This window comes from Pleurodeles waltl, chromosome 4_2, assembly GCF_031143425.1.
Source record: "Pleurodeles waltl isolate 20211129_DDA chromosome 4_2, aPleWal1.hap1.20221129, whole genome shotgun sequence".
Classification (NCBI taxonomy): domain Eukaryota; kingdom Metazoa; phylum Chordata; class Amphibia; order Caudata; family Salamandridae; genus Pleurodeles; species Pleurodeles waltl.
The window spans coordinates 866118701-866407058 of NC_090443.1; positions in this window are offsets into that span (position 1 = coordinate 866118701).

Here is a 288358-nt window from a genome sequence, read left to right on the forward strand (position 1 = left end):
CTGGAGAATCAGAGGCTGCAGAGGGAACATCACCAGGAGGCCATGCAGCAGTGGCAGGCCCACTTTTATGGCCTCCAGAAAAGGAGTGCTACAGGAGGTGACCTCCATCCTGCATGAGTCCTCCACCCACCAGCAGGCCCCTTCCACTTGCCACAGTCCTGCCCAGCCCTCTACATCTGCTGCAGCAAGTGGAATGGAGGCCCTGCCAGAGGACTCACAGGCTACTAGCACCCCTCCCCCTGTTGCTGAGGAACCCCCAAGCAAACGTGAACGCCGAGCCAGACATCCTGCAGGGACTGAAGCCAAGACCAACCCCATTGCCAGGAAATGAGCCTCTCCTGAACTGTCTCCCTTGTGTGTCACTGAAACTCCTTGTTGACTTTCTACTGCCATAGTACCATTTTCCTATGCCCCCTGGATACTGGACCTATGCTACCAACTGCTTGGGCCACCACACTGACGATTTCGACCACCATGACCCCTCTGTTTTGCACCATCCCTTCCTTTTTGTATTCACAATAAACACACTTGAACACAGCTACTGTATCTGTGAATGTATTATCTGTCAATGCAATGTTTGTACTACAATGAGACACTGGAAATGATAGAAACCATCAGATTTCATCTATTGTACTGTCAGATTGGGCTTCACATCCTCTGTGTAACTGCTTGTCACCATTCCCCATCCACACATCTTTGTGTAAACAGGTAGCAGAAAGGCATGGGAGCTCAGTATTCACCACTACAACACCTGTGAAAAGTGTAAAACAGACATAACATACAATACTACCAAATAAATGCTACACTCCATGATCCTGTCTATTTATACAGTCTACAATTGCATGCATCATTTGCAGAAAATACAACACATAGCAGATTTTATTCACAGGACTACACACATCACACAGCCTCAGTATTGGTCTCATAAAACATGCTAGGATTACAGCCTAGCTCTATTGTCTGTATGTTACCCTCTCCTGAATGACAGCCAGTGCTGGGGAATAGTCAGGGACAGTCAATTCACTGAGGGGACATGTTAGGACATCAGTTATGAAGGTGCATTACAAATATCACTTCGTAACTACCACAATATCAGAGTTAGAAAATGGTTTGGGACAACTTTAGACCTTCATACAGAAGAAGCATAGCAAAGGCAGAAGTACTTTAGCTCAATATGTCCTACCTGTACAGCAAAGTGTACTGATGTAAGTCGCTGAGTGAACAGTGCTCACATTACAGAAAGGTTACTACCAGCAGCCACACTGCACTTCAGGATAATAAGAGCAAAATAAAGCCACAGACCTACCTGACTGTCATTGGAAGTACTGCTGAATCAGCTGAGTTCTTGAGTACAGATCATCCTCCACCCCATTTTCATCACTGTCTAGTGTTCCTTCTTCTGCCATCGGTGCACTGGATACTCCCTCCTCTTCAAGTAATGAAACATGCCTTCTTAGGGCCAAATTGTTTAGCATGCAGTGGGTCACAACTATCTGTCAGACCTTTTGAGGGGAGTAGATCAGGGAACCAGCAGAGATGTGCAGACACCCAAATCTTGCTTTCAGAAGGCCGAATGTCCTCTCTATCACCCTTCTAATCCGGCCATGGCCTCATTGTAGCGATTTTCACCCTCTGTCATGGGATTTCTCATGGGGTCAACAGCCAGGATAGGTTAGGGTAGCCAGAGTCACCTGAGAATAGTGGAAACATAGGTAACAGTTCTGCTATACTCAGAGGAGAAAGGAAATGATAGGTGATATGACAGTGACTAAACATACAAATCGTACTCACGAATGAGCCAGGCTCTCTCTCTGTAGTTGTGCCATCATGTATGGGACAATGCTGATCCTCAGAATGTAGGAGTCATGCACAGACCCAGGAAACTTGGCAGTCACTTGGGAGATGTACTGGTCTGCAACACATACCACCTGCACATTAACAGAAGGAAAAATGTTCCTGTTTCTTTACACTTGTTCATTGTTCCTGGGAGGAACAAATGCAATGCATGTGCCATCAATGGCCCCTATGACATGAGGGATATGTCCCATTGCACGGAAATCTGCCTTCACAGTAGGCAAATCAGCATTTTGGTGGAAATTTGATGTAGCTGTCAAGATATTTTAGAAAGGCATTAATTCACCAAAAAACGGGGACAAGGTGGTTAACTGGTCCAGTGTATGTCCTCCCTTTTCATGACATGTCTATCAAAAAGGTACACTGTTCCAAAAACAATATGTAGATTCTAAGGGGTGGCTCAAGTGTGATTACCTCAGAAGCAAGGGCCCTCATCATCAGGCTTCCTCCACTGCAGACTGGTGCTGCAATGTCTGACGGGACCCTCAATGGGGTCACTAAGCCAAACTTCTGTGCCAAACAAACAAGACAGTGGAGAAAAGAAAGAATATAACATTTACTCAACTTCCCTCAGGAAATTCCTTTAATTAGTGGCAGAGAACGTTGGTCAAGGTTAAAAACAAAAAGGTGAATCTAAGGGAAATAATGACCCTTTACTCTTGAAAAATGTGGTTGAGAATACTGTTTCTAACACCACTCTACAAGTCAACATGTTTCACGCCTTCTCATGTCTTCCCAGATCTAATGGCGCTTCTTCAGGACTGGAAAAAAGTCTTCTCCAACCAAAACAAACAAAATGTTCAATGGTAATAATGCTTTTAGCACAGGTATCTAGTAGTGAGGCTCTACGTACACAATTATTCAATGGGCTCCTGCACATGTACCATACCTAGAATCAAAGAAAAAACAATAATAATATACTTAATAGTACAACAAATTCTGTCACCCATTGTACGAGAAATTACAAGTAATTAATGTGGCAAAAAATTGGAAGTATGTAATCATTGTAGCAATCTTAGAGAAAGAAAAAGGAAGAAAAATGCCAAAGGCGGGCTTACCACCCAATTTGGAGGCATGGTCTCTTTCAAGGAAAGGCACACTGACAAATTGCCATAATATCTAAAAAAAAGAAGCAGATTGATACCAAAGGATACAATACATTCTTAATTCAAATAAACTCCCTAACAGGAGCGAGACTAACACACTCCAGCACTCTCAATCATATTAGTCTGTAGCATAAATGTATAAATGTATGAAAAACAAATTTCAATGTGATGTTGAAAAGGAAAATATAAATCACATAGCAGAACTAATGCTGCAGAATAGTAGAGGGAATAGCCGTAAACAAAAGCAGAGCAAATTTTGAGGAGCCCCTTCTTGTCAAACACCTATTTTGTCGGTTATTGCCTGTTGGCAACTGAAACCAAATACGGTACACTTCCTGGCAGAAAAGACCGACTAAAGTGGCCGTCTCTTCAGCTAGAAAATCCCTCACGCTATCTACCCGTGGGATCGCGGTTCTAGAATCAAGCAGAGGAAGCAACAAAATAACTTCTCCTTACAGAGGAGAATCCTCCCGTTCGGGCTCCCCGAGTGCAGCTGAACCTCTGGAGGTAGAGGACACGGTAACCAAGGGAAAAAGTAGGGTGCTCACGCACTTGGCATCCAACCAAAACTCAAGGGGAGGGGCGATGACATGGTAGACACGGAAATAAAGAAAGGACATATTAGTAATTACTACGGATTCGTGTGCTCCTGGCAAAGGTGGTCAGACATCAAAATAAAGAAAGGACTAAGTAGGCACGTAAATTAATTCCTGTATACATTTAAAAAGGTGGGTTGAACTGCCAATTTACTGCAATAGTCATAAAAATGATGCTCATACAGGACAAGATAATAACAAAATATGGTTCCAAATGAAACAACTTCAAAACTAGGTATTACTGTATTTGAGTATTAGAGACAAAATACAGAGAGTACAAAAAATAATAATTTTGAGAGGCTCCCTCAAAGGTAGAAAAAATAAAAATAAAAATAAAAGAGAAGACACAGTGAAGGAAGGTGGTAATAGTCTTATTGTCACGTACAGAGATGATCTAAAAAACAATAATGGAGAAGTGAATCTATGTGAACTGAAGTCCTCTAAAACCCCCCGCAATGCTCAGCCAGGGTATATTGTCATTTAGCCCCCGAATGTGGGTACCCAGCTTGAACACCCAACGTTGTTCAACTTCTAAAAGCATTTTTGTAGGTGATTGAACGACTTCCGAAACAATCCACCAAAGGTCATCAGGAGTATGCTTGGCATAAAGGTAGTGGATGCTCAATTTTGTTGTAAGACGACCACATCTGATATTACTTCTGCGTCATTTATTCTAATCTTCACTGGTCTTGTCGTCATTCCTATGTAGCGTAACCCACAAGGACAGCGGATGATATAGATGCAATTCGAGGTGTTGCAGTTGGTGTGTTTGTTAAGATGCCACAGGCCAATTGGTTCTAATGTGATCACTTTGGTGCGTTCAGTGAAGGAACAGACATTACAGTTACCACAAGGAAAATTACCCTTGACCACTGGTAAGGACCATAACCGATTTTGGTCGCAGGTCTTGTTCACTGATAGTGGTCTAGTGTGTACAACTGAGTCTTTTATGTTAAATGTTCTTTTGAAAGCAAACAATGGTTTTGGTATTATGGTTCCTCCATTGGTGGGAATCGACCAGTGTTTGTTAATCAATTTTTTAAGGGAGTTCGAAGCAGGGGAAAAAGTGAACACGCAAGTAAGGCGGGATCCAGTATTTTTCAGAGTTGACGAGGGTAAGGCTTCTTTTGCGAGCTCGTTTGCTTGCTGAGTTGATAATTCTAGTCGGATAATGTCTCTGAAGTAGTTTCTGCGACAAGTCATCCACTTGTTGTTCAAAAGTGGATACATTGCTGCAATTCCAACGTAATCTTAAGAATTGACCGTAGGGCTTTCGGGTGGTAGCTTTCATTAAGGAGCAAGCTGTTCCGATCAGTCTTCTTGTGGTAGGTACAAGATTGCAATTTATCCCAGTTGATGGTAATAGTCAGGTCAAGAAAAGAGATACTCTCCGTAGATACTGTAGAAGTGAATCTCAAAAATGGGTCAAGGCTATTAATCCAATCAGTTAAGGAAGGAACCAGTTGAGTGTCACCCTGCCAAATTATTAAGATATTGGCAATGTATCTTCACCAAACTCTTATGTTGTCAAAAAAAAGGATTTGTGGTTTTAAGAATGAAACGTTGTTCAAAATTATATACATATAGACAAGCTAAACTCGGGGCAAAGGTGCTGCCCATAGATGTACCGCGAGTCTGGTGGTATAATTGTTCTTCAAATTGAAAAAAACATTCTGTCAGCGCTAGAGTGGCACATTGCATAATAAAATGTACCGGTGTAGTGGGACTCAATGTTGTACTCAGTAGAGCTGTCTCCACAACTCGTAAAGTCTCTTGTTGGGGGATATTAGTATACAGTGATTCGACATCAAGGGTAATCAAAGCCTGTACTGTTTCTGTCGCATTGAAGGACTCAATCAAATTGTGGACCTCCTTAGTGTCTTTTAGAAAGGTAGATGATTCTCTGACAATCGGTTGCAAAAAGACATCACAAAAGGTAGAAAGAGGTTCCAATAATGACCCAATGCCTGACACAATTGGACGGGCAGAAGTTGCTGAAGTACCCTTATGAATCTTAGGAAGACAGTACAAATAAGGAATTTGTGGATTCTCCGAGTACAAAAATTCTGCCTCTCTTTGTGTTATCTAGGAATTTGAAACAGCTTCATGAATCTGAGTCCGAATCTGACGCCGTAATCTTTCAGTTGGATCGTGTAAAATAGGGGTATAGTAAGTCGAGTCACTCAATAAACAAAGACATTCTGCTCTGTAGGCAGATGAATCTAAGATCACAATGGCTCCACCCTTGTCTGCTGATTTGATGACGATAGTTTAATCTTCTCGAAGAGTTTTCAGAGCTATTCTCTCTTTTGTAGTGATGTTACAAAAGGCGCATTTAGCTTGTATTTTATGTACGTCCAACAAGACTGCTTTTTTGAAGGCCAATACTTCGCAAGGGACAGATGCTGCTGGCAGAAGGAAAGGAGTTCTTAAGCCTGTCTCTTCTGGACGAGACTCCATAGGTTTATCTTTAAAAAAGAAATACAATCTGATTTTCCTAAACAAATTGGCCAATTCACAGTTGGTTCTGAAGAGGTCATCCGCAGGGGTAGGGACGAAACCTAGACCTTTATTAAAGACTCTATTCTCTTCTATTGTAAGTGGTCTTGTCGATAGATTGACAACTAAGTTCTCACTGATGGCATTTTCCCTTGACTCCGTGTAACCATCTGGGGTTTTTGTGGTGACCAGTGGACATGCCTTCCTCTTCCTCTTCGCCTGCCTCTTCCTCTGCCCCAGAGTCTGCCTAAAAAAGGGGGGTAGGGCAGCATGGGGCGTGGTTGGTAAAAAGGATATGGAGGTTGCCACATAGGAGCTTGCTGCATTGGGAAATGTGGAAAATTGTAATATGGTTGTGGTGTCCCTTCATTAGTACTCCAGCTGTCAGAGGAGGAACTCATGCTGGACTTCCAATTGTTTTTTCTAGAAGAGGTAGAATCTTCCGAAGACCTGGATGCAGTGTCACATTCAAGGTCCTCTCTGATATATGGGTAAATTTTTTCTTTGCTAAATCTGGAAATGTCCTTCTGTAATTTGGTGATCTTCTGTTGTGTCAGGTATTCTTTATTTTCATTCAGTTCTGTATTGATCTCTGCTAATCGGCTCTTAAAAGAGGCTAGAGACAAAGTTGTTTTTAAGGTTGATTCTGCTAAATTAATCTCCACTGTGATCGACTCTGCCAATCTCTTGGAAGTGTTTATGATAAGTATCAGACAATCTCTGGTACACTTCCAAGCTATTTGTGCCCAATCAGTTCTAAAAAGTAAATTTTGCAGAAACATCTGTGGTACATTAGTAACAATTAGTCCATTAGGGGCTATATTAGCCCTCAAGTATTCAGTCATCATTGTGCCATGCAAAATGTTTTTTATCAAATCTCTTTTAAGTGATGTCAGTTTATCCCAGTCTTCCTTAAAGGTGCCAGAAGGGCCTGTATTGTCCATTCCCAGAATGGAATGCGCCTGGAGTTTGGCATTGACCATACTATCATCATAACTTAAACCTTGGAAATTATCCATGGTCAATACACAGAGTAGTCCCACAGCTGACCCGCTGCGCTCATAAATTCACCATAAAACAGGGACAAGGAGGTTAATTGGTCCAGTGTACGTCCTTCCTTTTCATAACATAACATAACGGGAGGATTCTCCTCTGTAAGTAGATGTCATTTTGTTGCTTCCTCCGCTTGATTCTAGAACCGCGATCCCACGGGTAGATCGCGTGAGGGATTTTCTAGCTGAAGAGACGGCCATTTTGGTCGGTCTTTTCTGCCATGAAGTGTACCGTAAATGGTTTCAGATCTGGCTCCAACAAGTACACAGTTCCCCGATTGTCAAACGGTTCAGACAATAGGTGAGCATAATATGTCGTCTTTCCATGGTTGCAAGGTCAACTAGGGGCCGATACACCAGTGCATTCCTCAGCCTCCACATTGGTCGGTATCTAGACATAGCAAACCACACAAGTTTGACAACGCATACACATTGTAACCCTCCTACTGTGACATCAATGCTGTTATATCCACTTCACATGCTACCTATTTGGCTTCTCTGCCATGAAATACTTCTAAATACAATTCAGACATCTAAGACAGCCCCTTTTACTAATCATGAATGACCACATCGTAGCTTTACAACGCATAGAGACAAGTATTTTGAATGTACTGACACCATATAGATTTTTATACTTCCTAAGCTGTGACAGTTTGGACTACATTATTGGTTATGATACAAATGGTACTACTCACAGCAATTTCTAATAACAACATTCAAGTCGTCTTGTGTTTGGCATGTACTTTGCCAGACGAGCAATGACGCACATTAAATACTGTACTATGTTCAATAGATGTGTAAAATGGCAGCTGTCCTGCATGCAAAGGACTGATGGAAGTGACCTCATTCTGCCGGCGTTTATCACCATGGCGGTAGGCGATCGGAACCGCGTGCAGCTCTTCAATGGATAACATTGATGTCTATGGGGAACAGTGACCAATGATGACCACCGCCGGCGATGACGGTGCAGACCACCATGGCCGTGACTGCCATTTTCTACAGCCTATCTCACTTTACTCCTGACTCTCCAGCTATCAAGACCTACACTGCATGTGCTGCTGTGTCCTGTATCTGGAAGCCACAATGGCACATTCTACAGGGGACAGAGCCTCTGCCTTCACACCAGAGGAACTAGAAAAGCTCGTGGATGGGGGTCTTATCCCTATATGGACAGTTGTATGGGGCTCCATATAAGCAGGTGAGTAGCATTTGTTATATTTCATGCAACATTGTTGAATGTAGGTGAATATGTGTATGCTGTATGCCCATTGGAGAGTGTTGCGTCAGACAAGCATGCTGTGCAAATAGGTACGTGTCATGTCTAGCATGAATGTGAGATGTATACAGTATGTAGTCCATTATAGTTGCTGCATCTACATAAATGTGCCCTTCTCTCTGTGTCTCCCATCCAGGTCAGCGCCATCAGAAAAAGGGACTATGGCGTGCCATCGCCAAGGAAGTGCAGACCCTGGGGGTCCATAGCCGGCGGAGCACCCACTCCAGAAAGCAGTGGGAGGACTTGAGACGCTGGGTCTGGAAGATCACAGAGGCACTGCTGGGGGCATCCTCCCAACGAGGGAGGGGTGTCCGTCAAACCCTGACCTCCCTAATGGCCTGCATACTGGTGGTAGCCTACCCAGATGAGCGCTTGAGGACAGCACAGCAGCCACAAGGGGATGAGTACTGAGTGTGCTTTATGTTGTATTGACTTCTGTGGTGATTGGATAGGTTTGCCAATGAATGGAGGATGTCTGAGAAATCCATGCTAGGGTATGTAGCTGACATCATTGTTTTAAGGCTTATTGGTATTACATAGGTAGGTGTGATTTCCAATGCATGCCTGCACATGTAGAGGGGTACATCCTAGGATTAAACTGTACCATAGTGAAACTCATGTAGAGCTGTTTCCCATATTTATGTGTTATGTACAGGCAAATGCAGGTTGGTCAGATACTGTAATGGAGTATGTGAAGGTGTCCCTTATTACACTCTGAACCATGGTTTATTGAGTCATGAGTCTGCAGCAGAACCAGTGCAGTGTTGTCGATGGACGATGGCTGTGCCTTTTTCAAGGTCTCATGTTGTGAGTAGGGAATTGTGTGGTCAGGTATTAGACTCAGCAATCATTAATGACTTTTAAAGTGATGGTCATGTGTGCTAGATGTATTGGTATTGTCCCTATGCTCCCTTTCTTTCTGCCCTACCCTTCCTCCTTGACCTCTTCTGTCCTTGTGTGCATTAGCATCAGCAGGTGGAGGAAGAGGGAAACCAGCGAGTGGGGAGGCTGCAGCCCACGGGACCCAGGAGGCAGAGTCTACCAATGCTGAGTGGACAAGTGGGTTGGAGGACAAGGGGAGCACCATGGGAGAGACAGGAACTGCAGCATCTGATCCTGATTCCTCCTCTGATGGAAGCTCCTTGGAGGTGGAGGACCCTTTTGGGACCAGCCCAGCAACATCCTCGTCCGCCACCCCCTTACCAGCACCACCCTCCTAGTAGCTCCCCACCCAGTTGCCCGTGCCCGCTCACTCAGGAGGGTGGGCATCTCCTCTGCTGCAGGCACCTCTGCCCCAGTCAGCCCTGCTGCCCTCAATGAGGAGGCTATTGACCTCCTCATTGACCTCCTCTGGGGCAGTTAATCATTGTGAATGATATCCAGGTCCTGGCATCCCAGATTCAGCAAGCCAATGCCTACCTGAAACGCATTCATGGTGCCTTTGCTGGCCTACAGAGATCGTGTCAAGCTCTGGCCTCCTCTTTGACAGCATCCAGTGTCCATACTTCTTCCGTCCCCCTTCCACCTACCTGTGCCCAGTCCCAGACCCCTCTCCCCTCACCCATCCAAAGCACACATTCAGACCAGCATTCACCCACTGCAACAGACAAGGTACGCAAAGACAAACACAGCCACCACAAGTCACACCACAAGCATGCACACTATCAATAAAACCAGCAAACTCAACAACAACCACTGCTTCCAATGTCTCCCCACCACCTCCTGCCTCACAGTCACATCACCACTCACACCTGCCAGCACTGCATCCTCACTCACAGATCTTGCCACCAGTTCAATCTTGCCCACGGCGCCACAACAGCGGACACGCAGACCTGCACCCCATACACCACATCCGCACTCACCACAACCACCATCACGACCACATGCAGCACACCCATCTTACTTACAGACACCACCCCAACATACATTCACACAACCTGTCTGTCTTCTCTCAGCCTCTCTTCCCCCTCTCCTCCCAAGACACATAAACGACCCCACTCAGACATTCAACATTCATCCACCTCACACAAGCAAAGTTTGCATACACCTGTAGCCTTTCAATTTATATGCTTATGTTACTCATGTATTTGGATGCAGTTTTTTATGCATATATATATATGCTATGTAACTGTATAGCTGCATTGGCTGGATCAATTACTTGGGCAGTGTAATTATTGTTATGTGTTTTGATTGGTGTGTATGTGTTTGCTCAGTTGTGTAGTTTGTGTGGGTGTGTATTTTGATGCACGTGTGGAGAGATTAGTATGCTTAAGTATCCTTTGCATGGATGTCTGAGCCCTCCAAATTGGTTGTTTTGCAGATTGTGTTGATAAGTGGGCATGCTTCGTTGGCCTTTCTGCAGAGGCGTTTGGGTGTTTACGGTACTTTTGTGGACTAATGAGTGTGGGTTGCTGTGGGTGAGTGTATGTGAGGTGCTGTTGATTTGTTTCGCGTCGCGGTGTGTGTGACGTGTGTTTTAGGCGAGGTGTGTGTGTTTTGGTTGTGCATGTGTGTAGTTTGTGTGTGTGTCTGTGGATGTGTGTGTATCAGTAAGGGTGTTGTTTTGCGTGTGTGACCATTGCAGTCCGTGCCGGGTGTGTGTTGCCGGGAGGGTGTGTGGCACTCCCCTTCCCTCCATTGTGTGCTAGGCGGGTGTACTTATGGTTGCTCCTTCGTCGCAGTTGCTGGTCCTGTAGGTGAATGGCGAGGAACAGCAGTGGGAAGACTTCCAGTTCAAGTTCCATGGCGGCCGTGGACTTGTCTATGTCGCTAGAGGTATCTCCTTATATACGGGTCGTTTCCACCAGGCTTTTCGTGGCAGTCGGACTGCCCCGGAAATCGTAATATAGTGAGCAGTGAAATGCTTTCCGCCGGCATAGAGATGGCAACTGCCGTCATCGGCGGGCGGATCGCACTGGCATTACTGGCGGGGAATTGGCTGTGTTATGGTCGGATCACTGCCAGGGTCGTAATATGGCAGTCTGCACCGCCGATCTGGGGCCGTTGGTTTAGGTTGGCTTTTTTTATAACATACAATAATATAAGGGCTCACTCAGTATGTTTTTGTTGGCAGCATGCGGTAATCTTTTCCCCATTAGATTTTCGATAACGTGATAAACGAGCACTGTAGTAGAAACTGATGGAGGCTGTCGCTAATAATAAAGAGTATGGGGGTCATTCTAACTCTGACGGGCGGCGGAGGCCGCCCACCAGAGTTCCCCCCTCCAGAAAACCGCTCTGCGGTCAGAAGACCGCCGCGGTGATTCTGGGTTTCCCACTGGGCTGGCGGGCGACCGCCAAAAGGCCGCCCGCCAGCCCAGTGGGAAACACCCCTCCATGAGGATGCCGGCTCCGAATGGAGCCGGCGGAGTGGAGGATGTGCGACGGGTGCAGTTGCACCCGTCGCGAATTTCAGTGTCTGCTCAGCAGACACTGAAATTCTTTGTGGGGCCCTCTTACGGGGGCCCCTGCAGTGCCCATGCCACTGGCATGGGCACTGCAGGGGCCCCCAGGGGCCCCACGACACCCCATACCGCCATCCTGTTCCTGGCGGGCGAACCGCCAGGAACAGGATGGCGGTATGTGGTGTCAGAATCCCCATGGCGGCGCAGATGGAGGATTCTGCAGGACAGCGGAAAACCGGCGGGAGACCGCCGGTTTTCCTGTTCTGACCGCGGCCATACCGCCGCGGTCAGAATGTCCTGCGGAGCACCGCCAGCCTGTTGGCGGTGCTCCCGCCGACCCTGGCCCCGGCGGTCCGTGACCGCCGGGGTCAGAATCACCCCTATATGTTTTCTTTCGCCTAAGTCCGGTTGTCGGGATAAAACATCCATGTCAAAATAGAATAGACTTGTAGAGTTGTAAATAGATACTTATTTGTGGATTATAAATTTGTTGGCCTGACAGGGCACTTTTTATTTCATATTAGATGATACTGTTGCTTTGCTTTGTAGTGATGGTGAGGTTTGCTTGATTCTGACAGTATGTGTGATTTATAATGGTGATATTGTTGGTTTGATATGGTTATTTCTATTCTACATTAAGTATTACATTCAATGTAGGCAACAAGTTGCCCACAGTGCAATCACTGTTTTGAACATGAAGGATGGAAATTGATTAAAAATAAAAAGGAAACGGTATGGGTGTTGTCTAATTTGGTCTGATAATAGAAATCATGAATATTGTACACAAAAACGGCAGACTTCCTTCGTGCAACTATTAATATATTTACATAAAATATTTTTGGGGGCGACTGTGCGAATGAAATGGCACAGGTCGACTATGGGAGGGATAATATCACATTAAACATAAATATATCGAAAACTATTAAAAAGAATACCTTTATTTGTGGTAACAGTTGGTTGGGAGTATTGCGGAGTTTTTATAAGCTCTATTGGTCACTTTTTTGTTTATTTCATCGTCAAGTCTGTAAGTTGTGTTGTAATAGTGTGTATATATGTTTTTTTGATAGAAGTATGTGAAATCCATATTAAAGTATGTCTTTTATTCATTTTTTGATTTCTAAATTTGATTGTATATATTGTTGGTATCCTTTGTCTGTATGTTAAGCTATTAGTTAAATGTGACAGGCTAATATGAATTGTTTTATGTTTGTTTTTGAATGTATGATGCCTATGTGGGCTCATAATGTAAGGGTATTACATTGATTGTATTACAGCCCTGAAGAAGTCCTGTTTTGAGGACAAAACGCGTTGGCTGATGTTGTTATGAACGTGTCTTAACTTTGAAAGAAAAGAAGAATAAAGAGAAGACAACAATAAAACGATATTGATTGACTGGACTTTCTTAAATTTTTGAAAGTGGTGCACCATCGAAATTTATACATGCCACCACTGGCATGGTGGTCCAGTGCCGGCCAAACTCGTAATGAGGGCCTATGTTTTGATACTAATAGGTGTTCCTGCCTTGAGCCATACAATAAGAGAATCCTGGCAGGAGCTCAAAACAAAGTTGTAAATTGGGATGCACAAAGGACCTATATAGTGAACCTCCTATCTCGTGAAATAATAATAGTCAGAAGACTCAAATGGATAGGACACTCAAGGAAGTCTCAGGAAGGGAACTGTGCAAACTTAAATTTTAAGCAATCTACCCTGGTGGAACATATTCTCTCAAGTCTTCAACACCTAAATTAAGAGAGTAAAATTAAAGTTGTACCGTATTTTTATAGACCCAACTATTTTTTACTAACCAACAGTAGAATAGGTGAATTGCCCCACTATCTTCCTTGGAGAAACTAGGCTGACTCAAAAGCATCAATAGGTCAATTTCTACACCCGATTTTGGGGAAGCTACTATGCATCAAAGCAAAGCAACTGAAGCTATCCAAATGTCAGTGAGGGAAAACATCACCCCAGATAAGGTAGATGTCATTCTGGAAATATTATTAGTATCCTAGAATATAGCTGGTGTGGCAAATAAATGAATAAAAGATTATTGGGTGAAGTTAGTAAAGGAGACACAAATTGCCTGCATACATGAAACATGGCTAATAAATGCTTTTGATGCAGATAGTTTTATCGGACTATGCACAGCTGCTACAGAATCGAGCATGGAAAGGGTGGTTTAGCTTTCTTGATTTCCACCAGTGCTCCCTTTAAGGTACTGAAAACATCATTTTTTCGCCTTATTACCAACTAGTACTATTAAGAGCAGATACAAATTCTGACATCCTGGTAATCAGTTATTTATAACAACATATTTGATGGCTCCAGGGTTAAGGCGGTTGAGAATTTAGAAAATGACTTAGAATTATTTCTCTTTATAATTTGGGCAGGGGATTTTAACCTAGTAACATGTTCTGTAGCCTTGAACAAGGTATGTGGCTTTAATGCTCTTCTAGAGGTGGATATTGACTATTTTATACACAGCCCATACGGTTCCAAGTTAATGTTGAAATATAATATGAAACTTATGGATTCACACAGTATATGTGATGTGTAATTCTCCCGTCCCCATTGGGATAAGAGGGCACAGTAGTATTGACCACATTTTAGTCTCCTTCCATCATACGATTGTACCAATAGTTTACAGGTGGGGGGAAATTGTATGAGTGATCACAATCCTTTTATTCTAGCACTACAACTGTATCTCCCAACGCATTAGCAACAATCCAGAGTAGGGAACATCAACCTGGTGGGGCATAATACAACCAAAATAAAATGGTCAGAAGTGGATCCAGAGAATTTTACATCAAAGCTAATAAGAGAGAATAAGGACCATATGTTATCTTGTCTGGATGAAAAAGGAGATAATTAGATTATTATTCCTGCTCACGCTTACATTTCGAAATCTGTTAATCAATATTTGAACAGGGCACATTGAGGTAAAGAACCAAGCACAAAGGGATGGTTTAACGTCCACCCTGATTAATCAACTGCATATGCATCCAAGAGATTGTGTAGCAATCCAAAACAGTAGAATGTGTTATAAAATGACTATTTATGCCCGGAAGAAAGAACTACAGGAGGCAGCTTGGTCAAATCTAGTACAGACAGCACAAACCAGGAATAATACCCTTTTGTAGTCCCCTGTTTAAGGAAAATTCTGTACTCAACATTGAGAGTTTTAATCTGGAGGAGGCAGGTGACACTCATGGACATAACCCAAATCCATTTAAGTTTTTCCATAGAAGAGATTAAGAGAGCACTAATTAAATACTTGCTGGGTAAAGCTCCTGGTCCGGTCAGAGTTCACTTAGATGTATATTAATACCTTCCCGGACCTTTGGGCTCCTCTGCTCACAATGGTTTATAATGCACCAGGGTCAGGTAGAATACCATCCTCCTGATCTAAATCTATAAACATTCCAATTTTTAACAAGGGATAAAAAAATAACCTAAATGTTATAGACCTATTTCATTGCTCAACTCCTCAGTGAAGATATTAGGAAGGGTCTTGCTGGAAAGATAAGCGGAATAGGCAGAGGAGAACAATGTTCTCGCCTATGCACAGTATGGCTTTAGAAGAGGACTGAGGACTCTGGAGCAGTGCCTCAATCAGTGATGTGGAATTCCTATTGCCCTACACCCGGGACATATTGTTTGGGGTCATGGGCAACAAGTTTTCATGTTTATTTTGTCCTTGGGACAGGTAGGCCCAACACCCTGCAGCACAAACCCTTTGGCTGACAGTTTACCGAGAAGGGACTGTCTGCAGTTGAGGTAATATGTTTGTTCATATGTTAATGGTGTTTGAACTGGTATTTATGGTTCTTTATTGAAAAGCTTGCATTATTAGGGTGAGCGCTGTAAATAAAGTTTTCAAGATTAAACTGCACTACTGACAATGGTTCCAGTGAAAAAAAAAAGTGTTCACACATTTGAAAAGTTTAACAATATAAGGTTAAGTATAATGCTCCAGGAATGCTCTCTAATTAGATGCAAATGTTTGTAGAAGCTTGTAAGCAAGAGTAATGAGTCTTTGCTTTCAAAATAACATGTCCAGAAAAAAATGCAAGTAGGAAAAAAGTTTCCCTACTATGAAATTTTAGGTGCTAATTCTTTGAAGCATCACTTAGTACAATGTGTTGATGCATGCTAGTATTTCCAAAAAATATTCCAAATGGAAAATCAGTGTAACCATTTTCAACAAGATTATGGGAAGCATGAAAATAAACAAGCACTGGCAAAGCCAACCTATCAGGCATTTGTTGTGAGTCTTTTGGCAATGTATGCCTTGTTTTGACATGGCTTTTGTAACACTTTATTGTTGTGGGAGCTGCCAGGCCCTCATAATTGTAATGAACACTGGCAAAAAGCAAAAAAATGTTTTTTGGTCTCAAAAGGCACACATTGCTATCAGTGGTGTAACATAGGTCCCGCAGGCCGTCCGCTACGGGGCGACCCCTCCAGGGGACCCTCTCATCACAGCACCTGCCCTGAGGGAATCTGGAGCGGGAGCCCTCCATGTTCTTTGCAGAGGGGCCCCCTCCAGTTTTGTTATGCTACTGATTGCCACAGTAGTTCCCAGCACTGAATAAAACTACTTTGTGTGCCAATATCCTCCTTGCGGAACAACAGAATCAATCACTAACAGTAAAGCCAGCCAACAGATAGAGAGAGAAAAATAATTTTAATAATAACAAAATGTCTTGGTCAACGCCAGACTTTATTTAGGGACCCAATTCTTAAAGAAAGTCACAAAAGTGCACCCATGCTATGTGTCTTTGAATTAGTGGCTTTTATGAATTCACAAGAACGTACAAAAGTAGACCAGGAAATCGTACTCCTAGAAAATATTTGTGAACTGTATTTTAGCACAAGCAAATATGCATGTGTAGATTTGCTCATGAGAAAATCTATTGAGCGTTTTACAAGTTCACGTTGACTCCAATCACTTTTTCCCCAGTCCTGTAAGAACTTCTTCTGCCATTGTCACGAGCACATTTCCAAACTTTCTCAATATAGAAAAAGATTGAAAAGAGCTAATGAACATCCTTAAAACATGCAAGTTAGTAGGTTTGCATACTCACAGGCTTTCCAGCCCTGAAACTATTGCTTACTGCTTCCTCCAGCCCAGTTACGTAGACCTGTGGAAAAAGAGCTAAATAAGGAAATTGCTATAGTAGGGATTGAAACTGCAAGTATTCAAGCCCTACTATAGTATTAGCCCTGATCGGAGAGGCTATTATCAGAGCTCTTACAAAATGAGATTGCTGCCATAATTTGTCGTCGCACTACATGGCACCAAAGGGATTTTATTTACAGGACAAGTAGATTTAAGAAGCAACCTGTCCCATGGACAAGTAGATATATAAATTCCACACCGCTGCTCAATCTAAACCTCTTAATTGGAAAGTAAACAAAGAATAAATTGGGCACTTTTATGCATAAGTTTCATGGATTTAAGCTGTGCTTTTGACAGAGTAAATCATAAACTACGGAAAGGCATGATTTCACCAGGAGCCCCCAGAAACATTGTTTCATTATTAGCCCATATGTACAGTAATCTGTCTCGAGAATATGGTATGGACTGCTGGGGAATTAACTAGATCATTTAGGATATGTAGAGGAGTGGCACAAGGCAGTGTCCTAGTTCCCGTTCTTTTTTATTACATATTAACAGAATAGACAAAAAGTTATTGTCCAGTGATTATAAAAGCATTAATATTAAAAAGGCCAAAAAAGTGTGGCAGATGATATGAATGCTTCTAATGATTCTCTCCTTTCTTACAACCTCTGTCTGAGGCTACTAATAGTACAACTAAACAATTTTCCTAATAGTGTGACCCAAATACGAGATACAGATGATGACATGGGTGATTCTGATGATAATATGGATAACAATGATCCAGACTTAATGTTCTCGTGTGGGCCTGTAGAGAAAAGGTGAAAAGCGTCTCTGAATGAACTGGGAGAATCATCTAAAGCTAATAGTAATATCAGTACTAATACACAATTGGATTTCTTAGGTCAAACGACATTTGATCCTACGCTTATCCGTCACCCAAATTCTACTGAATGGTCGCCTTGCGAACATGTATCTCTTTATGTATCTGACAAATTGATACAACCTTTAGACAAGCTATCACGCAATAGAGTTTGTTCTGAATATGCCCACCTTTCTCTGCCTCACAACATCACTGCCACCCCAACTATTGATCCTAATATGCTTATATTATTTACTAAGTTTGGGAAAGACCCTAAGAAGGGTCTAGACAGAGCCTGGACAAACTGTCAGGACAGACTGCTGGATCTTACTGGCCCTCTTACTAGGATTGAGGGCACCAAAGTGGATCCTATTACTTAGTCAAACTGGGCGCAGAGGGCGATATGTCTTTTATGAAATGCCAATTCTGCCATGGCATGAGAGACGCAAAAGTTTACTTTTGAAAACTGATCCAAAACTGACAAATTAGCCTCCAAGGAGGCGGGTCAAGAAGCAAATGCTTTGCTCTTTGGCAATTCATTCATTAAAGAACTAAGTAAATATGTAGCTACTTTTGCTTCAATAGACAAAGCGCAGACTTCTTTATAGAAGATTTTTCACAGTCGTGTTTTTGGCAAGGACGGCAAAGGCAGGAGCCTCTTTGCCAGCCACTATTCCTCAAGAAGCACAGTTACTCAGAACTGAGGCTCCTTTGGATGGCATCAGGATTATAGACCACAATGTTATCCTCAAAGAAGCAGGAGCTTCAGACAACGTGGCTACAGGAAACAGAGGCTCCCAGAGTTCAGGCGAGCGTTGTATCTTCTGCCCATCCTCCAAAAGAAGGACGTACAAAACTGTTTCTCTCTACTTGGAAAATTATAACTTCAGATCCTTGGGTTCTTCAAACAATACAGGGTTATTGTACAGACCTCCAAGGAACTCCAACCCAAAACAAGATTCCAAAACCCCTGTGTTTTTCGAAAGAACAAGAAATGTGTCTTTCTCAGGAAATCCAATCTCTTCATTACAAACAAGCTATAGAAGTTTCTTCCCCTCACATATCAAGATTTGTAGGTACTATATTTGTAGTTAAAAAGAAGAACAAACAAATTTAGTCCAGTAATAAACCTAAGGTCTTTCAACAATTATGAAGTATATCAGCATTTTAAAATGGAGACAATACTCCATCTCAGAGATTCATTATTGGAGAAAGATTGGATGGTATGTCTGGATCTTCAGGATGCATTGCTTTCAGTTCCAGTTCACTATTCATACAGCAAATTCCTTCAATTTCAGTGGAAAGACACTTTTTAACAATTCAAAAGCCTGCCCTTTGGACTGTCTTCAGTTCCTTGGTGTTTCACAAGGTGTTCAAAACATTCATAACTCACTTGAGAGCACAAGGTGTCAGATTACTAGCTTATCTAGAAGATTATCTTCTATTGCATCAGGACAGACACATGTGACAAACTTCTCTCCTTCCCAACTTGGGCTTTCTCATAAACAAGGACAAGTCAGCATTAACTCCATCTCGACAGAGTTCCTAGGTTTTGTAAAAACAATTCAGACAATTCAATTCTTCAATTTCCAAAAGAGAGAGAGATAACACAGATCTTGAGTCAATCCACTATGTTTAGCAGACTCTGAGCTCGAATCATAGGTCTACTGGTATCCTCACTTCAAGCCATTTTTCCAGGTCCCTTACATCATCTGGCGTTACAGATGATCAAGATTCGCCAACTCCAAAAAGGTTTTACTTATGGGGACGTAATTCATCTAGACGAAGATTCTCATTCAGAGCTCCAGTGGTGATTGGATCAACTAGAAGCATGGAACAAAAGAGCAATCTTCTCTACAGAACCAGACCTTGTCTTAAAATCCGATGCAAGTTGGACTGGTTGGGGCGCAAGGTGTGGCCAGTTCTCGACTGGCAGCGTATTGTCAAAAGAGGAGTCATCACTGCACATCAACTGTTCAGCGATGCTTGCAGGTTCCTTTGCAATCCAAACATCTGCCAAAGATAGAATAAGCTTCTTTGGATGGACAACCTATCAGCTGTTCATTATATAAATCATCTAGGAGGTACAAGGTCCAAACCTCTAAACCAATTAGCCAGGGATTTGTGGGAATTGTATCTCCAGAAAGAGATTTCATTTCAGGCTGAATGCCTTCCAGGGAACATGAATACGACAGCAGACTGGTGTTCCAGACATCTTCGAGTTTCAACCGAAGGGCATCTTCATCCGTCAGTATTCACAAAAACGTTTTTCCCGATTAACTCCCTTCTCAATAGACCTGCTTGCTTCCTGCTTGAATACCCAACTTCCTTCCTTTTACAGGTGCGGGCCGGATCCTCAAGCCTTATCAACAGATGCTTTCCTACAAGATTGGTACAGTCTTATGCATTTCCGCCATCCATCATGATATCTCAAGTCCTCGCTCAAATATGACGTCAGAAAGCAGACTTTCTTCTAATCACCCCTTTCTGGCAGGGCCAATGATGGCTCCCTTTGGCCCTGGAGTTGTCGATAGATCCACCTATTCTTCTTCCACTATTCCCATCTTTGCTCCAGAATCCTCAAGGCCTATTACACGATCTAATCATCAATCAATCACTCACATTGGTGGCATGGATGGTGTCGGGTCTTCCTGGAGAACCCCAGGAATTTAGTCAAAGCTGTCCGTTTCATCCAACAATCTTTGGTTCCAGGTACATCCAAGGCATAGAAATCGGCCTGGAAAGTATGGGATAGCCGGTGCTTGGACAGGGGTGCAAATCCCTTTTTAGCAGATGTAACTTTGATTGTCAATTTTACAATATTTTCCTAATAAACCTGATAACACATTTTTATCTTTACAACTTTTGTCTGCTAAACTGACTGCACTTTTATGTTTAGTCTCTTTGAAACATCTTTCCGATGTCAGAGTTTTGGATGTTTTTCCTGTACAATATACTCCATCTGGTGTACATTTTCAAGTTTGCAAGAGAACTAAAACAAACATAGGTGGTCATTCTGACCTCGGCGGTAAAAGGCGCTTACCGCCGGTCAGAAATCCTCCATAATTCCGCCGCGGTCGCGGTAATCCGCCACGGTCATTCTGACCCACAGCAGCCAAACCGCCGAAAATCCGACAGCCACAACAGACCGCCAGACCAGCGGTCGGCGGAAAAGTGGAGGTGACCAAACCTCCACCGTCACGCCAACAGAAATACGCCCATGCCATCCTGACCCACGAATCCACGCGGCGGTCTTTCAATCGCGGTTTTCCATTGGCGGTACACACCGCCGCGGTCAGAATACACACAAACGAACAAAACTCAGCAACATTGGACGATTTGAATTCCACACACCTGATACACATACACACACCACTCCCACACACACAATACAATATAAAACACACACCCACATCACCCACAAACCCCTTCGACCAAAATCCAAAAAGAAGCACTGAGAGACACAGCAGCGATCATAGAACACCATCACACAGAGGCACACTACACCATCACCCACACAATATCCACACACAAAACAACACACACCACCACACTCAACACACTTAACTACACATACTCCACCCCACACATCATACACACCACTCCATGGCACCCCAAAGACACCCCCGCTTCTCAGACGAAGAACTCAGGGTCATAGTGGAGGAAATCGTTCGGGTAGAGCCCCAGCTCTTCGGCACACAGGTCCAATACACCAGCATTGCCCGGAGGACGGAGCTATGGCAGAGGATTGTCGACAGGGTCAACGCTGTGGGACAGCACCCCAGAAATCGGGAAGACATCAGGAAGCGATGGAACGACCTACGGGGGAAGGTGCGTTCCATGGTATCCAGGCACAACATCGCCGTGCAGAAGACTGGCGGAGGACCCCCACCTCAACCCCCACAATTTACAACATGGGAGGAGGAAGTCTTAAACATCCTGCATCCTGACGGCCTCGCAGGAGTCGCCGGAGGAATGGATTCTGGTAAGTTGAAGCTTCAATACTGCTTCCCCCCCACCTGCATGCCAAATCATACCCCAACCCTCACCCCCATCCTCGAACCCCACCCTCACCCTCACCCCCACCCCCATCCTCACCCCCACCCTCACCCCCACCACCATCCTCACCCCCACCACCATCCTCACCCCCACCCCCAGCACACCTATTCCCTGCCAATGTCTCACCATCACAACCCACACATCCCAAAACCTAGGCCTGCATGCGTCCACTAAGCATGGACACCCATCACCAAAGCATGCCCAATGCATATACACATCCCCCCCACAAGCCACCCTCACCAAAGCCCCCACACACGAATGCCAGCACTTGGGGACACGGGAACCCACAGATACACCCATATGGCACACATTGAAACTATAACCATACCTCTATACCCCTGCAGGACCCGACCGCCAACACACCGCCACGGAGGGCCCAGAATTCTCCACACCCCCCACCCAAGAGGCCGTCAGCGATGACAGCAGCTCTGTCGACCTGGACACTGATGACCAGCCCGGACCATCGGGGACCTCTGGACAGTCGGTTCCCCTCAGACAGCCACAGGCCACTACAGACCCAAACCCCTCTGGGAACACCAGCACAGCTCCCACCCAGCGGGCCCATGCCTCTGTCTCCAGGGCGCGTCAATCAGCGGTGTGTCTACCACTACAGGGCACCCAGGATAACCCACCACCCCAACAACAACAGGGACCTGGGGGCAGTGGTAGTGGGCACACCGGCCAGGGGGCAGAGGCCCAGGGAAACAGGGGAACTGGGAGGGCAGCTGTGCGACAGGGGGGGGACGGGCCCAGGGAACCCACTCTCCACGAGGCCCTCACCACCATCATGGGAGCATACAACCGCTCCCAGGAGACGATGGCGACGGTACTGGCCAGGTTCCAGGAGATCCAGGTACTGCAGGAGGAACACTATTGGGGGTACAGGGAGGACATCAGAGCCCTCACCTCCACCCTGGTTACCATGGTAGGGCTGCTGCAGGAACTCATCAACACCAGGACGGACACTCAACAACAACAAAGGGCCCCTGCTAGTCCTGGACCAAGAACAGCCAACCACCTCCGCCGGCGCTAGTGGACAGGAGGCCCCCGCACAACAGCAGCCCACCAGACCCCCACCTCCTGCAGGAGAAGAACCACCCCGCAAGAGGGCCCTGAGATCTCGCAAGAAGACAGAGTAGGATGTCAAGACCCCCGCCAGCAAAGGATACCACCTGATGTCATCCCACTGTCCCACATTGTCACCCTGTCCATCCTTGAACTGCCCATGCTCCATCTCTCCACAGGCCTATGGACAATGCACCTGTGTGACTGTTACTCTGGACTCTGCCATGGACATTCCTTCACCATAGCCCCCACCCACTTGAAACCACCCATCCCATTTTGAGCACTGAAATAAACACCTATTTTGCACAAAACTATCTGGAGTCTGGCTGTGATTTCAAAATATTGTAATTGACATGACAGTGCAAATATGTCCTTGTACATAGTGAAGTCAACAAAGCGCTGCCACAAAGCTGTAGTCCATGGGGAAACGAAGCACAGGACTCGTAGTGGGGACCCCAGATCTGAAATAGGGAGGGAAAAGCCACAACTCAGTCATCATACACTGGGGCAAATAGACAGGCAGCAGAGATGCAGGAGAGTAGTTTACATTTACTAAATTATGTTTGAATTGTTACCTGTGTCCTATTGGAAGTACCGTGCAATGATTCTGTCCCTGTTGTCTGTTTCAGCCCCGTCGTCTTCCTCCTCGTCACTCTCCACAGGTTCCACAGCTGCCACAACACCACCGTCTCGACCATCCTCCTGCAGGAAAGGCACCTGGCGGCGCAAAGCCAGGTTGTGAAGCATGCAGCAGGCCACGATGATGTGACACACCTTCTTAGGTGAGTACATTAGGGATCCACCTGTCATATGCAGGAACCGAAACCTGGCCTTTAGGAGGCCGAAGGTGCGTTCGATCACCCTCCTAGTACGCCCATGGGCCTCATTGTACCGTTCCTCTGCCCTGGTCCGGGGATTCCTTACTGGGGTCAGTAGCCACGACAGGTTGGGGTACCCAGAGTCCCCCAATAGCCATACACGGTGTCTCTCTAGCTGTTCCATCACGTAAGGGATGCTGCTATTCCTTAGGATGTAGGCGTCATGCACTGACCCAGGGAATTTGGCATTGACATGGGAGATGTACTGGTCAGCCAAACACACCACCTGGATGTTCATAGAATGGTAACTTTTCCTGTTCCTGTACACCTGCTCACTTCCTTGGGGGGGAACCAAAGCCACATGGGTCCCATCAATGGCACCAATGACGTTGGGAATATGTCCAAGGGCATAGAAATCACCCTTCACTGTAGCCAATTCGCCCACCTCAGGGAAAAGGATGTAGCTCCTCATGTATTTCATCAGGGCAGACAACACTCTGGATAACACCTTCGAAAACATGGGCTGAGACATCCCAGAAGCAATTCCCACTGTTGTCTGAAATGACCCACTTGCCAAGAAATGGAGTACTGACAGGACCTGCACCAGAGGGGGAATCCCTGTGGGTTGGCGGATGGGGGACATCAGGTCGGGCTCCAGCTGGGCACACAGTTCATGTATAGTGGCACGGTCAAGCCGGTAGGTCAGAATAATGTGGCGTGCTTCCATTGTCGACAGGTCCACCAGCGGTCTGTACACGGGAGGATTCCTCCTTCTCCTCGCCAAACCCAGCGGACGGTGCCTAGGAAGGACAACATGGAGCACACAGTCAAGCAACCCACAGGTACGTACTCACAGCTTGCACAGTAAACGATTCTTTATGCAGTGAATGGCGTGTATGAGTGGCTATGCAAGGCCTAGGCCTGTGTGACGCAGTTGAAATTGAGCCATGTGGACCCTCGAAATGGCGGCTGTCTGACCTGTGAAGTGTGACAATGGGATGTGAGGTCAATGCGCTGGCGTGGCACACCGCGGCGGTCGGCGGTTTGAAGACCGCGGCGCGAAGCCGCATTGGTTAACATTGAAGCCTATGGGTTTCAGGAGCCAATGGCGAAGGGCGCCGGCGGTGGCGGTACGCACCGCCGCGGTACGCACCGCCGTGGGCGTGACCGCCATTTTCTATCTACTTATTCACTCGCGACTTGAACTTTCACAGGAGAGGACCTATACTGCAAGTGTTGCTGTGACCTCGGTCTGGAAGGGACAATGGCTGCTGCGCCTGGGGAAAGGGCCCCTGCCTTCACTGGAGAAGAGTTGGAGAAACTTGTGGATGGGGTCCTCCCCCAGTATGCGCTACTCTACGGTCCTCCAGACCAACAAGTGAGTTTAATTCAATATGGATTTGGGGCCACTGGCTGGCTTGGGGGCCTGGCGGGGGGCCTGGCGGGGATGGGGGGCATGTTGGGCCTGGCGGGGGGCCTGGCGGGGGGCCTGGCGGGGGGCATGGCGGGGGGCCTGGCGGGGGGCATGGCGGGGATGGGGGGCATGTTGGGCCTGGCGGGGGGCCTGGCGGGGGGCATGGCGGGGATGGGGGGCATGTTGGGCCTGGCGTGGGGCCTGGCGGGGGGCATGGCGGGGATGGGGGGCATGTTGGGCCTGGCGGGGGGCCTGGCGGGGATGGGGGGCATGTTGGGCCTGGCGGGGGGCCTGGCGGGGGGCATGGCGGGGATGGGGGGCATGTTGGGCCTGGCGGGGGGCCTGGCGGGGGGCATGGCGGGGATGGGGGGCATGTTGGGCCTGGCGGGGGGCCTGGCGGGGGGCATGGCGGGGATGGGGGGCATGTTGGGCCTGGCGTGGGGCCTGGTGGGGGGCATGGCGGGGATGGGGGGCATGTTGGGCCTGGCGGGGGGCCTGGCGGGGGGCATGGCGGGGATGGGGGGCATGTTGGGCCTGGCGGGGGGCATGGCGGGGATGGGGGGCATGTTGGGCCTGGCGGGGGGCCTGGCGGGGATGGGGGGCGTTGGGCCACTGGCAACGAAAATGCAGACAAACTTGAACGTGGTATTTCTCCCTCCCTGTACGTGTCACATAGGTCCGCGCCCATGAGAAGATCGGGATTTGGCGTGCCATCGCCAAGGAAGTCCGGACCCTGGGGGTCCACCAGCGACGGGGCACCCACTGCCGCAAGAGGTGGGAGGACATCCGCCGCGGGACCAAGAAGACCGCCGAGTCTCTGCTGGGGATGGCCTCCCAACGTAGGCGAGGTGCCTGCCGTCAACTGACCCCCCTGATGTTCCGGATCCTGGCGGTGGCCTACCCTGATTTGGATGGGCGCGTGAGGGCAGCACAGCAGACACAAGGGGGTGAGTACAAGCATAATCTACTCTGTTGTCGCGCAGTGGAGGTGTCTGGGTGGGGGAGGAGGGCTGTGGGTCCCCCTAGGCCAGGGCGATATCTGTAGGCTGGGCACCCCCGTAAGCCCCTGTGTCCCCAGCCACCACCCTCAGTAGTGTGCCAGTACAGCCATCCCTGGGCCATGTCATCCATGGGTGCAGTTGTCAACTCTAGGCGTGTAGGGCATGTTCCACGGAATGCGTAGCGGACCCCAAGTGCGCAACTTAGTGCAGGGGGCATCTGTGTCTGTCATGTCCGCTAACTGTACCGGTGATCCATGTACTCAAAATCTCTTTATTTCTCTCTCCCCCCCCCTTTTTGTTTGTCTTTCTGTGCTTGTGTGCATCAGCATCATCAGGCGGAGGAGAAGTGGCATCGGGGCAGGAGGGAGCTGCATCTCACATGGCCCAGGAGGGCCATGCCACAGAGTCTGACTGGACCAGTGAGACGGAGGGCGAGGGGAGCACCACAACGGGGACGACTGGACCCTGCAGCGACACGGACACGTCCTCGGAAGGGAGCTCCCTTGCGGGGGTGGCACCATCCGTGCCCCCCGCCATTACAGGTACAGCCGCCACCCAGCGCACCATCTCCGCCCTCCCAGCAGCCCCTCAGCGTTCGCCCCGTGCCCGCTCTGCCAGGAAGCCGGGCATCTCCTTCGCCCCAGGCACCTCAGGCCCTGCCCCTGTTACCCCCGCTGCCCTCAGTGAGGAGGTCATTGACCTCCTCCGAACGCTCATTGTTGGGCAGTCTACCCTTTTGAATGCCATCCAGGGGGTGGAGAGGGAGGTTCATCGCAGCAATGCGTACCTGGAGGGCATTCATTCGGGTCAGGCTGCCCATCAGCGATCGTTCCAGGCTCTGGCCTCAGCACTGACGGCAGCCATTGTCCCTGTCTCCTGCCTCCCTCTACTAACTCCCTCCTCCCAGTCTCCTGTTCCTCTGCCTGTCCCACCCACACCATCAGACCAGCCTGCACACACCTCAACACCCAAGAGCAGCTCATCCAAACATAAGCACCACAGATCACGCAGACATTCACACGAGCAACATTCCGATGCAGACATGCCAACAGTCACTACCACCTCTGTGACCCCCACCTCCTCGTCTCCCTCCTCCCTCTCTGTGACGTCTACACTCACACCTTCATTCACCTCACCATCAGCCAGTGTTTCCATCACCAGCACACCCTCCAGTACAGTCCGCACACGTGCAGTCACCACCCCCACTGCCATTTACACGTCCCCTGTGTCCTCTCCCACTGTGTCTGTCACCCCCTCTTCCACACCACACAAACGCAGCCACCCACCCACCCAACAGCCATCCACCTCACAACAGCCTATCCCTCCTGCACCTGCACCCAAAGACAGCAAACGTCACTCACCTACAACCACATCCTCTCCCTCCACTCCCATTCCCACTGTACCTACCACTCTCCATTGTCCTAAAAAAATCTTTCTCGCTACTGCTAACTTCTTTCCTGACCCTGAGCCCCCCCCTCCTTCTCGTCGGGGTAAGAAGAGCACCTCAGCCACCACCAGCCCTGCAGCCCCCTTGACAAGGGTGCAGGGGTATTGGAGCCCACCAGCCCGCATGTCTGGATCTTCGCCCAGCAGCAAGGGGACAGGCAGCCCACCCCCTGGGAAGAGGAGCAGAAGGCGGAAGGGCCGCCGCAGGAGCCCGGGTTCTATATCCCCCCAGGACACTAGCCAGCCACCGTCAACAGCCACAGCTCCAAAGGGAGGAAAGGGCCACAGACTCCCGACTAAGGAGGGCAAGGGCAGCAAGGCGGAGAAGTCAGGCAGCAGGCCTGCTGCCCATGGAGGACCCGTCACAGCTGCCCAGGAGGAGCCCACAACCCCCATAGCCGCTGCCCAGGGAGGAACCGTCACAGCTGCCCAGGGAGAGCCCACCACCCCCATAGCCGCTGCCCAGGGAGGACCTAGCCCAGCTGGCCAGGAGGGCCCCACCACCCACAGCCCAGGTGGGCATTGAAGGAGCACCATCCCCGCTGCCCAGGAGGGCACCACCAGGCAATGAGCAGTTGGCCATAGAATGGCCGCCGTCTCCAGCACCGCTCCGCTGGGGACCGCCGTCTCAAGAACCTCTGAACTGGGCCCTTCAAGGCAAGAACCGCTGAACTGGGCCCTTCAAGGCAAGAACCGCTGAACTGGGCCCCGCCGTCTCCAGCACCGCTCCGCTGGGGACCGCCGTCTCAAGAACCGCTGAACTGGGCCCTTCAAGGCAAGAACCGCTGAACTGGGCCCCGCCGTCTCCAGCACCGCTCCGCTGGGGACCGCCGTCTCAAGAACCGCTGAACTGGGCTCTTCAAGGCAAGAACCGCTGAACTGGGCCCCGCCGTCTCCGGCACCGCTCCGCTGGGGACCGCCGTCTCAAGAACCGCTGAACTGGGCCCTTCAAGGCAAGAACCGCTGAACTGGGCCCCGCTGTCTCCAGCACCGCTCCGCTGGGGACCGCCGTCTCAAGACCTGCTGAACTGGGCCCTTCAAGGCAAGAACCGCTGAACTGGGCCCCGCCGTCTCCAGCACCGCTCCGCTGGGGACCGCCGTCTCAAGAACCGCTGAACTGGGCCCTTCAAGGCAAGAACCGCTGAACTGGGCCCCGCCGTCTCCAGCACCGCTCCGCTGGGGACCGCCGTCTCAAGAACCGCTGAACTGGGCCCTTCAAGGCAAGAACCGCTGAACTGGGCCCTTCAAGGCAAGAACCGCTGAACTGGGCCCCGCCGTCTCCAGCACCGCTCCGCTGGGGACCGCCGTCTCAAGAACTGCTGAACTGGGCCCTTCAAGGCAAGAGCCGCTGAACTGGACCCTTCAAGGCAAGAACCGCTGGCCCTTTGGCAGACGTGGCAGGGCAGGATCTGTCTCGGGCAGGGCTGCAGGATGTCCTCTGGCCAACATGCCTCCTCCAGTGGCAGTGGAGTCTGTTATGGACTGTTTGGACTGTGGCTTTGCACTCCCCAGGATGGCCCAGTGGGCAGGCCACCCACTGTATGGACTGTATGGACTGTGGCTTTGCTCTCCCCAGGATGGCCCAGTGGGCAGGCCACCCACTGTATGGACTGTATGGACTGTGGCTTTGCACTCCCCAGGATGGCCCAGTGGGCAGGCCACCCACTGTATGGACTGTATGGACTGTGGCTTTGCTCTCCCCAGGATGGCCCAGTGGGCAGGCCACCCACTGTATGGACTGTATGGACTGTGGCTTTGCACTCCCCAGGATGGCCCAGTGGGCAGGCCACCCACTGTATGGACTGTATGGACTGTGGCTTTGCTCTCCCCAGGATGGCCCAGTGGGCAGGCCACCCACTGTATGGACTGTATGGACTGTGGCTTTGCACTCCCCAGGATGGCCCAGTGGGCAGGCCACCCACTGTATGGACTGTATGGACTGTGGCTTTGCTCTCCCCAGGATGGCCCAGTGGGCAGGCCACCCACTGTATGGACTGTATGGACTGTGGCTTTGCTCTCCCCAGGATGGGCCAGTGGTCATGGAGTCCCCTCGTGGATCTGGCGTCGTGTACTCAAGTGGCTGAGGTGCCCCCCCTTCCCTTCCCCCTGAGGTGCCTGTCCTTTTTTCTTTCTGATGCCCCTGCAGTGTTCTCTCCGTGGAGTTCTTGTCGTGGGACTGGGCCTTGCCCCTTTTCTCAGGACCCCTGTGGTCCACGGACAGTGGTTGGACTACATATAGTAGATGTATATATTTTGTACATAGTTTATTTATTTATTTGGATTACTGCTGTCCATTTATCAATATATCTGCCCGTTTAAGATCTCTTCTTTTGGTCTTTGCATTATTTCGGAGGGGGGGGTTTGTGGGTTGTGACAGTGATCTGAGGGAATGCATTGATGTGTGTGTTGTAGTGGGTGTGGGTGGGTGGGTGTGTGCCGGTAATCTTTTCCCTCCCCTGTGTCGTAGGTGCAGTACTCACCGATGTCTTCCGAGCCGCCGGGCGTGCTCCTGGTACAGGAGCAGGTATAGGAGTGCGGGGATGACCTGTAACTCGGGTTCCATACTGCCGGAATCTCGCGTGGAGTATGTGGAGGTGAGCGTTTTCCCGTTCGTAGTCTGTTTCCGCCGTGTTTTTATCGGCGGGGCTCCCGCCCCGGAAAAGGTGGCGGATTGGTGGGTCGTTATCGGGTAGGCGGTACATTGTCTCCCGCCGGGCTGTTGGCGGTGACCGCCAGGCTGTTTGTTTGTACCGCCGTGGCGGTCGGAGTGTTGAAGCGGCGGTCTCTGTTGGCGGTAACCGCCAGGGTCAGAATTCCATTTTTTGGACCGCCAGCCTGTCGGCGGTATGGTCGCGGCTTTAACACCGACCGCCAGGGTTGGAATGAGGGCCATAATGTCTATCTTTTACCCTTATTTTCCAGACAAACCAAAACTATGCTTTGGAATTTGTTTAAGAGGATATATTTCAAAATTTAGAAAACTAAAGATGTGAGAAAGTCATCTGAACCCCAACTTTTATTTATTTCAGAACCCGTTTCTTCTCCCACTTTAACTTGTTGGGTTAAATGGATCATGAGTTTGGCAGGCATTAACTTTTCAATTTTTTTTACGGCCAGCTCTACCAGGGCTGTTACAGCACCTAAGGTCTTTTGGGATAGAACCAGTTTGGATGACATTCTCAAATCTGCTGATTGGACAAACATTTCTACTTTAGAACTTTTTACTGCAAACCTGTTTCTCATGTTGCTAATACATTTATCTCTATGCTTTAAACTAGCATAATAGTAGCCTCCGGGTCTTGTATTAAAATTGAGGTTTTCTTAGCTTTTGAGAAAGCAAGTCTTGATTTTATTAAAGACACGGAGGCAAGTATTATCCCACCGCATATGTTCTAAACACCCTTTTTTTCTGCAACATCTAGTGCATCCACTAACCAAACTTTTTAAGAACAATCTACATTTACAGCATATTCCAGAACATCCTTCTTTTTCCTTTCTCAACAGCACTTCTTTCAAGAAAGAGCCTCCGGCTGATACAAATAACTTACAACTATACCCTCAGGCTCTCCAGATTGTGAACTATTTTTAGAACTTGTTTATTCTATTTTTAGCTTTCTCAATCGTTATGATTATAATACTGTTGTCCTTAAGTGCTTTGGCAAAAAAAAAGAGGACTTGTTGCTCCGAGTCAAGACCTTTATGGGATAGCCTTCATGTAATTGGTTGTTTGTTCTTTATGACAGCATTTTGTTGTTGTTTACTAAAGCATGCTGGGAGCTGTAGTTTTTTCTTGGCTGCTATTCAAATAAATGCAAGAAAAGATAGCATAATACTCGCCTCTGTGTCTTAAATAAAATCAAGACTTTATTTTACAAAAGCTAAGAAAATCTCCATTCACTTACAAATAAGGGACTAAACCAATAAAAGAGATACTATCACTTTACAACGCTAGGATGGTAGTTGCTGTGATATATGGTGCATGGGTGTGGGGGAAATAAAATTATACAAAGGCAGGAGGACAAATTTTGGAGAAGGTTGTTGGCGGTAACAAACTCAACTTCAGAACCCATTATGCCTATGGAACTTGGTAACCATTCCATCTTGGATATTATAAAGTTCAAACCCCTGATATTATGGCATTCAGCTTGGTCAAAACCTGAGCTTTATTTCACTCAAGCAATACTTAGGGATTGCATGCAAGGGAACAGGTTCACAAAATACCATGGTTGTTACACATCAGCAATAGTTTACAACTTTTAGATGCCAAAGATACGAGTTTTTGGAAGAGACCAGAAAACATTGTACAGTTCTCAAAAATGGCATTAAAACACAATCTATTGGATAGGAGGGCACAGATAATTCATGTGAGGGATGAAAATAAAAGTACTGTGGTGACCTATATACAATATAGCTGTCCGGGCTTGCAGAGAAAACTCAGTCTGGTTGGAAACTTTTGCCACAGATTCCTTTTAACAAGATTTAGATTCTCTACAATCCATCATACGGTTGCCTTTCCGAATGGAGTAAAGTGGGCCCAAATGATGTTAAATGCCCATGTGACCATGCCTCTCATCAATCCACAGCCTGCATTTAACACTGTTCTGTAAATTTTACCTTGAATGCAGAAAAATATTTGAAACCTTTGTTTCTATGTAAAAGATTGCATGACTACATGGGAGGCATTTCAGTTCTTGATGTACATGAAGTGTACTAAGGTCTGTTATGCACTAACAAAATACTTTGTAAATGTAGTAATAATAAGGAAAATCTGTTGAATATAGAATCTTTTGTTAGCCTTGTATACGTTTTACTAGCTGCACTTTATTCCAGATGTAGACTGTTTTCAATTGATAATATTAAAGTTTTATGATACATCTATAGTGGAGCTTTTTTTAAGTTGGAATGGAGTTTTAATGTATTTATTACTCTTTCTTCTTTTTGATGGATTTATATTGAGATGTTTTGATTTTATGGTTTATTTGTGAAAGGAACTGAGTGAAGATTAATTGAACTGTATATGTTTAACCTCAATTCTAAACATTTGCAACCCTTCTCTTACCTTGTTTTTGTACTCACTCTCAGTGTCTGTAAAAACAAGCATATCACCGTGTAAGGCAGTGACTTCAGTGATATCCCAAAATAAATGTGTATTTGATCTGGTTCACCACAGCAGCTGAAGCCAGGCGGGAAGGGAAGTCTCTGATACAGAAAAGCACTCTGTGCCTGCACTTGGCATTACTTCTATTCATGAAAGGCCACCTTTATTTGCAGTATATAGACAAATTTAACTTTTAGAATGTGGACCAGAATGAAAGGAATTTTATGTCAAGAACGGAGGCTCCTATTATGCTTTCTTTCCTTGCTTTAATACAATAGCAGCAAAGCGACTGACCCCCAAGAAGCAACGAGGCTGTGTCGCTCGGTAGAAGTTATCTGGTCGCCTCTGAAGGAACGAAACCGTCACTGAGATGAGAGGCGCGCGAGGAAAACGCCCGTGCAGCAAAGCGGTAACGTGCCAACTGGAAAGGGGGCCAGGAAAAAGCAGCGTATCGCTGATACAGTAAATACACCAAATAAACAATTATACTACTAAATAGTAAAAAGCAAATGCAAAACAGTAATTAACTTGACTGCGAGCAGCAAGAAAAGAGGGCTGTTCGCAGTCAAGTAACATCATAATACCTGTATGCATTGGTGATTGGTTAATATTTTGGAACTACTATTTTCTTCCCATTGGCTCTTTTTGTCTTGCCTCTTGGGAATCGTAGTTGCTTGCTTGACTGCTGCTATTATATTAAAGCAAGAAAAGAAAGCATAATACTCGCCTCCGTGTCTTTAATAAAATTAAGACTTTCCTTCATAAATTACTAGAAAAATCTACATTGTCTGTTGTTAGGAGGCGATAGCCCCCTTCCTCAAACACCTTTGAACAGTTTTGCTAGCTCTTTACAGACACTTTGTGAGAAACAGTGGCAATTTCTTAATTGTTAATTAAAGTGCTGAAATGTGACAGCACCATTTAAAAGAAATATAAAGAAACACTGGCTTTTTATACATTTTATTTAAACATTTCTTTGAATCCATCTACATTAACATTAATAGCATCCCCTGTACTATGTGATATCTGTTTTGATACATTATCCAATTATATCTTCAAATTTCTCTGGTGTCTCCACCCAAGTGTAGCCTGCCCCTGGGAATTACACCATCTTTTCCTACTCTTATTCTTTCCCTCAACTACATATCAAATATCCTATGGTGTCTACGGTGCAACTACCATAGCAAAGCCTAATTTGTAAGTGCTGTGGCCCAAAGTTTTTCTTTGAAGCCTGCCACCAGTGCTGTAAATGTCAGAGTTGCAGAATACCAAGGCTGTCTGGTGTTTATTCCGCCTTATGCCTTATTCAATCCCCCCCCCCCCTACATTTCCTGACCCATTATCTCACTCTTGTAGGTTTTCATTCCTGCTTTCTCTCTTTGTCACCTCCTCTTATCATTCTCTATTTCACCCCACCCGCCCCCATATCTACCTTTGTCACTTGTTTTTCTAGTTCAAAGTGGATGATGAAAAACAAGTTTAGGTCCCCACAAATAAGTGCTGGTGGCCCCACCTTCAGCCACGGTACCACAAATAAGCACCATACCATATGCTCCGGGTTAGCGTTTGCTTTCTATTCTGTCACACTATAGAAAACTATATGTAGGTTATATAAAAACAATTACGATATACAAACTAAAAAAAAATGAGCTTAGGGCAGCAGCCTGTGAGAACTTTACTACATTTCACGCCAAGCACCCTCTAGGTGGCACTGTTGATCTGGTCTTCCCTGAAACAGCGCTAACATTACATTGTGAATTTTAAAGTTAAAGGTTTCAGGAAAACATCGTCTTTCTTTTTCGCCAAATTCGAGCCTGGAGGCATCAGAAGAAATTAGTGATTAGGTTGAATGAGTTACGGGGGGGGGGGGGGAGAGAAAGGGGAGCGGAAGAGGCGATGAGAAGAATCGCCTCCACATTTCAGGCAGGTATCAAAAATATTAAGCAGGATAACCGTATGTTTTCTTGGGGGTCTTTTTTCTTGTAACTATATACATTTCTTATGTATGTGTTTATTACTATAATCCTGCAATAAAGTGCATCCAATTATACTTTCGTTTATATATATATGTGTGTGTGTTTTCTTCAAAACTTTCGTTTTTGGGAGCAAGCATTCAATGCACATTCATTAAACTAGCAGTGTGAAACTACACATTAATTCACCTCTCGCTATCTAGTTGCGTGGGCGACATGGTGTTCCCTTCCACTCGTTTTGGCACAGATAGAAAACTTGGGCAGTATTTTTCATGAAGGACCAACCGGGACCCTTGGCCAAGAAATCGCCCGCAGTCACAAAACTGGAATCCTTAAACAGAATGAGCAGTCTTCTCTACAAAAATACGGATGGCATCTTTCTCTGGAGATTGTTTCTGCAAACCAAGCATAGGGGCGCTGATCTTTTCGCATGCAACATAGCAAAGCTGCCAAAAACAAAAAAGTTTATTTATCACAGGGGTGGAAAAAAGAAAAACGGATACGATAAATAAACAACGTCGCTTTGGGGCACTGATGAGTGTGAGGAATTTACAAAAAGCCATAGCACAAGCATCCACAGAAAGGGTTTAACTGTAGTCTCTTGTTATCTGAATGCCCGGCTGTTACAGGGACTCGCATTCTTACCTAGCATCACACTAAAACACGTGTATTGGATAAGATAACTAAGCTGGTCGTCTCCTTTATTTTGTTTCCTGTTACTATCAATTAAAGCTAGTTAATTATGAGTTTTGTTGGGGTATGACACAAATGAATGCATCCCATAAAGCCATATACTAAATATATTGCTGAAGCCAATGAAGTTAGCATGGAAGAACACCTAGAGAAATTGAAGTTTTTGTATTACGGTTACCAGGTCCAAATGTAACAGAAAAGGAGGCACCGAACAAACAACAATGGAGCAGCAGCGGTCGGGTGAATTCCTTCCGGGGCGGAAGGAGCAGGGGTGGGGGTGGAGTGAGGTGGCTGGAATGCTGAGATGCGCTTCTGCGCCAATCAGAGGAGAGCACGCGAGCGGTTTCAAGATGCCCATTTTTTTCCCTTGTGCTTAGGCTGAAACAGGAATTGCTGAGACGTTTAGATACACACGTCTTTGCCTCCTAAAAATCATGCGGTGAGCTAAAGCGTGGCTTTACACCCACCTCACCTTTAGCCTCAAGGCCGTGGCATTCAGCATATAACTGCTTCATAACCCGCAACCTGCACTTGTTAGGTTGGTTTAACTAATGTTTCACAAAACACGGATCTGTTTACAATATCCCCTTTCTTCATTACTCCAAGTTCTCCCTGGTTGGGATGGTTGTCCTCCGTGCTAACATGTTTATGTGCGAGTTTTTATAATACTTTGTAAATTTTAAACATTATGTTTTTTTCCTGATAAGAATGCATTTGCTGTTATTTGAGCTAGCAACCTGATTAAGTGTCATAGGCTCGGGTATTATTGCTTGAAAGCAAAATCGCTATTTTTTTCAATTATTTCCTACTGTGTGTTGAAGGTTCTTTTTGATCACCAACGTTTTTTCCGCAATGTTGTACTTTCTGGGCACAGTAATCAAATACATACTTTCCTCTATTCTTTTAATCAAATGGCCAGGGTTATCTAAGTTAAAATCCCATTTTATTTATAGTATCTCAGTGTTTGCATGTGCTTGTGTGTGACACTTTCATGTTTGACACCTGAAGATTCACTATCACAAACTAATCCTAGCACATACCATCTTAACAGGATAATCAATGAAAACCCCAAAACATGATTTGCAAGAATTACCCAGCAGTAAGTAAAACAACCCCATTGGAGGATAACTGGGACACATGAGTGCTACAGAGCTCTAAAACCTTTCGAGTTTTGTTTATGAGTCGTTTATAACGCAATACAGTTTTTTTCTTTACATTCCAGTTCCCGTGATCTTGGACTTGTAATGTGATAAACAGAGGTGCACCCAAAGCACTGGGGGGAGGGGATCTCATTCCATCAAAGGCAATGAATATGTGAGATATGGGAAACTCAGGAGCCCTTCTTCACATTGTGCCGGTGTCCCAACATTTTAGGCCACTGGGGATAAATAAAGCTAAAAGTATGAGAATTGAAAGAACGAAAAAACCTAGACTGGAATACATTAACTACTTGTATGTGGAAGCATGAGAGCTCTGCTGGTGTGGCACTGTCCGAACAGTAACTGACCTTCCCTGTCGACACTCAAACCCAGTTGCCAGCATTCCCTCCATCCAGGTCGATGATGGCCCACTCTCTCTTCCAAATCACTGCAGAGGCTCCTGCAGCACCACACTCACCTAGGTCCCTGCGGCTCTAACTCCATTCTCAACATGCTCCTAGAACAGCACTCCCTCCCAACACATTGTTATTGCTCTCATCCCTCTCTGCCTCCCTCCATTCTTCCAGTAATAGCCCTTCCATGTCATCCTCCAGGATCCTGTAACTTCCCTTCTCGACAGGTTTCTGTTGCGCCCCTCCCTCAGTTTCCTGCAGCCCTCCATCACTTTCAGCATTTCGCTCCTTTTTGGCATCTGCATTGCTTTATCTCTATGTGCTTTTGTGCTGCTCACTCCTGCTGCACTTTACATACTTTTATTACTTTCTCCATTTAGCATTCTGTGACAGTAGCTGAATCCAGGATCCTGCAATATTCACTCTAGTTGTATGCTTATAGCTCTCACTCTTTTCTTTCAGATTCCTTTGAGACGTCTCCTCCATGCTCCTGTGGCAGCCCATAATGTGCAGCCGGTGCAAGGCTAGACACAGACACATGCACTCCCACCCAATAGATATAGAAGCACACTCCCATTCACAGCATGCATGAACACATAAATACACAAACATTCATACATACACACTTGCATGCACATACCCAGCATTAAAAACATGTACCAGGCTGCCGCAGTGATCTCAGGTGACTGGAGGGAAGCCTCTGTTGGTTCCTGGAGGCTTCGGGTAAGGAAAGGTCGTAAGAAAGATCTCATTGACATACCTTGTCACAGAGTAGAATGGGATCAGTGAGAGTTGCTGGCCCCACCCTGCTCTGTGACGTGTGTCACTGATTGACCCTCAGGTGTGGACACTGCAGGGCTTAAAACAAAAGCACCAAGTTTCAAGCCTATCAGTGATGCTTTCCCTTGTCTTGAGGGGTAGGCTCACAGAAGACTTTGGGAGGCTGAGCAGGTCACTCACACAGGGCTGTGAAATCTTCAGCCCAGTAAATTTTGGCTCATGCAGCCGAGCACCTTTGCAACTAGCTCATGTACAGCACCCGGCTACCTGACCCAAACATGAAGAATGTCTGTCAGGTTGACCTTTGCTCATCCAGATAGACAGACAGTCTTCCTGCATGTGAAAAAGGTAGAGGAACAGGGCCCTTCCACCCTTAACTAGGCTGCGGCTCCCGTGCTCCTAGAGGTATGCTCTTCATTCCATGCTCTTACAGACTCTTGCCTTTTACGGCATGCTTCTGCAGCACACTCTCCCTCCTTTCAACCATGGAGGATGGCACATTGAGTTAAACTCTCATTGCTTAGATATGCAGGGATCTACAGGTAATTACTTGGAATCCATGTTTGGCTGACATAACTACCCATCCCTCAAAGGTCGGTAAATAGGGTACCATTAAATTAGTTAATGCTTCATAGAACAACTTCCTTGTAAGCCTGCATGTGGAGTTAAAAGACAAATGTATGCTGGTGCCAAGATGCAACATGACAACCCGGTTTTATAACATTTATTCATTATAATTTTAGGCACTAATAGGGGCTTCATAGCTGGGCAAAGTACGCCTGCATGTGTTTTTCATTGTGGCAGTGTTTGTCCTTTTAATCTTATCAGTCTGGTAGGCACAGGATCTGACGGTAAATCATACTTTTGTGGTTTAATTACCAGTCCTAATGAAAGCCTAGGGCCCTTTGCAGCCACCTTTTGTGGCTGAATCATGGCAACTTCCTAAAAGGGCATATGGAGAATAATATCTGTCAACACCCATATTTGTTTTAATTACACCAAGGGCAGCCAATAATAAAGGGAAACTGGGTGACCCTTAGGTATTTTCTATCCTTTATAACCTTCATTGAACAATATCCAAAGTGATCCCTGGAATATGAATGAGCCCCTTCTGGTTTACAGGGACCAAGATGAGACCCAGTGATGAAGAATGCCACTAGTCAGTGGGTGAGGGTGCTCAAAAGAACTAGACCATTTATTCACAATATCATATTCCTGCCATTGGGGTTACAGGGGCCCTTATGCTCTTATATGATCCCCCATATGACCAAGGCCACAACAAACAAAGCTTTAGACTTTTGGAACAACTTGTTTCAAGCCAGATAAATCTTCAAAGCCTGGCCTACATACAATAAATGAAAAGATTAATCAGCTTGATCTTCAAGAATCAAAATAGGTGAAACAATGTATTGTGAAAGGTAAAATCAGGACATGAAGAAATCTCAAGTAAGGCTCTTTACACAAACGTTCTCTAGTCTCCTTCAAAGGTCCAACATAAGTAACTGCCACCAAAAAGGCTGCCTTCCAAATAAAAAAATATAAGTGAATCTTATAAAGGTTCAAAGGGAGTGTCAGTCAGAGCCTTAAGTACAAAGAGACGATCCCAAGTCAGACCCAAATGTTGAACATCGGGCAGGCGAGCTAAATGAAAATCTCTTAAAAGTCTAGAATCATTACCCTCAATGGAAGCAAGAGTGCCCCAAAGTTCTTGAAATACTTTAAAGGCTGCCAATTGGGCTCAAAGAATATAAGAGTAGAGTAAACACATCCAAAATAAAACTCATCTCTCAGAAAATCCAAAATACTTTAAGTATCACTGTAGGAGGCTGGCCTGGCTTATAGCTGGTACCCAATGGTACTTACACCTTGTGCCAGGTCCAGTTATCCCTTATTAGTAGATTAGAAGTGTTCTAGCAGCTTAGGCTGATAGAGGTAGCTATAGCAGAGCAGCTTAGGCTGAACTAGGAGACATGCAAAGCTCCTACCATACCACTTATCTCATATAGCACTATATCATAAGAATCACAATACTCAGAGTTACTAAAAATAAAGGTATCTCAGAGGATATACTCCTTTAGGAGGTAAGTAAAATACACAAAATATACACACAAACCAAAATCAGGTAAGTAAACAGTTAGACAAGTAGTGCGAACACTGTAGAATACAATAGGATGCAATAGGCCTAGGGGCAACACAAACCATATACCAAGAAAGTGTAATGCGAACCACTTAGGGACCCCAGGCCTAGTGTAGTGTGTAGAGGGTCGCTGGGAGTGTAAGAAAACACTAAGGGTGTCCAAGATACCCCACCCCAAGACCTTGAAAAGTAGGAGTAAAGTTACCCTACTACCCCAGAAACACACTAAAGTCGTGATAGGAGATTCTGCAAAGACAACAACTGACTGCAAAGCACTGAAGACGGATTCCTGGACCTGAGGACCTGTAAAGGAAGGGGACCAAGTCCAAGAGTCACAAAAGTTTCCAGGAGGGGGCAGGAGACCACTAAACCCCAGATGAAGGTGCAAAATGGCTGCCTCCAGGTGGAAGAAGCTGAAGATTCTGCAACAACGAAAGATGGCAGGAACTTTTCCTTTGCAGTGCTGGAGGATGCAGAGTTGTTGCCACGCAGAAAGACCGCAAACAAGCCTTGCTAGCTGCAAAGGTCGCGGTTGAAGAAAATGGGTGCTGCCCGGGCCCACGAAGGACTTGCTAGCAGGATTCCAGTGAGACAGGCAAAAACAAACTGACACACAAGTAAAAAATGGGGGTAACATGCCAGGCAAGATGGTACTTTCCTATAATCACACTCTATAGGAATCCACTGGGCTAAAAATCCTCCAATGCTGAGTATACACCTCTGGGGGATACGTATGCCTTGTTAACAGTAGAGTCATAACCACCATGGAAGATTTGCTTAACGTCATAAGGCCTACCCTCCAGACTGTAAAATGTAACAGGGGCAGCTGGCTGTGGGGAGTAAGAGGCCCCCTCAGAGATGGAGAGGACAGCAGCAGGTGACACTCTGGCCTGACAGCCATCAACTGAAGGAGAGAAACCAAAAGCTGCAAGCCCATGTAGGAACTTCTAGAATCACAGCTGACCGTCTCCCTCCTGATCTTGTCAGAAACCCTGGGAAGCTGAGGGAAAAGATGAAAGGCGAACAACAGGTCCCGAGGCCACTGAAAGTAAACGCAAGAGGCATCCACTTTTTTGAGTCGTATATTTCTGTCTTCAGTGGACTGTTCCATCAGCTTGGAAATGTTCCAGAGAATCTAGATACAACTGAGATCCCTTTGTTGGACTTTTCACCTCCAAAAACAACACTCTTCTTCCTGTGTTTTGCTCAAGGGGAAAAGTGTCAGAGGCATGGGGAGTCCCATTCTCCTTTCCCAGAAAATAAGAGGTCTACATAAAATGTAAATTGGACTCCACCCAAGTCCAAATGGAGTGTACCAGGAATGTCAGAGTGGGAGTAGCGTGCCCCTCCTACGCTTTTTGACATAATACATCACAGTCTGGTTGTCAGTCCTCACCAAAAGAGCCTTTCCATGTATTGGAACTGCAACAGCTCAAATGAAATATGTTTTGTTCCTTCCAGTTAACAGTCATCTTTTCCACCTGAACCGACCAAAGACCCTGAGGTGAAGCTGAACAGAGACTAGCACCTCGTCCCTTTCGGCTGGCATCTCTTATCAGAATCCATCATCAGAGGTCGTCAGATGAAGTGGAGTACAAGGTTCAACTACCACACCAGGAATGGTGTCTGCCAATCATCACTTGAGAGAGAGTCAAAGAACCAATCAAAGGAATAAGTTGTTCTGATACTCTGGCTCTCAGTGACTTAAAATCCGTTGATTAGGGGTTTGAGGTGAAGTCTGTCCTTCATGGATATGGTGGCATGTCCACCTGAGAACTTAACCATTGTCAGACAGGGCCTTCTTCACTCTCAGAAGAGCGGTCTTATGGTCTCTGAGTTTTGCAACCCTTATTTTTGATAGAAATATATAACCAACAGAGGTATTGACGAAGGCATAGATGAACTCCCTCTAACAACAAGGTAACATGTTGGCCTTTGTGTTTATGTACCAGGGTAAGAGTCAGATAGGGATGCACCTGCACCCCTTTGTGGTGTAGAAAGCCCAACAGCAGGCACAAGACCTTTTTAAACATTCTCAGTGTTGATATGAACTCAAAGCAAAGGACATGGAATTGAAAATGCCCTGAGGGGGTGTTGCACCTGGCCCTTTTTGCAGGGTCATCCCCAATCTTTTTGCCTCCTTGCTCTTAATTTTTCTGATCAGTTTTTGTTGGCTTTAGGACTCTGGGCTTTTTACCACTGCTAATCAGTGCTAAAGTGCATATGCTCTCAGGGTAAATTGTATTGTTGATTGGCATATTTGATTTACTAGTACGTCCCTAGTAAAGTGCACTGCAGATGCCTCAGGCCTGTAAATCAAATGTTACTAGTGGGACGGCAGCACTGGTTGTGCCACCCACATTAGTAGCCCTGTGAACATGGCTCAGACCTGCCACTACAGTATCTGTGTGTACAGTTTTAAATTTAAACTGCCAATTCGACCTGGCATGTGTTCCCACTTGCCAGGTCCAAACTTTCTCTTTTGTTACATGAAAGGCACCCCGAAGGTAGGACCTAGGTAGCCCCATGGGAAGGGTGCAGTGTATTTAAAAGGTAGGACATGTAAGGATGTGTTTTACATGTCCTAACATTGAAATACTGCCAAATTCAGGTTTCACTGTTGCAAGGCCTATCTCCCTCATAGGTTAACATGGGGGCTGCCTTTAAATAACTTTAAAGCGCAGATTCTCTTTGAGGGCAGATAGAAATATGGAGTTTGGGGTCGCTGAACTCACAATTTAAAATATATCTTCTAGTGAAGTTGGCTTTTAGATTGTGTGTTTGAAAAAGCCACTTTTAGAAATTAGGCATTTTCTTGCTTAAACCATTCTGTGACTGTGCCTGTTTGTGGATTCCCTGTCTGGGTCAGTTTGACAGTTGCGCTGCGTGTGCATTCCCTCTAGACAGTGACACAAAGGGTGCTGGGGTGTAGCCTGCATATCCTGATGAGCCATCTGGGCTAGAGTGGAGGGAGGAGTGGTCACTTACACTTGAAAGGGCTGTGCCTACCCTCACACAATGCAGTCTCCGACCCCCTGGAGTGTGTCTGGGACCAGGCCTGGGCAAGGCAGGATCTTGTCAACAACAGAAACTTTCCTTTGAAGTTTGCCTACTTCAAAGGCAGAACTGGGTATAAGTAGTGGACCCAAAACCCCAGACTTTTTTAATCTTTCTGGAATCAAGAAGAACCTCTGCCCAGGAGAAGAGCTGGAGGAGGAGTACTGTCCCTTTGCTGTGTTGCTTTGCTGGACTGGCCTGCAGTTGCTGCTTCTGTCTGAAAAGAGTACAAAGGGTGAACTTTGCTGTGTGTCCTGCTTGCGAACGTTCTCCAAGGGCTTGGAGTAGCGCTTGCCTCCTGTTAGAAGTCTCAGGGATATCAAAGGCTTCAGTTTCCTCTTCCTACAGAACTGGGAACTGTGTGTTTTGTGCTGTTCAAGGAGAAAAACCACTCAACACCGTCAATGATGCCGCTGGCCTGCACCGTGACCTGCTGATGCCACACAGAGCCGCACTGCTCCGCTTCGCATCACGACCCTGGTCTCACCAACGCTGTCATTGGATGACTTCAGAGAGCCGCTGCTCAGAACCGTGACCTGTGGGCCCACACTCTGACATTGCCTGGTCACACCGCAGCCTGGGCATCCCTGACGACGAAGCTCCTGCTGACACCGGCGCCTCTGCCTGCACTGTGGCCTGTGGACATTGCTCGTAAGGTACACAAAGCACCGTTCTGTCCCGCACCGCAGCCCCGGTCCACGGACGCCAGCACCGTCAACTCCATTGTCGTCACCAGGTCTCCCTGCCTGCACCGTGGCCTGTGGAAACCGCTTGTGAGGGACACGAAGCACCGTCCCGCCCTGCAGCACCGGCTTGGGCCTTCCGATGGCAACGCTTCAGCAATGACGAAGCTGCTGCCTGCACCGTGACCTGGTGACACCGCACGTCTCACCGCCCCGCTTCACACCGCAGCCCTGGTCTCACCGACGCCGCTGGATGCTGTAACCGAGCCGCTGCCTGCACCATGCCATGTGGGCACTGCACATCGCATCATCCCGTTTCACACCGCAGCCCGACGCCCTCCACGCCAGTGCTCCTGACTTCATCAGCACGGAGTTCAGTCTGCAACGCATGTGACTTTAAGGGCCCGACGACCCTCGCACCGACTCCGGAACTGACATCACAACGCCAGAGACGCCGCTCTCCAGAGCTCCCCGCGAGGATCACGATGCCCTGCAATTCCAAAGGTACTGTTTGCAGGTCTACCCAACACCATAGCTGGCCCACAATGCCGCAGCCAACCTGAACTATTGGTTTTGTTGATCACAATGCCGTGATAGCCCCAGGTGGAGCTATCGACTTCAAGGAACTGTATTGTTGAGTAAATCTTGCAAAATTCATTCATATCTTTAACACTGTATGTTAGATTTTTATTGTTTTGGTCTTGTTTTACACAGATAAATATTGGCTATTTTGCTAAAACTCGTGTGGTGTCCTTTTGTAGTGTTTTCACTGTGTGTTATGTGCAAATGCTTTACACATTGCTTCTGAGATAAACGTGTCTGCTCGTGCCAAGCTACCAAGGGGGTGAGCAGGGGTTATCTGAGCGGGTATCTTCCTTATCCTGACTAGAGTGAGGGTCCCTACTTGAACAGGGTGCAAACCAACTGCCAACTAGAGACCCCATTTCTAACAGGGGGTCTCCAAGGTTAGTAAATTATCTGGCTGTATAAGAACATGAAAGTAAGCATCCTTTATATCTATAGATGTCAGAATATTTTCTTGGCCAACAACAGTCATGATCGATGCAAAGAAATCAACTAGAATTATGCATCTTAGAAACAGAGGTTCACCCCCTTTTCACGTATTATGACCCTGAATAGCTCCCCTGCCTTAGGAACAAGAAGTAGATAAAAAGTACACCCTGACCTTATTTATTGCTTGGGACAGGAGTCACAGCTTACTAGCTATTTCGGCATACATTTTGTTGTTGTAGGGCCTCTTCCCCAGGGAATCCCCAGGTCAATGTGTTGTCCTGCTCCCTGTCTCTGGACTCTGGAGGGACAATTAGTGATCATGGGTGTAAGGAAATGCCTTCCTTGGCATGGTTACCCCCTGACCTTTTGCCTTTTGTTGATGCCAGTTATGATTGAAAGTGTGCTGGGACCCTGCTAACCAGGCCCCAGCACTAGTGTTCTATCCCTAAACTGTACCTTTGTTCCCACAATTGGCACAGCCCTGGCACACAGATAAGTCCCTTGTAAATGGTACCCCTGGTACCAAGGGCCCTGTTGCCAGGAAAGGTCTCTAAGGGCTGCATCATGTCTTATGCCACCCTGGGGGCCCCTCACTCAGCACATGCCCACTGTCTCACAGCTTGTGTGTGCTGGTGGGGAGAAAATGACTAAGTCGACATGGCACTCCCCTCAGAGTGCCATGACCACCTCACATTGCCTGTGGCATAGGTAAGTCACCCCTCTAGCAGTTCTTACAGCCCTAAGGCAGGGTGCAATATACCACAGGTGAGGGCATATGTGCCTGAGCACTATGCCCTACAGTGTCTAAGCAAAACCTTAGACATTGTAAGTGCAGGGTAGCCATAAAGAGTATATGGTCTGGGAGTTTGTCAAACACGAACTCCACAGTTCCATAATGGCTACACTAAAATCTGGGAAGTTTGGTATCAAACTTCTCAGCACAATAAATGCACACTGATGCCAGTGTGGGATTTATTGTAAAATACACCCAGAGGGCATCTTAGAGATGCCCCCTGAATACCAGTCCGACTCCTGGTGCTAGGCTGACCAGTTTCTGCCAGCCTGCCACAACCAGACGAGTTTCTGGCCACATGGGGCTAGTGCCTTTGTCACCCTGTGGCCAGGAACAAAGCCTGTACTGGGTGGAGGTCCTTTCACCTCCCCCTGCAGGAAGTGTAACACCTGGCGGTGAGCCTCAAAGGCTCATGCCTTTTGTTACAGCACCCCAGGGCATCCCAGATAGTGGAGATGCCTGCCCCTCCGTCCACTGCCCCCAGTTTTGGTGGCAAAGCAGGAGAGGATAATGAGAAAAACAAAGAGGAGTCACCCACCTGTCAGGACAGCTCCTAAAGTGTCCTGAGCTGAGGTGACCCCTGCCTTCAGAAATCCTCCATCTTGAGATTGGAGGATTCCCCCAATAGGAATAGGGATGTGCCCCCCTACCCTCAGACAGGGAGGAGGCACAAGGAGGGTGTATCCATTGGCTACTGCCCCCCAGTCCTAAACACACCCCAAAATTGAGTATTTAGGGGCGACCCTGAACCCAGGAAATCAGATTCCTGCAACCTACACAAAGGAGAAGGACTGCTGACCGGAAAGCCCTGCAGAGACAATGGAGACGACAACTGACTTGGCCCCAGCCTTACCAGGCTGTCTCCTGACTCAAAGAACTTGGACAGCAACGCATCCGACAGGGACCAGCGACCTCTGAGGACTCAGAGGACTGCCCTGTAACCGAAGGACCAAGAAACTCCAGAGAACAGCGGCACTGTTCACCAACAGCAAAATCTTTGCAAGAAAGAAGCAACTTTTAAAGAACTCACTGTTTCGGCCGGAAGCGTGAGACTTCACACTCTGCACCCGACGCCCCCGGCTCGAGCTCCAGAGAACAAACACCGCATAGAGGACTCCCAGGCGACTGCGACTACGTGAGTAACCTGAGACGAGCCCCCTGCACGCCCACAGAGAAGCCTGCATAGAGGATCCAGATGCACCCCTTGAACAGCGACTACCTGGTAACAAAGAACCCGACACCTGGACCAAGCACTGCACCCGGAGCCCCCAGGATCGAAAGGAACCAACCTCCAGTGCAGGAGTGACCAGCAGGCGGCCCTCTTCCTAGCCCAGTCAGTGGCTGGCCCGAGAAGCCCACCTGTGCCCTGCCTGCATCGCCTAAGTGACCCCCGGATCCCTCCATTGCTTCCTATAGCAAACCCAATGCCAACTTTGCACACTGCACCCAGCCACCCTTGTGCCGCTGAGGGTGTGTTTTGTGTGCCTGTTTGTGTCCCCCCCCAGTGTCCTCCAAAACACCCCTGGTCTGCTCCCCGAGGACGCTGGTACTTACCTGCCAGCAGACCGGAACTGGAGCACCCCTGTTCTCCATAGGTACCTATGTGTTTTGGACCCTCCTTTGACCTCTGCACCTGACCCGCCCTCTGTTGCTGGTGAAGTGACTTTGGGGTTGCCTTGAACCCCCATCAGTTGGCTGCCTATGCCCAGGAGACTGGACTTTTAAGTGCTTTACTTACCTCAGAAACGTAACCATACTTACCTCCCCCAGGAACTGTTGATTTTTGCAGTGTGTCCACTTTTAAAATAGCTTATTGCCATTTTAACCTATACTGTGTGTACTACTGCTTTAATTCAAAGTTCCTTACTTACCTGTGTAGAGTACCTTGCATTTTATGTATTTACTTTAAATCTTGAATGTTGTGGTTCTAAAATAAATTAAGAAAATATATCTTTCTATATAAAAACTTTTGGCCTGGAGTTAAGTCTGAGTTGAGTGTGTGTTCCTCATGTATTGCCTGTTTGTGTACAACAAATGCTTAACACTACCCTCTGATAAGCCTACTGCTCAACTACACTACCACAAAATAGAGCATTAGAATTATCTAATTTAGCCACTGTCAACCTCTAAGGGGAACCCTTGGACTCTGTGCACACTATCTCTCACTTTGAGATAGTATGTACAGAGCTAACTTCCTACAATGGGCATGTGATCTCTTACAGAGAGTCTCTGCCTAGGAGTGGAGTTATGGGTTTTGTTGTATTCAGTTGTTACTGCATCTGTGCACATGAGTTAACCGCTCATTTTTAAGTACTATGACGAGAAAGAGTGAAAGATGGGATAATGTATGATTTTCCACTGAAAATGGAATTCATGTGCACTGTCCATTCAGTAATGGAAAGGAATGAGCACTGCTTGTATTTATTAATTGAAGAGAATGTGCACTATTCTGTTTAGTCAAGGAAAAAATATACATTGTTTTAAGAAATAGAAAGGACTGACAATGTTAATAATGGAATATGGATTGTTTTAGTCAATATTTTAAATGAATGCATACAAGCTTGGAGAAACGAATGTGCACTTATTTAGTAATGCGAAGAAATGTGTTTTGAGAGCAGCCAACAGCAGTGGCTGCCTGTAAGAATTTAGAGTATTAGTTGAGAGGGATTAGAACCCTCCTCAAATAATAATCCCAGACCTTGTCAGGATGAATCAGAAATGCCAATAAACAAACCTGTGCTCAACCCTTTGGTAGCTTGGCACAAATCAGTCAGGCTTCACTTACAGGCATTTGTAAAGTATTATTGGAGCACTCAAATGGTAATAAAGTAGAAACACAAGACAAGAAAATCCCACACCAATTTAGAAAAATAGAGTACATTTTAACCTCTTAGCTGCTGGGCCTTCCCCCCCCCCCCCCACCCCCCCCCCCCCCCCCTTCAGTGCTGAGCCCTTTTTTGGCTATTTGGGGTAGTTCGCGCTTAGGCCTTCATATCTTTTTGTAAACATAAGCTAACCATGCCAGATTTGTGTCCTTTTTTTCCAACATCCTAGGGATTCTGCTGGTATCCAGAGTTTGTGGTTTCCCCCGGAGGAGACCAAGAAAATAGCCAAAATACAGTGAAAATTTCGTTTTTTCCAAAAATAATTGAAAAAAGGGCTGCCGAAGAAGGCTTGTGGTTTTTTCCCTGAAAATGCCATCAACAAAGGGTTTCTGGTGCTGAAATCACTATCTTCCCACCTTTCAGGAACGGGCAGACTTGAATCAGAAAACCAAATTTTTCAACACAAATTTGGCATTTTACTGAGACATACCCCATTTTTACTATTTTTGGTGCTTTCAACCTCCTTCCAGTTAGTGACAGGAATGGGTATGAAACCAATGCTGGATCCCAGAAAGCTAAACATTTCTGAAAACTAGACAAAATTCTGAATTCAGCAAGGGGTCATTTGTGTAGATCCTACAAGGTTTTCCTACAGAAAATAACAGCTGAAATAAAAAAATATTGAAATTGAGCTGAAAACAACAGCCATTTTTCTTTATGTTTTACTCTGTAACTTTTTCCCGCGATGTCAGATTTCTGAAAGCAATATACCGTTTTGTCTGCTGGACTCTTCTGGTTGCGGGGATATAAAGGGCTTGTAGGTTCATCAAGAACCCTAGGTACCCAGAGCCAATAAATGAGCTGCACCCTGCAGTTGGTTTTCATTCTATACTGGGTATACAGCAATTCATTTGCTGAAATATGAAGAGTGAAAAATAGGTATCAAGAAAACCTTCGCATTTCCAAAATGGGCTCACGATAAGGTTTTGAGGAGCAGTGGTTATTTGCCTATCTCTGAATTCCGGGGTGCCCATACTAGCATGTGAATTGCAGGGCATTTCTCAAATAGACGTCTTTTTTACACACTCTCTTATATTTGGAAGGAAAAAATGTAGAGAAAGATAAGGGGCAACACTTGTTTTGCTATTCTATGTTCCCCCAAGTCTCCCGATAAAAATGATACCTCACTTGTGTGGGTAGGCCTACCGCCCGCGACAGGAAATGCCCCAAAACACAACATGGACACATCCCATTTTTTGACAGAAAACACAGCTGTTTTTTGCAAAGTGCCTGCCTGTAGATTTTGGCCTCTAGCTCAGCCGGCACCTAGGGAAACCTACCAAAACTGTGCATTTTTGAAAACTAGAGACCTAGGGGAATCCAAGATGGGGTGACTTGCGGGGCTCTGACCAGGTTCTGTTACCCAGAATCCTTTGCAAACCTCAAAAAGTGGCTAAAAAAACACGTTTTCCTCATATTTCGGTGACAGAAAGTTCAGGAATCTGAGAGGAGCCACAAATGTCCTTCCACCCAGCGTTCCCCCAAGTCTCCCGATAAAAATGATACCTCACTTGTGTGGGTAGGCCTAGCACCCGGGACAGGAAATGCCCCAAAACACAACGTGGACACATGCCATTTTTTGACAGAAAACACAGCTGTTTTTTCCAAAGTGCCAGCCTGTACATTTTGGCCTCTAGCTCAGCCGGCACCTGGGGAAACCTACCAAACCTGTGCATTTTTGAAAACTAAAGACCTAGGGGAATCCAAGATGGGGTGACTTGTGGGGCTCTGACCAGGTTCTGTTACCCAGAATCCTTTGCAAACCTCAAAAAGTGGCTAAAAAAACACGTTTTCCTCACATTTCGGTGACAGAAAGTTCTGGAATCTGAGAGGAGCCACAAATTTCCTTCCACCCAGCGTTCCCCCAAGTCTCCCGATAAAAATGATACCTCACTTGTGTGGGTAGGCCTAACACCCGCGACAGGAAATGCCCCAAAACACAACGTGGACACATCAAATTTTTTCATAGAAAACAGTGCCTACCTGTGGATTTTGGCCTCTAGTTCAGCCGGCACCTGGGGAAACCTAGCAAACCAGCGCATTTTTGAAAACTAGAGACCATGGGGAATCCAAGATGAGGTGACCTGTGGGGCTCTGACCAGGGTCTGTTACCCAGAATCCTTTGCAAACCTCAAAATGTGGCTAAAATAACACGTTTTCCTCACATTTCGGTGACAGAAATTCTGGAATCTGAGAGGAGCCACAAATTTCCTTCCACCCAGCGTTCCCCCAAGTCTCCCAATAAAAATGATACCTCACTTGTGTGGGTAGGCCTGGTGCCCGCGACAGGAATAGATCACACAACGGTCAATGTTGGTCCTTACATGAGGCAGCTGTTGACCCTGGGGTGATCCATTCCTGACGCAGGCACTAGGTGTAGGCACTCAAGTGGGGTAGTGTTTTTATCAGGACAGGTGAGGAGTCACTGGGTGGTAGGAATTTTGTGGATCCCAGCATATTCCTGTAGTTTGTGTGACAGAAATGGGAGAAAAATAGAGTTTTTATTCAACATTTCAGATTTGCAGGGTATTCTGGGTAAGAAAACTTTGGGGAATCCACACAAGTCACACCTCTGTGGACTCCCCCGAATGTCTAGTTTCCAGAAATGTTTGGGTTTAGTGTGTTTCTCTATATGGCCACCAAACCCAGGACCAAAAACACAGGTGCCTGCCTTACAAAACCAGTTTGTTTTGCCATAGATAATTTTGATGTCTCCACAATACGATTTGGGTGGTGGAATTTGGGGCTGAACTAAATTGGGGAGCTCCCAAGAGAGCACTCTCTCTCTCTCTGCTTGCCGCCGCATTCACCTGCTCTCTCGGTTGGGCTAACCTACTATTACCCAGTTGCACAAACAGCTTGCGAAGGGACAGCAGGACTGTCCTCATCACCTCCCTCATAATGTACTGGAAGAGGAGTTATCGAATGGGACTCCTCCGACTGAAAAATCACTCCCAGAGTCTGCGCCATTGTCCTATCCCTCAGATGCTGTCTCAGTATCTGATGTCTCAGTCTCTGATCCTATGTCAGAGTGGTCCTCTATAACCCGAGTGCAGGCAGCAGTCATCCATCAAGATGCCATCTCTGCTATTGGCTAAACTGTTGCTCTAAAACACTAGCCTATGTAGACAGTCACAAAATCGATGGTGTGTGTGAGATACGTGCAACAGTAGAGGCCACCTTACCTGCGCTTCTTCCCTCAATCAGCACGTTCTTTCAAGACACTCAAAAAACACCTTGTCACATACCATTCGTCACAGTCTTTAGCACCTCCTGCGTCCAGTCCAACAATCATTATTGGTGCTCCCACTCCCTCCTCCTCGGATTCCCTCATTACCACGGAGCAAAAGTGCCCTTCATCTCTCCATAGCCGCCCTCCACCCCGCACATACATTTCATTGGTATTATAGCGCAGGTAATGGCTGACTTTACTAATGTACTCAGCTATTTACAGAAAATACAGATTTGCTCTTTGCAGTAGGCATATAAACCTTCTGCGCTTCTTAATGGCACTAAAACTGCCACTAGACAAGTCTGACCCTTTTCCCCCCAGGGAAACCACACACATATTGACAAAAGTGATATATATATATGACAGCCAACCACCTGAAACTCAACTCAAGCAAAACCAAAATAATCCTCTTTGGCCCACACAAAAACACCTAGGACCCCTCATGGTGGCCCACCACGCTAGGCCCTGCACCCACCCCCGCCAACCACGCACGCAACCTCGGCATCATCCTAGACTCCTCCCTCTCTATGACCCAACAAATCAACGCTCTCACCTCTTCATGCTTCAACACACTCCGTATACTGAAAAAAACATTCAAATGGATCCCCACAGAGACCAGAAAAACTGTCACTCACGCACTCATCAGCAGCAGACTTGATTACGGAAACGCCCTCTACGCCGGCACCACTCTAAAACTCAAGCGCAAACTACACGCATCCAGAACTCAGCAGCACGACTCATCCTCGACTTCCCCCGACACGAACACATCTCTCCACACCTCAAATCCCTCCACTGGCTCCCCATTGACAAAAGGATCACCTTCAAGATCCTCATCCTCGCACACAAATCATTCCACAACACAGGCCCTGCCTACCTCAAGGAGAGTCACCTGCCACACCCCCACACGAAACCTCCGCTCAGCTGATCTCGCTCTCGCCTCTGTCCCCCGCATCAAACACACCACCACCGGGGGCAGATCCTTCTCCTACCTTGCACCCAAAACCTGGAACGCCCTCCCAACCCACCTTCGCAAGACCCAAAACCTACTTCTTTTCAGGACGGGCCTCAAAACCTGGCTTTTCGAACAGTGATCCTCCCAGCCCCTTTCCCTCCCCCCGCACCCCCCCCCCCAGCGCCTTGAGACCCTCACGGGTGAGTAGCGTGCTTTATAAATCTCTTTGATTGATATATATAGATCTATCTCTCTCTATATATATCTATCTACATGGATATATCTATAGATATATCCATGTACATAGATATATCTATATATATAGATCTATATATAGTTCTATTTTTTTTAGTTGTTGTATGGTTTCCTTGGGGGCCAAAATGGCCCCCAGGAAAACCCTACAACATCTAAAAAAAATATTGCCCCCACAGGGGGTCGCCCTGCCCACGGACGACCCCCTGTCCTTTTATTTATTTACTTATTTTTAAAATTTCCCCTGGGGGGGGTGCGATCACCGCCCCCCCCCCAGGGGGCACCTACCTTTAAAAAAAAAAAATATATGCCCCCAGGGGGGGGGGCGGCCCGTTTTCCGAGGGGGCCGACACCCCCAAGTGAAATCCCTGGCGTCTAGTGGTGTTTCCTGGCACAGCTGCGACCGGGGGCCAGGAAACACTTTCAGGAAGGCCTCGTAAGAAAGGGGAGAGTCTCCCCTTTCTTACGAGGCCTTCCCGAACGTGTGGAAGGCCGTTTTCTCCATCGAAGCAGGAAGCTGCGCGCTGACGTCACAAAGGGGCGGGTGGGGGGCGGAGGGGAGACACAGAAGCTTCCGTGTCTCCCGGGGTGAACAAAAATAAATAAATAGGATTTATTAACACCCTCCCTGGTGTCGGCCACTGGTCGTGACCCGCACCAGGGAGGTAGTGCGGGCGTCGGCCAGTGGCCGACGCCCGCATTGAAGGGGTTAATAAATAAAATGCCACTACAAATGACAAAAATCGAGAAAAAAAATTAAGTTTGAATGAAAAATATCTCCAAACAGCACAAAGTGCCAACCACTGTAATCTGGTCATGCGTGACTGAGTCAAAGGACCAGATTTGTTATAGAGGAAAGTTTATCTTCTGTCGTAGAAGTTTTGCTAGAAAAAAAGTGGTTGTTAATGGTTCATCAGCGGGGATAGCTGCTAGCTGGATCTGAAGAAGGACTTGACGACAGCAGGTTGCTGAATAGAGGGGTTCCGGTGCATCATCAACAGTGGGAAAGCTCTGAGCGAACAAAGTCCAAAGTCTGTGTTCAGCAAGGCCTTGACGACGACTGCTAGCTGCTGCGCAGCATTCGTCCTGAAGAGGTCCTCTATGTTTGGACTTCAAAACTTTGCTGGAAGTATGATCGGTAGGCAACTCTACATTGACAGCTGTGGCAAAAAGCTTCTATGTCCCAGATCTTGCAGTTTGAGGACAGGAGGAGTACACTCTTACACAAGCAATGGGCTCAAGACATGGGGGTACCCCCTCTGGGTTTGGATTTTCTCCAAAAGTGTCCAGCAGCAGGGTCCAGGGCAGGTCCAGTTACTACTGGTTAGCTCACCATTGTCAGGTAAAGGCCTCTGGAAGCTTGTTTTGTCCCTGTAATATAAATAGGAATTCAACTAACTGATCCTTGGAGTCACTTTTGGGGTCATAGGTTCAAGGTAAGCAGGTGCAGTCTTCATTCAGGTTCTTCAGACAGCTGTCCTCCTTCTGATTCCCCAGAGGTGCAAGAGTGTTCTGAAGAGGATATTCACCCTGCTTTAGTATTTCCAGTGCCAGCCTGTGGGTGGGGAAAACTCCTGACCACTCCCTAGCTGATGGGTTCAATGTTCCCAAGGTGACCCTGCCCACTTTAGCAGCACTGCATCTGTGGTTTACTGTAAGCTATCCCACAATACCCCTCATTCCCTAAAATCAACATGGCAGACTCTTTCCTCCTCTGGTCATCCTTCCTGTGCCTACCCAGGAATGTGGCTAAGGAAATGGGCAAACCCTCCTTTGTGGTCACTTCAAACCTGTTCTGGGGCAGTTTCCCCCATCACTGGGTTTGGAGCAAAGCTGACTAGGAAGTACTACATTAGTGCTACTTTAGAGCATGGCAAAATAATTGCTGCAGCACACGAGTAGCGTATAATTTACAGACACTGGGTATATGTAGTACCATATAATAGGACCTATAATCAATCAAACATTTATAAAGAGTGGAAATTCACCCATGGGTCTAGAGGCGCTGGAGAAGGAGGCTGCTGCGTGGTGGGATATTCATTCGTACAGGCAGGTTACTTATAAGTAAATTAAATGTGCCATTTAGGAATATGTATTTTTCTAATATGTTAGGAATATGTCATTTTGACCACGTTTAAAGATAGAGCACAAGCACTTTACCACTGGTTAGCAAGAGTAAAGTGTGTAGTGTATAGTCTTATGGCCCAAACAATTGTTTCAGTAAACAAAGGCAAAAATCTGGAGGAATGCTACGCAAAAAATGGTCTTTACAAGGAACTGATACATCCCATGCGGCCCTATATACTGAGGATTTTCAGGACCTGCAGTCCAAGATGATTGAGGCACAAATCAGCCTCTGTGAGGCTGATTGCTGCCCCAGTTCTCTTAGCTCTGAGTCAAGACTAACTTAACCAACATGCCAGAAGAATGGGGGAACAGGAGAACAAAACAAGGGAAGCGAAGAATGAAAGCCTGAGACCCCCATAGGTAGGTTGCAAGATCCAGTGGTTATTGTATAAGGAAAAATAAGACCAAAAGGGTGTGAAAAAGCATTAAGGCAAGGATGAAGTAACAGTCTAAAAAACAAACATATAAATGAGAAACTCACCCTGTTTTAGTCCAATGCACAGTAGGACTGGCATGAACCTGTGAAGGTCCACAGGGAGGCCCTGCAGGAGAAAAAATAGGTGAAGGGAAGAAGGAGGACACACAGATGTAAGAGCAAAAGGGAGAACTGAGGGAAGGTAAAAAACAACACAGGTCCTCAACACAGGAAGGTCGGGTGTAAGCTTAGAGACAGAGAAAGAACACACCAATTTGCAATGCTGCACTGTAAGAGCTGCACTTAAATACTCATACTGCCTAAAATAAACCTGAAGTGAAACAGGAAGCACTTACCCATTCAGAAGATGTAAGGAAATGCCTCCTTGGCATGGTTACCCCCTGACTTTTTGCCTTTGCTGATGCTAAGTTTTGATTTGAAAGTGTGCTGAGGCCTGCTAACCAGGCCCCAGCACCAGTGTTCTTTCCGTAACCTGTACTTTTGTTTCCACAATTGGCACACCCTGGCATCCAGGTAAGTCCCTTGTAACTGGTACCCTGGTACCAAGGGCCCTGATGCCAGGGAAGGTCTCTAAGGGCTGCAGCATATATTATGCCACCCTGTGGACCCCTCACTCAGCACAGACACACTGCTTGCCAGCTTGTGTGTGCTAGTGAGGACAAAACAAGTAAGTCGACATGGCACTCCCCTCAGGGTGCCATGCCAACCTCACACTGCCTATGCAGTATAGATAAGTCACCCATCTAGCAGGCCTTACAGCTCTAAGGCAGGGTGCACTATACCATAGGTGAGGGCATAAGTGCATGAGCACTATGCCCCTACAGTGTCTAAGCAAAACCTTAGACATTGTAAGTGCAGGGTAGCCATAAGAGTATATGGTCTGGGAGTCTGTCATGCACGAACACCACAGCACCATAATGGCTACACTGAAAACTGTGAAGTTTGGTATCAAACTTCTCAGTACAATAAATGCACACTGATTCCAGTGTGCACTTTATTGTAACATACACCCCAGAGGGCACCTTAGAGGTGCCCCCTGAAACCTTAACCGACTATCCATGTAGGCTGACTAGTTCTAGCAGCCTGCCACACACCAGACATGTTGCTGGCCACATGGGGAGAGTGCCTTTGTCACTCTGTGGCTAGTAACACAGCCTGTACTGGGTGGAGGTGCTTCACACCTCCCCCTGCAGGAACTGTAACACCTGTCGGTGAGCCTCAAAGGCTCACCCCCTTTGTTACAGCACCACAGGGCCCTCCAGCTAGTGGAGTTGCCCGCCCCCTCCGGCCACGGCCCCACTTTTGGCGGCAAGGCCGGAGGAGATAATGAGAAAAACAAGGAGGAGTCACTGGCCAGTCAGGACAGCCCCTAAGGTGTCCTGAGCTGAGGGGACTCTGACTTTTAGAAATCCTCCATCTTGCAAATGGAGGATTCCCCCAATAGGGATAGGAATGCGCCCCCCTCCCCTTGGGAGGAGGCACAAAGAGGGTGTACCCACCCTCAGGGCTAGTAGCCATTGGCTACTAACCCCCCAGACCTAAACACGCCCTTAAATTTAGTATTTAAGGGCTCCCCAGAACCTAGGAACTCAGATTCCTGCAACCTAAGAAGAAGAGGACTGCTAAGCTGAAAAACCCTGCAGAGAAGACGGAGACACCAACTGCTTTGGCCCCAGCTCTACCGGCCTGTCTCCCCACTTCTAAAGACACTGTTCCAGCGATGCTTTCCCCAGGGACCAGCGACCTCTGAATCCTCAGAGGACTGCCCTGCTCTAGAAGGACCAAGAACTCCTGAGGACGGCGGCCCTGTTCACCAGAGACTGCAACTTTGAAACAAAGCAGCAACTTTGAAACAACTTGCGTTTCCCGCCGGAAGCGTGAGACTTGACACTCTGCACCCGACGCCCTTGGCTCGACTTGTGGAGAACAATCACTTCAGGGAGGACTCCCCGGCGACTGCGAGACCGTGAGTAGCCAGAGTTGCCCTCCCTGAGCCCACACAGCGATGCCTGCAGAGGGAATCCCGAGGCTCCCCCTGACCGTGACTGCCTGCTCCTCAGATCCCGACGCCTGGTAAAGACTCTGCACCTGACCGGCCCTGAGCTGCTGGTGTGGTAACTTTGGGGTTGCTCTGAACCCCCAACGGTGGGCTACCTTGGACCCAAACTTGAACCCTGTAGCTGGTTTACTTACCTGCAAAAACTAACAAACTCTTACTCCCCCCAGGAACTGTTGAAAATTGCACTGTGTCTAGTTTTAAAATAGCTATATGTGATTTATGTGAAAAGTGTATATGCTATTTTGCTGATTCAAAGTTCCTAAAGTACCTACCTGCAATACCTTTCATTTGAAGTATTACATGTAAATCTTGAACCTGTGGTTCTTAAAATAAACTAAGAAAAGATATTTTTCTATACAAAAACCTATTGGCCTGGAATTGTCTTTGAGTGTGTGTTCCTCATTTATTGCCTGTGTGTGTACAATAAATGCTTAACACTACTCCTTTGATAAGCCTACTGCTCGACCACACTACCACAAAATAGAGCATTAGTATTATCCCTTTTTGCCACTATCTTACCTCTAAGGGGAACCCTTGGACTCTGTGCATACTATTCCTTACTTTGAAATAGTGCATACAGAGCCAACTTCCTACATTGGTGGCAGCGGTGGGATACAAGACTTTGCATTTGCTGGACTACTCAGCCAATACCTGATCACACGACTAAATTCCAAAAATTGTCATTAGAAACAGATTTTTGAAATTTGAGCTATTTTTCTAAATTTTTAAAAAGTCCTGCTAGGGCCTTGTGTTAGTCCCTGTTAGCATTTCTTTTAGAGTTTAAAAGTTTTGTGAAAGTTTGAATTAAGTTCTAGAGATAGTTTTAGATTCTTAAAAAGTATTCCAACTTTTAGAAACATAGGGGGTCATTCCGACCCTGGCGGTCAGTGTTAAAGCGGCGGCCAACCCGCCAACAGGCTGGCGGTCCAAAAAATGGAATTCTGACCCTGGAGGGAACCGCCAACACAGGCCGCCGCTTTAACACTCCGACCGCCACGGCGGCACAAACAAACAGCGCGGCGGTCACCGCCAACAGCCAGGCGACAGACAATGTACCGCCCACCCTATCACGACTCACCAATCCGCCACCTTTTCCGGGGCGGGAGCCCCGCCGATAAAAACACGGCGGAAACAGACATTTCCAATGGAAAACGCTCACCTCGACACACTCCACGCGGAATCGGGACAGCATGGAACCGGAACTCCACATCCTCGCAGCCATTGCCTTCCTGCTCTTCTTCCAGGATCACGAACGTCGCCGCAGACGACAACGGTGAGTACTGCACCTACGACACAGGGGAGGGGGGAGGAGGAAAGGTTACGGGCACACACATACGCCACACACCCACCCCCACCCTCACCCCCACCGAAATACCTACACACCAATGCAGATTAAAAAGTCAGAGTGACACCCACAAACCCCCAAAACAAAAATGCAAAGACAAAAGGCAATGATTGTAAAAATAGAACTATATTATAGCAATAATTAAGTATAGCGAACTTAGCAATATATAAAGAATTATTGCACATCTAGAACTATATATATACAAGTAGCAAAAGTCCGGCACAGTTTTGCAAAGTTCAAATGTCCGTGGGCCAATGTGCAGCAACACATGGGCAAAGCCCACACACGAGATCGAGTCCATTGGAGAGAACACTGCTGGGGCATCACAAAAATAAAATACTGGCACCTCAGGGGGAAAGGAAGGGGGTGCACCTCAGCCACATGAGTCCACGACGCCAGATCCACGAAGGGCCTCCATGCCCACTGTGCCATCCTGGGGAGTGCAAAGCCACAGTCTCTCAAGTCTCTACAGTGGGTGGATTGCCCACTGTGCCATCCTGGGGGGTGCAAAGCCACAGTCCATCAGGTGGATTACAGAGTCCACTGGTCATGGAGGAGGCATGGTGGGCAGAGTGCCTCGTGAAGCCCTGGCCGACACAGAACCGGGCCTGCCAATGGGCCAGCGGTGCTTGAGATGAGGGCCCAGCGGAGCGGTGCATGACAGGAGGGCCCAGCGGAGCGGTGCTTGAGATGAGGGCCCAGCGGAGCGGTGCTTGACAGGAGGGCGGAGCGGTGCATGACAGGAGGGCCCAGCGGAGCGGTGCTTGAGATGAGGGCCCAGTGGAGCGGTGCATGACAGGAGGGCCCAGCGGAGCGGTGCTTGACAGGAGGGCCCAGCGGTACGGTGCTTGAGATGAGGGCCCAGCGGAGCGGTGCTTGACAGGAGGGCCCAGCGGAGCGGTGCTTGACAGGAGGGCCCAGCGGAGCGGTGCTTGACAGGAGGGCCCAGCAGAGCGATGCTTGACAGGAGGGCCCAGCGGAGCGGTGCATGACAGGAGGGCCCAGCGGAGCAGTGCTTGACAGGAGGGCCCAGCGGAGCGGTGCATGACAGGAGGGCCCAGCGGAGCGGTGCTTGAGATGAGGGCCCAGCGGAGCGGTGCTTGACAGGAGGGCCCAGCGGAGCGGTGCTTGACAGGAGGGCCCCGCGGAGCGGTGCTTGACAGGAGGGCCCAGCGGAGCGGTGCTTGACAGGAGGGCCCTGTTCAGCGGTGCTTCTCACGGCGGGCCCTGTTCAGCGGTGCTTCTCACGGCGGGGCCCTGATGCTTCTCACGGCGGGCCCTGTTCAGCGGTGCTCCTCACGGCGGGGCCCTGTTCAGCGGTGCTTCTCACGGCGGGCCCTGTTCAGCGGTGCTTCTCACGGCTGGCCCTGTTCAGCGGTGCTCCTCACGGCGGGGCCCTGTTCAGCGGTGCTTCTCACGGCGGGCCCTGTTCAGCGGTGCTTCTCACGGCGGGGCCCTGTTCAGCGGTGCTCCTCACGGCGGGCCCTGTTCAGCGGTGCCTGTCTTGGCGGGGCCCTGTTCAGCGGTGCTCCTCACGGCGGGGCCCTGTTCAGCGGTGCTTCTCACGGCGGGCCCTGTTCAGCGGTGCCTGTCTTGTGTTTCGAGTGAACCACACCTGGCCAATACTTCCCGCTCAGTCAGCATCAGACCTTTCCGTTGCGGGGCCCTCCTGTGATGGAGTCCTGGGGCCCTGGGTCTCCTCCGATACCCCCGGAATGGGGCTGGTGGGGCCCTCATGGCCAGGTCGGCTGCTCCCTGCCTTTTGCGCTTTGCTGCCCTTGCCCTCCTTGGCAGACTCTCCGTGGCCCTTGGCTCCCTTACCCGATGTGGCAGGTGACGGTGCAAGGCTACCCTCCTTGGGGGCAGACGTATCAGGCCTCTCGCGCCTGCCCTTCAGTTTTTTGCTCCTCTTCCCAGGGGGGGGCTGGCTGTGCCTTTGCTGCTGGCCGATGTCCCTGCCCAAGGAAAGGGCGGACTCCAAAAACCAGGCACGACGTTCTTGGGAGTTGCTGGGCTGGTGGTGGCTGAGGTGTTTTTGGAACTCTTACGAGATGGAGGGGGTGGGTCAGGTGAGGAAAAGAGGTTCACTTTAGAGAGGAATAGTTTTTTAGGAGCAATGGGAAGGGTAGCTGGAGTGGGTATGGGAGTGGAGGAAGAGGATGTGGTTGTAGGAGAGTCAAGTCTGGTGTCTTTGGGTGCAGGTGCTTGGGCTGGAGGCTGACGTGAAGTGGATGGCTGTTGGTTGGGTGCCTGCCTGCGTTTGTGTGGTTTGGAAGTGGGGGTGATAGACACACTGGGAGAGGACACAGGGGACGTGTACATGGCAGTGGGGGTGGTGACTGCACGTGTGCGGACTGGGCTGGAGGGTGTGCTGGTGATGGGTGTACTGACTGATGGTGGTGTGCATGCAGGTGTGAGTGTAGACGTCACAGGGAGGGAGGAGGGAGACGAGGAGGTGGGGGACACAGAGGAGGTAGTGGCTGTTGGCATTTCTGCATCTGTATGTTGCTTGTGTGAATGCTTGTGTGTTCTGTGGTGCTTATGTCTGGATGAGCTTCCCTTGGGTGTTGAGGTGTGTGCAGGCTGGTCTGTAGGTGTGGATGGGATAGGCAGAGGAACTGGGGAGTGGGACTGGGTGGAGGGAGTTAGAAGAGGGAGGCTGGAGACAGGGACAATCGCTGCCGTCAGTGCTGAGGCCAGAGCGTTGAACGATCGCTGCTGGGCAGCCTGACCCGAATGAAGGCCCTCCAGGTTTGCATTGCTTTGATGCACCTCCCTCTCCACACCCTGGATGGCATTCAAAAGGGTAGACTGCCCAACAATGATGGTCCTCAGGAGGTCAATGACCTCCTCACTGAGGGCAGCAGGGGTGACTGGGGCAGGGCCTGAGGTGCCTGGGGTGAAGGAGATGCCCGCCTTCCTGGCCGTGCGGGCACGGGCCGAAGGCCGAGGGGCTGCTGGGAGGGCGGAGCTGGTGCGCTGGGTGGCGGCTGTACCTGTAGTTTCGGTGGGCACGGATGTTGCCGCCACCGCAAGGGAGCTCCCATCCGAGGACGTGTCGGTGTCACTGACGTCTGCACGGGTCCCCGTTGTGGAGCCCCCCTCGCCCTCCGTCTCACTGGTCATGTCGGAGTCCGTTGCATGGCCCTCCGGGGCCATGTGAGATGCAGCTCCCTCTTGCGCCGATGCCACTTCTCCTCCGCCTGATGATGCTAATGCACACATTCACAGAAAAACAAAGAAAATGGGGGGGGGGGGGGAGAAATAAAGACAAGTTGAGTGCATGCATTGGGGACACCGTTGGCGGAGAGGACAGACACAGAAGCCCCCTGCACTACGCTGCACACTTGGGGTACACTACTCATTCACTGGGACATGCCCTACAAGCCTATGGGCGACAACTGCCCACACAGAATACACAGGTCCATGAATAGCGTTACTAGGCACCCTACAGAGGTGGGGGGTGGGGGCACAGGACCATACCTCACGGAGGGGCCTAGCCTACAGAAATCGCCCTGGCCTAGGGATACCCACAGCCCTCCTCCCCCACCCAGGCACCTCCACTGCGCGCAAATATAGCTGAATGTGCTGGTACTCACCCCCTTGTGTCTGCTGTGATGTCCTCAAGCGCCCATCTAAATCGGGGTAGGCCACCGCCAGGATCCGGGACATCAGGGGGGTCAAGGTACGACTGGCACCCCTCCTAGGTTGGGAGGCCATCCCCAGCAGAGCCTCGGCGGTCTTCCTGCTCCCGCGGCGGATGTCCTTCCACCTCTTGCGGCAGTGGGTGCCCCGTCTGTTGTGGACCCACAGGGCCCCGACGTCCTTGGCGATGGCACGCCAAATATCGATCTTCTGATGGGCGCTGACCTATGTGACATGTACAGGGGGGGAAAAGAAACATCATCACTTTTCTGCATGCTCGATGTGAGTGGCCCCCCCTCCCCAAACTTGCCATGTGGCACATGCTCTCATCTGTCGTGCCATGCATTCGTAATTCGCTCCCCTCCCCTCCATCGTACATCCACCCCACTCATCACAGGCATTGCCTGCTATGCATTGGCCCCGTGTATTCACCTGTTGGTCTGGAGGACCGTAGAGTAACGCATACTGGGGGAGGACCCCGTCCACGAGCTTCTCCAACTCTTCGGAACTGAAGGCGGGGGCCCTTTCCCCAGTCGCAGCAGCCATTGTCACTTCCAGACCGAGGTCACAGCAGCACTTGCAGTATAGGTCCTCTCCTGTGGATGCTCAGGTCTCGTGTGATTAAGCAGAGAGAAAATGGCGGTCACGACCGCGGCGGTGCGTACCGCGGCGGTGCGTACCGCGACCGCCGGCGCACATCGTCATTGGCTCCTGAAACCCATAGGGTTCAATGTTAACCAATGCTGCTTTGCGCTGCGGTCTCCGACCGCCTACCGCCATGGCGTGCCACACCAGCGCAATGACCTCACTACACATTGCCACACTTCACAGGTCAGGCAGCCGCCATTTCAAGGGCCCACATGGCTTAATTCCTACTGCGTCACACATGGCTAGGCCTTGCATCGACACTCATACAAGCCATTCAATCCAGAGAGATTCGTGTACTGTGCAGGCTGTGGGAACTTACCTGTGGGTTGATTGACTCTGTGCTCCATGTTGTCCTTCCTAGGCACCGTCCGCTGGGACTTGCGAGGAGACGGAGGAATGTTCCCGTGTACAGACCGCTGGTGGACCTGTCGACAATGGAAGAACGACATGTCATACTCACCTACAGACTCAACAGTGCCACTATACAGGAACTGTGTGCCCAGCTGGAGCCAGACCTGATGTCACCCATCCGCCAACCCACAGGGATTCCGCCTCTAGTGCAGGTGCTGTCAGTACTCCATTTTTTGGCTAGTGGATCATTTCAAACTACAGTGGCCATTTCATCTGGGATGTCTCAGCCTATGTTTTCAAGGGTATTGTCCAGAGTGTTGTCTGCCCTGATGAAATACATGCGGAGCTACATCATTTTCCCTGAGGTGGGTGACTTGCCTACAGTGAAGGGTGATTTCTATGCCGTTGGACACATTCCCAATATCATTGGTGCCATTGATGGTACCCATGTGGCTTTGGTCCCCCCAAAAGACAATGAACAGGTGTACAGGAACCGAAAAAGTTATCATTCGATGAATGTCCAGGTGGTCTGTTTGGCTGACCAGTACATCTCCCATTTAAATGCCAAGTTCCCAGGGTCAGTGCATGACGCGTACGTCATGCGAAATAGCAGCATCCCTTATGTGATGGAACAGCTACAGAGACAGCGTGTGTGGCTAATTGGTGACTCTGGTTACCCCAACCTGCCTTGGCTATTGACCCCAGTGAGGAATTCCAGGACAAGGGCAGAGGAACGGTACAATGAGGCCCATGGGCGTACTAGGAGGGTGATCGAGCGGACCTTCGGCCTCCTGAAGGCCAGGTTTAGGTGCCTGCATATGACAGGTGGATCCCTAATGTACTCACCAAAGAAGGTGTGTCATATCATCGTGGCCTGCTGCATGCTTCACAACCTGGCTTTGCGACGCCAGGTGCCTTTCCTGCAGGAGGATGGTCCAGATGGTGGTGTTGTGGCCGCTGTGGAGCCTGCGGAGAGTGAAGAGGAGGAAGACGAAGAGGACTACACAGACAACAGGGACAGAGTGATACTGCAGTATTTCCAGTAACACACAGGTAAGAATCTACTCCTGCATTTTATTATATCTGTAACAGTACTGGCTCTCTACTGTCTGACCTTTCACCCCAATGTATGGTAACTTAGTTGTGAATTTGCCTTCCTATTTCAGTGATCTGGTCCCCACGGAGTGCCCTCTGGTTTATTTCCCCATGGACTACCGCTGTGTGACACTGGTATGTTGTCATCACAATGTAATTGGACATTTTTGGTTGGTTATATCGAATACATTTGGTTTAAAAAAAATTATAGCAGACTCCAGATGGTTTTTGTGCAATAATTGTGTTTATTGAAGTGCAAAAATTGGTGTATAGTTCAAAAAGGGTGATGGGTGATGGTGGAGGCATGTCCATGGCAGAGTCCAGACTCTCGTTCGCACAGGTGCGTTGTCCATATGCCTGTGGAAGGTGGAGCAGGGGCAGTTCAAGGTTGGACAGGGTGAACAAGTGGGACAGTGGGATGACATCCGGGGGAATCCGTGCATGGCGGGGGTCTTGACATCCTACTCTGTCTTCTTCCTAGATCTCAGGCCTTTCTTGCGGAGTGGTTCTTGTTCTGCAGGGGGTGGGGTCCGGGTGGCCTGTTGCTGTTGTGTCGGGGCCTCCTGACCACTAGCGCCGGCGGAGGTGGTGGGCTGTTCTTCCTCCATGCTAGTGGCAGGGGCCCTTTGGGGGGCCACATGGTCCCGCAATGTGGTGACAATCTGGTTGAGTGCCACCACGATTGTACCCATTGCGGAACTGATGCTGCGCAGTTCTTCCCGGAACCCCATGTACTGGCCCTCCTGCATGGCCTGGTTCGCCTGGAACCTGGCCAGGACCGTCGCCATCGTCTCTTGGGAGTGGTGGTATGCTCCCATGATGGTGGTGAGGGCCTCTTGGACAGTGGGTTCCCTAGGCCTGTCCTCCCTCTGTCGCACAGCAGCCCTCCCAGTTCCCCTTTGTTCCTGGGCCTCTGTCCCCTGGACGGTGTGCCCACTACCACTGCCCCCAGGTCCCTGTTGTTGTTGGGGTGGTGGGTTGCCCTGGGTGCCCTGTAGTGGTAGACACACCGCTGCTTGACCTGTCCTGGAGACAGAGGCATGGGCCCGCTGGGTGGGTGCTGTGCTGGGGTTTCCAGAGGGGGGTAGGTCTGCTGTGGCCTGTGGCTGCCTGAGGGGAACCGACTGTCTAGAGGTCCCCGATGGTCCGGGCTGGTCATCAGGTTCTAGGTCGACAGAGCTGCTGTCATCACTGGGGGCCTGTTCTGGGGGTGGGATGGACATTTCTGGACCCTCCGGGCCGGTGTGTTGGCGTTCGGGCCCTGCAGGGGTAAAAGAGTATGGTTATTGCTTCTGTGTGTGCCATGGCGTGCGATTTGTGGGTGCCCTTGTCCCCCAGTGCTGGCATTCCCTTGTGGGAGGAGTTGTGAGGGTGGTTTGGGGGGGGGATGGGTATGTGCAGTGGTCATGCTTAGGTGATGGGTGTCCATGGTTTGTGTTGGCATTCAGGGGTTGGTGTTGGTTTGGGTGAGTTGTGCTGGTGAGACATTAGCAGGGAGGATATGTGCTGGGGGGTTGGGGGTGGGGTGGGGGTGTGGGTTGGCATGCTGGTGGTTGGGGGGGGGGGTGAAGTAGTTGAGATTAGACTTACCAGAGTCCATTCCTCCGCCTACTCCAGCGAGGCCCTCAGGATGCAGGATGTTCAAGACCTCTTGCTCCCATGCTGTGAATTCGGGTGGAGTGGGTGGGGGTCCGCCACCAGTCTTCTGCACAGAGATGTTGTGTCTTGACACCATCGTCCGCACCTTCCCCCGTAGGTCGTTCCAGCGCTTTCGGATGTCTTCCCGATTTCTGGGATGCTGCCCCACAGCGTTGACCCTGTCGACGATCCTTTGCCATAGCTCCGCCTTCCTGGCTATTGTGGTGTGCTGCACCTGTGTGCCGAAGAGCTGGGGCTCTACCCTAATTATTTCCTCCACCATGACCCTGAGTTCTTGGTCCGAGAACCTGGGGTGTCTTTGGGGTGCCATGGGGTGGTGTGGATGAGGTGTGGGGTGGTGTTTGTGGTGATGAGTGTAGTGATGTGTGGTGTTTTGTGCGTAGATGTAGTGTGGGGGATGATGTTCGGTTCCTGTGTGTGTTGTGGTTTGCGTTCCCTGTGCTCTCTCTCTGTGTATTGCGCCTTGTCTCTGAATTTCGATTTGTGGCGGTTTGTGGGTGATGTGGGTGTGTGTTTTATATCGTATTGATTGTGTGGGAGTGGTGTTTGTATGTGTATCAGGTGTGTGTATTTGTAATTGTCCAATGTGGCAGTGTTTTGTAGATGTGTGTGTATTTTGACCGAAGTGGTGTGTACCGCCAATGGGATACCGCGGTTGAAAGACCGCCGCGTGGATTCGTGGGTCGTAATGGCATGGGCGTATTTCTGTTGGCGTGATGGTGGAGGTTTGGTCATCTCCAGTTTATCGCTGACCGCTGATGTGGCGGCCTTCAGTGGAGGTCGGGTTTTTGGCGGTTTGGCAGTTGTGGGTCAGAATGACCCTGGCGGGTTACCGCGGCCGCGGCGGTGTTATGGCGGTCTTCTGACCGGCGGTAACTGCCTTTTACCGCCAGGGTCAGAATGACCCCCATAATGTCTAATGCAGAAGAGAGTGTGATGGAACTCGACCTCACACCTTACCTCCATCTTAGAATGAGGGAGCTAAGGTCTCTCTGCAAAATAAAGAAAATAAAAGTTGGCATAAGCCCTTCCAAAGCACAGCTCCAGGAGCTGCTAGCAGAGTTTGTCAAAGCCAACCCCTCTGAGGATGACCTCCCAGAGGATGAAGCTAGTGACTTGGAGGAGAATTCCCCCCCTCCAGTCCTAATTAGGGAGATCAGGGCCCCTCAAGCCCTGACTCCAACTGTGATAGTCAGAGATGCTGCTTCCCTCACAGGAGGGTCCAGCACCTCTGTAATCACTGAGGATAGCCTCAGTGAAGATGATCTCCTGCTAGCCAGGATGGCCAAAAGATTGGCTTTAGAGAGACAGCTCCTAGCCATAGAAAGGGAAAGACAAGAGATGGGTTTTGGTCCCATCCATGGTGGCAGCAACATAAATAGGGTCAGAGATTCTCCTGACATGTTGAAAATCCCAAAAGGGATTGTAACTAAATATGAAGATGGTGATGACATCACCAAATGGTTCACAGCTTTTGAGAGGGCTTGTGCAACCAGAAAAGTAAATAGATCTCACTGGGGTGCTCTCCTTTGGGAAATGTTCACTGGAAAGTGTAGGGATAGACTCCTCACACTCTCTGGAAAAGATGCAGAATCCTATGACCTCATGAACGGTACCCTGATTGAGGGCTTTGGATTCTCCACTGAGGAGTATAGAATTAGGTTCAGGGGGGCTCAAAAATCCTCGAGCCAGACCTGGGTTGATTTTGTGGACTACTCAGTGAAAACACTGGATGGTTGGATTCAAGGCAGTGGTGTAAATGATTATGATGGGTTGTACAATTTATTTGTGAAAGAACACCTATTAAGTAATTGTTCAAATGATAAACTTCTGGTAGACCTAGGACCAATTTCTCCCCAAGAATTGGGAAAGAAGGCAGACCATTAGGTCAAGACTACGGTGACCAAGGCTTCCACAGGGGGTGACCAAAAGAAAGGGGTCACAAAGCCTCCCCAGGGGAAGAGTGTTGAGACATCCAAAGGTAAAAATAGTAAAGAGTCTTCTACAGGCCCCCAAAAACCTGCACAGGAGGGTGGGCCCAGAGCCTCTTCACAAACCAATTTTGGGTACAAGGGTAAAAACTTTGATCCCAAAAAGGCCTGGTTTCGTAGCTGTAATCAGCCTGGACACCAAACTGGAGACAAGGCCCGTCCCAAGAAAAGTACCACTTCTAACTCCACTCCAGCTAACACTGGAATGGCCAGTCTCCAAGTGGGATCAACAGTGTGCCCAGAGCAAATCAGGTGTCACACTGAAGCTACATTAGTCTCTGAGGGTGGGGTGGATTTAGCCACACTGGCTGCCTGGCCTCCTAACATGCAAAAATACAGGCAGCAGCTCTTAATTAATGGGACAAGTGTAGAAGGCCTGAGGGATACAGGTGCCAGTGTCACCATGGTGACAGAGAAACTGGTTTCCCCTGGTCAATACCTGGCTGGACAAACTTATCCAGTCACCAACGCTGACAATCAGACTAAAGTACATCCCATGGCTATGGTAACTTTAGAGTGGGGAGGGGTCAATGGCCTGAAACAGGTGGTGGTCTCCTCAAATATCCCTGTAGACTGTTTGCTTGGAAATGACCTGGAGTCCTCAGCATGGGCTGAGGTAGAACTGAAAACCCATGCAGCCATGCTGGGTATCCCTGAACTGGTGTGTGTCAAGACAAGGGCACAGTGCAAGGCTCAGGGTGAAAAAGTAGTGTTGGAGCCTGGAAAAAGGGCCCAACCTACCAAGAGAAAAGGAAAGACAACTGGGGAACCAGTTGCAACGCAACAACAAAAAGAGAACCTCTCTTCTCAGGAAGAAGTTCTTTCCTCTGAGGGAACTGAGCCTATGGAGTTAGGACCTTATCAGGTTGAGCTCTTAGGCCCAGGGGGACCCTCAAGGGAGCAGTTGTGTAAGGGGCAAGAAACCTGTCCCTCTATTGAAGGCCTTAGGCAGCAAGCTGCTGAAGAGTCAATGGAAAGAAAACAGGAACACATAGGGTCTATTGGGAAGATGGACTCCTTTACACTGAGGCAAGAGATCCCAAACCTGGTGCCACTAGGAGAGTGGTAGTGCCTCAGGAGTTTAGGGAGTTCATACTGACCTTAGCCCATGATATTCCTCTTGCTGGGCATTTGGGACAGACCAAGACGTGGGAGAGACTAGTCAACCACTTCTATTGGCCCAACATGTCCCAGAAGGTCAAGGAGTTTTGTGTCTCCTGTACCACCTGTCAAGCCAGTGGTAAGACAGGTGGACACCCAAAGGCCCCCCTCATTCCACTTCCAGTGGTGGGGGTCCCCTTTGAAAGAGTGGGTGTGGACATAGTGGGTCCACTTGAACCTCCCACAGCCTCAGGGAACCTATACATACTAGTAGTAGTGGATCATGCTACTAGATAGCCTGAAGCAATTCCCCTTAGGTCGACTACTGCCCCTGCAGTAGCCAAGGCCCTCATTGGTATTTTTACCAGAGTGGGTTTTCCTAAGGAGGTGGTGTCTGACAGAGGTACCAACTTTATGTCAGCATACCTGAAACACATGTGGAATGAGTGTGGGGTGACTTACAAATTCACCACACCATACCATCCACAAACCAATGGTCTTGTTGAGAGATTCAACAAAACATCGAAAGGCATGATCATGGGCCTCCCTGAAAAACTCAAAAGGAGATGGGATGTCCTCTTGCCATGTCTGCTTTTCGCTTACAGAGAGGTGCCTCAGAAGGGAGTAGGGTTCTCACCCTTTGAACTTCTGTTTGGCCACCCTGTAAGGGGACCACTAGCTCTTGTGAAAGAAGGCTGGGAGAGACCTCTTCATGAGCCTAAGCAAGATATAGTGGACTATTTATATACTTGGCCTACTTTCAAGGATGGCAGAGTACATGGAAAAGGCAAGCAAAAACCTTGAGGCCAGCCAACAGCTTCAGAAGTTTTGGTATGACCAAAAGGCTGCAATGGTTGAATTCCAACCAGGGCAGAAAGTCTGGGTTTTGGAGCCTGTGGCTCCCAGGGCACTTCAGGACAGATGGAGTGGCAGTTACCCAGTGCTAGAAAAGAAGAGTCAGGTCACCTACCTGGTGGACCTAGGCACTAGCAGGACCCCCAAGAGGGTGATCCATGTGAACCGCCTTAAGCTCTTCCATGACAGGGCTGATGTGAATCTGTTGATGGTAACAGATGAGGATCAGGAAGCTGAGAGTGAACCTCTCCCTGATCTCCTCTCCACAAACCCTAAAGATGGCTCAGTTGATGGAGTGATCTATTCAGACACCTTCTCTAGCCAACAGCAATCTGATTGTAGGAAGGTCCTGCAACAGTTTGCTGAGCTCTTTTCCCTAACCCCTGGTCAGACACACCTGTGTACCCATGATGTGGACACAAAAGACAGCATGCCTGTCAAAAACAAAATTTTGCAGACAGTCTCACCAAGTTAAGGAAAGCATCAAAGTGGAAGTCCACAAAATGCTGGAATTGGGAGTCATTGAGCACTCTGACAGCCCCTGGGCTAGCCCAGTGGTCTTAGTCCCCAAACCTCACACCAAAGATGGAAAGAGAGAGATGAGGTTTTGTGTGGACTACAGAGGACTTAATTCTGTCACCAAAACAGATGCCCATCCCATTCCAAGGGCGGAATGAACTGATTGATAAATTAGGTGCTGCCAAATTCTTAAGTACCTTTGACTTAACTGCAGGGTACTGGCAAATCAAAATGGCACCAGGAGCAAAAGAAAAGACAGCATTCTCCACACCTGATGGGCATTATCAGTTTACTGTTATGCCCTTTGGTTTAAAGAATGCCCCTGCCACCTTCCAAAGGTTGGTGAATCAAGTCCTTTCTGGTTTGGAGTCCTTTAGTGCAGCTTATCTTGACGATATTGCTGTCTTTAGCTCCTGCTGGCAGGATCACCTGGTCCACCTGAAGAAGGTTTTGAAGGCTCTGCAATCAGCAGGCCTCTCTAATCAAGGCATCCAAATGCCAGATAGGGCAGGGAACTGTGGTTTACTTGGGACACCTTGTAGGTGGAGGCCAAGTTCAGCCACTCCAGACTAAGATCCAGACTATTCTGGACTTGGCAGCTCCAAAAACCTAGACTCAAGTCAGGGCATTCCTTGGCTTGACTGGGTACTACAGGAGGTTTGTGAAGGGATATGGATCCATAGTGACAGCCCTCACAGAACTTACCTCCAAGAAAATGCCCAAGAAAGTAAACTGGACTGTAGAATGCCAACAGGCCTTTGACAACCTGAAACAAGCAATGTGCACAGCACCAGTTCTAAAAGCTCCAGACTACTCCAAGCAGTTCATTGTGCAGACAGATGCCTCTGAACATGGGATAGGGGCAGTTTTGTCCCAAACAAATGATGATGGCCTTGACCAGCCTGTTGCTTTCATTAGCAGGAGGTTACTCCCCAGGGAGCAGCGTTGGAGTGCCATTGAGAGGGAGGCCTTTGCTGTGGTTTGGTCCCTGAAGAAGCTGAGACCATACCTCTTTGGTACTCACTTTGTAGTTCAAAGTGACCACAGACCTCTCAGATGGCTGATGCAAATGAAAGGTGAAAATCCAAAACTGTTGAGGTGGTCCATCTCCCTACAGGGAATTGACTTTATAGTGGAAGACAGACCTGGGACTGCCCATGGCAATGCAGATGGCCAGGTTCTTCCACTTAGAAAATGAAGACTGTCTTGGGAAAGGTTAGTCTCATCCTCTTTCGTTTGGGGGGGGGGTTGTGTAAGGAAATGCCTCCTTGGCATGGTTACCCCCTGACTTTTTGCCTTTGCTGATGCTAAGTTTTGATTTGAAAGTGTGCTGAGGCCTGCTAACCAGGCCCCAGCACCAGTGTTCTTTCCCTAACCTGTACTTTTGTTTCCACAATTGGCACACCCTGACATCCAGGTAAGTCCCTTGTAACTGGTACCCCTGGTATCAAGGGCCCTGATGCCAGGCAAGGTCTCTAAGGGCTGCAGCATATCTTATGCCACCCTGGGGACCCCTCACTCAGCACAGACACACTTCTTGCCAGCTTGTGTGTGCTAGTGAGGACAAAACGAGTAAGTCGACATGGCACTCCCCTCAGGGTGCCATGCCAACCTCACACTGCCTATGCAGTATAGATAAGTCACCCCTCTAGCAGGCCTTACAGCCCTAAGGCAGGGTGCACTATACCATAGGTGAGGGCATAAGTGCATGAACACTATGCCCCTACAGTGTCTAAGCAAAACCTTAGACATTGTAAGTGCAGGGTAGCCATAAGAGTATATGGTCTGGGAGTCTGTCATGCACGAACTCCACAGCACCATAATGGCTACACTGAAAACTGTGAAGTTTGGTATCAAACTTCTCAGTACAATAAATGCACACTGATTCCAGTGTACACTTTATTGTAACATACACCCCAGAGGGCACCTTAGAGGTGCCCCCTGAAACCTTAACCGACTATCCGTGTAGGCTGACTTCTAGCAGCCTGCCACACACCAGACATGTTGCTGGCCACATGGGGAGAGTGCCTTTGTCACTCTGTGGCTAGTAACAAAGCCTGTACTGGGTGGAGGTGCTTCACACCTCCCCCTGCAGGAACTGTAACACCTGGCGGTGAGCCTCAAAGGCTCACCCCCTTTGTTACAGCACCACAGGGCACTCCAGCTAGTGGAGTTGCCCGCCCCCTCCGGCCACGGCCCCACTTTTGGCGGCAAGGCCGGAGGAGATAATGAGAAAAACAAGGAGGAGTCACTGGCCAGTCAGGACAGCCCCTAAGGTGTCCTGAGCTGAGGGGACTCTGACTTTTAGAAATCCTCCATCTTGCAGATGGAGGATTCCCCCAATAGGGATAGGAATGCGCCCCCCTCCCCTTGGGAGGAGGCACAAAGAGGGTGTACCCACCCTCAGGGCTAGTAGCCATTGGCTACTAACCCCCCAGACCTAAACACGCCCTTAAATTTAGTATTTAAGGGCTCCCCAGAACCTAGGAACTCATATTCCTGCAACCTAAGAAAAAGAGGACTGCTAAGCTGAAAAACCCTGCAGAGAAGACGGAGACACCAACTGCTTTGGCCCCAGCTCTACCGGCCTGTCTCCCCACTTCTAAAGACACTGTTCCAGCGACGCTTTCCCCAGGGACCAGCGACCTCTGAATCCTCAGAGGACTGCCCTGCTCTAGAAGGACCAAGAACTCCTGAGGACGGCGGCCCTGTTCACCAGAGACTGCAACTTTGAAACAAAGCAGCAACTTTGAAACAACTTGCGTTTCCCGCCGGAAGCGTGAGACTTGACACTCTGCACCCGACGCCCTTGGCTCGACTTGTGGAGAACAATCACTTCAGGGAGGACTCCCCGGCGACTGCGAGACCGTGAGTAGCCAGAGTTGCCCTCCCTGAGCCCACACAGCGATGCCTGCAGAGGGAATCCCGAGGCTCCCCCTGACCGCGACTGCCTGCTCCTCAGATCCCGACGCCTGGTAAAGACTCTGCACCCGCAGCCCCCAGGACCTGAAGGATCCAAACTCCAGTGCAGGAGTGACCCCCAGGAGGCCCTCTCCCTTGCCCAGGTGGTGGCTACCCCGAGGAGCCCCCCCCTTGCCTGCCTGCATCGCTGAAGAGACCCCTTGGTCTCCCATTGAAACCTATTGAAAACCCGACGCGTGTTTGCACACTGCACCCAGCCGCCCCGCGCTGCTGAGGGTGTACTTTCTGTGTGGACTTGTGTCCCCCCGGTGCCCTACAAAACCCCCCTGGTCTGCCCTCCGAAGACACGGGTACTTTCCTGCTGGCAGACTGGAACCGGGTACCCCCTTCTCCATTGAAGCCTAGGCGTTTTGGGCACCACTTTGACCTCTGCACCTGACCGGCCCTGAGCTGCTGGTGTGGTAACTTTGGGGTTGCTCTGAACCCCCAACGGTGGGCTACCTTGGACCCAAACTTGAACCCCGTAGGTGGTTTACTTACCTGCAAAAACTAACAAACTCTTACTCCCCCCAGGAACTGTTGAAAATTGCACTGTGTCTAGTTTTAAAATAGCTATATGTGATTTATGTGAAAAGTGTATATGCTATTTTGCTAATTCAAAGTTCCTAAAGTACCTACCTGCAATACCTTTCATTTGAAGTATTACATGTAAATCTTGAACTTGTGGTTCTTAAAATAAACTAAGAAAATATATTTTTCTATACAAAAACCTATTGGCCTGGAATTGTCTTTGAGTGTGTGTTCCTCATTTATTGCCTGTGTGTGTACAACAAATGCTTAACACTACTCCTTTGATAAGCCTACTGCTCGACCACACTACCACAAAATAGAGCATTAGTATTATCTCTTTTTGCCACTATCTTACCTCTAAGGGGAACCCTTGGACTCTGTGCATACTATTCCTTACTTTGAAATAGTGCATACAGAGCCAACTTCCTACAGAAGAGCACTGAATTCCTCCCAAACAAAGATGGCAACCACTAGGAGAGAATAGCAATAGAGGAAGGAAACTCTTTTTTAGAGCTTTAACGATGGCCATTGTATGTGTAATGCAGCTTCATTCCAGAACATTCCAAGATGCAGGTGTAGAAGGTTTTGTACATTAAGAAAGTTGTGCATTTTAACAACTTTAAGAGTAGTGATCTTCACTTGAATCTACCCATTTACACTTTTATGCTATTGCTTTTCAAACGATTTTGGTATGGCCTGTTCAAGTGCATTTTCTTGGCTTATGCTAACTAGGCCTCAACACCATCTTGTTCTAAATGGATGTCTCACTCTGTACATTTACTGTTGTTTATTTCTGCCACACATATTCAAGCAAGTCATGTTTGTTTATTTCTGAATTACGTTTTTCTTGAAGGAGACTTTCTAGCATGGGCTCGATAATGTAACTTTCCCCAAGGTTTCTTCCTCCTGCTCATAGTATAGAATTAATTCACAATATTTCCTTGTTGCTTTACAAATAGTTTGTTTGGATATCTCTAGATGGCATTAGCATAGAGGGAGCTGAACTATTTTTCAGTAGTGGGTTAGTGCTTACATCCTTACCACTGTATGACTCGCTTCATGTTGACACACTGATTTGTTAGAATTGTACTTTATTCGTTCACACCATGATGCACCTGTACTTTCTATGTTAGTCTATGACAAGATTTCCCATATAAACCTTCGAATTTGGGGGTGAGCCAGAATCTTTTGGGTGCTGTTAAAAATGGGGTCTCCAGTTGGCAGTGGTTTGCACCCTGTCCAAGTAGGGACTCTCACTCTAGTCAGGGTAAGGGAGTCACACCTAACATAAACCCTGTTCAGCCCCTTGGTAGCTTGGTACGAGCATTCAGGCTTATCTTAGAGGCAATGTGTTAAGTATTTGTACACGCACACACACACAGTAACACAGTGAAAGCACCACAAGAATACTTCGCTCTAGTTTAGAAAAGTAGCCAATATTTATTTAAATAGAACAAGACCAAAACAACAAAAATCCAACATACACAAGCAAAGATACACATTTTTAAAGATTAAATTCCAATGTGATGCGGCGTGGGGGGCGAGGCGTCGGTTCCTCATGATCTGGCGGGGTCGATGCATCTGGAGGGTCAAGACACAATGCGGCAACCTCTCAGGGTCGCAGTCAAACCACGAGACCACAGGCACTGCATCAGAGTCGTGTGTCACGGATGTCTGTGACACAGCACTCGGCACTCCTGATGCAGCAGGACTTCAGAGGTGCTGCAGTGGCTTTGGGCCAGCGGCGCCGTGTCTGCAGCATCGGTCGCTGCACTTCAGCAGGGACCCCTGCTTCAGATGCAGGTAGCGGTGCCGGTTCTGAAGTCGTCTGGAGTCGATGTGCTTGGTTCTTCATGTTTTTCACCAGAACTCACTCCAAAGGGCCCAGGAACTGGATTTGGCACCACTTGATGAGTCAGGACTCTCAGCAAGAAAGCCCAGGTGTGGGCAGATTAAGTCTTTGATGTCCCTAAGACGTCTAAAAGGAGGCAAGCTCAGTTCAAGCCCTTGAAGAACCTTGGAAAGCAGGATGTAGAAAGCAAAGTCCAGTCCTTTCACTCCCAGGGCAGAAGTAGCAGCAACAGGATAGCACAGCAAAGCATCAGGCAGAGTGGCAGGTCCTCCTCAAGCATCTGGCTCTTCTCCCTGGCAGAATGTCCTTAGCCCAGAAGTGTTCTAAAGTTGTCATTTCTGCCTTTGAAGTAGGCAGACTTCAAAGGAAAGTCTTTGTAGTGCACAAAACCCTTCCATGCCCTGATCCGGCCCAAACACACTTCATGGGGTTGGAGACTGCTTTGTGTAAGGACTGACACAGCCCTATTCAGGTGCAAGTGTCAGCTCCTACTTCTACTCTGGCCCTGAAAGACCCATCCGGATATGCAGGACACACCTCAGCTCCCTTTGTGTGACTGTCTAGAGCAAATTCACAAACAGCCCAACTGTCAGTCTGACCCAGACGTGTTTTCCACAGCCAGGCAGAGGCACAGAATGGTTAAGCAAAAAAAATGCCCACTTTCTAAAAGTGGCATTTTCAAACTTACAATCTAAAAGCCAACTTCACAAAAAGATGTATTTTTAAGTTGTGAGTTCAGAGACCCCCAAACTCCACATCTCTATCTGCTCCCAATGGGAAATTGCACTTAAAAGATATTTCAAGGCAATCCCCATGTTACCCTATGGGAGGAGAGATAGGCCTTGCAATAGTGAAAAACAATTTTAGTAGTATTTCACTATCAGGACATGTAAAACACATAAGTACATGTCCTACCTTTTAAATACACTGCACCCTGCCCAATAGTTCTAAACTGCCCACACAGACATTGCAGTGGCAGGTCTGAGACATGTTTACAGGGCTACTCATGTGGGTGGCACAATCAGTGCTGCAGGCCCACTATTAGCATTTGATTTACAGGCCCTGGGCACCTCTGGTGCACTTTATCAGGGACTTACTAGTAAGTCAAATATGCCAATCATTGATAAACTTATTACCAATCCAATTTAGACAGAGACACTTGCACTTTAGCACTGGTCAGCAGTGGTAAAGTGCCCAGAATCCTAAAACCAGCAAAAACTAAGTTCAGCACAGAATCATAACAGGAGGTCAAAAGCCAAAAAGACAGGAGAAGCCACACCAAGAGCGGACAGGTCTAACAGGTGCTGCTAAGGATATTGTCTGATTTCTTTCTGTTTTGTTGCACAATTGGAACTGAAGCTACAGACTATTATGCATTATTGTTTAGACTAACCATATGCTAATTCTTGTGTTAACGTGTGGCTATTCATGGTTAACAAAATGTAGTTTCTAAAACTTAGCTTGACTGCGAGTAGGCTTCAAATGCCTTCACTGTTAATTATAAATGTCTGTTGCAGAATCTTTCATTTTATCCTTTCCGTTTCAGGTTCAAGATAACATGTGCTAGAGAGACCTAGTCAGTGAACTGGTCTGCCTCCCGTAGCTCCACTGGCAAGTAGAGCACTTCATTCCTCTGAACTCTGACCTCTCTCAGGAGTTCAAGGCCCATCTCCACCCGCAGGCTTCTGCCTGCGCCTCATCCCTGGTGTCTAGTGGGAGAGATCTGCTCTTCTACTAGGCTGCCCTCTACCTCTTCTCCTTTTGTCCTCTTTTGCCTCTGTTTCACTCTTTGTGTGCTTTTCCTTCCGTGTTCTGTCCCTTTTGTCTTTTGCTCTCTGCGTTTCACTCTCTCCTCCCCGTTTCTTTCTCCTCTCACTCCGCTCTCTCTCACTGCTGCTCTCCCCCCTCTCTCTCTCTGCGCTGCTGCCCTTGCGGCCCGCCCCTCCTCTCCTCATGCTGCATCCCGCCGCTGCTACACCCACTGCCCGGCTCTTTTTTTACCACCATTTTCCGCCTGCTCCCACCTCCTAGCTGTCCTCTCCTCCCTCTCCCTACTCAATGGTGGCCGCTGTGCAGCCGTGCCCAGCGTGCGTGCCACTGGCATGCCGCAGGCGTGCCCAAGGAAAGCTCGTCTGCGCCCATCCGCACCCAGTGCCGGAACCCCTGGTTCTCGCTCCCCCCACCGCCGTGAAGCACGCTGCCGCTATGACGCCGCTACGATGCTGTCACCCTCCACGCACTCAACGCCGGCCGCTCATTCACCTGCCCCCAGGCCACCCCGTGGCTCACCCGTGGACCCTTCTCCTGCCGCAGCTGCACCTTCTCCAGTCTTTATGCCAGCAACCCCCCTGCCAAGGCAGGATGCAACTATCTCAGGTGCATCCTACTCAACACCCGCTCCGTCCACAAACACACCATCGAACTCTGGAACCTACTCAACTTAGCCTCCCCAGATGTCGTGTTCCTGAATGAGACCTGGATGAACCCCTCCTCAGCGCCCAACATTGCCATAGCCACCCCGGACGGCTACAAGATCACCCGTAGGGACCGCACCAACAGACCAGGAGGAGGCGTCAATATCATCCACAAGAATATTCTCAGAATCATGACCAGCAAAGAAGACACCCTCAGCGCCGCTGAACACCTACACTTCCAGATCCACACCGATCCAAACACCACCCTCAGCGGGACCCTCGTCTACTGACCCCCTGTACCCTGACAGCAGTTCAGCGACTCCATCAACGACGTCGTCAGCATGCACCCTCTCGCATCCACAGACTACATACTCCTTGGGGACCTGAACTTCCATCTCGAGACCACCAACGACAACAACTCCACCACCCTGCTCGAGAACCTCGCCAACCTTGGACTCAAGCAGCTTTTCACAACACCCAACCACTCCGCAGGACACACGTTCAACCCAATCTTCTCCGCCAGCAAACACGACTCCTTCAGCCACACCACCGAACTCCACTGTACCGACCACCACTGCATAACCTTTGGGAAACCCACAATGCACCACCACCCGACGTGGATTCCCCACCGCAGATGGAACAAGGTCACCGAAGACCAGCTGATCACCACCCTCTCCTGGAACCCACCAATCGACACCACCGACACAGCCGCCCACAGCCTCAGGCAATGGATTGACAACTGTGCCAACATTCTCGCCCAGATCAAGAAACCTTCAAACAGACATACCGACAGAAAGGCCTTCTGGTTCACCACCGTCCTCCAAGAATCCAAGCGAAGACTTGAGACGACATGGCGCCAAAAACAAACACCGGACAACCACACAGCCTTCAAGAAAGCCATCCACAGTGTCAGGGAGTCCGGATCCTCGGGGTTTGCGCCTGTTCCCAAAATGTCCACCTCTTGGCAGCTCCAAACCCTACTAGCCGTTATAGCACAGAGTGAAAGAATGGCCAAGTGGGGGAAGGGGTTTTAGGTTGGGAACAGCGTGGAAGAAGAACTGTGGAAGGAAAAAGTTAAGAACACAATAATCAGATTATGCACTTTGACTTTCATAAGCTTTGTTCAGGATAGCTATGGACTGATAACATGAATGATCAAGAACCTTCATACATCATAACCTTATTAGCTCAGAGTACTTGGAAAATAAATAAGGATTTTGCAAACATCCAAATGAGAGCTTCTTTTGAATACAATCTGAGGCTCAAAGTTATTCTTTGAATAGAAACTGCTTAATAACAGTGATCAATAACCATATTAGTTTTCATAAATAATCTGCATTAGGTTCATGACACTGCACAGACACACTATAACAGTAATCAATTACTACATTGTTTTTTTAAAATAAACTGTGATAAGCTCATGAATGATACTGCAAGGATGCACTTTGTCTAGATCTTCAAGATGCAGTTGCTTAAGAATTATTATACACTTTAAATGTCAAACATGTGCATCAAGATTTCAATGTCTGGAAATGATTGCACTTTCCGTCGATCTGAAACACAAGGGTTAAATGCCAAGAATGACTTTCACACTCTGTCTTTGATTCAACCATCAGGATCCAAATGTCAAAATACGATCGCGCACTCTGCCGATCCGAACTGTGAAAGTTAAATGCCAAGAATGAATCGTGCACACTGTTGCCGATTCAACCATCAAGGTTTAAATGCCAAAATACGATTGCGCACACTGCCGATCCGAACTGCAAGAGTTAAATGCCAAGAATGAATCAAGCACTCTGTTGCCGATTCAACCATCAAGATTTAAATGCCAAGATACGATCGCGGACACTGCCGAGCTGAACTGCAGAAGTTAAATGCCAAAAAAAACATTGCACACGCGATGTAACCAAAAGGCCCAAAACTCAAGTATTTCTGAAAAACGGAGTCGGGGGCCTAACCCGACCTCCGCCTTACCACCCTGCTTGAAGATCACCAAGGAAATGAAGACAGGGCCTTGAAATCCTAGGTAGGCCTTCAGAACTAGAGCTCAGGAAAATGCTGCTGCTCTGCACCTGGACCTTGCCCTCGCCCTCGCCACTGTTCCCGCATCCACAGAACGACCGCCGGTGACAGATCGTTCTACCACCTCGCCGCCAAGACGTGGAACACTCTTCCTATCCACCTGCGACTGACACAGGACCTGCTAACTTTCAGGAGACACCTCAAGACCTGGCTGTTCGAGCAGTAGCAGCACCACCTCCACCCCCCCTCAGCGCCTTGAGACCCTCACGGGTGAGTAGTGCGCTTTACAAATGCTATAATTGATTGATTGATTGATTGTATTCATAGTGATTGGTGTTGGTTAATCCTTTTGCACAGATAAGAAGCTGCACTAGTTCAGGTGATTTCCGCAGGTCGAGATTTCACTTGTGTATGTGTGTGACAACATTAGGGAGGCATTATTCCCCATTTTTCACCTTGAATGAGTGTTAAGTTTCTTTAGCGTAAGAGACAAGAGACATTTGTTTTGTTTTTGCCATTTGTAAAAATTTTCTAATGCGAAGCTAATTGTCAAGGAGGGGGAGCTGCTGCAAGGTGCTGCAAACAACATCATAGTGTGCCACACTGGTATTGGTCATCACATTAGTGATTGCCTCGCTCTGAAAGGCCAGAGTGATTAAATGTTGGGAATTCTGCGCATTGTATTGTGATCTGCTGGCGCTGACTTCCTTATACTGAAGTTATTGATTTTGGTATGCCAAATTCACAGTGTTATCAAACAGGCCACAGATGGATGGATGCAAAGTGGGATGCTGAACAACAGGTGTGAAAGAGAATTATGATTGATGGAGTTAGAATGTATCCTGCACTGACTAAAACAAAATCAGGGAGGAAGAGAAAACAAGAGGAGGTGGTATAGGTACATAGATAGAAACCAGTACTGATAGCAATTCTAGTGTTGATGTTTTGGAAGAATTGTTGACGTCATGACCGCCTCAGTATAATGTAACTCTGTCCACCAGAGGAAAACAGCAAACTGGTGGCAGTAGCACAAGTGCGCCTATGAGTCTGGCTAAAAGGGTGAAGGGTTACCTCGTGTTGTCCCAATCCCAGTGGTGTGAACCCTAGTGATTACCAGTGTAGCCCCAGCCTGAGTTCATAAGCAATTGTATGGGTTCCAAGTACAAGGGCTGCACATGCACCCCACTAGTCAGTGGGTTCCTCGGCACCTGGTACTCCGAGCCTATTAGGGCTTCTGAATTTAGAAGCACGTCTTTGGTCAGAGGGGTCCCCTAGTGAGAACATATCCACAAATGAGAGTAATGATAGTCACATTGCATATGTCGCCCTAAGGCGCTTGGATGTTATAAGGTTAAATATAGAATTGGATGAACTTATCAAAGGAAATCTTGATGCAGAATATGTGGACTGGTACATGAAGAGTAACTTCTGTTCCTATGTAAGAGGTCACCCGATGTGCTATAGAGGCACGTACGGTGTTATAAGGAACAGCCGCTGAGTTTGGATTAGATCCTTCTCAAAATCAGACTTTGCGTAAGAATTTCAGGGTACATACAAGAGACAATACTCTCACTGGCATGAGAACTCCTGGATTAAAAGCACATTTAAGGGAGTAAGTGATCAGCACACAGAGGTGGAGTAACACTGAGAAAATCAAGGATAAGTGAGCTCATAGGATAAGTAAAAAGAAAGAGAAGGAGGATTCAGAGGGAGCAGGAAAAGGGGGTAGCTCAGAAGACTCAAGTTTTAGGACTTACCCACTGAAAGACGTACAAGGAGGAGGAGGTATGCAAGTGCTGTGGAGTTGTGGTGACATTGCTACTTTTACAAATCGTTTTCCAAAACTGAGGAGAGTCCTGCTTTGAAGTACACTCAGGTTGAGTGGTTTGTGAAGACCTAGATACTTTCTCCGATACTGTACTTCCCAGGGATCTGTGGGCTAAATGTCAAGTGGGTGATATAATGGCTAGATACTGAGCCTCAGAGAGTAGCTCAGACAAATACCCCATCTCCTATTGTCATGCAGAAATATTATCAAGTTAATTATTTCTTGAAGACTAAGGTCCACAGAAAGAGATTGAGATAAAGAGTCAGTGCATGCTTGTTATGAATGCGTAATTCAAGTGTTCTGTTAGCATGGGGGCATTGAAAATCCATAGAGAGGCAATCTCAGCAATGCTGTGTCCCAGTTTGTTCTTGGTTTGCGTCCGGAGATTAGCTCGTATATTGAGCTGAATGTTATTTGTTGGGAAGGTAAACCGTTGGATGAAATACTTTGTTATGCAAAGTATTCCAGTGATGAATTGGAGATGAAACAGAATAAGATCAAAGAGAAGTTGATGTTGAGATATAGGCACAGACGAAGTTAGTACAGAGGAATTTCATAATGGCCTGTATTTGGCAAATATAGGATATTGGGGGTCATTACAACATTGGCGGTATAAGGTGCTTACCGCCGTGCAGAAGACCGCCAATACACCGCCGCGTCCGCGGTAGACCGCCACAGCTATTATGACACACATCACGGAATCCGCCGAAATCCAGACACCCACACAATACCGGCACACCAAAGGTCAGCGACAAACATGCGGAAACAAATCCTCCACCTCTACGCCAACAGAAACACGCCCATGCTATTATGACCCACGAATCCACGCGGCGGTCTTTCAACCGCGGTATTCCATTGGCGGTACACACCGCCGCGGTCAAAATACACACACATCTCCAAAACACCACCACATTGGACAATTCAAAATACACACACCTGATACACATACAAACAACACTCCCACTCACCCAACACAATATAAAACACACACCCACATCACCCACAAACCCCTACGACCAAAAATTTGAGTTGAAGGCGACAGAGAGAGCACAGCAATAGACAACCCCACCACACAGAGGCACACGACACCATCACCCACACAACATCCACGCACAAAACACCACATACTACTACACTCACCACACTCATCAACACATACACCACCCCACATATCACACACACCACCCCATGTCACGCCAAAGACACCCCCGCTTCTCAGAGGAGGAGCTCAGGGTCATGGTGGAGGAAATCATCCGGGTAGAGCCACAGCTATTTGGCTCACAGGTACAGCACACATCAATAGCCATGAAGATGGAGCTATGGCAAAGAATAGTCGACAGGGTCAACGCTGTGGGACAGCACCCAAGAAATAGGGAGGACATCAGGAAGAGGTGGAACGACCTACGGGGGAAGGTGCGTTCAACGGTATCCAGGCACCACATCGCGGTACAGCGGACTGGCGGTGGACCACCACCTCCTCCCCCTCAACTAACAACATGGGAGGAGCAAGTCTTGTCCATCTTGCATCCTGAGGGCCTCGGAGGAGTCGTTGGAGGAACGGACACTGGTAAGTCAAATCTTAACTATCATAACCCCCACCCTACCTGCATGATATCACACACCCCCACCATCACACCCTCCCCTTTCACCCCAAATCCTCACCTATCTACCCATTACACCAACCACCCATCCCAAACCCAAGCCCTGCATGACAGAACTAAGCATCGACACCCATCACCAAAGCATGCCCACTGCCCAGAACCAGAACACCCCCCAACCATCAGCACACAAGCCCCCCCACAGGAATGCCTGCACTGGGGTTCACGCACACCCAACCATTGCACACCATGAAACACACACATGCAATAATCATGTACTTATACCCCTGCAGGAACCCGAAGGAACGTCACCACACCAGAGGGTCCAGACAACACCACTCCACCCCCAGAAGAGGCCCACAGTGACGATAGCAGCTCTGCCCCACTGGATCTTGATGACCAGCCTGGACCATCGTGGGCCTCGGGACAGTCGTTTCCCCTTGCCCAGCCACAGCCCAACACCGAGCTGCCACCCTCTGGTAACACCAGCACAGCACCCACCCAGCGGGCCCAAACCTCCCTACTCAGGACAGGTCAATCAGCTGTGTGTCCACCACTACAGGGCACCCAGGGTAACCCACCACCCCAACAACAACTGGGACCTGGGGGCAGTGGTAGTGGGCACACGGTCCAGGGGACGGAGGCACAGGAACATAGGGGAACTGGGAGGGCTGCTGTGCGACACAGGGAGGACAGGCCAAGGGAACCCACTCTCAACGAGGCCCTCTCCTCCATCATGGGAGCCTACCACCACTCCCAGGAGACGATGGCCACGGTCCTGGACAAGTTGCAGGAGACCCTGCGTCTGCAGGAGGAACAATATTTGGGGTTCAGGGAGGAGCTCAGGACCATCGGCTCCGCCCTGGGCACCATCGTAGGGGTGCTGACGGACATTCAAAAGACCTTGAGGGACACCGTGGCACTCCAAGGGGCCCCTGACACTAGGCAGGACGACGAACTGCCCACCACCTCCGCCGGCGCTAGTGGACAGGACGTCCCGCCACAGGACCACCACACCAGCACGCAAGCGGGCACTGAGATCCAGGAACAGGACAGAGCAAGATGGCAAGACCCCCGTCAGGAAATAAGACCACCCTGATAGTCCTCCCACTGTCCCACTTTGTTATCCTGCCCAAATCGGAACTGGGCCAGCTCCACTTCCACGCCCAGATGTGCAATGTACCTGTGAGACTAATAGACTGGACTCTGCCATGGACATTCCTCCACCATCACCCATTACCATTTTACAACCCCCCTTCATTTTTGTACACTTAAATAAACACCCTTCAAACACCAAAAAAAATGGAGTCAGTCAATGATTTGTAAATCTGTATAATCAATTACAGTTGCATAATGGGTTACCCATTGGAAGGCTAACATACCTATGTCACACATCACAAGCCCTTCAAGGATGCAAACAGTTGACACGTAGGTTACCACACTTGTGGAACTGAAATGGAAGGGGACAACTCAGTTAACAAATAGTGAGTGAAATTGAGGTACAGGATAGAGGTAGATGTGTGGAAGTGAATGTAAAGGTAAAATAGAAAATGTGCTCACCTGTGTGTCACTGGAAATATCGCTGTATGACTGACTCCCTGTTGTCGTTTTCGTCATCTGGATCCTCCTCCTGCAGAAAAGGCACCTGGCGTCGCAAAGCCAAGTTATGGAGCATGGAGCAGGCGATGATGATGTCGCACACCTTCTTCGGTGAGTAGAATAGGGATCCTGTCATATGGAGGCACCTGAACCTGGCCTTAAGAAGGCCGAAGGTGCGCTCGATAACCCTCCTAGTCCGCCCATGGGCATCATTGTACCGTTCCTCTGCCCTGGTCCTGGGATTCCTCACTGGGGTCAATAGCCAGGAAAGGTTGGGTTAACCAGAGTCCCCCAATAGCCATACACGGTGCCTCTGGAGTTCACCCATCATATCAGGGATGCTGCTATTGCACAGGATGTAGGCGTCATGCACAGAGCCAGGGAACATAGCATTTACTTGGGAGATGTACTGGTCTGCCAAACAAACCATCTGGACATTCATAGAATGATAACTCTTCCTGTTCCTGTACACCTGTTCACTCCTGCGGGGGGGGACCAGAGCTACATGGGTCCCATCAATGGCACCTATGACATTGGGGATATGTCCAAGGGCATAGAAGTCACCTTTCACTGTAGGCAAATCCTCCACCTCAGGGAAAATGATGTATCTCCATACGTGTTTCAGCAGGGCAGACAACACTCTGGACAAGACGTTGGAAAACATAGGCTGGGACATCCCTGATGCCATGGCCACTGTTGTTTGAAATGACCCACTTGCAAGGAAATGGAGCACTGACAGCACCTGCACGTCAGGGGGGATTCCAGTCGGATGGCGGATTGGTGAAATCAGCTCTGGCTCCAACTGGGTACACAGTTCCTGGATTGTGGCACGGTCAAACCTGTAGGTCACGATTAAATGTCGCTCCTCCATTGTCAACAGGTCCACCAGCGGTCGGTACACCGGCGGATTCCGCCATCTTCTCATATGTCCCAGCTGAAGGTGCCTACGAAGGACAACAGCAAAGAAACAGTCACAATTCTTCCAGGTATGTACCCACAGTCACACACAAGACTACCCCAGACAATAAACCCTTCCTGTATGTCTGTTGAGTGTAGGCCTCAGTATGTGTGACGCAGTTGAAAATGAATCCATGTGGGCCCCTGAAATGGCGGCTGCCTGACCTCTAAACTGGGACAATGGGATTGTGGGGTAACAGCGCTGGCGTTGCACACCGTCGCGGTAGGCGGTCGTAGAGCGCGGCACAATGCTGCATTGGTTAACAATGGACCCTAGGGGTCCCAGGAGCCAATGAACAGGTGCGCCGGCAGTGATGATGCGCCCCGCCGCGGACGTCACTGCCGCGGACGTCACCGCCATTTTCTATCTCTTCAATCACTAGATACCTGACCTTCGACAGGAGAGGACCTACACTGCTAGTGCTGCTGTGACCTCGGTCTGGAAGCGACAATGGCTGCTGCGTCTGGGGAAAGGGCCCCTGCCTTCACATTGGAGGAGTTGGAGAAACTTGTGGATGGGGTCCTCCCCCAGTACACGCTACTCTACGGTCCTCCAGACCAACAGGTTAGTACACAGGGAGCACGTTGTAGGGGCTAGGCCTGGGTGGAGAGGGCTGGGTGGAAGAGGGAAGGGGGCAGAAGTCATACTACAGTAAAGCATGGGAATAAATGGGCCACATGGTCAGAGTATGGAGGGGGCCACACACATTGATGGTGCAATTGGTAATGACTGTTCCTCTTCCCTTGTGCATGTCATGTAGGTCAGCGCCCACCAGAAGAGGGACATTTGGCATGCCATCGCCAAGGAGGTCCGGACCCTGGGGGCCCACCAGAAACGGGGCACCCACTGCCGGAAGAGATGGGAGGACATTTGCCACTGCAGCAAGAAGACGGCGGAGGCTCAGCTGGGGATGGCCTCCCAACGTGGGAGGGGTGCCCGTCGTAACATGACCCCCCTGATGTTCAGGATCCTGGCGGTGGCCTACCCGGAGTTGGATGGGCGCTTAAGGACATCACAGCAGACACAAGGGGGTGAGTACAAACTCATTCTGCGGACTTTGCGTGCAGTGGAGGTGTCTGGGTGGGGGAGGTGGGCTGTGGGTGTCCGTAGGCCAGGGCGAGTTAGTTAGGCAAGGCCCCTCCGTAATTTAGGCCATGTGGCACTCTACCCCACCTCAGAAAACTAGCAAGTTAAGGTATAGTTGCCCCTGTGGCATCCATGTGCGCAGATTTCCAGCATTGCCATGTAGACCATATCCATGAAATTGCATGTGCAGAGGGCAGGAGCGCGGCGTTGTGCATGGGGGTGCTGCGTCTGTCTTGTCCGCCAATGGTAGCGGTATGCCATGTAGTAAAACTCTCTTACTTCTGTCCCCCCCCCTTTTCCTGCTCTCCCTGTCCGTTTGTACATCAGCATCAACAGGCGGAGGTACAGTGGCACCGGATCACGAGGGAGCGGCATCCCACATGGCCATGGAGGGCCACACCACAGACTCTGAATACACCAGTGGGACGGAGGGCGAGGGGAGCTTCACGTCGGCCACCGGATCACCAACCAGCAACACAGACTCGTCCGCCGATGTGAGGTCCCCTGTGGTGGCGGCACCATCTGTGCGCCCCACTTCTACAGGTACAGCCGCCACCCCCCCTACCAGCACCGCCCTCCCAGCAGCCCCTCAGCGTTCGCCCCGTGCCTGCTCACCCAGGAGGGTGGGCATCACCTTCGCCTCTGGCACCTCAGGCCCTGCCCCAGTCACCCCTGCTGCCCTCAGTAAGGAGGCCATTGACCTCCTCAGGTCACTCACTGTTGGGCAGTCTACCATTGTGAATGCCATCCAGGGTGTAGAAAGGGAGTTGCAACACGGTAATGCATTCCTGGAGGGCATTCATTCTGGTCAGGCTGCCCTTCAGCGAACCCTGCAATCTGTGGCCTCAGCACTGATGGCAGCAATTGTCCCTGTGTCCAGCCTCCCCCCTCCAACTTCCTCCACCCAGACCCAATCCCCTGTCTCCCAGCCCATCCCAAGCACACCTACAGACCAGCATGCAGACAAGTCAACACACCCAAGTAGCTCAAGCAAACATAGGCACCACACACACCACAAGCACTCATACAAGCATCACACCCATACAGACACAGCAACATCCACTGTCTCCACTGTGTCCCCCTCCTCCTCTTCTCCCTCCTCCCTCCCAGTCTCGTCTACACACACACCTGCATGCACCACATCTACAGGCACTAGGATTCGCACCAGGACACCCAGCACCACACGCCGCTCACCTGCACTCACCACCTCCACTGCCATTTACACGTCCCCTGTGTCCTCTCCCAGTGTGTCTGTGACGCCCCCTCCCAAAGTACCCAAACGCCGGCAATCACTCACCCAACATCCATCCACTTCACGACAGCCTCCAGTACCTGCACCTGCACCCAAAACAGCTAAAGTGACACCTCCTACAACCACCTCCTCTTCCTCCACTCCCAGACCCCCTCCAGCTACCCATCCCAGTGTTCATCAGAAACTGTCCCTCTGTCAAATTGACCTTTTTGCCCCCCCCCCCTCCAATTCATCAGTCCCGTTGTAGCGCCTCAGCCAAAAAGCCTCCAGGACCAGTGGTGCCTGTTCAAGGTTTTTGGAGTGCACCGTCCACCAGGGCAGGCAGTAGGACCCGGAGCCAAGGCACAGGCAGCCCACCCCCTGTAAAGGCTCCGAAATTGGAGAGTGGACGACGGGACCGTGGCAAGACTCCTGGTGGGACAACAAGTGAAATGGGATCGAAGGCGATTGGTGAGTCAGCTGTAACTCCAAAAAAGGTGGGGAAGGTCCAGAGAAAGTCTGCCCAGCCTGTTGTGAGTGTCACGGCGGAGAAGTGCGCCATCATTTCCGGCGGTCCAGACACAACTGCCAGCACCGTCGTCACTGGTCCAGAGACCACCGCCAGAGTCACAGCCCAGGAGGGCTCAAGTATCGTCACTGGTCCAGAGACCACCGCCAGAGTCACAGCCCAGGAGGGCTCAAGTATCGTCACTGGTACAGAGAACACCGCCAGAGTCACAGCCCAGGAGGGCTCAAGTATCGTCACTGGTCCAGAGACCACCGCCAGAGTCACAGCCCAGGAGGGCTCAAGTATCGTCACGGGTCCAGAGACCACCGCCAGAGTCACAGCCCAGGAGGGCTCAAGTATCGTCACTGGTCCAGAGACCACCGCCAGAGTCACAGCCCAGGAGGGCTCAAGTATCGTCACTGGTCCAGAGACCACCGCCGGAGTCACAGCCCAGGTGGGGCCAGGATGCCACAGCCCCGCTGGGCAATGATGGAACGTCATGCCACACACCAATGTCCAGTGTGGAAATCGTCATGCCACACACCAATGTCCAGTGTGGAAATCGTCATGCCACACACCAATGTCCGTATCAGAACCGCCATGTCAAAGCACCGCTGAAGAGGGCAAAGACCGCCATGTCAAACCACAGCTGACGAGGGCAAAGACCGCCATATCAAAGCACCGCTGAAGAGGGCAAAGACCGCCATGTCAAAGCACCGCTGAACAGTCCTGAAATGCCATGTCATAGCACCGCTGAAGAGGGCAAAGACCGCCATGTCAAAGCACCGCTGAACAGTCCTGAAACGCCATGTCATAGCACCACTGAAGAGGGCAAAGACCGCCATGTCATAGCACCGCTGAAGAGGGCAAAGACCGCCATGTCAAAGCACCGCTGAAGAGGGCAATGCACTGGGTAGGAATGAATGGCCCGCCACATCAGGCATCCTTATCCCATGAGCAGCTGGGACAGTGACAGGACACTACCATTCACGGGGAGACTCATCCAGTCTGGGCACCAGTCACCCCCCAGTACCAGTATGGACCTGCATCAACTTGAGAGACTGTGGCTTTGCACTCCCAGGATGTGACAGTGGGCAACCCACCCACTGTATAGACTTGAGAGACTGTGGCTTTGCACTCCCCAGGATGTAACAGTGGGCAACCCACCCACTGTATAGACTTGAGAGACTGTGGCTTTGTACTCCCCAGGATGTGACAGTGGGCAACCCACCCACTGTATAGACTTGAGAGACTGTGGCTTTGCACTCCCCAGGATGTAACAGTGGGCAACCCACCCACTGTATAGACTTGAGAGACTGTGGCTTTGCACCCCCCAGGATATAACAGTGGGCAACCCACCCACTTGGGAGACTTGAGAGACTGTGGCTTTGCACTCCCCAGGATGTAACAGTGGGCAACCCACCCACTGTATAGACTTGAGAGACTGTGGCTTTGCACTCCCCAGGATACATCAATGGGCATGGAGCCCCGTCGTGGATCTGGCTTTGCGCTTATGTGGCTGAGGTGCCCCCCATTCCCTTCCCCCTGAGGTGCCTGTAGTGTTTCTATCTGATGCCCCGGCAGTGTTCTCTCCGATTTTGGTCAGGTATCTATTGTGGGCCTCGCCCATGCATTTTTGGACTGTTTGTGCACGGATATTGTTGTGTACATATCTGCACTACTTCTCGGATTGTATATATGTAAATAAGAGTGATTTTAGTATACATATATTTGTTTATTTTTGTATGACATGTATATTGGCACATTACAAAGTTTGTTCGAAATTCGCATAGTCTTTGCATTCTTCCGGGGGAATTGTGGGTTGTTACTGTGATGTTTGTGACTGCATTGGTGTGTATGTTGTAATATGAGAGGGTGGGGGTGTTTGGTGGGTGTCCCCCTAACTTTTGCCTTCCCCCTCCCCCGTGTCGTAGGTACTGTACTCACCGGTATCTTCTGCGCCTACGTCGCTGTTGGTCGTGAAGGAGCAGAAAGACAAGGGCAGGTAGTATATGGAGTTCCGGGTCCATGGAGTCGTCGTTCCTCGTGGGATATGTTAAGGTGAGCGTTTTCCCATAGCAAAAGCTGTTCCGCTGTGTTTTTATCCACGGTGAATCCGCCCCGGAAAAGGTGGTGGATTGGCCTGTTGTGATACTGTGGGCGGTACATTGTCTCCCCACTGTCTGTTGGCGGTGACCGCCGCGATGCTTGTCTGTACCGCCGTGGCGGGCGAAGTGTTAAAGTGGCTGTCTTTGTTGGCGGTTTCCGCCAGGGTCATAATTCACTTTTTTTGTCCGTCTGACTGTTTGAGGTATTACCGGATCTTTAACACCGTCCGCCAGGGTTGTAATGACCCCCATAGTCCTGGTGGTGGTGCTGTAATGCAGGGAGTTGGTGTCCAAGGGAGAGGGGAAATGATACACAGTGGGAATAGTGTCCTGCAAAGTAGAGGTCGTGGTATGCCAATAGATGAGATTACTGGAATAGACTTCAATGGTCCAATCCATGTCGTTTTTATAATAAGTTAAATCATTGGAACCAGGAGTGCAGGCTTAATCCCAACAAAATATCAAATGCAGAACACAATTATGTCAGTGTAAAACATGCACATGCCCAGGCCTCAAAATCCTGGTATGGCCTAAGCCCTGATAGTGCAGCAAAATATGGGAAACCCCAAGGTTTGATACAAACCAAGCTCCTAGACCTAATCCAACACCCTTAGTGAACCATGAGAATTTCCAACAGTTCCCGGTATTCAAAATTTTCAGATACTATGGGTCTGACCAGTCACATGACGGTGCCGGAGAGGGGAGGAAGATGCATGCTTGGCACAGTCTTAAAGGTAAAAGAGACGAAATGGGCCATTTGGTTATGGTGAGGTGAATGGCCACCAAGTGGCCTCTTTGATTGGTGCTGGCACTGCCCACTCTACTGTAAGGACAGTGGAAGTTCCAATCCTACCCCTCTCAGTAAAACAAGTTCAATGACCATCAGGTTGTCATATGAGACTCATGTCCAATCAATCTATTTGGCAAGTATTTGCTCTGCAAGCTTAATTACATTATCGATTCCACACCGGAAGGTGTTGAGCTCCAGACACACAATGAATATGTAGATTTTAAATTGACCAAACAGAAATCAACCATTGAGATATTTCCTATGTTGCCCAAAGACAATTTGCTCCCTGATTTAAAAGACTCTGTGAAGCCTGAAGTCTGTGAAAGATGGTCTGATCAGATGTATAGAGCCCATGAAAATAGCAATCAAAGTGAATACAGAGTACCCCCAACATCCTAGTAAAACCTCTCACCAGGGAATTAGCCCAGGTTTTGAGTCTATGGCAGAACATGGCATTTTGAAAGAGATCTTTTGGAATCCATGTAATTTGTGATAATGGACATGCAGGAACCAAATAATTATCCAAGACATGAGAAAGATCAATGATATTGTTGTTCATGTTGTTCCATGGTACTGAATCCTGCCATGGTATGTTTTCAGATACCCTGTGAAGCAAAGTGGTTCACAGAGATTCATTTGTGCCAACTGTTTTTTCCATCCCATTGCACAAGAAAGTGAATTTCTTTTTGCGTTTTGATTCCAAAACAAATTATGGCATGATGCCAAATTACACAAGGTTATACTGAACAGTCAGTAGATCCTCAACCAGATTTTACAAAATAATCTGGAGACCTTTAAATTGTCATATAATTCTGTCTTAGTTCAATGTATCAACAGCATATTGGTGGCATTGACAACCCAAGAACTGTACAAGCAAGATACGACTGCCCTGTTGAATCATTTGGTTGAGAACAGATATAAAGGCCCTCATTACAACCCTGGCAGTCGGTGTTAAAGCGGCGGTAATACCGCAAACAGGCAGGCAGAAAACAAAATGGGATTATGACCGTGGCGGAAACCGCCAACATAGACAGCCCCTTTAACACTCCGACCGCCACGGTGGTACAAACAAACAGCGTGGCGGTAACCCCCAACAGACAGGCGGAAGACAATGTACCGCCCACCCTATCACAAGATGGCTATCCGCCACCTTTTCCGGGGCGGAACCAACACGAACAAAAAGACGGCGGAAACAGTACACAGAAGGGAAAACACTCACCTCTCCACACCCCACGAGGAACCAGGGTGCCATGGAGCCCGAATTGCAGATACTGCAGATGCTGGTCTTCCTTCTCTTCTATCAGGAGCTCCAACAACAGCGGCGACAACCACGTGAGTACTGCACATACAACACAGGGGAGGGACAGGAGAAGGGGGAGGGAAAAGAGAGTGACACACACATGCAACACACAACACCCCCACCCCCACCCTCACCCACAACACCATACACACAAATACATGCAGCAACAGTACACATACACCCCCCACCACCTGGAATAACGCAAGGACAAAAGGAATTGATTTGAACGAATGTAATTATGTGAAATCTCATTATCAAAGTTAAAAATCCAGTAAACGCAATTATGTACACCAACTACACAAGTCCGGATAGTACACCAATCATTGTCCATGGACCACTGGGCCCAAAATGCATTGGCGAAGCCCACACTAGATACCTGACTGGAAACGGAGAGAACACTGGAGGGGCATCAGATCGAAATGAAGCAGGCACCTCAGGAGGAGGTGGAGGGGGGGCACCTCAGCCAGATGAACACACACGCCACTGCTGCACGAGGGGGCTCCATGCCCATTGATGTATTCTGGGGAGTGCAAAGCCACAGTCTCTCAAGTCTTGCCAGTGGGTGGTTTGCCCACTGCTTTATCCTGTGAAGTGCAAAGCCACAGTCTCTCAAGTCTCTCCAGTGGCTGGTTTGCCCACTGCTTTATCCTGGGAAGTGCAAAGCCACGGTCTCTCAAGTCTCTCCAGTGGCTGGTTTGCCCACTGCTTTATCCTGGGGAGTGCAAAGCCACGGTCTCTCAAGTCTCTCCAGTGGCTGGTTTGCCCACTGCTTTATTTTGGGGAGTGCAAAGCCACGGTCTCTCAAGTCTCTCCAGTGGGTGTTTTGCCCACTACTTTATCCTGGGGAGTGCAAAGCCACAGTCTCTCAAGTGGATAACAGTGGGTGGTTTGCCCACTGCTTTATCCTGGGGAGTGCAAAGCCACACTCTCTCAAGTGGATGCTTTTCTCCACTGGTTCTGGAGGGGGCTTTGTGCCCAGAGTGCTTCATCCTGCCAAGTACTGAGGTAGTGGATGTGATTCTCCACTGGTTCTGGAGGGGGCTTTGTGCCCAGAGTGCTTCATCCTGCCAAAGACTGAGGTAGTGGATGCCATTCTCCACTGGTTCTGGAGGGGGCTTTGTGGCCAGAGAGCTTCATCCTGCCAAAGACTGACGTAGTGGATGCCTTTCTCCACTGGTTCTGAAGGGGGCCTGGTGCCCAGAGTGCTCCACGTGCAGTGTGGCCGGTACAATTCCCTCACCTGGGTGTGTGTGCCACGAGATTGCCGAGGTACAGGTAGCATGATACGCCATGGAGGCAGCGACATACCCCACACTGCTGCGGCTTTGCATTCCCCCTGCAGGTGACATCAGTGATGACAGTAATGCTTCATGGAAGCTGCCCAGGGTCCTGGAACTCACCACCAGCCTCGGACGACTGACCACTGGGGATGGTAGGCATGTCTGCGGTGCTGCCACTGTCCGAGGACGTCGCAGGGCTGCTGGCGGTGCTTGTCGTGGTGTCTGTCGTGGCCGTGCTGGCTGCGGGTTCCATCGTGGTGGTGATGGCTGCGGGGTCTGTGGCGGCGGTGCTAGCTGCGGGGTCTGTGGCGGTGGTGCTGGCGGCGGGGTCTGTGGCGGCGGTGCTGGCGGTGGGGTCTGTGGCGGCGGGGCAAGTGTCAGCACCTGGTGAGGGAGAAAGCAGGATGTCTCCTGCAGCCTCGGACGGCTGCCCACTGGGGAAGACGCTGGGGACCGTCGTAGCGGCTGTAGACGTGCAGGTGGCGGTGCAGGTGGCGGTGCAGGTGGTGGTGTTCGCCGCCGTACACGTTGGTATGGATGTGGACAGAAGGTGTGACACTGGTCCCTCAGTCTGTGCCACCATGCCCTCTCCTGACCTGCCCTTCAGTTTTTGGCCCTTCCCCACTTTTGATGGTGGCACAGTTGTCTTACCACTATCCCCTTTCGTTTTCGCTGACCCCTTGGTGGCTGGTGTTTTTTAGCTTCTCCCTCTGGGATGTGGGCACCTTTTTCACCTTGGCAGGTGGCGGGATGTCCTTGCCCTCGCAACAAGGCACACTGGCAGCCCTGATGGTTGGCGCACTCCCTGACTCCGCAGTTGCTGGCACCACTGTGCCTGGGGATGTGGTGGCTGAGGTGCTGGGCTGGGACCTGGAAAGCCTGGCCCTAGAGGAAGGACAGGGGAGGAGGTGAAGGTCATGGTTTGCCAGGAAAAGTTTTTTAGACACACTGGGATGGGTAGATGGAGTGGGTTTGGGAGTGGAGGAAGAGGTAGTCGTTGTAGGAGGTGTACGTCTGCTGAATGTGGGTGAAGGTGCATGGGCTGGAGGCTGTCGTGAGATGGATGGCTGTTGGGTGGGTGTGTGCCTGCGTTTGTGTACTTTGGGAGGAGGGCTCACAGACACACTGGGAGACGACACTGGGGTTGTGTGAATGGTAGTGGGGGTGGTGAGTGCACATGAGCGATGTGTGGTGATGGGCGTGCTGGTGATGGAGGTAGTAGCTGAGGATGTAGTGCATGCAGGTGTGAGTGGAGACGAGACTGGGAGGGAGGATGGAGGAGGGAGACGTGGAGGAGCGGGACACAGTGGAGGAAGTGGATATTGGTATGTGTGCATGGGTATGGTGCTTGACCCCATCCACTAGTTTCTCCAACTCCTCCGAAGTGAAGGCAGGGGCCCTTTCCCAAGACACATGAGCCATCGTCGCTTCCAGACTGAGGTTACAGCAGCACATGCAGTGTTGGTCCTCTCCTGTTGAAGGTCAGGTATCAAGTGAGTGAACAGACAGAAAATGGCGGTCACGTCCGCGGCGGTGCATACCGTCACCGCCGGCGTACAACAGCATTGGCTCCTGGGACCCATAGGGCCCAATGTTAACTAATGCAGAATTGTGCCGCAGTCTTCGACCGCCCACTGCAACGGTGTACAACGCCAGCGCAGTTACCTCATATCCCCTTGTCCCACCTTACAGGTCAGGCAACCACCATTTCAGGGGGCCACATGACATTAATAATAACTGCATCACTCCTATGTAGGCCTGGAATACACACAGTTACAGGCACATTGCGTATTAATAAATTTGTGCAAATGACATTTTGGGATACCTCAGTGTTGGCTGACTCTCTGCTCGCTGTTCTCCTCCATAGGGCACGTCTGCTGGGGCAGGTGATGAGATGGGGGCATCCTCCGGTGTACAGACCGCTGGTGGGCCTGTCGACAATGGAAGAGAGACACATAATAGTCACCTACAGACCTGATTGTGCAACAATCCAGGAACTGTGTGCCCAGTTGGAGCCAGACCAGATGTCAGCTATCCGCCATCCCACAGGGATACCCCCTCTAGTGCAGGTCCTGTCAGTACTCCATTTCCTGGCGAGTGGTTCCTTCCAAACGACAGTGGCCATTGCATCAGGGATGTCCCAGCCAATGTTCTCCAACGTGTTGTCCAGAGTGTTGTCTGCCCTGCAGAAACACATGCGCAGCTACATCGTGTTCCCTCAGGTGGAGGATTTGCCCACAGTGAAAGGTGACTTCCATGCCTTGGGACATATCCCCAACATCATTGGTGCCATTGATGGGACACATGTGGCATTAGTACCCCCCCCGCAGGAGTGAACAGGTGTACAGAAACCGGAAGAGCTACCATGGTGTGTTTGGCAGACCAGTACATCTCCCATGTGAATGCCAAGTTTCCTGGCTCAGTGCATGACGCTTACATTTTGAGGAATAGAAGCATCCCTTATGTGATGGGGCAACTCCAGAGGCACCTTGTGTGGCTAATAGGTGAGGCCAAGGACCCAACACAGTGTAAATAGGTGTCTGGGTATGGGGTTGTCCCTAAGGGTTAGTGTGTGTCTAACAGTTGTCCCTCGATATTTGCAGGTGACTCTGGTTACCCCAACCTGTCATGGCTACTGACCCCAGTGAGGAATGCCAGGACAAGGGAAGAGGAACGCTACAATGAGGCACATGGGCGAACTAGGAGGGTGATCGAACAAACCTTCGGCCTCCTGAAGGCCAGATTCCGGTGCCTCCATATGACAGGTGGTTCCCTCTACTACTCACCAAAGAAGGTGTGCCAGATAATCATGGCCTGCTGTATGCTGCACAACCTGGCTTTGCGACGGCAGGTGCCTTTTCTGCAGGAGGATGGGCCAGCTGGTGGTCTTGTGGCAGTTGTGGAGCCTGTGGACAGTGAAGAAGAGGAGGCAGAAGAAGAGGATATTGACAACCGAAACAACATAATCATGCAATACTTCCAGTGAGACACAGGTAAGAAAATGTCACTGCCTCCCACATGTCATACAATTTCTGGAGCTAGCATAAGTCTGTCTTTTTCACTCAGTGTATGGACCCTGACTTGTCACTTTGCCTTTCTATTTCACAGATGTGGGTCCCACTTTGTACCATCTGCTATATTTCCTCCAGGCCTACAGCTGTGTTACATCAGTATGTGCACAAGTAAATTGACATTGCTATATTCCATGGTTATTGCAATTACACGTTTGTGAAAGCACAGACTGACTCCAGATTGTTTTGTGATTGAAGTGTGTTTATTTCTGTGCAAATAAGTGGAGGGGGTTGTAAAATGGGCTGGGGGGATGGTGGAGGAATGTCCATGGCAGAGTCCAGTCTATTTGTTTCACAGGTGCATTGACCAAAGGGGCATAGGAAGTGGAGTAATGACAGTTGAAGGATGGACAGGGTGACAAAGTGGGACAGAAGGGTGACATTCAGGGGGGTCTCATTTCCTGGCAGGGGTCTTGGCAATGTTCTCTGTCTTGTTACTGGATCTCAGGGACCGTTTGTGGGGTGGTTCTCCATCTGCAGGGGGTGGGGTGCTGGTGTCGTGTTCCTGTGGCGGTGCCTCCTGTCCACTAGCGCCGGTGGAGGTGGAGGGCTGTTCATCTTCCAGGCTAGTGTCAGGGGCCCCTTGTAGTGCCACTGTGTCCCTCCTGGTGTTGACAAGGTCTGCCAGCACCCCTGCAATGGTGACCAGGGTGTTGTTAATGGACTTCAAGTCCTCCCTGATCCCAAGGTAGTGTTCCTCCTGCAGCCGCTGGGTCTCCTGAAACTTGGCCAGTACTGTTGCCATTGTCTCCTGGGAATGATGGTAAGCTCCCATGATGTTGGAGAGTGCCTCGTGGACAGTGGGTTCCCTGTGCCTGTCCTCCCCCTGTTGCATAGCAGTCCTCCCAGCTTCCCTGTTTTCCTGTTCCTCTGTCCCCTGAACCGTGTGCCTACTGCCACTGCCCCCAGGTCCCTGATCGTCCTGTGTTAGTGGGGTTGCCTGGGTTCCCTGTAGTGGTGGACACACTGCTGATTGACGTGTCCTGGGGACAGAGGGATGGGCCCGCTTGGTGGGTGCTGTGCTGGTGTTTCCTGAGGGGGGAGGCTCTGTGGTGGCTTGTGCCAGTGTCAGGGGAACCGACTGTCCCGAGGTCCCTAATGGGCTGGGCTGGTCATCTTGATCCAGTTGTGCAGAGCTGCTTTCATCACTGTGGGTCTCTTCTGTGGGGGGACTGAATATGTCTGGCACCTCGTGTCTGGTGAGATTGGGTAGGGGTCCTGTAGGGGTGTAAAGGCATGATTATTGCATCTGTGTGTGCCATCGTGTGCAATTGGTGAGTGACCCTGTACTCCAGTGCTTGCATTTTTGGCTTGGTCCTTGTGTGATAGTTGGTTTGGGGTCTGTGTGGGTATCTGTAGTGGACATGCTTTGGTGATGGGTGTCCATGCTTTGGTGTTGCATGCAGAGCTTGGTATTGGGATGGCTGGGTTGTGATAGTGGGGCATATGTGAGGTGTTGGAGTGATGGGTGTGGGGGGAGGGTGTGGGTATGTGATGGCATGCAGGTGGGGTGGGGGATATGGTCATAAAGATTTGACTTACCAGAGTCCAGACCTCCTGCTACTTCTGCGAGGCCCTCAGGATGCAGTATTGCCAGGACTTGCTCCTCCCATGTTGTTAGTTGTGGGGGAGGAGGCGGGGGTCCACCGCCAGTCCTCCTTACAGCAATCTGGTGTCTGGAGACCAAGGAATGCACCTTCCCCCGTGGGTCGTTCCACCTCTTCCTGATGTCATCCCGTGTTCTTGGTTCTGTCCCACTGCGTTGACCCTGTCGACAATTCTGCGACATAGCTCCATCTTCCTTGCAATGGAAGTCTGCTGCACCTGTGATCCGAATAGCTGTGGCTCTACCCGGACGATTTCCTCCACCATGACCCTGAGCTCCTCCTCAGAGAACCTGGGGTGTCGTTAAGGTGCCATGTTGTGGTGTGGGTGATGTGTGAGGTGGTGTGTGTTGTGATGTTTGAGGGGATGTGTTGTGTGTTGTTTGAGGTGCGTGGATGTTGTGTAAATGATGGTGTTGTTGTGTGTCTGTGGATGCTGGTGTTTTTTTAGGTAGTGTCTCTCTGTGGCCTGCTTTCAAATTTCTGGTAGTAAGGGTTTGTGGGTGATGTGGGTGTGTGCTTTATATTGGATTGGGGGTGTGGGGGTGGTGTGTGTATGTGTATCAGGTGTGTGTATTTGGAATTGTCCAATGTGGTTGTGTTTTGTAAATGTGTATGTATTTTGAGCGCGGCGGTGTGTACCGCCAATGGATTACCGCGGTTGAAAGACCGCCACGTTGATTCGTGGGTCGTGATAGTGTGGGCGTATTCCTGTTGGCGTGACGGTGGAGGTTTTGTTATCACCAGTTTATCACTGAGCTTTGGTGTGGCGGACTTGTGTGGGTGTCTGTATTATGGCGGATTCCGAGCTGTGGGTCGTAATACCTGTCGGGGAATTCCGTGGCTGCAGCGGTATGTTGGCGGTCTTCTGCACGTCGGTAAGCGGCATTTACCGCCAGGGTTGTAATGAGGGCCACAGAGTCCATCGAGCAAACTCCAATACTGCCAGAAAGAAGTCATGTATCTAGGACATCACATTCAGAAGGGAGCAACGAAAGAGCCTCAAGAGAGAATATCTACTATTCTGAATATTAACACTCTTACTTGGCAGAAAAAAAGTCAGGATATTTTTGGGATTGGTGGGCTACTGTTGTCAATGGATATGCAACTTTTTCCTAGTGGCAATTCCTTTACAGAGGTTTACACACAAAGATATATCTGATCCACCTCTTAGGGACAACAAAAGCATGAATGCCTTCCTCGAACTGCGAGAAAGTCTGCTGGATTACACTAAAGAGTTAATTCTGTATTGTAGTGAGGGAGAAGGGTGCATTCTCTCTGTGCACACACAAACTCATGGTGCTTCAAAGAGGCCGGTGGGCTATATCTCAGCCACTCTTAAACCAGTAGCTCCTGGGTTGTTGTGTTGCCTAACAACAGTGGCCGCAGTTGGTGTCAGAATTCAACGATGTAAAGGAATTGTGATGCAGTACCTTCTCACAGTGATGCTGCCCCACTCCGTGGAAATCCTGTTGACTAGAACTGGAACACAGCACATGCCCAACAGCCGACTCACCAAGTATGAGCAGATCTTACTGGCGGCTGAAAACATGACATTGAAAAGATGTTAATTACTCAATCCTGCTACGCTGTTACAATTGCCTGATGCTCAAAATGATAGGGAGGAATCTGACAGATGTGACCAATTTGTGTACCAAACCAAGAGCCTGATTATATATTGGTTGTGGACTGTTTGAGAGATGAAAGAGGGGACTTGAGAGCATCCTATGCTGTTTGCACCTTGGAAGAGGTAGTAGAAGCCTCTTGATTGTGTGATGTAATTTCTTCTTAGGTGGCCAAACAGGTTGCTCTTACTAGAGCTTACTATGTATCCGACCAATTGAGAGTTACCATTTGCTAACGTTGTGCATGATTTCAGGCAGTTGTGGTCACAAAGAAGGTGTATGACATCTTCTGGGTCACCTAGATGAAAAAGAAACTATGTCACTCTATAGCTTGAAGTTTTGTAAATGCTCATGGTACAGTAGCAGTTATTAAATGCACAGCACACAGGAGCAGAACTGATTTTGTCACTACTGGCAATCGGTATGCTGATGAAGTTGCCCAATATTGCACTCATGGGTTCTGTGCATTCAACAGAGAGTTCTCAAATGAATCTGAAAGTGAGACTGCCTTGAACTTGTTATTTAATGTTGGTAATATGTGGGAGGAGTTTAAGGGGTTGCAGGAAGAAGCACCAGAAAGTGAGCAACAGGTTTGGGTCAGAGCAGGATGTGTGAAGAATCAGGATGAGAATTGGGTTTCAGTAGATGGAAGAGCAGTCCTGCCAGATAACTTGCTGTCATGCATGATCATACACTTTCATGGTCCCAAGCAAACCCGGACGGACCCCATGGTCTGCTTTTTTAAGCAGAACTTGTTTAATCAACATTTCAGTGTAAATGCAGAGATAATTTGCCACAGATGTCTGACTTGTCAACAGTAAAATGTTAGAAGAAAGATAGCATTAACACTGAGTCATATAGGGAGATCAGAAGGCAGCATGATTTTGTTGAAATGCCTGTTTGCAATGGGCTGAGGTACATTTTAGTTGTGGTTTGTATCTTCTCCAGTTGATTGGACGTATATCCATCTTGAAGAAATGACAGACCTTACAGTATTCAAACTATTGCGGTGTGAATTAATTCCATGCTTTGGAGTCATATCATGGGTCTCAATTCAGTAATTAGGTCCTGAAAATGCTGTGTGTAGCCTTGTAAGTGGACCAGAGACTACAAAGCATCAGGGATTATTGAACAGACCAGTGGTACGCTGAAATCCTGCCTTGCCAAAGTTTGTGCATCTACATCTCTTAAGTGCCTGGACGCATTGTCTTTAGTGCTGATGAGTCTCCGAAGTACTCCTAACAGGAGGACAGGATTGTGCCATCACAAGTTCCTCATGAGGAGAGCCATGAGATTGCCTGCTGTGCCTGCTATTGTGCTTGTGAATATTTCAGATGGTATGGTTCTCAACAGCTGCAAAGGACTGGCTGATGTGGTGTGTTCTGTCTCACCAGGTTGAAGCAGCAACTGCCCTTCGAGGCCAATAGCAGGGTCAGACCTTAGTCTTTGAAACTAGGTCCTGGTAAAGAAGCAGGTCAGAAAATTGTGCCTGGAACCCTGCTGACGTGGCAACTTTCAGGTCATTCTGGTTACCAACACTGCTATGAAATGTGGTGATCTGTCTAATTAGGCACAAGCATCCTATACTCAATCAGTGAGACAAACTGGCAAAGAAGTATTTACTACAGCCACTGAATTGCAGAGTCGAACTCCTGATTGCTCGAAGGAGCAAAGTGGGTAGAAGAGGAGAAGAGTACACCAAAACATCTCAAAGTCAGTAAATGGCAGTTCAAATCCAGAAGAAGATCCACAGTGTGCCCAGAGGAGAGTACAGAAGAGAACAATGGCCAAGGAACAATGAAAGATAGAGAACAATTGGGTCTGAGAAATGCATTCCAGAGACTGTTAATGATGATTCTGAGCAGAGTGACAGCGAGATGAGCAGCTAGTAGTCAGAGACCAAAGAAGGTTCCTAGTCAAAGGTACTTACCCCCTGAATAGAGATACTTTGTTGAAAGTGAACTTGATTCAAACTTTTATGAATTTGATGGTCAACAAAGAGAACCTGCAGAACTCCCATGAATAACGCTACCCCAGTGAAGACTGTTTAATTTTTTATTTTTCTACTACAAGTGAACTGCACAGATGAACTAAGCTTTATTGACTTTCTGAAATTTTCCCTAGGGCCAAGGCTTCTGCAGGAGAGTAGGGTTAACACTTTAGAAAAAAATTACATAGGGTTAGGGATAACTCACAAAGACAACTGTATGAATGTATACCTGTCTGGTAAATGACAAGGTTTTACAACTTTGCACAAACAGAAACAACAAATAGAAATCATGTGTGGTTTAAGTTCTTTTTAAGGTCTGACTTTGGAGAAACGATGGTAAAATAGAGTAATGGTGGCTAGAGTGTTGATTTTCATGATCAGTTTTATAATTAGTTTACTCAAAGGTCTGAGTTCCCCTGCAGAAGCAGCTCCTGTTAAATCCAATCTGGTCCCTCACCTACCACCTAGCATGGTAGAGCAACCTAGTTTTTTCTTCAATAATTTGCATAGGAATGTTTCAAAGGGAAATTTCACAACAAATGTATTTTCCAATTTGTTACATAAGTACACTAGTTTAATGAAAATCAAGGGTTGCTATGTCTGCCCACATTAACTTGTATCTGTAGCGGATGTATGACCTACCAACATATTCCCCTTACTTATGGCATATCTTGTAGCATAATCCTTTGTTGCATCTTCAAGGTTATTTTGGGAAACTGATTCAAACTGTGCAGCTGGAAAGGAAGAGACACTTGGAATACAACCCACATTTAGTTTAGACTGGCAGCAGCAAGGGAAGTTATGCTTTAAGGGAAAGGAGGAAAATATTTACGATTTCCAAACATCTGCACAGATTTTAAGCTTTGTGCTACACGGACCAGACGTTTGATGGAAATGATCCCGTTTTCCTGGAGTTTATTTTGTATTTGAAAGAATGCCTATTCCAAATTTACTGCAAATTAGGCAGGGAATTACACTTCATGAAAGGGTTAAAATGTAGTCGTGCTTCACAGATAGTAGGAGATATCTTTCGTGCTACAATTTCTTTTGTGGGGATAGTTTTGAATGACCTGAAGATTAGAAAGCCAGCTGCTTTAGTTAATAGGCTTGCCGCAAACACTGCCAGAGCTTTGTTAGCTATTGAAAAAGAATTAATATCCATTAGGGCTATAGTTTTACAAAACCGACTTGCTTTAGTTATTTAACTTGCAAAAGAAGGCGGAGTCTGTAAGATGCTGAAAGTTCAACAGTGTTGCCTGTACATCCCTGACAAGAGTAAGGAGATTAACAAGTATGTGAGAAATATCACAGGGGTTTCAAAAGAACTTGAAGTGACAAGTGCCTGAGAGGCATTTGAGAAAGGGTTTTCTGCTATAGGTAGATGGGTTAATAATACTGGTGTTGGACTTCTAAGTGCTGTCTTAAGCCCTATTTTAAATATCAGTGTTTGTTGTAATGTGTTTATTTGCAATGGTGAAAGGATTTAGGGCCTCATTATGACCCTGGCGGGCGGCGGAGGCCGCCCGCCAGGATGCCGCCCTCCATAATACCGCTCCGCGGTCAGAAGACCGCAGAGGGTATTATGAGTTTTTCCCTGGGCTGGCGGGCGGTCTCCAAAAGACCGCCCGCCAGCTGAGGGAAAAACTCCCTTCCCACGAGGATGCCGGCTCGTAATCGAGCCGGCGGAGTGGGAAGGTGCGACGGGTGCTACTGCACCCGTCGCGTATTTCACTGTCTGCTACGCAGACAGTGAAATACTAGCGGGGCCCTCTTACGGGGGCCCCTGCAGTGCCCATGCCATTGGCATGGGCACTGCAGGGGCCCCCAGGGGCCCCACGACAATCCTTACCGCCATCCTGTTCCTGGCGGGCGAGCCGCCAGGAACAGGATGGCGGTAAGGATTGTCAGAATCCCCTCGGCGGCGCAGCGAGCTGCGCCGCCTTGGAGGATTCTTAGGGGCAGTGGAAAACCGGCGGAAGACCGCCGGTTTTCCCGTTCTGACCGCGGCCAAAGCGCTGCGGTCAGAATGCCCAAGGGAGCACCGCCGGCCTGTCGGCGGTGCTCCCGCCCCCGTTGGCCCTGGCGGTTCTCTACCGCCAGGGTCATAATGAGGCCCTTAGACTGATGAAAGCAAAGGAGACACCAGAAGAAAGCAAGGGCATAAAGAAGAAGATGGAAGAAGTAGAGTTGGAAGATGAGCAATATAAGATTTATGATAAGCTGAGAGAGTTGAATAACTCCAAGCATAAACAGCAGCCGACAACAAAAAAGTTGTGATGCAAATACAAAGATTAGTCAATGTATTATATGAGGGGACAATGAAGTTGCAAAATCATATATACATTATTATTTAGACTAACTGTAGTCTAATCTGTGTGTTAACATGTGGCTATATACATATATTGAAGAAGCACTTCATATAAGTTACGTGTAAGCATTAGTTTTAAAGTGGACTCATGTCCAAACCTTTTTTTCCTAAACGTATCCTGAGTGCAAGTAGGCCTCAAATGCCTTTCACTGTTAAATATAATGTCTCTTACAGAATTTTTTCACATTTTCCTTTTCATTTCAGGTGCAAGACAATGTGCTAGTTAGAAAAAAAGTTAATTGTGTGCCTTTGGAGAATGTTTGGATAGATAGTACCAACTGGCAGTTGACTGTGATTTACACTGTTTGTAGTAATCAAAAGGATCCTCCTGTACCAGGCCGTTTGGACAGACAACACATTCAAGGTCATGCAGCTTTGTGTGCCTTTGTTCGACAATGAGAATGAGGGGATACCTGCTCCAAACAAACAATGCATCCTTATTGGTTCCCGGAGTTGGCGAGTTGGTGGGAAAGAGTTTTGGATCAAAGGTGGTGTATTAATTGTGTGTCTTCTTAGAATAGACATATCAAATCCTTTCCTGACTTTACAGAGGAGAAACCCGTTCTCTGACTCTGCAGACTGTTTACTTGAGATTTAATATTGCTTGTTATTAAGTTAGACTCCAGAACACATTTGCCTTTTTCTTTATCTGAACCTTAACTTCATTCAAATTTAAAATCTTATAGACTGACACTTAATAACATCACAAGTGACATCAGTAACATTATTGAAGCAACTGGAACCACTACGCTGATTGGGGCACTCCAGATTGATATGTAAGGCCCATCCAAACCCCAGACCCAGCTTGGGTGGGCATGGTCTTCCTGCACTGGCAGCTGAGTTGAACTCAGGTTCAGGCTAAACGACAAGGCAGGAACCCAACAAGGGATGAGGAACTTTTTACCGAGAATAGGGGTCCTGCACCAATAGACCTCATAGCAACTTCAGTCATGGTGACTGGGTATGAAAGCGATATTTAATGTGATCGAATGGGAGCAATTGGAGTCCACAATCACAGAAGTATTGCAATGTCCCTGACTATGTAATGCTAGTCCTGGGTTTAGGCTGGTATCTAGGGCCATATGTACGAACACACTTTCTCATTGACAAAGAATGGGAAAAACCCTTTGCTACATCTGGCCCCTAGTTCATCACCGTGGCTGCAGGGTTGAGTGTTCCTGGAGACCGAAGTTTTTTGGGCAATAGACATACAAGGACATAGCTTGGTTCTATAAGTGTGAGTGGAAGCAGCATAACAATAGCCCAGAATAGCTGCAAGATACCACTATTCTACCAGGCATTCTCTTGAATTACCAATTACTGAAGTTCCCTCTGCCGACTCCAGTGTGTCCAGTAGAACCATATTATTGTCTTTCTGAAGTCTATTCTGTTCAGAGAGTGTGATGTTCATGATTACAAGTTGTGTGTCATGGACTTCAAGGATTGTTCCATATTTGTTCCATATTTGGTGGACTATGAAAACATCCTCCTTCCACAGTCCTGGCTTGTGCCAAAGCATCCCTCCATGCATGCCTAGTCATCTCACCCTGACTGGTGGTCAGGTTGGAGTAGAAGGGGTGACTTGAGGAGATTGCCCAATATGTGAATAGAGTCTGGGTGTGGTCTGAACTTCAACTTGGGAGACCTGCATGTGTGAACCAGCCATGAACACTGGTTTTGTACCTTTGTGTTTGTGTGGGGCACAGGAATCGCTTGAGCTACTTGCAGGGTACTCAAGAATTATCAGGACATAGGTTTGAGATGAGCTAGACAACCTTACACTTTAACCTTTAAGGGTTCAAGACACAGTAAATGAAAGTTGCACAATAAGCGGAAGGACTTGAGATTATGGAAGGCCGAACAGTGGCAGTAGTCACTAGAAGTAGGAAACTCTCAGACTATGCCTAGTACAGCCGTAGTGCCTATAAAGGGAATCACTCCCTTCCACAACAGGGTTCCTCCTGAGAAATGTGGAGGTAACCCTCAAAGGTTTCAATCTTTCATTGCTATTTGTAGGTTACATTTCATCAATAGACTGAAAACAAAAAGGAGGGACCTGGGAGATTAGTGGTCCAGTGTACAAAGTTACATTTCATCAATAGACTGCAATCAAAGACTGTGGATGTATCTGAAGTATTAATTATTCTTTCATACTTATTAAGAGAAGCATTAACTTGAACCACACCTCTAATTAATAGCAATACCCCCAAATAAAACAATTTGTAGCAGTTCTTGGATAATTTTTCAGAGGTTTGAGACACAAGGCAGATTGAACAAACAGCCCACTTTAGGCTTCTTGCTTTCTGAGAACACAGCAAATTAGTGGCTTACATCAGTTATTTCCAGAAGATATTTGCAGAAGCCAAATGGCCAGATAAGTCCTTTCTGTGAGGAGTTAAGGAATGCTTTATCCTTGGTGGTTAATCGCCCTACCGTTTGTGATGCTTTATTCAATCTAACCCTCTAACTAGATGCACAGTAATGAACCTGTCCTGGTCACGACGTAATGTGAGCTCCTCCGAATGGTATTTGTGTCTGGTTGTCCAGGTCTTAGTCTTCCTAAAGTATGGGCAACCCCTTCTGGTAGCCACATTGCTGCCGGTACTAGGAAGCACCAAGCAGTAAAGTGCCTATCAGCAGGGGCTCCAAGGGGGAAAAAAACTAAAAACAAAACACCTCCAAGATAATGGTGAGGCTCCCATGAGACATTCTGAAGGTACCAGTGGTAGACTGAATACTGTAAGGCTGAAGAGCAGCAGAGTACTAGCGCTGGTCAACCAGAGAAAGGAGCAGAAACTGCTTCAAAAAAGTGAGGACCAGAAGCAAGGAAACACAAAAATAAACACTTGAAACACAAGTGTCTGGAAATTCCTCATTTCAACCGGCCTGGCAGAGGAAGAAGAAATGGAATCAAGAGAATCCTCCATATTTGTTTGAAAATGCTCAATAATCAAACTGATGTTGGCCATGTTGGGTTGGGAATCCACATTACCTTCCCAGAATCCTCATAGGGGGAATCTGGGAAGGAGAAGGGACAGCAACATGGCCCCACAAAGACTGCCAGCTCTTCCCACAGCTCAGAACACCACTATGGAAATGTGTCCTGGTAGACTGAGTACAAGGTAAGTCTAATACGAGAAAGCGCCTGTGCCACCAGGAAGTTCCCGCGGTGCAAGGATCAATGCTCCCACTCGCCTGATGCTGGCGGGTGGGGCATAAGCGACGCAAAGGTATGCCTCCCCACGAATCCTGGCTTCTTGCAAAAACATCGTCCTTAAAGTCTTGGCATAGGGCAGGGATTTTAAGGCTGTAAAGTGAGCCATTTAAAAAAAAGAATCAACAATCACCATGATTACAATGTGACCCTCGGAGAAAGGCAAAGCTACAATAAAGTCTATAGAGATAGATGTCTTGTTCTGAGCACAAATGGGCAAGAGTTTACATAGAATTCAGTATTTTGCTGGACAGAGGACCACCAGAAATAACTACCAATTAATTCTAAACTTTGGCGTACCCAACTCACACCTTTTACAAAAATGACTGGACTATCCTGTGAGGAGACAGGACTATTTGATTAACAGCCGCTGGAGACTCTGGGTATCTACAAGAAAGACCGTCAGTAAGAGCATTTTGTGAACCTGGAACCCTTGTAATGTAGAAGGTAAAATAATTGAAGAAGAATCCCCATCGGATCTCAAATGGTTCACGGGCCCTTATCAAGAGATGTCTCCATTCTGAACAGGCTAATTAATGACTAAAAGTTCCCTTTCAAGGACAGAATAGTGCCTCTCAGAATCCAATAAAATATGGGACAGATAGAAGATGGTATGTGCTAACCCCCCATCTTGTTGGAGTTGCATAATAATAGCGCCAACCTCTCTATCTGAAGCATCCATCCCAACAATAGACATCTGTGTTGGGCCAGGATGCCGAAGGATGGGGGCTTGGGTAAAAGCTTGTTTTAATTTCCTAAAGGCGTTTCCAGCCAGGAAATCCCATCGAAAAACCTTGATGAAGCATTTCTTTCAGTACAATTTGTTTGATGTCACTTCTGAGGATGGCTAAATTGTCAATGAATTGGCTTTCAGTGGTATGGGCTGTTCTAGTATTGCTGCTGCCTTTTGCGGATCCATCGATATTCCATGACTATTCAACCAAAACCCCAGATACTCTATTTCGGCAAGATTAAATTCACATTTTTCTGGTTTGCAGAACAGTTGGTTTTGGCAGGGCTGTCTAGCATCAGGCAGACATGTAAGTAATGTGTAGTAGGATCTTTGGAGCATACCAGAATGTCACCCAAGTGAATGACAACAAATTGGTTTAAAATTTTAGAGAAGATTTGATCTGTGAATTGTTGGAAGAGCACCGGGGCATTGTTCAAGTAGAAGGGCATGATTTGGTATTCAAAGTGACCTAGCGGTGTCCTGAAGGAAGTTTTCCATTCATCACCCCTCTTGATGTGTAAAATATTAAATGCTCCGCATAGGTCAATTTTGGTAAAAATCTTTGATATTCTTACAGATTCTAGGATATCCTTTAGTAAAACAACAGGAAAGTGATCCTTGATGGTGAGCTTGTTCAGCCCTCTGTAGTTGAGACAAGGTGTCAACTCATTAGCCTTCTTGGGTACGAAAAACATTGAGACTTCTGCTGGAGAGGAAGATCATCTGATGAGATATGACATAGAGTATCCTGTAAGTATTATCTAAGGACCTCCTTCTCGGGCTCAGATAGAGAATACATTCTTCCAAAAGGTACAGTTGTTCCAGGTTCAATAGGAATTGCACAACCATATTCTCTATGAGGAGGTAGAATCATTTGTTTAGGATTCTCAAAAAGATCTGTGTAGTGATGATATTGGGGGATTTTATCATCCTAGTCTCAGAAGCAGGGCTTGAAGTAAACTCTTCAGGGGTCCAATATTCCCCGAAGGATAACAGTGGTTGTGGCAAAAGTGAGAAGAAAGGGAGATAGTTTGAGTCTACTAATTCATATGTGGTTATGCCCTGTTAGCCAGCTACACCCAGTGTGATGGAATGGTTTGGTGAGGAAATAAGTTCAAATGAGACTTCGTCTTGATGAGAGCCAAAGATCAGTCTTAGGAGTTCGTTCATCTTGATCACTGGTCTGAAAACCAAAGGCACTATGTCTACGGTATGACCTTGTTCAGGGGATTTTTTCATGGTGAGTGGTAGCCTTTGGCTTCTAGTTCAGGATTCATCTAGGTACAGCCCACTACCACCACAATCTAGAAGTGTAGGAACTTCAACCAGGGTACCATTAGGTAATTGAATTTAGACTTGTAGGATAAAGAGAGCTTGTTGTAAGTCTCTAGAAACTCCAGTAAAGGGGATTTTGCTCAACCTTATCCTTCTCCTCTCACAAGGGATGGGTCTATCATTTCCTGAAGACTTTTGAGGGCAAAGAGGACACAAACAAATCAGATCGTCTAGGGAACTACTGTACATACAGAGCCCATTCCTTCTACAATGTGCTTGTTCTGTTTCAGAGAGAGATGCTTGGGCTGATCCAATCTGCACTGGCTTTTCTCCTGGAGAGACCAAGGGTGTTTCTTGGCTAGTTTCTGTATTCATAGGCACAGGCTGAGTACCTCCCAAGGCTGGGGGAAAATCAAACCCTTTATTTCTCCACTTAATGCTCTCTTAACCGATGTTCAATCATGAGGGTTTGAGCTATAAGTTCAGCAAAGGTAATGGGCTGGGCAGGTTGAACTAATTTGTCCTTTATTTTTTTCTTCAAGCTCTTATGAAAAAGTGTCATAGGCTGTCCAGAAATGAGTGATGTAGAAGAGTACTTCCTGTTTTTCTTGATTAATATCACAAAATGCATTTTCAGCTGAACATACAAGATCAGACCTCTCAAATACTTGTTTAAAGGCGGCTATAAATGTGCCTTAATTTAAAAGGCTTGGATCTTCGGTGATTACAAAAGGGGTCGCCAAGGCAAGTGCTGGTCCAGACAAGGCAATGATTAGGTAGCCCACTTTGACTCAATCTTGTATAAATTGAGCTGGAAGAAAGGCAAAGTAAATGGTTAATGAGTCCAGGAACTTCTTTAATTTGTTTGGATCTCAGAGATATGTGGAAGTGTTGGAAACACGTAGGAATATCAAAAGTTCTAGAGATTATGACCTGGCCCAGGGATAGATTCTCAGTGCATAATTGCTTCAACTCTTGGGTTTGGGATTGGACTTGTCCTTTGGTACTATCTGGGAAGCAGCTTAAGGTTGATCCATTTGGCCAGGATCCATCACGTCAGTTCCCAGACTGGATTGTGGGTGTCGCAAACAGTCATGGTATGACGCTGGCGAGCTGTACCGGATCTTATCAGTGTCTGGTTGTTCAGGTCTTAGTCTGCCAGAGGTATAGGTGACCCCTTCTGGTAGCCTCATTGCCGTTGACAGAAGGAAGCATCAAGCAGGAAATTGCTCCCCAGAAGGAGCCCCAAAGAGGAAATACCCAAAGGCAAAAAACATACAAGGTGAAGGTGAGGCTTCCTGGAGATGTTCTCAAGATACCAGTAGTCGTTTGAAGACTGGAAGGCTGAAGGGGGTGCAGAGGACTAGGCACTAGAATAGGAAACAAAGAGGGGGCTGGTCAGGCATAAGAAAGGAGCAGAAAGTTTTGCAGAATACTGAAGACCAGGAGTGAGGAACACAACGATAAACAATCTAAGCTTTGCAAGGCATTGGGTGTCTGGAAATTCCTCCCTTAAATAGGTCTAGAACAGGAAGAAGAAATGGAAAGCTCAATAACCAGAATGGTGTCAGACATTTTTGATTAGGAATCAACATTACCTTTCCAGAAAGAAGAAGGGCCAGTAACATGGCCCCAAGAAGACTGCTAGCTCTCCCCACTGCGGAGAACTCCACGAAGGAGGCATACACTGGGGAACTGAGCGTAAGGTATGCTTAATACAGGGAAGTGCCGATCTGCTGGTGCCACCAGAAAGCTCCCACCACCCGTGCTGCAATGAGTCAGCGCCCCCGCTCACCTAAGTACAGTGGTTGGGACGCAAGTGGCGCAACAGAACCAGAGGCACCAATGAAGTTTCACTTCCATTTACCCTTTGGAAAGTAGAAGATCAGAGATCTGGATAAAAACAAGTACAAAGTAGTTCAGTAAAGAATACTCATACCAAGAGGGAAAGGGGTAGAAAAGAAGGTGTTTCTTCTGCAGCAAAGACAGCTGTTCATGCATCACTGCTCAATAGTGGAAAACAAAATCACTCACCCAAGACTGGTAGACTCAGAGTGAGCGTACCTCCTTCTCACACGTTTGCCACCAATATAGGTCATTTCCATCTAAAGATGACAATCACAACACCTGAAGGACCATTATCATCAATGGCTATGATACACTGTGGAGATTCTGGATATTTTAATTACAAAACATTCTATACCAAACATAAAACTCTTGTAGGAAGCTGACCTGGTGTGTGGGTCAAGAGGTAGCTGTGGATGAGCAGCCAAGACTTATCTAGGAGACATGCAAAGCTCATTCAAAACCACTGTAGTCACACAGCACTTACACCCATGAAAGAAAACACATAGGGGGTCATTATGACCCCGGCGGTCCTGGACCGCCCCGCCGGCGGTGGCGGTAGTACTGACAACACGCTGGCAGTGCGAACCGCTGTATTATGACCATTGCGCATTCGCCACGGTCATACCGCTGGTACCGCCAGGTGAAAGCCTGGGGGTCATAATCCACCAGGGCAGCACTGCAAGCAGCGCTGCTCTGGGGATTATGAGTCCCCATCCGCCAGCCTGTCCCCGGCGGTAAACACCGCCATGGAAAGGCTGGCGGTAAGGGGGACTCGGGATGCCCCTGCACTTGGCCTGGGCAGTGCAGGGCCCCCAGGCACAGCCCCATTGCACATTTCACTGACCGAATTACGGGCAGTGAAATGCGTGATGGGTGCTGCTTCACCCGCTGCACATCAACATTGCCACCGGCTCGTTTACGAGCCGGCTTCAATGTTGTTGTGACTTTTCCGCTGGGCCAGCAGGGCGGAAACGCTGTTTCCGTCCGTTGGCCCAGCAGAAATGTCATAATTGGGTGCCAAACATACCGCCAGCACTTTTACAAAGACCGCCAATGTCATAATGACCCCCTTAGTTGTACAAAAATAAAGATACTTTATTTTTGCTCACTGTTGTGGGTATGTTGGGACTTATGCTTCCTTGGGATATAACTGCCAAGGAAACTGACAGACGACTCCTTATTTAGAAATGAGAATGTGATTTCTTTTTATTTTCCTTTTTATATATAGTCGCAATCTTTCTCTTTTCTCTTCTTCTCTTTCTCTCTCTCTTTCTCAAAGTCTTCTTTCTGTGACCTTTAGTGAGGTTTTGTTCTTTTTTTTTTCTTTCTAGGTATGTCTCTGGGTTCCAGATTCGTAGTTTCCCCAGAAGGATGGACACGGGCGGAAAAAGAAGAAATAGGAAGGGGTAGGTAAGTATTTTAACTATTGATGTTGGCTAATAACACCTGGTGGGAGGGGGAAGGAAAAAGGATAGAAGCAGGGATCAGTGGGGAACCGTGCCTAAAAGTGCATTTTTTGTGAATATTCTTTTAGGTTCAGCAAGCTACTCTAGTGGATAGTGTGTTGTTTGGGGAGAGAGAGAAAGCTGAATAAATAAAGAAAATGAAAGAAAAAAAATGTATCGTATTTGTTTTATCCTTTATAATATTTTATATCGGTTCTCTGGCAAATCCTTTAGGAGATTTGTAAATTTCTCTTTTTCCCTCCTCTCTCATACTTCTTTCCATCCCCCCCCTTTCCCCTTTCTGCTTCCAAAAATAGGTACTCAGATTTAATATACAAGCCCGTACCTGCATTAGCCATGTCCCTCCTGCGACATGGTGGGTAATTTTGGTGTCCTTGGGCGTCTGCACATCTTTGAGTTGGGACTTTGTTTCCCTGCTGGGACCTTCACAGCTCTCCTTTTCCCTCTCGACCTCCTCAACTCAGCGTCTTCTGCCGTCCTACGTTCGCCTCCATCTCTGCTCGTAGCTTCCTCTTCCACTCTTGTCGCGTCGCAGCAAACCTCTTCTTCCGGCTTAGCGTGCGTGTTTGGATGTGGGTCACTCTTTGGAGTGCCCCCGGGGTACTCTTCTATTGGCCCCACTCGTGTAGTGTGGTTCGATGTAACAGCAACCCTGTTACAGGCACACAATACCACAAAGTACTAGAAAGGCAATCCTCCAATAGGAGGTAAGTAATACACTAATTATATACACTAGTAAACAGTAATAGGCATAGAGAAGGTTAGAAAACAGTGCAAATGTAGATAACCAATAGTGACCCTCAGGGGAGCCCAAACCACATACTAAAAAAATGGAATGCGAACAGAGGACCCCCACCTAGGTAAGTGGAGTATGTAGAGGTGAGCTGGGAGTACTTGAAAACCATAGAGGTAAGTAACACAATACCCCCCAGCGACCAGGAAAGTGGGATAAATCACTGGAATATTCCCAAACCACCCAACAGGAAGGAAAAGAAGAAAAGAAGACACCCAGACAAGACCGCAAGAAACCAGCGGTATATTCCTGGAGAGGAAGACCTGTGGAGAGAGGGGACCAAGAGTCACAGTGGAGTCCAGGAGAAATAGGAGCTACTACCCACCCATCTGTACTTGCAGGAGTTGGTCGACAGTAAGGAAGAACATGTCAGCACTGCAGCCCTGGAGCCGGAGAAGAGTTCCTGAGGGATACAGAAGATGTCCCATGCTAGAATGAAGATTGCAGACAGGTGCCAGTGTGGGAATTCCACCAACAAGCCTTGCAAAGGAAAATTCACGGTTAGTGGAAAAATGGTGCTGCCCGGGACCAGCAAGGCCTGGGAGGACTCAACCCAGCAAGGGGAGTCAGAGGCGACCCTCAGCATCACAGAGGGCCCATTAGAGCAAAGATAGCACCCACAGGAGTCCGACAGGACAGGGACACAGAAGTTGCAGAAGGAGCCCATGCAGCACTACAGAAAGGGATCCCACACTGCAGGAGAACTGTGCAGAGAGCTATGCATCACAAGAAGAAGTGCTGAGGGCTGGAGCTGCACGTAGCCTGAAGTTCCTTTGGAGGAGATGCAAACAAGCCTTGGCAGCTGCAAGAGATGCGGTATACGGGGTACTGTCTTGCGTGGGAAGGCAAGGGCTTACCTCCACTAAAGTTGGATAGCTGGCAGAGAGGACCAAGAAGACTACTCCAGACCACCAGCCGTGATGCAGGATCCAAGCAGCTCAAGATGAGAGGAAATCCATGCAGCCGGTCATTGCAGTAGGTGCCTGGGGATGCAGGGGAGTGACTCTTTCACTCCAAGGGAGATTCCTTCTTCCTTCTCGTGCAGACTGAAGACTTGCCGCACTCAGAGGATGCACAGCCGGGGAAATGTTGCAGAAGCTGGAAGGAGCCGTGGAAACAATGTTGCAAGAAGACTCTTCTTGGTGGATGTAGATTGTCAGTTCCTGGAGGTTCCAGACCCGGTTCCAGTGGCTAGAAGTCAAAGTGGGGGTTGCAGAGGAGTCCTGCTGGAATCTTGCAAGCCGAATCTGAGGACCCACCCAAGAGAAAGATCCTAAATAGCCCTAAAAGGCGGATTGGTCACCTAGCCAGGTGACCACCTATCAGGAGGGGGCTCTGACGTCACCTGCCTGGTCTGGCCACTCATATGCTCTCAGAGGCCCCTGCCAACCTTGGATTCAAGATGGCAGAACCCAGGGACCCTCTGGAGGAACTCTGGGCACCACCCCTGGGTGGTAATGGACAGGGGATTGGTCACTCCCCTTCTCCAATTTCGCACCATAGCGGGGACTGGAGGTCCCTGAACCGGTGTAGACTGGTTTATTTACAGAGGGAACCAAATGTGCCCTTCAAAGTACACCAGTGTCTTGGGGAGGCTACACATCCCAAGCCATGTAACACCTATTTCCAAAGGGAGAGTGTGTTACCCCCCTCTCCCAGAGAAAATCCTTTGTTCTGCCTTCCTGGGCTTGAGCTGTTCAAGCAGCAGGAGGGCACAACCCTGTCTGAGGGGTGGCAGCGGCTTGGGCTGCCTGGAAAACCCTGGAAGACTGGTAGGAGCAATGCTGGGGGTCCTCTAAGGAGACCCCAGAGTGCATGGAATCATACTTCCAATACTGGCAACAGTATTGGGGTATGATTCTGACATGTTTGATACCATTATGTAGCTGGACATAGGTAGTGACCTTTGTCCAGTACACATGAAAAATGGTGTCCCCGCACTCACGAAGTCCATTAAGATGATATTGGAGTTTGGTAGGGCACCTCTGCTAGTGCAGGGGTGCCCTCACGCACAGGTACTTGCACCCTGCCCTCTGGGCTAGGAGGGTCTGCCAGAGGGGTGACTTATAGTGACCTGGTGCAGTGACCTATGGTGAAAATGGGTGCAATGGCAGGCCTGCAGAACACTTTGCATGGGCTCCCCAGGGGTGGCATAATACATGCTGCAGCCCATGGGGATCCCCTAGTACCACAATGCCCTGGGTACCTGTGAACCATATACTCACATATAATAGGGACTTACATGGGGGCACCAGTATGCCAAATGTGGGGTGAAAATGGTACAAGTTACCAAGTTAGAAGGGAGAGAGCATGATCACTAGGGTCCTGGTTAGCAGGATCCCAGTGAACATAGTCAAACACACTGACATCAGCCAGAAAATGGGGGTAACTATGCCAAGAAAGAGGGTACTTTTCTACAACTCCTTTTGTGAAGAACATTGTAGCAGAAAGTATTTTAGGAATAGATGTAAAACCTTGCACTTCAGAGATGCTCAGTGTGAGACTCAGGACCTATTAGTAGAAATGCAAATGAGACAAATTGATTCCTTAAGCTTCAGTGTTATAGCTTCTCCTGTTTTCTTTCACCTTCAGTACCTAGGGTTGCAAACGCACAACTCAATGAACAGTTGAAAACAGGAGCACATCGTAATGTGGTTTGAATGTTGTTTAAGAAGCTACTGGTTCAGAATTTCTGTTCTGACTAAACAACTCCAGACTTGCCACTCAAGCTGGATTTGTATGTAATTGTGTGGGAAACCTCTGGATGTGTTCAGTAAAAAGGTTGCCCATAAACTACAGCCTCATTGTTTTTATGATTACTCAATTGGGTTAAAACTACAATCAAACATCCAACATGAGTGTATCTGCTTTCTAATACCAGAAGAAGGAACTGTCCTGAAAACCTTCTTGGAGGAGAATCTGGAAAAGACATTTGTTTGTCATTCTGTGTCTCCGGCTGGATGACCATTTTTTTTCATTTTAAAATTCAGATGGTGAGTTCCACCCTTGTGTGGAATACAGGGAATTAGTGGAGAACACAATTTGAAATAAAATCCCCTTCTCCTCATCTCTGTACTATTAAATCAGATTAAAAATTTAAAGACATCCTTTAAATTAGATAATTGAGGGGAAGGTAACCTTATGAAAAAAAAATAGAAGAATCAGTGGAAGAAGGCCTTCTCACTAAGTATGGACACTATGAGTATTTGGGGATGCCATTATGTCTATGAAATGCCTCTGCTGCTTTCAGCATTTCATTAACAATATTATTTGAGATATTGTTGACACTCTTGTGGTTATTTACTTGGCTGGTATTTTCTGTAACAAAAGAACAACATAGGAAGCACATGAAAGAGGTACTTGTTTGACTAAATCAACACTCCTTGTATGCCAATGTGAGGACAGCATATCTTTAGATCTCGAAAGTTGGCTTTCTTGGGTTTTTCTATTTTGATCAAGGCATCCAAATTGACCAAAGCAATAAAAAAGCAGTGTTAGAATTTCCAGTTCCTTCTAACATTTTAAAGTGAAACAGATCCAAATTGCTTTAGGGTTTATTAACATTTTTTCACATACTGTAAAGCTCATCACTGAGCTAAGAAAGGTCATGTATTTGTCAGGGGCCTCAAACTAGAGGAGGACTTTACAACAGCTCCAAGTCTATGACACCGGGACTGTACCCAACCCTTCTGTGTAGAAACAGATGCCTCTTTTGTTGCAACTCATGTGGTATTCATCCAGTAGCCTACCATTCAAGGTATTTAATATCTCCAGTATAGAAGTACAAAATCAGGAGTTGTTAACTATCTTACTGACATTTTCCCATTGTCATCATTATTCAGAGGGTTTTGAATTCCTAATTACAATTTCGGCTCATCTAAGAATTTATGTTTCTTGAAAGCAATGAAATAAGCTAATGCTAGGCAGGCTTTGATTGCTGTATTACTTATCAATCTGGACATAAAAAAGGAAAAGCAGAAGCCTTTTCTTATCAAGGAAATAAAGAAACTTCATACCAGAGTAATACCCCCATACAATTCTTGCATTTCAATTTCAAACTGAAATATATGTGCAAGCATTCTTAAGTCAGATCCAGCAAGATCAGGTTGATCAAGAGCATTGGTTAAAGACAAATCCTGTACAGACAAAGAAACTTAATAGCTAGCTATTTCATGAGCAGATCTATCTTCCTGGAAAGGAGATACTTCACTTAGTTTCATCACCCAAAAGACCACGGCTCTGGCAGTGATATTGGGCAAGGAATACCACTGCACCAAGGAGACGAGTCAAGAAATGTCTGTCCTGCTTGACTGTTGTTGGCAGTATTTCCTTTAGTTGTTTGGCAGAATATGGTATATAGTATTGTCATGTGTTAAAATGACACTTTATGGATCAACAGCAGATACAGTGAAACCACAAGGCATGACAACTATGCAGATGTCTATCATGTTTACTTACAAAAGATCCAGGATCTGTGATGTGACAGTTGGACAATGGAGATATCTAAAGGACAAGTATCCCTATCAAGTTTCACCCATCTAGCACTGGAAAGCATTGTTGCCACTATCACTAAGGGTACATCTTGACACAGACAAAAATCCTGAGTTCATATCTAGGGTTTGTGATCCCAGGGGTGGTCAGTACTGGGCTGTGAGTTTCAGGAGGGCAATGTTAGCATGAAGCTTGTGAGAACAACTACTACACGGCTGTGTGAGATACACATTGCACATGCTAGTGTGTTAATGAAAAACAGAAAGGAGGAGATGTAGGCATGACTAACACACTAACCTGGGTTTGTCATCCATCCAGTCATTATGGGCAGAAAACATGGCAGTGCCGGAATGGCTACACCAGTGGAGGTGATGGAAGATGGCAGGGTGCTGGCAATAGTGATATAAATGGAGATTATGGGATTCAATGAGGGTGTGCATTTGAGTACGCTTTTTCAAACGAGGGCAGCCCTCAGTAGCGGCTGGTATGTAAAAAAGGTGGTGAGGCAGTGCGGGAGCAAAAACAATAAAAAAAATAAAAACACTTGCCTGTCAGTCGCCACCTCGTTGCATCGGTGCTCCTTTGCAGCCAGTGCACAGGCTCTGAGACTCCCCTACGCCAATCCACAACTTTCTCTCATGCTGGGTAATATAGTTACCCAGCATGAAAGAAGCGTATCGATTGGTGTGAGCGGGCTGGTTTTTGTGCTTCTAGGAGGACTGGGAGCTTGTGTCTGCTGTTCTCTACCCGGCAGCGCTGCTCGGGTTGGAGAGAACTCAGTGCGCATCTTGGGTAGACCATCCTAACGGCCGGCAAAATCAACATGCTCACTGATAGCAGTGTCCACCACTCTTTTTTCAGTGCCGTCATCGTTGTGACCCCACCCCTAACATTTGTCTTGTGAAGAAAAATAAAATGATAATAAAATAGTATTTTTATCATTTCATTTTTCATGTTTGCATGCTGGTACTGGGGAGGAACGCTCCTCCACCATAACGGAGGAGACGCTGCTGTCAGGCCTGTACATCCATTCGCATGATGTGCACATAGCCCACCTTTCTGAATGCTGTGCCAAGTAAGCTCTGGGGCAAGCTTGTGTGGGTGCTGGGCATGACTAAAGGTCAAGCCCTGCTCTCAAAGCTTCCTGAGCATGGCCAACTGCTAGGGCTCAATAATCTGCGGAACCAAACAGAATGGACACAGGCAGGGGCGTAGCAATAAAAGTACTTTCTATTAAATAGTTTGGTACAGGTGTTTACAGTCGGTATGGTGAGGTGTCTGTCGGATTTCACCATGAATTTTTACACACAGACAAAAAAGTACACACTCTTCCTCTCTTTTGAAAGTCTTCAAAATGTTGGTTATTTGACAAAATATTGTCTTTTCTTTCACTTAATACACCCACCAATCCTCATTCCTCTCCACATCCACCGACCCTCAAGCCCCTCTCGTGTGCGTGCTTGCTGTAAAATGTATTTTAACATTAAATGCTAGCGCGAATGTTGGGAAATCAGAAACTCACACTCACTCAAAAACCTAAAACACAATGCTAAAATTCTATATTCCCAGGGAGAACAAGTCAGATCTGGATAGATTTTACAAGATGAGATAGAAATGCTACCCCTCAAATTATAGAGACCTAGAACCTATACATTTACATATATTTAGATAGGGAGTGCAGAACACAGTTAAGATTCGAGATCGTTAACAGTGAAGCTGGATGTTCATGGATGGCGAGTCCTATTGTGTGGAGATATACTTCAGACATTGACAGGTTACACCATGATGAATTATCGGCCACAGGAGAAATTGTACAATTTTCAGTATTTTTCCACTTTTAGGAATAAATACAGAGATGAAACACATTGTGGTTTGTCTGTATTTATCTGTAAAAATCAGTAAAAACTGAAAAATGGGAGCCTTAATAATCACTCAGCCACCAGATCCAAATATGTTTGAGATTTGAATTTGTGAATTTGTCCCCAAATACCAGCTTATATATTTCTGAAAATACCAACATTTGCAAGCTTTTCAAAATATAATCTAAATTTCCCCATAACAAAACTCTTTTAGTTTCATGAAAAAATGTGTATTTGTCCAAACTTACCAGATTTACATATCTATCTATCTATCTATGTGGCGCGGGCCAAGAAAAAGGGGGGGGGGGGAACACTTTTTTCCCATGTAATATCAATAGATATTTTGCATTCTTTGAACATGACTACAGCCCAAACCACTGAACGGATTTACACCAAATCCAGCAGTAAACTAGATCTTGGTCAAGAAAGATCTCGCCATCCTCTTTAGAGGAAAACCTCCTACCCTATAACACAAAGACAGTATATTAAAAGAGGAAGGACTAAAGAGAGAAAACAAATAGGACAGGAAGGACACAGAAGGAACAATGAGTAATTAAGGGAGTGCACAGTAAAGAATGAGTGGGTGGTTGTTGGGATAAGGGCTCCCTGCATGGCTCTGTACAGTATGTGCCCCTGCCTCACAGTACCTTTGGCAAGTGACTGGAAAGCAGTGTATTGATTGTTACCTGATGTCTATTCAGTTTTGAGTATCTAATCCCACACAACCTCCTTCAGTAAGCCTTGGAATGTTCAACCTGGTTACCCTGAGAGTCAAGTAAAGTGTTGTACTTCTTGGTCAGTTTTGAGTACAATAATATTGTTGAGGCCCTCAACACCAGTAGTTAACTCTTGTTTATGCAATCTGAGCCGAGTAACCCCTGACTGCCAAGAGACTCCTGAAAAAGTTCCCTCAACGAGGATCACAACAGATAGCAGTGATTCAAGATTTCATATTTCTCATCACTGCAATTGTGTATTAACAGAAGAAAGGGTAGAAAAATGGAACATTCCACAAAACTAAAGAAATTCAGTAGCACGTTAAAAAAATGTCTGGGGAATGGGGTACCAGACATTTTTACAACTACACTGTATTTAATAATTGATTTTAATCAGTGGAGCACCTTAGGATGATACAACCACTGATTAATGCCAGATAAAGATTTGAGGTGAAAGATGCAAAGTTAACTGGTTATTGTCTGGTTACTGAACGTTGTTAGCCAACTTATACAAACAACCTCTAAATATTCTTCTAATGCCTTGCCGCAGGTCTGTATTACTGCTGTACTGGGCAGCAAATGCCAAATTATGGTGCTAGTTAGACATTGCTTTATGTCACAATAAACATATCAGTCCCAGGAAGATTGTGTCTGATTCTGATCTGTTGAGAGGGGTAGTTTCCGCACCACGTTTTACTATGTTTATTATGTACCACAGTGATTTGGTTCTAGAGTTACATCACTTTCTGTCACAACCTATGAGTTTCATAGGTGTTAATAAACGCACTGTCATCAGCAATGCTACTTATTTTTTCCAGCTATGTTTAGTTGATAATGGATTTCTCCCTGAAAATTTGAAAAAGTCTTTGGTAACTCCCCTTCTAAAAAGCATTCACTGGGCTCTGATATCATGTCAACAGTTATACAGATAAGGCAATTGAATGGGAAGCAGGGCCCTGGGGATATGAGGTGGGCCAGCTGAATGCAGGTCATCCCTTCCTCTCTAAAAGAGGGGGCTGTAAGTGGAAGAACACAAAAGGGAGAGTTCGAGCAAGGCTAGACTGGGAGTTACATGACAAAAGAAGATTTCCACCAGAAATGAAAGCTAATAATAGATATTCTCAATGCTCTTTTTGCAAGTAGGTGTTACCTTCTATTTAAACTATCATAAATACTCAACCAGGCTCAATCACATTTGACCTCGTAGAAGAGACGGATAGATGGCAGAAAGTTAGCTGAGCTTAAACATTACAAAAACTGAAATCATAATTGCCACATCTAACCAAAATGCTTGTACTTTTCATCCTGTTGTTTACATGCCCTTCATAATCAGGAGCACTTCCAATAAAATGCAAGAAGAACTAGTTACTTACCTTTGGTAAAGCTCTTTCTGGATGATACAGTTTTTTTTGCAGATTCCTCAGCTTTAGAATATATGCAGACACCAAACTGGATGTGGAAGATTTTCAACATAGTATCTGCATGCTACTAGGTGGTGTTGTGCGCCTCCACTGTAACTTTTCTCTGCCCCGAACGTGACAACCAGAGCCAAGTATAAGCTCCATCTAAAGACGCTGAGGTCAGTTTCTTTCTGGACATTGTCCATGCCCTCGGACACGGAGCCCTAAAAAAATTAATTATGCCAGTGTGTAGATCTCTAACTTGGGACCTTTTTGGATGAAAAATAAACCATTCCACAGGAAGTGGGGGAGGGAATTCAGTGAAGACTATTCAGTTAGATAGAGTATCCACCAAAAAGAGTGTTACCACAGGTAAGTTACTTGTTTTTCTGATGGATACTTCTAACCACAGATTCCTTACCTTTAGAATAGATGCCAAAACAGTACCTCCCTGGTGGTGGGTCTGTGAAATGACCATGGTGCAAGGGTGCCTGCATTGCACACCTTCCTGCAAAACAAAATATCTTGAGAGCCATTTTCCTCTTTCTATGTACGCAACAGAATGCAGCACATATAGAAAGAGGAAACACAAGCAGAAATAAAGATATTTCTCCTCGTTACGCTTCTTTGGTAAATCTAGAAATGTGTCAAAAACATGGAAGTTGCTTGAGAACACCCAAGCAACACCCACTGAATGCCTCTCCTGTGCAGAGTAAGGCAACACATCGATTTGCTCTGCCTTGCCTTATTCTATATTTTTTAAGCCATTCAAAGCCACTTAAAGTGGCTTTATGTGACTTTAAAAAATATGACTTAGTGGTTTGCGCCACATTGCATGGTGCAAACATGGCCCAACCCACTCATACATATGCCCCTGAGTGCTCTTTTCTGGTCCAAATGATGCAGTCTCTCTTCCTCTTCTGAGAGGTGAGGTGGGGCAAAGAAAGTCAGAAGAATGATGGATTATCTGATATGAAAAGAGGTAACAATCTTTGAGAGAAAAGCTGTTCTGGTCCTCAACACCAGTTTGTCTGAATAGAAGGTGGAATTTTAGGAGGAGACATCTTCGCTTGCACACTTGAAAGTTTTGTGAAAACAGAGTCTCATCAACTGAAAAGAAAAAAAGTAGGAGCTATCTTCATATCTGCATACAAAGGTGCAGAAAGAAAGGAACTGACTACACAGCATGAGGATGGTGCTTGTATATGACTTTGGTCATTTCTGGGGTGGAGCAGAGGTGACGTGGAGTCGCTCGACCTCCTCCTATTGACATGAAGGGCCTATGCTAAAAATCTTCTGGATCCAGTCTGGCACCTGGGGATTTTCTAAAGGTGGGGACTCTACAGTTGGAAGACTCTATCACTACTACAAATCGCTTTGGTGCTCTAGCAGCAACACAAGGAGAATAGAACCTCTTTCACCATCTACTACGTCAAGCCAGTTAGATGTGTAACGCTGTTCAATGTTGGAATTGCATATTACCAAGACTATCTAGTTTTGATTCCTCTTCCTGCTTTTTTTCATTTAACAGCTGAAATTTCCTGTCTCTTTATCTCATTCTTACTACTTGTTTTTCATACATGCTTTCCCCCTTAGCCACTATTTTCTTATCTTTCTCTTCCTCCTCTCTCAAATTCCTGCCTTTCTCTCTTTGAAGCTCTGAGTCCATCTGATGATGAAAATGGGTGCAGATGCTCTCTTTATGTACCATGGGTATGCTATAAAACACTTAATTAGACATAAGATAGTAAGTAATTAAATAAATAAATGCCAAATATGCATCAGAGAGTTCTACAAAAACAGGACATTTATTAATTGTCAACAATCAAAGGATAAAGTAGGCTTGCAAGCTGTAAATACCATTATCCCATATTTCATTACCTTTCCATATGTACATTATGTAGGAAACCAAATGCAACCAATGTGGCCTTCTTGATGGATAGTTAGATTGATTAGAAAATGTTACACAGCATTAAATTTATTGCAAATGGTCAACCGCACCCTGACCCTATACCGTCAAGAGCCAACTTCTGTATGTAGCTTTGTATGTTACAAAGAGGATAACCATGGAAAAAGACAGGAAGACCCCCTCATCATCTATACTGAAAAGAACATATATGTGCTTTGTAAAACACAATTTTGTTTGTGCTAAAAAGATTTTTATAGCAAAAAGGTGGCTCTGGTTAAGATGATAGCATGTTCATCAGAGTAACTTGTGACCATTAAACGTTGTATGCGGCAAATTCAACATCACAATATACTACTGGAACTCAGAAGAACTATTGATTTCAAGGGCGACGAACCAGATCAGTGCACAGGAACACTCTGTGCTGGATATGAAATCTCGCGGGAAGTCCTTAATGTGAGCTGTGTGGATTTCTCATCCATCTAGATTTATTAGTTCTGCTAAATTTGGCATGGAATGGAAACGGAGATGATAGTGGTATTCACCTATAAGGCATATAAGATGGAGACATATCAGAAAGGTAGAAGTGTAAATAAACAAAAGGTGAACAGAGTGGCTCAAAAAGAAACAGTAGCCGGGGGATTAAAACAGCATTTAGCCATGTCACTAGTGCTGTGCAGTCGCTTACCCTTTGTAATTCTGTACAGCCCTGGATACTGTAATACACTTCGGGCCATATTTATACTCTGTTTGCGCCGGATTTGCGTCGTTTTTTTTTACGCAAATTCGACGCAAAACGAACTCCATATTTATACTTTGGCGTTAGACGCATCTAGTGCCAAAGTTCATGGAGTTTGCGTCATTTTTTAGCGTGGACACCTTCCTTGCGTTAATGATATGCAAGGTAGGCGTTCCTGTCTAAAAAATGACTCCGAGGCATGTGCGCCGTATTTATACTCCCGGGCAAAAATGACGCCCGGGAGTGGGCGGGTCAAAAAAAATGACGTCCAGCCGCTTTTTCGTCATTTTTTAGCACCTGGTCAGGGCAGGCGTTAAGGGACCTGTGGGCTCGGAAGGAGCCCAGAGGTGCCCTCCCATGCCCCCAGGGACACCCCCTGCCACCCTTGCCCACCCCAGGAGGACGCCCAAGGATGGAGGGACCCACCCCTGGGACATTAAGGTAAGTGCTGGTAAGTATTATTATTTTTTTTTTTGTGGCATAGGGGGGCCTGATTTGTGCCCCCCTACATGCCACTATGCCCAATGACCATGCCAGGGGACATTATGTCCCCTGGGCATGGCCATTGGGCAAGGGGGCATGACTCCTGTCTTTGCTAAGACAGGAGTCATTTCAATGGGGGTTGGGAGTAAAAAAAAATGGCGCAAATCAGGTTGAGGTGAAAATTTTGCCTCAGCCTGACTTGCCCCATTTTTTGACGCCCAAGCTCCATTTTCCCCTACGCCGGCGCTGCCTGGTGTAAGTCATTTTTTTTGACGCACACCAGGCAGCTCCGCCGGCTAACGCCGGCTAACGTCATTGAATAAATACGGCGCCCGCATGGCGCTTCAGAATGGCGTTAGCCGGCATTAAATGTTTTGACGCACAACTGCGTTGGCGCAGTTGTGCGTTGAAAAGTATAAATATGGCCCTTCTTTCTTTTAAACAGTGATCATACTGTATCTTACTGAATTTTATGAAAGTACGAACAACTTAAAATGAAAGGGTTTTGTTTCCTTTTTAGAAATGTCATAAAATTACAAAATATATTTTTGGGGATATAGTTTGTAGTGCAAATCAAGTGCTGTTGCCTGCATGAGTTGATGGAACAGATTGTTAAATGCCCATATTCTACTTGAAGCGCATTAACCACCAAGACGCTGCATGATGACAGATCCAAGATATCTTCAAGCAAATATGATAAGAGCAGAAGGCAAACGTTTCCCAAATCTTACCTACTTTAATGACGTGCTTATTTTAACAAAGCAGCAAGGTGAAGATATAAGAGAATAAAAACCTCCAATGGATTTCAAAATTAGCCTCCAGTCACCAAGGTACTTCCAGCCACCACCAGATGCCAATTGGAAGGTGATGACAGAGGAAGGGGCAGTGGCAAATGGATAGCAGTATGCCCACCTCCAGCACTGATGGCAGTAGAATGGCGCTGGGACCACCAGTTCATAGTAGGCTTCAGCAATTCCCCATGCCTCTCTTTCACAGGAACCTTGGGAAATCAAAAGGATTCCCTGAGCCCTTAGGAAGAAAAGATGGCTTCTGTCACCCACATACATCGAGGCACAATGGTAACCTATTGGATTAACATCCATGAGAAGACCCCTTGGCCCATGACAAAAGGGTAATTATGGACATTTCCTTCATAATACAGTACACATGCATGTCCAAATCCCAAAGGGAGGAATATCCGGGGTTGAGGAGGAACTGACATGCAAATTCCTTTCATTACCTTACAAATTAAAAGATTTTCCCCGACTGGTTGACCCTAAATCAGTCCATAGCCACCTGAAATTGCAGATCTAAAATTATTGACAGTTCTGTAAACTAATTCTGAACCTGCAAGTTCCGCCCAAAAATTTACAATCATGCCAATGTCCGCCCCCATGGAATCGAGACTCCGTCCATCACACCAACAGCTCCATCTCCTCCAAGCTGAGGCCTACCAGTTCCTGTTACCCAGGCCTGCCTGACTAAATCACCAGCCTGTTGCACCTTGGGTATTCCACCTCACCCTGAAAACATCCAGGCTATCAATACCAGTTTCCTCGATAAGACCAATGGGTGTTGCAGACCCTCTCGGTTTACCAGAAGATTTTGACGAGGAAGGAGAAGAGGGGGAGCGCAAGCTAGCAGCAGAGTTACCGGGAACCTCGTTGAGCTCTCCAGAATGGGGTCAAGAGAACAATCTTTACCTTCTGTCGCCTAATGTGAGAGAACCCTAGGAATCACCATGAAAGGGGGAAAAGCATACCCCGAAACTGCGCCCAATCCTGGGGAAAAGCATCTGTCACCAGAGCTAAAGGGTCCCAGCGCCAGCTGAAGAATGTAGGTAATTGGAAATTTAGTTCTGACACAAAAAGATCCACGTCGCAAGGACCCCACTCCCTGATTATCTGGAGAAAAAGAGCAGTATCCAGATTCCAATTGTTGGAATCTCTGAGATACCTGGAATTCCAGTCCGCTATGGTATTCTGAAACCCTGGAAGGTACTCCGCCATAGACAAAGACAAAAATGCCAGAATTCTTTGGCTATCTCCGCCAGAATCCTGGATTTCGTTCCCCCCAGTTTGTTCACATAACGCACTGCTGATATATTGTCCATATTCAAAAGAATACAACAATCTGTCTTTTGAGGAGACAGACTCTTTGCGGCAATGGACCCCACTAGAAGTTCCAGGCAATTTATGTGGAGACCCTATTGCGCTTCCAACCAACGACCCGCCGTTGCAATCGAACCGGGTCTTGCTCCCCAGCTCCCCTGGCTGGCATCACTATGGGGGTCATAAAGAACATGGCAATCTGGACGGCCACGCCGGTGGTGGCGGTCATTACCGCCAACGGCATGGCGGTCCAGACTGCCATATTCTGAACGTGGCTGAACCGCCACTATGGAAACGTCACCACCGCCAGGTTCCCGCCACCAGGCAGTCTGGAGGTGGTGGCGTTTCAGATCCGCCAGGGCAGCATGCCCTCCGGATAATGAGTCGCATTCCGCCAGCCTTTCCCTGCCAGTTTACACCTCCAGGGAAAGGCTGGCGGAATGAGTGATTTGGGACCCCCCTGGGTGCCCCTGCACTGCCCATGCACTTGGCATGGGCAATGCAGGGGTCCCAATGCACAGCCCCATTGTGCATTTCACTGCCCGAATTACGGGCAGTGAAATGCGCGGCGGGTGCTGTGGCACCCGCCGAACTGCCACATTGGCACTGGCTCCATTTGGAGCCGGCGTCAATGTTCAGACCCTGTTTCCAGCTGGGCCGCCAGGTGGAAACACTGTTTGCGCCTGCCGGCCCAGCGGGGAGATCATTATGTAGCAGGTGGGGGTTCTTCGTGCTGGCGGTCTTCTGTCGACCGTCAGTGCAGATCTCGGCGGGGTTACCCACCGACATCATAATGAGGGCCTATGTCTGGACAGGCCCCAAAGATAGCTCTTCCGTTCCAGGCTTCCATATGTTTGAGCCACCAAAGAATTTCTGTCTTGACCGCGTCGGAAAGAGGAATCTGCTCCGAATAAGTCAGACCCTTCCAAAGGTGTTGAATTTTTAATGGAGGGGGCCTGAATGGATGAGGTCAAAAGACCCACCATCCTAGCGATCGCCCTCAATGACACAGTCTGGCTGGCTAATGCAGACCTCAATTCCCTCTTGATGTTGCAAATATTCTGATAGGGTAGAGTCAACTGGGCTCGGACTGAATCTATCTGGAAGCCCAGAAAGTCTATCACTTGCGAAGGAGTCAATAATCCCTCCTGCACATTGATAATGAATCCCAGCTCCTGTAGCAACTGAATAGTCCACGATAAATGACTCCAGAGAGTCTAAGGGTCCTGTGCCATCAACAATAGATCATCCAGATGAATTATTAAACAAATACCCGGGACCGGAGGGTCTCCACAACTGGTCTCATCAGTTTGGTGAAGCACCATGGGGCTGGCGAGAGACCGAAGGGGAGAGCCTTGAACTCTAGGCAATGTTCCCTTCTTCGGAACTGTATATACCGCCTGTGAGGAGGGAAATAGGAATGGAGAGGTAGGCATCCTGGAGGTCCAGACGGACCATCCAATCGCCTTCTAATAAATATCTCTCAACATGTGGATCCCTTCCATTTTGAAATGTCTGTATAAGATCCAATGATTGAAATTCTTCAGATTTAGGACCAATCGATGACCTCCACCCTTCTTGTCCACCAAAAATATCAGACTGATGAAACCAAAAGGGTGGGGTGTGATATAACCTACTGCTCCTTTGTCGAGCAAGGACTGAACTTCTAAGTCTATAAAAGACTATTCTGCTTGGGAAAAATACATCTGATTTGGAGATTGTGTTTGCTTTGGAATATTGAAAAACTCCAGTCTGAAGCCTAACACTGTCTGAAGTACCCAAGGATCCTTGATGTCCACGGCGGGGACCTCTGCGGTATCTAGAGCGTCTTCCTCTGGAGTGGGTAGGATTGAAGGTGTTATCGGACGACTCTCCGTACCAGCCTCCTCTTCCTCAGGAGTAGTAGGACTGAGGGCCTGCAAATGATCCTCAGTTGGGAATGCACCCTCCGTAACATCCGGCCCTGACAAAAAGGCCTCTCTTGAAGACTTTTTTGAGGGACATCTAAGCTTTGTCAAGTGTGGAGTATGTGGACCAGAATTTTGCCAGCTCTTTAAGAAATGGTGCATCAAACTGTAGCCCCTCGGCTATTGGTCCTACTTCTGAAGTTGCCAGATCATTTAATTTTGGGTCAATGCGCATCAGAATTGATCTTCTGCGTTCACAGGAAATTTCACAATTGGTATTTCTAAGCTAGCATATGGCTCGCTGTGCCCAACCTATTAGGATATCAATGTCCACAGCAACCCCAGATTCTTTGGAGTGGAAAGCAAATTCTAAGATCTTGGTCAGAGGACTGGACATGTCCAGTAGTTTATCTTGGCAGTTATGCCACTCCCTATCCAAACCCTTCTTAGGATCTCTGGAGAATTTTTTCATAAAAGTCACCATAGTGGGGTCAACCTCGGGAATGTTTGCCACTTACCCTTCTAAATATGGTCTGGGGCTTTCCCCTCTCAGACAGGCATGGACTTCTTTATCAAAACTCTTACGAATGTGAGATTTCACATACTTCGCTACTTCCTGTGATGGGATCCAATTAGACACTTTGGGGTGAATAATTTCTGTGATGTCAAAAGTAAGGACCTTGGTATTGGAAGGAGAAGCGTGTGTCCTAGGTTTTTTACTGGGAACCGGTTTATCGGAGTCATCTGAATCAGATGAGGAGTCTTCCTTCTCAGAAGATGTTGGCGAAAACAAAGAGCCTTTAGTGACACTGTAATTATGTTCGCTAGCTTTTTTGCAACAACGTTTTTAAAGGCCTCTGCATGAGTGTCAGATGATGCAGTATCCGCCACCTTTTCTTTACTTTTGGGGTTGGAACCCTCGCTCTGCGCTGGAAGAGTCACCATCCATCCTTGTTCATGCGCTAGTCAATAAGCTGACCAGAGAATGGTCCCAAAGCCTTGACTAGGGTCTCATTAACAGACTGTTGGACTTGACAGTCCAGGACTTCAACAAGATTCATTTCCAGTTGGTTATTGTCATCCTCAGGGTAATACCCTGGTTCAGCTTCATAAGGATCCCATTGAGCCATTCTCCTGCTTAAGGATTGATTATATAACAAGAATGCAGGGGAGATCAAAATTGTGGGAGGGGAGTGTTAACACCCATACCAGAAAATATGCCTGGATAGAAACACTCTAGGCAAAGCCTACTAAGATTTTACAACCCTGTGCTCTATGCTGTATGCAGCAGGGCGTAGTGGGGAGCACAGATCGTTATGGATGCTGCTGGGAATTGCTCGGGGCTCTCTCGAGGTTGCATTGCAAAAACGAGCCGGTTTCATAAAGAAGAGGAAATTCTGAAACGCTTGCTCGTAACACAACTCAAGGGATGGAAATAGAAATAGGACTCCGTAGAATAAGCATAGCCCACTCCCAGCTCCCGCTTCACAAGGCAATAGAAATTGGCTTATCAGAAGCTGATCGTGAAATGCACAATTCGAGGATCGGAACAATAAAGGATTAAAGCCAACTGAATCACGTCGCTAAACTCGCATGAAAGACATAAAATACTTTGGCCCTCATTACAACATTGGCGGTAAAAGCCGCTTACCGCCGTGGAGAAGACTGGCAACACACCGCCGTGGCCGCGGAAATCCGTCACAGCTACTATGACCCACAGCACGGAATCCGCGAAAATTCAGACACCCACACAAGTCCGCCACACCAAAGGTCAGTGATAAACTGGCGAAAACAAAACCTCCACCATCACGCCAACAGAAATATGCCCACACTATCACGCCACACGAATCCACGCGGCGGTCTTTCAACCGCGGTATTCCATTGGCGGTACACACCGCCGCGCTCAAAATACACACACTTTTACAAAACACAGCCACATTGGACAATTCGAAATACACACACCTGATACACATACTACTCCCACGCACCCAATACAATATAAAACACACACCCACATCACCCACAAACCCCTACGACAAAAACACCGAAAGAAGGTACTACAGAGCTTTCCCCCTCTGGAAACACCAGCACAGCACCCATCCAGCGGGCCCATACCTCTGTCCCCAGGACACGTCAATCAGCAGTGTGTCCACCACTACAGGGAACCCAGGCTAACCCACCACCCCAACAACAACAGGGACCTGGGGGCAGTGGTAGTGGGCACACGGTCCAGGGGACAGAGGCCCAGGAACACAGGGGAACTGGGAGAGCTGCTGTGCGACAGGGAGAGGACAGGCCCAGGGAACCCACTCTCCACGAGGCCCTCTCCTCCATCATGGGAGCCTACCACCACTCCCAGGAGACGATGGCAACGGTACTGGCCAAGTTTCAGGAGACCCAGCGTCTGCAGGAGGAACAGTATTTGGGCTTCACGGAGGAACTCAGAACCATCAATTCCACCCTGAGCACCATCATAGGGGTGCTGAAGGAAGTACTCAACACCAGGAGTTACACTGTGGCACAACAAGGGGCCCCTGACACTAGCATGGACGATGAACTGCCCACCACCTCCGCTGGCGCTAGTGGACAGGAGGCACTGCCACAGGACCACCACACCAGCACCCCACCCCCTGCAGAGGGAGAACCACCCCGCAAACAGTCCCTGAGATCCAGGACAAAGACAGAGAACGATGCCAAGACCCCCGCCAAGAAATGAGACCACCCTGAATGTCATCCTTCTGTCCCACTTTGTCACCCTGTCCATCCTTAAACTGCCCCAGCTCCACTTCCAATGCCCATTTGGGCAATACACCTGTGAGACTAATAGACTGGACTCTGCCATGGACATTCCTCCACCATCACCCCTCACCATTTTGCAACCCCCTCCAATATTGAGCACTTAAATAAACACCCTTGAAGCTCAAAACAATCTGGAGTCAGTCTGTGATTTCGGAATAGTGTATTAGCAATTACTGTGGCAAAAAGCTCTTTCAATTGTAATGTCAACATACCTATGTCACACAGCTCTAGTCCATGAGGGATCAAAGCAAATGTCACACAGTAGGACCCACATCTGTGAAATCATAAGGGAAAGTGACAACTCAGTGACCATACACTGGGTGAAAACGTCAGACAGTAGAGAGGTAGTAGTGTTAAAGTACATGTAGTAGGCAGGTCTGTACTCTTACCTGTGTCTCACTGGAAATATTGCAGGATCAGGAGTTCCTGTTGTCCATGTCCTCTTCTTCTGCTTCCTCGTCTTCACTGTCCACAGGCTCCACAGCTGCAACAACACCGCCATCTGGACCATCCTCCTGCAGAAAATGCACCTGTTGTCACAAAGCTAAGTTGTGAAGCATACAGCAGGCCACGATGATCTGGCACACCTTCTTTGGTGAGTAGAATAGGGATCCACCTGTTATATGGAGGCACCTGAACCTGGCCTTCAGGAGGTCGAAGGACCGCTCTATTATCCGCCGTGTTCGCCCATGGGCCTCATTGTAGCGTTCCTCGGCCATTGTCCTGGGATTCCTCACTGGGGTCAGTATCCATGACAGGTTGGGGTAACCAGAGTCACCTGTAAATGGCGAGGAACAACTGTTAGACACACACTAACCTGTAGGGATAACCCCAGACCCAGACAACCATTCTCACTGTCTTGCTTCCAGTTGCTCACCTAATAGCCACAAACGGTGCCTCTGGAGTTGACCCATCACATAAGGGATGCTGCTATTCCGCAGGATGTAGGCGTCATGCACTGAGCCAGGGAACTTGGCATTCACATGGGAGATGTACTGGTCTGCCAAACACACCATCTGCACATTCATGGAATGATAACTCTTCCGGTTTCTCTACACCTGTTCACTCCTGCGGGGGGGGGTCCAAAGCCACATGGGTCCCATCAATGGCACCTATGATGTTGGGGATATGTCCCAGGGCATAGAAATCACCTTTCACTGTAGGCAAATCCTCCACCTGAGGGAAAACGATGTAGCTCTGCATGTGTTTCAGCAGGGCAGACAACACTCTGGACAACACGTTGGAAAACATAGGCTGGGACAACCCTGATGCTATGGCCACTGTTGTCTGAAATGACCCACTTGCAAGGAAATGGAGCACTGACAGCACCTGCACTTGAGGGGGGATTCCTGTGGAATGGCAGATAGCTGACATCAGGTCTGGCTCCAGCTGGGTACACAGTTCCTGGACTGTGGCACGGTCAAGCCTGTATGTGATGATCACATGTCTTTCCTCCATTGTCGACAGGTCCACCAGCAGTCTGTACACCGGAAGGATGCTGCCATCTCCTCACATGTCCCAGCGGACGGTGCCTAGGAAGGACAAAAGCGAGCACAGAGTCAACCAACTCAGAGGTACGTACCCACAGCTTACACAGAACACGAATCCTAATCCGAAAAGTCGCCTGTATGTGTGTTGAGTCTAGGCCTAGGTATGTGTGACGCAGTTAAAAATTAAGCCATGTGGGCCCCGTAAATGGCAGCTGCCTGACCTGTAAAGTGGGACAATGGGATGTGATGTAACTGTGCTGGCGTTGTACACCGTCGCAGTAGGCGGTCGAAGACCGCAGCGCAATGCTGCATTGGTTAACATTGGACCCTATGGGTCCCAGGAGCCAATGACGATGTACACCGACGGTACTGTTCAATCACTCGATACCTGATCTTCGACAGGAGAGGACCTACACTGCAAGTGCTGCTGTGACCTCGGTCTGGAAGAGACAATGGCTCGAGTGTCTGGGGAAAGGGCCCCTGCCTTCACATCGGAGGAGTGGGAGAAACTCGTGGTCGGGGTCCTCCCCCAGTACACGCTACTCTACGGTCCTCCAGACAAACAGTTAACTACACTGGGAACATGCTGTGTGGGCTATGCCTGTGTGGAGTGGGGTGGATGTAAGATGTGGGGGGGGAGATTGCGGCGTGCATGAAACGACGGTGAGTGCATGTGCCACATGGCAAGGGTAGGGATGGGGGCCAATGACTGTGACGGTGCAGTTGGTGATAAGTTTCTCTTCCCCCTGTACAATTCATGTAGGTCAGCGCGCACCAGAAAAAAGATATTTGGCATGTCATCGCCAAGGACGTCCGCCCTGGGGGTCTACCACAGACGAAGCACCCACTGCCGGAAAAGATGGGAGGGCATTCGCCGCTGGAGCAAGAAGACGGCGGAGGCTCAGCTGGGGATGGCCTCCCAATGTGGGAGGGGTGCCCATCGCACCATGACCCCCCTGATGTTCAGGATCCTAGTGGTGGCGTACCCGGAGTTGGATGGGCGCTTGAGGGCATCACAGCAGCCAAAAGGGGGTAAGTACACTTTCATCCTGCTGATTTTGCGCGCAGTGGAGGTGTCTGGGTGGGGGAGGTGGGCTGTGGGTTTCCCTAGGCTAGGGCGAGTTTAGTAGGCTAGTTCCCTCCGTAAGGCAGGCCATGTGGCACCCCACCCCAACTCTGTAGAGTACAAGTACACCTAGTCATGCCCCTGTGTCATCCATGTGTGCAGATGTCATCTATAGCCTTGAAGGCCATTTCCCAGGGATTGAACAGTGGAGCCCAAGAGCGCGGCGTAATGCAGTGAGCTTCTGTGTCTGTCGTGTCCGCCAACGGTAGTGGTAATGCATGCACTGAACATGTCTTTCTTCTGTCGTCCCCCCCCCTTTTTGTGGTCTCCCTGTTCTTGTGTGCATTAGCATCATCAGGCGGAGGAGCAGTGGCACCGGAGCACGAGGGAGCTGCATCCCACATGGCCCTGGAGGGGTAGACAACGGACTTGGAGTTCACCAGTGGGACGGAGGGCGAGGGGAGCTCCACGGCAGGGACGGAAGCTGACACTAGCGACACGGACTTGTCCTCTGATGGGAGCTCCCTTGTGGTGGTGGCAACATCTGTGCCCCCCGCATCTACAGGTACAGCCGCCACCCCCCCACCAGCACCGCTCTCCCAGCAGCCCCTCAGCCTTTGCCCCATGCCCGCTCACCCAGGAGGGTTTGCATCACCTTCGCCCCAGGCACCTCAGGCCCTGCCCCAGTCACCCCTGCTGCCCTCAGTGAGGAGGCCATTGACCTCCTCAGGTCCCTCACTGTTGGGCAGTCTACCATTTTGAATGCCATCCAGAGTGTCGAAAGGCAGTTGCAACAAACCAATGCATTCCTGGAGGGCATTCATTCTGGTCAGGCGGCCCTTCAGCGAGCTTTTCAGACTCTGGCCTCAGCACTGATGGCAGCCATTGTCCATGTCTCTAGCCTCCCCCCTCCAACTTCCTCCACCCAGACCCAGCCTATCCCAAGCACACCTTCAGACCAGCATGCACACACGTCAACACACAAGGGAAGATCAGGCAAACATAAGCACCACACATCCCACAGGCACTCACGCAAGTATCACACACATGCAGACACACCAACATCCACTGCCTCCACTGTGTCCCCCTCCTCCTCGTCTCCCTCCTCCCTCCCAGCCTCGTCTACACTCACACCTGCATTACATCTACAGCCACTACTGCCATCACCAGCACACACGCCACCACACCCCGCTCACGTGCAGTCACCACCCCCACTACCATTCACACGTCCCCTGTGTCCTCTCCCAGTGTGTCTGTGACCCAAGATACACAAACGCAGGCACACACCCACCCAACAGCCATCCACCTCACGACAGCCTCCAGCGCATGCACCTTCACCCAAAGTCACCAAACGAACACCTCCTACAACCACAACCTCTTCCTCCACTCCCAAACACCCTCCAGCTACCCGTCCCAGTGTCTCCCAAAAACTTTTCCTGTCCAACCTTCACCTCTTTCCCCCACCTCCCCCACCCCGTCCGTCTCCTAGGGACCGACTCTCCAGGTCCCAACCTAGCACCTCAGCCACAACATCTCTGGGACCAGTGGTGCCTGTAGTCACCGAAATCTGGAGTGCACCGGCCACCAGGGCAGCCAGTGTGGCACAGAGCCACAGCACGGACAGTCCCTCACCTGTCAAGCATCAAAAGTTGGCCAGTGCCCGGCGGGAGAGGGGGAAGACTCCAGCCACCAAAGCCGCTCCCACGGGTCCCGTGGGAGTGTGGAGTCAGCTGCGACACCTTGGGAAGAGCCACAAGAAACCCAGCAAGTCTGGGAAGAGCAGCACGGCGGAGGAGACCGCCATCATCCCCGCTGCCCAGAAGGCCACCGCCATCATCCCCGCTGCCCAGGAGGCCACCGCCATCATCACTGCTGCCCAGGAGACCACTGCCAACACCTGGCCTGCTGCCCAGGAGGCCACCGCCAGCACAAGCCCCGCTGGGCTAGAGAGGACCACCAGCACGAGCCCAGCTGGGACAGAGAGGACTGCCAGCAGAAGCCCCGCTGGGCTAGAGAGGACCGCCAGCACAAGCCCCGCTGGGACAGAGAGGACCGCCAGCACAAGCCCTGCTGGGACAGAGAGGACTGCCAGCAGCTGTGTCACTGCAAAGGAGCCCGCCGCCTCAAGCACCGCTGAACAGGGCACCGCCGCCTCAAGCACCGCTGAACAGGGCACCACCACCTCAAGCACCGCTGAACAGGGCACCGCCGCCTCAAGCACCGCTGAACAGGGCACCGCCGCTACAAGCACCGCTGAACAGGGCACTGCCAACTCAAGCACCACTGAACAGGGCACCGCCGCCTCAAGCACCGCTGAACAGGGCACTGCCGCTACAAGCACCGCTGAACAGGGCACCGCCGCCACAAGCACCGCTGGCCCCTGAGCGCCAAGGGCACTGACGCTACTGAGTCCGTCACGAGCAGGATGAAGCACTCTGGGCACAGAGCCCCCTCCAGAACCAGTGGAGAGATACATCCACTACCTCTGTCCTTAGCGGGATGAAGCATTCTAGGCACCATGCCCCCTCCAGAACCAGTGGAGAGATACATCCACTACCTCTGTCCTTAGCAGGATGAAGCACTCTGGGCACAATGCCCCCTCCAGAACCAGTGGAGACTGTTATCCACTACCTCTGTCCTTAGCAGGATGAAGCACTCTGGGCACCATGCCCCCTCCAGAACTAGTGGAGAGATACATCCACTACCTCTGTCCTTAGCAGGATGAAGCACTCTGGGCACCATGCCCACTCCAGAACCAGTGGAGACTGTCATCCACTTGAGAGACTGTGGCTTTGCACTCCCCAGGATGGACCAGTGGGCAACCCACCCACTGTATAGACTTGAGAGACTGTGGCTTTGCACTCCCCAGGATGGAACAGTGGGCAACCCACCCACTGTATAGACTTCAGAGACTGTGGCTTTGCACTCCCAAGGATTGAACAGTGGGCAACCCACCCACTCTATAGACTTGAGAGACTGTGGCTTTGCACTCCCCAGGATGGAACAGTGGGCAACCCACCCACTGTATAGACTTGAGAGACTGTGGCTTTGCACTCCCCAGGATTGAACAGTGGGCAAACCACCCACTGTATAGACTTGAGAGACTGTGGCTTTGCACTCCTCAGGATTGAACAGTGGGCAACCCACCCACTGTATAGACTTGAGAGACTGTGGCTTTGCACTCCCCAGGATTGAACAGTGGGCATGTGGCCCTCTTGTGTATTTGGCGTCGTGCACTCAACCGGCTGAGGTGCCCCCCCCTTTCCCTCCCCCTGAGGTGCCTGTTTTCTTGCTCTCTGATGCCCCTGCAGTGTTCTCTCCGTCATGGTCGGGGATCTTGTGTGGGCCTCGCCCATACCGTGTGGGCCCAGTGTTCCACAGACTTCATTGGAGCACTACCTGGACTACTAAGCTTAGTGTCTATTTTGTTTATGGTGTATATATATATATATATTTTTACGTACTTGATTTTAATATATTACAATGGTTACACTTATTTCCTTTTGTCTTTGCATTCTTCCAGGGGGTAGGGGGTGTAACTATATTGTATAAACATGTATTAGTGTGTGTGTTGTAGTGGGTGAGAGTGGGGGTGTTGCATGTGTGTGTCCCTGTTTTTTCCCTCCCCCTCCCCTGTGTCGTAGGTGCAGTACTCACCGTTGTCTTCACCGCCGGTGTTCGTGCTCCTGACAGAGGAGCAAGAAGATGAGGGCTGGTAGGATGTGCAGCTCGAGTTCCATGGCGTCCGGATTTCTCATGGGGTGTGTAGAGGTGAGCGTTTTCCCTTCGAAGTCCTGTTTCCACCGTGTTTTTGTCCGCGGTGAATCCGCCCCGGAAAAGGTGGCGGATTGGTAGGTTGTGATACTGTGGGTGGTACTTTGTCTTCTGCCTGTCTGTTGGCGGTGACCGCCAAGCTGTTTGTCTGTACCGCCGTGGCGGTTGGAGTGTTAAAGTGGCTGTCTTTGTTGGCGGTTTCCGCCACGGTCGTAATTCCAATTTGTTTACCGCCGGCCTGTTTGCGGTCTTACTGCCACTTTAACACCGTCCGCCAGGGTTGTAATGACCACCTTTGTTATAATACATGCAGGAGTGAAAATAGCAAAGTTCTTATCTGGCTGCAGGGCAACAAAGAAAGAGAAAGTGACATTTGTGGTCATGATATATATACTTGAGGGCCAATGTGTTGATTGGGGCACGTGACATTATCATGAGGTATTCATGGATAATTATGTTTTTTTTTCGTTTTACTGTATTGTGATTGGCTGCTGTTTTTGACAGTAAAAGAAAGAGAAAGCATAATCGGAGCCCCCGATCCTGATCTAATTATGAAGCGTATGGGAACATGAAAAAGTTGAATAAAACATGTACTTGCTTTTATATTCAGTGCAACAAAACAAACCTTAAGGATTTTGGATATGGACTGTCTTTGGAGGAACTGGATAAAACAGGTACTGTGCACATAAAGATTTGAGTATCAGTACTTCCTGGACTGGGTGTTGGAATTTTGTAGTAGCTGTGGAATCTTGGAGCGGTATATTCACTTGCATTTCATCATATACAAAGAGGAATTGAACATGACTAACATCATCACTCTGGATCATGGCCCACATCATCAGGGAATATCCGCATAGCCATGTATGTCGTCACTGTAGCCTGTAAAAGGGAATGGATTGTATTTGTTCATCAGGATAGCATTTATGCTTACCTCTCCACCACTTCATTGGAGATTATGAGATTGAGGCATCGTTCTGGTTGGTTTCACGAAAACTGGGATCCATTTTGCTGTAAGATCACACACGCAATTTCCACTAGATAACTAAAGATGAGCCAAGTAAAATGGGTGTACATTTCCTACACTTTTTACGGGATAACCTGTTATTCTTCCATTACAAAAAACAATAGTTGAGATTCTGACTTGCCTTAATTCCATTTTGTGGAACCTTGCAGAACTGGGCATTTTAGTGTTATTGGGTATCATTTCGTAAACATTGTGCAATGAATTCAATGAATTTCACTCATCTACAATCATTATTACCCACTAAGACAAGCAGGACACTGCAACACTTTCACACATGCTGTGGAGGACTATATTTCTCCCAACAGTGTGTGTGGAGAGTGATCCATACACTTTTTTTTAATATGAAGCAAAGGAAATATGAATGGGTGGATTGTTGTGTTTGTGCTTTAGAAAATGGCAATATCCTGTCTATTTGGAATGTTCCATGATGACTTGATCAGAGATCAGATCACTATGCATACTAATAGGACAAAGTTACAGGATAGTCTTTGGCTGAAAGGTGATTCTCTGCTAATGAATGTTGTTGTCATAGTATGAAAAACAGAACTTATAGGAAGATGAGCTGAAGCAGCAATGGCAGAAGACGAGGGCAAGGTCAGTAGAGTTGAAGATAACAAAGATTACAGCCAGCAAAAGGAGATAGTCACTAAAGTGAAAATCAAGGATTACAGGCGAGAGAGCCCTGCAATTACTCACAAAGTCAGTAGTAAACCCAAAGGAGAGGGTGCTAGGCTTAAACGTAGTTAGGGACGTAATAAATGCTAAACTGCTATGGAAGCTCAAGACATTTTGTTTATAGCAAAACGTGTCCAGCGAGTAATCAAAATTGTGCGGGTGTGGGGGTGTTGGGACATTTCTGTAAGGTATGTCTCAGAAGAAGGATCAGTAGCGTAAAATGCATGATGGAAGACCAACCACTTTAAGGGCTTTGACAAGAAATGGTGATGAAATACAGAAGTGAGCGCTCCCAAGTTCAGGTATGCTGTACTTTGCAAGACAATGCTTATACTAAAAGTAGTTGCAACCTAGAGGCAGCCATGCCAACTCCAATAGGGCTGTGCCTGCATAGGTCATTCTCACCATTTATGTTAATTGTATACTTCAAAAAAGGGATGTAAATCAATAAATAGACTGTTTTTGAAATACAGGTGCAGTAAAGAAATACTGACACACAGTGTGTCTACAAATGTCTGACAGCAAACATTTTTTAACCATTTTTATTGTAATACAAAAGTATAGTTCTGTACAAAAGAGCAAACTGTGTCTACAGGAGCGTATGCACATCATTCTCAAGCATCTCATATGAAACACCACCTATATTAAGGGAGCAAACATTTTATTCTTTAACGTACATTTATAACATAACTGCAAATAAAACTGGCTTATGATTCACCAACTTCATCCTCCATGTGTAAATGTATTCGGTCTAGATAGGCCTGATCCTTAGGGTCAGATTATAAGTAGTATGATAACTCCATCTGAGATGACGCGCTAGTTGAAGGGTGAATGCTCTGACTGTAACATAAATTGTGAGAGGGAAAGAGGGGGGTAATAAAGAGAGGGACAGGTGTAAGGTGGGTCTCATGTATCCTCTGTGAGCTGTTGGGTGCCTCTGGATGGGAGTGCAAATTACTGAGCAATGCATCCGAGGCCATGGCTATGTGATAAATCCGCAGACCCCTTGGCCCTCATTCTGACCTTGGCGGTCGGCGGAGAGGCGGCGGTCGGACCGCGAACAGACCGGCGGTCGGAAAAATGGCATTCTGACCGCGGCGGTCACCGCCGCGATCGACCGCCACTTCTCCACTCCGACCGCCACGGCGGTCATGACCGCCGGGCTGGAGTTTGCGCACTCCGGCCCGGCGGTCGTCCCAAGACCGCCAACGGTATCATGACCCTGCCTACCGCCGCGGTTTCTGGCAGTCGGGAACCGCCATGCGAACCATGGCGGTAAGCACTATCGGGGCCAGGGAATTCCTTCCCTGGCACTGATAGGGGTCTCCCCCACCCCCCACTACCCACCCGAGTCCTCCCCCCACACCCTCCACCCCCCTGCCACCCCCCAGAGGTGGTACGAACCCCCTCCCCACCCCCACCCCGACATGCACATACATGCACCCCGACATGCACACACCCCCAACATGCACATATACACACCCCCTACACACACATACACAACGGGGACACATACCCGCACACATACATGCAGACATGCGCACCTGCCGAACAGCACACATTACCCATAGACACAGCAGCACCCCCCTCCCGCATACACGCACTCACACACCCCCTCTACACACTCACACGCACACCCTCATACACGCCCACATCACACAACACCCCCCCTCCCCCTCCCCTCACGGACGGTCAACTTACCTTGTGCGTTGGTCCTCCGGGAGGCGACGGGAGCCATGGGGAGGTGACCGCCAACAGAAGACCGCCACACAGATATGTGGGTCGTAATTCTGTGGGCGGTGTTCTGCTGGCGTGGCGGTGGAGGTTGACCAGTCTCCACTTTTCCGCCGACCGCCAGTGTGGCTGCTGGCGGTTTCCCAGCGGAACGCTCCCAGCGGTCGGAATGCGCACAGCGGCATACCGCTGCGGTCGGCGGTCTTCACCGCGGCGGTAACTCGGCGGTCTCGCGAAAAGACCGCCAAGGTCAGAATGAGGGCCCTTATCTCTTCGCGTCTCAGGTCAACCGCCTTAGCCCGACCCCATTTAAGTGTCGCTGCCAGCCAGTGTGCCGTACTGGGCAATGTTTGTGATCTCCAGTGCATTGTAATAAGCCTGTGGGCCAGGAGCAATGCCAGGTCTATAAACCTATTGCTGGCTTTTGTAGCTAATGGCCTTTTGGAAAAGGCCCAACAGTGCCCCCTCCATCGTGTGCAGGGCTGTACGGCCCGATACCTGCTCTATTTCAGCTAATATCCACGACCAGTACTCCACCACAACCGAGCAGACCCAGAACCTGTGTTTGATATCCACTCCTGCTTATTGACATCGTGGGCATGTGGACGGGAAACCAAACATTCAGGAGAGATAAGCAGGCATAAGATACGCTCCATGCAATATGTTATGTTGAAGATATTGGAACTTTGTGTTTCAAGACACCCGTCTTGGTTACTCAGTAATTTTTGCCCAATCCTTCATAGCAATCTCCCTGCCCAAATCATCCTACCATTCTCTACGGGTTGCAACAGGTGGACCCTGCACAGCTTGTGCAAATGCCTGGGCAAACCATGTTACCAATTTGCACCCCTCGCCCATGGTGTACAGTAAGTGGATTAATAGATGTGGGTCTGGTTTTGTGTCTATAATGCCCAAAAGTCGGACCGCCTCCACCAAGAGATAAGCATGCACCAGAAAGTGCCCTGCAGGCAGCTGATATTCCACTCCAGCCTCCGCCCATGTATTCATTCTTACCTCTCCTAGTAAAGTCTGACATCAAACTTTAAAAAACATACAATATATTGCAACCACCTAATTAAAAAAAAGGTCGGGCAGAAAGATGTTAACATTGCAGCCCATTGAAAAAAAAGGATGGGCATCAATTTGTGGTTAATTTGTAAAACATAACTGCAGATGCCTAGAGGTTTCCCTTAGAAGTCCACCAATGGCACAACCAAAGGCTGGGATTGCCAATCACACAAGCTGTCTCACCACAAGCCTGTTTCATCATGCATCCTTCCTTTAGAAATATTGTAAGTGGCGCCCATGATATTTTTCTATATATTTATAGGCCTTCTCTGCCTGGTTATCTGGGTCAGGGTGATTTTGCTTTGAATCTTCTCATAGCCCCTTTCTTTCCTTGAAACCCTCCTGAGTGTTCATTTAATTGAGATCAATGTCTAAAAAAGGATTCTTAGTATTCAGGTCCAAACCCTCTGATCTTACTGTTTTAATTTCTTTCCCTATTTCACAATCAAAACCAATCACAACTCTTCATCAAACCCTCGTTTTGGAGCAGTTGGGAGCAGTGCTTAATTTAAAAAGATGAGTGCTCAGCAGCCTGAGGCTCTGCAATTAAATGTCGGTGCACCGAATACCAAGGCTGTGTAGTCTTAAATCCACCTCGTGCCTCTTTAACCGACTAGCAGACAGTACCTGCCACTGTATCCAACTGTTGATAGTTCCTGCTTTCTCCCTTTGTGGCGGTTATTCCGCCTTTATTCCTCCGGTTTTTCGCTTTGTTTGTTTTTCCATCTCTTGCTCTTGGCAAATATGTGATGCAGAAAAATAGATGCCTTCTCCCAAAAATGAATGCCAGTGGCCCTACCAGCAACTACCAGCTCAAATTAAGCACTGACAGGGAGAATAGAGGCTCATCTTAGGAAGTCTACTGGCTCTCTTGACAACACAACTCCTTCTGAGAAAAGAAAAAAAAAATAGCTGAAATTGCAAAAGTGTCTCCACACTCAGGCCTTCACTTCTTGTGATGTAATAATATCTGACTAGGTAATTAGAATGTGACAACCTTTTCTACTTGTGCAGCTGCTCAGGTTTTTGAAGGGCCCTACAGCCTTGTAGCCCACTGCAGAGGGCTGTAGCAGTTTTTAAAGGCTCTGAAACCAAGATATAGGCCCAAGCCACAGGCGAGGTCCTTTAACAATGGTATATTCTCAGGCACAATGGCTAAAATGCCATTAGAAGATTCCACTCACTGAGGGTATATTGTTCTAAATTAAAAAGGGAGAAGCAGGAAGACAAATATTAGAATGCTGGAGCAGAAGGCATATAATATAGCCTTAGAACCCGCCGTAGCGGGCTCTACCGGCTATTAAAGGCCCGCTCCCCGCGTTAAATGCCCGAGCCGAAGGCGAGGGCATTTAACAAGGGAGAGGGACTTTAATAGCCGGTAGAGCCCGCTACGGCGGGTTCTAAGGCTATTAGAACATTCTACCACACAGGGCAGAATGTTCTATTACAAAAAAAAAAATTCACGGAGCCCGAGGGGATTAAAATCCCCTCGGGCTCCGTGAGGCTTTGTTCACAGCTGTTGCTGTGAACAAAGCGAACATTGGAATGTTGGCGCTGCAGGCTTTTACCAGCCAGTAAAAGCCCGCAGCACTCCATTGTTTTCAATGGAGCCTCCAGCATTCCAATGTTCTAATATGATACTACACAATAATAACAAAGCCTTCCTGTTCAGCTAGCATACAAAATACCTAAGGTAAGTACCCATAGGACATGTAGCCTTTGTTTTACAAAATCGTAAAAATTAGTCCTCTAATCCACTACTAAGTCCAGCGAGCTTTTTCTGACTGCATTAATTAACATTCTTGAGGGCTGCATTATGAGATAATTTCCCTTTTTCCCTGTTATGTGGCCTTTCTTTAGGTGCAGGGTGTGTAGTTATCTCATGAAAATGTAGCATACATCATATCTTAATGCTCTAATTTTCCACTTAAGAGATCTAGATATGATACAGTCACCGCAACTCCTGCATTCTTGCAAAAAAGTGTCAGAAAAACAGCATAGATTTTCAATAGTAGATAGCTTTGTCTAGTTGTTAGCCTCCATGACTGATGGACAAAGCAACCAGTCACAGCCATGATTCCAACCTAAATTAAATATTGTATCACTATTCTAGAATTTGTGTCAGAGGTTCAGATAAATGATTACCAGCACCATTCTTCCAATACATTTATGATATCAGCAGCATATAAAAGATCTGTTCTATTGCATTTTCCTTTAATAAGCTAAGATGCCTTTACTCTTACTGAAGCCACATACCTCTTAAATATAAATAGGTTCACATTTTAAATGTATGTGTAAAGGTGCATTCTTGTACAATGCCTTTGTGGGAGTTAAATAATCGAAGTTTTGCATATACTGTACCATTATCAATTAATTATACATCAGATGTCATCTTAGTAGATGCTGAATTAAACAACACATTTTATCAACCTTTTAATCTTCAGCAGTAGTAGAATATGTATATGACTCTTTGTGCATAATCAATTATGTTTGCTTTATTCATTTATGATGAGGAAAGTCGTATAATAAAAATTGATTAGTACTAAAGAGGACAATTTGTAGTAAAGTATTCTCAGTCATATACAAATGTTTTGAGACCGCCTCACTTTAATACTTCCAGCGGACAGTCAAACGCAGCTACTGGAAAAAGCAAAGAGGGGCAGGAAGGAGCACATGGTGATGAGAAATTGGGTAATTAGTTTAGAATTCAAATCAACTGAAATTGTTTTTCATTTACAAGAAAACTACCAGTACAATGCTTTATAGAGCCACTCCTCTACATGCGGGCATAGAGCTTTGTGAGCTATTAAGTTTTCTTGTGGTACGTTTTAGATTTGAGAACTTGGGGGAAACCTTCAGTTTGGCCACTGCGGACTGTCTCTGCTGTGGCTAAGCTTCTCCGATGCTCCCGGGGATCAAAGGCAGTTGGAGAAATGGCTGCATGTCCACACGCCCAATTTGGAGTGGAGAGTGGGCAAAATAAACTGTTCCTTTGAATCGTTTGATTATAATGGATTGTTTGGCTTTGGACAGGGGCCCTGATATCCTGTGGCTTGATTATATTCAATCGATGTTGGAGCAGATCGGACTTTTAGAGTTGTTCACCTCCCCTAACACTTGTAGCTCCTTTCCCAAAAAGAGTTTGAAAGAGATGTTTGCGTCTTGGAGGAGGTTGGTGCGAGTTGTGGCTAATCTGCACTAATTATCGGTTAAAATGTACAGGCAAATTTCCTATCAGGAAGGGACTCAACCCTATTTGTGTGAGATACAGAATAGGCAGCACTGCTTTATTCTTACGAGGTTTCACTTCAACTTCATTCCCCTGATGGTGGGTTTCCCTCCCAAGTGTAATTCGCATATCAATTTAGCTCCCTGCCCTTATGATATTAGCTCTGTGCAGACAACGTTATGTGATTTGTTTTTATGTTCTTTGTTTCACACTCCTAGAAAAAAGCTCCTGTGCCCGTTGCACAAAGCTATGAATCTTCATCATTGTGAGCCAGCACTGTTATTTCTACAGCAACTGCAGTCACCTTTGGTGTGCTACACTGTTGCAAATTTTATTTGGCAAGTGGTGTTTTTAAGAAGACGTTTTCTCAGTTGATTTGCATCATTGATGTTTTCTTTTTTGCTGATGGTTTTTTTAAGGTTAAGAACGTTTCCGCTTTTTAGCTGTTTTCACGTATTTTTATGTATTATTTATTGTTGATTTATTTGTGATGTGCTTTTATGCTGCTGAAGTGCAGCGAATAAAGCTTTTCTTGACTTGACTTGAGTGGAGAGTGGAGTGGCGTGGCGTAGAGTTGAGTGTTGCAGAGGCCAGTGGGGCAGAGTAAAGTGGAGTGGCATAGAGTGCAGTGGTGTAGAGTACAGAGTAGAGCTGAGTGGCATAGAGTGCAGTGGCATAGAGTGGTGCAGAGTAGAGTAACTTAGAGTGGTGCAGAATAGAGTATAGTGCTGTGCAGTGACGAGTGCAGTGGCACATAGTGGACTAGTACAGAGTAGAGTGACATAGAGTTCAGTGGCAGAAAGTGCAGTGTTGCAGAGTAGAGTGTCAGAGTGGAGTGGAGTGGAGAAGAGTTGAGTAAAGTGGTGTAGAGGGCAGTGGTGTAGAGTACAGTGATGCAGAGTAGAGTGCGGTGGTGTAGACTGCAGTGACATAGAGTGCAGTTGTGGAGAGTATATTGGCATAGAATGCAGTGGTTCCGAGTATAGTGACACAGAGTGGAGTGGTGCATAGTGGAATAGAGTGACGAAGAATACAGTGGCGAAGAGTAGATTGTTTCAGAGTAGAATGAAGTGGCTTAGATTTGGGTGTTGCAGAGCAGAGTGCAGTTGGATAGAGTTTCATAGAGTGTAATGTCATAGAGCAAAGTGGTTTAGAGTGTAGTGGTGCAGAGTAGATTAGAGTGGCGTACAGTGGATTGGTGTAGAGTGCATGGGAATAGAGTTGAGTGCTACAGAGTAAAGTGCATTGGCATAGAGTGTATTGGTATAAAGTGCAGTGACATAGATTGCAGTGTTGCAGAGTGTCATAGAGTACATTGGCGTATAATGGAGTTGTGCAGAGTAGATTGGTGTGTCCTAGGCTTGAGTGGTGTAGAATGTAGTGGTGAAAAGTGCAGTGGTGTAGAGTAGAGTGGGAAAGAGTGCATTGGCATAGAGTAGAGTAGTACACGGTAGAGTAGAGAGGTGTAGTGTGAAGTGGTGTAGAGTGCAGTGACATAAAGTGGAGTGGTGCAGAGTGTAGTGGTGCAGAGTATGTGCAGAGTAGAGTGGAGTGGCGTAGGGTGGAGTATTCATCGTGTGCTAGCACACTGCCATTACAGACAAAATATTTTCTAATGAAATGACCATTACATGTGCACAGGCATACAGTTTTACTAATAAAACTATATAGTGCACTGAGGAAAATGTCAGGAAATTGCATCACCTAGTTTTATTCGTTTTAATCATTTTGAAGTATTTGTTTCCAACACACTTCAGAAATAACAAAAAATGTGCTTCCTTTATGCGTTCATAAATCTGATGTATTCTGAAATACTTAAATAGTTCAATTCAAATGTTATGTGCTAGAAAAAAAACAGTTTCGTATCCGGCATATCCAGCAAGATTGTCACATAAATCCTCTCACTTTTAAGTCAGAGAAAGAAAAGTAAACAAGCGCCCTATGACAGTGCCTGGCATTTGACCTCGATTTTTGAATGCACAGTAAATGAGAAGAGATAAGAACATGATGTTGTGTGCTAGAAAAAAACTGTCTCGTACCAAAGTATCCAGCAAGATTGTCACATAAATCCTCTCACTTTGAAGTTAGATAAAGAAAAGTAAACAAGCACCCTCGGAAGACAATGCCTGACATTCAACCTCGGTCTTCTAATGCACAACAAATGTGACGAGATAAGAACATTTACAGGCCTGTTTACAGAAAAGAAGCTCTCTGAAGGATACTGGTAAATAAGATTTTGGCATCGGAAGGGACGAAGTGAGCCTGGAGAGCCTAAGTCAACAAATGGAAAGCAAGAAAATGTGAGTTACAAGCCACAAAGCTAATGGCAAGCAACGGCAGAATGCATTCCCAGGTCAACTTTCTGAAACTCCCCAAGATGTCTTTCGCATACCAGACAACGGCGCTGTCTTGTAGGCTGTGACCTAAAAAGGCTACATAGTAAGTGTTAGATATTGGGTCTCTAGTTGGCAGAGGTATTCACTCTGTCCAAGAAGGGACCACAATCCTAGTCAGGACAAGTCACAACACAATCTAAATCATCCTGTGCTCACCCTCGGGTAGCATGGCACAAAGAAAGCAGGCTTAACTTAGAAGGCAAAGTGTAAAGTTTTTGTGCAATAGCTCATGCAATAGCACAGTGAATACACCACAAAATGTACTCCACACCAGTTTAGAAAAATAGATAATATTTATCTGAATACAATAAGACCGAAAGGTTAAGAATCCAATATGCACAAGTCAAGATATCAATTTTTTGAAGTTTAGGTAAGTCTTAATCTATAGGAATTGTATCTTTTTACCACAAAGTACCTGGGATGCATCAAAAATAAAGACGCAGAAGGCCGCAGAGGAGGTGATGCAATGCATCAGGTTTTTTTTCAGCATGGCAGAGGTGATGCTTCAATTCTTAATGTGTCGATTTCCAGGTGCGCATCCTTGGCTCCTTACTGTGGTGCAGGGATATTTTGACGCCCAGGGATGATGCTTGGAAAATCCAAACCGTGCTATGATGATGAAACAGGCGCTGTGTTGATTCGGGAGGCACTGCAGGGATTTTTCAGCCGCAAGACCGGTACTGCATCAATTTTGAAGGTGTTGGGTCTGTTTTCCGGTGCAGTGGATTTCCTCTCTCTCTGGTGAAGTCTTTGATGGCCCTGAGACTTCTTAACAAAAGGCAAGTGCAGTACAATCCCTTGGAAATCACTTGTGGTGCAAGGCAAAGTCCCTCCAGCAGAGTCAGGGAGCAGCAGGGAGCAGGGCAACAAGCAGGAGAGCAGCCGTTCCAGGAAAGAAGTCCAGATGAGTTCTTTGGGCTTCTGACAGAGTCCAGTTGTAGGTCCAGAAGTGTCTGATTTTAGGGGGGTTACAGACCCAGTATATATACCCAAATGTGCATTTGAAGTGGAAAAGACTTAAAAGAGTGGTTTGGAAGTGCACTAGTTCCCCTTTCAACCCAGCTGTGTCTGCCACAAAATCTGTGTGTGTGGGGGGGGGGGTTATCAGTCCTTTGTGAGGGGTCAGGCCACTAGCATTTGAAATGTAAATGAGAGCACCTCCACCCTTCCTGCCCTTGAAGACCCATCAGTATGTAGATGAATGCAGAAGCAGCTGAGTATCCTGTGTTTACGGCTGCCTGGGTGGAATTCACAAGGGGAACTGTCAACCAGCACAGACCAGGCCTGGACTGGAGACAGGATTAAGGCACAGAGAGCAGTAAGTACTTTCTTTCTAAAAGTGGCATTTCTAAAATAGTAATGTTAAATCCAACTTCACCTGTAAGCAGGATTTCTCACTAGCAGTCCAACCATACCATACATTGCAATGCCACTTCTTAAAGATCAGAAATTATGCTTTAAGATTATATAAGGGAATTCCCAATTCTGCCCTATGAGAGGAGCAGGCTTCACAATAGTGAAAAACGACTTTAGGCATTTTCACTACCAGGACATCTAAAACTTACAAGTCCATGTCCTGCCTTTTCCTTACGTAGCACCCTGCCCTATGGGCCACCTAACGCCTACATGGGGTGACTTATATGTAATAAAAGGAGTTTTAAGGCTTGGCAAGTAATTTTAAATGCCATGTCAAAGTGGCAGTGAAACTGCCCTCACAGGCCTTGCAATGGCAGGCATGCAGCATGGTTAGGGGACTACTTATGTGGGTGGCACAATCAGTGCTGCAGACCCACTAGTAGCATTTATTTTACAGAGTCTGGGCACATGTAGTGCACTTTACTAGGGACTTGCAAGTAAATTAAATATGCCAATTAGGTATCAGCCAATGTTACCATGTTTTAGGCAGAGAGCACATGTACATTAGCACTGATTAGCAGTGGTAAAGTGCCCAAAGTACTAAAGCCAACAAAAACGAGGTCAGAAAAAGACAAGGTAGAAGGCAAACAGTTTGGGAGGCCCCTTCAGAGAGGCCCATTTTCCAACAGTAAGGTTTGCACATTTGTTGTCCAAAGAATTCAATGACAAGAGAAAATCACTCAGAGCAGTACAATGAAATGACACCAAAATCCTTCATCAGTGCTCTTGAAAAACTCCAAATGAAAATACATAAGAAGATAGTGACCTAGCCTAAATCTATTTGTTAAACGTGATATTAATTAAGCATAAGCAAAATATAGACTGAAAATAGTTTTGAAATTGTGAAACGAACCACCAATACCCTCTCCGGCTAGAACAGAGGATTGATTGTACATCTTCCGCCTGTTTTTGGCAGAAGCTATTGTTGCATCCTTCTGAGAGGGGCACAACATTTAGTGGAGCCTCTTTGTACCCATGCTCGCTAGTCAAAAACAAAGCCTCACCAATTTAAAAAGTACAAGTCTGTGTTGTTTAAAAGGAAAAGCTTAAATATCTTAAGAAGTGCTCAAAGTTAGGGTCTAACATATTTTTTGATATGTGATGCTCCAGATTACATAACATAATTCCACAAAAGATAGCGAGGCAAAATTTGTGTCCTTTTTTCCACATGTTGGGGACTGTTAAGGTACACGGGGTTTGTGATTTCCACTAGGGAGGTGAAACAAGTAGTGCTTGAGAACGTCTATTATTATTTTTTTCTAAAAATGGGATCAGCAAAAGGTTTACTGTGCTAAGGTAGGCCTCGACTCAGCCTATTTGCAACTTACAGTTGCCATTTCGTATTTATTATTGAAATCTGCTATCGAGCTCTGCTAGGAATTAACAAATTGTATGCACTTAAATATAAAATAAACATAAAAAGGAAGGCAAAATACAATACATTCTTGATACGTGGTATGTGAAAAAAACGTTAAGCCCTCCCATGCCTGGGGCGAGCTGGTCTCGTCCAGGCACAATGTTGACCAGCTCGTCCCACACCCAGCCCATGGTGGGGAGTGCTAGCGCTCTCCCCGTGGGCCTCCCTCCCACACCCCCAGTTGGGGATGGAAGGGGAATTGCTTCCCCTTCCATCCCCGACCACCCCTCACCCCCCAGTGACATCTGATGACATCAGCGTGCAGCTCACGCGCTGACCTCATTAGAGGTCACCTCAGATTAGCGCGATTCGGAAGAGAAATGCTTCTCTTCTGCTGGTGCGGAAGGGACAAGAATGGAAAGGAGAGACCTTTCTTTTCTTGTCTCTCACAGCATTTCTGCTGCCTGATCGCGATGCGATAGGGCAGCAGACATGCCCACTAGACACCAGGGATTTTTTTTTTGCAGGTATTTTCAATAAAGGGAGCGGCCCCTTGGGCAAGGGTCACTCCCTAGGGGGCCATATTATTTTTAGGCCATTTCTGCCCCCCAGAAAACCCCTAGACACCACAGATAACTTTTTTGTTGTTTATTTTTTATTTTTATGTGTGGGGAGCGACCCCTTGGGGCAAATTATTTTTAGGCCATTTCTGCCCCCGGGGGAGGCAGAAAGCACTAGACACCAGGGAACTTTTATTGTTTTTATACTTACACATACGGGGAGTGGCCCCTTGGGCACAGGCCTCTCCCCGGGGGGGGGGGGCAAAATATTTTTAGGCCATTTCTGCCTCCCCTGGGGGCAAATCGGCCTAATATAATTAGGCCAATCTGCCCCGCGGTGGCAGAAAACCCCTAGACACCAGGGATACATTTTTTTTTTTATTGTTTTTTGTTATATATGGGGAGCGACCCCTTAGGCAAGGGTTGCTCCCCGGGGTGGGGGGCAAATTATTTTTAGTCTATTTCTGCCCCCCCGGGGGCAGAAACCACTAGACACCAGGGATATATTATTTTTTGTATTTACTTTATGTTTTTATGTATGGGGAGCGACCCCTTAGGCAAGGGTCCCTCCCTTGGGGGGGGAAATTGTATTTAGGCCATTTCTGCCTATTTTTGTTTGGCCAATCTGCCCCCAAGGGAGGCAGAAACCACTAGACACCAGTGATTGGTGTGTGTGTATCTGTGTGTTTTGTTTGGGGGGCAGCCCCTTGGGGAAGGGTCACTCCCCATAGGGCATATTACTGTTGGCTATATCTGCACCCCTTAGGGGCAGATCGGCCTATTTGTGGAAGGCCCATCTGCCTCCCAAGAGGTGCAGAAAGCCCACCAGAGACCAGGGAAGATTTTTTTGAAAATAAGAGGGTGGTGGTATGGCCATACGCCCACCCCAAATAAATAGGGCCAAAGTTGTTCTGCCCACCAGTGGGCAGTATGGGCAATTACTCCCGATCCACAACCCCGGAGGGCAGAAAGTCTACTAGATGCCAGGGAATTAAAAGAAAACATAAAATAGTGGGGTGGTGGCTACCAACCAGTATGGGCCTGATTATGCCCCCACCCCAACTGAAGGGGGTAACAGTGTTTCAGCTCTCCCCCGCACACTAAAACCTCTTATTCCATGGCAAGCAAGAGGACATTTGATTATTTTGGGTTTTGGTTTTACATTTGGGCCATGAGAGCTTGGTAACTCTCAAAATTGTCCCACTTGGAATGGTGTGGGCTGAACTTTTTGGACTTTGGGACGCTGCCATGTAGAAAAATCCACAAGACCTAGACACATCTGAAAACTAAACGTCTGGTTGATTTCAGGGTGGTGTGCTTCACATGCACCCCTCACCATTTTCTTACCCACAATGCCCTGTAAACCTCCAACTTCGCTGGAAATCACACCTTTTCTCCACATTCTTGTGATGGAACCTTCCGGAATCTGCAGGAATCCACAAACTTCCTACCACCCAACATTGTCTCATCTATACCGATAAAAATTCTGCTGCACTTGTCAGCCTAAAAATGATTTTTTTCAAACTGCCCTTTTGGACCCACTTTGGTTCCCCCTCAATTTCGACATGTTTTTGTCTCTTTCCTGCCCACGTATTGAAGTGAGGTAACGTTGGGTGGTAGGAAATGAGTCCGGTGCAGTGATCCCACACAGAAATGTGGGAAATCTTTTATTTTTTAGCTAAATTTGAGGTTTGCTGAGGATTCTGGGTAAGAAAACATTGGGGGATCCACACAAGTCACACCTCCCTGGACTCCCTCGGGTGTCTAGTTTTTAGAAGTGTCTGGGTTTGGTAGGTTTCCGTAGATGGCTGCTGAGCCCAGGACCAAAAACGCAGGTGACCCCTGCAAAAACAGGTAGTTTTGTATTTGATAATTTTGATGTGTCCAGATAGTGTTTTGGGTCATTTCCTTTTGCGGGCGCTAGGCCTACCCACAGAAGTGAGTTACCATTTTTATCAGGAGACTTTGGGGAATGCTGGGTGGAAGGAAATTTGTGGCTCCACTTAGATTCCAGAACATTCTGTCACTGAGAGGAAAAAGTGTTTTTTTTGGCCAAAGTTTGAGGTTTGCAAAGGATTCTGGGTAACAGAACCTGGTGAGAGCCCCACAAGTCACCCCATCTTGGATTCCCCTAGGTGTCTAGTTTTCAAAAATGTGCAGGTTTGGTAGGTTTTTCTGAGCTAGAGGCCAAAATCTACAGCTCAGCACTTTAGATTTCAATGTCAAAATGTGATGTGTCAATGTTGCGTTTCCTGTCCGAGCATTAGGTCTATCCACGCAAGTGAGGTACCATTTTTATTTGGAGACTTAGGGAAACACAGAATAGCAACATGTTATTGCCCCTTGTCTTTCTCTACATTTTTTCCTTCCAAATGTAAGACAGTGTGTAAAAAAGACGTCTATTTGAGAAATGCCCTGTAACTCACATGCTAGTAAGGGCACCCCGGAATTCAGAGATGTGCAAATAACCACTGCTTCTCAACAGCTTATCTTGTGCCCATTTTGGAAATACAAAGGTTTTCTTGATACCTATTTTTCACTCTTTATATTTCAGCAAATGAATTGCTGTATACCCAGTATAGAATGAAAACCCATTGCAAGGTGCAGCTCATTGATTGGCTCTGGGTACCTAGAGTTCTTGATGAACCTACAAGCCCTATATATCCCCGCATCCAGAAGAGTCCAGTAGACTTAACGGTATATTGCTTTAAAAAATCTGACATCGCAGGAAAAAGTTACAGAGTAAAACGTGGAGAAAATGTTTTTTTCACCTCAATTTCAATATCTTTTCATTTCAGCTGTTATTTTCTGTAGGAAACCCTTGTAGGATCTACACAAATAACCCCTTGCTGAATTCAGAATTCTGTCTACTTTTCAGAAATGTTTAGCTGTCTGTGATCCAACATTGGTTTCATACCCATTTCTGTCACTAACTGAAAGGAGGCTGAAAACACAAAAATAGTAAAAATGGGGTATGTCCCAGTAAAATGCCAAAATTGTGTTGGAAAATTGGGTTTTCGGATTCAAGTCTGCCTGTTCCTGAAAGCTGCGAAGATGGTGATTTTAGCACCGCCAATCCTTTGTTGATGCCCTTTTCACGGAAAAAAGCACAAGAATTCTTCGGCAGGCCTTTTTCCCCTTTTTTTAAAACAATGATATTTTTGCTGTATTTTGGCTAATTTCTTTGTCTCCTTCAGGGGAACCCACAAACTCTGGGTACCTCTAGAATCCCTAGGATGTTGGAAAAAAAGGATGCAAATTTGGTATGGGTAGCTTATGTGGACAAAAAGTTATGAGGGCCTAAGCACGAACTGCCCCAAATAGCCAAAAAAGGCCTGCCACCTGAGGGGTGGGGAGGGGGGGAAGGGTAGGCCTGACAGCTAAGGGGTTAAAAAATAAAAACAAAATAAAAACAGCAACTTTAAACAGATCAAAAATATACTTTATAAAATCAATTCTGTTATTGTTTTATTGATTGTTAAACTGCAAAACATTTGTTCAGATATTGTTGTTGCTCCAGTTTCAGACTTCGACAGCCAGCACCTGACATTCAGCATATCACTTAACTGCTATCCTCCCCTGCCAACTCACCCTTAGGTTAAGGCAAAAACTACACACATGATCTATTGACATAGGTAAATATGTAAGTATTATTATACTTCACATAATTCTTTAATTTTTCAAACTGCTTTCATCTTCTTGAAAGGAAAGTGAACCAAATGTTGACTTTATTAAACGGTTGTAAAAATCATTTTTTCACCTCGTTTTGCAATTTTTTAAGAGTTGGTCAATATTTTCTGTTTATGAGGTTTCTACTTGCAGTTTGTGTGGGACAGAGGTGTAAAATCCAGACGTGAACCAAAAGCTACATATTTTCATATAGTAGACAAATGCTTGAATTCAGCAAGTGGCCATTTGTGTTCATTGTTCATGGTTTTCTCAAAAGCACTTAGCAAAGAATTAAAAAAGTAGTGGAAGTAATAAAAAATAGAAATAGCTGACAACATTTTCATATACATTTTCCCACTGAAAACTGATATACAACAGCCATATACTCTTACTTCTGCTAAGTTTCGGAGACCCTTCCGGTTTGTAGAACCTCACAGTTTTTTTTGCTTGTACAAAAACGTGATTCCCACAGTTTTTAAATGCTAAAGTGAATTTGCATTGCATTTTAACCAAGCATTCATTCTTAGAATGAAATCTGATGATTAAAATATGGATATGAAGGAAAGCTATGCATTTTGTAAATGTACACATGTACCTGAGTTTAGGAGCCGTGGCTATAGCTTCCACTAAATTTGGAATTATCCACACTATCAGATGATTTAGAGGGTGGTTTACAAAATTTGTTGTTTTGTGCATGATGACCTACATTTGGAAGCCAAAAACTGAGAGTTAATTAATAGATACTAATAAATGTACTACTATCCTATGTACTACTGTCGGTTGGATGAATGGAAACCAATTAAACATGTCACCTAGACAACACTGAAACCTATTATACTGCAATCCAATTGCTGAAGAACAGCATCCAAAATGTGCCTTCATATGAGCTACAAGTGATCGCAGGTTATACTGAAGGAACACCCATGCCGAACACCCAGGACCCTCTTCCCTGTACCCCAACTGTTCCTTCTTGAGCTGCACATTACAAGTAAGAGAGTGGTGTTTGAAGACTTGGGCCACATTGTCTCTGAGAGTCTGCGCTGCATGCTCAGAGATGACCAGAAGATGCTTCACTGAAGAAGACTTTGCTGCCTGCTGAACCTATTAAGGAGAGACCCCGGGGAGAGTGTAGTGGTGTAGAGTGTAGTGACAGAGTACAGTGGCTTAGAATGCATTGGCTTAGAGTGCAGTACAGTGGCATACAGTACAGTGGTGCAGAGTAGAGTGCAGTGGCACAAAGTAGAGTGGCACATAGTTCAGTGACAGAGAGTGCAGGGCTGCAAAGTAGAAGGTCATACACTGCAGTGGTATAGAGTAGAGTGGCACAGTGCATTGGTTTACATGTCAGTGACGTAGAGTGGTGCAAAGTAAAGTGATGTAGAGTGCAATGGTTGAGAGTGGCATGGAGTGCACTGGTTTTGAGTAAAGTGGTGTAGAGTGCATTGGCAGAGAGTGCAGTGGCGTAGAGTGCAGCAGCATAGAATAGAGTGGGCTAGAGCTGAGTGTCACAAGGTAGACTGCAATGTCTTTGAGTGGAGTGGCGTAGAGTGGAATAGGGCAGAGTGGAATAGAGTGGCGTAACATGCAGTGCCATAGAGTAGAGTGTTGTTGAGTGCCGTGGTGCAAAGTAGATTACAATGGCTTAGGTTGTAGTGGTGTGCAGTGCACTGGTGTAGAGTGCAGTAGAGTGAGCTAGAGCAGAGTGGTCTAAAGTAGAGTGTTATGTTATATTGATTTGTATAGCGCACTAAGAACCCGATAGGGTATCCAAGCACTCTGGTGCAGGGTAGAGTGGTGTAGAGTTAAGGGACAGTGAGTGAAGTGTTGCGGAGTAGAGTGGCATACAGTTAAGTAGCATAGAGTAAAGTGGTGCAGGGTAGAGTACAGTGGCATAGAGTGGAGTGATGCAGAGTAGAGGCAGTGGCATGGAGTTCAGTGGCAAATAGTCCATTGTTGCAGAGTAGACTGTTGCAGAGTGCAGTGGTGCATAGTAGAGTGGCATAGAGAGCAGTGGCCTTTAGTATAGTGGTGCAGAGTAGAACAGAGTGCAGTGACGTAAAGTACAATGGCTTAGAGCACAGTTGGCTTGCAGTGGCGTAGAGTATTGTGCGTAGACTGCAGTGGTGCAGAGTATATTGGCATAGAGTGCAGTGGCGTAGAATGTATTGGTTTAGAGTAAAGTGGTGTACGGTGCATTGACGTAGAATGGAGTGGTTAGAATAGAGTGCAGTGGTTCACAGTAGTTTAGAGTGGCATAGAGTGGATTGGCATAGAGTGCACTGACGTAGAGTGGAGTGGTACAGAGTACCGTGCACTGGCATAGAGTGCAGTGTTGCAGAGTAGAGTGGCACAGAGTGGCATGGCACAGAGAGGAGTGGTGGAGAGTGCAGTAGCGAAGAGTGCAGTGGTGCAGAGTAGAGTAGTGTGGGGTACAGGGCATTGGCACAGAGTAGGGTGGTGTAGAGAGGTGTAGAGTGAAGTGGCATAGAGTGGAGTGGTGCAGAGTAGAGTGCAGTGACAGTGTGGAGTGGTGTAGTGCGGAGTAGAAAAGAGAGCAGTGGTGTAGAGTAATAAAGAGTACAGTGGAGTAGGGTAAAGTGGAGCATGCATGGGGTGGTGAGCCACTGCCATTACAGACAACACATATTCAATTAAAATGACCATTACATTTGCACAAACATACAGATGTGCTGATAAAAGTATACAGCGCAAAAACGATAATGTGTGGAAATGTCATCACCTAGTGTACTGATTTGTTTTGATCGCATTAAGATTTGTAGAAAATATTTGTTTCCACCACACTTCAGAGTTACAAAAATATGCTTCATTTGTGCTGTCCAAATTCTGATATATTCTGAAATATCTGCACAGTTAATGTACAGTCATTTAAATTTTGATGTGTGCTAGAAAAAGAAAAAAAAACATGGTAGAGCCTTCTACAAGAACACCCCTGTAGCCAGGATGATTGTCAAATAAATCCTTTTACTTGAAGTCAGAAAAAGAAACATAAACTCCAAGCTCCCTGGGGACCAGGCCTAACATTTGACCTTTGGTCTTTCAATGCACAACAAATGTGACAAGATAAGAACATAATGTAAAGTCCTGTTTACAGAAATCCAGTACTGGTGGAAGAATACAGTAAATAGGGTTTGGGTAAAAGAGGGGACGAAATCAAGCTGGACAGCGTAAAACAAATAAAGCCATCAAATCTAAAGCAGTGCATGGTGAGGGCATGAGTTCTAGTTACTTCAGTTAACTATAACTGTTGAATTTCAGAGGTCTTTTTAGTTTAAAAGATTGCTTTAAAGCTAAAATTTTCACCTAAATACAACAGCAGTTTAGCCTTTGTTTTGTTCAATGAATTTCTAAGGTTTCATTTATTCAGTGCAAAGAAAGGAAAAATTACCATACCTACATTCACTTAAACCTTTCTTTCCAGTCAATATGTAGGGTTGTTTTTAACTTAAAGTATTATTGTGTTTCTACAGTGAAATCTAGGGTTGTTTTTAACTTAAAGTAATATTTTATTTCTATATGTAACAATATCAGTGCCCCTACTATGCACAGCGTTGGCTGTGCATGGTATTGGATTGGCCACTGGGCCTGGCATGAAGTCAGGCCCTACATCCAACCCCCTGCGACCTGCCACCCATTTTTGTGTGCATCATGGTTTAAATGCAGGTCCAACCACCTTATAGAGTCTATCCATCATAGACACTCATGCCCTCTTTTTAGGTCAAAGCTTCCCAATCTTGTATGGTAACGACATCTTGTGGACATTTGGAATGCTTCCCTGGGAATGTATTCCACCCATTGTTTACCGTTGGCTTTTTAGTTTGTAACTCACATTTTCTTGATTTCTATTTGCTGGCTTTATTTGTATAAGCTGTCCAGCCTGAGTTCATCCCATCCCTTGCCCAAACCTTATTTTTAGTATCCTTCTGAGCCCTCCCTTTCTGTAAACAGGCCTTTAAATCTTGTTCTTACATTGTCACATTTCTTGTGCATTCAAAGACAGAGGTCAAATGTCAGGCTCCGTCTTCATTCTTCCGAGGGAGCTTGGTGTTTACTCTTATTTCTCTGGCTTCAAAGTGAGAGGATTTATATGACAATGATGCTGGCTACTGGGGGTAATTCTGAAGTGTGGTGCAAAAATTTTTTTTTAATACCATCAAAACAAATCAATGCACTAGGTAATAACATTTCAACACATGAAGGTTTGTACGGTGTATACTTTTATCAGCAAAATTGTATTCTTGTGCATATGTAATGGTGATTTCATTTGAAGATGTTTTGCCTGTAATGGCAGTGTGCTACCACAGCATGCATACTCCACTTTACCCCACTGCTCCACTGCGTGCCACTGCACTCTACTCCGCACAATATGCCAATCCACACTGCATCACTGTACTCTACACCATTTCACTCTACGCTATTTCAGTCTACGCATTCCTACTCGGAATCACTCTACACCAATGGACTCTACCCCACTCTACTACGCACCACTACTCTCTACACCACTCCACTCTATACCACTCTACTCTGCAACTCTGCAGTCTATCCCACTGCACTCTACGCCAATGCACTCTACTCTGTACCACTCTACTCTTTGCCAGTGCACTTTATGCCATCCACTTTATGCCACTCTATTCTACTCTGCACCACTGCACTCTATGCCATTGCACACTATGCCGCTGCACTCTGTCCTACACCATTCCACTCTACCATGCACCATTCCACTCTATGCCACTTCACTCTATTCTGAAACAATCTACTCAGCGCCGTTCCACTCTATGACACTGCAATCTACACTGTATCACTGCACTCTGTGCCACTTTATTCTACTCTTTACCATTCTACTCTACCCTACTGCACTCTACTCTAACCACTGCACTCTACAACACTTTATTAAAAAGCAATGCACTCTACACCACTGCACTCTATGCCAATCTACACTGCACCACTGCACTCTATGCCACTATATTGTACTCTGTAACACTCTTCACCATTGCACTCTACACCATTGTACTCTACACTTTATGCCACTCTGTTCTACTCTGCACCACTGTACTCTATGACACTGCTCTTATTGTCACTCTACTCTGCACCACTCTGCTCCACTGCAGTCAGCACCAATGCCCTCTGTGCCAGTCTACTATACACCACTACACTCTACGACAGTCTACTCTGCAACACTGCTCTCTCTGCCACTGAACTCTGCGTCACTCTACTCTATGCCCCTGCAGTCTGCAGTCTACACCATTGCAGTCTACTCCGCACCGCACTGCACTATGCCAATCTGTGCCAATGCACTGTATGCTACTACAATCTGTGCCACTCCACTCTGCTCCACTCTACTCCACTCTACACTGCACCGCTCCACTCTACACCACTGCACTTTATGCTAATCCACTCTAATTTATGCTACTGCCCTCTACGCCGCACCACCCTACTCTGAAACAATCTACTCTATGCCACTGCACTCTCCGCCACTGTATTCCACTCTGAACGATTCCACTCTACGCCACTCCTCTCTATGCCACTGTACTCTACATCACTGCACTCTATGCCAATGCACTCTTCACCACTTTACTCAAAACAATACGCGCTATGCCACTGCACTGTACGTCACTCTACACTACTCTGCAACACTCTGCTCTATGCCACTGCACTCTAAGCCATTGCACTCTAAGCCACTGTACTCTACATCATTCCACTCTACGCCACTTCAGTCTATGCCTCCCTACTCTGTATCCCTCTATGCCAATGCACTCTACACCACTTTACTCAAAATAATACACTCTACGTCACTGCACTGTATGGCACACTACACTACTCTGCAGCACTCTGCTCTATGCCACTGCACTCTAAGCCATTGCACTCTAAGCCACTGCACTCTACACCACTGCACTCTATGGTACTCCACTATGCAACACTGCACTCTCTGCCACTGAACTCTCCACCACTCTACTCTGCACCACTCTACTCTGTGCCACTGCACTCCGTGCCAATGCACCACTATATGCCACTGCACTCTGCACCACACTAATCTACTGTGCACCACTGCATTCCACGCCACTTCAATCTACACCTCTGTACTCTACTCTGCACCACTCTATTCTATGCCAATGCTCTCCACTTTACAAATTACCACTGCACTCAATGCCACTCCTCTCTACCCTGTACCACTCCTTTCTACCCTGAAGCACTCCACTCTACGCCACTTCACTCTACTCTGAAGCAATCTACTCTACACCACTGCACTCTTCACCACTCTTCTCCACTTTATTGTACAGCTCTGGACTCTATCCTGCACCACTCCACTTTACCCTGCATCACCTCACTCTACTCAGAAACAATCCACTCTTCACCACTACACTTTATGCTACTCTTCTCCACCGTACTTCACTCCACTCTACACAGTTGCACTCTACACCGCTGCAGTCTGTGCTGTGCCATTGCACTCTGCTCTACTCTGCACCACTCTACTCTGCACAGTGCTTTATTTGAAAATATGTGTCTGCTTAAATTAAATGTGCAAGCACAGAATACTGAGGCAGCGTAATCCTATAGCCATCTCGGGCCTCTTTAATCCATTTATAGTCACTCTCTGCCCCTTCAGCTCATTCTTGCAGCTTTTTCCCTTTGTGACATTTTTCATTCATTCTCTGCCTCTGTATTTCCCTTATGTGTTTTTTGCTCACAGTAATTGACTGATGCAGAAAATTAAGTGCCAGCCCCCCAAAATAAGAGCCTGTGCTCCCCACCGGCAACCCCAGCTCAAATTAAGCACTGACTCTGCACCACTCTACTCTGAGCCACGCTACTCTATGCAACTGCACTCTATGCCAAGGCACTCTACGCCGCATTACTCAAAACCTACGCATTCTAAGCCACTGCACTCTATGCAGGTCTACTCTAAACCACTGTTTTTTGTGCCACTTCACTCTAGGTCACTCTACAACACTCTCTACAAGACCCCACTCTGATGCTGTACTCCATTAAACTCTAGTGCACTGCATGACACTCTACTGCACTCTAATGTACTCCATTCAACCAAACTTTACTCTACTAAATGCTACCTTACAACACTACTTCACTCTATGCATCTCCCTTTACGCCACTCAATGCCACTCTATTCTACGACACACTGCTCCATTCTACACCACTTCAGTACTACACTCTGTGCCACGCCATGCCACTCTATGTCACCCCGCTCTCACAGTCTATGCCATGCCACCATATGACACTCTACTCTACTCTATTCCACTCTGCCATTCCACTGTACTACTCTACTCCACTCTACGACAATTTACTCTGGTCTATGCCACTCTACTCTACAACACTCTACTCCACTCTATGCAACACCTTCTACACCACTCCATTCTGCTCTACACCACTCAAGAACACTCTATGCCACTCCATTCTGACACTCTACTCCACTATGACACTCTACTCCACTCAACTCTGTGACACTCTACTCCCTCCACAACACTCCACATCACTATGCCACTCCACTCTATGCCACGTCATGACACTCCACTTCACTCTGCTGTACACAACTCCATGACTCTCTACGCCACTCCATAACACCACATTCTCCTCCATGGCACTCTACTTTATGACACTAGTGAAGTGGCACTCTCCATTATGCCACTAACTTTTAGCCATGCTGAAGTGCTGCCAAGCTGGTGTACAACTTCACTCTAGGGTTAACACGCTACGTGGTTAAAACATATTGGCAAAGACAATAGCTAACGCATAGGCGCAACCTATTGGTCTTGCCAATGCTAGTTTTCAAGATGTGAACCAAAATCGCAAACACATTCTGGGGGTCATTCCGACCCCGGGGGTCAAGGTCCGCCGGGGCCGGGGTTGGCGGGAGCACCGCCAACAGGCTGGCGGTGCCCCGCAGGGCATTCTGACCGCGGCGGTTTGGCCGCGGTCAGAACAGGAAAACCGGCGGTCTCCCGCCGGTTTTCCGATGCCCCGAGGAATCCCCCATGGCGGCGCAGCTTGCTGTGCCGCCATGGGGGATTCCGACCCCCTCACCGCCATCCTGTTCCTGGCGGTTCCGACCGCCAGGAACAGGATGGCGGTGAGGGGTGTCATGGGGCCCCTGGGGGCCCCTGCAGTGCCCATGCCAACGGCATGGGCACTGCAGGGGCCCCCGTAAGCGGGCCCCACATAGAATTTCAGTGTCTGCATTGCAGACACTGAAATTCGCGACGGGTGCAACTGCACCCGTCGCACCCTTCCCACTACGCCGGCTCCATTCGGAGCCGGCGTCCTCGTGGGAAGGGGTTTCCCGCTGGGCTGCCGGGCGGCCTTCTGGCGGTCGCCCGCCAGCCCAGCGGGAAACACAGAATGGCCGCCACGGTCATTCAGCGGTTCCCGCCGCCCGCCGGGGTCTGAATGACCCCCTCTGTGTTTTGCAATCCGTTTTCTCCAGGTGTGAGACAATTTATTATGTGGCACGTTTTTCACTAATATTTGCTTTTCACACAGAGGGGTAGCAGATCCTTTGGTTATGAAATGCACAGTAGTTCTAGTTGATAGTGATAGTGTCCATTTTGAATAGAAAAAGGAGACAATAAAACAGCTCTTTGCAGTTAAAAAAATCTGAAGTTCCCTACTCAAATATTGGCAAAGCTAATAGATTCTGCCCTTTGGGTCATATTGGCTTCACCAGTGCCTTTGGGCAATGCTGTACAGCATAGGCAAAAATCTTTTTTTTTTATATTGAGGGGCAGCGAGGTGGCTAGCCATCCAAACACATTTATATCAAAAAGACGTAGGCGGTCATTACAACATTGGCAGTAAAAGCTACTTACCGCCGTGCAGAAGACTGCCAACACCCCCATGGCAGCAGAAATCCGCCACAGCTATTATGACCCACAGCACGGAATCCGTCAAAATTCAGACACCGCCACAAGTCCGCCACACCAAAGGTCAGTAATAAACTGGTGAAAACAAAACCTCCACCGTCACGCCAACAGAAATACGCCCACACTATCACAACCCACTAATCCACGCGGCGGTCTTTCAACTGCGGTATTCCATTGGCGGTACACACCGCCGCTCTCAAAATACACACACTCTTACAAAACACATCCACATTGGACAAATCGAAATAAACACACCTGATACACATACACACACCACTCCCACACACCCAATACAATATAAAACAAACACCCACATCACCCACAAACCCCTACGGACACAATTACTGAGAGAAGGCCAGAGACAGACACCACCATCAACAATACTAGCATCCACAGGCACACAACACCATCACCCACATAACTTCTACGCACCTCACATTACACACCACTACATATCAGAACACTTATCACCCCACACACCACCCCACACATCACCTACACCACCCCATGGCACGGCAAAGACACCCCAGGTTCTCGGAGGAGGAGCTCAGGGTCATGGTGGAGGAAATCGTCCGGGTAGAGCCACAGCTATTCGGATCACAGGTGCAGCACACCTCCTTTGCAAAGAAGATGGAGCTATGGCGAAGAATAGTGGACAGGGTCAACGCAGTGGGACAGCACCCAAGAAATCGGGAGGACATCAGGAAGAGGTGGAACGACCTACGGGGGAAGGTGCGTTCCGTGGTCTCAAGACACCACCTTGCGGTTCAGCAGACTGGCGGCGGACCCCCACCTCCTCCCCCACAACTAACAACATGGGAGGAGCAGGTCTTGGCGATTGTACATCCTGAGGACCTCGCAGGAGTAGGTGGAGGAATGGACTCTGGTAAGTTACATCTTAACTATTACATCCCCCACCCTACCTGCATGCCAGCACATACCCCCACCCTCACCCTCACCCTCACCCCCATCACTCTAACTCCTCACAAATGTCCCAACATCACAAACCACACATCCTAACACCAAGCCCTGCATGCAACAACAAAGCATGGACACCCACCACTAAAGCATGCCCACTGCACATACCCATACACCCCCCTAAACCATCATCACACAAGGTCCGACACAGGAATGCAAGCACTGGGGTACACGGTCACCCACCTATTGCACACACAGATGTTATAAACATCCTTTTATACCCCTGCAGAACCCATACCCAACGTCACCGGACAGGAGGGTCCACACATGGCCACACCACCTAACGGAAGAGGCCCAAAGTGATGACAGCACCTCTGTCCAACTGGATCTAGATGACCAGCCCGGCCCATCGGGGACCTCGGGACAGTCGGTTCCCCTCACCCAGTCACAGGCCACCACAGACCTTCCCCCCTCTGGAAAAACCAGCACAGCACCCACCCAGCGGGCCCATACCTCCGTCCCCAGGATAGGTCAATCAGCATTGTGTCCACCACTACAGGGAACCCAGGCTAACCCACCACCCCAACAACAACAGAGACCTGGGGGCAGTGGTAGTGGGCACACGGTCCAGGGGACGGAGGCCCAGGAACACAGGGGAACTGGGAGGGCTGCTGTGCGACAGGGGGGCAGACAGGACCAGGGAACCCACTCTCCACGAGGCCCTCTCCAACATCAAGGGAGCCTACCACCACTCCTAGGAGACAATGGCAACGGTACTGGCCAAGTTTCAGGAGACCCAGCGCCTGCAGGAGGAACAGCATTTGGGCTTCAGGGAGGAACTCAGAGCCATCAATTCCACCCTGGGCACCATCGTAGGGGTGCTGAAGGAAGTACTCAACACCAGGAGGGACACTGTGGCACTACAAGGGGCCCCTGACACTAGCCTGGATGATGAACTGCCCACCACCTCCGCCAGTGCTAGTGGACAGGAGGTACCGCCACAGGACCACCACACCAGCACCCCACCCACTGCAGAGGGAGAACCACCTCGCAAACGGTCCCTGAGATCCAGGACAAAGACAGAGAACGATGCCAAGACCCCCGCCAAGAAATGAGACCATCCTGAATGTCATCCTACTGTCCCACTTTGTCACCCTGTCCATCCTCAAACTGCCCAAGCTCCACTTCCTATGCCCATTAGGGCAATGCACCGGTGATACTAATAGACTGGACTCTGCCATGGACATTCCTCCGCCATCACCCCTCACCATTTTGCTACCCCCTCCAATATTGAGCACTAAAATAAACACCCTTAAAGCACAAAACAATCTGGAGTCAGTCTGTGATTTCGGAATACCGTATTAGCCATTACTGTGGCAAAAAGCTCTTTCATTTGTAATGTCAACATATCTATGTCACACAGCTGTAGTCCATGAGGAATCAAAGCAGATGTCACACATTGGGACCCACATCTGTGAAATCGTAAGGGAAAGTGACAACTCAGTGACCATACACTGGGTGAAAACGACAGACAGTAGAGAGGTAGTAGTGTTTAAGTACATGTAGTAGGCAGGTTTGCATTCTTACCTGTGTTTCACTGGAAATATTGCTGGATCACTGAGTCCCTGTTGTCCATATCTTCTTCTTCTGCTTCCTCGTCTTCACTATCCACAGGCTCCACAGCTGCAAGAACACCGCCATCTGGACCATCCTCCTGCAGAAAAGGCACCTGTCGTCGCAAAGCCAAGTTGTGAAGCATACAGCAGGCCACGATGATCTGGCACACCTTCTTTGGTGAGTAGATTAGGGATCCACCTGTCATATGGAGGCACCGGAACCTGGCCTTCAGGAGGCCGAAGGTCCGCTCGATCACCCTCTTAGTTCACCCATGGGCCTCATTGTAGCGTTCCTCTGCCCTTGTCCTGGGATTCCTCACTGGGGTCAGTAGCCATGACAGGTTGGGGTAACCAGAGTCACCTGCAAATGGCGAGGGACAACTGTTAGACACACACTAACCTGTAGGGATATCCCCAGACCCAGACAACCATTCCCACTGTCTTGCTTCCAGGTGCTCACCTAATAGCCACACCCGGTGCCTCTGGAGTTGACCCATCACATAAGGGATGCTGCTATTCTGCAGGATGTAGGCGTCATGCACTGAGCCAGGGAACTTGGCATTCACATGGGAGATGTACTGGTCTGCCAAACAGACCATCTGTACATTCATAGAATGATAACTCTTCCGGTTTCTGTACACCTGTTCACTCCTGTGGGGGGGGGCCAAAGCCACATGTGTCCCATCAATGGCACCTATGATGTTGGGGATATGTCCCAGGGCATAGAAATCACCTTTCACTGTAGGCAAATCCTCCACCTGAGGGAAAACGATGTAGCTCCGCATGTGTTTCAACAGGGCAGACAACACTCTGGACAACACGTTGGAAAACATAGGCTGGGACATCCCTTATGCTATGGCCACTGTTGTCTGAAATGACCCACTTGCAAGGAAATGGAGCACTGACAGCACCTGCACTTGAGGGGGGATTCCTGTGGGATGGCGGATAGCTGACATCAAGTCTGGCTCCAGCTGGGTACACAGTTCCTGGATTGTGGCACGGTCAAGCCTGTAGGTGATGATCACATGTCTTTCCTCCATTGTCGACAGGTCCACCAATGGTCGGTACACCGGAGGATGCCGCCATCTCCTCACATGTCCCAGCGGATTGTGCCTATGAAGGACAACAGCGAGCACAGAGTCAAACAACTCAGAGGTACGTACCCACAGCTTACACAGAACACCAATCATAATCTAAAAAGTGTCCTGTATGTGTGTTGAGTGTAGGCCTACGTACGTGACACAGTTAAAAATGAAGCCATGTGGGCCCCTGAAATGGCGGCTGCCTGACCTGTAAAGTGGGACAATTGGATGTGAGGTAACTGCGCTGACGTTGTACACCGTCGCGGTAGGCAGTCGAAGACCGCAGCGCAATGCTGCATTGGTTAACATTGGACCCTATTGGTCCCAGGAGCCAATGACGATGTACGCCAGCGGTGACGGTACGCACCGCCGCAGACGTGACCGCCATTTTTTATCTGTTCAATCACTAGATACCTGATCTTCGTCAGGAGAGGACCTACACTGCAAGTGCTGCTGTGACCTCGGTCTGGAAGAGACAATGGCTCGAGTGTCAGGGGAAAGGGCCCCAGCCTTCACATCGGAGGAGTTGGAAAAACTCGGGGATGGGGTCCTCCCCCAGTACACGCTACTCTACGGTCCTCCAGACAAACAGGTAAGTACACTGGGAGCATGCTGTATGGGCTATGCCTGTGTGAAGAGGGGCGGATGTAAGAAGGAAGGGGGGAGAGTGCGGCGTGCATGAAACGACGGTGAGTGCATGTGCCACATGGCAAGGGTAGGGATATGGGCCAATGACTGTGACGGTGCAGTTGGTAATAAGTTTCTCTTCCCCCTGTACAAATCATGTAGGTCAGAGCCCACCAGAAAAAAGATATTTGGCATGTCATCGCCAAGGACGTCCGGACCCTGGGGGTCTACCACAGACGGAGCACCCACTGCCAGAAAAGATGGGAGGACATTCGCCACTGGAGCAAGAAGACAGCAGAGGCTCAGCTGGGGATGGCCTCCCAAAGTGGGAGGGGTGCCCGTCGCACCATGACCCCCCTGATGTTCAGGATCCTGGCGGTGGCGTACCCGGAGTTGGATGGGCGCTTGAGGGCATCACAGCAGCTACAAGGGGGTGAGTACACTCTAATCCTGCTGATTTTGCGCGCAGTGGAGGGGTCTGGGTGGGGGAGGTGGGCTGTGGGTTTCCCTAGGCCAGGGCGAGTTCCATAGGTAAGGTCCCTCCGTAAGGCAGGCCATGTGGCACCCCACCCCACCTCTGTAGAGTGCCAAGTACACCTAGTCATGCCCCTGTGTCATCCATGTGTGCAGATGTCGTCCGTAGCCTAGTCGGCCATTTCCCAGGAATTGAACAGTGGAGCCCAAGAGCGCGGCGTAGTGCAGGGGGCTTCTGTGTCTGTCGTGTCCGCCAACGGTAGTGGTAATGCATGCACTCAACATGTCTTTCTTCTGTCGTCCCCCCCTTTTTGTGGTCTCCCTGTTCTTGTGTGCATTAGCATCATCAGGCGGAGGATCAGTGGCACCGGAGCACAAGGGGACTGCATCCCACATGGCCATGGAGGGCCACACGACGGACTCGGACTTCACCAGTGGGACGGAGGGCGAGGGGAGCTCCACGGCGGGGACAGGAGCTGAGACCAGAGACACGGACTTGTCCTCTGATGGGAGCTCCCTTGTGGTGGCGGCAACATCTGTGCCCCCCCATTTACAGGTACAGTCGCCACCCCCCTTCCAGCACCGCCCTCCCAGCAGCCCCTCAGCCTTTGCCCCGTGCCCGCTCACCTTGGAGGGTGGGCATCACCTTTGCCCCAGGCACCTCAGGCCCTGCCCCAGTCACCCCTGCTGCCCTCAGTGAGGAGGCCATTGACCTCCTCAGGTCCCTCACTGTTGGGCAGTCTACCATTTTGAATGCCATCCAGGGTGTCGAAAGGCAGTTGCAACAAACCAATGCATTCCTGGAGGGCATTCATTCTGGTCAGGCGGCCCTTCAGCGAGCTTTTCAGACTCTGGCCTCAGCACTGATGGCAGCCATTGTCCCTGTGTCTAGCCTCCCCCCTCCAACTTCCTCCACCCAGACCCAATCCCCTGTACCCCAGCCTATCCCAAGCACACCTACAGACCAGCATGCACACACGTCAACACACAAGGGAAGCTCAGGCAAACATAAGCACCACACATCCCACAGGCACTCACGCAAGCATCACACACATGCAGAGACACCAACATCCACTGCCTCCACTGTGTCCCCCTCCTCCTCGATACCCTCCTCCCTCCCAGTCTCGTCTACACTCACACCTGCATGCACTACATCTACAGCCACTACTGCCATCACCAGCACAGCCACCACACCCCGCTCACGTGCAGTCACCACCCCCACTACCATTCACACGTCCCCTATGTCCTCTCCCAGTGTGTCTGTGACGCCACCTCCCAAGATACACAAACGCAGGCACACACCCACCCAACAGCCATCCACCTCACGACAGCCTCTAGCGCATGCACCTTCACCCAAAGTCAGCAAACAAACACCTCCTACAACCACAACCTTTTCCTCCACTCCCAAACCCCCTCCAGCTACCCGTCCCAGTGTCTCCCAAAATTATTTCCTGTCCAACCTTGACCTCTTTCCCACACCTCCCCCACCCCGTCTGTCTCCTAGGTCCCGAACTAGCACCTCAGCCACAACATCTCCGGGACCAGTGGTGCCTGTAGTCACCGGAATCTGGAGTGCACCGGCCACCAGGGCAGCCAGTGTGGCACAGTGCCACAGCACAGACAGTCCCCCACCTATGAAGCATTAGAAGTTGGCCAGTGCCCGGTGGGAGAGGGGGAAGACTTCAGCCACCAAAGCCGCTCCCAGGGGTCCCGGTGGGAGTGTGGAGTCAGCTGCGACACCTTCCAAGGTGGGGAAGGGCCACAAGAAAGCAAGAAAGTCTGGGAAGAGCAGCACAGCAGAGGAGACCGCCATCATCCCCGCTGCCCAGGAGGCCACAGTCGTCATCCCCGCTGCCCAGGAGGCCACAGCTATCATCCCCGCTGCCCAGGAGGCCACAGCCATCATCCCCGCTGACCAGGAGGCCTCAGACATCATCCCCGCTAGGCCAGAGAGGACCGCCAGCAGAAGCCCCGCTGGGACAGAGAGGACCGCCAGCACAAGCCCCACTGGACTAGAGAGGACCGCCAGCACAAGCCCCGTTGGGCTAGAGAGGACCGCCAGCACAAGCCCCGCTGGGACAGAGAGGACCGCCAGCAAAAGCCCCGCTGGGACAGAGAGGACCGCCAGCACAAGCCCAGAGAGGACCGCCAGCACAAGCCCCACTGGGACAGAGAGGACCACCAGCACAAGCCCGCTGGGACAGAGAGGACCGCCAGCACAAGCCCCGCTGGGCTAGAGAGGACCGCCAGCAGAAGCCCAGAGAGGACTGCCAGCACAAGCCCCACTGGGCTAGAGAGGACCGCCAGCAGCTGAGTCACTGCAAAGGAGCCCACCACTCCAAGCACCGCTGAACAGGGCACCGCCATCTCAAGCACCGCTGAACAGGGTACCGCCGTCTCAAGCACCGCTGAACAGGGCACAGCCGTCTCAAGCACCGCTGAACAGGGCACCGCCGTCTCAAGCAACGCTGGACCATGAGCGCCAAGGGCACTGACGCTACTGAGTCCGTCGCTGGCAAAATGAAGCACTCTTGGCACCATGCCCCCTCCAGAACCAGTAGAGAGATCCATCCACTACCTCTGTCCTTAGCAGGATGAAGCACTCTGGGCACCAGGCCCCCTCGAGAACCAGTGGAGAGATCCATCCACTACCTCTGTCCTTAGCAGGATGAAACACTCTGGGCACACAGCCCCCTCCAGAACCAGTGGAGACTGTTATCCACTTGAGAGACTGTGGCTTTGCACTCCCCAGGATGGAACAGTGGGCAACCCACCCACTGTATAGACTTGAGAGACTGTGGCTTTGCACTCCCCAGGATTGAACAGTGGGCAACCCACCCACTGTAGAGACTTGAGAGACTGTGGCTTTGCACTCCCCAGGATATGGCAGTGGGCAACCCACCCACTGTAGAGACTTTGGAGACTGTGGCTTTGCACTCCACAGGATTGAACAGTGGGCATGTGGCCCTCTCGTGGATTTGGCATTGTGCACTCAACCGGCTGAGGTGCCCCCCCTTTCCCTCCCCCTGAGGTGCCTGTTTTCTTGCTCTCTGATGCCCCTGCAGTGTTCTCTCCGTCATGGTCGGGGATCTTGTGTGGGCCTCGCCCATACCGTGTGGGCCCAGTGTTCCACGGACTTAATTGGAGCACTACCTGGACTACTATGCTTGGTGTATATTTTGTTAATGGTGTATATATATATATTTTTGCATTCTTGATTTTAATATATTACAATGATTACACTAATTTCCTTTTGTCTTTGCATTCTTCCGGGGGGTTTAGCGGGTGTAACTGTAATGTCTCATGCTGTATTAGTGTGTGTGTTGTAGTGGGTGAGGTTGGGGGTGTTGCGTGTGTGTGTCACAGTTTTTTCCCTCCCCCCCTCCCCTGTGTCGTAGGTGCAGTACTCACCGTGGTCTTCGCCACCGGCGTTCGTACTCCTGGTAGAGGAGCAGGAAGACTATCAGAGGGAGAATTTGGAGTTCCGGCTCCATGGTGTCCTAGTTCCTCGTGGGGTGTGTAGAGATGAGGGTTTTCCCTTCGGAATCCTGTTTCCACCGTGTTTTTATCCGCGGTGAATCTGCCCCAGAAAAGGTGGCGGATTGGCCTGTTGTGATACTGTGGGCGGTACTTTGTCCTCCGTCTGTTTGTTGACGGTGTCCGCCGTGCTGTTTGTTTGTACCGCTGTGGTGGTCGGAGTGTTAAAGTGGCTGTCTTTGTTGGCGGTTTCCGCCACGGCCGTAATTGCAAAATATTTACTGCCGGCCTGTTGGCGGTCTTACCGCCGCTTTAACACCAACCGCCAGGGTTGTAATGACCACCATAATGAGTTGAAGGGGAAACTGAGGAGGGGATGCAGTGACTCGGGGTGGAAGTAAAAATAAAGGTGGGTGAGAGGAAGGGGCAAAACAGTACATGCAAAAGGGAGCAACACAGAGGGCCGAGAGATGCACCAATGGGAGAGATAAAAAGGGCAAGGGACAAAGTATACAAAGGAAAGCGCAACACAGAGCATGGGCAATGTAGAAGCAAACAGGTGAGTGAGCACAACATGTAGTGCAGTGGAAACATAAGCACACAAAGAAGTCAACTGGAAACCACCAGAATTCTCATGGAGTACCTAATAAACAAGCTCGTCTTAGCAGAGCTATTGCCATTGCCGATGTGTTTTAGCCATGTTGTACACCAGCGTGGCTGCTGTTCAGCATGGCCAAAAGTTAGTGGCCTTGAGGAGTGTGGCGTGGAAAAGAGTGGAGTAGAATGGCATAGAGTGGAGTGACTTCGGGCTTGATTATGATCTTGGCGAAGGGGATTACTCCTGTCACAAATGTGACGGAGATCCCGCCCGCCGTATTTCAAGTTCTATTATATCCAATGGAGCTTGTAATACAGGAGATGGGATAGCCGTCACGTTTGTGACGGAGTAATCCCCTCCACCAAGGTTGTAATCGGACTCCTAGTGTCTTGGAGTGATGTAAAATAAAATAGAGTGGAGTCGCGTGGGGTGTCATAGAGTGGCACAGAGTGTTGTGGAGCGTCGTAGAATGGATTGTCATAGGGTGATGTAGAGTTGAGTGTCATTGAGTGAAATAGAGTGGAGTCGAGTAGAGTGTTATAGAATACAGTGGAGTAGAGTGTTGCAGAGTGGAGTAGAGTGTCAATGAGTGGAGGGGTGTAGAGTCGAGGCTCATAGCGTGGAGGGTAGTAGAGCAGAGTAGAATGGAATGGCATACAGTAGAGTAGATTTGAGTGGTGTAGTGTGGAGTGGCATAGAGTGGAGTAGAGTATCATAGAGTGGAGTGACGTACAGTGGCATACAGTGGTGTGGCATGAAGTGGACTGTCATAATGTGAAGTGTGGTTGAGTGTCGTGGAGTAAAGTGGAATGGAGCTGAGTGTCGTAAAGGGGAGTAGAGTGGAATAGAGTAGAGTGAAGTAGATTGGAGTCGAGTAGCATACAATCAAGTAGAGTGGAGTGATGTATAGTAGAGTAAAGTGGTGTGACGTACAGTGGTATACAGTAGAGGGCTAAAGAGTGGAAGGGCATAGAGTGGAGTGAAGAGGAGTGGACTAGAGTGGCGTGTCATAGAGTGGAGTACATTGTTGTACAGTGGAGTGGACTAAAAGAGAGTAGAATTGTCATAGAGTGGAGTGATAGAGTGGAGGGGCGTAGAGTGGAGTGGGATAGCATAGATTGGGGTAAACTGTTGTAGAGGAGAGTAAAGTGTTATACAGTGGAGTAGAGTAGGGTTGAGTAGAGTGCCGCAGAGTGGAGTGGGATTATGTAGCCTAGAGTGTAGTAAAGTGTCATAGAGTGGAGTCGAGTGGCATGAAGTGGCATAGCGTGGAGTAAAGTGGCATAAAGTGCCATAGAGTGGAGTGGAGTAGAGTGGCTTAGAATGTAATAAAGTGTTGTGGATTGTCGTAGAGATCAGTGTGGTAGAATGGAGTGGGATAGAGTGGAGTAGAGTGGCCAAGAGTGAAGTGCCATAGAGTGGAGTGGCATAGAGTGGAGTACAGTGTCATAGAATGGAGTAGAGTGTCAAAGAGTGGAGTATCAAACAATCAATCAATCAAAAAAATGTATAGAGCGTGCTACTCACACGTAAGGATCTCAAGGCACTGGGGGGAGAAAAGGAAGTAGGCGGGGGGGCTGATGATTACTGTTCGTAAAGACATGTCTTGAGGTGTTTTCTGAAAGACAGGAGGTCCTGAGTCTTGCGGAGGTTGGTGGGGAGGGAATTCCAGGTTTTGGGGGCGAGGTAGGAGAAGGATCTGCCTCCGGTGGTGGTGCGTTGGATGCGGGGGACTGTGGCGAGTGCGAGGTCGGCGGAGCGGAGGTGGCGAGTGGGAGTGTGGAAGTTCACTCTTTCGTTGAGGTGGGCTGGTCCAGTGTTGTGGAGGGACTTGTGTGTGTGGATGAGGACTTTGAAGATGATCCTTTTGTCGATCGGAAGCCAGTGAAAAGATCTGAGGTGGGAGGAGATGTGTTCATGGCATGGGAGGTCCAGGATGAGGCGGGCGGCTGTGTTCTGGATCCTCTGGAGTTTTCGCTTAAGCTTGGCTGTGGTGCCAGCATACAGGGCGTTTCGGTAGTCTAGCCTGCTGCTGATGAGTGCATGGGTGACGGTCTTTCTGGTCTCTATGGGTATCCATTTGAAGGTATTTCGCAGCATGCGGAGGGTGTTGAAACAGGAGGAGGTGATGGCGGTGATTTGCTGGGTCATGGAGAGAGAGGAATCTAAGATGATGCTAAGGTTGCGTGCGTGGTTGGCGGGGGTGATCCTAGGCCGGTGCGCCACCAGGAGTCATCCCATATTGTTTTGTTGGGGCCAAAGATGATGATTTCGGTTTTGTTGGAGTTTAGTTTGCAGTGGTTTGCTGTCATCCATTTGGCGGTGTCAAGGAGTCTGGCGTGGAGGTTGGATTTGGCAGTGGTGGGGTTTCTGGTGAGGGAGATGACAAGCTGGGTGTCGTCTACGTAGGATAAGATGGTGATTCCGTGTGGCCGGAGGATGTTGGCGAGCGGAGCCATGTAAATGTTGAAAAGGGTGGGGCTGAGGGAGGACCCTTGGGGGACTCCGCAGATAATCTTGGTGGATTGGGGAGTGGAAAGGAGGGAGGTGGACTTTCTGGGTTCTTTCGGTGAGGAAGGAGGCGAGCCAGTCCTGGGCCTTGTGTCGAATTCCTGCATCGTGAAGGCATGTGCGGAGTATTTGGTGGCAGACAGTGTCGAAGGCTGAGGAGAGGTCCAGGAGGATGAGTGCGACCGTCTCGCCCTTGTCGATTCTGGTTCTGATGTCGTCAGTACAGGTGATGAGGGCGGTCTCAGTGCTGTGGTTCTTGCGGAATCCAGACTGGCGAGGTGTCGAGTGCGTTGTTTTCCTCTAGGAAGTGAGACACACGGGTGTTCACTAACTTCTCAGCGACCTTGGCGGGGAAGGGGAGAAGAGAAATTGGGCAGTAGTTGGTGAGGTCATCAGGGTCTTCTTTGGGCTTTTTCAGGAGTGCGGTTACTTCTGCGTTCTTCCAGGAGTCTGGGAAGGTGGTGTCGTTGAAAGAGCTGTTGATTACGGCGCGAAGCTTGGGAGTGATGGTTGGGCTGGCCTTGTTGAAAATGCGGTGGGGGCAGGGGTGCGAGGGGGAGCCTGAGTGGATGGAATTCATAGTTTTTTCGGTTTCTTCATCATTGGTGGGGGCCCAGGTGTGTGGTAGGTTGGGGGGATGAGTTGTTGTTGGTCGTGTCGGTGGTGGAGGTGGTTAGTGCTGGTGGTGTGAAGCTGTTGTGTATGTCTAAGATTTTGAGGTGGAAGTGGTTGGAGAGGGAGTCGCAGAGGTTTTGTGTGTGAGTGGGGTCGATGTTGCTGGCTTTGGGTTTGGAGAGCTCTTTGATGATGGTAAAGAGTTCCTTGCTGTTGTGTGAGTTACTGTCTATGCTTTCCTTGTAGTATGCCCTTTTGGTGGTGCGTATGAGTTGGTGATGTTTGCGTATGGTGGTTTTGAGGGTGGAGAAGTTGGTAGTTGAGGGTTCCTGGTGCCATGCTTTCTCTGTTTTGTGGCATTCACGTTTGGAGGCTTGGAGTTCAGTGGTGAACCAAGGGGCGTTCTTGATGTTGTGGGTGTTGATGTTTCTTCTAAGAGGGGCGAGTGAGTCAACGCAAGTTGTAATCCATTGTGTGAGGTTATGGACAGCAATGTTGGGGTTGTTGGTGTTGAGGGGGTTATGAGTGAGTTTAGCGTTCAGGTGTCCTATGGGGATCTTGTCCCACATGTGGTAGGGTGTGGTGTGTTGGTGGTGGTGTGTGGGGGGTTTCGAGAAGGAGAACTGGATGCAGTGGTGGTCGGTCCAGTGGAGTTCGGTGGTGGGAGTGCAAGTTATGTGGTTGCTCGAGGTGAAGATTGCATCTAGTGTGTGTCCTGCTGAGTGGGTGGGTGATGTGACCAGTTGTTTGAGTCCTAGGTTCATGAGGTTGTCTAATAGGGATGTGGAGTTGTGGTCGTGGGGGTTCTCCAGGTGAAAGCTGAAGTCACCAAGGAGGATGTAGTCTGTGGAAGTGAGGGCATGAGGGCTGATGGTGTCAGCGATGGCGTCACAGAAGGGGGGCGAGGTGCTGGTGGTCTGTAAATGAGGGTTCCTCTGAGAGTGGTGTTGGCGTTTATGTGAATTAGGAAGTGCATGTGTTCTGCGCTGTCTAGGGTGTCGTGTATGCTTGTGGTGATCTTTATGGTGTTTTCATGTATAATGGCGATGCTACCTCCTGGTTTGTTTAGACGATCTCTACGATGGATTTTGTAGCCCTCTGGGATGGCTGTGGCTATGTTGGGCTCTGATGAGGGATTCATCCAAGTTTCTGTGAGGAAGCCAATATCCAGGGAGTGTGATGTGCCCAGAGTTCGATGGCATGCTTGTGTATGGAGCGGGTGTTTAGGAGTATGCAGTTGAGGTGGTTGTGGGGGCTGTTGCTGTTGTGATGCGTGATGGTGTTGGTGTGTGGGGTGTTAGTATTGTTGCAGAGCGTGATAGCGTTGCGGACGTGTTGGTGAGGGTTGTGTAGGTGTTTTTGGGGTTGGTGTTATGGTGCATGGTGTTGTTGTTGTGGGGGGTGTTGGTGTTGTTGTTGGTTGTGGTAGTGTTGTTGTAGAGCGTGCTAGCGTTGCGGGGCATTTTGGTGTTGGAGTAGGGTGTGTTGGGGTTGGTGAGGATTGTGTAGTTGTTTTTGGGGTTGATGTTGTGGTGCGTGGTAGTGTTGTTGTGGGGGGTGTGGGTGTTTTGGGTGTTTGTGGGGGTGCTGGAGAACCGGCAAGCATAGCAGGTGAAGGGTCCGTGTGTGTGTTTGGGGTTGGCTTGGGCGCAGGCGGGGAGCCGCCCCGGGTTGAGGGAGTAGATTGTGGTGGTTGAGTAGTGTTGTATAGGGGGGTCAGGGTTGAGAGGGCCTGGGTGCGGTCCAGGCGCGGACGGGCTTGCATCTGGCGCGCCAGCGGCACGCCCGTTGAGCGCGATTGCCATTCAGAGGGGGAGGTGGGAAGGTGGAGCAGCTGGGAGGCGAGAGGGAGAGCCAATGGGTGTGCGAGGGGGCGGGGCCGCAGGGGACGCAGCGGCAGAGGGAGTGTGACCGGCAGGAGCTGGTAGAAATGGGCAGAGATACCAGGCAGTGAACAAGATACAGGGGGGCACGGGGGCAGAGAAAAGCAATGCAAACAGAGTAAAAAAACAATCACAATGGGTCAGACAAGAAATAGGCTTTTGAAATAGACGCAAAAACACCAAAAACGCAAACTTGAAAAAACGAAGGAATACTTATGCGACAACTCGAACTGCTGTCCAGGCAGCAGTCGGCAGGATCAGGGGCACGGGGGCAGGCTGGTGTAGCCAAGTGGACTCCTGGCCAGAAACCAGGTCAGGAAGTCACATGGGGCTCTGCACATTGGCTGCCATTAAGAGGGGGAGGTGGGAGGGTGGAGCAGCTGGGAAGCGGGAGGGAGGGAGGGCCAATGGGTGGGCGAGGGGTGCGGGCCGCAGGGGACGCATCGGCAGGGGGAGTGTGACCGGCAGGAGCCGGTAGAAATGGGCGGAGATACCAGGCAGCAACCGAGATACAGGGGGGCAAGGGGGCAAAGAAAAGCAATGCAAACAGAGTAAAAAAACAATCACAATGGGTCAGACAAGAAATAGGCTTTTGAAATAGACGCAAAAACGCAAACTTGAAAACATGAAGGAATACTTATGCGACAACTCGAACTGCTGTCCAGGCGGCAGTCTGCAGGATCAGGGGCACGGGGCAGGCTGGTGGAGCCAAGTGGACTCCTGGCCAGAAACCAGGTCAGGAAGTCACACCTTTTTGCCCATGTATCATGGAGTGTCATAGACTGGTGTGTCGTAGAGTGGAGCAGAGTGGTCTAAAATCAAGTAGCATAGAGTGGCATAGAGTAGAGAGACATAGAGTGGATTATACTGCCATAGACTGGAGTGGCATAGATTGGAGTGGAGTAGAATGTCGTAGAACAGAGTGTCATAGATTGAAGTACTATAGAGTGGAGTAACATAGCGTGTAGTGGAGTGGCATAGACCGGAGTAGAGTAGAGTACAGTGGCTTGGAGTGGAGTGGCATAAAGTGGAGAAGAGTTGCATAGAGTGGAGTGAAGTAGAGTGTCTCAACCAGACTTCAGAATTACAAAAAATGTGCTTCATTAGTGCTTTCTTAATTCTGATACATTCTGAAACATTTGCACAGTTCAATTCCAGACATTTACATTTTCTGTGCTAGAAAAAAATATCATCATACAGCCTTCCTCAAGCACACCCCCAGTACCCAGCATGATTGTCTAATGAATGCTGTTACTTTGAATTCAGAGAAAAAAAATAAACACCAAGCTCCCTCAGAAGACAGAGTATGAGATTTGAACTCTGTCTTCAAATGCATATCAAATGTGACAAGATAAGAACAAAATTTAAAGGCCTGTTTACAGAAGGCGAACACTTGTGGAAGAATACAGTAAATAGACTATGCTCCACTGGAGGGGCAAAAATATACTGGACAGCCTAAAAAAAATAAAGGGAGCAAATAGAAAACAAGCAACTGTGAGGTTCAAAACACAAAGCCAATGGTAATCAATGAGTTGAATGCATTCCCCCAGAAGCTTTTTGAAGACCCCAAGAAGTCTTTACAAACTTCTTGCACCATCTAGTAGGCTTCAACCTTAAAAAGGAAAAACATTCCCTAGATGCTAGCAGGGGAAGGATAGAAACCAGACAATCAGAGAGATGGTAAAGAGGCTATGCTCCAGGGGAGGGACAAACACAAGATGATCAAGCTGAGATAAGGAAGACCCTTGACTATGAAACAAGAAAATGAGAGTGACAATAAAGACAGCCTATTATAATTAAAAGTCGGGCTAAGACATAGGTAGAGTACCCCGCCCCACACACTCCGCTAATTACATAAAGGATATTAATGTGACGCATTTGAACAGTTCATAGTTGTGCATTATTCCACAGTGCAATAACACACATAATACACTGTATAAGATCATATATATGTGTAAATGTCGTACTAATTCTAAAGGATAAATGCACTGATGTTCTTTATTATGTTTAATAAACATATTTTAAAAAAATTATTATTATTATTAGTTGGGCTGGAAGCTCCTGTAAGTTCTTGGTAAAACCACAATATGGGTTTGTTAACCAGGCAGCTTGTGTAGTTTGGTGGGCTTGACCTAAAAACAAACGATAGCTATCACTGAGAATCAAGCTTTTTATCTTGATCACACAGTTACATTTTTTGGTTGATTCTTTCTCAGGACACTGAATTAGTTGATCTAAAAAGTTAAGGAAATTTGAGACAACAATGGGGGTCATTACAACCCTGGCGGTCGGTGTTAAACCGGCAGTAAGACCGCCAACAGGCTGGCGGTCTTACTTTGGGGAATTATGACCATGGACCATGGAATTCCTTCCCTGGCACTGATAGGGGTCTCCCCCACCCCCACCCCGACTCCCTCCCCTACACCCCCCACCACCCCTGCCACCCCCCAAAGGTGGCAGGACTCCTTCCCCACCCCGACCCCCAACATCACATCACCCATACCCACACGACATGCACGCAGACACCACCTACACACTTACACGCACACACGCCGACATACATGCCTACATCCACACACACAGTCAGACACGCACACCCACATTCAAACATACAAGCACACATCCATACAGACATACCCACAGACATACACGCACTCATTCCCATACACACAACACCCCCGCAAGCATACACGCACTCACACAATCCCTCTAAATACACACATGCACACCCCCATGCACCCACACAACACACAACACCACCCCACCCACCTCCCCTCACGGACGATAGACTTACCTGGTCCGACGATCCTCCGGGAGGGGACAGGAGCCATGGGGGCAGCTCCGCCGACCCCACACCGCCAACAGAACACCGCCACGGCGAATCACAGGACGTGATTCGCTGGGCGGTGTTCTGTTGGCGTGGCGGTGGAGGTGGAGCAACCTCCACTTCCCCGCCTCCCGCCAGTATGGCTGTTGGCGGCTCTCCGTCGGTAAAAGGACAGAGAGCTGCCAACGGTCATAATAGGCCGAGCGGAAAACCGCCACCACTGGCGGTCTTCCGCACGGCGGTCCCTCGGCGGTCTTCAAAAAAGACCGGCGAGGGTGTAATGACCCCCAATGTGTTTTTTTTAAGAAGTGCTTGTATCATGATTAACCAATTGAGTTGGAAAGTGATAATTCTGTTCACCCTTTTGTTCATTTTGTTTGCCAATGAAACACATTTTTGTAAAGCATCCATTGTTTCTTATTCTTACCTTTGATGGACATACAAGTCACAAACTTGATACCTCCTTATCATCTGAGAACAAACAGTGGATTAGTAAGTGTGCCGTGGTCCATGGTGCAAGGAAGGAAAACGGGGACCATGACTTTTCTATGGATAATTAAATATAACATTAATCAGGTTTATTTGGGTGCCACTTCATCTCCTGCCTAATCAATGACCACGCCCCTAAGATCAAGTATCCCTTCACACAGCTCATGTCTCCTGCATAGCACTGGTTGTATCCACCAGTGGTTTTTAACCTGTGGTCTGTGGACCCCTGGCGGTCCGCAAGGCCTACTTAGGGGGTCTGCGACTGTGTTACAAAATTTTAAAACATTAAAATTAATACATTTAAATAAATAATGTGTATACAAATAAAGAAGCAAAATTTAAAATGTGCAAATTTTTTGTATAGAAGAAATTCTTTATTGCAGATTAATAAAAATCTATGCAATTGTACACGACTATGATTAAAAGTCACATGTCAATTAAAACAACACAATCTAAAAAAGCAGGCTCTAAAATAATTTATGGAAAAAAAATATTATATGTTAAAACACAATTCGCTAGAGTGATTGCTGTAACCGAACAATAATGTGCAAAGTAGTGCAAAGACCTGGGGCCAGATGTAGCAAAATAACATTTTGCGACTTGCAAATAGCGAGTCATTGCGACTCGCTGTTTGCAAGTCGCAAAATGTTATGCAGAACGGTGTCTCAGACACCGTCTGCAAGTCGGTATGGGGTCGCAATGACCCACCTCATGAATGTTCATGAGGTGGGTCGCAAATTGCGGCCCCATACCGACTATGGGCACTCGCAAACATGGAGGCCTGCTGTAGTCAGCAGACCTCCGTGTTCGTGACTGCTTTAAATAAAGCAGTTTTTTTTTTTTTAAGTGTAGCCCGTTTTCCTTAAAGGAAAACGAGCTGCACTTAAAAAAAAAAACCGAAACCTTTAGTTTCGGTATTTTTTCAGGGCAGGGAGTGGTCCCTTGGACCACTCCCTGCCCTGAAAAAATGTTTCTGGGTCCAGTCACAAACTGGAAGGGGTCCCATGGGGACCCCTTCCAATTTGCGAGTGGGTTACCATCCACTTGAAGTGGATGGTAACTGCAACACCATTTGCGACCGCATATGCGGTCGCAAATGGTGTTGCATACCACTAGGAATCGCAAATAGGAAGGGAACACCCCTTCCTATTTGCGATTCTGAAATGCATTTTGCGAGTCGGTCCGACTCGCAGAATGCATTTCTGCATAGGAAAATGTGATTTGCAACTCGCAAACGGCAGTTTTTGCCGTTTGCGAGTTGCAATTCCTTTCCTACATCTGGCCCCTGGTTCGCACTTGAACTCTGTTCACTGTTACGCTAATTAAGAATCACTTATTGGCATTAGTTAAAACAGCACGATCTAGAAACAGCTCTAAAGTGCATTGTCAAACAGAGTTAATAATTATATGCGCAATCACGATTTGTGATAGTGTCCGCTGTGCCTCCACGCTAATATACAAGAAAAAGCAGCCAGCCAGGTACACACAAAATCGCAGGGTGGCGAAAGGCGGGCTCTAGAATCTGTGTGGGGCCTAAACTTATGTTACGTTGAGCTGTCTGTTTGTAATACGAGCAACTTTCTAACTCACAGATAAGCTTTTAATGTCATACATCTGTCAACGATCTTTAAAGTGCATTAGAACATAAGATTAAAGGTTGCACATGAATTAACAATTTGCTAAATAGCAGCTGTAGCTGAACACTAGAGTGTGAAAATAGTGCAGGAGGCCAGTTTTTGCGCTTGTTTACAGATCGGCTTACAACACAAGGACCCCGCCGGAAGTAGCTCCTTTTAAGAATGCGAAGACAAGGGGAAGGCTCCAAAAGTGTCACGGAGGGCCGAAAATGTTGTTTCGTGGGCACTCACTGGTTGCGATAGAAGCATCTTTCTGACTCGCAGTAAGAATTTTGTTGCCTGGCCACCAACCTGGATGATATCTCCATTTAAGAGCGCCAACACTGCAGGACGGGAAGATCTAATCTGAAGCACCCTCAGAACGGGACATATCAATTTCTGTCTCAGATGAGTGACCGCCGGGCAGATACACAAGAAGTGTAATACTCTTTCTTCTAACAAACCACATAGGTGGCAATAGGGGTCTGGCTAGGTGTGCTCCAGGTCTGGAACTTGGGGCCAGATGTAGGTAGGCTTTTGCACCTCGCAAACGGCGAAAAACGCCGTTTGCGAGGTGCAAAAGCCCTCAAGCGATGCAGAAGCACATTTTGCGAGTCGGAACCGACTCGCAAAATGTGTTTCCGTCTCGCAAATAGGAAGGGGTGTTCCCTTCCTATTTGCGACTCGCACCGCGATTTAAGTTGATTTGTGACCGCGAAAGTGGTCGCAAATCAACTCGCAGTTACCATCCACTTGAAGTGGATGGTAACTCATTCGCAAAGGGGAAGGGGTCCCCACGGGACCCCTTCCCCTTTGTGAATGCTCACAAAATTATTTTTTCAGAGCAGGCAGTGGTCCTATGGACCACTGCCTACTCTGAAAAAAACCGAAACAAAAGGTTTCGGTATTTTTTTCTATTTGCAGCTCGTTTTCCTTTAAGGAAAACAGGCTGCAAAGAGAAAAAAAAAACTGCTTTATTTAAAAGCAGTCACGGAGATGGTGGTCTGCTGTCTCCAGCAGGCCACCATCCCCGTGAGTGCCTAGACTCGCTATGGGGTCGCAAACTGCGACCCACCTCATAAATATTTATGAGGTGGGTCTTTGCGACCCCATAGCGAGTTGCAGAAGGTGTCTGAGACACCTTTCTGCATTCCAAATTGCGACTTGCAATTTGCGAGTCGCAGGGACTCGCAAATTGCAAATCGCAATTTGGAATCTTTCTTCATCTGGCCCTTGGTCCTTTGATGGGAACGCGCCCATACACAATAGAAGAAGGAAATGTTGGATAGGCGGAGAAATGTGGTTGACAAGACATGGTTGTGGGCTCCTGGAAGTGTAAGACTGAAGGACTGTCCATCCATGCCTCTTTCGGAGCAACTCAGCTTTATCTAATGTCCCAGAGTGAAGTTTAAGGGCCTTTAAACGTAGTGAATTCGATTTTTAAATCCCATGCTTTGGACAAATTTAAGTTGGACAATGCTTTCTGGATTACGGTTGGCCATGATTTTTTTTTGTCTGGTCTGGGACTCCATTTCCAACCAGCACTTTGCGGCTAGTGAGTCTGTCGGTGCCGATCTGAGCCTCCAGCACAATTTTATGATTGCTCCCAACCTGACCGGGACTTGATCGAATAAGCCAAACTCCAATTTCACCTGATGTTGCAAGATATATTGAAGAAGGCGGCAGATGCATTTGAACAAAACTGATTGAAGCTGGTTTAAGATGAATGCATCACACCCTTTTATTATGAGGATCCATAGGTGAGGGAGGGAAGAACTTCAGCCCTGATGACCTGGAGTAAATAATGCTTGGTTTTGATTCCAAACTTTTATTGTAGTAGGCTGAATGTGAATCGTAATTTAAGGGTCAGGGCTCTCCTTTGGAGTAAATGTTCCTTAAATGATTGTCTTGTGTCCAGGACAACTCCCAAATATTAATAGGTTTTGGCCAGCTACAGCTGATTTCTGGCCACTTTCCACCTGAATTTGTCATGATGAACACATGGATTAGCTGAAAAGCAGATTACTTTTGTTTTATTATAATTAAGTTCCAGGCACCAAAGCTCGTCTTCATATTGTAGGCATCGCACTGGTTAATTTGTTAATTTAGGCAGGTTGCTTACTACTTCCAACAATCGTGTGACTAAATCCGACATATAAAGTTGGCACAAGAACACACCCCTGCTTTAGGCCAGTGTGTGTTGCGATCTTCTGTCGCCATTGCTGATTGTAACCTGTGCCCAGGTGTCTGAGTACAGATTAATTTTGACCTCCAGTAACTTGGGGGGAACTCCCCAGCTGGCCATCTTTGCCAAGAGGAGATGTCTTGGGACTCTGTTGAATGCAGCTTTTGCGTCGACAAAGCATGTGTAAAGATTTGTGTGTTTACTTATGGATTTTTCGGCAAGAAGAGTGACTCCAAGAAGGTTAGTCATGGTATTCATTCCGCCCTGGAAGAGCAAAGATCTTAGCTTCAACGTCAATATGGGTGATTAATCTACAGTTCGCAGGGTCAGACTGTGTGTCAGATTTGCAAATGGGATGCAGAATGCTGCCTCTCTAAGATGTCAAAATGGAGTTTGTGGAAAAAGCCTGATTAAACAGGGGGATTAGGTAACAGGCCCAGAGGTGTTGGTCATGTTTAAACAGGGCATTTGGAAGCCCGTTCAGACCAGGAGCCCCATCTGATCTCAGTTTCTTGAGGGTAATCTGTACATGCAATTCATTCAACCATATGTCTTAGGAAGATGTCTGCGAAGAAGCTGCTGCAGGAATGCTGTTGACATTTAGAGTAGCAGTCTTTGGCGTATTTTCTGCCGGTTGTCCTTACTATACTGCTGTTATGTGACTGTCCAGTCCGCTTCAGAAATACCTGCATTGTGATGGCAAAATCTACCATTAACAAGTGAGCTGATTTCAGCCTAGAATGGCTTACTATTTTTCATTTTGCTTGATTGAAGAAGCTTTCACCATACATTTGCCAGGTATGAGTTTTTTGCTGTCTAGATGACCTTCCTGTAAATTAGCCTTAGATTTGCAGTTTGCTTCCTCGTGGCTTGGCTTAGATTCGACTCTGATTGCCAGAGCTTTCTGATCTCTCTGTTTAGTTCTATTTTTTCCAAAGAGAGTGATTTGAGAACTGGGCTGCCCCTTTCCTTTGATTGCAAAGGCGCTGGGGGATATTTGCTGAAAGATTCGCTATATGTGCATAAGTCAGATTCTCCCAAGAAAGAGACGGGGATAACCCTTGTAAGAAGCTCTGTTGGACAATAAAGGTTGATGTTAAGTGCATGATGGACTCCACCCCAGTTCCATTCCAAATGAGGCACATCAGATTATAAGCACTCAGTGTCGTGGACAGGTCGTTTGCTTGAGGGGCTCTGGGTGGACAAGGCAGTAGCTCCACTTGCTGGGGAAATGATCACTCTCCACTCTGGCTGTTATGCTATAATGAGTGATCATAGGGAACAGCACTACATCTGCAAATGTGTATGTAATCCAAGATTGAACTGGATTTGTTTGATGTCCTGGTGAAGGCTGCTGGTTGATCTTGCAAAAGGTGTATGTTAGCTAAGGCTGTGACACATATTTTCCCAAGTTGATTCACTCTGGGATAAATTGAAATTACTGGCAGGAATTTTTGAGGAAAGCCCATTAAATAATTTTGGCTTGGTTGAGCATTAGTTTGCGATAAATGCATGTTGAAATCCCCTGACAAGACCAAGTGTGCATGGGGAAAAGTGTATTGCAGAGATTTGAGAATTGCTGCTAAAGCTTCTGGCTTCCCTGCTTTACTCTTCTGGTTCAGGAGAATATATACATTGCAAATTAAAAGGCTGAAGTCACTATCTGCAGTTAATGTTGGTGATGCAGAGAGTTTGACACATTGTGCCCATGTTAAACAAAGGTCGATTTGTTCTTGGTGCCACTGGAGGTAAGATCCGATATATATATGGACAGGCCGCCAGAGGGTCTGCCTGCATTCGATGTTTTTATCGCCTCTGAGTGGTATTCCTTAAAGCCAGTGATTGGAGCCTGCCTTTCTGCCCAGGTTTCCTGCAAAAACAGGATGTCAAACTTTTGTAAGTAGGAGATAAAACCTTTCTCATCCACTTTACTGCTAAGGCCATTCACGTTCCAGGAACTCAGAGTTAAAGGGTGATGTCCATTACTACTTTCCAGGCAATTTTGCGTTCATGCTGCCCTCTTTTTCTGAGTGAAATGATGTAGCCGATGAAATCACCTTCATTATGTTCAGGAGAGGAGCCCAGATAGGAGCTGGTACAAAAACGTTGTTTCTTATAGTATTACTGGGGGCATGGATATGCTCCTCTGTTCCAGTGGACTTGTAAGAAGAGGGTCCGATGTTGGCCTCAAATCGTCCCACATTACTAGGTTTGATCTGCGGGCTGTTACTAGGCTTGACCTGTAAGCTGTTTTTGGCTTGTGTTATGCCGTTGGTCTGCTGAAGCTTGATTGGTGAGGGCAGAGTTATAATCATGTTTGGGGCCAGTGTTAGCTGTAATGTTGAGCTGCTCCATGGTGCCATCATGGGTGCCATCAAAAGGGTTCAATAGGAGCTCCTGCCATACTATTGAGGCCTCCAGGATTTTTTCAGATGTAGAATTGTCCTCACTGAGGTTGGGGAACAGAAAAGGAAACTTCTTTGGCGTAAGCATTATTCTGGATATGACATTGTCAAAGGTGAAGCAAAGTTGTGCCTCCCTAGGTGATTTCTTTTTTTCACTTGTGTGTACTTGGGCTTCAACAAGAAGTGGATTGTAGCTGATTGGCTCACTAGACTCTTTCTCAAGCAAAGCCAGAGTTGATCAAGAACTAATAGGTGCACTGTCTTGGTCTAACGCCACAGGGGCCACTGGAGATGTTTTAAAATGTGTAACTTTTACCTTTCTAGGTCTGTTGGTGGCAGTGGTTGATGTGGCAGGAGAAAGCTTGCTGATTCCTGTGAAGTCTGTTGGTTTAACTTTGACCATGACCCTGTGTGTCTTTGTAGGTTTAATTGTGCCATGCTTTTTGCCAGATCCCATTTTAGTGGGGCGATAGGTGGAGGGGACCAGATGAGTATTAGCAAGCTGGTACTGCTGGTCGTGATGAAGTCAATGCCCCGCTGACACCTTTGGTCAGTACATCGCCTTCAGCACCTCTTGGGCCCTTCAAGCACCTTTAATACACCCTGGTGAGATGGCTTCAAAGCATTTCCGCAATGTTATAGAGGCAAGCAGATTGATGTAATTAGGCTTATTAACCTCTGCAACTACCTAACCTAAACTGGAGTTAAAGTAAGTCGTGGTTTGACTACGCCACCACAACCTGCCTTCCGCCAGGCATGCACGTTGTAGGCGATGCCAAAAGATTTATTTATTGATGCCTGATAGTTAGTGTCCGTTAGACGGCAGTGCCACACCCTGCCCTGTTGGAATTATTGTCAGGGGGAAGAGGCATGAGCACGCACGTCTTAGGGGGAAAGGAGAAGAACGAAGTAGCAAGACTGAAATCAGCAGCTGAGGGCCCCAGCAACAAGCCCTATGGACGGCATCACGCTCCATGAACTGTCCTGAAATCCTGCGACGTAATGGGGGCTCACATGCACAACACTTCCTGCAAGCGGTCAAATTCTGATTACACTGGTGGCCCAAATATTGATTAAATACCAGTTGCCAGGGGGGCAAACCAAGCCAGACCAAGACTGTGGTCCCCGGGGTTTCAGGTTAGTTTACAGATGTCAACTAGCGCAGCAATAAGCTTCAAGATCATCTGGGGCCTCCTAGCTGGAAAAAAGGGGCTGGCTGAAGGAGGTCTGAAGCGCTCTGAAGGAACCTGCGACAGCACTATTGAGCTGGAGCATGAATGACCAAGACTGGGTTTGGGTCGATAATCTCTGTGGAAACCAAGTACAGGGGAAGATAACAACATAAACTGGTCTGCCATGGGTGCAAGCCACACCGGTCCATTGCCGGCCTCCTCCGCACCACTCAGCAGACCCAGGGTTCTAAGCCTTGAAAATATCCCCCTGTCTCAACGCACTTCCTTTGCTCCTTACTCCAGTGAGGGCCATGTGGGCTGTTGGCAATGGGGGCTGGCAGCAGCAGCCGGCAACAAGCAGAGGTGGCTGGTGGGAACTAGCGGTGGACGGCTGCGTGCATGGCCCTGCCAAGGGGGGTCTGGACAATCTAATGCTTGGTAGCCTGCCTCACTTGCCTCACTCGCACGGTCTGACGTGGCCTGCAGATGCAGTCAGCAGCTTCACATTGCCCGCCTGCCACGTTCTCACTGCCTTCCTTTCGCTCAGCACTTCCCGCTCCATCCTCCTTGCTCCTCCCCACGTCCGTTTGGCATGTGCAGTCAGGCACCAGCAAGGAAGGACAATCAGTAGTAGCAACTACCAACAAAAGGCTTTGTATATTTGATTGTGAATTAAAATATTTCAGTGTTTGAGGATTTGTTTGGTGTATACTTGTTTATGTATTTTTGTGCATTGGTTTGAAGTTCAAATTATAGAAATTGCTAGTTTCAGGGGTCCTCAGCTTCCAAATGACTCAGTGGGGGGGTCCACAGATTCCAGTAATTATTCAGTGGTGGTCCACAGAAGTGAAAAGGTTAAGAACCACTGAAATACACAGTATACTGCGTACCACATCCCGTAGCATCTTCTTTTCCTCTGTTGTTCAGGTAAGACTGAAACTCATTTTCCCATCCTTCACTAGAGCCACACCAATAACGAGAGCTTAATGATTTGATTCTTGTATTATAGAACAGTTGCTATTTTTTGCCCACTTGATATCACAATTGACAGTGGAGAAGGACTATAAACCTAATGGGAGACAGCTCTCTCCAATTGTCCCTCTTCACTTTGGCTCCTTCTTCTGCTTAGGATTTTAGTTTCTGGTCATCTCCTGCGAACAAAACCATTAAAAGATAGTACAGCAACTATGTAGTTAGACACTAAATTCCTGCCTTGGTAAGAGAGGCCAATACTGGTTCCTTTACAGTGACTGGCATGGTCTTCCTGGGCGTGGCTTAAGGTTGTTTCACCTCAGAATTATTTCGGAGGTACTCATATAGAGGCAATTAGGGGGCCACCAGAAGTTGCTACAGCATACTCCTTTGTGAAAACCCCATTGATGATGATGGCCTTTTCTTGGACTGGGCCCTTTTTGCAGGGTCATTCCTAAACTTTTTGCCTCCTTTCTCCTAACTTTTCAGACCAGTTTGTGTTGGCTTTAGGACTCTGGGAACTTTACCACTGCTAACCAGTGCTAAAATGCATATGCTCTCTGTGTAAATTGTATTGGTGATTGGTTTATCCATGATTGGCATATTGGCATGTAAGTGGCTCGTAAAGTGCACTAGAGATGCCCAGGGCCTGTAAATCAAATGTTATTAGTGGGCCTGCAGCACTGATTGTGCCACCTACACAAGTAGCCCTGTAAAAATGCTGCAGACCTGCCACTGCAGTGTCTCTGGGTGCAGTCTTGCACTGCCAATTCAACTTGGCAAGTGTACCCACTTGCCAGGCCCAAACCTTCCTTTTTTATACATGTAAGGCACAAAAAGGTAAGCCCTAGGTAGCCCATGGGCAGGGTTCAGTGTATGTTGAAGGTGGGACAAGTACTGATGTGTTTTACATGTCCTAAAAGTGAAATACTGCCAAATGTGTTTTTCACTGTTGTAAGGCCTATCTCTCTCGTAGGTTAACATGGGGGCTGCCTTTAAATATCTTTAAAGTATAGTTTCCCTTTGGGAGCAGATCGAAATTTGAAGTTTGGTGTCTCTGAACTCACAATTTAAAAATACATCTTTTATTGAAGTTGGTTTTTAGATTGTTAGTTTGAAAATGCCACTTTTAGAAAGTGGGCATTTTCTTGCTTCTACCATTCTGTGACTCTGCCTGTTTGTTGATTCCCTGTCTGGGTCAGACTGACAGTTGGGCTGTTTGTGCATCTCCTCTAGACAGTGACACAAAGGGAGCTGGGGTGTAGCCTACATATCCTGGTGAGCCCTCTGGGCTGGAGTGGAGGAAAGAGTGGTCACTTACACCTGAAGGGGCTGTGTCTTCCCTCACAGGATCTTGTGAACAACAGAGACTTTCCTCTGAAGTTTGCCTACCTCAAAGGCAGAAAAGGGTATAAGTAGTGGACCCAAAACCCTAGACTTTTAGATCACTTCTGGAACCAAGAGGAACCACTGCCAAGGAGAAGAGCTGAAGAGAAGTGCTGCCCCTGCCTGTGACTGTGCCGTGTTGGGCTATCCAGCAGTTGCTGCTTCTGCCTGTGAAAGGGGACAAAGACTGAACTTTGTTCTGCATTCCTGCTTGAGAAAAATCTCCAAGGGTTTGAACTCAGTTTACCTCCTGGTTTGAAGTCTCAGGGCCATCAAAGACTTCCTCTGCCACCACCTGGACGTTCTGCTGAGACTCCTGCCCTGCCAAGGGGTGCCCTTTCCAGTCCATGGGCCCTTGAAAGGTGAAGTTGGCAGAAGAAGGACTGAAATCCATGCACATAACGCCGTGCGGGGAAATTTACAACGCACCATCTGCAATGCGGCTGATATATGACGCGCCACCTGCTTCGCTCCAAGAATCGTCACTCCACCTCCATCGCGGCTAGGAGATCAACACATTGCAGATGGAGAAATGCTGCAACACCCGCTTGCGGCTGCTGATAATGATGCAAACCCCATGCAGCATGGTTTTCGAACACCGTGCAACCACATTCCTCACAAATCGTCCCTGGGCGTCAAAGTCATTGTGAACCGGTGAGGATTCGAGGTGTCCTATCCGGAAATCAATGCATCGCTCTCTTGCGAGGGAGAAAAACAACGCATTGCCAAACCCGACTAGAGAAGAAACGACGCACGGCCTCACTTGTGGGTGCTGAAGCATGTGCCTTAACTAGAAATTACTATTGGGTGTTTATGTATTTTGAATAATTGAATTACATAGAAAATGAATAACGTACAAAAATAATGCACATTTTTGGAAATGTGCCCTCAGAGAATGGCCACCAGTGTTCACGAAATGTACTAATTGATGATTAATCCTTATGAAATATTTAAAATGTACTAGATTAATGTAGTAATATGTTATGTTAAGGGTTATGAAGTATGCTTTAGTTTGTTAATTGTAGGCTTTAACTTATGAGTGTCTTGGCCTAGTTTGGCCAGGCCTCATGCAGAATCTGTATTTCTTAGCGGTTAATAAAAATGCTGACAGCGTGAACTAAACTGTGAAAAATCCATTGTCTTTTAAAAGTGCTTAACAGAAGCTTTTCGTGTGAACCCTCTAACAAGAGATGATGTTCCTGCTAATGTAACAAATTGTGTGTTATGTAAGTGAGATGTACTTTCCCAGGACGCGAACAATGAAGACACTGACTGGAGCTGAAGATGCAACAATATTGTTACCTGACAAGCCGGATGATGAGGACATCGTAAAGTGAACCAATCAACTTCATGTGAAGAGCGAAATATTAGAATTCATAGATTTGGTATAGAAATATTATTAGATAAAGTATAAACATACTATTAACAGACCAATAGGAAATTAGGGGATAGTTTAGGTGACTTTGTTTAACAGCGCAACAGAGGAGAATTACTCAGAGATACTTTAGGAGAGAGTCTTATTCAGATTTTTAGAGATGGAGAGACTTTGGAGAGATTCAAGATTCATTCTGTCATTGGGCTCATACTCTCTGACTGAGAGCCTGATGCTTTGCTGATCAATTGATGACCTGAGGACGAAGACTGATTCTGCTTACTGACCCATACCGTGGATAGGTAGATATGACAATGTGACTGTTATGCATTCTATGCCTTTTCTTTCTAGGCACCAACTGCGCTGTTTTGATAGACCCATAACTAGATGTTTTCTAAATTTGTGTTCTAAAGTGTTTTGCATGAAGCCCAACATGTTGATGCTAATCTGACGCTAGTCAAGGGCAGTCAAACTTAATTGACGAATACAGGAACTAATGATTGACGAGTTATTTTTCTGAATTCTGTGTATCATATATCTTTACTGCAGCTCGAGTAAGGAATTGACGCATCGCTGACTTTTCCAACGCACGCTCGCCCATGCAGCTTTATTTTTTAAGCAAACCAGGTACTTTGTGTAAAATCACCATTTCCATTGTTTTCTATGGAGTAAGACTCTTTTTACTTTGAAAATTCATATCTTGATTTGTGTATGTTGGATTTTTTTTGTTTTGGTCTTGTTTGATTTCGATAAATATTACCTATGTTTTTTAAACTAGTGTGGTGTCCATTTTCTAGTGCTTTCAATGTATTACTGTATATGTTGGTACAAATACTTTACACATTGCTTCTGAGTTAAGCCTTTCTGCTCGTTCCAAGCTACCAAGGGGGCGAGCGGGGTTAAACTAGGTGTGTTTCTCCTTTGTCCTGACTAGAGTGAGTGTCCTTGCTTGGACAGGGGGTAACCTGACTGCCAACCAAAGACCCCATTTCTAACACCTTTGTTCATCAGAGTTGCACACAATTATAAAGTACCTTAACCCCCAAAGTAAAGAATGCTCTGGAAGTAAAAAAACAGAGCTCAAGTTACAGTTGGAACCTAAGAAGGCTAATGACAAAGTCAAGGAATAGTTGTGCACATTGTTACTCAACTAGTACTCCATCAAGCTCATTCATATTCCTATTAACTCAGGGATAGCCTCATATTCATGTGTAACCCCTATGTCCCCATTTAGATACTACCCATACCTTTTGGGTGACAAGGTCAGTTTGGAACTACCTTGAGCAGGCATATCTATTGGACAGGTGTCCCCATGTTGGGAATTCCGATTCAAGAACATGTGTTGTCTGAGGCTGTACATATGCACCAGTTCTGATTCCGGCTTTTTGGACTGTCTGGGGTAAGTTGGTTCCTTCTTGAAGCCAAAGTCCTTTCCCACAAGATGAATAACATGTGAAAGACATGTGTCCTCAGAAAGAGTCGCAAGGTAGAGGAAAAGCTAGTGGCATAGAAACTTTAAGGAAGTTAGAACTGGGAGAGTGATGATCCTGAGAAACAACAAAAAGGAAAGTTGCAGATGTTCCCAGCATGAATATTGATTCAGCTCTCCAAGGGAAAACATCAGGGATAATAATACAAAAATGAAGGGGCGTAGAACCAGCCAAAATATCAAGGAAACATGTATACACATTGTACTGCACACTCATAAGCCCTTGCAAATCACAAACACACATGTGAGTTAAAATTTCTTCTCTTCCCCACTGCTGGCAGAGACATCGCTTTTCTCACTGACAGTATCTTTCCAAAAATGTCCCAAACCTACTCTGGGGTGGATTTTCAATAAAATGCTGAGATGAACAGCCATGAGGTTAGTCAGTCCGATGCCCATCTAAAGTGTCAAGTGCACCAACAATTCCTGTTAGGAAGGCATGAAGCTTACAGCAATTGCTATGGTATAAAATCTGCAAGTAGGTCCTCTCTCCCTCACACTTGGCAAATATTGCATCTGATGCCCTGAACCCACTCACTCACTTGTGGTGGCAGATCGTAGTGATGGCAAGTTCATTGTCAGCCATTCACTGCTTACACAAGGAATCCATGGTTCTTGGTCCAACAGAAACTATCTATTGTCCATGCCTAATCTACACCTCGTGAGGAGGGGCACTGTGTGCTTCACAGATTATCCCCATTTTTCCTGGGCAAAATCTCCACTCCATCTACAGTCCACTGGAATGGGATGATGGCTTTCCATAGCCACCAGGTTTGGGCTTGACAGACAGGGCTTTCTCTTGGCCAGCACACCATGAACACCTTCATCTTTTTCCAGGCCAGCTCAAATTTCAATTCCATCTCCAGCTGACTCTACATTTACTCATGCTCCTGCTAAGACAACCAGTTATAAAAACACACCAGTCCTCAATGATCCTGCAGTGCAACATAAAGGAGAAAGAGGGGTTGAAGCTGGAATGAAAGCACATGAAAACATGCACCTGCATGTAGTGCTAAACTTATAATGAAAAAAACAAATAGGTCCATGACGTCATCGGTGGAAGGATACACAAGGTAGCCAATGAAAAGCCATGATAAAAGAGCTATGTTCTATGTGAAGGACAAACACAGCACAGAAAAAAAAGCAACAAATCTCAAGCACAATATTAAAATAGACAACATAGCCAACCAATGAGAGAGCATAAATAAACTTCAACGTATGGAATACAACGCTGCCTGCAAGGGACAGCAAAAACGGTATGTTACTTCAATTCAAGATTGTTCTTACAGAATCAACACTGATTGTCATTTTCGCATTGGACCATGTCATACCATGTACACCTGCTATTAAAAGGACACCTGAATGTTCATGGGTATTTTTATTTCCCAGTAGGCCCCAGCTGAAATAATATCATAAGTGCTCCCTGAAACATGGTTGAGCCCACCCCGGTTTATAGGGACCATGATAAGACCTAATGACCAAGCACGCCACTAACAGAGTGGGTGAGGGTCTTTTACAAAACCTAGAGTGGTTTCCCGTGGGTTGCCTTCCATTGTTGTCACTCTTGACTCCAGTTGGAAATCTTATTGACCATTGGTTTTAGAATTCCTTGTTATGAGTACATGAGCTGTTAATGAAAGGTATTTTTTTTCTTTACGCAACCAGGGACAAGAACAGATAAGTAGCATTCTTCTGACTTGCAGAGCACATACAGTTCCATCATGCTACGTTCATATTTTACTTACAAGATTTTTCAGTTTTTGGAGTTCTGTTTTATCATATGGAGCAACGTGGGGGTAGATGCCAAATACATTTTACCAGTTTCCTAATGGCACCCATTCTGTACATCAGAAATGAACCAGCCTGGCTTTGAGCACTTCGTCAGCTTCTTCTTATGATGTTTTGCTTTAGCTAAGGGCTTTATGGATGCTATTGAGACACAGTATTGGCTGACACTATTGACTAATTTGTTCTGGTGTATCATTTCTTTGCATATGGCCTTAAAGTGTTTCTTATTAATACTGGCAATTGATTTTATAAGAAAAGCTTGGTCAATTATAAGGACCTATGGATTTTTCCAAGGCAAATTTTACTATGTCATGAACAATTTGAAACTCACTGGTCACACATGCATACAGTCTTTTTCAGGTTTTATGAATGTGTTTGTACAACAAGGCTCCAAAGGGTTAAGAGTTTCCAAAATAAAAAGTAAATACATATTTTTTTTATTCATTTATAGATTTTATAAAGTGGTACAAAAAAGCCAGACCCTAGAAGAGCACATTTCAAGTGGTAGATAACAGATGACATAGTCAATGCAGCGCTGAACAGTTGTGAAATCCAGAAGTGTTGGATTTCTAGCCTGATAATTTAGACAGGATATAATGACTTTGGATCAGCCTGCTGGAGCACCATGTAAGGGATGGCCCAGTGATTACAAGTTACAAGATTACGGGCCTGATTTAGAGTTTCACGGATCGACTAATGTTCCTCCATGACAGAGGGGCTGACCTGTCCATCAGTCTGGCAGATATCTGTTTGCTGTACTTGGGGTTTGGTATAACAGACTGCCATCTGTCATTGTGGAGGATGGTCCACCTGTGGAATCTCAATCCTTTGCCTCCATCATCAACAGGTACCGTATTTAGAGTTGTCCACCATCAACATTAGACTGAGGGATCCTCATGATGGAGGACAGATATGCCAAACACGGGTTCTGACAGCAGATGCATCCGTTAACACACACCTAATCAAAATACACTCAACAACACCTGCAGTTCACACTACAAAAGACAGCCCTTTAACCACAAAAACATTTACCACTCACAACATGTAGCCGCAGCAGACTTATGACTTCATTTTTTTTTTGCACCATGTCTCAAAGAACACAAACCCAGGTTCTTTAAAAATGAGTTAAAGGTCATGGTGGATAAGATAATTAGGGAAAATAACACTGGTCCAGACAATAACGAAGCATAAGGTAAGACAAATGTGGGGCAGAATTGTGGATAAGGTAAATGATGTCTCCAACACAGATACTCACAAAATGGTAGCTAATAGCAGTGGAACAATCTGTGGAGAGAGTCCATTCCATCACTTCCAGTACACACCAAGATGCCACACTTCACTTGGAAGGCACTGTATAAATTCTAGGCAGAGTTGAGGCTGGTACTTACCAACACTACCTCTCACACAGTAACTAATTCACCCTCTCCATACTCACACTCCTAATCCCTAGCGCAAACCTTTACACTAGTGACAACATATTTATACAACGACTGATGTCTGCAGCAACTCACTACATTCTCTATGTATTTGTCATCTAACATTTACTCACTCTGGCACAAAGTTCTCATTAACACAAGTCATCTAAGACATATTATCAACAGACAATATCTTAAATTTGCCCATCAAATCACACACTCAATATTTACAGACAACATATATCTAGTTACTCATAACAATGTAAACTCTACCCAACCTTATTGGATTCACATACCTGATACACATACACACACCACTCCCACACACCCAATACAATATAAAACACACACCTACATCACCCACAAACCCCTACGACAACAATTGCGACTGAAGGCCAGAGAGAGACACCACCATCTACAAACGAGTATCCACAGGCACTCAACACCATCACCCACATAACACCCACGCACCTCACACAACACACCACTAATTATCACCCCACACATCACAACACACACCACCCCACACATCACCCACACCACCCCATGGCACGGCAAAGACACCCCAGGTTCTCTGAGGAGGAGCTCAGGGTCATGGTGGTGGAAATCATCCGGGTAGAGCCACAGCTATTCGGATCACAGGTGCAGCACACCTCCATAGCTAGGAAGATGGAGCTATGGCGAAGAATCGTGGCCTTTGTCAACGCAGTGGTACAGCACCCAAGAAATACTGATGACATCAGGAAGAGGTGGAACGACCCACGGGGGAAAGTGCATTCCGTGGTCTCCAGACACCACATTTCGGTACAGAGGACTGGCGGCGGACCCCCCCCTCTCCTCCCCCACAACTAACAACATGGGAGGAGCAGGTCTTGGCTATTCTGCATCCTGAGGGCCTCGCAGGAGTAGCTGGAGGAATGGACTCTGGTAAGTCAAATCTTTCACTACTTCATCCCTCACCCTACCTGCATGCTATCACATACCTCCACCCTCGCCTTCACCCCCATCACTCCTACTCCTCACACATGTCCCAATATCACAAACCACCCATCCCAACACCAAGCCCTGCATGCAACACCAAAGCATGGACACCCATCACCAAAGCATGGCCACTGCACATACCCATACACCCCCATAAACCGTCATCACACAAGGTCCTACACAGGAATGCAAGCACTGGGGTACACAGTCACCCACCCATTGCACACCATGGCACACACAGATGGAATAATCATGCTTTTACACCCCTGCATGACCCCTACCCAATGTCACCGGACAGGAGGGTCCAGACATGTCCACTCCACCCACAGACGAGGCCCACTGTGATGACAGCGGCTCTGTCCAACTGGATCCAGACGACCAGCCTGGCCCATCTGGGACCTCGGGACAGTCGGTTCCCCACACACTGCCACATGCCACCACAGAGCCTCTGGAGTTGCCCCATCACATAAGGGATGCTGCTATTCCTCAGAATGTAAGCGTCATGCACTGAGCCAGGAAAATTGGCATTCACATGGGAGATGTACTGGTCGGCCAAACACACCATCTGCACATTCATTGAATGAAAGCTCTTCCAGTTTTTGTACACCTGTTCACTCCTGCGGGGGAGGTACCAAGGCCACATGTGTCCCATCAATGGCACCTATGATGTTGGGGATATGTCCCAGGGCATAGAAGTCACCTTTCACTGTAGGCAAATCCTCCACCTGAGGGAAAACGATGTGGCTGCGCATGTGTTTCAGCAGGGCAGACAACACTCTGGACAACACGTTGGAAGACATAGGCTGGGACATCCCTGATGCTATGGCCACTGTTGTTTGAAAAGACCCACTTGCTAGGAAATGGAGTACTGACAGCACCTGCACTTGAGGGGGGATTCCTGTGGGATGGTGGATGGCTGACATCAGGTTTGGCTCCAACTGGGCACACAGTTCCTGGATTGTGGCACGATCAAGCCTGTAGGTGATGGTCACATGTCTTTCACCCATTGTCGACAGGTCCACCAGCGGTCTGTACACCGGAGGATGCCCCCATCTCCTCATATGCCCCAGCCGACGGTGCCTATGGAGGAGAACAGCGAGCACAGAGTCAAACAACTCTGAGGTACGTAAACACATCTTACTCTGAAAATATTCAGAAATCAAAATTTGCCTGTATGAGTGTTTAGGCAAGGCCTAGGTATGTGTGACGCAGTGAAAAATAATGCCATGTGGGCCCCTGAAATGGCGGCTGCCTGACCTCTAAGGTGGGACAAGGGGATATGAGGTAACTGCGCTGGCGTCGTACACCGTCGCAGTAGGCGGTCAAAGACCGTGGCGCAATTCTGCATTGGTTAACATTGGACCCTATGGGTCCCAGGAGCCAATGACGATGTACGCCGGCAGTGACGGTACACACCGCCGCGGACGTGACCCCCATTTTCTCTCTGTTCAATCACTCGATACCTGATCTTCGACAGAAGACGACCTACACTGCAAGTGCTGCTGTGACCTCAGTCTGGAAGAGACAATGGCTCGTGTGTCTGGGGAAAGGGCCCCTGCCATCAGCACGGAGGAGTTGGAGAAACTCGTGGATGGGGTCCTCCCCCAGTACACGCTACTCTACGGTCCGCCAGACAAACAGGTAAGTACACTGTGAGCATGCTGTATGGGCGATGCCTGTGTGGAGTGGGGTGGATGAAAGCTAGGGGGGGTGAGAATGAGACGTGCATGAAACGACGGTGAGTGCATGTGCGTCATGGCAAGGGTAGGGATGCGGGCCAATGACTGTGATGGTGCAGTTGGTAATTACTTCTCTTTTCCCCTGTACAGTTCCTGTAGGTCAGCGCCCACCAGAAGAAGGACATCTGGCGTGCCATCGCCAAGGAAGTCCGGAACCTGGGGGTCTACCACAGACGGAGCACCCACTGCCGGAAAAGATGGGAAGACATTCTCCGCTGGAGTAAGAAGACGACGGAGGCCCAGCTGGGGATGGCCTCCCAACGTGGGAGGGGTGCCTGTCGCACCATGGCCCCCCTGATGTTCTGGATCCTGGTGGTGGCGTACCCGGAGTTGGGTACTGTTTGAAAGGGAGAATATTCCACCAGCACGTGTCAGATATCCCATTTGCTGTATCACATGGCCCATGGGATATAATGCACTTGTAATACAGTGGATGGGATATCCCTGCTGTTTGTGGTAGAGTATCCTGTCCGCTAAACTCCAAATAAGAGTTTGCTGATCAGCTGATCTCTCACAAAACCTGTCTACATTATTACAAGTGATATTGTATATAATGAACTAATTAATGCAATAAGGCAGACAAGCTATGTGTCACATTTGTGAAACTGTAACATAACTGTCAAATCATAAATGAGGTACAGTGTCAGTACAGTATTTTAACTTTGTTTTTGTCATACCTGTTACTGATAGATTATGCCTTCAAAATGTTTCCTAAGGACCCTTTCATCATGTGATTCATGAGACTCAAACTCCTCTGGTGAATGAAACAGCTTTGGACATGCTCATATCTATATTGAACCTGATGTCTTGCCACAACTGTGCTGTGTTTTAAATAAAATATCATGTGACATTGATGTTACCCCCTGGCCAGTACTTCATAGCTACAATTTGCATAAGACAACTAAGTCCTGGGCAAGTGTATGAATACACTACTGTTAATAAGGTTGCCTAGGCATTGACATATACCAAGGTTTTTTTCTTTTGGTCAACTTAATGGTGAGACCAGATATAACGTGAATGCTGACCATGGCCCATGAATATACACCATGTACAGAACACTGCCGTCAACAATATTTCAAAGGAATAGCATAGTTTTTTAAAAGATGGCAGAACATACATACAACATTTTCTAAATACATTAAGGTATATGTAAATTTTAATGGGTTCTCCAAAAGGTATGTCAGATGTTTGACATAGGCCCTGGTTTAGAGTTTGATACACTGGGTACTCCATCACAAATGTGACAGATATCTATCCACCTTATTACAACACTTTATGACCATTGTAATAAAGCTTAAGAAATATTTGTTATGCTTGTAACAGAGTAATCCATTCGTCAAATTCTAAATCAGACCCTTAGTTATATTTAGTTTGACTTGAAATTAGTCAGGTAAGTAATATAGAGTATGATCTGGAGTTTTGCAGGTGGGTAGCATTGTCTCAAAAGTGTCGGATAGTGTACCTGTCTTATTACAAATGCCAGATAATATAATGCAAGTAATAAGGCAGACACAGTGTCCGTCACCTTTGTGAGGGAGCAACTGGTCTTCCAAAATTAAAATCAGGCCCTTTGTGATGCCCCAGGCAGGCCACGTGGCACTACAACATCTGAATTTGAGCCCTCCAACCTGTGCCCTGGTGGTAGTGGACGAGCCAACACAGGCTATACAATCTGTTCCTATATCCTCCACCACCATTGCAGTCATCTGCATTCTCACTCTAATCCTCCTAGTACAAAGGCAGCACCCAGTCTGGGATCTTCTTCACTCTAGGTACCTTTCCCTCTCACCTAATCCCGCAGACACTGGTCTCAGATTAGACACTAGAAGTTCTAACAAACCTTTCCTTGGAGTAGATGGCATTGTTGCATGCCATCCAGGGTGTAAGTCAGCAACTCACAGAAGTGATTGACATCCTGGATGGCATGCATCCTACCCTGTCTGCCTTACAGAGATGTTCTCTCTTGTTCCTAGTGTCTCAGCCTACAACACTGCTTTTGGCATACCATCGACTATTCTTCCTCCTATTCCGATTCCAGTCATTCCACCCCCTACCCAATTCAAAGTGCTGATGCCATTACATCACCTTTCTCCATTCAAAGCAGTGACTCATTCCACACACCACTCTAATTTCTCCATCTGGCCCAATCCCCCCACCATTACACCTGTTCCAACAAGACTTCAAACCCCCTAAACATTTCCATACCCTAAAACCTCGCCTTGCCCACCACAAAAAATCTAAAACTGACACCCAAAAGTAGGTGCCTAGACATCCATTGGCTCCAAGAGGTTAGGGAGGCCCCTGAGAAGAACATTGCTGCAAAAGTTGGAAAGCAAGCACGATGCCTGGAGCCAACTATATATACAATGTGATAGGGCACAATTGTTTCTGCCCCAGCCACGGTCTTTTATTTGTATTCGTTTTTGTTTTAAAGACATTTAGGGGGTCATTCTGACCCTGGCGGTCATGGACCGCCAGGGCCAACGACCGCAGAAGCACCGCCAACAGGCTGGCGGTGCTTCCTGGCCAATTCTGACCGCGGCGGTAAAGCCGCGGTCAGAAAAGGGAAACCGGTGGTTTCCCGGCGGTTTTCCCCTGGCCGTAGGAATCTTCCATCGCCGCCATGGGGATTCCGACCCCCTTCCCGCCATCCTGTTCCTGGCGGTTCTTACCGCCAGGAACAGGATGGCGGGAACGGGTGTCGTGGGGCCCCTGGGGGCCCCTGCACTGCCCTGCCACTGGCATGGACAGTGCAGGGGCCCCCTAACAGGGCCCCATAATGGTTTTCAGTGTCTGCTTAGCAGACACTGAAAATCGTGACGGGTGCCACTGCACCCATCGCACCCCAGCAACTCCGCCGGCTCCATTCGGAGCCGGCTTCATCGTTGCTGGGTCTTTCCCGCTGGGCGGGCGGGCGGCCTTTTGGCGGTCGCCCGCCCGCCCAGCGGGAAAGTCAGAATGACCGCCGCGGTCATTTGACCGCGGTGTGGTCTTCTGGCGGGGGAACTTTGGCGGGCGGCCTCCGCCGCCCGCCGAAGTTGGAATGACCCCCTTAGGCCCATATTTATACTTTGTTAGCGCCACATTTGCGGCATTTTATGACGCAAAAGCAGCGCAAACTTGCAAAATACAATTGTATTTTGTATGTTTGCGCCGCTTTTGCATCAAAAAGCTACGCAAATGCGGCGCTAAAAAAGTATAAATATGGGCCTTAATGACAGAAAGGAAGAATATGTTTGTTGTCCCAGTTTATTTTAGTTTATATATAAGTGTATAATTGTACCTTTTGTGCTTGTTTTGTAGATTTATTTAGTGTATAAAATATTATAATGTTTGTCATATGTGATAGCGTGGGGTAACCTTATTTATTTCCTTTTTTAGGTCTTGAGATTTGTGCTGCATTGTGGTAGATCCAATTCATTCCCTTTCTCATGTGTGTCAAAGAAAGTGGTCATTGCAGTGAGGTTCTAGTGTGAGTGGCATTCAGTGTTGTAATGTGGGAGACTACATTTAACTCTAGCATTTCTGTGATTAAATGTAAGAGTATCTTGAGACCGGTGTTCACATACAGTACATGCCATTCATCATCTATGCCTACACTTAGGTTAAATATATGAGTGCTATGTCTAGCATGTGAGTGTGTGTACAGCAATTTATATTATTTATCATATTTAAAGATGTAACATATCTGACTGGGTAGTATAAACATGTTCTCAGGGCACCTGGTTGCATCATATGATTGGGGAGTAAGTGGGCAAAGTGGGTTAGTCTCTGAATAGTTGTGTGGTGTATGTTAAACACTCCTTGCCTGATTCTCAAACCACCTTCTCTTTTGTTGTCCATTGTGCTGGTGTTCACCCAACATATCCAAATAGAGCCCCAGGCCTTGGAGTAGCAGGAACATCTTGATAGAAAAGGTTTTGTGGCTGTTGTGGGCAGGATTTGGCTAGTTATGCTCTTTTTCCGCCAACACAGGTGGAGCTCTGTCCAGTGTGTCAGAAAAAGTAAAAAGACAGATGAAGTAAAATGCCAGAGAACCAGTAGACGGTTTACAGACCTTTGGCTGTCAACCTGTCATACCCTAAATCTGATAGACAGATCTCCATGGCGGAAGATAGGTAAACAGACAGTTTTGACAGCCCATCTGCTTCCGCCAAAACTCTAAATCAGGCCCTTAGTTGAATCATATATAGTGTAGACTTCTGTGAGATCAGCATATAAGAAAATTAAGATGATATAGCCTTATTGGGGACCCATTAACTATTAAAGCACAGTTCATTTGGCTGGGCATAAGTAGCTGACCATCTGCAATCTATCTAGGTGGTGGGTTGTTTGTGACTTGTTTTCCAAAGCATCTAATTTGTTATCTGTAAGAAACTGGAATATTAATTGGGGTGAGTGACTACCCACCTCAAGGAATAATGATAATCCTTGTAAGGGTGAACCTTCCAGCCACAAAATTAAACTGAGCTCAAAACCCTGGTAGCTATAGCACAGAGCACACAGGCCTAACAAGATAATGTGTTAAGTACTTATGCAGTACATAAACATTAATAAATTCCAAATGCAAAACAATAAAAATCCCAAAGCAAAATAGAACAATATAGTAATATAAACAAAATGACACCATTATGGCAAAAATCCAATTATGGGAACCAGAGATATGAGTTTTTAAAGATTTAAGGGAAAACAGCGCAAAGAGCAGAAAGTGCCAATGATAGTCTATGGTCACAGTAGACCAGCACCTAATTTCAATATCAGACTGACAGTGATAGCGCATGGATCCAATACCCCAAACAGGTTCCTCCTGGTCAAAGATGTTACCGTCTGACTTTGTCTTTGAAGTCCCAATCCATCACAAGTGTACACTTCTAAAGCCCCCAGGACCTCTGGGGAGGTATGTAAAGACTCACAGAGTATCAGGCAGAGGCCAGAAGTAGGGTCCAGTTTGGGACCATTTGGCACTGGTCAGCAGGGTACTTCTAGAAAAAAGCCTCTTGCAGATTGCTGTTGCTTTGTCACCACGGAGGTCAGCCAACTGGCCCTGGAGTCCACTTTGTCCTGGGTACAAGAGGGAGCAGGTCCAGTCCTTAAGGGCTCTTCTGAGGTCAAAGACAGTAGTTCAGTCCTCTTCCCATCTTCTGCAGGCCCAGAAAGTGCTCTGAAGTGGGCTCCTGAAAGTGTCAGATTTATGAATGGCATTAACTAATTGGTTTGTCGTGACTCTCTGACCCTCCTTAACAAATGAAGTAAATGCTTCTAGGGCTTGAGCTACCTACTTTTGCAGTATACTCTCTTTGGCTCACAGCAAACAGGCCCAAAATGCAATGTCAAGCACACAAATGGTGACGTGAGGAATGCTTGCAATTTGTCTAACCACTGGCGATATCTTGGGGTAGCATTCCAACGTATTGTTTTTTTAACACCATGCCACATAATTTTATACACAGACATATGCAAATAAGTCCTGACCCTGCTCTCATAGGAATAGTCCTGCCCGAAATGCCAGGGCAGGTCCTCCATTAACTGGAACATAAGCAACCCAAGACTGATTTCACCCTGGCTCTTCAATCAGGTGTAGCTTAGTTCCAGTGCCACAGTGAGCATTTAATCCACATCACCCTTGCCATTTAGGGCACTACATGAAACACACAAAATGTGATGTGTGTTAAGTGAACTACAAGTGTAGCTTCTAGCTGGTCTCATTCTCAAGATACAATATTATTATTTAATATCACTTGCCAGTGTTTCTCTGCAGGGCCTTCCTACAGTGAAATTAGCTTCTGAGTGCTAGTCACTGCAAGGACAGTTAATGTTAATTTTCTACATGTTCCACTTTTAAATACCATGCACCCTGGCTTATGGATTACAAGGCCTGCATAGAAGTGACATTAATATTTAAAAGGAAGTTTTTGGCCTGTTAAAAAGGTTTATTTGGACAGGTTGAATTGCAGTTTTTACACTGCTACAGTCAGGCTACAATGGTAGGCTTGAAGCCATCTTTGCACTGCCACTATAAAGGATTTCACTATAGGTGCTACTGTCTACTAGTGTAATTTAACTTCCGGGCCCTTTGTGCACTTTGTACCATGTACTAGAGACTTATGGTTTAGTACAATAAGCCAATTAGGACTATGTCAATCAAACATGCTTAAAGGTGGAGCACAGACACTTTACTACTAGCTACCAGACGTAAGGTGCACTGATTTCTAAGGCTAGCAAAAACAGAGTGCAGCAAAGGGCGACCAACAGAAAAGGCTGATTTCCTACACAACCTTAAGCTAATCGTAAGAGGTGAGTTCTCAGTCCTTTGTTCAACATTAGAACATCTTTTTCAAGTTGTAGCAGTGTGTAATGGGCATGCCATTGTGAGGAAGTATGGACGTTTACCTGTTTCCAGATTTGCAGAGCTTTAGAAGGCATAAAGGAACCTACCAGTTTTATTACTTTCTTGTATGAAAATTTTCACTAAGCATAGTGCATTGCACCAATATAAATTAATGACCTAATGGAAACTGACGATCAGATATGGTCAGTTAATCAGCACTTTTCAAAGGCACAACAGTCAGTAAACTTACCCTCCTATAAGTTGTGATGTCCAGTATCTCCGTGGAACGGAACGGACTGTGTCAGGTATAGTTGGCAGCCAGGCAGAGTATCCTAAGACTGAACAACGTAAACCACCTGCCCAGAGGTAATCAACTTTCAGCCTTTCTTTCTACTTTTCAGATTGCATCTTATCTCGGCATTGCAAAAACCCCTGCACGATAATAACCTGTTTATTACTCTCTCTCCTTGCTTCCTATTTGAATGATAGCCTCCTTACACTCCATACTCGGCATGCCATAGTCCCTCTGTACTCTCTCAGATGCCTGCCTCCTTACCATCTACTAAACTTCAGTAAAATAACCATACTTCTCCTTACAAATCATATGAGTAACACTCCCCGCATTACCAAAACCTTTCTAACCAACTTAATCATCCTGCTCCCACAAAGTCACTGTTTCATTCCGTTTACCCTCTACTTGCAATCTCAATTATTTAACACCTCTCACTCTGTTTCCTCACCACTCTTGTTCCACTTACATTACCTCACTCTAAGAATTACACCCAACTCTATTAACTTAACACATCACCACTTGAGAACAGAGGAAATTCTTCAGTTTCCTTTAAGCACAAGACTAACTCAATCACCAACAAATCTCCCAACAATATTGCATATTGTCAGTCTCTCTAATGCCCACTAAGAAATAGTTCTAGTTTACAAGTAAAGCATTTGGTAGTTTCCAGTATACTCATTAATGATTATTGTAATTTTTTGGTAATGTCTAGCAATGTAAGTTCACACTTCCAGTAATGTTCAGCAATGCGTAGTAGCAGTTTTCAGTATGTCGAATACTGTACATTATCATTTTATGTAATGTCCAGGAATACAATTGCCAGATTACGTATTTGTACTGTAATTACATTTATGTAGTGCTTAGTAACCCTGATGAGGATCTGAATCTCTTTGTGGTGGGTAGTACGCTATTCTGTAGTTCAGTGTTAGTGATTAAACCAGTGATTGCTGCTGAACATTATTAGAATTGTCAATGTGGATCATTAAGCAGTCAACATATAGGCCCTCATTATGACATTGGCAGTAAGTGCCGCTTACCGCCATGCTGACTGCTGCCTACATACCGCGACCCCGGCGGTATACCGCTACGGGTATTATGACCCACACATAGAAATCCGCCACTATACAGACACACACACAAGTCCGCCAGCCCAAAGGTCAGTAAAAAACTGGCGGTACCAAAAACCACACTGTTACGCCAACAGAAATATGCCCACAGCATCATGACCCACGAATCGCTGCGGCGGTCATTCAACCGCAGTAAACCATTGGTGGTACAGACCGCCACACTCAAAATACACACAACCTAACAAAACAACACCACATTGGACAATTCAAACTACACACACCTGACACACATACACACACCACACCCCCCACCACTATAAAACTCACACCCACACTACCCACAACCCTATACGACCCAAAGATTTTGACAACTGAGAGAGAGACAAGTCAGGAGCACCCACTGAATCTGAGCCACAAAACACCATCACCCATACACTATCCACGCACTTCACAGCACACACCCCAACACATCACCCCACACACACCCTCACACACACCACTCACACTACACCCATGGCACCTCAACAACACCTCAGATTCTCTGAGGAGGAGCTACGGGTCATACTGGAGGAAATCATCCGGGTAGAGCCACAGCTATTCGGATCACAGGTGGAGCAGACATCCATTGCTAGGAAGATAGAGCTATGGCAGAGAGTCATGGACAGGGTCAACGCCGTGGGACAGCACCCAAGAACAAGGGATGACATCAGGAAGAGGTGGAACGACCTACAGGGGATGGTACGTTCCATGGTTGCAAGACACCAGATAGCAGTACGAAGGACTGGCGGTGGACCCTCCACCTCCTCCCCCACAACTAACAACATGGGTGGAGCAAGTCTTGGCAATCATGCATCCTGAGGGCCTGGCAGGAGTAGCAGGAGGACTGGACTCTGGTAAGTCAAATCTCTATTACTATCACCCCCCTACCTGCATGATATCACATACCCCCACCCTCACCCTCACTCCCATCACTCCACAACCTCACATACACCCCACCATTACAACCCACCCTTCCCACTACCAAGCTCTGCATGCAACACCAATGCATGGACACCCATCACAGCCCTGCAATGACACCCATCACCACAGCATGCACACTAGTGGCAATCACTTAGCCAACCAAATTACAACTCACACAAGCCAAAGCTGCCTTGGTAATAACAACCATAGAGGGAAACACACCCATGCACAAGATGTCACACGCAGTGACAATAACACTGCCTTTACATACCCACAGGACCCCCACACAACGTCACCGGAGAGGAGGTGCCAGCAACATCCAGTCCACCCCCAGAAGAGGCCCACAGTGATGACAGCAGCTCTGCACGCCTGGATCAGGATGACCAACCTGGCTCATCAGGGACCTCTGGACAGTCAGTGACCCAGCCACAGGCCCAAACCACCACAGAGCCTCCCCCTCATGAAACACCACCAGAGCACCCACCCAGCGGGCCCATCCCTCAGTCACCAGGACACGACAATCAGCAGTGTGTCCACCACTACAGGGACCCCACAAACACAGGATGATCAGGGACCTGGGGTGAGTGGCAGTGGGCACACGGTTCAGGGGACAGAGGCACAGGACAACAGGGAACCTGGGAGGACTGTTGTGCGACAGGGGGAGGACAAGCCCAGGGAACCGACTCTCCACAAGGCACTCACCAACATCCTGGGATACCACTATTCCCAAGAGACCATGGGCCAGATACTGGCCAAGCTGCAGGAGACCCAGCAGCTCCAGGAGGGCCAGTACCTGGGGATCGGGGAGGACCTGAGGGACATCCACACCACCCTGGTCACCATTGCAGAGGTGCTGACAGACATTGCCAACACCATGAGGGAGGTAGTGGCACACCAACGGGCCCCTGACACTAGCCACACTGAAGAACAGCCCTCCACCTCCGCCGACGCTAGTGGACAGGAGGCCCGCCACTGTAACAACAGGCCACCAGTACCCCACCCCCTGCAGAAGGAGAACCACCACACAAAAGGTCCCTGCGATCCAGGCAGAAGCCAGAGAACATTGCCAAGACCCCACCAGGAAATAGGACTCCACTGATTGTCACCTTTGTGTCCCACTCTGTCACCCTGTCCACCTTGAACCGCCATTGCTCCACTTCCTGTGCCCCTTGGGCAATGCACCTGTGATACCAATAGACTGGACTCTATCCTGGAAATTTCTCCACCATCAACCCAACCCATTGCAATAGCCCCTACACATATTATCACAGAAATAAACACCCTTGGAACAAATACAAGTATGGAGTCTGTCAATTGATTGAAATTTGTATTACTTAAACAAGCTGTAAACATTGCAATTCAAATGTACAGTTATATTTACATAGGTATTACCTGTAGTGGGCAGCAGTAAACACACCAGGAGCCAGAGTGGGGCACAGATATCTGAAAATAGAGATGCCAAAGGGTACAGTAAGTGGCCATAGAAATAGGGAAATCAGGCTTCCCTGTACAATGTCCAACACAAAACTGCAATGGAAGGTGAAGTTACAGTGTCTTACCTGTGTGTCACTGGAAGTACTGTTGGGTTATTGTAGTTCTGTTGGCCACATCCTCTTCCTCTGCCTCCTCTTCGTCACTGTCCACAGGCACTGTCCACACGACCATCCCCAGGCTCATCCTCCTGCAGAAAAGGCACCTGTCATCTCAAGGCCAGGTTGTGCAACATGCAACGATGATCTGGCACACCTCCTTGGGTGAGTAGTACATGGATTCACCTGTCAGAAGAAGGCACCTGAATCTGGCCTTCAGGAGGCCAAAGGTGCACTCAATGATCCTCCTTGTTCGCCCATGTGCCTCATTGTAATTTTCCTCTGCCTTTGTCCTGGCATTTCTCACTGGGGTCAGTAGCCATGAGAGGTTGGGGTAACCAGAGTCACCTGTAAATATTGAGGGATACCTGTTAGCCACACACTAACCCTAAGGGCTAACCCACACCCATATACTTACATCAAGTGGGTGGGGCCCATGGGCTCATCTATTAGCCACACGCGGTGCCTCTGGAGTTGAGCCATCACACATGGGATGCTGCTTATCCTCAAGATAAAGGCATCATGCACAGAGCCAGGATACTTTGCATTTACATGGGAGATGTACTGGTCTGCCAAACACACCATTTGCACATTCAGAGAGTGAAAGCTCTTTCAATCTCCGAACACCTGTTCATTTCTCTTGGTGGAGTGGCGGGGGGGGCAAAGGTTAATATGTGTACCATCAGTGGCACCAATGATGTTGGGGATATGTCCCAGTGCATAGAAGACAGCCTTCACTGTGGCCAAATCCTCCACCTGGGGGAATACGATGTAGCTGCGCATGTGTTTCATCAGGGCAGACCACACTCTGGTCAGCACGTTTGAGAACATAGGCTGTGACATCCCTGATGCCATGGCCACTGTCGCTTGGAAGGAACCACTTGCCAAGAAATGGAGCACTGACAGGACCTGCACTAGAGGGAGGATACCTGTGGGGTGGCAGATAGCTGAAATCAGGTCTGGCTCCAATTGGGCACACAGCTCTTGGACTGTGGACCTATCAAGTCTGTAGGTTAGGATAATGTGCCTGTCCTCCATTGTCGCCAGGTCTACCAGGGGTCTGTACACAGGGGGATGTCTCCATCTCCTATTCATCCTCAGTGGTTTAACTCTAGGTTGAAAAACGGTGAGCAGCAGGTCATATTCAAACATATACTCAAGATTAACATGCAATTTTTGTTTTACAGAAACAGTATGTGAACTTGTAAGTCAGTTGATGTGCCTATGTCTGATGTGACGCAGTTAGGTGCCATGGCCTGTGCCCCCCTGCAATAGCGGCTGCCTGACCTGTGAGGAGGGACAAGTGGAAATGAGGTCATTCCGCTGGCGTTGTGCGCTGTTGCTGTCGGCGGTCCACGACCGCCGTGCAACGCCGCATTGGTTATCATTGGGGCCTATAGGTTCCAGGAGCCAATGGCGATGTGCGCCGGCGGTGACGTTATGCACCACCGCGGACATGACCGCCATTTTCTATCTGTTCACTCACTTGCTACCTGACCATCTACAGGAGAGAACCTACACTACAAGTGTTGCTGTGACCTGTGTCTGGAAGCGACCAGGGCTCGAGTGTCTGGGGAAAGGGCCCATGCCTTCACTTCAGAGGTTTTGCAGAGACTGGTGGATGGGGTCCTACCCCAATACCCTTTACTTTATGGTCCTCCAGACCAACAGGTGAGTACACTGTGAGCATGATGCGTGGGGCATGAATGTATGGAGTGCTGTGTGTGTCAGCCTTGTGTGGGGGGACTGAGGGGTTCTGGGCAGAGTGCTGCATGTATGGTGGTCAATGTCTGTGCGTAAGGGGATGGGAGAGATATGGTGGCCATGAGTATTACAGTCTGGACGGTATGACTAATATTTTCTGCTGTATTTGTCCTGCAGGTCAGCACCCATCAGAAAAAGGCTATTTGGTGTTCCAACGCCAAGGAGGTGCGGACCCTGGGGCTCTTTGACAGGCGGAGCACCCACTGCCGCAAACGGTGGGAGGACCTGCGCCGCTGGGCAAGGAAGACGGCAGAGGCCAAGCTGGGGCTGGCTTCCCAAGGAGGAAGGGGTGCCCGTCGTACCCTGACCCCCGATTTTCCGCATCCTGGCAGTGGCCTATCCGGAGTTGGATGGGCGCTTGAAGGCATCACAGCAGCCACATGGGGGTGAGTGCAGATTCAGATTCTTGACTTTGCGCACGTTAAGGTGTTTCCTGGGTGGGGAATGTGGGCTGTGGGTGCCCCTAGGCCAGGGCGAACATGGCAGGGTAGGTTTTCATGATGAGCAAGCTCAGATGCACTCCAACCAAAATAATGTTGGTGGGCATCTAGTACTGGGCAGGGTCCTGTGGGTTTCAGGTGTGCAGCTAATGGCGTTAGGCATTGTACCCCATGGGCTGGTGATTAGCATTGTAACTGGTAGTGCATGGCCTAGTACATAGGGCTGTTCCCTGTGAGTTGTGTACACCAACAGTATTGTTGTTGCTGGCATTGACCAAGTGTATACTCTGTCTCTCCCCCCCCTTTTTGTTTTGTCACCCTGTTCTTGTGTGCATTAGCCTCATCTGGCGGAGGAACAGAGGCACCGATGACGGAGGGAGCTGCATCCCACATAGGCCTGGAGGCCGAATCCCCTGACGGTGAGGGCACCAGTGGGATGGAGGCCGAGGGGAGAAACACGACAGAGACAGGAGGGGACAGTACCAACTCCTCCTCCGATGGAAGCTCCCTGGCGGTGGCGAACACCTCTGTGGTCACTCCAACTACAGGTACAGCCACCACCCCTGTACCAGCACTGACCTTCCAGCAGCCCCTCAAAGTGTTTCCCGTGCCCGCTCACCCAGGAGGGTGGGAATCTCCTTCGCCCCAGGCACCTCAGGCCCTGCCCCAGTCAGCTCTGCTGCCCTCAGTGAGGAGGCTATTGACCTCCTGAAATCCCGCTCCGTTGGGCAGTCAACCATACTGAATGCCATCCAGGGTCTAGCAGGGCATTTGCAACAAATAAATGCATACCTGGAGGACATTCACTCTAGCATGGCGGCCCAACAGAGAGCATTCCAGGCTCTGGCCAACTCACTAATGGCAGCCATTGTCACTGTCTCCAGCCTCCCCCTCCAACTTCCTCTACCCAGTCACAATCCCCTCAACCCCAGCCTATCCCAAGCACACCTTCAGACCTGCATTCACCCAAATCAACACACAGAAGTGGCTCAGGCAAACACAAGCACCACACTTCATCTCACAGGCACTCACACAAGCACCATCCAGCTGCAGACACACCAACATCCACTGACTCCACAGTGTCCCCCTCCTCCTCCTCGTCCACCTCCCTCCCAGTACCGTCTCCACTCACACCTGCATGCACTACATCCTCATCCACTACCTCCATCAACATCACGCCTATCACTACATGCCCCTCAATGGCAGTCACCACCCCCACATCCATGCACACGTCTCCTGTGTCCTCTACCACTGTGTCTGTGACCCCTCCTCCCAAAGTACACAAACACAAGCACACAGACACCCAACAGCCATCCACCTCACAACAGCATCCAGCCCATGCACATGCGCCCAAACGCAGCAGACTGACACCTCCTACAACCACTCCCTCTTCCTCCACTCCCAAACCTTCACCCTCTTCCCACACCAGTGTCCCTAAGAAGCTTTTCCTTGCCACCATTGATCTATTCCCTACCCCTCCCTCCCATCCTTCACTTTGGGCCAGGGTGGCCAGAACCCAGCCCAGCACCTCAGTCACCCAGTCCACGGCCACTGTGGTTTCTGCAGCTACTGCAGGTGTTAGAGGCTCCAAGGAAGCACCTGTCAGCACAGCCAGTGTGCCAGCACCACCTGCCGAGGCCAAGAAGGGGCCACCACCTAGTAAGGGTAAGAAGGGGACACCAGCCAGCAAGGGGAAGGAGGCACCACCAGCCAGCAAGGAGATAGAGGCACCACCAGCCAGCAAGGGCAAGAAAAGAACACCCGCTGGCAAAAGCAAGGAGGCACCACCATCTGCCAAGGGCAGGAAGTGGCACACAACACCAGCCATGGCACTTCAGCCGTCCGAGGCTGCAGGGGAAGGGCTGGAGCCTCCCCCCACCACTGACAGCACTCCCACCTGCACCGGGGCCAGCACCGCCACCTGCACCGCGGCCAGCAGCACCACTGCCAGCAGCAGCAGCCCCAGTGGGCAGCCATCCGAGGCTGCAGGGGAAGGGCTGGAGCCCCACTTCACCACTGACAGCACCGCCACCTGAACCGCGGCCACCACTACCACCTGCACAGAGGGCAGCAGCACCACTGCCAGCAGCAGCAGCCCCAGTGGGCAGCCATCCGAGGCTGCATGGGAAGGGCTGGAGCCTCCCACCACCACTGACAGCACCACCACTTGCACCGCTGCCAGCCGCAGCAGCCCCAGTAGGCAGCCGTCCGAGGCTGTAGGTGAAGGGCTGGAGCCTCCCACCACCACTGACAGCACAGCCACCTGCAGGGCAACTGCCATCCACTGGGCAGCCGTCACCGCCGGCGAGCAGTGTGTAGTAGTGTCTACATGAGCTGCAATGCGTCCTGGCCCCTGCAACACCTGTTGGTGTGACACCCAGGTGAGAGACTGTGTCCTTGCACCATCCAGGATAAAGCACACTGGGCACAAAGTCCCCTCCAGAATCAATGGAAGAAGTCATCCACTCACCCCCTCCTTGGCAGGATGAAGCACCCTGGGCACAAAGCCCCCTCCAGAACGGGTGGAAGAAGGCATCCACTCAACCCCTCCTCGGCAGGGTGAAGCACACTGGGCACAAAGCCCCCTCCAGAACCAGTGAAGAAGCCATCCACTTGAGAGACAGTGGCTTTGCACTCCCCAGGAACAAGCAGTGGGCAAACCACCCACTTGAGAGACTGTGGCCTTGCTCTCCCCAGGACCAAGCAGTGGGCAAACCACCCACTTGAGAGACTGTGGCCTTGCACTCCCCAGGACCAAGCAGTGGGAAAACCATCCACTTGAGAGACTGTGGCCTTGCACTCCCCAGGACCAAGCAGTGGGCAAACCACCCACTTGAGAGACTGTGGCTTTGTACTCCCCAGGACCAAGCAGTGGGCAAACCACCCACTTGAGAGACTGTGGCCTTGCACTCCCCATGACCAAGCGGTAGGCCACCCACACACTTGAGAGACTGTGGCTTTGCCCTCCCCAGGACCAAGCAGTGAGCATGTAGCCCCCTCCAGGCCAGTGGTGTTGTACCATCTTCCGGCTGAGGTGCCCCCCATTCCTGTCCCCTTTAGGTGCCTGTGTTTTTTCGACCTGATGCCCCTGCAGTGTTCTCTCCGTATTGAGGCAGGAGTCAAGTGTGGCCTTGGCCTATGTGTTATGGCCCCGTGTGCCAAGGACATTTTGGAGTGGGCATTGTCCCTCCTTTTCTATATATTGTACATTCTGTTTATTGATTTAAGGACGTATTTATCTAAAACTGTACTACTACACTCATTTTAATCCATTCCTTTTGTCCTTGCGTCATTCCTGAGGGTTACAGGGTGTATATGTAATGTTGTTGCATCTGTTTGTGTGTATGGTGTTGGGGGTGAGGGTGGGGGTGTTGTGTGTTGCGTGTGTGTCACTCTCTTTTTCCTCCCCCCTCCCTTGTGTGGTAGGTGCAATACTCACGGTAGTCGTCTTCGCCAGCATTCGTGTTCCTGGTGTATGAGGAGGTACACCAGCATTGGAAAAACGTGCAGCTCGGGCTCCATGGCGTTGTGGTTCTTCCTTGAGTGTCGAGAGGTGAGTCGTTTCCCTTCAGTGTACTGTTTCCGCCGTGCTTTTGATGGCGTTGGTACCGCCCTGGAAGAGGTGGCGGATAGGCCTGTTGTAATGCTGTGGGCGGTACATTGTCTTCTGCTTGGCTGTTGGTGGTTACCGCTGCGGTGTTTGTTGCTACCGCCGTGGCGGTTGGTGTGTTAAAATGTGCTGTCTGTGTTGGTGGTTTCCGCCGTGGTCATGATTCAATTTTTTTATTGCCGGCCTGTTGGCGGTATTACCGCCGCTTTATCACTGACCGCCAGGGTTCTAATGAGAGCCATAATCTGTTCTGACTCAGTAAGTATATCATCTCAAATGCTAATGTCCTTATGTCAATGTCAGTATTTACATGTTCATTTCAGAATCATTACTTTAGTTTCACTGTACCTGTATCCAGGGGCGGCTCCTCCGTTATGGCGGAGGAGCGTTGCTCCCCCCCCCCACCAGCAGCAGAGCTGCAAAACTTTTCACAACAAAAGGATAATAAACTAGGTTTATTATCCTTTTGTTATGAAAGGGGTGGGGCATTGGGGGTGACTAGCAATGAGGGAAGTGCACTGTGCACTTCTCTCAGAGTGTATGTGTGCTTGGCCGGCTGACTTGGGCCTGCCAAACACACATACGCAGTAGGCTCTCTTCAGCCCAGTAACACAATTGCCAGGCTGGTGAGAGCCTGCACAGGCTCCCAGTCTGCCTGGGAGTGCCCGGCCTGGGTGTTCCCAGCCAATCCTAACGCTGCTCTGAGCAACGTCAGGATTGGCCGCAGGGCAGGTTGGGAGCCGGTGCCTGCAGTTTACCTGCAGCAGAGGAACGTAGCAGAGCGGCGGAGAAGGTAATTGTTTTTTTTATTTACTTAATGTTTATTTCTTCCCCTTTTGCCCCCCGCGAGCCGTGACTGCCTGTATCATCAGTGTACCAGAGTCTCAATGTACCAGCACCTGTATCTGGTTATCCTGTTCTGAGTGTTAGTTAGTGTCTGGCATGACCTATTTAATTCTGTAACGAACAGTACTTTGTGTTGATTTATATGGTGACAGATTAAAGCCTGGGATTGGTATGTAATGAATGAGCACTGCCTGGACTAGGTTTATATTGCAGCCAGCATACATGGCAACATTTTAGAAGAGGTAAGTGAGAGTTTGTAATAAAATAATCGGGAGAATGTATTTACCCTACTGACTTCTATTGAATCAGAAGCCATTTTAGGGGAAAAAGCAAACTAAAGCCATTTTTGGCTTAAAAAATCGGGAGTCTCCTGTCTGAATCGGGTCTATCGGCATGTTTGAGCCAGGCTGGTTTAGAGTGTGGAAGAGGAATGGAGAGCAATCACTTCCGGATGTTAATTGATATTTTAATCTGATCGAGTTTAAAACAATGTTACTTTTAAAATGTCTTTGAATATACATTCAAAGATTCCTTGAGAATTACCCTCAAACCCCTTTGAGGAAGCACCTATGTCATATCCAGATGAGAGCATTGTTGGCTCAATGTAGTTTAAAATACAGCTTTTGCCATTTATTTTACCCAACTTTCGCTGGGAAAATTCCTACCAGCTGCCTCTCCCAGGTGTTCTGATGAGCTGGGGCAAAGTGAAGGGAGAGTGTCAGAACCTCTTTCAGAGGGCCACGGGCAAGCAGGAACTACTTGGGGGTTGAGGCCTTTTACCCCTGGATGATGAGCAAGTGGGGCCAGTACCCCTTCAGCACTCCAAGGCTCTCTCGGGTGGAGGGGCTTACAGGGGGTGAACACAGGCTCACAACTCAAAATGCGTGCAGCAGCAGCAATAAATCATTGTCCATCTAAATACTCACTTTTATGAAAAAAGAGAAGCATTTTATTTCTTATCCTAACAACACAAAGGAAACATACAACATTGACAAACAACTGCGCATTCCCCCTGTGTTCAGGGCTCTAGTGATTCTTTAGACAATCCCCCAGGTCCACCTCCCTCCTAGTGATAGTGGTTATTCCCCATTCACTGTAGGCAACATCCCGGGCAAGCCCTTTTTGTAGTCCAAGTCTCAAGACTCCACTCTGACTCTATTTTATAGTCAACAGTGTACCAGTGCCGCAGCACTAACTAGGAAGATAGTTCCCCTGGGGCCGGCTGGTCCAAAATCAATCTTACCTGCAGCTGTAGGCTTGGAACATCCGGAGTTACTGAGTGTGCCCCTTCTGTGGGTCATCCAGGCTCAAGGGCTACAACCCTCACCATATCGCAGTCTTCATGCAGCAGCCCCTTCTGGCATACGGGGTCAGGGTTCTCGGGGTTCCTCACCATGCACAGGTTTAACCAGATTAGCGCAGGGATGCACATGGCTAAATTCACAGCGGCTCTTCTCAGGCATACAAGGGTCGCTGTTTTCTAACACCTTGCAACGGGAATCCACTCCAGAGGGCTCACCAGTGGACTTCGCTCCATCCATTGCTTTCCTCTTTCTCACAGCGCACATTAGACTTGGCAAGCAGGCAGGCTTTGGTGCTCCAGGGCACATTGTCTTGGATTCCCAGGGTGATGTCTCCTCACTCTCCAGAGAGATTAGGAGGCCTTGGCACCCAGTCCTTGTCACATGACTGGGGTCAGAAGCCTTGCAGAGCTTCCCCTCCTCACACAGCCTGTCTGGCGGCTTGCCAGATGAAAGTTTTGGAGACTCAATTTTCCATTTTTATATTTTATTTCCAGACACCAAATGTGATTATGGCCCTCATTACAACCCTGTCAGTCGGTGATAAAGTGGCGGTAATACCGCCAACAGGCTGGCGGTAACTACCGCCAAATTATGACCATGGCGGAAAGACAGCCACTTTACCACACCGACCGCCAGGGCGGAAACAACAGCCACCATGGCGGTAACCACCTACAGCCAGGCGAAAGTCAATGTTCCGCCTAACATATAATGACACATCAATCCGCCACCTTTTCCGGGGAGGTACCAACAACATCAAAACCTGGCGGAAACAGACCTCAGAAGGGAAAGGACTCACCTTTGGAGACACAGGGAACAACCATGCCGCCATGGAGCCCGAACTTCAGATATTCCCAATGATTTTCTACATCCTGCTCCACCACGAACACCAACGACGGCGAAGACGACCACGGTGAGTACAGCCTCCTAGCACACAGGGAAGGGGGGGAGGAAAAATAAAGTGACACACACACGCACCCCCCCTCCCCACACCATACACACAATCAGATGCAGTAATAAAACATATATACGCCGTACCCCTCAGGAATAATGCAAGGACTACAGAAATTGATGAAAAGTGAGTGTTCTAATATAAATACAGTAGAAATACGAAAAATCTAACTAATGGTATGTACATATGTACAGTTCAAGGGACACTGCCCAGTCCATATTGTGCGTGGGCCACATGGCCACAGGCCATAGTCCAAGGCCCCACTTGTCACCTGCACCAACACGGAGAGAACACTGCAGAGGCATCAGCTGGAAAATAGGCAGGCACCTCAGGGGGACGGGGAACGGGGGGCACCTCAGCCGGCAGATGGAACAACACCACTGGCCCTGGAGGGAGTGCAAGACCACAGTCTCTCAAGAGGGTGACTTGCCCACATGCTCTGGAGGGAGCAACATGCCCTGTGCTTGGTCCTGGGGAGTGCAAGGCCACAGTCTCTCAAGTGGGTGACTTGCCCACTGGTTCGGGAGGGGGCATTGTGCTCTGTGCTTGATCCTGGGGAGGATGGGGTGAGTGGGTGGCTTACCTACTGATTCTGGAGGGGGCATTGTGCCCTGTGCTTCTGATCCTGGGGAGGATGGGGTTGGTGGGTGGCTTACCCACTTGTTCTGGAGGGGGCATTGTGCCTTGTGCTTCTGATCCTGGGGAGGATGGGGTGGGTGGGTGGCTTACCCACTGGTTCTGGAGGGGGCATCGTGCCCAGTGCTTCTGATCCTGGGGAGGATGGGATTGGTGGGTGGCTTACCCACTGGTTCTGGAGGGGGCATCGTGCCTTGTGACTCTGATCCTGGGGAGTGCAAGGTCACAGTCTCTCAGCTGGGTTTCATTCCCACAGGATTTGCAGGGGGCAGGCTGCACAGCAGGCAATGGAGGCAGGACTACAGGCTGTCCGCCGGCGGTGACGGCTGCTCAGTGGTGGTAGTGGTGCTGCTGTAGCCACTGCTGGGGGGAGGCTCCAGCCCATCCCCTGCAGCCTCAGATTGCTGCTCACTGCTGGTGGTGGTGGTGGTGCTCCTGCTGCTGGTGGTGGTGGGGGGAAGCTCCAGCCCATCCCCTGCAGCCTCAGACGGCTGCCCCTGCTGGTGGTGGCGGATGGCTGCTCACTGCTAGTGGTGGCAGTGCTGCTGCTGCTGGTGGTGGTGGGGGGAAGCTCCAGCTCATCCCCTGCAGCCTCAGACGGCTAACCACTGCTGGTGATGGCGGTGCTGCTGGTGGTGGTGGGGGGAAGATCCAGCCCATCCCCTGCAGCCTTGGACAGCTGCCCTCTGCTGGTGGTGCTGCTGCTGCTGATGGTGGTGGGGGGAAGCTCTAGCCTATCCCCTGCAGCCTCGGACAGCTGCAGAACCATGGTTGGTGGTGGGGGCTCCGACTGAGTCCCTGCACCAGGGCCCTGGTCCATTCTGCCTGCTGGTGCAGGCCCCTTGGCCTTCCTGGCAACACTTGGGATAGGCTCCTTGCCCTTCCGGGCAGCTCTTGGGGCAGGCACACTTTCTCTGAGGCTGGCTGGTGCCCTGGATCCTTTCCCACCACAAGTGGGTGTGAAGACTACTGGTCCCGTGGGCTGGGTGGCTGAGGTGCTTGCCTGGGTTTTTGCCACCCTGGCCAGACGTGAAAGATGGGGGTAGGGAAGAGGTCAATGGTGGAGAGGAATAGCTTCTTAGGGACACTGGGGCGGGAAGAGAGAGAAGGTTTGGGAGCGGAGGAAGGGGGAGTGCTTGTAAGAGGTGTGTGTCTGCTGTGTTTGGGGGCAGGTGCATGGCTGGATGCTGTTGTGAGGTGGATGGCTATTGGGTGTCTGAGTGCTTCTGTTTGTGTACCTTGGGAGAGAGGACAGACACAGTGGGAGAGGACACTGGGGACGTGTGCATGGCTGTTGTAGAGGTGTCTGCAAGTGAGGTGTGTGTGATCTGCTAGGTGCGGTGGTGATGCTGGTAGTGGATGATGGTGTAGTGCATGCAGTTGTGAGTGTAAATGCAACAGGGGGGAGGTGGAGACTGAGGAAGAGGGGGGGACACAATGGAGGCAGTGGATGTTGGTATGTCTGCATATGGATGGTGTTTGTGTGAGTGCCTGTGGTATGATGTGTGGTGCTTGTGTTTGCCTGTGCCACTCTTGTGGCAGATGAGCCTGTGTGCTTGGGATAGGTTGGAGTTGAGGGGAATGGGATTGGGAAGAGGACGTTGGAGGGGGGAGGGTGGAAACAGGGACAATAGCTGTCATCAGAGAGGAGGCCATAGCCTGGAATTATCTCTGTAGAGCTGCCAAGCCAGTGTGAATGCCCTTCAGGAATGCATTACTCTGCTGCATTTGGGCTGCCACCCCTGGATGGCATTCACTATGGTTGACTGCCCTACAGAGATGGATCGCAGGAGGTCAATAGCCCTCACTCAGGGCAGCAGGGCTAACTGGGGCAGGGCCTGAGGTGCCTGGGGCGAAGGAGATGCCTACCTTCCTGGGTGAGCGGGCACTGGCAACTCGCTGAGTGGCTACTGGGAGGGCGGTGCTGCTATGGGGGTGGTGGCTGTCCCTGTAGCTGGGGTGGTCACAGAAGTGTCCGCCACCACCAGGGAGGAGGTATCTGTGTCTGAACTGTCCCATCCTGTCTCCGCCGTAGTGCTCCCTTCACCCTTCATCCCACTGGTGCCCTCACCGTCCCACTGGTGCCCTCACTCCTCTGCTCCACTGCGTCCTGGGTCCTGTGGAATGCAGCTCCCTCAGTCGCCAGTGCCTCTGCTCCTCTGCCAGATGATGCTAATGCACATAGGGACAGGGTGACAAAACAAAGAGGGGGGAAGAGACAAAGGATACACTTGGTCAAGGGCTGCTCCAACACCACTGTTGGCGTACACACCACTGTCACACACAGGGAACAGCCCTATGCACAAAGCAATGCACTACCAGTCATAATGCTAGCCACCAGGGCCTGGGGAGGGGCACATACCGCCAACTGCAGCACACCTGGGACCCACACAGCCCTGACCAGTAATGGATGCATACAAGCTAGGTAGCAGGATTATCACTTCAGAACCCTGCCCAACATGGGACCCACTCTGCAAAGTCAGGCATGGCCTAGGGGCACCCACTGACACACATCCCACACCAGGGTACCCCCTACCATGCATAAGCTGTAATGATGGGCACTGTACTCACCCCCTTGTGGCTGCTGTGATGCCCTCAAGCACCCATCAGGCTTCGGATAGGCCACTGCCAGTATGCAGGCCATCAGGGGGGTCAGGGTTCAACGGGCACCCCTTCCTCGTTGGGAGGCCATCCCCAGCTGGGCCTCCGCCATCTTCCGTGCCCAGCATCTCAGGTCCTCCCACCGTTTCCAACAGTGGGTGCTCCGCCTGCCGAAGACTCCCAGGGTCTGCACGTCCTTGGCGATGGCATGCCATATACCCTTCTTTTGATGGGCGCTGACCTGCAGTGAAATACACACAGGAAAAGGTATCAGCCAGACCGTCCTGCCTGTTACACTTATGGCCCCCCATACCCCTTCACATCCCCATTTGCACACACAGAGCCCAACACACAAGCTGTGCACTGCCCAGGGGACATCCACCCATCCCCCTACACAAGGCCTTCACACACACCACTCCATGCATTCATGCCACATGCATCGTGCTCACAGTGTAATTACCTGGTGGTCTGGATGCCCATACAGCAGTCCGTACTGGGGTAGGACCCCATCCACCAGTCACTCCAACTCCATTGATGTGAAGGCAGGGGCCCTTTCCCCAGTCACATGAGCCATGGTAGGTTCCAGACACAGGTCACAGCAGCACATGCAGTGTAGGTCCTCTACTGTTGAAGGTCAGGTAGCAAGTGAGTGATCAGATAGAAAATGGTGGTCACGTCAGCGGCGGTGCATACTGTCACCGCCGGCGTACATCACCATTGGCCACTGTAACCCATAGGGCCCAATATTAACCTATGAGGAGTTGCACAGCGGTTCCCAACCGTCTACCGCAACGGCGCTCAACGCCATCAATGTAACAGCCAATGTTCTCAATAGTGCTGACAAGAGTGTTGTCTGCCCTGATAAAACACATGTGCAGCCACATTGTTTTCCCCCAGGTGGAGGATTCGGCCACAGTGAAAGCTGACTTCTAAGCAATGGGACATATCCCCACCATAATTGGGGCAATTGATGGTACACATATTGCATTTGTCCCTCGGCAAAAGGAACAGGTGTTCAGAAATCGAAAGAGTTTTCATTCAATGAATGTCCAGATGATGTGCTTGGCGGACCAGTACATCTCCCATGTCAATGCTAAGTATCCTGGGTCGGTGCATGATTCCTTTATCCTGATCAATAGCAGCATCCTAAATGTGATGGTCCAACTACAGAGGCACAGGGTGTGGCTAATAGGTGAGCCTTGGTTCCCACCCAGTAGATGTTGGGGTATGGGTATGGTGTGGGCCATATGGGATAGTGTGTGGCTAAACATTGTCCCTCGATATTTTCAGGTGACTCTGGTTACCCAAACCTATCATCGCTACTGACCGCTGGGGTGATAATGAAGGAAAGTCCAGGGTATTGTTCCAGTCTATTTGTAGCACAGGTGCATTATCCATGGGGACATAGGCAGGGGAGCAATGGCAGTTCAAGGTGGACAGGGTGACAGAGTGGGACACAAGGGTGACAATCAGGAGAGTCTCATTTTCTGGCGGGGTCTAGGCAATAGTCTCTGGCTTCTGCATGGATCTCAGGGAACGTTTGCGGGTTGGTTCTCCTACTGCAGGGGGAGGGGTGCTGGTAGCCTATTGGTCCTGGTGCGGGGCCTCCTATCCACTAGCGGAGGTGGAAGGCAGTTCATATGTCTGGCTAGTGGCAGGTGCCCACTGTTATAAGACTGCGTCCCTCATGATGTTGCTCATGTCTGCCAGCACCCCTGCAATGGAGACCGGGGTGGTGTTAATGGCCTGCAAGTCCTCCCTGAACCCCTGCTACTGTCCCTCTTGCGGCCGCCTGTTCTCCTGCGGGTTGGCCAGGATCTGGCCAAGCGTATCCTGGGAATGTTGGTATGCTCCCAGGATCTTGGTGAGTGCCTCCTGGAGAGTCAGTTCCCTGGGCCTGTCCTCCCCTGGCGCACAGCAGTCCTCCCAGTTTCCCTGTTGTCCTGTGCCTCTGTCTCCTGAACTGTGTGCCCACTGCCACTGACCCCAGGTCCCTGATTGTCTTGGGTATGAGGGGTGCCCTGGGGTCCTGTAGTGGTGGACACACTACTGATTGACGTGTCCTTGGGATAGAGGTACGGGTACACTGGGTGGATGCTGTGGTGGTGTTTCCTGATAGTGGAGGCTCTGTGGTGGTGTTTGACTGTGGCTGGGTAACCGACTGTCCAGAGGTCCCTGATGGGCCAGGTTGGTCATCCAGATCCAGTCAACCAGAGTTGCTGTCATCACTGTGGGCCTCTTCTGTGGGGGAACTGGATAGTGCTCGCACCTCTTCTCCGCTGACATTGGCTGGGGTACCTGTGGGGATGTAAATGCAGTGTTATTGTTTCTGTGTGTGAAATATTGTGCATTGGTGGGTTGCCCTATTTGGTTGTATTTGCCCTGGGAGCTTTCACTTGTGTACGTTGGTATGTGGTGGGCTAGCTGATTCTCTCTAGTGTGCATGCTTTAATGATAAGTGTCCATGCAGGGCTGTGAGTGGTGTCCATGCATTGGTATGGCATGCAGTGCTTGGCATTGGGATGAGTGAGATGTGATGGTGGGGGGGTATGAGGTGGTGGTGTGATGGGAGTGAGGGTGAGGGTGGGGGTATGTGATGGCATGCAGGTACGGGGGTAGTAGTAGTAGTAGTATAGATTTGACTTACCAGAGTCCAGTCCACCTGCTACTCCGGCCAGGCCCTCAGGATGCATGATTGCCAAGACTTGCTCCTCCCGTATTGTTAGTTGTGGGGGAGGAGGTGGGAGTCCACCGCCAGTCCTCTGTACAGCGAGTTGGTGTCTTGCTGCAATGGAACTTACTTTCCCTCTAGGTCGTTCCACCTCTTCCTGATGTCGTCCCTTGTTCTGGGGTGCTGTCCCACGGCATTGACCCTGTCCATGATTCTCCACCATAGCTCCATCTTCCTAGCAATGGATATCTGCTGCACCTGTGCTCCAAATAGCTGTGGCTCTACCCGGATGATTTCCTCCACCATGACCCTTAGCTCCTCCTCTGAGAATCTGGGGTGGCTTTGTGGTGCCATAGGTGTTGTGTGAGTTGTGTGGGTGAGGGTGTGTAGGGTAATGTGTTGGGGTGTGTGATGTAGGGTGTGTGGGTGGTGTATAGGTGATGGTGGTGTGTGGCTCTGATCCTGTCTGTAGTCGTGGTGTCAGTCTCGTGGCAATTAAAAATACCAGAAAAGAAAACCGCATAGAAAAAGTGGTAGCCAACATATCAGCTCCAACACCGTCCTTCAGGATCAGCCAACGGGAAGATCCCACCCTCCGTAACGCGTGGAAAGCAGCTAAAATGGAGAGCGCTAACGAGGTGGGACCGTACTTCCTTGTTAAAAAAAATCTCCTGTACCGGGTTATCCAACGGGACGGAAAGGAGAATCGACAATTAGTGGTTCCCGAACCCTTCCGACCACAGGTTCTCTTTTTAGCCCACCATCAACCAGGAGGGGGGCATTATGGGAGGGAAAAGACTGAAGAATATCTAATGCAACGATTTTATTGGCCGGGGGTATATGCACAATTACGGCGGTACTGTGCCCATTGTCCCCGATGCCAACTCATAGATCCAGGGCCTCAAAGAAAAGCTCCCCTCCAACCCTTACCTATCATTGAGGAACCTTTCTCTAGAATCGGTATGGACCTGGTAGGCCCCCTTCTCCCATCCACCAAAGGACACACTTATATCCTAGTACTCATAGATTATGCCACCCGGTATACTGAGGCTATACCTCTTACAAGCATGACCACCAAAAACGTAGCCCAAGCCATGATCACCTTCTTCACCCGGGTGGGATTCCCTAATGAAATTCTAACGGACAAAGGGACCCAATTTATGTCAGCTTTAATGTCCAATATCTGTAAGGCGTTGGGGGTAAAACAGATTAAGACCTCTGTATACCATCCCCAAACGGACGGATTAGTGGAACGGTACAACCGTACCATAAAGACATTATGAAAGAAAACGGTCTCAGAATCGGGCCGTGATTGGGATAGAAAACTTCCCTTGGTCCTATATGCCATAAGATCACATGAGCAGGAATCCACCGACATAGTCCCTTCGAGCTCTTCTTTGGGCGACAACCTAGGAGCCTATTAGATATAGCAGCTGAGATATGGGAGGAAGAGGGAGAAGAAGAAAATGTGTACGAGCTAAAACACCACCTACAAACACTCTGGGAGGATGTCCGTAGACATATGGAAAAAGCCCAAGATACCCAAAAGTGATATTATGACCGGGGGTCAAAACCGCGATACTTACAACCTGACGATAAAGTGCTGATATTACGCCCGAGTTCAGATAACAAACTCCTTGCCAAATGGCAAGGCCCATATACTATACTAAAAGCAGTCTCCCCAGTCACTTACCTGGTAGAGATATCCAAGAACCCAAAAAGAACCCAAATCTACCACATCAACATATTAAAAAAATGGGAAGAACCCGATAACATCCCTAATATTCCGGCTACAGGCTTCTTGATAATTCCGGAGAAACCCTTAGATATCGAAATGTATCCCACCAATCTAGATATAAATACAGAGACACCCCATATTAACCCAGATCTTACCGAAGAACAGCTAAAACGTTTAAAAGACCTTTTACGACTACATAGTACATTCTTTTCAGAAAAACCGGGGAAGACCCACCTAATCCAACATCACATAAGAACCCCAGAGGGGCAGGTGGTACGTCTATGTCCATATCGCATTCCTGAGGCTCGAAGACATTTAATTGAACAGGAGGTACAATCAATGTTAAAAATGAAAGTAATAGAACCATCTACAAGCCCCTGGTGCTCTCCAGTAGTCCTTGTCCCGAAACCGGATGGTTCTGTAAGATTCTGTATTGATTTCCGCCATCTAAATGAAACCTCCTTATTTGACACTTACCCTATCCCTAGAGTAGATGACCTACTAGAGCGGTTAGTCAAAGCCCGATATATGTCTACAATTGACCTAACAAAGGGTTACTGACAAATACCCGTAGCACCAGCAGATCGAGAAAAAAACGCTTTTTCCACACAGTCAGGACTTTACCACTTTACGGTACTTCCCTTTGGTCTCCATGGGGCCCCGGCCACATTTCAAAGGTTAATGGACCACCTCTTATGACCTTTCGTAAACTTTGCGGCAGCCTACTTAGACGATATTGTCATCTTTAGTGAGACATGGGAAGACCATCTAATCCATCTCAATTACATTTTCCGTACCCTACACTCAGCCGGTCTCACAGCCAATCCAAAAAAGGGTCATCTGGGCCACGACCACATCGCTTATCTGGGGTATTTTATAGGGAAAGGCCAGCTTAGACCCCAGAAAAGCAAAATAGAGGCTATACTACGAGCTCCTACTCCCACGACAAAAAAAGAACTCCGTTCCTTCTTGGTCTAATAGGATATTATCGTCGATTTATACCCCGTTATTCCACTTTAGCGGCTCCCCTTACCGACCTCCTTAAAAAAACTATGCCATCCAAAATATCCAGCCTGACAGCTATCCAACACGCCAGTTTCCAACAGTTGAAAACCTGCCTCACTACAGAACCTGTCCTGCGATGTCCTGATTTTACAAAGGTCTTCCATCTTCAGACAGACGCCTCGGACGTGGGACTTGGGGTGGTACTTTCCCAACCTGATGACGATGGACATGATCACCCCATCGTCTTCATTAGTAGAAAACTTTTGCCTAGGGAATGTCATTATCCGATTATCGAACTGGAATGTTTAGCGATTAAATGGGCTATTGAGAACCTCTTCATGGACCATGCTCCCCTCACGTGGTTGGCTTCCAATAAAGACTCCAACTCCTGTATCCTCTGATGGTTTATGGAGCTTCAAACTTTTTCTTTTCAGATTCGCCATATTCCTGGCTCCCTACAGGGCCCCGCTGACTATTTGTCCCGTTTTCCCGAGTCTTTGGGACTAGATCAGTCCTGGTCTTGGGATGGGGTGTGTAGCCGGCAGCAGCAGGCAGTTCCGGCTACAGTACAGGAGGAATCGGGAGCAGAGTCCCGATTTCCGCGCACACATCACGACAGCGGAGAACTCGGGAATCCAAGTGGGCGGATCCCCAAGTTACGTCACAGGGACCGGGTTCCCGAAAACGTAAGAATAGAAGAAGGACTATGGAGGAGGGGAACGCCTTTTAAGGAAGACGCTGGAGACGGAGAGGAGGAGGGAAGCAGAGCCGAGGAGAAGAACGATCCACCTACCTCTACAAAGAGCCTGAAGACGTGCGCTGTCAACACGACCACGGGAAAAGTGGAAGATATCGAAGGCCGAGAATCCCGCCACTATACCAGGTACGGTCCTTTTTAAAGGACAGCTTCCGATTAAACTCGGGGAGAGAGAGGGCTACGAGGGAAGGGAACAGAGGGGTGGGAGGAGTGGAGGGAGGAAACGACAGTGAGGAGGAGAGGGAAGAGAAACTCACAAATAAGACTAGTATCTAGAAGACATAGGAGAAATAGCAGATTACAAAAGCAAACCAATACCTATCTATAAATACCACGGAGGTGACTTCCCCTTTCTAGTCTGACTCTAGAATATCACCTACTACTGCGAACTGGTCTCTCTCTCTCTCTCTCTCTAACGACTTCTACAAACCTAAAAAAAAAAACACACTTACCCATATTTTCCCTTCCTCTTGTTTTCCGGTCCATCTTGGGAGACCCCCGTGGGACACCTTTGCCTGTCAAGAGGAAGCCTGGAAGAGAAGAAACAACTTAGGATTAAGGACTAATAGTCTATATCTATATATATATATATATATATATATATATATATATATATATAATAATTACTGTCACACCTAACTAAATCAATAAAAACACCACTTAAACCCTAACTGCATATATTGGTACTTACTATCGCCTCACCCACTGCCACACCTGGCTCCCTGGTTGTCCCCTCTCCACTGTCTGTTACTAGAATGCAGCAATGCACAAATCTCCTGTTAGCGGTAGCTGGGGATTGTGAGTTGGTGGGGCCAGGGGGGGGGGGGTAATTCCTCCACCTCCTCTGCATGTTTCACCATGTAAACCTGGGTCTCTCTAAATGAAACCCAGGGCTCTTCCTGTATTGTACCATTCACAGGTAAATATGTACCCAGTGCATTTATACAGCCTACATGCACTGCACAGCACAGGAGTTTTCATGTACTGTACCACTCATAGGCAAACATACACCAACCATATACATTTAAAATGTACACACTGCCTAGTACTCCATTATCCTTGTTTTGTTTAGAGTGTGGCAAAGCAATAGAGAGCAGTCACCTTCCCTTCTTCATTGATATTTTAATCTGATTGAGTTTAAAACAATGTTACATTTTCCATGTGTTTTAAAATACTAAATGGCAATAATTGATTTACAAATTACTTGAGAATGGCCTTCAAACCTCTTTGAAGAAGCTTTCATGTAATGTCCATATGAGAGCAATGCTGTTGGCTCAATGTAGGTTAAAATACAGTCTTCACCATTCATTTTACCCAACACTCACTGAAGTGAAGTCCAACCCGATGCCTCCTTCAAGTGTCAGGATGGGGTAAAGTGAAGGGGGAGAGAACAAAAAAACAAATGCCCTCCCATGGAGTGCTTAAAGAAACATATAAAATAGTTCCTTGACTGAAAGCAATGACAGCAGTGGAAGGCTACAAGTCAACTATTCAGAAGATTGTGAGATCTACATTTGTTTGCATAGGACAAACACAGGAATAGTGAAGAAAGCCATTGAATCAAGAGGTGACAACTGAGACAGACCATCTGATTACAAGAAGATGCAGAACCAAAGCCCATTCTATGTTGTTGTTTCAATAGAATATAGAGTACTAAGGCCCATATTTATACTTTTTTAGCACCGCATTTGCGTCAGTTTTTGATGCAAAATCAGCGCAAAGTTACAAAATACAATTGTAGTTTGTAAATTTGCACTGTTTTTGCGTTAAAAAAATGATGCAAATGCGGAGCTAAAAAAGTATAAATATGGGCCTAAATATTATAACCCCAAAATATAGAGGCCTAAATATAGAGACCCAAAATATCATGCAGGAAGGTATAGATAAGTAAGTATAGGCTTACTACTATTAACATCACATATATCTGCCTTGCCAATATATATATATATATATATATATATATATATATATATATATATATCTTCAAGGTACATAGATGTGATGTTAAGAATAGTAGTAATCTGTACTTAACTATAAATTCTTACCTTCACAATGTTGGTTCTCGACATATAGTCCACAATATTTTGGCCCACTATATGTTGCGCTCCATGTTTTGATATACAGCCTTTAAGGGTATTGGAAACAATAGGTCTGGCTAAAGGACTGAGAAGGTTATTTAATTATTTATTTTTCAGGAGTGGTTGTCGGTGCACCCTTGCATACATTCAAACATTTTAGTAGCGAAAATAGGGAGATTTGAAATAAATAATTGGGAGAATGTATTTCCCACATTGACCTCTATTGAAGAAGAGGCAATTTCAGGTCAGAAGAGAGCTAAAATGAAGCAATTTTTTGCTTCACAAATTGGGAGTCACCCGCGTGAATCGGGTCTATTGGCGTGTATGCCATTCTTGCTGGGCGGCTACGCCCAGTGCATAACACACATCTCTGTAGACCCTGTCATTTGGGGAGACTTGAAGGGCCTTACTCAACAGACCCTCCCCATCCTCCAGAGCCTGGGAGGATGGCATAGCCTCACTGTCATTAAATTGAGGACCCCAGACACCTGCAACAAGGTCCCAAAAGCGCGTCTGTGCCGCATCATGGATAGGAAGTTCTATATAAATGCAATTACACCTCAATACTATTTTACTGTCAATAAAATATAGAGGGGGTTTTTTGGGTGGCAAAGGGAGCCTTTGAATGTGCAGTTATGTCATGGATGGTAGAATTCTAAGACTCACCCTAACAAACTTTGCATATGGCCCAATTATTTGTATTTGCCACTTTCCACACTGCAATTTCAAATTTCAGATGTGCACAGCTCTGATTTAGGGCCTTTCCACTTGCAGAGGAGAAGAAAGAGGTGCCTTGTATTTACAGCCAAGCGTATACATTTATAGATTACTAGATTTATCTAACAAAAGCTCTAGCCCACCCTCCCTCCCCCAGCCACTCCCTCTTTCTTGGGAGATCTCCCTGGCAACAGCATATCCTGTGCCTGGAGTCTCCCAGGCTGGTCTGAACAGGAAGATGCCTGTGCTCTCTACATGAACTCAGACAAACTGACTCCACGTGAAGACAAAAAAATGGCGAAGGCAGAAATCTGTTATTTACGCACACTTACACAAACACGAAATGTAAAATAGCAGAGCCATGTCAGTGAGCATTATTAACAACCCAGTATTTTAAGACTTACCACATGAAATGTGTAAGCAGATCACCTGAGAACAAGTTCGTTTCAACATAGAGTACTTTATGTACTTAATGGATGGGAAAGCTGTTTTCTAAATTGCAGGAGAATCAAACCGTTTTCATACCACACTCCAGCAAACCGGTACTTGTGCATTTCAAAGGAACGTTTGTTTCATTTCTTTGGCACAGTCTCCAAGTGTTTCAAACGAGAATGGAGAATAGTACACAACATTCCCAAAAGTGGTGTCACTGGTGTGGGTGGGATTTATAAACACACCCTTGGCATGTGTCAAATGCCTGGCCTGTGTATGTGGCTAAAAAGCAGAAAGGAGCCAACCATCCCCAACCTCTTACTCTTGCATGCATCTCCTCCTCTGTTTGTCCTCACACGCCTCCATCACAGTGGGTGGATACCTGTACATTTAGTATAATGCAAACACTATGAATAAATTATTGAATGGGAGAAGGGAGTACATTATTGAGCCTTATTGATCCACACTTGCTTGTAAATCTATATATAGTTGCGTAAAATCATCTTACATTGAACAATCTATCAGTATAAGTTAGACAATCAGATAACGTTGGAAATAACAAGTCACTACTATTGTACTATCCCAAGAAAATAGTAAGCTTGAGGACCTGTATGCCCTGCACTTGATAAGGAACAGTTGCATAGATGATGCGGGCTTGGGGCTTGATTGAGCTCTTTGCATTTCACTGCTAACCCACAGATGTGGCTGAGGTAACAGCTCCACCTCTTCAGTGGAAATTAGGTCACCGCCTTAATACTTTTATGCAAAGTGGGCAGCTGTGTTTTTTAAATATGGCTTCTACCGCCTACATGATGGGAGCCTCTTTATGGGAAAAACCTAGGCAATGAGTGTAGGAGGCTGGACTGGCTTGTAGTGAGTACCAAGGGGTACTTGCACCTTGCACCAGGCCCAGTTATCCCTTATTAGTGTATAGGGTGTCTAGCAGCTTAGGCTGATAGATAATGGTAGCTTAGCAGAGCAGCTTAGGCTGAACTAGGAGACGTGTGAAGCTACTACAGTACCACTTAGTGTCATATGCACAATATCATAAGAAAACACAATACACAGTTATACTAAAAATAAAGGTACTTTATTTTTATGACAATATGCCAAAGTATCTTAGAGTGTACCCTCAGTGAGAGGATAGGAAATATACACAAGATATATATACACAATAGCAAAAATATGCAGTATAGTCTTAGAAAACAGTGCAAACAATGTATAGTTACAATAGGATGCAATGGGGAAACATAGGGATAGGGGCAACACAAACCATATACTCCAAAAGTGGAATGCGAACCACGAATGGACCCCAAACCTATGTGACCTTGTAGAGGGTTGCTGGGACTATTAGAAAATAGTGAGAGTTAGAAAAATAACCCTCCCCAAGACCCTAAAAAGTGAGTGCAAAGTGCACTAAAGTTCCCCTAAGGACAAAGAAGTCGTGTTAGAGGAATAATGCAGGAAAGACACAAACCAGCAATGCAACAACTGTGGATTTCCAATCTAGGATACCTGTGGAACAAGGGGACCAAGTCCAAAAGTCACAAGCAAGTCGGAGATGGGCAGATGCCCAGGAAATGCCAGCCGCGGGTGCAAAGAAGCTTCTACTGGACAGCAGAAGCTGAGGTTTCTGCAGGAACGAAAAGGGCTAGAGACTTCCCCTTTGGTGGACGGATCCCTCTCGCCGTGTAGAGTCGTGCAGAAGTGTTTTCCCGCCGAAAGAACGCCAACAAGCCTTGCTAGCTGCAAATCGTGCGGTTAGCGTTTTTGGATGCTGCTGAGGCCCAGGAGGGACCAGGAGGTTGCAAATTGGACCAGCAGAGAGAGGGGACGTCGAGCAAGACAAGAAGCCCTCTCTGAAGCAGGTAGCACCCGGAGAAGTGCCAGAAACAGGCACTACGAGGATGCGTGAAACAGTGCTCACCCGAAGTCGCACAAAGGAGTCCCACGTCGCCGGAGACCAACTTAGAAAGTCGTGCAATGCAGGTTAGAGTGCCGTGGACCCAGGCTTGGCTGTGCACAAAGGATTTCCGCCGGAAGTGCACAGGGGCCAGAGTAGCTGCAAAAGTCGCGGTTCCCAGCAATGCAGCCCAGCGAGGTGAGGCAAGGACTTACCTCCACCAAACTTGGACTGAAGAGTCACTGGACTGTGGGGGTCACTTGGACAGAGTCGCTGGATTCGAGGGACCTCGCTCGTCGTGCTGAGAGGAGACCCAAGGGACCGGTAATGCAGCTTTTTGGTGCCTGCGGTTGCAGGGGGAAGATTCCGTCGACCCACGGGAGATTTCTTCGGAGCTTCTGGTGCAGAGAGGAGGCAGTCGATTCCTTGGCAGAAGGTGAAGAGGGAGATGCAGAGGAACTCGGATGAGCTCTTGCATTCGTTATCTAAAGTTTCCCCAGAGACAGAGACCCTAAATAGCCAGAAAAGAGGGTTTGGCTACCTAGGAGAGAGGATAGGCTACTAACACCTGAAGGAGCCTATCAGAAGGAGTCTCTGACGTCACCTGGTGGCACTGGCCACTCAGAGCAGTCCAGTGTGCCAGCAGCACCTCTGTTTCCAAGATGGCAGAGGTCTGGAGCACACTGGAGGAGCTCTGGACACCTCCCAGGGGAGGTGCAGGTCAGGGGAGTGGTCACTCCCCTTTCCTTTGTCTAGTTTCATGCCAGAGCAGGGCTAAGGGGTCCCCTGAACCGGTGTAGACTGGCTTATGCAGAAGTGGGCACATCTGTGCCCAACAAAGCATTTCCAGAGGCTGGGGGAGGCTACTCCTCCCCTGCCTTCACACCATTTTCCAAAGGGAGAGGGTGTCACACCCTCTCTCAGAGGAAGTTCTTTGTTCTGCCATCCTGGGCCAGGCCTGGCTGGACCCCAGGAGGGCAGATGCCTGTCTGAGGGGTTGGCAGCAGCAGCAGCTGCAGTGAAACCCCAGGAAGGGCAGTTTGGCAGTACCAGGGTCTGTGCTACAGACCACTGGGATCATGGGATTGTGCCAACTATGCCAGGATGGCATAGAGGGGGCAATTCCATGATCATAGACATGTTACATGGCCATATTCGGAGTTACCATTGTGAAGCTACATATAGGTAGTGACCTATATGTAGTGCACGCGTGTAATGGTGTCCCCGCACTCACAAAGTTCAGGGAATTGGCTCTGAACAATGTGGGGGCACCTTGGCTAGTGCCAGGGTGCCCTCAGATTAAGTAACTTTGCACCTAACCTTTACCAGGTAAAGGTTAGACATATAGGTGACTTATAAGTTACTTAAGTGCAGTGTAAAATGGCTGTGAAATAACGTGGACGTTATTTCACTCAGGCTGCAGTGGCAGGCCTGTGTAAGAATTGTCAGAGCTCCCTATGGGTGGCAAAAGAAATGCTGCAGCCCATAGGGATCTCCTGGAACCCCAATACCCTGGGTACCTCAGTACCATATACTAGGGAATTATAAGGGTGTTCCAGTAAGCCAATGTAAATTGGTAAAAATGGTCACTAGCCTGTTAGTGACAATTTGGAAAGAAATGAGAGAGCATAACCACTGAGGTTCTGATTAGCAGAGCCTACGTGAGACAGTTAGTCACTACACAGGTAACACATTCAGGCACACTTATGAGCACTGGGGCCCTGGGTTACCAGGGTCCCAGTGACACATACAACTAAAACAACATATACACAGTGAAAAATGGGGGTAACATGCCAGGCAAGATGGTACTTTCCTACACAACCCCCCCCAAACGAAGGACAATAAGACTAGCCATGACCTGATGAGTCTTCATTGTCTAAGTGGAAATATCTGGAGAGTCCATCTGCATTGGAGTGGCTACTCCCAGGTCTATGTTCCACTGTATAGTCCATTCCCTGTAGGGATATGGACCACCTCAACAATTTAGGATTTTCACCTTTCATTTGTTTTAGCCAAAGTAGAGGTTTGTGGTCTGTCTGAACAATGAAGTGAGTGCCAAACAGGTATGGCCTCAACTTCTTCAGTGCCCAGACCATAGCAAAGGCCTCCCTCTCAATGGCAGACCAACGCTTTTCTCTAGGGGTCAACCTCCTACTAATAAAAGCAACAGGTTGATCCTGGCCCTCAGAATTAAGTTGTGAAAGGACTGCCCCTACTCCTAATTCAGATGCATCAGTTTGGACATAGAATTTTTTAGAGTAACAAGGGCTTTTCAGGACAGGTGCAGAGCACATGGCCTGCTTCAGCTCCTCAAAAGCTTTCTGACAGTTTGCTGTCCATAATACCTTTTTAGGCATTTTCTTGGATGTGAGGTCATTAAGAGGGGCTGCAATGGAGCCATAGTTCTTAATGAACCTTCTGTAATACCCAGTGAGGCCTAGGAAGGCTCTCACCTGAGTCTGAGTGGTAGGGGGAACCCAATCAATAATTGTTTGGATTTTCCCCTGAAGTGGTGCAATCTGTTCCCCACCAACAAGGTGTCCCAGATAAACCACCTTACCCTGCCCTATCTGGCACTTTGAAGCCTTGATAGTGAGGCCTGCCTTTTGCAGGGCCTCCAAAACATTCCATAGGTGGACCAGGTGATCATCCCAGCTGGAGCTAAAGACAGCTATATCGTCCAAATATGCTGCACTGAAAGCTTCCAGCCCTTGCAGGACTGTGTTCACCAACCTCTGAAAAGTGGCAGGTGCATTTTTCAAACCAAAAGGCATTACAGTAAACTGGTAATGTCCTCCAATGGTAGAAAATGCAGTCTTAGGTTTAGCATCTTCTGACAATTTGATCTGCCAATACCCTGCAGTCAAGTCAAAAGTGCTTAGATACTTGGCAGATGCCAGTGTATCTATGAGCTCATCTGCCCTGGGTATAGGGTGAGCATCAGTTTTGGTTACCAAGTTGAGACCTCTATAGTCTACACAAAACCGCATTTCCTTCTTTCCATCTTTGGAATGGGGTTTTGGTACCAGTACCACAGGAGAAGCCCATGGACTGTCAGAGTGCTCAACCACTCCTAGTTCTAACATTTTCTGGACCTCTTGCTTTATGCAGTCCCTGACATGGTCAGGCTGCCTATAGATCTTACTTTTGACAGGCAAGCTGTCTCCAGTATCTATAGTGTGCTCACACCAAGAAGTGGTACCTGGCACAGTAGAGAAGAGTTCAGAGAATTGATCTAGGAGATTTATGCAATTATCTTTCTGCCCAGCAGTAAGACAATCAGCCAAAACTACACCTTCCACAAGAGCATCTTGTTCTGTGGAAGAGAAGAGATCAGGTAGAGGATCACTGTCTTCTTCCTGTCCCTCATCAGTTGCCATGAGCAGGGTGAGATCAGCCCTGTCATAGTAGGGTTTCAGGCGGTTGACATGGAGCACCCTAAGGGGACTCCTGGCAGTGCCTAAGTCAACTAAATAGGTGACTTCTCCCTTCTTTTCAACAATTGTGTGGGGACCACTCCATTTATCTTGGAGTGCTCTTGGGGCCACAGGCTCCAAGACCCACACTTTCTGCCCTGGTTGGTACTGAACCAAAACAGCCTTCTGATCATGCCATTGCTTCTGGAGCTCTTGGCTGGCCTGAAGGTTTTTACTGGCCTTTTTCATGTACTCAGCCATCCTTGATCTGAGGCCAAGTACATAATCCACAATATCCTGCTTAGGAGCTTTTAAAGGTTGTTCCCAACCCTCCTTTACAAGTGTGAGTGGACCCCTAACAGGGTGTCCAAAAAGAAGTTCAAAGGGGCTGAAGCCCACTCCTTTCTGGGGTACCTCCCTGTAGGCAAAAAGGAGGCATGGTAGAAGGATATCCCATCTCTTGCGGAGTTTTTCAGGGAGACCCATAATCATGCCTTTGAGAGTTTTATTAAATCTCTCCACCAGTCCATTTGTTTGTGGATGATAGGGTGTTGTGAACTTGTACGTTACACCACACTCCTTCCACATGGCCTTTAAGTATGCAGACATGAAATTGCTTCCCCTGTCTGATACCACTTCCTTTGGGAAGCCCACCCTGGAAAATATTCCCAGGAGGGCCTTTGCCACTGCAGGTGCTGTAGTGGTCCTTAAAGGAATAGCTTCAGGATATCTTGTGGCATGGTCCACTACCACTAAGATGAATCTATTGCCTGAAGCAGTAGGAGGGTCAAGGGGGCCAACTATGTCAACCCCTACCCTTTCAAAGGGAACCCCAACCACAGGCAGTGGGATAAGGGGTGCCTTTGGGGTGCCACCTGTCTTGCCACTGGCTTGACAGGTTTCACAGGACTTACAAAATTCCTTTGTGTCCTCAGACATCCTAGGCCAATGAAACAATGGAACCAATCTGTCCCAAGTTTTCATTTGACCCAGGTGTCCAGCTAGGGGAATGTCATGTGCCAGGGTTAGGAGGAACTTTCTGTACTCCTGAGGAATCACTAATCTCCTGGCAGCTCCAGGTTTAGGATCCCTATGCTCAGTGTACAAGAGGTTGTCCTCCCAGTAAACTCTGTGAGAGTCACTGACATCCCCATTAGCCTGTTTGACAGCTTGCTGTCTGAGACCCTCTAATGTGGGACAGGTTTGCTGTGCCACACTCAGCTCCTCTCTGGCAGGCCCCCCTTCACCCAAAAGCTCAGCAGTGTCTGCTTCCAGCTCCTCTGGTGTAGGTTCTGCACAGGGAGGGAATTCTTCTTCCTCAGAAGTAGAATCCACTGTAGAGGGAGGGATAGTAGGAAGTGGTTTGCTTCTACTAGCCCTAGCTTTAGGGAGCACTTGGTCCATTGTTCCAGGATCCAAGCTTCCCTGTCCTTTTTGCTTTTTGGCCTGAGCCCTTGTCAAAGCAAAAATATGCCCTGGGATGCCCAGCATTGCTGCATGGGCCTCCAACTCCACATCTGACCAAGCTGATGTCTCCAAATCATTCCCTAATAGACAGTCTACAGGTAAATCTGAAGCTACCACAACTTTCTTTGGACCAGTAACCCCCCCCCAGTTGAGATTTACAACAGCCATGGGGTGGCTAAGTGTGTTGTTGTGAGCATCGGTTACTTGGTACTGGTGACCAAGTAGGTGTTGTTCAGGGTGGACCAGTTTCTCTATGACCATAGTCACACTGGCACCAGTGTCCCTGTAGGCCTGAACCTCAACACCATTTATTAGGGGTAGCTGCTTGTACTTATCCATATTGAGGGGACAAGCAACTAAGGTGGCTAAATCAATAGCCCCCTCAGAGACTAACACAGCCTCTGTGGCCTCCCTAACAAGGCCAACCCCAACTAAGTTACCAATAGTGAGCCCAGCTACTCCCTTGGATTGGCTATTAGTAGGTTTGCTCCCACCACCACTGCTATTAGTAGGGACACTAGGTGTAGCAGTAGGGGTTGTAGTGGTAGGAGGCTTGGTACCTTTCTTTGGACAACTGGGATCTGTTGTCCAATGGCCTTTTATTTTACATAAATAGCACCATGGTTTCTTTTCCTTGTTCTGATTAAAAGAGGATTTGGGCCCACCACCCCCACCAGAGTGTTTTTGTGGGCCTGATGAAGACTCATTTTTAGATTTGTCCCCACCCTTGTCAGAAGACTTACCATCCTTCTTTTTGTTGCCATCTTTGTCACCCCCTGTATGAACTTTTCTGTTCACCCTTGTTCTGACCCATTTGTCTGCCTTCTTTCCCAATTCTTGGGGAGAGGTCAGATCAGAGTCCACCAAGTACTGGTGCAACAAATCAGACACACAATTATTAAGAATATGCTCTCTCAGGATCAAGTTATACAGGCTGTCATAATCAGTAACTTTACTGCCATGTAACCACCCCTCCAAGGCCTTCACTGAATGGTCAATGAAATCAACCCAGTCTTGTGAAGACTCCTTTTTGGTCTCTCTGAACTTTATCCTGTATTGTTCAGTGGTTAAGCCATAACCATCCAGGAGTGCATTCTTAAGAACTTGGAAATTATTAGCATCATTTTCTTTCACAGTAAGGAGCCTATCCCTACCTTTTCCACTAAATGATAGCCATAGGATAGCAGCCCACTGCCTTTGAGGGACATCCTGTACAACACAGGCCCTCTCAAGTGCAGCAAACCACTTGTTAATGTCATCCCCCTCCTTGTAAGGGGGAACTATCTTGTGCAGATTCCTGGAATCATGCTCTTTTACAGGATGACTATGGGGAATACTGCTGCTGCCACCATGGGTTTCTAAACCCAGTTTCTGTCTCTCCTTCTCTACTTCTAAAGTCTGTCTATCCAAATCCAGCTGTTGCTTCTTGAGCTTCAGTCTGGTTTGTTCCACTCTCAATCTATTGAGCTCCCTTTCTAACAATCTGTCATCAGGGTGGGTGGGAGGGACATGCCTTGAAACAGAAGTATGGTGAGAATGGACAGAAGGAGACCTGTCCCTTACAGAAGCCACCCTAACAGCTTGGCTAACAGAAACATCACTACCAGTATGGTGAGAATAAATGCTTTTGCTATGATGTGAGACAACACTATTTATATGGTGTGGCTCATCATCATTACCAACTATGCTAGACTGTCTAGTAATGGGCAGGCTAGGAAGTTTCTTTCCTGAATCTTTTCCTGGGGGAGTCCCTGGATCAGATTGAGAACCATTAGCTACTTTTTCAACAGATGGGGCACTTATGGCCTTATCCTGTACTCTAAGCATGTTAATTAACAGTTCTAAGGAAGGATTCTTCCCTACACTCAAACCTCTCTCTATGCAGAGACTCCTTGCTCCTTTCCAGCTAAGGTGATCATATGCAAGTTTGGACAGATCAACATTTTTGCCTGTGCCAGACATTTTTAGAGAGAGTTAAAGTGATCGAAAAAGAGAAAAAAGTTTTCAGAACTTTTTAGAAAGACAGAAAAAAACTTTTTAAACTTTTAAGAACTTTTTGAAAGTTTAGAAGTACTTTTCAGCACTTAGAAAAGAGTGAAAAGAGGAAATGCAAAACTTTTTGGCTATGTGTATATACACTGACCTTGTTTTGTATATTTTTCTCTTATGAAAAGTACAATGACAAGAGTGGTAAGTAGTCTCAAAGCACTTATCCCACCGCTGCACAACCAATGTAGGAGGCTGGACTGGCTTGTAGTGAGTACCAAGGGGTACTTGCACCTTGCACCAGGCCCAGTTATCCCTTATTAATGTATAGGGTGTCTAGCAGCTTAGGCTGATAGATAATGGTAGCTTAGCAGAGCAGCTTAGGCTGAACTAGGAGACGTGTGAAGCTACTACAGTACCACTTAGTGTCATATGCACAATATCATAAGAAAACACAATACACAGTTATACTAAAAATAAAGGTACTTTATTTTTATGACAATATGCCAAAGTATCTTAGAGTGTACCCTCAGTGAGAGGATAGGAAATATACACAAGATATATATACACAATAGCAAAAATATGCAGTATAGTCTTAGAAAACAGTGCAAACAATGTATAGTTACAATAGGATGCAATGGGGAAACATAGGGATAGGGGCAACACAAACCATATACTCCAAAAGTGGAATGCGAACCACGAATGGACCCCAAACCTATGTGACCTTGTAGAGGGTCGCTGGGACTATTAGAAAATAGTGAGAGTTAGAAAAATAACCCTCCCCAAGACCCTGAAAAGTGAGTGCAAAGTGCACTAAAGTTCCCCTAAGGACAAAGAAGTCGTGTTAGAGGAATAATGCAGGAAAGACACAAACCAGCAATGCAACAACTGTGGATTTCCAATCTAGGATACCTGTGGAACAAGGGGACCAAGTCCAAAAGTCACAAGCAAGTCGGAGATCGGCAGATGCCCAGGAAATGCCAGCTGCGGGTGCAAAGAAGCTTCTACTGGACAGAAGAAGCTGAGGTTTCTGCAGGAACGAAAAGGGCTAGAGGCTTCCCCTTTGGTGGACGGATCCCTCTCGCCGTGGAGAGTTGTACAGAAGTGTTTTCCTGCCGAAAGAATGCCAACAAGCCTTGCTAGCTGCAAATCGTGCGAGTTAGCATTTTTGGATGCTGCTGAGGCCCAGGAGGGACCAGGAGGTCGCAAATTGGACCAGCAGAGAGAGGGGACGTCGAGCAAGACAAGGAGCCCTCTCTGAAGCAGGTAGCACCCGGAGAAGTGCCAGAAACAGGCACTACGAGGATGCGTGAAATGGTGCTCACCCGAAGTCGCACAAAGGAGTCCCACGTCGCCAGAGACCAACTTAGAAAGTCGTGCAATGCAGGTTAGAGTGCCGTGGACCCAGGCTTGGCTGTGCACAAATGATTTCCGCCGGAAGTGCACAGGGGCCGGAGTAGCTGCAAAAGTCGCGGTTCCCAGCAATGCAGCCCAGCGAGGTGAGGCAAGGACTTACCTCCACCAAACTTGGACTGAAGAGTCACTGGACTGTGGGGGTCACTTGGACAGAGTCGCTGGATTCGAGGGACCTCGCTCGTCGTGCTGAGAGGAGACCCAAGGGACCGGTAATGCAGCTTTTTGGTGCCTGCGGTTGCAGGGGGAAGATTCCGTCGACCCACGGGAGATTTCTTCAGAGCTTCTGGTGCAGAGAGGAGGCAGTCGATTCCTTGGCAGAAGGTGAAGAGAGAGATGCAGAGGAACTCGGATGAGCTCTTGCATTCGTTATCTAAAGTTTCCCCAGAGACAGAGACCCTAAATAGCCAGAAAAGAGGGTTTGGCTACCTAGGAGAGAGGATAGGCTACTAACACCTGAAGGAGCCTATCAGAAGGAGTCTCTGACGTCACCTGGTGGCACTGGCCACTCAGAGCAGTCCAGTGTGCCAGCAGCACCTCTGTTTCCAAGATGGCAGAGGTCTGGAGCACACTGGAAGAGCTCTGGACACCTCCCAGGGGAGGTGCAGGTCAGGGGAGTGGTCACTCCCCTTTCCTTTTTCCAGTTTCGCACCAGAGCAGGGCTAAGGGGTCCCCTGAACCGGTGTAGACTGGCTTATACAGAATTGGGCACATCTGTGCCCAACAAAGCATTTCCAGAGGCTGGGGGAGGCTACTCCTCCCCTGCCTTCACACCATTTTCCAAAGGGAGAGGGTGTCACACCCTCTCTCAGAGGAAGTTCTTTGTTCTGCCATCCTGGGCCAGGCCTGGCTGGACCCCAGGAGGGCAGATGCCTGTCTGAGGGGTTGCCAGCAGCAGCAGCTGCAGTGAAACCCCAGGAAGGGCAGTTTGGCAGTACCAGGGTCTGTGCTACAGACCACTGGGATCATGGGATTGTGCCAACTATGCCAGGATGGCATAGAGGGGGCAATTCCATGATCATAGACATGTTACATGGCCATATTCGGAGTTACCATTGTGAAGCTACATATAGGTAGTGACCTATATGTAGTGCACGCGTGTAATGGTGTCCCCGCACTCACAAAGTTCAGGGAATTGGCTCTGAACAATGTGGGGGCACCTTGGCTAGTGCCAGGGTGCCCTCACACTAAGTAACTTTGCACCTAACCTTTACCAGGTAAAGGTTAGACATATAGGTGACTTATAAGTTACTTAAGTGCAGTGTAAAATGGCTGTGAAATAACGTGGACGTTATTTCACTCAGGCTGCAGTGGCAGGCCTGTGTAAGAATTGTCAGAGCTCCCTATGGGTGGCAAAAGAAATGCTGCAGCCCATAGGGATCTCCTGGAACCCCAATACCCTGGGTACCTCAGTACCATATACTAGGGAATTATAAGGGTGTTCCAGTAAGCCAATGTAAATTGGTAAAAATGGTCACTAGCCTGTTAGTGACAATTTGGAAAGAAATGAGAGAGCATAACCACTGAGGTTCTGATTAGCAGAGCCTCAGTGAGACAGTTAGTCACTACACAGGTAACACATTCAGGCACACTTATGAGCACTGGGGCCCTGGGTTACCAGGGTCCCAGTGACACATACAACTAAAACAACATATATACAGTGAAAAATGGGGGTAACATGCCAGGCAAGATGGTACTTTCCTACAATGAGCAATCACTCAGCCCCGTAATTCCTGCCCTTGTCCTTGTCTCCCCACCACTAGATTCTTCATCTTATCTTCATACCTGTCCTAGTGTTTCCAGACCACTCTGGCCCTGATTATGAGTAAAGGTGCTACTCATCACACCTGATAAATAACAATACCACGGGGTATGTTATGTATTGGATACGGTAAACAACACCTATTATGAGCTTGTGGGGAATAAAATGTTGATTTTGGTGTTTCATGCACCAAAATCTGCATTATGTGATAATTACCAAATGGACTTCCCCTGTCACATTTCAGCAGGTTTGAAATGCCGAAATTTAACAAAGGTTGAGGTATATGTTAAATAACACTCAATTTGTAATTCCAACCCGTGAGTGAATAGGGCTTTACGCACAAGTCGGAATACCCGGACCAACTTGCCCTAAAACTCATTCCCTTGTTACTAATTGCTTTGACACGTTCCCCTGTTCTTAGTCGTTGTGGCTCATTCCTTTGTTTACAGCCCCTCACCTTGCCCCTTCACTCCATCCCTTCTGCTAGCACCTCTGCATATGTACTGCCAAAAGGGCACACCACCTTCTTTTGCCCCCTAAATGAGCCAGAGAAACAATGACTCAGGCAAACAGGACTTCCATCTTTTTCATTGAAGTCCCATTACCATCCTCCTCTAAGTCAGACCATTACCTTACTACAAATTCACTCAGTTTCCCAGAGCAGTGAAATGTGTATTCACATAGCTACCTGTCCGAAAATCTTGACTATTAACTATCTAATCTGAAGGAATGTTTTTATTATTAACTCTTTCATCCATTAATATACATTAATTTACATCACAACAGCTCCCGAGGTCTGTGGGTTAATGTCCTTTCTTCAAGGATCGTTTTGTAACTTCAATTGTCATCTTGTCCACGTGACTTGATTCAATCATGAATCTTTGGTGAATGATAAAATGAGTAACAAGAGGATGGGTACTCCGCAAATAGTCACTCATTTATTTTAATATATGAAAAAATATATGAATGACCAAAAAAAGACAAGAACAGACAAACCTGATATATATAATTGATGGAGCAATACATTAATGGAATTTGAAACATAACTGTGGTTTATAAGAAAATAATAAAATTCAGAGTTGTATTTTTATTTCTAGCAACTACGCATGTGATAAGGTACAATAAATCATCATTGAGCAAAATAAATGAAGCAGGCCAAACGGTGTCAACCTGTAAACTTTTGTGCTCTTTATACTGGTATTTTGGGTTCATAAATGAAGACATAAGCAATTCCCAAAAATAGACGCTAGGGACACATATAAGCAACCCGAGCTAAGATATTTACTTCCCTGCTCTCAAAATTGATGATTTGGTCATTCATATCAACAATCTGAAAACATTTCCATCAATTAGTGATTAACAATTCCCAGATTTGGACAACACATATTACTTATTTCATATTTTCGATTGACATCAAGCAATATTACAAATCACTGATTAGGTTGAGCCTCAAGACTATTGTGGGCTTACCAAGAATTTATTGGGACAGACCTACTGATTACCACTGGTTAGTTTTATTGTCTTTCTCATTTGTGCTCTTCTTATTCAATGGCTTACCCTGTTCCAGATTGTAATGTTCTATTGCTTACCGGTAATCTTCATTATTCCTGGTCCTGTTGTCCTCGTCCCATTCATCACTAAGTGGAGTTAACTATCTCCATGACAGAAAAAAAGAACACGAGTAAGGCTGGGACATCCCCCACCCCTCCCTCTGGTAGTACATAATCTGTACTCACCCGGCATTCCTCCTGTACTACCAAGCCCTCAACAGAAGGCCAGCGGGTTGGGAGGGTGGGAGGGGCATGATGAATGGGACGAGGACAACAGGACCAGGAGTAATGAAGATTACCGGTAAGTAAAAGATCATTACCCCCAGGTCCCTCTAGTCCTCGTCCCATTCATCACTAAGTAGAGAATACCCAAGCAGCCAGAAGAGGCCTTCTGATAACTGGATAGAACTGATAAGAAACCACCAGAAGGGAGACCAGACAACCAATGCAGTATCTCAAATCAGTGATTTATTTCCAGAACCATGAAACAAAAACACTGAAGAACAGACCACACTCAGAACCCCAAGGCCAAAGTTAGTGTCAGAGCACAAAACATTCTGCAACCGATAATGCCTGACAAAAGTATTAGAGGAAGCCCAGGTAGCAGCGCAGCAGATTTCATGAGTGGGCACCCCTCTAAGCTCAGCCCAGGAGGCCCCCAGGTCGACCTGCCCTGAACCCCCGCCAGAGGAGGAACCCCGGATACAGAATAGGCCAATGCAATAGTCTGCTTAATCCACCTGCCAATAGAAACAGACAAGTCCCTCTCACCACAAGAGGCAGCCCCAAGCGACACAAAGAGGGACTTTGACCGCCAAAAAACCTGGGTATGATCCAAATACAACTTCAAGGTCCTTTTCACATCCAGCAAAGAATAGTCCAACCCCCGAGGCATCCCTACCCTGAGAACCCAAGGCAGGCAAAACATTTTTTGCAAACAGTGAAACTGAGAAGGAACATTAGGAACAAAGGAGGAATCAAGACGCAACCCCTGCTCCCAATCGTCTGTAAAAGACAAGAAGGGTTCCCTGGCCATAAGAGCGCTCAGTGCCTCAAGACGACGAGCCGAAGTGAAAGCCACCAAAAAGATCACCTTAAAGGTGACAAACTTAATATCAGCCACCTCCAAAAGCTCAAAAGGAGCTGAAAACAAGCCCCGCAGAACCAACGGCAAGTCCCAGAAAAGAAAAAAAAGGCTTAGACACTGGCCAGTCCTGAGAAAAACTCCAGAGCGATTGAACCACCAAATCATCCTCATCCTGCAGGTTACCCCAAGGAGACCAGAAAGCTTTATTTACAGCCCATTGTAGACACTGCCAATCTCTTCTGAAAACCCTCCCACAAAAACTGAAGGACCATGGGCAGAGGGCATTCTAAAGAAGAGACCCCCACAGGCTCACACCATTTCTGAAAATTACCCCGGTGGCGATTGTATGATTGAAGAGTAGCAGGCATCCTAACCCCTGTTCTGTAGTCCCTGCCTATCAACTTCCAAACCGACAGCCACAGCCTCCGCAGATCCAGTGAGAGAGGTGACCGAAGAGGAAATGGAGAAGACAGAATCAACCAGGGTCCCTCAACAGCCAACCTTCTGAGAATGGGAAATCAAAACCTCCTGGGCCAGAAAGGAACCACCAAAATCACAACCCGGGATTCCCTCCTCAATCAAGCCAGAAACTGGGCAATTAACGCCACTGGTGGGAAGGCGTGTAGCAGATGATTAGACCAGGGGATCAACAGGGCATCCACCCCCATGCACCCTCCTGTGGTGACTTGGCACAAAAGAGGGGAACCTGAGCATTGAGGCCGGAATCAAAGCGATCCAGATAGGGAACACCAAACTTCCTGCACAACTGCCTGAACATTGCCACCGAGAGAGACAGTTCTTAGAAAGAAGGAAAATTCCGGCTGAGGGTATCCGCCACCCTTTTGTTCACTCCTTCAACATTCACCGCCCTGAGAGTGAAAGAAGATGTAATTCCCCCCAGTAAAACAAAGGCAAAACAACAGCATTGAGAGACCTGGAACGAATATCCCCTTAATTGTTCGACTAAGCCACTGTCACCCAGTTGGCGGACCACACTACCAAATGGTGACCCTCCAGAGAGTGACAGAACTGCCAGACAATTGGAGGACCTGCAGCTTTCCTGAAAAGACCAGCGGGCTTGAATGGACTGATTCCCTAAAGTGGCCTCCCAACCCAGGGAACTGGCATCCGTTGTGAGAATGAAGGGTAGATCCTGTTGCAAGGGACCCCCCCACATCAGATTGGCTGGACGGACCACCACCTCAAATCCCCCAATGTCTCTGGAGACACTGTAACCCTCTGCTCAAAATCCTCAGTGCGAGGATCCCAGTGGGACAGTAGATGGACCCACAAGGGGCGAAGATGAACAGGTGTCCACTGCACTGTAAACACTGCTGCTGCCATGAAACCCAAGAGACGAAGCCAAGTTCAACTGATACCGCAGGACTGGCCAAAAGGACCCTGGCCAAGGAACCCAGAGCCAGAGTCCTGTGAGGAGGCAAGAACACCTCGATGAGATCCAGGCAAAATCGTGCCCCAGTAAAAGTCAGATCCTGAGATGGGACCAACTGGCACTTGGCCCAATTGAGCAGGAAACCATGAGTCCGAAGCACAGTACATACTGATTGAAGGTCTTACCAAAGATCCACGGAGCATGCAGGAGCTAATCGTCCAAATAAGGGTAAAGGAGACACCCCTGAAGATGAAGGAGGGGCCCTAGTGGCACCACCTCCTTGGTGAACACACAAGGCGCAGAGCGTAGACCAAAAGGAAGCACTGTAAACTGATAATGTACCCCCTTTAGACAGAATCGCAGAAACTGTTGAGACAACGGATGCACTGGCACATGATAGTAAGCATCCTGAAGATCCAGCATTCACATGTAATGACCCTGCATTACCAATGGAATGATTCTTTGCAAAGTCTCCATTTTGAAAGGAACATGGTAGACACATTTATGCAAAGCTTTCTAGTCCAACACTAGGCAAAAATCCTGTCACCTTGAGCACCAGAAAAATAATGGAGTTGAAAACCAGACCCTGTTCCACAGGGGACACCACCTTAACAGCCTGTTTCTGTAGAAAGGAAAGAACACCTGTTTGTCCAGTGGGGACGGACATGGAGTAGGACGCACCCCAGATGCAGGAGGAATTTCCCCAAACTCTATCCCTTAACCGTGTCAAACCACCTCCAGGCCCAAGCATCTGAAGTAGACTCCATCCAAGCTGGGGAAAACAACCAACGACGACCCCCTACCACCGGCCCCTGCCCTGACATATAGTCAGGAACGCTATTTCGGAGATGGGGACTTGGGTTTCTGCTCCCTACCCCTGTGCGAAGGAAACCGACACTGACCTCACACAAATTGCCTTCTGGGAAGCTGACGAGGAGGAGACTTACAGCTGGAACATGACCTGTGCCCCCCATAGTTTTTAAGGGAAGAAGAGTGCTTCTTTTCTTTGAAGAGTTTGTGAAGGCGAGTCTCTAGTTCAGCACCAAAAAAACAGAACCCTGAAAAGGTTGCCTCAAAGCATAAGATTTCTGGGCAGCATCCGCCTTCCAATCCCTCTGAAATAGATTGTGATATGCAGCCACACACGCACCCTCGGACAGCAGAGAAGCATGGACCACATCAAATAAAATGTCAGATAAAAATTCCACCTGACGTTCAATCATGCCCAGAATACCAGAAATATCAGAGGACTCACCCAAAGCCCTATACAGAGTCTTTAGGTCCGAGATAAGGGACCATCGCCACATAAGTCCCATATATCCCAGCCTGGAGAGACAGATGACTTCCAGAGAAACCCCTTCTTGAGAGACCCATCCACTTTTTTGTCAACAGCATCCCCTAGAATGGCCTCCTCAGCCAAAGAAGTACACCGCACCAGACTGGCCACAAAAGAATCCACCGGGATAGAATCAGGAAAATCTGACTGCATGTCATGTAAGGGATATAGTTTAGCCATAAAGTGAGGCATCAAAATCTTATCTGGATTACGCCATTCTCTATCCAGCACATGACGAATGCAGAAATGGAAGGGTACATCAACAGGAGTGGAACTTTGAAATTAGCGCAGCAAAGCTGACGAGGAGGATTCTGGAGCCTCACAAACCTGAAAGCCCATATTATCCTTAACATGATGCACAAGAGCAAGCAACTGGTCCTTAGAAATGTATTTCCCAGTAAGATCCTCAGGACCCAGTCTCCCCTCAACAGAGGGGAGACTGGGCAGCAGGAATAACATTATGCTTGCCTCCAGCCCCCATCTCCAACAGAGTGTCTCTAATGAGGCGTTTAATGAGGACCTCCTCCTCCCTACATCTGTCCAGCTGGGAAGGAGAACGAGAATGGGGTGGAGAAGAAGAGGAGGAAGATGAGGAAGGCATCTCCAGGTGCTTCTTCTTGTGTGAATGCTTCCCCATGGCGCTCATGAACTGCAGCACAGCACACCAAATAACAAAATACGGCAGCAGGAATAACGCAAAGAAAACAATCTGCCAAGCGGTACTCACCCCAGGGGCCCCATCACCTAAATACACTCAGAGCACCATCTGAAGCAAAACTAAATCAGCCAGGCCTAGTGACCAATTTTACCAATTTACATTGGCTTACTGGAACACCCTTATAATTCCCTAGTATATGGTACTGAGGTACCCAGGGTATTGGGGTTCCAGGAGATCCCTATGGGCTGCAGCATTTCTTTTGCCACCCATAGGGAGCTCTGACAATTCTTACACAGGCCTGCCACTGCAGCCTTAGTGAAATAACGTCCACGTTATTTCACAGCCATTTTACACTGCACTTAAGTAACTTATAAGTCACCTATATGTCTAACCTTTACCTGGTAAAGGTTAGGTGCAAAGTTACTTAGTGTGAGGGCACCCTGGCACTAGCCAAGGTGCCCCCACATTGTTCAGGGCCAACTCCCTGAGCTTTGTGAGTGCGGGGACACCATTACACGCGTGCACTACATATAGGTCAATACCTATATGTAGCTTCACAATGGTAACTCTGAATATGGCCATGTAACATGTCTAAGATCATGGAATTGCCCCCTCTATGCCATCCTGGCATTGTTGGTACAATTCCATGATCCCAGTGGTCTGTAGCACAGACCCTGGTACTGCCAAACTGCCTTTTCTGGGGTTTCACTGCAGCTGCTGCCAACCCCTCATACAGGTTTCTGCCCCCCTGGGGTCAAGCCAGGCTTGTCCCAGGATGGCAGAACAAAGGACTTCCTCTGAGAGAGGGTGTTACACCCTCTCCCTTTGGAAAATGGTGTGAAGGCAGGGGAGGGGTAGCCTCCCCCAGCCTCTGGAAATGCTTTCTTGGGCACAATTCTGCATAAGCCAGTCTACACCGGTTCAGGGACCCCTTAGCCCTGCTCCGGCGCGAAACTGGACAAAGGAAAGGGGAGTGACCACTCCCCTGACCTGCACCTCCCCTGGGAGGTGTCCAGAGCTCCTCCAGTGTGCTCCAGACCTCTGCCATCTTGGAAACAGAGGTACTGCTGGCACACTGGACTGCTCTGAGTGGCCAGTGCCACCAGGTGACGTCAGAGACTCCTTCTGATAGGCTCCTTCAGGTGTTAGTAGCCTATCCTCTCTCCTAGGTAGCCAAACCCTCTTTTCTGGCTATTTAGGGTCTCTGTCTCTGGGGAAACTTTAGATAACGAATGCAAGAGCTCATCAGAGTTCCTCTGCATCTCTCTCTTCACCTTCTGCCAAGGAATCGACTGCTGACCGCGCTGGAAGCCTGCAAAACTGCAACATAGTAGCAAAGACGACTACTGCAACTCTGTAACGCTGATCCTGCCGCCTTCTCGACTGTTTTCCTGGTGGTGCATGCTGTGGGGGTAGTCTGCCTCCTCTCTGCACTAGAAGCTCCGAAGAAATCTCCCGTGGGTCGACGGAATCTTCCCCCTGCAACCGCAGGCACCAAAAAGCTGCATTACCGGTCCCTTGTGTCTCCTCTCAGCACGACGAGCGAGGTCCCTTGAATCCAGCAACTCTGTCCAAGTGACTCCCACAGTCCAGTGACTCTTCAGTCCAAGTTTGGTGGAGGTAAGTCCTTGCCTCCCCACGCCAGACTGCATTGTTGGTAACCGCGACTTTTGCAGCTACTCCGGCCCCTGTGCACTTCCGGCAGAAATCCTTTGTGCACAGCCAAGCCTGGGTCCACGGCACTCTAACCTGCATTGCACGACTTTCTAAGTTGATCTCCGGCGACGTGGGACTCCTTTGTGTAACTTCGGGTGAGCACTGTTTCATGCATCCTTGTAGTGCCTGTTTCTGGCACTTGTCTGGGTGCTACCTGCTGCTAAGAAGGCTCCTTGTCTTGCTCGACGTCCCCTCTACCTCCTGGTCCAATTTGCGACCTCCTGGTCCCTCCTGGGCTACAGCAGCGTCCAAAAACGCTAACTGCACGATTTGCAGCTAGCAAGGCTTGTTGGCGTTTTTTTGGCGGGAAAATACTTTTGCACGACTTTCCACGGCGAGAGGGATCCGTCCACCAAAGGGGAAGTCTCTAGCCCTTTTTGTTCCTGCAGAAACCTCTGCTTCTTCTGTCCAGTAGAAGCTTCTTTGCATCCACAGCTGGCATTTCCTGGGCATATGCCCATCTCCGACTTGCTTGTGACTTTTGGACTTGGTCCCCTTGTTCCACAGGTACCCTAGATTGGAAATCCATTGTTGTTGCACTGTTGGTTTGTGTCTTTCCTGCATTATTCCTCTATCACGACTTCTTTGTCTTCTGGGGAACTTTAGTGCACTTTGCACTCACTTTTCAGGGTCTTGGGGAGGGTTATTTTTCTAACTCTCACTATTTTCTAATAGTCCCAGCGACCCTCTACAAGGTCACATAGGTTTGGGGTCCATTCGTGGTTCGCATTCCACTTTTGGAGTATATGGTTTGTGTTGCCCCTATCCCTATGTGTCCCCATTGCATCCTATTGTAACTATACATTGTTTGCACTGTTTTCTAAGCCTATACTGCATATTTTTGGTATTGTGTACATATATCTTGTGTATATTTCCTATCCTCTCACTGAGGGTACACTCTAAGATACTTTGGCATATTGTCATAAAAATAAAGTACCTTTATTTTTAGTATAACTGTGTATTGTGTTTTCTTATGATATTGTGCAAGTGACACTTGTGGTACTGTAGTAGCTTCACACGTCTCCTAGTTCAGCCTAAGCTGCTCTGCTAAGCTACCATTATCTATCAGCCTAAGCTGCTAGACACCCTATACACTAATAAGGGATAACTGGGCCTGGTGCAAGGTGCAAGTACCCCTTGGTACTCACTACAAGCCAGTCCAGCCTCCTACAGTCCCTCCCTAAGAGCATGCGTCTTTACCATCTCTCTGACTGATAGGCTGGTTTCTGTCCTTCCACTGCTCATTTTAGGGAACTACTTTTTTGTTTTTCCTTAAGAAGTTCATAAAAATGCATATGTTTCCAGCTCTCTTCTTAGTCAGTTTCTCTTCTCCGAAAATAATTAAACCCCTGCATTTTCTATCCTGACTATTCACTCTCTCCCTCCCTTCACATTCCCCCTGTTGCTGTTTCCCTCATGTGCTTCTTCCCCCACTCCCTATGTTGCTCTTTCCCATGTGTGCAGCTTTTCCCCTCCCCCGCCACTGTGTTCCCCCTATCACCTCCCCCGGTCCTTCCTTTCCCTCCACCCACAGTATTTAATATTTGGATTTTTTTTAGGGCCAGACAGAAAATTGCTGCCTATGCCCCTCTGTCTTCAAAAACACTTTCAGGCAACTGAAATTACTTTTATTTGTATTTTACCGATCTATATTAGATCAGCTTGTGTGATTTGTCAATCTCATGCAGTAAATCACATGCATGTAAGCCGTAGAGTTCATGAGAAGAGTTCACATAACTGCTTTACAAGTTACAAGTGTAACCTACTCTTCTAAGAACACTGCATGTTTCAAAGATTTGACATAGGCAGCACACAAATCAGTTGTAAGTCTGTCCACCTGCATCACCTGTGGCACAGAACACACAAACAAAAAAGACAAGCACCGCCCTGCTAACACACACACTCTTTGCTCACAAATTTGTGTGTATCCATACACACTTCAATCAACCCACATACACACACCCACTCATTCAGACTGCCTGCCCTATCCCCACCACACACTGCATGTCCCCACACCCAACCATTCCTACATGCATGAACACTACATTACCTCACACACACACACACACACACCAACACATACACCCACACCCACAAACCACCTACACACTAATGGGAATATTTACAAGCTCCTAGCACCACCGGGGCGTCACTTATTGTGACGCTCCAGTGGCGCTGTGCACTTTGCCATATTTACAAGGAAGTGCCAATCCACTTTTTGTGGCTTAAGGCTGCCTTGTAAATATGGGCCCCTCCAACGCAGTTTTCTGCAGTAGAGGGACGTGCAATGGGTGTTGCTGTGGGCATTCCACCGCACCACCCATTGCTTTTGATGCTGCGCCAGATTTACAAGGAATCGTAAATCTGAGGCAGCGCCAAAAACTAACGCCACCAGAAGAGTGGTGTTAGCATGTCACAACGAGGAAAAATACTTTATTTTCTCCTCATTTTTGCTTTTCCCATGTACGCTGCATTCTGCAGCACACATAGAAAGAGCGAAACACCATGAATCATTGTTTATGTGCTGGAAGGTGTCCCTTCTTGCACATATGCAATCATTCAATTATTACGATTTTCTACTTCTAGGTGTGCTGCATCCTGCCAAATCGTCTTTGTAGATTGTTTATGCTCACAAAGGGAGACCTTCCTGCTCATAAACAATCATTCCTTTCAATGCAGACACCCTTGCACTTTGGTGCAAGGATGCCTGCGTTGGTGCTGGCAGCTACATTTAGCCCCAGCACTAGGGGAAACACGGGGGCATATTTTTGTAAATACAGCGCATCCCTGTGTTTCAGAAATGACGCAGCATGGTGCTGCCAGTTTTGGCACAGCGCCGTGCTGCACCAGTTCCTCGTAAATCTGGCCCTCAATGCCTACGCAAAAACTTTGTACCGTTATAAGACTGTGGGTAACTGCAGGACTGGTACAGGGCCTCTGAACCTATGGCACTATTTGTGCATCTATGGGAAAGAGTTGTGCTTGGGGACCATATCTAAACACACCCTGTCTGGCTCACTGGCTGTCACTGCTCCCAGCTGGCAACACCATGAAGTCTGCACTGACCTACCTGTCGCTGCTCCTGGGCCTGGAAGCGAGCCCCAAACGGGACCTTGGATTTAAAGTCGAAGAGACAGTATTTGATAGCGACTGGGGAACATATTTCTGTCCACATAGAGTACAATTGATAATGGAAAACGGAAAGTTAAGTGTGTTTTGCTGTTAGATTATAATTTATATGTAGCTCCTATACAGCCAAAAGGCAGTTTTGAATCCCTGACAGTATGGCAGTAAGAAGACAGGATGTAGATCTCTGTGATGATGAGCATGTATTGCACAGACAGACAGTGGGGGGAAGGGTGCAGGTTTGTGTAGTTTAGGCAAGTTAAGAGAAATGAAAACATAAAGAGGGAGGCATTACAGTAAATATTACAGCAAATCAAGCTATGTCACTGCCTCTGTACTTGAGTATCACTAAACTACAAAACAACCTCAAAGGAAGAACACAAAACTTCACTTTTCAAGTCACACTTGTATGAAACCTCTGCCATCCCATAGCCTAATTTTCAAGGCCAGGCAGCATCACCAGCACTGCCCACTGCCTCTTCCTTCTGCTCTCCACCTTCCTACTCCCCCCTCTTTTTCCACATCCTCCTATACCGGTCAGGCTGCTCGGATTACTTAACGTTAAGCTTCATTACTCAGTCATTGTCTTCCTCCTCACAGTAGTCACCTAGTGATCATTTGCCTCCTGTCTACAGATGTCCCAACTACAGAATAAAATGTCTTCACCCCTCCATCAGGAGTGAAAGAACTTCCTGTAATATCAAAGGTAATTTATAATCCAAACTAAAAGGCAGTGTTATCCCAACCTGAGAGGATGGGCGATAGCACTGGCTATGAGAAGGAAGACAATGACTTAGAGTAATGAAACTTACCATTAAGTAACCCAAGCATTGCCTCCTCGCCATTCTTGTCACAGTAGTCACCTGCTGAGTGTATAGCAAAGCTGAATAAAATTGCACCATATAATAATGAGAAAGAAAATAACCATGGCAAGCTTGAACTGCTTCGTCAGGGTATTTATTTGCGAAACAGAAATTAACTAATGGTAGATAGTACCGCTCCACCAAAAGAATAAGAAAACATTTCTTCCAGCTGCTCCTATAGTGGAATATGAAGGCATTGGGCGAGGCCCGTGTTGCCGCTGAACAAATGTATTTTATTAATGGTCCTTATAAGGCATCCCAGGTTGAAAATGTTCTTCTTTTGGATCTACCCTGCACCACAAATGGAAGATGGGCCTCAGCTTCTGAATATGAAAGCAAAATATCTGCTTTCACCCATTTATTAGAGGAAGATGTCAAAGATTTATGACCTGCTCTTGCCAGACCAAATGTAACACAAACAGCATATTTCTATCTAAAAGAAGATATTCTGTGTAGATAAATAGAAAAAGCCTTATGTACATCTAACATATGCCACAATTTTCCTGGTCTGAGGATGGATTAGAGAAAAACAGAGGGATCGGCAAATCCTGGGAATAATGAAATGGCGAAGATACTTTTGGTAAAAAGACAAGATCTATTCTAAGGATTACCTTAACATCAAAGAACCTTATGAAAGTATCATGAGGTGGCAGAGCCCCAGTTTCATCCTATCTTCTACTGAAATGATAGCCACTAGGAAAAACACCTGGTAGGTGAAAATGTCTAGACTTAGGTGGTCATTCTAACCCTGGCGGTAAAAACCGCCAGGGCGAATGACCGCGGTAGCACCACCAACAGGCTGGCGGTGCACCGCTGGGCATTCTGACCGCGGCGGTTCAGCCGCGGCCAGAAACGGAAAGTCGGCGGTGTACCGCCGACTTCCCGCTGCCCTTGAGAATCCTCCATGGCGGCGGAGCGCGCTCCGCCGCCATGGGGATTCTGACACCCCCTACGGCCATCCTGTTCCTGGCGGGTCTCCCGCCAGGAATAGGATGGCGGTAGGGGGTGCCGCGGGGCCCCTGGGGGCCCCTGCAGTGCCCATGCCTGTGGCATGGGCACTGCAGGGGCCCCCGTAAGAGGGCCCCAAAAAGAATTTCAGTGTCTGCCTAGCAGACACTGAAATTCGCGACGGGTGCTACTGCACCCGTCGCACTCCAGCAACTCTGCCGGCTCCATTCGGAGCCGGCTTCATCGTTGCTGGGTCTTTCCCGCTGTGCTGGCGGGCGGCCTTTTGGCGGTCGCCCGCCAGCACAGCGGGAAAGCCAGAATGGCCGCCGCGGTCTTGTGACCGCGGTGCGGTCATTTGGCGGTAACCGCATGGCGGGCGGCGACCGCCGCCCGCCGCGGTTAGAATCACCGCCTTACTGTCTCAAGAGGTTCAGGAGGCACTCGCTGTAGAAGAAAGACATTGATTCAGAGTAATGACACTTACTGTTAAGTAATCTAAGAATTACCCTCTCACCAGTCTTGTCACAGTAGTCACCTGCTAAATGTATACCAAAGCTGAATAAAATTGTACCATATAACAAGAAAGAAAACAACCAGGTCAAGCTTGAACTGCTCCATAAGGGTGTTTATTTGCAAAACAGAAATGAACTAATGATAGATTGATCCTCTCCAACAAAAGAAGAAGAAAACATTTCTCCCAACTGCCCCTATAGTGGGCTCCTTTACAGTAAAGGACTCTCCGTCAAGGAATTGAGGAGTAGTGGAAGATCCCAAGAGCTCAGCTGGAGAGTGACACTCTGGCTTTCTAAGAGCAAAACTCCTTAGGAGATGAGAAATATTTTCCTAGGACCCAACTCTGAACTCCTAAGCGCTCTAATGGCATCCCATTAGCTTTGAAGGATGGAAACAGCTAATCCCCAACAGAAAGCCATCCCTCAAAAATTCCAATACTGAATTTCCCTCACATGGTGACACTATCAGATTTCTCAAACAACAACAGGAGTTAAAATGTATCTGATGCCTCTCATAAAGTTTGAGAGTTGCAGGTCTTCTGGAATTCTGGATTAAAACAGCAGTGTGTTGCAAACCACCTAGGGCTCTTAACCACTCATCCCATTGCATCTCCAAGCCATCAAAGCTAGATGGTTGGACTCTCTCAATGACAGAACTTTAAAGCCTAAAGGAGATAAGAAGGTTGAAAAAAATAGAGGAGTTAGGACCAACTGTTGCTGAAGGAGAGAATACCAAGACTAATTCAGGGCCACCACAATTACTTCTGCCTGATCTGATATGATGTCACTTAGACCTCTGATGAACATGATGATCGAGGGAAAACCACATAAGAGGGCCTTCAGCCTCTCATCACATCCCCTACCCATACCCCCAGGGAAAAAACGAGAGAGTAGTAATTTTGAAGGAGACCTTTTACCTAGAAGGCAAAATGATCCAGCTATGAAGAACCCAAGGTCTTCTGTAGGGATTGAAAAGCTTGGCGAAACAAGGACATCTCCATTGAGGATGGAAATATCAGACTCAGACTGCTAGTAGGCCCATTCTTCCTCCCAGAAAGACAGACTGCAGAGATTGACCATTGTCCGAGTCCCTAACTCCTCTGCCAACTGAGTCATGGGAACAACCCTGGACCTTCCTGGGTGATTAATATAGGCTCCAGGTACCTGACTGTCAGTACAAATCTGAACAAGCTGATTCTGAAAGTGAGGGGCGAGAGCTTGGAGGGCTTTGAAGATCACTCTTTCCAATTGGAAGAAGCTAGCAGGTATGTTTCCAACCAACTCCCCTGAAAAGAAAGGTTTGCCAAAAAAGGCTTCCCAATCCTTCCTATGGCATCTGAAGTCATAATCAGAAGAGGACGAGAGGCAAGTAGAGTTCCCTTGCTCAACAGCTGCCACTGTAGCCTTTAAACCATGTCCTGAGTCACTGGAATCTATGGTTTGTATTTTTTGGAGTTGAGTTTCAATATGGTAGAAGATGGTTGACTAAGGAGTAAAGATGGAGTCGAGTCGAAGAGACCAGGCAAAGAGTTGCTGCCATATCCCCCCCGCACATTTAACTAAGTCATTGCTATTGCCCACTGTCTCTGTAACAGGGATTGGAGATCAGTTTCTGTTACCTTAGAGGAGGGAGAAACACTGCACCACAATCCATGCAGAAGAAGGCACCAATGAACAGTAATGTCTGAGGTGGGTAAAGGTGGAACTTTTCCATGTTCAACAGAAACCGGTGATCTTCCAGGATCCTGCACATCTGATAGACTGCCTCCAAAACATTAGAGAAAGAAGAACCACAGACTAACCGAATGCCTAGGTAAGAAAAAACTAAAATACTCAAGACGTGAAGATTACCCACCAAAAGGGCCAAGGTCTTTGTGGAGATTCTCAAGGCTGAAGGTCAGGACACAGAACTGATAATGGTCTTCTGATACTGCAAACCTGAGGTATCTTTAAAACTCGTGATGCAGGAGCGTGGACAAGATGGGGAACGAGTGAGACACACCTACGGTTCCCTCTGTCCCTGCCACAAATCCACCCTACACCCAAAGCACAATATCAGGATTTATTAGCCCTGATCGACAAGCGCTGGCTACAGGAGCTACTGGACAGCAGTGATGAGTGCACATCGGCCCCCGGGGTGTTTGTATGCAGGGGAGGCCATTCGACACATGCTGGAAGTCAGAGCCAGGGCCTACAGCTTGCTGAGACTCTGCAGGGATTCCAGCTCTGCCCTTCAGTGCTTCAGTGATGCAGCGGAGTTGGAGCCTTGATCTGAGACGTGCCACTGGCAGAGAGGAGGGAGCTGCGTTGCCTGACTGCACTGAGGATGTACAGTCCCTTCCTAGTGCGAGAGTAGGCAAGAGCTGCAATTGGCTCATAGAGACCTGAGCTCTGGCAGCGGACTTCCGGCTGCTGTGAGGCCTGGCTGCGCCTTGACGTGACGGACAGCCCAGGCCTTGGGGTGATCGATGTGGGGTCTCTCAATGGCGGCCTAGATCAATCTGGAGTCGGCTTCCCTGACAGGGGCCGTGTGGAGGCAACCCCTACCTGGCTGCATACCTCTGGCATTTCACTAACTGAGGGCCTTCACCTAGGAGCTCTTGGGGCTTTTGACCCCACCTCCCTGCTGAACTTGCCCCTCCAGACTGCTCAGTACCAGAGAACACCCCCAGCTGATTCCTGGTAAGCTCCTTCTGCTCCAGCGGGGGCCTCCATTTGTGGGCGTGCATACGGGCACGTGCCTGGGCCCTGCTGCATCTTGTGGCCCTTTTTGCTTTTCTCTTCTTGGTGGGGCCCGCGCGATGGATTCCGGCAGGGTGGCTGCGGGCCCACTGCACCACGCAGCTCAACCCCCATTCCTGACCACGGGATGGGACAGACTACCCTGCAGAACCTCACTGGGCCTGGACTGACTGGGCCCCAGCCATTAACGCAGCTGCGCGGCTGTGCCTGAAGTGCCCCCGCCCCTGGAGGTGGCCCTATTTTACAGTTCAGCGACAGCAGCTCCAATAAGACTGTAAACCATAGTGGGGTGAAGCCAGTGATCTTCCCCCAATATTCCTTTTTGCACTAGTGCGGTGCCAGGCCATTTGTGGGCTCTTGCAACCAGACAGCTCACGGACTCCAGGTGTCGCGGGCCCTGGATCGCTCCTATTTTGCCATTGGACACCTGCAAGCACTCAAAGCCCCATTGTTGTGCCTGGGTTGAAGAGTTCTGCGGACTGAGGGGGTCCTCCCCTGTGGCCCCCCCCACCGACAACTGTTCCATCTTTACTGAGGGCAATGACTACCGGGAGATGAAAGAAAGATCGCTCACTAAAGGATATGCTCACCAAACATGCAGGATTGCAGACCCCCGTGGTGGCGCTGTCCTCTGGCCTGGATTCTGCATCGCCTGATGGGAGAGTAGATGCACCAGTCATCTGGCCCTTTCTGGAGGCTCTCTTTGCCCCACTCTGATATGATCTACAGACCCTTAAAAGAGACCTCTCCAATGACATCAAAGACATACGTAGGGATCTGGATGGACTGGGAGACAGAGTCTCCACGTTGGAGGAACACAAGACAAGCCAAGATGAGGAAACTGAGCAGCTACAGCAGTAGGTCATCGGGCTTAGGGACCAACAACTAGACCTACAGGCACACGCTGAAGATTTAGAAAATCGCTTACGAAGAAACAACATACGCATCAAAGGGGTGCGCTCTGGAGCGGAGGGAGATGACATCAACCAATTTGTCATAGAACTTTTCTGTTTGGTTCTGAAAGTCTCATCAGAGGAGGACTTTACACTGGATAGACCTCACAGGGTGGGCCCTAAGAGACCAGATGCGGCACCTCCAGCAGACATATTGGTGTGCGTCCACTTCTTCCAGTTGAAGGAACGGATAGTCAAAGCTGCCTTCGACCATCATCCGATACAATTCAAAGGCTCTACACCAGTACTCTATCAAGACTTAGCTGCCTACACACTGCAGAAATGCAGAAACTTTCACCCAGTCACCACCCACCTTAGGGAAGAAGGTATTCCATACTCCTGGGGGCATCCATTTCAGCTACCCTTTTGCTTGCAAAGCAAACTGCATCAAATCTGCTACTACAGTGGTTTCCAACCTTTTGACTCCTGAGGACCCCCACTGAATCATCAGAGGAAGCCGGGGACCCCCAAGCAATTTATACAATTTAAATTTCAAACATTAAAACAATAATTCGCAAAAAACATAACAAGTACACAGCAAACAAATACTCAAATTACTAAGGATATTATTGTTTTATAGTGAAGAAATATATAAAAATCAAAACATTTTATTGGGAAGGTTGACGCAATGTATGGTTTTATTTAGGAAAGGTGAATCCTCAGGTCACATTCTACATTTTCAGAGCAATTTCTTTTATTTATTTTTTATAGAGAAAGCTTTTTCACATAAATATGTGGTGGTGAAAGGAAGTAAACCATAAGGGCCTCTCATCTCTCCCTATCCTCTCTGTCACATGTAATTAATTTGTTTTATAGCAACTCTCATACCACTGTAGGGTGTCAGAGCACTTTACAGGGGACCACAATGTGTAGCATTCACGTGTCATCCATACTGGTAGGCATTTTTCAAAAGTGCGTGGTCTGGAGAAGCACATACTCATTTCTATAACAGCAAATGTTTTTTAGCAGCATAAGGAAATTTAAGGGCTTGGAAAAAACTATTTTCTAATTTGTGGCATGCAGTTTGCATGCAACTCTTTAATGGCAGTTCATAGCTCACTGTGCTAGATTACGATTATGAACTGCACAGTAACAAATCTCTGTGACAAAACCAGTAACCCACTGTGCCATGCACATAAAATACTGATTTTTGCATGACACACTTTCTTTGCAGCAGGCATATTAACCATCTGCGCTACCTTTGAGTCAAAACTGCCACTGCCCAAAACTCTCATTCCTATCCAGCAGGTGCATTAATCACTTTATTTTCGTTGTACATGGAGTTTTGCAGTGCTTTTAAAACTGCTGTAGTAAAAAATAAAAAAAACACACACCTGTTTGTCAGAGGCCCCAGGTGGAGAAGTGCCTTCCTCCCAGCCCAGGGCTGCGGACCCCCTTGGGGTCCACGGACCACAGGTTGGGAACCACTGGGCTACTACATGGAGCTTGCCAGCTGTTGAGCATAGAGGATTCTCCCATCGAACCATCTCAAACTAGTCCAGTGGAGGGGAGGATGCATTGACATTGGTGATGGAAGCTCCTTGGAGCACCCTCTGCGAGGCTTGGCCCTGACTTAGATACTATGGCTAAAGAACGACAGGTGTTTATAGAGTTACTTTCCAGGGACTTGGCGGCCGCAGACACAATTTGACCCAGACCGAGCTGTTTAGCAGCAGTTGCTTTGGGCGGGGGCGGTCGCGGCCAGAGGGCGCAATCCATGGACCACTGCGCGCTCCCCACAACTTTCAACTAATTGGTTCTCGACCCTAGACACTGACTCTTCTTACTAATGTTGTTCATCTTGTTCCTTTTTTTGTGTTATATGTGGGGGGAACCCTTAGATAATATTCTTGGATCATTATTACCACACGTATGTCACTGCTCTCTCTGTGCACTCGCTCACCATAGCTCCACACCAGGACACCTTCTAGGACATAGCAGCGCTATTAGAAGCCTATCATATTCACAGTATGACCAACAATCTGCAGATTCTTACTGTTAACATGAAGGATCTTTACAACCTGGTCAAATGCAGTGCAGTTCTTTCCTACCTTGAACAATCTGGGGCACACATATGCTTTACTCCAAGAAGCACACCTACTGATGGGCGACTGGCATAGAATGCACATTAGGGCCTTCCCACTCGAGTTCTTTTCTTCCAGTTCAATCAAAAGAGCACGGGAGCGGACAGATTGGTCCGAAAGAGACCGAAATCAAGGGTAGGCTGCTTGCCCACTCAGTTTCCCTGGGGGGTCACAACTTTATGCTTCGGACCATATACACACCTAATGAGGGACAGGAACCATTTTTATGCCTGCGCAGATGCAGAAGTCATGGCTACACAAGACCGGATGGTACTCTTGGGGGGTTGGGCCCAATGTGGCATTAAACAATGATCTAGACAGGTCTGCCCAGTGACATGGCCATACCTGGGCCCTATCCCAGGAGGGAGCGCTCTGGCTAAAGGAAATGGATCTCACTGATTTCTGGCATACCTTACATACGAACACGCACAAACTTATGCATGCATAGACTACTTTTTGGGCACCTCGAGCCTTTCGCCTCTGGTGACAGCCTCTGAGATTGAACTGCGTTCCTTATCAGACCATGCAGCAGTCTCCCTTACCCTGGCCTTTCCACCACAGTGACCTTCCCCCAGATACTGGAGACTGCGAGATACACTTCTGCACAGATCTGCGGTAGTCCAGAAACTTAACAAAGCCATTGTAGACTTTCTTGCACTAAACAATACTTCTGATGTCTCAATACAAACCCTATGGGCCACTCTAAAAGCAGTTATTAGGGACAAATTAATTGCCATCTTAGCAGCCGATAATAAATTACGTCTGAACAAAAGAGAAACGTTGACATGTCATTTTCTGGAACTAGTACGCATTCATAAAAGGACCAGGGCACCAAGGATCTGGAAGCCACTTGTAAACTATTGGCGGGTGTAGACTTCGATAGAGCCGAATATGCCGCCCTTTGACTCATTCTATATTGGAGGCGACTGGTGTGGCCATCTCCTGGCAAATAAACTACGAGCGCAAAGACTAGCCACTGGGGTTAAGGCTATATTAACGGCAGATGGCACCGAATGCACCAGAGATGATCAGATCGCCTCTGCCAGGACTTACCTCAAGAGGCACCAGCACTTTAACTCGGGGAGGCCCGCACACAGGTCTCTGACTTAGATCGGCCTATTCGGGTGGAGGAAGTGATCTCGGTCATTGCCAAGCTGAAGTTACTCAAATCACTAGGCCCGGATGGCTTCTCTGTGCTTTTGGCTCCTCTCCTTACTAGATTGTTTAATTCATTCAAGGATCCAGCCTCGGTCCGGCCTTCTATGCTGGATGCTACCATTGTGGCCATCCCAAAACCAGGCAAAGACAGGCTCCAATGTGCCTCATATCGACCGTTTTCCCTTCTGAATGTTGACATTAAACTCTTCACTGGTTTATTGGCAGCTCAATTGGTCCCTTCTTACCCAATCTTATAGCCCCAGATCATACGGGCTTTGTTCCTCACTGAAAATGTGTTGATAATGCGAAACAAATTTTGCATCTAATCGATAAAGCTCAGCGCTCCACCAGGGATCGGGGGCTTCTAGCGGTGGATGTCGAGAAAGCCTTCAACCAGGTCCATTGGCTATATCTAGAGGCCATACTTTGACACTTTAGGCTCAGCAAACGCTTTTGCTCATCTGTGTTTAGCAATTATAGTACTCCATCCATAACCGAGAAGGTGAATGGACATACATCAGCATCCTTTCCAATCCACAGGTACACCCGTCAAGGATGCCCACTATCACCCTTGTTTTCGGCGGGGACATGCATATCATCAGCATATATGCCGATGATTTCCTGATGACACCGGAGGACCCGTTTCAGTCACTCACAGCCTTTTTGGGAGAACTTGATATATTCGACCATGCAGCGGGATTCAAGGTCAACATGCATAAATCACAGGCATTTAATCTCTCAGACACGCAAAAGTCCCTTTCCTGTGATTTTTCAGTCCAATGGGTGTCTACATCTATCCCCTATTTGAGGGTTCAGTTGGCCTCAACGGCCTAAAAGACTGCCCGTATTAACTACAAGACGCTGCAGCAACAGATGAAAGTGTACCTTGCCAGATGGTGGCCATATCGCCTCTCCTCCCTCGGTAGGGTTGCAGCCCTAAAGATGTCTGTATTACCCAAAATGTTATTCCTTTTTCAAACTCTGCCAATTTTGCCACCGACAGATGTGGTTCAGGCTCTACAGAATGACCTGAACTGTTTTATGTGCGCTGACGGCTACCCCAGTATGAGGAGGGACTTGGGTTATAGGCCCTTGAGAGAGGGATGCTTAGGCACCCCGAACCTTTTACGCTATTACCGCTTCGCAGCTCCGGTACCTGCTTGAATGGTCCCGAGAGGAATCTGAAAAGCACTGACTGTTTATGGATAGGGCTGAAGCAGGACAGCACCTTTGAAAGATACCATTTTTGCGTAGGGGCGGTCACCCAAGAAGTCTACCTCTGTCTCATAATGAAAGCTTCTTTTGAATTCTGGGACACAGTTAGTGTGCGAGGGGGCCTGACCTTGTTTCCTTCCCCACTGACGCCTATAGTTGGCAATGAGGACTTCACACCCGGAAAACACCGAACGGCTTCTGACACTGGCAAAAAAGCATGCTCCCGATCTATTGCCCATCTTTTTGATGAAGAGGGCCCCATTTCCTTCACACAGCTTTCATCCGACTACGCGCTCCCCGAATCTGAAAGATTACACTACCTCCAAATCAGACATGGGGTATCACAATCTGCGAATTCCCCAGGGGCTCCGCGCACCCTCACTACATTCGAAAAGTGGCTGGTTATCAAGACGTGCGAGAGATGCCTCATCACTGAACAATACAGGTTAAATCCTCTTATGCCCCCCCAATAGGTTAAATGGAATAGCCAGAGTCGTTGGGAACTGGAGGTGGGCCGCTCATTGACATTACAGGAATGGGGGGACATTTATTACCACACACAGCACACAGCTAGAAACACAGCCAGTATAGAATCTGCCACCAAGATCAACTACATACTGGTTTCTCACACTGGCCCACCTGCGCGAGGCAACCCCTGCGCAATCCGGAGTGCGGGCGTGGATGTGGTTCCCAAGGAACATTATTACATATGGGCATGCCCAAACCTGGCTTCTTACTGGCAACAAGTGCTCGATGACAGAGATAACCACTTAGATAACTCAGATATTCAACTCCCATGGTTTCCTGCTAACACTGTCTTGGGGCCCCCCAACGATCTTACCTTTTCCGTTAAAATCCCAGAAGGGTCATCATATTTGATTGGCATTGAAGGCGGCCCTGCAAAATATCCAAGCACACTGGAGTTTATGTCAGCTTCCTACGTACCAGGGCTGGCTTCCTAGACTTTGGTATATGTTAGGAATGGAAAGAATGATCCTTACATTTTCCGCACAGAGCACTGCATAACCTGCTCTCTGGCGTCCATTTATTGCCCCGCTCTCCTCTGAATTCCACAAACTTATGTGTCCCATGTACCTTTGTCTACTGCGACTAACAGAGCCAGACACTGGTATTAACCATGAGAGGGCTACATAGACTGACATATCAAGGCTAAGAAGACTACATCACCCATATCTTTATTAATACTGCAGTTCCCTGGAGGGGGCAGTTGGGGTCTGTTATTTTTGCTTTAATTAACCATGTGAGAGGGCAGCGCTAGGAGCTTCCAGATGCACTGTTAGTGAGCTTGAAATTAACGAAGAGCACTGCATCATGCCTGCCTTTCATCGCACCCCACAGACCTCTGGTTCTAGGTGGGCGTATGTGTACTCACTCCACTTAAAGCTTTAGTAAACAGTCAAACCATAAAACTCTTGATGCATAGGGATGTGCAGATAGGCATCTAAGAAGTTCAAGGAAGTAAGGTATGGGGTGCCGTGCATTTCGAGAGGAAAGAGAGACACAGGTTGATGTGAAGAAAATGATTTATTCTGTCTCAGGAAAAGACCGATGACAACACAGCAGCGTCCGGCTCCAGGAACAACGGCCAACTCAAAACGTGACCAAAGTTCGAGAACCAGATTACAGCCAACAATGAAGGTGGGTTCCATACATGGGTCCACACAGGAACACAAAAGTAAGACTTACAACATGAACCAATCAACATACTACAGAGGATAAATCCCTAGAAGAACAAGAGGGATGATCGACTGAACAGTAACCATCGTCAACCTTATATATGGGATTTCACCTTTTTCAAATCAGAATCCTGGGAAATGAGGAAAATTTCAGATCTATTGGCTTTGACACTGCTTGCTTTTGGAAACTATTACATAATGATTGATCACTGACAGGAAACGGCCCCTGAGTCTAGACCACTGACTGCTGATAACAGGATGGTATGCAGTGGGATTACGCCACTGCGTGACACTACGCAGCGATGTCATGATGTGACAAGATCGCATGCTTGACCACGGCAATAGTGTAGCCTTGAAAAGATGGGCTATCATTCCCCTTGGTCAGTTTCAAATGACTGACCTAGTTAGCAAGACTAATTGCACTCAAGGAGAGGGTAGGAAATACCTTTCATGCTTGAAATGTGACACATTTTGACCTGAGAACAAAGGTGACTTTTTGACCCTAACTTTCCGCTACAATGCACCGAGTGTTACATTTATGTTAGGCAGCTAAAATACTACCTTACATCAAGAGACGCTATCACTTCTTCTAACAGACTAACTGCATATGGTGTGGGATGTGCAGTGACAGGACACCATTGTTGCATGAGCAAGGCACTATAGATTACATTTAATACTGACCTAAGGCTAGAATACTCATGACTGTTGAATGAGTAAATGTGTGATGGTATATGTGAGGAGATGAATCTGGAAACAATGTGAAATAACTTAAACTTAAATTAACAGGCCAGTGTAGCCAGTTCTTGGACCGGGAATGTTCTGGTGACAATTATTCCTGCCTCCCTCTTTCACTTCCATAGTTGTTCATATTCCATGACTAAGTAGGGAAGGACTGACACAGACAGAAGGATGAACATGAACCTGTCTTCATGAATACCTCTAACTATTCTGTGGCTTGACTGTGGACAGAAACATGTCAACTTAACTAAAGGCGTGCATTGCAGAACCTTCAGGGAAGTTGTTTTACATATGCAAGGATGAAGCATGTAACAAAATAAGTTATTTTGAAGACCTCCTTCCTATGTGCTTTTAACCTTATGATCCCATTATGGCATAGCATAGGAATAATCGGTTTCTACTTGCTACACACCAATCTTTCGGTTTCTACTTGCTACACACCAACCTTGAGCGAGTGTCTCCATTTTGTTAGTAGGTATCTTGCTTGTTTTTCACACAAAAAAAGCCTCAGACCCACCACAGGTCTCCAAAGCAAGCCTATTATATGCCTAAATGGTGGCAGCATGGAGATATTCAGTGATGAAGTATGCCACTGGCAGTGGGTGAGGGTGACCGTCCTTTTATGGTTAAATCTGTTTTATTGTTTTCCAGAATAAACATAACAACAAACGAGCTAGTATCATTGAAGGCCTCATCCAGCCAGGGCTGGCTATGAATGACTAAGCAGCAGTACTTAATGGCATCAACATGTCCCACAACCGTCCCTCCCCTCACCCCATCCATCCCTCGCCGTTGGTAATCGCTTACCGATAGTGTGTTCTGGGTATTATTCCCTCCTGCACTCTTTAGCTCCATCTTAAAGGGCACCCCCCCCCCCCCACTTCACTAGTGGTGGATCCCTGGCCTTCCAGTCACAGCAACAGCAGCTTTCCAGGGAAAGTCTGAGGAGAGTAACACAATGTAAGTGGCCCACAAGTCACAGTATAGTCAGGTTGTTATTTGTCGCTAAGATCAGCTTCTCCATGCACAGTATGCGCCCTATCCTATGTAACACCCCGTATTAATAAGAACTTTATCCATACCCCAGTGAGAGAGTATCATCTGAAGCGCAGCCGGAGAGCTAAACTAAGGTGTCTTCTCCTTTGGGAACGCCAGGGAAAGGTCACGAGATTAGGAACGATCATTATGACGTAGGCTCGGAAGTGTGGCATCTGTGTGCCCAGGTCGGTATTTCTGTCAGCCAAGACTGTGTCCCAGGTTCTGGTTAGTTTCGGACAAGTCCAGAGAAGGTGCAGCAATGTAGTCGGCACTACACATCCCTGTCAACTAAGGTCAGAATGGGAAGACTTACCTTAGTGCAGCCTGGCCGGGATTAGGTACCAGTATGTCACTGCCTTAGTGGCTGTCTCCACATTTGCGGTAATATGCATTGTGACGTGCTCTGTAATATACGTCCTCTCAGTCTTTATGTGTGAGAGTTTGCGCCTCTACCCCAGTATTTTCTCCTCTGTCTGGGTGTGCGTCAGGAGGGCATACAGTTCAGTTATGATGCATTCATCACTGTTGGTCAGAAGTAATTTCTCGTAAGGTGTAAGGGACCGATGTGTGCCCCTCCGATTATTACGGTGTATTATCCATCGCCAAATCTGGAGGTACTGAAGGTGTTCCACTTTCAGAAAGCCATAATCGTTTTCAGATGCTCGAATGGGAAAGGTCTGCCTGTAAGGAAATGCCTCCTTGGCATGGTTACCCCCTAACTTTTTGCCTTTGATGATGCTAAGTTATGATTTGAAAGTGTGCTGAGATCCTGCTAACCAGCCCCCAGCACCAGTGTTCTTTCCCTAAAACTGTACTTTTGTCTCCACAATTGGCACAACCCTGGCACTCAGTTAAGTCCCTTGTAACTGGTACCCCTGGTACCAAAGGCCCTGATGCCAGGGAAGGTCTCTAAGGGCTGCAGCATGTCTTATGCCACCCTAGGGACCCCTCACGCAGCACATGCACACTGCCTCACAGCTTGTGTGTGCTGGTGGGGAGAAAATGACTAAGTCGACATGGCACTCCCCTCAGAGTGCCATGCCAACCTCACACTGCCTGTGGCATAGGTAAGTCAACCCTCTAGCAGGCCTTACAGCCCTAAGGCAGGGTGCACTATACCACAGGTGAGGGCATATGTGCATGAGTACTATGCCCCTACAGTGTCTAAGCAAAACCTTAGACATTGTAAGTGCAGGGTAGCCATAAGAGTATATGGTCTGGGAGTTTATCAAACACGAACTCCACAGTTCCATAACGGCTACACTGAAAACTGGGAAGTTTGGTATCAAACTTCTCAGCACAATAAATGCACACTGATGCCAGTGTGCAATTTATTGTAAAATACACCCAGAGAGCATCTTAGAGATGCCCCCTGAAAACATACCCGACTTCTAGTGTAGGCTGACCAGTCCCTGCCAGCCTGCCACACACCAGACATGTTGCTGGCCACATGGGGAGAGGGCCTTTGTCACTCTGTGGCCAGGAACAAAGCCTGTACTGGATGGAGGTGCTTCTCACCTCCCTCTGCAGGAACTGTAACACCTGGCGGTGAGCCTCAAAGGCTCACCCCCTTTGGTACAGCGTCCCAGGGCATCCCAGCTAGTGGAGATGCCCGCCCCTCCAGCCACTGCCCCCATTTTTGGCAGCAAGGCTGGAGGAGATAATGAGAAAAACAAGGAGGAGTCACCCACCAGTCAGGACAGCCCCTAAGGTGTCCTGAGCTGAGGTGACCCCTGCCTTGGGAAATCCTCCATCTTGAGTTTGGAGGATTCCCCCAATAGGATTAGGGATGTGCCCCCCTCCCTACAGGCACCCTCAAGGACAGTAGCCATTGGCTACTGCCCTCCCAGACCTAAACACACCCCTAAATTCAGTATTTAGGGGCTCCCCAGATCCCAGGAAATCAGATTCCTGCAACCTGAAGAAAGAAGAAGGACTGCTGACCTACAAGCCTGCAGAGAAGGAGGAAGACAACAACTGCTTTGGCCCCAGCCCTACCGGCCTGTCTCCAACTTCGAAAACCTGCTCCAGCAATGCATCCGACAGGGACCAGCGACCTCTGAAGCCTCAGAGGACTGCCCTGACCCCCAGGACCAAGAAACTCCTGTGAGCAGCAGCTCTGCTCAACAATCTGCAACAAACTTGCAACTTTTCGACAACTTTAAAGATTTCACGCGTCCCGCCGGAAGCGTGAGACTTCACACTGTGCACCCGACACCCCCGGCTCGACCTGCAGAAAACCAACACCTCAGGGAGGACTCCCCGGCGACTGCGGGCCCGTGAGTAACCAGAGACAACCCCCCCTCAGCCCCCACAGCAACGCCTACAGAGAGAATCCAGAGGCTCCCCCTGACTGCGACTGCCTGTAACAAGGGACCCGACGCCTAGAACCAACTCTGCACCCGCAGCCCCCAGGACCTGAAGGAACCAAACTCCAGTGCAAGAGCGACCCCCATGCGACCCTCTGCCTAGCCCAGGTGGTGGCTGCCCCAAGGAGCTCCCCCTGTGCCTGCCTGCATCACTGAAGTGACCCCCGGGTCTCTCCATTGTTTTCAATCTAAAACCCAACGCCTGTTTGCACACTGAACCAGGCCGCCCCTGTGCCGCTGAGGGTGTACTTTCTGTGCCTTCTTGTGTCCCCCCTGGTGCTCTACAAAACCCCCCTGGTCTGCCCCCCGAAGACGCAAGTACTTACCTGCTGGCAGACTGGAACCGGAGCACCCCTGTTCCCCATAGGCGCCTATGTGTTTTGGTCACCTATTTGACCTCTGCACCTGACCGGCCCTGAGCTGCTGGTGTGGTAACTTTGGGGTTGCCTTGAACCCCCAACGGTGGGTTGCCTATGCCCCAAACTTGGGACTTGTAAGTGTTTTACTTACCTTCAAAACTAACCTTTACTTACCTCCCCCAGGAACTGTTGATTTTTGCAGTGTCCACTTTGAAAATAGCTTATTGCCATTTTTACAAAGACTGTATGTGATATTGCTTTCATTCAAAGTTCCTAAAGTATCTAAGTGAAGTACCTTACATTTAAAGTATTAATTGTAAATCTTGAACCTGTGGTTCTTAAAATAAACGAAGAAAATATATTTTTCAATATGAAAACCTATTGGCCTGGAGTAAGTCTTTGAGTTTGTGTTCCTCATTTATTGCCTGTGCGTGTACAACAAATGCTTAACACTACCCTCTGATAAGCCTACTGCTCGACCACACTACCACAAAGTAGAGCATTAGAATTATCTACTTTTGCCACTATCTTACCTCTAAGGGGAACCCTTGGACTCTGTGCACACTATTTCTTACTTTGAAATAGTATATACAGAGCCAACTTCCTACACTGCCAACATCAAAGAAGTGTCTTGGGGGCCTGGCTGGAAGCCAATGGAGCAGCATGCGTAAAGCGGAGCACCCGAGGGCTGCCGATCCTCGCACGAATAATCCTGTTACTTGGGCCCCAACAAAGAAGTCGGAAAACATATGGCACCTAAAGGAACCCCCGGTGCACTGAGCAACAGCAACCGAAATGCTTAAAACAGTAGTTTGACGGTTTTGCGGCCTCGAAATGGAAACAGAGCGGTGAGACAAAATGGCGGCCCCGCGAAGACGCGAGACTGAAGGCCGGACGACAGAGGAGAACTGAGGAGCCGCATAACATCGGCACAGTAAGAAGCCACCGGAGCACGGGGATAGCGCCTGGAACCTGCGCCGGTCCCAGATCGGCGATTCGGACGAGCGGTAAGGGGGATCGGAGGAGGGAACCCGGGCGGAGAGCCAGACCCAGAGGTGACGTGGGAGAAACCTAGAGGGAATACGGGAAAGACCTCAGACACCAGTCCCGACCCATCCACCAGCGCGGAGGAAAAGCAGGGGAGACTGGAAGCAGGAGGACCAAGAGACAGTAAGAGGACCCAGTGATGAGCCCGGGGGGCCTGGAAAATTGCGGACCGGGCCCCGGGGAGAACCGGGGGGAGTTGCCAAGACAAGGCAAGGGCAACACAGAGGAGCGGACGATGAAAAATATGACCAGATACCCAGCCTGCCAACACGGTGCAACTTGATTCACGGAACCTGCAACACGCACTACCAGAAAGGGGAAAAGTAAGCAGAGTTCTCCCTGCCATAGGACACAACATAAAGGGCACCCAAGGCACAAGCAGCCCAGGCGGGAACCCACATACAGTGACACTAAGACATAATACCCACTGAAAATGGGTAAACCTAAGAAGCGAGAGGGCCCAGGAGAAGACAGCAGCTCAACAAAAGAAGGAATATGCGGTGAGGCCAATGAGGGAACCTCCCTAGACACTCTGCTGCAGGCAATTCAAGCCTCTAGAGAGGCCCTGGAACTTAAAATAGACACCCTGTCTGTAGACCTGACGCTCTTAAGAGATGATCACAGGAAATTGTCCGACAGAGTAACGGCCAACGAAAAATCGTTAGAACAACTATCTCCTGAATGCAAGACACTCTCCAATACCACAGCCACTCTGATGGCCACGGTAAAAATACTGGAATCATGCGCAGAGGATGCTGAAAACAGGGTACGAAGGAACAACCTACGCTTGGTGGGCATCCCTGAAAAATCGGAACGTGAAGCACCAGACATGGAAACCTTCCTTGAACAATGGATACGTAAGGAAATAGCGTCAGAGGGCCTAACACAACACTTCGCAATAGAAAAAGCCCATAGGGTACCAGCAAGGCCCCCCCCCCGCCTGGACCCAGACCGCGCCCGATTGTGGCAAAACTTTTGCATTTCAAGGACCGAGACTTTATCCTGGCACAAGCTTGGAAAAAAGGCGGGATCAAACTGAGTGGAGAGCGAGTAATGATCTTCCCGGACTTCACTAGAGACACTCAAAAGCAAAGAGCCACATTTCTGGAGGTTAAACGATGCCTTAGAGAAAAGGGCATCCAGTATGCCATGCTATTCCCTGCCAAACTAAGGGTCACTACGAACAATGACACCCTTTTTTTTACAACGCCACAGCAGGCGCGTGAATGGTTGGAGGAGCAAGGCCTGACAGAGCAGCGACCCAGAGAAGGAGCGAGCAGGAAAAAAGAAAGGCCCTCCCGACAACGAGAGAAGCAACGGAAGGACTTGACCCTGCCTCTCACCCAAACCATACGGGAAAGACTGGAAGCCGTGAAGGCAGTGGCATCGCTCGGGCATGAAAGAGCCACCTCCCCACGCCAGACCGAGTCGTTGTCCGAACAGTACTCAGGACCTGATGAAACTCCTGCTCCTCGCAGGACACAGCTGGGGGCCGTCCTCGGATCACCCCTGGGACATCAGACGAGATCATCTGACACACCACACCCAAAGGCAAAACAAAAAAGAGTAAACTCCGCAGCAACGAGGAAAGGCCGCACTCCACTCACCGCAACTATAACCGGGGGACGGGGACACCAGGAAGAAGACAAATGGAATGTTACACATAAGCGACAGGTCGGGGCCTAAGGGCCTGGCACACGGCCCCAGCCTAGCCCCCTCTAAACACATACACAATGGTCTACAAGTTGGGGACAGTTTGGACGGGGACATTTCTCACACCGTTCCTGGGGATAGGGAGTTTAGTTCACAAAAAAGTTGTTAAGTTAACAGTTAAGGGGTTTCAGTTAGGGAGAATACACCTCCATGGGGGAATCAACCGACAAAAGCTCCAAGGCACTGTCACACACGAGGCGAGGGCATGCGCAACACACCAGATATTCATCTAGAACAAGGACATATGGAAAAACCACTAGATTACAAATTCCTCACATGGAATATTAGAGGACTGAATAGCCCAGCTAAACGATACAGGGTATAAAATCAAATTAAAAGACGAGGGGTGCAAATAGCAATCCTACAGGAGACCCATCTGATAGGGAAAGAAGTAGCAGCTCTGTTCAAAAGATGGAGGGGTCAGATATATGCCACAGAATACTCGGCATATGCGTGAGGAGTTCTGATATGGATACGCCCGGGGACTCCCTTCCACAAAATAGACACGGTAATAGATAAAGAAGGACGCTACGTGCTGGTAAAGGGCCGACTGGGGGGTAGGGACATCACGCTAGCAGGTATCTATGCCCCCAACCAGGACCAGAGCGCCTTCCTACAGGCGCTGTCCCGCGCATGGGGTCCCCACTTGACTCAGACAACAGTAGTAGGGGGGGATTTCAATTGTGTGTCAGGCACGATCTTAGACAGATCTCATCCGCCACTAGAGGCCTCCCCTATACACTGGACAGCCAAGAACTTCACAGACTGGCAGAAGAACTGGGGACTGATTGACACGTGGAGGCATCTCCACCCACGGGAAAGAGACTACTCGTTCTACTCACCTATGCATGACTTGCACGTCCGACTGGACGCAATTTTAACCTCCCCGGATGTGAATAGCACTGTACGCAATGCAGAATATTTATGCCGCACAGTATCGGATAACAACCCGCTGCTACTTACCCTAGACTGGCGGAGAGACCGCCCCCCCTATCCCAGACTGGCGAATGAACGTAGAGACACTAGAGGACAGCGCCCACCGACAGGCCATCAGAGAAGCAAGGAGTTTTTCACACATAACGCAGGCTCGACCTCCTCAGGAATGCAAGAATGGGAAGCGTTCAAGGTGACAATAAGGGGACAATGTATAGCAGAAACGCAGGGAGTACGACAGACAATAGAGGGGGAAATTGACAAGCATGAGAAAGCACTGAGAACTCTGGAGCGAAACAGACCAGACAATCCAGCCCTGGCAGCCAAAATATCAGAAACCAAGTATAAGATAACCAGTGCACTAGAAAAGCTCAGGCGATTCGATTACAGGAAATACATAGGTAGACAACACAGAGAGGGGGACAAAGCAGGAGCACTGCTGGCTTGGCTGGAGACGCCACCGAGTCAGCAATCCCTGGTGATGGAAATAGAGACAGCGGAGGGCAGAAAATTATACGGTCAGGGAGAGATCAATGCCAGCTTCGCCGAATATTACGCGGCACTTTATGCCTCCCCCTCGGAACCCCTAGAACCAGACCGACTGAGAAGCCTGGACAATATCCAGTTTCAGACCCTAGCAGCAGAGGACCAGCAACTGTTGGGGGAGATGGTGACCCCGCAGGAGGTGACAGTGGCGGTTGAAGCAATGGCCAGAGGAAAAGTACCAGGAGCAGATGGGTTACCGGCAGAATTCTTTAAAGAGTACGTGGACCTGCTAGCGCCACGGATCAGTGACATATATAGAGAGGCGTGGGAGAGTGGTAGCCTGCCCAGATCTACCAATGAGGCTATCGTGGTCCCATTTCCAAAACAAGATCGTCCGTCCACGGACGTAAGATCATACCGTCCATAATCAATGTTGAATATGGTCTATAAAATATTAAGCCGTATCCTAGCCACCAGACTGATGCCCCACACGGAAGCATCAATCCACCCCGACCAAACAGGCTTCATACCAAATCGCAATACAGCCACAAACATTAGAAGACTGATAGGAATAATGCAATCAGGCTCGCCAAACCTCACCAACGCAGTGGTACTAGTGGTGGACATTGAGAAAGCATTTGATAGTCTACGATGGGACTATCTACAAATAATAATGAACAAGATGGGTTTGGGACCAGGATTCCTGAGGTGGTCTAGACTGTTATACACCACCCCCACAGCAGGAGTCCGCACGGGACATACAATTTCGAAATCATATGAAATAGGGAGGGGCACCAGGCAAGATTGCTCGTTATCACCACTACTGTTCACCATTGCAGTGGAACCATTGGCCTTGGTGGCGAGGACAGAGAAACACTATGAGGGAATAACTATAGGGGAAAGAAAGCACCAGATTGCATTATACACCGATGATATGATACTATTTATAAAGGACCCAAGCAGGGATCTTCCCAGGGTTATGTCCCTACTGGACTGGTTCGGGAGCGTGTCGGGACTCCATATTAACTGGCATAAATCCCACCTCTTCCCGTTGCAGAAAGGGTCCCCCCAGGTCACAACCGTCCAAAACTTGGGATGGCATCCGACAAGGTTCAAATATCTAGGCGTACAAATATATCATGAACTGGGAGATCTCCTAGAAGGAAATGTAAACCAAGCAGTTCGGGCATTAAAATCAGCCACCCAGTTCTGGAAAACATTGCCCCTCTCAGTAACCGGGTGAGTGGCATTGACAAAAATGGTGGCACTACCCAGAATGTTATATGGCTTCACGACTTTGCCGGTGCTGATACCCAGAGCGACCTTTAGGGAAATCAATTCCGTCATCACCAGCTTCATATGGGGGGGCGGGACGCCACAGACTGGCCCTGCATAAATTGCAACGGCCCACCGCAGAAGGCGGATTAGCAGCTCCCGATATGGAACTATACTATCTGGCGGGACAGCTCCAGTGGCTAGCAAAGGAATGGCACACTGTAATAACGCTGGAAGCTGAAAGCCCAGGGAAAGAGGCAAAAGCAGCAGCTCTCGCGGAGATACTAATAGCGCCAGGGGGTAGGAAGGTGACAAAATCACTGGAATATCAAGTTATGAGCGCATGCTGGAAGCGTAGCCTGCAGCGAGCACGAGTCAAGTCCCCATACACTCCGAAATTCCCCCTAAGATTCCTGACTTTACTCCCCGGAAGCAGCTCTATAGCAGGGATCCAGAAGTTAGAGATGCACGGAATAACCACGATAGGGGACCTATACAGGAATGGAGCCAAGCTAACATCAATGTACAAAAACGCAAGCAGCGCTTGTCCTAGATGCACAGAACTAGGGGCAGACTTACTACACATGCTATGGACTTGTAGAGAACTAACAAACTACTGGGAAGAGGTAATGAAAGAAACCGAAAGGATTACAGGAAGGAAACTGGGGAGAACCCCAGCAGTAACTCTACTAGGAAACTTTCCCAGACCTCACTCAAAAAAATGAAGAACAAATTCATAGATCTAGCGTTAATCTTAGGAAAAAGAGAAATCACAATGCACTGGAAGGATCCCAAAAGACCGAGGGCCCAAATGTGGAAAGACACTTTGATTAAATGGGCTGAAGCAGAAGGCGAGGCGTTACGCCTGGAGCTGACAAAAGGAGCGGGAAACGCAGAGAGGGCACAGCAATAGGACAATCTGATAGATCGCATGAAACACCCAATAGACAACCCTCAGGACCAAGACATCTCAACAGAGGAATCAGACTCAACTGAAAACATTAACACGGACTAGCAAGCAGGCTTGCCATATGCCGGACAATAAACAAGCGAGAGCAAAACCCAAGGTGACAGCGCCCAGAGGAAAGGAGCACGGGAATTTGACCCGAACAGCTGAGGGGGAGGGGGTGAAAGGTAACGTAATCAAAGTTCTGTAAGTATGAAACAAAATAATAAAAATACATTAAAAAAAAAAAATCAAAGAAGTGTCTTATAGACCTACAGCTGAAACACTGCCATGCAGAAACGCTGCTTCCTGGTGGCCTACAATAGGCATCAATGGCAAGGGAAAGGACCTTAGCCCCATCCAGGCACCCACACTGTCCCACACCGCTAGGGTGGCCCTAGTGACTAGTGAGAAATACAGTCCCCATGCCCCTTGTTTCTGATGGAGCCAGGGCACTTTACAGAGGTGGTCCCCAGCTATTGCATGGTTGATAGTCATAAAGCAGCTGTGCTTTTCGATTTTTGGGCAGCTCCACTCTACCAGTAAGCGTGGCTGTGCTGCCTGATAATAATGAATGAGGTTAGGAACTCCCAACCTCCCCTTGACTGTCTGGCGAAATTGCTGGTTTTCCTGCATACGCGGACGTTTCCCTATGCAGAAGAAGCTGGCTGAATTCTGCCTGGAGCAATTTTAGTACACCCTGGGGTGGGGTCCACGGCACTGCCTGGAACAGGAAAAGGGCTTTGGGAAGTGCAGTCATTTTAAACGCTGCTATTCTCCCTAGCCAGGAGAGATGGTAGAGTCTCCATTAGGCAAGGTCCACTTTGAGCTGGCTCTGAAGGGCTCGGTAGTTGATTACAGCCATCTCTGTGATTGTTGGGGCAATCTGTATCCCTAATAGGAGATGAAAAGGTCAGTCCAAGCCAAGGGGGTGTTGGGCAACTAACAGCTCCTGAGTGTGGGGGCTACAGATAGATTAAGAGCCTGTGATTTCTGAAGGGCGATGTAAAAGCCTGAGGCTGTGCCAAACCACTCAAGTTTGGTGAGAAAAGGTGGCAAGGAATGCAGCGGGCCAATGAGTGCAACCAGCACATCATCTGACATAGTCTTGTGGTGTGGACATCCTCCCCAAATTGAACTCCAATGATTTGCAGGACATCTCAAACCCTCTGGGTCAAAGGCTCTATATAGAGAGGGAACAGCAGGGCGGACAGTGGACAACACCAAATGGCTCTCAAGGGGGTGCCATAGCTGCCTGATATCCAGGTGCTGAATCTATTCCTGAAGCCAAAGTGACACAGGCTACTCTGTCAAACACTTTTTCAGTGTTGATTGCCAATAGCATGACCTCTCAATGCAACCATTTAGCCTTGTCTACGAGGTGCAGAACTTGTTTAGTGTTGTTTCCACACTGTCCATGGGCGATAAACCCTGATTTATCAGGACCTATCAGTCCAGGCAAGAGGGGGTGTTGGTGGGTTTCCTGCAGAAAGTTGGGGGTCCACGTTAAGGAGCAAAGTAGGGCATTACACTGGGTGTATCTTTCCTGGGGTTAGGGATTACCAAATCAATGCCTGCAGCATAAATGGGTGAGAGTTCCCATGTCTGCAAATGAGTTAAGTAGCGGGGTAAGGAAAGGGGCGAGCACCTGACCAAAGGTCTTATAAAAGAGGGCAGAGCAACTGTCTAATCCCGGGGACTTGAGGAGCTGCAGTTGCTCTATCACAGAAATGACAACGTCAATGGAAGTTTATGGTAGAAGCCAACAGTTTGGTGGACAGAAATTTTCACAGGCCCTGGGATAAACATGTAAAGTTAGTGGGTTTTCTTTTGCTACTTTGATGAAGGTTGGTAATCTGCCACAATGGCAGGCAGGGAATCCTCATTTGATACTTTGTAACAGGCCCCTAGACCTGTTCTTGCATGGTCTAAAATGGGCTAATTAACATGAAATTAATTAATCACATAAAGGGTATAAGCCCTTATCTTTTGGCCTTGTATTGAGCTATCATAGTTCTGAAGAAGGTGAGTCTGGTAGTTATTGTGTGTAATGCGTTAGACGGTTCTCTGTAAAGAGAATTTTGAGGCCTTGTCATTATTAAGATTTTCATGGAGGAAATTTAAATGGGCATGCACACATATGTCCTACACAATGCTCAGTTTGATACTCAGGAAGTGCCATGTGCTCTCTTCTGCTTACCAAAAGAGGTACACCTTTATTGGTTCTGCCTATTTCAGCAGGAAATTCTGCCTGAGTTTGTGGTCAATCAATCAATCAGTCGACGTGCAGAATGTGACTTGTCACCTGTAAGGGTATCCAGGTGCTGGCAGGTTCTCAATCAGTGAGTCAGGTTTTCAGCATCCTTCGGAAGTCCTGTAGAGTAGGTGAGGGCCTGAGGTGCTGCGGGAGGCCGTTCTGGGATTTGGCTGCGAGGTAGGAGAAGGAGTGTCCTTCTTCTCTGCTGCGTTGTATGTGGGAGGTGGAGTGGAGGTGTCTGGAGAGTTTGTGGAATCTCAGACACTAAGGGATGAAGGTGGGTCGGAGTCGTGCAGTGCCTTGAACACATGGGTGCGGAGCTTGAACTGGCATTTCTTCAGAAACAGAAGCCAGTGGAGATTTTTGAGGTGGGGTGATGTGGGCGCAATGAGGGAGATCCAGGGTAAGTTTTGCTGCGGCGTTCTGCACGGTCTGTAGTCTTTGAAAAAGGTGGACTCGATTCCCATGGACGATGTTTCTGTAGTCCAGTCGACTGGTGACCAGGGCTTGGGTGATGGTGCTTCTCATGTTTTGATGAAGACACTTGAAAATCTTATATAACATGAGTAAGGATGAAGAAGCAGGAAGATGACACAAGAGGTTGACTTAGGACCTCATGGTGAGTTTGCTGTACAGGATGGTACCAGGATTCCTGGCGTGTTCAGCTGGGGATGGAGTGGGCTCCAGTTCTGTGGGCTACCAAGAGGAGTCCCAGGGGGAGTTGTCGCTGCCGAAGATCAAGACTTCCATCTTGTCTGTGTTGTGCTTGAGGCAGTTATGCCTCATCCAATTGACTACGCTGGTCATGATCTGACTATGTTGGCAAGGGGGGACATGTAGATGTTGAAGAAGGTGTGGCTGAGTGATGAGCCTTGAGGGACTCGGCAGGTGATTGGTTTGGGTTCAGAAGTAGAGGGTGGAAGGTCAACTTGTTGTGTTCTGCCAGTGGGGAAGGAAGAGATCCACCTGAGGGAGGCTTCTTGGCACCTATGTCATGAAGTCTGGTGATGAGTGAGTGGTGGGAGACAGTGTCAAAGGCTGCTGAGAGATCGAGGAGGATAAGGGCGGCTGTCTCTCCTTTGTTGAGGAAGGCCAGGATGTTGTCTGTGGCTGTGATCAAGGCTGTCTCGGTGCTGTGGTTGCTGCGGAATCTGGATTGGGAGTCATCCAGGAGGTGATTGTTTTCCAGGTAGAAGGTGAGCTGTTGGTTGATGGCTTTTTCAATGACTCGGGTGCAGGGAATAGGATCTGTTTTTGCTGAGTTTGTTGGGGTCCACTGAAGGGTTTTTCAGCATGGGTTGCATTTCTGTGTACTTCCAGTCTTCTGAGAATCCAGTGAGGTGTTGAGTAGGGTGAAATGTTTGAGACCGATCCTGGTTGCTCCAAGGTTGAAGATGTGATAGGGCATGGGTCAGATGGGACTCCTGAGTGGATGGATTTCATGATGGTGATAGTGTCCTCAGTGGTGAAGTAGTTCCAAGTGGTTAGCTACGGGGTGGTCGTGGTGTGTGAGGAGGTATGGTCATTGAAAAAAGTCTTCGGGCTTGAGTTGGGTGTTGAAGTTTCTGCAGATTTTGGCAATTTTGTTGAGACAGGAATCTGCGAGGCTGTTGCATAGGTCCTGAGAGGGACAGATGTTGCTTGTCGACATTGCAGAGTTGGTGAATTCTTTGACTATGCAGAAAAGCTTGTGACAGTTGTTGGGGTTAGCTTTGATGCACGATCCCAGTTCTTACTTTTCGGCTCACATATTTGGCAGTGGTATAGGTTGAGTGCTTATTTGGAGCCGGGTCTTTTGGCTGGGACTTTGTTGGTGCGTCACCTTCTCTCAAGCTGCTTCCAGTGGCACTTGGCTGTCCTGACGTCCTCATGTACCAGCTGACTTGCTTAGTGGATCTTCTGTGTTTCTTGTTCTTGATGTTCTTGATGGGGGTGACAATGTCAGCGCAGTCAGGGATCCAGGTGTTGAAGCTTCTAACGTCCTGGCTCACATTGTTGAGGTGTTTAGGCGGGTTGAGGGTGAGGGTGTTGGTCCATTCAGCCCTGAGGCCTTGTTCCAGCTGCAAGGGGAAGAACTGGGTTACATCGGGGAAGGGTGTGGGGGACGTGATGATGGATTGGACGATTGAGTGGTCGATCCATGTGATTTCAGTGGTGTGGCTATATTTGATGCGGTTGCTGGAGGTGAATATGGGGTTGAGCATGTGTCCTGCGATGTGTGTGCGGTTGTGTACAAGTTGGGTGAGGCCGATGTTCTTCAGGCTGTTGAGGAGCTTGGCAGAGTTAGGGTCAGGTATGTTGTTGAAGTAGAAGTTGAGGTCACCCAGGAACATGTAATCCTTTAAGAGGTTGGCCAGGGTGGTGATGAAATCGGTGATGGGGATGTAATAGGTGAATCGAGGTCCCGGTGGAGGATATGTGAGGGTTCCCCTTGCAGTGCATTTCTCACCCATTTGGATAGTGAAGTTGAAGTGTTCCTTGCTGGGATGGTGTCATCCATGGAGGTGGTGCAATTGATGGAGTCTATGTGGATGATGGTGATTTCTCCGCCTGGCTTGTTGATGCAGCTGTGGAGGGTGATTATGTATCCTGCTGGTATGGCAGTGGCGATGTCAGGGGCTGATGCAGGACTGAGCCAGGTCTCGGTTAAGAAGACGATGCCGGGCGTTAAGGTGTTGATAAGGTCCCAGACCTCAATGGAGTGTTTGCTGAGTGAGCGAGCGTTGAGGAGCATACATGCAAGCTGGTGGTGGGTATCTGGTGTGGCGTGTCAGGTGGGCCGGGTGTTGCTGAAAGAGGTGGGGGTATGGGTGTTGTGACAGGTTAAGTAGCAGACAGTGCAGGTGAAAGGTCCTACCGTGGAGTGTGGTGCAGCGTGGTGCCAGTGTTTGTGGCAATGTCCAGTCTCAAGTGCACAGAAGGTGGAACAAGTGCAGCTGTGAGTGGCGGGTGGACCAGGGTTTCTGGCACTGAGCACAGTCCAGGCACAGATTGGCACAGACAGGCTTGCCAGGGGTGTACCCACAGCATGCATCTGCTGCACAGCCCGCTGTGGGCGCCAATAAGTATGCCCTGGGAGGTGGGAGGGACAATAGAGGTGGTGGGTGGGGCTAACAAAAAGTCAGGAAGGTGAAGAGGAGGCTGGAGAAAGGAGTGGGTAAAGGGTAACAAGGGGCAGCAGTAAAAGCAGATTAAAAGGGCTTAAAGAGGCCAGGAAAAAGCAAAAGGAAATAAAAAAAGAATGAAGGAATAAGGTAAGAATGAATTAATGGGGGAAATATTGCTAGCTGGAAAGGAGCGGGAGCAGCAAAAAAGGGTGGGAAAGAGAGCAGGAGCAGAAAAAAGGACAGGAAAGAGAGCAGGAACAAGCACAAAAAGAGAGTGGTGCAGAAGCAGGAAGAGGAAGAAGAATGCGGCAGAGGAGCGAGGGCTTGGAAGAACGCAGATCCTGGAGCTGGCTGAGGGCCAACAGAGGTAGGTGGGGAGCTGGGACTGGTCAAGTTAAGGCCTACAGTGGAACAATGAGTACAGTTAATAACTGCTGGAAAATGCTAAAGCCCTATCACATTTTGCACGGTGGAAAGGGTTGGTTGTAATTATAGACTGGACATTTATGATAGTGTTTTAATATAGATAATAATGAAGCGTAAAGTTTTATGGTCTTTATTAAAATCCTTTTGGTCTAAAGAGCCTTATAAGGAGGTCTCTATTACACGCTGTAGACTACAAACAGTTTTTTATCCTTAATTTTTCTATCACTTGCTTGGTTTGGTATTTTTTAATTCCTAAATACATTCTAGCATCCACATGGAATTGCCACAACATACTCATCTTGGATTTGTATTTATTTAATACAATTGCTAATGTTTTACTATTTACTAACGCAGGTGTATTTTCGCTTTTCTTTCTTTTTATCCTTTCCTCTTTTAATATTATTTTAAAGATCTGTAAATGTTTTTTGTAGATGTATAATGTGTTACAAGTTCTCTTGATATAATTCTGTAGATTCATAATTGTTTTATCGTCAGAATCGTGAGAATAGTTTGAATTGTTATTACTCCTTTTATGGTTACGAACCGTCTTTTGTTTTTTGTTTAACTAATTAGGTAACACAGTGTATTTCTCAATGAATTGTTAATAAAGCCTTCTAAGCTAAACAGAAAACGCTAGTGATCAGTGCTTAATTTGAAAATAAAAACGTGCCTGGGCCCAAAGCTCTTCTCGAAACACGTGGCTGCTGCAATTAAATGTGCGAGTACAGACCACTGGGCCTGAAGCCATCTCGGGCCTCTTTGATCCATTTACAGCCACTCCCTGCCCTTTCAGCTCACTATTGCAGCGTTCTGCTTTCTCCCTTTGTGACGCTTTTTCGTTTTTGTCTTCCTCCTTCTTTCCCATGTGTCTTTTGCGCGCAGTATATGCTTGACGCATAAGAATAAGTGCTGGCCCTCAAAAATAAGTGCCGGTGTACACCAGAAACCACCTGCTCAAATTAAGCACTGCTATTGAAACCTCAGTTAGCTCTTCAGTAGCAGGGTCTAGCCACACAGCTCACCTGCCATAAGCACAGAAGGCGCCTGAACCGCATTGAGAAGACACTAAAACTAGCAGGAATGACTGGAGAGTTGATGAGGGCGTAGCTTTAAGTACAATCTGCATAGAATAATGCATAAAACATTGTTCACTGTCATTAGTCGTAACACAATGGAATATCTTTTACATCAGGCTCCTACCACTCTAACAAGACTATATTCTACTGACGCACAAATCTTTTTTCTGCTGGCACATATTTCTCAATAACCCTCTCACCTGATCTTATACCCGTGATGCCAGATTCCCTCTGCTAGCAGGGTTCAGGTAGGGCTGCATGCTGGTTTGCTCAGCCCCCACTTTTAATACAGTAGCCCGGTAGTGTCCAACGTAGATGGTTACTGACCTCTAGTGCCGCAAGTCTCTCACTCCATTTCGGAATGGCTGGCATTGGTCAGTGACCAACAGAGGGGCCTAGGTCCATAGGGGCATACTTACAAGCCCCTTGTGCCCCTTAGCGCCGCTGTGGCGTATTATTTTTACGCTATGGCGGCGCTAAACATGCCCCCACCGTGCACCATATGTACAAAGCGGCACAATGCTAGCATTGCCCCACTTTATAAACCTTTGCTCCACATTATACCTGCACCAGGTATAATGTATGCAAGGGGGTGTTCCCCCGCAGGGAGGCCCAAAATAATGGTGCAGTGAAATCTACAAGATTTCACTGCACCATTCTAGCATCAGGCGTTAAAGTGATGCTAGGCTTTTTCCTATGAGCCTCCCTGTGCTTCGCTGGACTAGCATCAACATTTTTGGCGCTAGTCCAGCAAAGCACCATAACAGCATTTAAAATGTTGACGCTATTGTGCTAACGTGCACCATGGTGCACTGTATTGTAAATACAGCAATACCATGGTGTTGTTAGGGGGGACCAGGGCGACGCAAGGAAACTGGCATATCGGAGCCTATGAGTCAGTCTCTTGTAAATATGCCCCTTAGTGTATTGGTTTTCAAGACGTTTTTAGAGTATCATAATGCTAGCCTCTGCACCATGTGCATGAGCTTTTCGTGGTGTTAAAGGAGGATTAAGGCTAATAAGGCAGACTTATAGCTTTAACTTTTCTTTAGCAGGCCACTCAAACAAAGCTTGTTGAAGGCAACTAAAAGTCTCTAAGGGAACCCAAACAACATGCTTCCTTCTGCCTCCACCTGCCTGAACAGTTAATGAACATATGTTAGCCTGAAATTACAACATACACAAGCAGCACAGCACAAGCTGAACTTGCCACAACCAACTTCACTAATTTCACTCAGAATACATGACGATTTCCCCCAGGAAAGGAAAGCCAAAGCTTCTTGCCATTCGTTTTCCCCATCTAGCACATTCACGGACATTCAGGATAATGAGCGTGGCTGTAATGAGTCCTATTTTGAACACTCAAGGGACATCTCCAATAAGGGATGCATATCTGCAAGTTTTTACATTGTTACACATCTTTCGAAACACATTCTTGTAATCACCTTGCATGATTTATACTTGGCATAATATTCTGAAACATTTATTTTTCCCTCAGCGTTTAAATCTATTGTATTGCAATTTGCATGTTAATTCTTCTCATTTACACAGACCTCCCCTGCTGTGCTTAATTTGAACAGGTGTTTACTAGGGCTTATCATAGAGCATCAGAATTTAATTGAGGTGCTTTCACTCACGATTGCAGTAAATGTGCAACGACCAGGCAGATGCACCTTTTAGCTGCCGCTTCAACAGCATTGCTAATTGTGAATGTTATATGCACATTTTTATGTAAAGAATGCGGTTATCTTGGAAAAGGGTCAGTGATGCTGCCTCCCTCTCTTTCTTGCCTTCTTTCTCTCTGTTCTTTTCTCTCTCTCTCTTTTTTCTCTATCTCTTTCACACTGTACAACTTATTTTATACATTCTCAGAGCGTCTTCAAAGTATTTTTTGTATATTTAAGATACTTATGAACTGTGCAAGCTCATGCAGATGGTTGGTGGGATGAATAATAAGCTAGAGGAGATTAGGTGCTGTTAGTTTGGGTTTCAAAGGTGGAGATGTGATCTGTGAAATGAGGTGTGGGAAGTTTGTAGAAATACAATAACAGAAAATAAACTAGACAGGCATGCAGCTTAAAGGAGCCAATACTCAGAGTGCAGCGAGGACGTAGGCACTGGATGGGAGGTAAGGACAGGATGAATCAATAGAAAGAAAGCAGCCAGAATAGTCTAGTCAAGACAAATTTTTCACCCACTGTTTGGGAACACAGTGGAACAATGCTTTTGAGATAGCATAGAATCTGAGGTTGTAAAGCCCTAGAAGGAAACCATATTATGTAGATGTCAAGTGATCATTGCCAACACTTTAGCTTGTGATATTACCCACAATGCAGTTGTACTTTAGAAGAGAAAACCTTGGAAAGTTGAGATCTCTTACCTTTTGTTGGTAGCAGCCCTATGGTTATATTATTTTACTGTGATAGTCAAATACTAAAAGGATCCCAGAATCATGTTCCCTATGTTACATTGGAGCACAGTACACTCGGTTTGGGAGGGTCCAGGAATTACGGAGCCCCAACTCCAAAAGGGGCTTCACTACGGGCCCCCTTTACCTGCATAATATAAGCCTCCCACAAATACATACTGGAACGCCAACAGCAGCCACAACTCTGGATCATAGGGCGTGGTCAACGCCCATCCTGCAATGCAACATTTGCCCATAAATTCAACTCACAGTCTTCACACACAACAGAAATCACAGCCCCATTGTCTAAACCATTTTTAATCACGTCTTCATATCAAGGCTCAACAAAGCAAATAATTTTAGAGTTTGATTTGGAGTGTGCACATTTGCTTATGTGAATCCTGCAATAGAAACCCGCAGTATAATTCATAAGTGAAGTTTAGGAAGATAAAAACA